The sequence below is a fragment of the Clupea harengus genome, chromosome 15, assembly GCF_900700415.2.
Source record: "Clupea harengus chromosome 15, Ch_v2.0.2, whole genome shotgun sequence".
Taxonomy (NCBI): Eukaryota; Metazoa; Chordata; class Actinopteri; order Clupeiformes; family Clupeidae; genus Clupea; species Clupea harengus.
Window position 1 is genome coordinate 18,388,377 of NC_045166.1, and position 282,349 is coordinate 18,670,725.

Consider the following 282,349-nt stretch of genomic DNA (forward strand, 5'->3'; position numbering starts at 1 on the left):
CACACACACACACACACACACACACACACACACACACACACACACACACAAAATGTATCACCATAAGTAGCAGTTGACCCGATGTCAAACAGATTTAAAGCCATAAGGATCCTCATAAATAAATGACAGCCCTTAAAAACTCATCCCATATGTAGGAGATGTACTAAATCAGCACACAAAGTTTTGTTGTTTCTCCACTGAAATTAATGTGTGTGTACCTCAGCCTCTGTCAGCTGGTCTCGGAGCTTCTCCACCTCCTCTCTCAGCTCTCTGATGATGCGAGCGTTGGGGTCCTCGTTCACCACGGCATGATTGACGATGCTCTTGGCGCGGTCGGCGTAGCGGAGGGTCGACAGCGTCTCCTCGTAGTTGTCAGCTGCGGGGCTCACCGTGGCAACCATCGCCGTGCGACTGTTGCCACCCAGGCTGTCCTGTCAGATGGAAAACACAAGCAAAAATAATCAGAAGCTAGCTGACAAAGAGTCCATGACAGTTCAACTTAGGATCCTTAGTCATGTGATCCTTAGGGACTGAAACTGCTGTAAAGAAGATATGCCAGAGGTTTACACATTTGACTCAAATTAGAGGGGTTCTAGCACAACCGTCTACCTTTTCAAACAGTCTCAACTGTCAACTATCTGGTTAACTGTACCTGAAAGCTGATCAGAGTGACAAAGATAACCATCAAATTACACTCAGAAGCTTTGAATCTTGCAGGATCCAAACTGATGCACGTCAGAGTACCACAGACTTCAATAAAAAGCCCTTGTCAGAGAGATCTAGAACCATTTCAGGGTTCCACCGAAAGAAGTAATTTTTTTCCCTGGGAGCGTACCTTAAGGAGCCAAGTGAGCACTGAGTCCCTGTAGGGAACGAACTTGCTCTTGTTCTTCCCAGCCCCCTGGTCAGCCAGCGCTGAGATCACCAGGCCCAGTGTGGTCAGAGACCTGGAGACAAACAGCACATTTAACGGGCATTACACCAGATCTGTCAAGAGTTGAGAAATACAGGGGCCACAAAGGCAACAGAGAGAGCAAAGGAAACAGTCAAGGACAGTGAAAGCGATCTGGATGTAGGTACATGAGAGGTTTAAGACCTGTTATTGAGAGACAGAGAAAGAAAGAGTGTGCATGTGTGTGTAAGCACGTTTGTTCAGCTCAGGGAACTTTGTGTGTGTGTGGGTGTGTGGGTGTGGTGTGTGTGTGTGTGTGTGTGTGTGTGCGTGTGTGTGTGTGTGCACTCACTTGTTGATGTTGCTGCCCTCTTTGAGTCTCTCTCCGGCGGCTCCTGTTTTAGCCGCCCGCTCACTTCCAGCCAGATCCACGAGACTCAGCTTACTGACCTTCTCCCCACTTGTCTGAGTGAAACACACAAGAGTGAAACACACAAGTTAATATCACTCATTTCATTAACACCACACACAGAGTAAACAGGCTATTGTTACATGCTGAATGGATATATCTTCTGCAGCCTATATGCAGGTCTAACAGTCGTATGTATGTATGTGTGTGTGCAGATGAGTGTGTAAGTGTGTAGGTGAGTGTGTATGTGTGTATTTGTGTATGTGTGTGTGTGTGGGGGGGGGGGGTATATGAGTGAGAAAAAACTTTTACCCCAGACTGCATGTCCTTGAGTGTGTGTGTGAGGATGATGTTGAAGACGCCGTGGGAGCGGCTGCTCTCCTCGTTCATGTTTGTGGCGGCTACTGTACGAGACTTGTTGCCCTCGGACATCAGAGACTCAATGTCCTGCACAGGAAAGAAGCTTCATTGACACCATTATGTGGCAAAGGGTTTGTAGCTGGTAAGTGGGTTTGGAAAAGGCCTTTGTCATTTATGGCATGAAAATAGACAACATGGTCACCCATAGGTGCTAATAATGAAGATTGGCCTGCAGTACCTTGTAGTTGGCAACGGCGAGGCGAGAGAGGCCATCCACGTAAGGCCCCAGCACGTTGTGCTCCCTCACTCTCAGTGCCTGGCGACTCCTGGGGGGGGAATAACACAGTTCCCATTGTGTAAGGGGAACAGTAAATGCCATGTTTACACGTCTCCACCAGTTCAACCAAGGCAGAGCTGCATTAGGCAGATGGGTCCCGTGATCAAGTTATTTCCAGTAGCGGGGAGTTTTTTCCTCTTCACTGTCACTTCTGGGCTTGCTTGAGGGGGTTCAGGCCTCAGGTTCAGTAAAGAGCCGTAAGACAATGCTCATTGTCGATGGTGGAATATAAATAAAAATTGTATATTCACCTAATTGAAACTGAGAATACTGTGTCCTTTCTTACTGTATCATTGTAGAGTTGCTAAATCATTGTCGGAGGAGGGTAAGGCCTAGAGTGGACCTCCTCCAAGCCCTGTTAAGCCTGCCAACATTCTTTTCTTTCATCATCTACAAGGCAGCCTGGTCTTCAAGGGAGTACAGCACACTAGAGTGGCATACCCACCTCCTAGTTTCCTGTTATATCTCTAAGTGCCATATTAAGAAGCAAATTCTTTGAAGTTAGAACAGGGAGCAAGCCTATCAATCTTATCGCAGTGAAGAAAGGAGTCCATCATGTACTTAGAAGTGTCTTCGCAATTTAGCTGCCAAAGCTCCTGCTTATTTTTCTATGTTACATGATCCACTCATTTGTAACACACTTTGAATTACCGATGTGTATGATCTGCTATGTAAATACACTTGCCTTGCCTTCCTGTGAGGAGTACACAGGAACACAATAATTTCCTCTCAGTAGACCCTATAAACTCAAAAGGCCCCCATATACAGTTACTTAAAAGCTTCATTTGTAAGCTCTTTCACACCACCTCCTGATGTCATGTGTATGTTACAGTGTAGTTTCTATTGAGTGGACAAGTTGTGTAGGGGAGGGCAAGCAATATTTATAGGATCTAACAATAGAAACTGTACACTGACATGAGAGATGTTGACAGTGCTCTGTGACAGTAAGTGTGACTCAAACAAGAAACAAAGGGAGCACACTGAGGACTGATGCAGTCACACAGTTACTATTAGAGTGCTGTGTTGTGTTGTAGAGGATGGATACCCGACCCGAGCCCTGTCGGAACCCGACAAGTCGGGCCGGGTTCGGACAAATATTTAGAAATTATAATCGGGCTCGGCATTGAACATTCCATATTTAAAATATCTTAATAAATAGTGAAGTCAACGTGTCTGCCTCACATAATGCAGAAGTTCGTTTTTGAGAATAAAATAAATCACATTAGGATAACAGCCTTCTTCCCGTGGCGGGAATTTGTTTATGTCCTAGCTGTGACAACGCGATTACAGGTGGCAAAATGGCATCATGGTCATCTGGAGAGTTTAAAACGATACTAAACGAAGGGAAATCTACTGTATGGAGATATTTCTGCTTAGTATTCGATGCGGATTCTAATTAGGCTGTTGGATATGTCCAATGTAAGAAGTATGAAATATGATTGATGCCATCCTCTTTCTCCACAACAACATGAATTAAACCTCGATGGTTGGACTATGTAGATAGTTTTATAACGAACGTTGGAGTGCAAGAAAAAAAAAGATCTTCAATGGTAAGACTTGTCTGTTGTGCCTCCTTTGGTGTATAACGTGAGTTTTATTCAGGCATAGCGTGTGTAATGTGTAGGCTATTTCATTCCGTTTGTTAACCTTTCCTGCTGTCTGTCTCTGACCGTAGGCTAGTTGGAGATTGCAGGGGAGACTCAATGTTCAATGCTTAGTTCAATTCTCCAGGGTCCGAAGTATTACATGTTCTTAACTTCGGGGTTAATTCCCGTTCCTTTCCGTCTGTTGCTGGTTAGTAAATAAATGCCCACTGTATTCTTTCTGAGGATGTATTCTTCACACACTGGTTAACATTGTTACAGCACATACGGTTTTTAGCTTCTGTCGCTAGCTACATCCAAACTATTCATAAGCGTCACCGTCTACCACACCAACCCTGTACTTGCTGCTCTTAAAAGGGGCCGCACCATTTTACAACACGTTCTTGCAATGTGAATCATTTAATTTAAACATGCTTATTGGCCTTCTTGTGCACGCTTGTGCGTTTGACAGCGCTTGTTTGTGTGAGCGAGCATTTATCTGTTGATGCTCGAGTTTAATAAAGCCAGGCTATTCATAAAAAACGTACGTAAATGTGGCATTAGTATGAACAGTTGAGACATTGATTCCGTCGGGCTCGGGTCGGGTTCGGACGAAATATTTTAATGGCTGTCGGACTCGGGCCGGGCTCGGGCACTACTCTGTCGGACGCGGGTCGGGCTCGGACAGAAAAATGTGGCCCGATCCATGCTCTATTGTGTTGGGATTCAGCCTGTTGATCAGGTTATACGGAAACAGAGAAGTGTTTGTTTGTGTCAACTGTATGTGAATTCAAACTGGTGGCCATGGATGACAGGTTGGCTGAAACAGAGATAGATGAGTGTGTGTGTGTGTGTGTGTGTGTGTGTGTGTGTGTGTGTGTGTGTGTGTGTGTGTGTGGACACAGTCAGTAATGAGGGATGTTACTGAGGCGCAAGGGGTGCCTCTGTCTCTATGGGTCTCACCCTTTTGGGTCGAGCAGGTCGCGGACCTTCTCGTTGTAGATCTCCATGAAGGACACCTCCACGGTGAAGCTCTCCCCCTCCCGCTGCTCCCGGGTGGAGCGCTCGAACAGCGCGCTGCACAGCCGAGGGGTCAGACCTGGCTGGTCCGCAGAGCCCATCATGGTGTAGGACTTCCCCGAGCCTACAACAAAGACGATCATGTTACAGCAATCTCTACATGGTCCCATCAGAATAGAGTGCGGTGCGGTGAAAAGGTGGCTTATTAGGTTCACCTTAGAAGTTCTCTAAACAGGCTAATTATGTTGCATTGTGATTGCCATGCGGTCTAAATACAGTGGGAAACAGTAAGGGAACAACCAGTTACACTGTTGTAGTGGGGAGTCTACCTGTTTGTCCATAGGCAAAGATGCAGGCATTGTAGCCCTGGAAAGCATTATCCAAAAGGCTTTCCCCCAGGCACTGAAACACTACATCCTGACCTGAGAAGAGAAACACACACACACACACACACACACACACACACACACACACACACACACACACACACACACACACACACACACACACACACACACACACACACACACACACACACACACACACACACACACACACACACACACAAACACCTTGAGCTGATGACAAAAAAAAACGTGTTCACAGAATGGTATTTCCGGATATAAACACAGAGAATGTGACTGCTGGTTTAATTAATCTCAAATCTGCCCCCCCCACCACATTTACTAAACCCGTTTCTCTCTCTGTAACTTGCATAGGACAGGATTGTTAGGATTGGATAACTGTACCAATGAAGTGTCATTATAAAATTGCCGTAGTGCGTTTTGACTGTGTTCCCAACATTCTACACACCTGCAAATGCTGCATCTGCCTCATCCATAGACCAAAAACAGTAGTCATACGCAAAAACCTACAGAGGAACAAAACCATACCAGTTATGCAGGAAATACAGCTTCCCATCACTCGAGAGATACAGACACCTGTGTGAACCATGCATCTACACAGAAATCTGCTAACACGTCTGCTAAATGACTAAATGTAAATGTAGAAAATAAACTACTCAGAAGCTAAATCCACAGTTGGACCTGCACATATCAGGAGGTGGTTTAATCAGCATAAGGGCCCTCACCTTTGGCTGGCTCCTAGATGGGAAAAACAAGAAATGAACATCATGAGTTTAGAAACCCAGTTTTCAACAACTTAATTAGACTGATTGATTACATTTATATAGCACTTCTCTCAAAAAAGCTTTATAGACATCAAAAGGGATCACATTTAACCACCACCAACATCCACCTGGATGATATGACTGGTATCTGGTATGGAGGTGAGTAGACAGAGAACTAGTCATTATGGCTGCACTGGGGAACATTTGGAGTGCTTGACAGAGTACAAGCCAAGAACACGTGATTTTACCATCCCTATCCTTTAGAACAAGAACCACAGGATCTTACATGCAAGAATGGAGGACGGTTTCGGAAAGGACACCCTCATTTGAAAGTCATAGTTGGCAATGTGTATGTGTATGTTTTATGTGTATGAGATCTTTGATCTTATCTTTGAATTTCTATTGTGTAGGCATGACTACTGCCTTTCACAAAGTAGTATAAATCAAGTATTTCTGGTCTGATGACAATCAATGAACAACCCCTGTTGATCCAATAACAAAATCCTCCTCTTTAAACCCCCAAAAGGCTTTTCTTTCCTCCATCACTGATGTTGCATTGCCGAAGGGGAGACATTTTGGGTAGATACTAAGTTTTAGACCCAATCAAGATCTGGGCACTAATGTATGTACATATGTACGTATACATGTACAGTATGCATTACATTGCAGCTCTGTAGGTTAAAACCCCCTATATATATATGTATATATATATACAGCTTACAGGTTAAATCTCTGAGCCTCTCATAGAAAAGCATTTGAGAATGTGGATAAAGAAATACTTTATTTGTCCATGAATGCTGGGTTGGGTTTTCAAACCACTGACCGAGGAGCACTGTAAATGCATCGTAATGATAAATAAATGACAGCGGCCCAGCCTATCAACAGCCTGTCAGACCTGTTCTGCCTGAGCTCAGAGGCAATCACAGCTGCATGCTGTAACCCATACAAAAAAAGAGATAGCCCCGCCCCGCCCCGCCCCCCCCCCCACACACACCCAGTGATTGGAATCACTAGTGATTGAGAAGGGGGTAGGAAAGCAGTGGAGCTTTTGTGACGGGAATACCTGGGAAAGCCAGTCACCTGGCAAGTAGCCAATGAAAGAACAGTCCCACCCTTTGTAAACATAGTAAGCAGTGTCTGTTTGTGTGTGTGTGTGTGTGTGTGTGTGTGTGTGTGTGTGTGTGTGTGTGTTTGTGTGCGTGTGTTAAATCAAGTATTTAAGAGAGAGAGAGAGAGAGAGAGAGTGAGTGAGAGAGCGCAAGGGTGGGTATGTGTATGCACATATGTAATTATTTGAGCAAGTGTAAACAGAAATGTGTGTGTGTGTGTGTGTGGTTAGTGTATGTATGTGTGTGTGTGGTTGGTGTATGTATGTATGTGTGTGTGTGTGTGTGTGTGGGGGGGGGGGGGGGGCATGAGGCTTCATGAGGCATGGACAGGCATGGGCTGTTCTAGAACTCTTCCACACACATACATAAACACACACACACACACACACATACACACACACACAGCTCTCAGACTTGTTGGCCTTGCCTTTTCAACAGGCTGCTGCCTGCAGAATTATTACCACAGCACTGACAGACAGGGCCCATGGAATACCACAGGACTCCACAAACAGGCAGGGAGAGAGAAGACTGATGAAAGTCAAAGGTCCTGCACCACAACTTCTCCTTTCTGCTTGGTCACACGGGTAAACCACTCCGCAAACGCCACAGCAAACTCTTTTTCTCCTTCTATTTTTTCACCAACCCAGAGTGTTTTTTTTTTTTACAATAACCATTTTGTGACAGAAACTAAAAATGAACACAAACTTCTGCATCCCTGTTTTCCATCATCGACACACACAGCTAACAGTATGAGGTGACGAGTGCTCATGTGAACATGGTGGAAAATTCAAACATCTGGTCAACTGGAAAAGCTGACGAGTTACCGAGACACTTGGGTAATAAAACGAGGACTGTTTTGAATGTGAGGATGTGAGATAAGGGGCTGCATCGCTGGTTCCTGAAGAGTAACACATCCTGTGAAAGTCCCTGTTTCCGGTTTCCGAGGTTCCAACCAAAAAACATTGAGGTCTAAGAACATGATGTCAGCAAAACTGCCTGGACCAAACGACTAAAACCACAGACTTGGGACATGGGAACAGTGGAAAAGTGTAATTAAGAACTGTGATTCCCCACATACTCAATCAAATTAAATTACCTCCAAAAATGTATAACCCAAAAATGTGTGTGCTTCTCTTGATTCCTCTAACCAACTGATATTCAAGACTTATCCGAAGCTCTGATTTCTTTCTATTCTTCATATCTAGCCTTCAACAATGACAACGACAATGACTCAAGCGCATTCTGTCCTAATGGGAATGCTATGAAATGGTAGACATTTGCGGCCACTGCAGCTTTTAGCTGAGGGAGAAGCAGCAGCAATGAAAATTATACCTGCTCTTCTGATCCCTTATTTACCCTGTGATGGCTGATGTGAGACTCGGCTCACACACACACACACACACACACACACACACACACACACACACACACACACACACACACACACAAGGCCACATTGTTTCCTTCAGCACTAAGAGAATCCAAGGTTACACTCCACTGGACCCTACACCGGTTGCTATGATAACCGGACGACCAAAGTAGCCGAGGAATTTAGATTGGTGGGAGTATAGCCTCCCAGCCCGGCCCATGTGAGATTAAGAACAGAGGAGGGGACCGAGAGAGAGCATCGCAACAGAAAGTCAAGTTTCTTTTCAAGAAGCCGGGCCACCCAGACCAGTCCGTACCATCAGTCAAGGGCTTTATTGTGTCTCTCCCCTGCAGTTAACTAATCATGGCAGGCTGTAATGCCCAATCTTTGTTGTCCTCTTGAAAACCAGTGTCTTTAGTACTATTGTCTGTGACCCTGGTGTCCCTCTACCCTATCTAAGTCAGCTATATCAGCCTGACCATGAAGCCTGCTGATGTCAGTTGTGCTCCAATTTCAAACTAGTGGTGGTGGTTTCACAGAAGTTTACATATATACTGCACCGCTAGTGTGCTTTTAAAGCCTACCTAGTGTCCCCTTTTCCCATGTTCCCACAGGCAGGGTGGAGGATGGTCTGGTTGCCTTCCATTTCGATGACACATTTTGTCTTCAGGTCCTTTTCTGTGAGGGAGGTGCAGCGGACAGAGGAGAAAAACATTCATTTCCTAGTCCCATTAGCAGCAGCACAAAAGTAGGACAGCAGCTCAGAAACACCACAAACATTTGTGAGAGGGGAGGTGAAGTGTGTCGAAACTGTGTTTTGAAGAGTTGAACAGACTTGTTTTATACTTGCTCAAAACACAAATTGCATGGGATGTTTTCCAGGAGGAGAAAAAAAACATGGGTAAAAAGTACATGCTTTCCTTGAAAAAAGTATTTGGCCAACAAGTGTGACATCAAAGGGTAAAACTACATGCCCCAAGGACAACACATATGCCTTCCAAGGGAAATTAGAAATGGTCCATTCGAAGCTTAAGTGTTTGTTTTTACATTTAAACTCCCATGAATAAGGAGAGCATGCTCTATTTTCGTGCGCACGGCTCAACAGCCATGGCACTGTTTCACACAGTTAAGTCACTTGCTGAGTTGAGGGGCATTGCTTAATGGAAATGCAATGACAGTCACAAGATTCCGTTCATGTCTCACCTCTCCTGTTCATTGGCCGGACCCGTACAGCAACCTTCACGTTTGAGTCATTCAAACTTGTTTCGTCCATGGTCCAGAAGTCTAGTTGTCTAGTTGTCTAAGATCCAGAAAAACTTTGTAAACACTTGTATATCAAAGCGATTACTTATATTGTAAAAAAGGCATTCTATTCAAATTCGTTAGTGATTATTACAAAGATATGTCCTATAGGCTTCAATAACTAATCTGAGACACTATCGATGTTTGTATCCTAGTAGACTACTGTCGCTTAATGTAAACCTCATTAATGCACATACCCTCCTCGCTATTTGTATCGTTTGTTCAGTGACAAAGTATAAGGAAAGCTAATACACTAACTGTTACAAGTAGCCTAGTTTAAATGTCGAAACAGATGGTTCGGCTGAGGTAAACGGCATAGCACAGCAACACTGGCAACGCACCTGAATAAACTGCAGGTTAAAGGAAAATCTAGAGTGCAACAAATTACACTAGCACATTCTATTTGTCGACAGTCCGAAGTTATGTGGCAATGACCGTTTACAGTTCTCAGAAGGTGTTGTAAACAGAAAAGCAAGCCTTACCACCGATCTTAAGGAGAGCTCCAATGAGAATTGACATTAGCTTGCTTTTAGCCTGTGAGGTTATACTGGCTTTATTCCAATCATAAAACATTCCAAATAGAGGAGTCCCCCCGAAATAATTTCTTCAGTAACAATCGTTCAGACAGGCTCCAATGAAACCTCCGGCTTTACGAGTCGATGACACTTCAAAAGCAAGCTGACATATTTCCACCTGCTTCATTTCCTGATACTCCCGAGAGAGACCACTGAAGCCATTTTAACCTGAGACTTCGCACAGGTTCTAGTGTGGGACAGTCATAGGCAACAGGTTGAGCGCCTATGTCACAGATTTGCACTGAGGCGGATTTGCTGGGACGCACAGTGACAGTCCAAATGGCCAAGAGGAAAGGCTGTAACTGGATAAATGTTGGATTTATTTTGGCCAGCGTTCAACGTGAAACGTGCAACATTTAACTTTATCATAGCAGCCGTATGAGTTTAATTCCACAGTGCTTTTCGTTTCTCAAGACACACAAAGTGTCAGATGGATCCGAAGTATTTAACAATCTGCATTTGCTAATATGAAAATGCTTACTTTTGATAGATTAGGAAAGCTTAAAATCAACAAACCCCAAACCTACTAAACCACACACTCATAGGCTAACCATATATTACAAAAAATTGCCTAATAATTCAACAACAATCTGGAGTTATAATAGCCTACAAAAAATGTAAAAGTAAATGAGCACAATGCATATTTTTTTTTCAAAGGTTGTCACTTTCACTCTTTAAAAAAAATCAGCATAGTTAATAGCTACAGCTACCATTAATTTCTTGTGACCACTGAGCAGTCTTTGTTAGAAGATGGGACAAGGAACTCTATATGAATTTCTGTTTTCTTCCGAAAGAAAAATGTGGTTGCACCTATCCGGAAGCGTTTTCGACAGTTCTAAACAAAGTACGGCCATAAGCATGTTGACATGTCTAGTTCCTACATGCTGATCTTCAGGAATGTCTGCGTTCTTAGTAGATAGTATGTTTTAGATTAAATAAAGATTCAATATATTGTGATATAATTTGTGTATTGGTGAAATATTTTTGGCTGCGCTGTTGTCATGGGGAAGCCAAAGAAGAAGAGTAAGTGTTTTATCTCTCAGCCAAAGCTAGTAACGTTAGCTGGATGCGTGTGAGTTTAATAAGCACAGCTAGTTACGTATGTAGCATTTATGTGGCATTTAAAGTTAGTTAGACTTACTTTCACGTATATACTATCTATGTCTGTCATTCACTCTTCATTGTAAATCGTGTTGTCTATTTTTATATTCTAGCTATTGGTACCAATGACCCTGTTGACGTAACGTTAGCCAGATATAGATAGCCTGTTAACTGACCAACGTTACATTCTCTTACGTTATATTATCTAATCTATTAATGCAATGGAACTGCATTGAGAGCAACTGACACACATTATAAACTGAGATAATGTTCAGGGAGAGCACTACCCCAAATGTTAGCTTGACCTATGTCATTCAGTTTTTGAAAGATTTAATCCCGTTGTTAATGAGCAGAACACATTAAGGCTTGCATCATGTCATAATTAAAAGAGTTCACATCTTTTCCCTCCACTTGCTCAGGTGACCTCAGCCGTGCGGAGCTGATGATGATTACAATAGCCGATGTCATCAAGCAATTGGTTGAGGCTCACGAGGAGGGGAAGGACATCAACCTCAACAAGTTAGTTCACACTCCTAGCTTACGTGTCTGTGTGTGATCAAATGATAGATATCTGAATGAATACTGGTGGAAATGTTGTTAGTGTGTAACGTCAGAAGTCATCAATTTGCAACATGCTCCCACTGATCTGTGGACTAAGCTCATCAAGAATGTCAAATTCATGAATTCACTCAGTTAATTGTGTGAAACTAAAACTCAGTGACTGGTCACCTCATCCTCCAGGGTGAAGACAAAGACTTCGGCTAAGTATGGCCTCTCTGCACAACCACGGCTGGTGGACATAATTGCCGCTGTTCCACCACAGTACAGACGTGCTCTGGTGCCCAAACTAAAGGCCAAGCCCATTCGCACAGCCAGTGGGGTCAGTAGTGCCGTAACTAGTCGTACACAAATAACTTCATGTGACAGTAGTGTGCTGTGTTTGGAATGATAAATACATAATATTAAAATGAACCAGACTTCTACACAAATGATAATGAGTAAAAAGGTTTACACATTGATAGTGTCATAACTACAGCTAGGATTAAACATGATATTAACGCATGGAAGGATTATATTGTAAAAGTAGCTGACATCTGCAGCCTTTTCTTCCATTACAGATCGCTGTGGTCGCCGTCATGTGCAAACCGCACCGGTGTCCTCACATCAGCTTCACAGGGAACATCTGTGTGTGAGTGGTCAGGGGCTCAGGGTAGGATGGGGAGGGACCATGGATGTGTATTTCTCAGCAATAGCTGATCAGCATCAATGGAATATTTATTAAAAAAAGAAAAATCTTATCTGAACATCTGTCAATCAGCTCAAATGCAAACAACCATCTATTGTTTTTTTTTTTTTCAGTCATATGAGCTAACATAGCTAATCACCATTCACAAGGATTTTGTGAGATAACTATATTTTGTGCTCTGGCAGATATTGTCCAGGAGGTCCCGACTCAGATTTTGAGTATTCCACACAGTCCTACACAGGATATGAGGTATTCACCGTCCCTCCATCCTCTCAGAAATATGAGTCTGAAATATGCTTGAGAACATGTTCACTAAAACCAAACTACAATGCGTGTGCGTGTGTGTGTGTGTGTGTGTGTGTGTGTGTGTGTGTGTGTGTGTGTGTGTGTGTGTGTGTGTGTGTGTGTGTGTGTGTGTGTGTGTGTGTGTGTGTGTGTCATGGTAAGCCAACGTCGATGAGGGCCATTCGGGCACGGTACGACCCCTACCTGCAGACGCGACACAGGGTGGAACAAGTGAGTAACCCAGTTAGCTTGTGCCGTCCTTTTCTCTTCTGCTCTCCAATTTATTCCACCAAAAGTAAGCAAGTGCACAGACCAGCTTTAAAAGTGGTGATGCTAAAACTATGTGGATGGGTTGTTTTTACATACAGACAGGTCTGAGCTCCATGAAAGTCTGTGATCCTAATTTAATTATGCAACCGGTGTAAGAATGTGTTCATTGCTTTTGATGACAGCCCTTGCTACCAAAACATGAAGGTCCTAACCCTATGGCTATGTTAAAGTGCTCTTTCCAAAAAAATGTACCTTCACACTTCATATAATTCGCAGTGCTTGAATGAACAGATCATTAGCATTATACAAGGGCTCTCTATGCAAAGAGCCAGTATAATCATGAAGTGTAAGACGAGCTTTCTGTTCTCTGCATATTGATGGCAGTGTGTGAGGCTTGCAGCATGATGCAAAGTAGCTTGTTATCTTTTAACGCTTTTTAAATGACCCTTTTTATTGAAGAGGCAGTGGACCAGTAAGAGACTTGAGTGCCTCTCTGAGGTGCTGTAAATGTGGTTGTATAGGGAGAGATATGTTTATTCTTCAGTATTCTTACAGAAATATAAGCTTTGTTTATTAAGCAAAGACAACCCAACCCATTCAAAATCTATGTATATTGTGTGACTGCTGTTGATCCTCCTCTTCTAAATGAATAAGCATCTTGCGGCCCAAACCTTAGGGTTTTCTCACAACACACACGACACGACACGACAGAGGGTAATATCTGGGCATACATGTCCACCCCACACACTCTGCTTCCATAAACACCCCCCTACCATACATACTTACACCTTGTCACACACAAACCTGTATACCCACTCACACATATCTGTTAAACTTTGTCTTTTGCCCACACCCCTGTGGTCATGCTACCCCTCTTCCCCTGTTCCTCTGTAACCCATGTCCACTCGTAGCTGAAGCAGCTGGGTCACAGTGTGGATAAGGTGGAGTTCATCGTGATGGGCGGGACCTTCATGGCCCTGGCAGAGGAGTACCGCGACTACTTCATCAGGAACCTGCACGACGCTCTGTCCGGACACACCTCCAACAGCGTGGCTGAGGCCGTCAAGTATGCTTACGCAGTCACGCAGTCGCACAGTCCACACACACAAACAATACAGACCTGCAAAGAGTTAGCCAGAGATAGTCAAATACGTATGTACATTCTTCTACACACACACACACGTGCGCACGCACACAGTAGTGAGGCAGAGACCGACAATTACATGCATGCATTCTCCTACACACCTGCGTCACACACACACACACACACACACACACACACACACACACAGGTACACTGTACGTACGGCTAATAGCATAGTCATTTATCTCCACTCTGTTACACTATACACATACTCCCCCGTGCTCACCTCTAGCATTAGGGTCCAGCCTGGCCAAGCTTACACTTAACTACCTCTTACCTTTCATCATTTTCGTGACTCCTCTTTCAATTTTTGCATATGTTGTAATACAAATTTAACTGACAACAGACACTCCGTTTGGCTGGGAGCTCTGTGTGGGTCTCCTGAAAAACGAATCGACCATAAGAGGGCGATGTGCACTCAATGTACTGCTGACGCATGAGTCAGACTGTTGTGATCCTCGTCGCTTGTATATATTAAGCTTAGTGCCTGGTGGTCGCAGATGACTGCGTATGAGAATTACAAGTTGGCCCTCATTGTCTAGAGGGGGGCATTTTCTGCTGTGTAATTCTCCTTGGAATCAGCAGAGCGTCAGTAGAGTATCAGACACTGTCTCTTCGGGTTAGACTCCTCACCCTTCTCACTGTTCCAAATGTCCTGAGCCTTTATTCACAAAGGGTCTTAAGGCTAAAAGTTGTAAAAGTAACTTGCCAATTTAGGAGAAACTCCTAAAAATAATGACAATGTCAGTCTTATCTTTGGGACTCGTATTTTTTTGAGTAAAAGGAATTCACACCAAGAAGTAGTTGAGAGGACTCCTAACTCACTAAAACCAATTCACAAACAATCGGAAAACAGCAGTATCTATCATTCCACGTCACGATGTTTTGGAATGCAAGTCTCAGTCGCGAAGGAATAATTGTGGATCTTAAGGGATGCAACCCCACCGACCAACCGAATAAACCCATTTATTTATGAAATTGAATTGAATGTAACGTTGTATTGTAAATTAAATTAAACTACTTACTGTCTACACGGAAGTGTCATACAGATGCATTTTGAAAACTTTGCGAAGATACTCTTTCTATGGGTAGTGTTTTCCGTTGTTATTTCATTTGTAGCCTGTCATTTTTATTTATTTTTTCATCTATTTATCTACGGATCTCTGCGGTAAACCATTTAGTGCATGCCTTCTCACCATCACACAAGTTTTCTTTTTGCAGGTGGGGCCGGGAAAAACTCATCAATATTCACCGGCACAGACCTGTCACTCATCAACCAATCACAGAGGTTATTGAAAGCAAGCACGTGCATAAGACCTGACACCAGCCTTAGTGACGGAGTTTTTCTCCTAGCTTAGGAGTTGTCTCTTCTCCTTAGTACAAGTTGGTTTTTAAATAGAGAACAGTCAAGAGTTTCATGTAAAATATCTCTACATCTATCTATTACTTACTCTCTACCTGTATCTCTACACTTACTTACATTTATAGAGCAGATTCTTTTATCCAAAGTGACATCCAGTACAGTGCAGATATACATTTTCGTCTGCATGTGCGTTGCGTTCCCTGACCTTGCCACTGTTAGCATCTTTCCCTACCAAGTTCAGCTACTGGAGCACTTAATAAGGGTAAAGGTTGTAGAAGCACAAACTGAGGTTCCAGTTAGCGCAATGACACAACACACAGTAACTGAGACATGTCGCCGGTCACAAACACACACACACACACTCACACACACAGACACAGACACACACTCACACACACAGACACAGACACACACACCCTCTGTCCTGTAAGGGGTGCCTGCGGTTATTCAGTCAATGGAATCAAATCCTGAACCAATTAATTCTCAATTAAGCATCAGGCGGCCCACTTTGACGGCCAGCCGGAGGGCCGTTTCCCGTTTTGGACCTGGGTGACGTGTCCCGTTAGATTGGCGCCCTTGCTCTAACCAGCACTGGCTGTCAGAGCGGGCAGGGCGTAATTGAGATGCCACTTGGATGGCTGGCAGCATGACTGGCAGGGTTAGAGCCCCAAACTTTGGCAAAAACTTTTTTGTGGGGGGGGGGGGGGGTGTGTGTGGGGGTGGGTGTGTGTGGGGGGGTTGCAAACAGCCTAAACGGTAGCAAAGACTTTGAGGGAGTTTGACTTCAGGGTGAGGGGAGTGTGGGGCTGGAGATAATGCAGTGTGAAAAACCTTCCGGACCTGATTGACTTATTAGTTTGTTTGTTTTTTTTGTCATTTTTTTGCTGTTCCAAAGTACTGATAAATTGTGTGTGTGTTTGTGTGTATGTTTTCAAGGCCATCCCCAGGATTACTGGCGTCTCAAATCGTGTGTGTGTGTGTGTGTGTGTGTGTGTGTCTGTGTGTGTCATTGGGTTTGTTAAGATGACATGATTGTTGTAATTGTTCGGGCTGCTAATCAGCTGGAGACGTCAGAGTTCGATTTCAGTTTCTTATCTCTGCTGTCGGCTGCCTGTGTGTGTGTGTGTTTGTGTTTACCCATATGTTTGACTGTGTGTGTGTGTGTGTGTGTGTGTGTGTGTGTGTGTGTGTGTGTGTGTGTGTGTGTGTGTGTGTGTGTGTGTGTGTGTGTGTGTGTGTGTGTGTGCAGGCTTTAGTGTCTGTATGTGTGTGCCTTTGTATCTGTGTGTGTGCAGGGTAAAGAGAGGAAAGAAAAAATGGACAGTGTTCTCTATCTCTAGTCACAAGCTGGTGGAGCCAACGACGTCTGTAGCTTGGTCGTTTAAAATTAAACTGAACGTCTCATTTTGGAGGCAATTAAAAGGGCAGATTTAGAATGTTCCCGAGGGACCACAACCTCATTTGTTCAGAGGAATTGCAGCGACCAGACAGAGGCTAGGAAAACCGCAAAGACTAATCATCCTCCCTCAGGTCCTGCATTCCTGTGTTCTTTGACAAATGTCGCTAGTATGGGGAACGCAGTGCATCTGCTTCTAGCACCAGTTAGCATTAGCATCTTTTACACTTAATTGGATCTTTCTGTATAAAAATCCCAGTTCATGACATGTAAGCAGTAATGGTCGTTTGTTGCACTTGTTGCACTGTGTTTCCCAAACTGGGGTACGCAAAGGGACGTAGGGGGTACGCAGGGAAAAAAAGGTAATTTGCATTTTGGAAGTGAAACAGCCCATTACATTTTTAAACTGACCTATAAGTATACTTGACCAAATAGACTGAATAGCTCATGTATACATTGTAGTGATCAGCGAAGCCTGTGTAGAGAAGCGGGAGCTCATTCCGGTTGCTGCAAGAAAATGGATAAATGGTTAAAAAGAGTTTATCCCCAGAGAGACACCAACCGCTACTACTAGTGGAAGGCCTACAGTCGAGGATGCACCTGCCGGCAACAGCATCCCAGGTTGCCCTTCCAAGTCTACCTCAGATCAGGATGTAAGCACCAGTACAGTTGTTGCTAGCCAAGCTACTAGCTTTTTTGTGTGCAAATCAACTTGGGTGACAGACATTGTCAAACGCAACATAAAAACGCACCTCAGTGAAAAGACTTTGATGCCCTTTGCCACGACGTACTTATGTGAGAGTGGGTTCTCAGCTCTGACGAGCATGAAAAAAAGGGGGGCGTGTGGAATCCGTTTGGATTAGTGGGACTTAATATTACTGTTAAATTGCACATTCCTTTGTCACAATGATAAGTGGTGTCAGGGTTGGTTGGCATCAGCGATTCTGTGTAATTACTCTGCTGTTGGTTAAAACCAGATACAATGTCAGTATTTTTCAAGTCTGAGTTCCTTTCAAGTTGGTGTTAATATTTGGTTCTCGGATTCAGAATGACTCATTGTTAGGATTTGTTTGTGTCAGTTTGTATAAAGGACTGGAAGATATAGTAAAAAAAAGTCAGTCAAACATTGGAGTGATCGTCAGTTAGTGTTGCCATATGTGAAGCTGTCTTGAGTAATTATCAGTAGTTCTGTTGTACTCAGGAATACTGTGTGTGGACCCACTCTCCCTACTCCCTAGGTACTCGGAGCGGAGTAACACCAAGTGCGTGGGCATCACCATAGAGACGCGTCCGGACTACTGCCTAAAGCGGCACCTCAGCGACATGCTGGGTTACGGCTGCACTCGGTTGGAGATCGGCGTCCAGAGCGTCTATGAGGACGTGGCACGAGACACCAACAGGTGAGGGGGGGGTCAACACCTGTAACTGAGTCACCACACCCTCAGGTAATGAGGAAGAACAGTATGAGCTGCTGCTGTATGTGACCCCTGGTGTGTCTTTCTTACCAGGGGTCACACGGTGCGGGCGGTGTGCGAGTCATTCCATCTGGCCAAAGACGCCGGGTTTAAGGTGGTGTCCCACATGATGCCAGACCTGCCCAACGTGGGGATGGAGCGGGACATCGAGCAGTTCATAGTGAGTAACACATGCACGCACGCACGCATGCATGCACACACACACACACACACACACACACACACTGTTTGTGTTGTTTTGTGTTGTGATGTTTATTCTGTGTAAGCACATTGAGAGCCACTTTACCAAGTCAAATTCCTTGTTTGTGCAAACTTACTTATAAAGCCAATAAAACCTGATTCTGATTCTGACACACACACACACACACACACACACACACACACACACACACACACACACACACACACACACCCGTGTGACCCTCACAGAATTGCACACACTGCACCCACAGGCTGCAGGCAGGGTGTCCTGGGTGTCCCTAGAAACGTACATCTCCATGACATACATGTAGGAGGAATCGTTTTTGTCTTCATGGCCTTGTGCTGCCGGACTGTCCAATATGAAAATGTCCAATATCCAATTTTCACTCACATAATTGCACAGACTGCACATATCTTTCTCTGTGCAAAGCCTGAGGCCTTATGGGAGAAGTAGTGAAGTTGCGGTTTGCCCTTGTCTTAGATATCGAGTTCTGGAAAATTCTGGTCTCTATGTGGCTGTCATAACAGATGACTTATTGGCAAGAAACTGATGTGATGATTGAATGAGAGAATGAGAGTGGTGTGGTGTGTAATGTAAGATGATTGGGTGTGTCATGGTGTGTAAATCTGATATTTCAGTGGTGCTTCATGTATTGTAGTAATGTGCGATACAGTGTTTGGTATATCTAGTTGGTGTGTGTGTTGCGTTGTGTGTGTGTGTGTGTGTGTGTGTGTGTGTGTGTGTGTGTGTGTGTGTGTGTGTGTGTGTGTGTGTGTGTGTGTGTGTGTGTGTGTGTGTGTGTGTGTGTGTGTGTGTGTGTGTGTGTATATGTATGTATGATATTAGAGGGTTTTGGAGCGTATGTTTGTGTGCGTATATTTGCTGACGTGGTTAGGTGACATATCCTGTGCTTTTCTGTGCCGTAGGTGCTCTGTTTGTGTATGCGTGTGCAAATGTGTGTGATGAACTGTGTGTGCAGCTCGTCCTTTTTTATTTTTTTCAAGCTCCAGCTATGACACGGGAGACACCCCCCCCCCCATCCTCCGACACCCTCCAAGGCAGTCTCCATTATCAGGGATGAATTGTTCTTTTATTACCGAAGGGAGCCGTAATACAGAGAGCTCCATTAAAGTCGAGAGGCAATCCCAGTCCGGGGTGTCTCTGCATGGGTGGGCCCATTCAGCCTGTCACCCCTCTCTGCCAGTGTGCCAAGCCAGGAAGCCTTTTGTGTCACCGCTGTAGCCTGCGCTGCGCGTGGGCTTTGTGTGAGCGTCGGAGACCGATAGCGGCCTGTCTGAGAGAGTCTGGTGCAGTTTGAGGAAAGAACATCTGTAGAAGAGTTGGGTTTTTTATTTGTTTATTTCTTATTTTTTCTTAGCCACTTATGATCTCTTTGTTAGCAGTTGTTATCTCACTGGCAATTGCATGTGTTTATTTAACAAGTTCTAAGGGTCTAAGTGTCTTTTGCGGACGGCTAGATTTGTAATTATTTTGATTATTTTAGTTTATTAGTTTTATGTACTCATGGCATTGGCCAAAGCCTTGAGCCCAGGTGGTCTAAGATAAGGATTAAGCTCTTCATAGATTTAAATTAATGCTTGTCCATCAAACTTTAATCCTGTTCCCTTTGTAATTCTTGTCTGGGGAAAAAAGACCCCTGGTGATTTTTATAGACCTAGATATCTGAAGAGATTAATATCTAAAATAGCTATGCTGATTTGTTTCTGAACAAAAGAATTAACAAAATATGAGGTTTTCTCAGTAAGTATGAAGACCACTTGCATATCTTTGGATCTCTGCCTGGCCTGGGTATTCTCTGACATGTCGTCATCATCTTAGTGAACCCTACCAATGGAGTCCATGAGTTGCACTGAGAAACCCCATTCAGCGTAGACACTTTTTCAACATACCCTAAGATCCAGGGTCTGGTTAAAGTTCTGAAAGGAATTCATAGCTACAGTTCCGCAGCCCAATCATGTTGCACCATATTTTTGCTTTGGTATTCTCCTTGGCTGCAGATGCATCTTCTTCTCATTTTGGCTAATCTGATTTGCCATCAGTAATTGGTGTTTGCCAGTGGCTCTAAAGATCTGGCGATACCAGTCCAGGGTTTTAGGCTTGGAGAGGCTAAGATTAATGTTGGCACTGCCTGGGCTGGCAACGCCACTGCCTCCTAATGTGGTGAGTGCTGTGTTATCACTGTTCGGCTCACTTCCCAAATAGCCCACCTGCGTCACAAGGTGTTCTCTCTTTCTTGCCCGCTCTCTCTCTCTCTCCCGTTCTGTCAGTGTCTGTTCCATGGGTTTGCTCTCCCTGCCCACTTTCTCCACCTCCTCCTCTCTTCTGTTCTTCTTATTCACTTTTCTGTTTGTTGTTGCCCTCAGCTCCACTAATAGCCCCACTCCACTTCTGTCTTGCGCTCTCACTCTCTTTCCCTCCTTGCCTCTCTCGTTCTCTCTCTTCCTCCTTACACCTCTTTTTTTCCCCTGTCACTTCCCTCTCGCTCTACCTCTTTTGCTGTCTCCTGCTCCCTTGCGTTCCTCCTCCTCCACCCCCTATCTCTTGAGTGCGGGGTCCATGTTGCTGGTATCAGAAGGGGAGAAGGGGGGTGTGTGTGTGTGTGTGGGTGTGTGGGGGGGATGGCATAGGAGCGAGAAAATAGAGGCAGATAGCAGAATCCCATTAAAGAGCATCTCCAGCCCAGGCTCTCACTTATCTACCCCCACGCAGACATCTCACCAACCCACACACACTCCCATCTAGACACACACACACACACACTGGTACACCCACTCATACCTCTCAACGAACACATATACGAGGCTTCCTGTTACAGCACACAACCGCACACACACACACACACATACACACACGGACACAGGTACACAATATATATCACATCCAACACATACCTCAAACAACCATAGTACCTGTAGAAAAAAATTCACAAGAAGTACATTGCCCATTCTTTTGCATACTCCAATTCAACTTTCTTGATTGTGGCGTGTGTGTATATTGCGTTTAATTTTGTCTACAGCGTCAGTAGGTAAAGGCACTGTGAGTGGCAGTGTCAGCTGGAGTGATACACTCATGTCTCACTGTACTCGCTAAGACGTCTAGAGTGACTGCGCTGTCGTGCCGATTGTAACGGCTCTCACTGCCGAACTGCGTCCTAGGCAAAGGCAGTGACGCTGGAGGGAGAGGAAGGAGCCGGTTTTGGTAACCGTGGCAACACGGTGGGCGCAAACTTTATTGCATGAGAACCAGCAGTTGTGAGTTATTAACCAGCAGATGTTTGGGTCCCCCTAAATCAATTGCGTAAATCAAACACTTTAATCCTTCATAAAAAATGCAGTTTTTGTCAAAGTGTGCCATGTTTTTCTGAAAAACATTGTTGTTCATGGATTTCTCTTTTTATTTACTTTTCTGAGGGAGATTCTACAACTTGGTTGTATCTTCGATCCTGTATTTAACCTCAATTTACTGTTAGTTCTTGTAAACTTTCATCTCCCAAGTTCCTTTGTTTTGTTGTTCAATTGTTTTGCTATGGTTCCTTCTGCACTTTCTTCAGGAGTTCTTTGAGAACCCTGCGTTCCGTCCGGATGGGCTGAAGCTGTACCCGACTCTGGTGATCCGAGGGACGGGTCTGTATGAGATGTGGAAGACGGGCCGCTACAAGAGCTACTCTCCCAGCGCACTAGTGGACCTGGTGGCCCGCATCCTGGCTCTGGTACCGCCCTGGACCCGCGTGTACCGGGTGCAGAGGTGAGAGGAACACTCCAGAAGGCTGAGGTTTTTTTTTTCATCAAGTTATTTATGTCAATCATGAAGGGCCATACTTGGGTGGCTGTTAAACAGGGTGAGGACACACAACCTGTTTGCTGCTGGGTTTATAGTTTACCTTGTAGATCATGTCAATGCAGAGAACAACTTTAGGTCCTAGGTTCAATCCGCAGGAGCCATTTTTTGTTTATTGTTTGCTTTGGGTCATAGAATCCTGTAACTGAATACAAGTACTTCCATCTGATTGGTCCTCTGGTCTCTTCCCAGGGACATCCCCATGCCCTTGGTGAGCTCTGGGGTGGAGCATGGCAACCTGAGGGAGCTGGCCCTTGCCCGCATGAAGGACATGGGCACTGAGGTGAGGACCTCTGACAACAGCCCCAACATTAATACATACACAATAAAAATAAACGACACAATAACGGTCATGTCCTGTTTGTTAATGAACTGAAAGGTGAACAGCTTCGAGGCATGGAATTCACAGTGACTTGTAATTGATAGAGTCCCATTGTAGAACCGCATGGTAAAGCACATGAAATGTTCTTTTACCTCTCCTGTAGTGTCGGGACGTGAGAACCAGAGAAGTGGGCATTCAGGAGATCCATCACAAACTACGACCCTACCAGGTACGGTCTCTCTGCTTTATAATTCTAAACAGCAAAGCCACTGAGAATACCAGCAAGGCTTGCACAGTAGTTACAGTTGTTTGACTGACGTCAGTAGTCATAATGCTTGCAGTCATAATGCTTGCTGTTAATTCCACTGCTGATTCTCAAGAGTGAATAAATCCATTTTAATAACAATAGTTTTTTTAGAATACATGTATTTAGTTTGGGGTTGTTAGATCTGTACGGTTTCATTTCATCAAAAAATAATCACGAAAACATGAGTGTGTGTGTGTTTCATTGCCTACCTACAGTTATGAGTGACTGTGTTTGTGTGTTTTTTTGCCTCCCTACAGTTATGAGTGACTGTGTGTGTGTGTGTGTGTGTGTGTGTGTGTGTGTGTGTGTGTGTGTGTATTTTTTGCCTCCCTACAGTTATGAGTGCGTGTGTGTGTGTGTTTCTTTGCCTCCCTACAGTTATGAGAGACTGTGCGTGTGTGTTTGTGTGTGTTTCTTTGCCTCCCTACAGTTATGAGAGACTGTGTGTGTGTGTTTGTGTGTGTTTCTTTGCCTCCCTACAGTTATGAGGGACTGTGTGCGTTTCTTTGCCTCCCCACAGGTGGAGCTGATCCGGCGCGACTACGTGGCTAACGGCGGCTGGGAGACGTTCCTGTCGTACGAGGACCCGGAGCAGGACATCCTTATTGGCCTGCTCCGTCTGCGCCGCTGCTCCCCGCAGTCCTTCAGGGCCGAGCTCAAGGGCAGCGTGTCCATCGTGCGTGAGCTCCACGTCTACGGCAGCGTGGTGCCCGTCAGCAGCAGAGACCCCAGCAAGTTCCAGCACCAGGTAACACACACGCACACACACTCTCTCTCTTTTCTCTCTCTCTTTCTCTTCTCTTTCTCTCTCCCTAACACACAACAGTCACGCATTCTCGCTCCAACACTAACACACATACAAACACACGATCACAATGACGCCATGGTACAATACCATTTACAATACCAGTCGACGTTTATAGGATCATAAACACACTGGCAAATTCCAGCTCCAGTTAACTCACACACACACACACACACACACCCACACAAGCGCTCTCACTCTGACACACACACAGACACACACAATCTCACTCTCACTCACACACTCTCGCTCTCTCTCTCTCTCTCTCACACATACACACACACACACACACACACACACATTCTCTCTCTTAAACACACACACACACACCTCGACATATGCACTCGCACTGTTAGAACCTTTTCTGCATCTCCCTCAAATCTCTTACTACGTTCCTGTTGAACAAGTGTGATATCTTTTCCTATCGGACAAATCACTGCATCTACCACCTCTCTCTCTGTTGCTCCCCATCTTCTCTCTCTCTCTCCATGTCTCTCTCTCTCTTTCCATGGCTCTCTCTCTCTCTCTCCATCTCGCAGGGCTTTGGTATGATGCTGATGGAGGAAGCGGAGAGAATCGCTCGAGAGGAGCACGGCTCCAGCAAGCTGGCTGTCATCTCCGGTATAAGAAAATGCAAAACTCTTGCTCGCTGCAGGCTCCTGATCACAAATCGCTCTCAGACTCTCATCTCCGTATCCTGCTTATCTCTCGCAGTGAGATTTGTTGTGCCAATAACGTCTTAACATGCCACAAAATATTGGGGTGTCTGACACTAGTCGGAGGCCGGGTTAGATTGTATCTCAACAGATCGTTGTCAAGGGACCTTGGCAAACGCACTGATTTGGCACCTGGCAGAGCAATGTGGAGTAGACCTGAATTTGTCTACAACAGTGAAGTTAAAATCTGTTAGTGCATGCTCAGTTGAGTCAAATCAGTTAGTGTATGATTCCTTTCTGACATCAGAGTGGCTGTATTTTGGTCATAAACAAGTTTCATGCTGATCTTAGCCTACTTGCCACTGTTGGATGGACCAAGGCCTCTGTTGATGCATCTGTTTGCTTCCTCCTCTTATCCCCATTTTGTCTCTCTTGCAGGGGTAGGAACCAGGAACTACTACAGAAAGATGGGCTATGAGCTAGAGGGGCCATATATGGTGAAGCGCCTGGACTGATGGGGACCGGACAAAACCCAGCGTACATTTTATAGACATTTTTATGTCCTTGAGGACGGAGCAAACACACATTTTGAGGCCTTTCAGTAAGACGCCTGCATGGCTCATGCCCCAATGCAGTTGTCATGGACGTTTCTGTAAATTGATTCCTGAGGACTGAAGGCAATGTTAATGCACTCCACAGGAGTTTCTCAGAGTGTGCGGCATCAAGCCGTTTTCAGTCATTTTGCTGTGCGATTACGTTATTTCACGGATTTACCTCATGTTTTCCACCCTGGATTGTGTCTTTTAAATATTGACTTTGGTTAGTTCATGGGTTTGACGTCTTTGCATACAATTTGCAGACTTCCCATTGGTCCCAGTCATGTAACATTCTCTAGACAGTAGCGGAGAGTGTTCGCCTGTTGTTTGATCAACGATTGTCTAGGATGTGGGGTGAAATGGAATATCAGGAGTTTAGTAAACCTAGCCGTTAAATAAACGCACTGAATTGTTTGCGAGAAAAGGAAGCAGTTGGGTTTCATAAACAAATCCGTATTAATCTTTGCCCAGTTTTTTTCTGAAATTACATTACTGTATGTCCTTAAAATGGTATGGCCTTATTATGTTGAGCGCCGATGCTTACAAAGAACGGAATTTTGGATGGTTCAGGGGAGGGTTTTCGGTTTTGTCTCGAATAAAGTCTATTAGTCAAAAATATCCATGCTGTGTGTATTGGTGCTTTGGTATGTGACAGCCGCGACCGAAATGGAGCAAACTCATTCGGTTCCCTGTCAGGCTGTAGATAATGTGTCACCAAATCCATATAGGCCCCAGGACGAGTTGGGGTTCTTTTACATTTTCACAAAAATAGAAGGTTACCATGAGCTGCAGCACCGCCTGGGAGTCAGAGCCCCCCCCGGGTTGATGGTGACTTTGATGAGCTTTTACTGCTGCATCAGACACCTCAGTACCGCAATTACAGCTCTATCTCGAATGCGATGCACAGTGAATGATGACCAAATGCTTTTAAAAGTTGAACCATGATGAGCTTGTCACGGTGACTACGTCTGGAAGAATGTGTCATCTGAAAATGGCTCATAGGAAGCCCATGAAACTGGTGGTGCATCTCCCACACACCGCGCATTAACCCCACCCGCACCTGTTCTCCCGCTCGCAATTTCCCAGCAAAGGGAATCTCGTCATGATTTTAGTGTGCGCTAACATTAACCGGGGAAGCCCCGGGAAAAAAGGCATTGCCTCATAAGTCATCCAGTTTCTCCACCTATAGAACAGAACTGACGCCAACATCTGTTTGGTGTCCTCGACTACGAAGTCATTCCTCACTCCGCCTGTATGACACGCTGATGCTAGGCATCTAAGTGAAGATTAACTCCACGAGCGAAAGAGCATGGTGCGTGATGGAGTGCCGGCACACTAGCGGACGCCCGGGAAAGCCGTCTGGCCATTTCATTTGCAGGCCGCCGGAGCATGAAGGAAAGGGCAAGGTGCGCCGCGTGAAGGAAATGTCATCTGCATGATCTACTTACAACAATCACCGATGCATCATATCGTGCTGAGTCGGAAGCCACCAGGTCATTCACCTTTGCTGTCCTTTTTTTTGCGCGCTGTGCTCCTTTGCTTTCGTCTGTCTACACTTTCTCCCCACCAGATAGTTTAACACACCAGTTTCCATGCAGTGATATAATTCTGGCTAGGATCACATTCTCTAGAACTCATATGGCAGATTTGCAACAAATGTGACACGGTGTGATAAAAATGTAATGGAAAATATATAAACAGAATCAGTAACAATGCCCTCCGTACATTGGAATATTTATCCAAAATATGTTACTCGGTCACTTTCTTCTTGTTTATTTTAATAGACTTTTCACAGAAGCTATCAGAGCAATAGAAAACCACCTTCAGGGGGAAACTCTTGGCAGCAGACAGCACTGAGACTAACTCCCTTGTTCAAAGACGAATAAATCGAGCATAGCCAATCTGTAGAGGGACTCCATATGTCGCACACCAGTATTTGTACGACCAACCCATGTTTTGAAGAGGCCTAATGAGATAACCAAGAGTTTAAGAGCAGTAGCACAGACTTACTGGTGGGATCGAGCTAGTATTTGGGGGTGAGAACCATACAATCTTTCATGCATGACAATGGAATGACAGATGAGAAAATGAAGTGTTGGTTTTTATTTGAAGCAGTTTTTGTGGACTGCACATTTAATATCCTGAGGAAAATGGAGTTGTCTTTAGAAGGATCTATCTGTTCCATTGGCTGCGCTGTACAAAATAAATGAATTTTCCACAAAGGAGAAAAAGAAACATCACACACAGACACTTTAAGAGGGTGACTGAAGGGAGGCAAACTGTGTATGTGCGCAAAATACAAAAGGGATATCTCCCCTTTTCATCAAACACATCATTGTCACTCGGGAGAAGGAAGTATTGGCCTGAAAAATGCAGTTGGACATGCTCAGTCTGCAGGGGAACTTCAAAGACCTCACAGGAGAAAAGCGGAGATCGCGCCATTGCTGTGAGCACAAAGAGGAACTTGTGCAAGAGTCTGGTGTGTGACGTTGCTGAAATTACACCACATCCAGTTGATGCAGACAACAATCAAAAGAAAACTCTTAATTTAGCAGAAAATATCATATCCATCTTTGGAGGCAAATGAAAGAAATGCGTACCATCTCCAAAATAACAATGCTGTAATAAAAGGGAAGTCTAGAAATCAGAAACCAAGCCAGTCTTCACATAAACACATCTTTATTATCCATTCTTCAATAAATACGTCCAAGCTCATTAGAACAAAACAAAAAATCAAACAGGACCCATCATGATCACTGAAATGACATACAGTGTAGATCAACACTTTTAAAATCTCACAGACTATCAAGTATCCAGCATCTCAAATATGGCACAACATATTTGTGGTTGTAAACCAAGCTGGCAGGAATCCCTTTACTCAATCCCTTATATACAGCCACCCCCATACCACAGACCACTAGTCAAATCTGAGGGGTAGTAGAGACAAAATAGACATCAGGAGTCCTGTAATGTCCTTCCTCCAACGTCCGCATGTTGCTACCCCTCTCAGCCCTGCCGGAGGGCGTGACGCAGGCTGCCCTCCAGCTGGTGGGCGCTGGGCCTGGCGTCCGGGTCGGAGGCCAGCATGTGCAGCAGCAGGGTGCAGACGGCAGCGTTGGGCGGAGGCGGCAGGGGCGGAGCTCGGCGGCCCTTCATGGGGATCACCAGCTGCAGGGCGGGGTTCTGAGACAGCGCCTCGCCCAGGGGGGTTAGCCAGCGGCCACGCACAAAGTACGCCCCTACACACACACACAGGTAGGTCCATTAGATATAGATTTACACTTAAATTGAATGCGACGCTTCAGACAATGGCAATGGGTACAACCAACTCTCCAGTAAAAGATGTTCCTCCCTTGCACTCACTTACTGACTACCTGAGTGATGACTATAGCGAGACAGTGGGATGTTAACTAGCCTTAACAGGACTCTGACCTTTCTGTGATTCCACACTGGCAGACAAAGTAAAAGCCCTCTTCCTCCATCCCTCCTTATTGTTCAACTCATTTGATAGTATTATTTTTATACCATATATTGGAGACAGTCTGAGTTATGATCAGTTCAAGAAACAGGTTTAATCTTGTACAATGGCGCACAACCAAGGGAGGCAGAGACAGAGGTATCACTCAAAGCTTCACCTAAGACTCTTCAACTGCCAGCAGCCCCAGCCCCACCACACTGCTCCTGGTAGCCATGGCACCCCTCAGTAGTTATCTGTATGTAAAAGCAGGCACTTCTAAACTACAAGTAACGAAAAGTAGTAACAATAACTGACATGATAATTTCCCCCCAGTGACTGAAGAGAAAATGAAGCTTATGTGCTCCTTAAAAGTTAAATTATCTTAGTGTTAAAGGTGGGAGGAAAAAACTGATGCAGTGTATGTATTTTTTGGCACTTTATTATTGTGAAACAGCGGTGCCAAGTATTGCGATATTTACTTATTTAATACTGTAATTTTAATTTGGTACATATGTCTAATCTGATAACGTTGCTTCTGGAGTCCACAAGATTACACCATGACATGATCTTTCGTCTCTTGCGTCACAGCCTAAATTGGAAAGGAAGTCAGAGTCGAGAACAAATGTATTGTGCCATGATGGCTGAAGAGAGGCTCCCAGTACACGAAACGTAACAAATAGGAGAAACTAATCACAATGTATCGCAGAATAGAATTGCAATACTTGCTCTATTGCAAAATGTAAAGAATCGCAATAACATTGTCACTAGGGCTGAACGATTTGGGAAAATAATCTAATTGCGATTCTCCCCCCCCCCCCCCCCCCCAATATTGCGATTTAATATGCGATGTTTTTTATTTTATCCTAATTTTTTTCCCAACGAATCGCGTGCTATCATATCGCATATGCAATTAATCGTTCAGCCCTAATTGTCACCTCTGTAGCAATTCCCACCCCAACTCAATGTGCCTTGTACATTACAGCAAATAGTAAATACACATCATTCTAAACTCAATATGTTTATAATTATGCCCATACATACGCAGCCTAACTCACCGAGCTGCTCATGGGTACATCCATCCTCCAGAAAGGTGATTCTCTCCAGGACAGCCCAGAAGAGCACCCCCAGGGAGAAGATGTCTGCCTGGGAGGTGTAGTTGCGTCCCGCCCACACCTCTGGGGCCATGTAGAAATCGGAGCCGCACGTGGAGGAGAACGCCGGCCGAGTGTTGTCACCTTCAATAAGACGCTCCGTCATCTTACTGAGGCCAAAATCTGCCACCTGTGAATGGTGCAAGATGGGTGATGTTTAAGGACACAGCTGTGCAGATATGATACGGTTAGAGTCCCACCATATGCCTTTCTGGAATGTTTTTAGAGTGGAATTTAATAAAAGTATCAATATCAGTGTTTCTCCACACACAGACTTAACTTGAGGGCCACCCAGGTATATTAATGACCACCAAAGTATATTTGGCAACCAATTTTAGCCTTTTTTTCCTATCCGTCCGAGAGAATGACACCATCCGTGGTCAATTAACTAGTGGACAATCCCCCTCTCGCTCTACCCCTCCCACACCTTGTTCGTTCTGCTATTGCAAGAAGGGTCTGCAGAGAAACACAGGGAGAGACGTTCTCTTGTATTACGTTAGAAGGCGTGGAGACAATGGATATTCTACAGGAACGGGCCAGAGCAACTCCTTTCCGACTTGAAAGAAAATAGCAATTATACTCAAGAGTGTTGTAGGAAAGATTATAATTTATTTTTCTCTTCGGGCTATGGCAGTTAGACAGACTAACTTCAGCTAATGTTAGACTACTCATTTTTCATGCATTTACATATCGCAGATATAAAATATATAAATATATATTTTAAGAGAAAACGGTGTGAGGATGAGGCAGAGATACGCACAGCACCAAAGGTAACAGCCAACATTTGGCGTGAAATGGCAATAAATAGATGCATAAGCCTTAGTTACTACGACTACCAGTTAATTTGATGTGAAATTACAATTGCAGCCAACAGTGGGACGAGATGAAAGTCACTGAAGCTGCTGGCACAAGTAGTGAGATTGCTGACTGCAGCAGCAGGTCCCTGTGTGGTACAGGCAGGTGCAGGTGACCAAGCAGCACACTGAAGAGTGTTTTATTCTTATTTTTTTCTAACTGAGCCTTAGTCTTTCCATGTGGGACGATGTAGGGGGATTGGATCTATGGAATGTTACGTGAAATTAACAGAAATATTCAATGAATCAAAATATTGTGGTAAAGGTCACACGTATTTGTTGTCGGTCACATGTAGTAGACCATTTTTGTGTCAGGAGGTATTGCCAGCCCTTTCAGTTGGCCACCACAACAAGTATATTTCAGACCTGTGGGGAACACTGACTGCAAATTATGATCGAGACAGAGTGTGATTCAAAGCGTTTTCCATCCTTCAGGGGAGGGTTGAAGGTGAACTTTTTGTGTACGTGCAGGATGAGTGCCGTTTCCTCAACCCTGATGTGACTTCCGCTAATTGGAGGCTGGTACACATCATTTTTACATCGGCACCATTACTCATTTGCATCAGTGCTTTACAAAGGTCAATTAAAGGTGCAGTCGCTGATTCTAATCGGAAAAAAAACGTTTTCTTTCAAATTCAACGAATTGCTCCTCACTGTCCACTAGTTGGCTGTTCAGTGTGTGTGTGCGTTTAAAATAATTAAAAGACAAAAGAAAACTGGTGTTTGCTTCATTCCCATTTAGAGCTAGGACTGCATACAGACAATTCCAGCCAATCAACATGTTGCTTCAGGAGCATGGTGGGGAGGGGTGTAATTCGATTGCCATTGAGCTGAAACAGTGTTTTGCCAAAACCTGCATCATTAAGTATATGCACCAAACGCTAACTTAGGCGCGTCCAGTTATGGGCTTCAATCAAAGACATAACAGGTGGCAATGAAATATACATCTCTACTGCCCGATAAGCCACGTATTGGGCACCTGATGGTTATGTTTCCATCTTGTTCTCGAAACCATGGGAGTGTGGGGGAAGGCCAGATATGATATGGTCTAATTCACGGCCATGTTTTCTTCAGTCACGTCAAACTGTGATTTATTCATGGAGTTGTGCATTGACGCGCAATCCCTTTTTATTGATATCAGAGGTCTGTGTCATAGAAGGAATCAATACTCCCTGAACCAAATGGGACAAGTGGGTGTCTGACAAATCTATACAGTCTAGCTGTATAAATACAAAGAAAGTAATCATCACTTTTAACAGAAAAGTCTGTGGCCTGTTCTTAATGCAGAGGTCTACCATCTACACAGAAAGAGCCTGGAAATTATTTCCAGCTGACTGGAAAAGATCTGTAGATGCAATGAGACGTACATTCTCTGTACAGGGATAGAATGCCCCACTGTTGCATGTCAGCAAAAGCTCTTAACAACTGGGCCTACATGAAACCATACTTGTATGTGCTAAAAGGTCATTAATTAAACTGAAACTGACTAAACAAAATCGTTCTCTAAAAGCAAGACCTAATCAATTTTTCCTATTAGACCATGCCGCTACTGAACAGAAACATATTCGAGTTAATGAAGTGATGCATCGATCTGGATTCATAAAGGTAGCCAGTTATTGAACATTAATAGACCCAATACCACCTGGCAACACAATATGTGCCAGTTATGGGAGCGTACGGAGAAGGGAAAGAAAAGGTACAAATAATCAAAAGCATAAATGGACAACAATAAATGTGTTTGACACACTAAACGCCCTGTCAGTAAACATGTTTCTTTCCCCACAACATCCAACATGGTAAATATTTTTTAAATTTTAAATATTCTTCGTATCAACTTGATAATGCCCTTTCATTATGTCTGTGAAAGTAAGCTCTCTGGGTACATTGTAGGCTTCTTAGGTTAAAATTACCAATACAATAATACTGCAAGTGATACTGTAATTAATCACAATTGCATGCAATTATACAATTGTTGATTGTATTAATACAACACAATGTTGCAAAGGAATGACTGCGCTCCAGCTAGGCTTAAATATTGTGTTATACTAATGTATTCATGATCTACATATTCATGAATTATCTACATTATCTACAGCTATTCTGCATTCAACGCTGCCAACGAGGCCCTGATGTGTGGTTCAGTGATGCCTTTTCGATTGATACTTCACACCCCACCCTGTTTCACTGTACCTTAATGACGGGCCCCATTTTACTGAGTTGCACCAAGACATTATCCGGCTTGAGGTCGCGGTGCACGATACCCAGCCCGTGCAGGAATGCCATGGCGCTGCTGAGTTGTTCGATCACGCTGTGGTTGCGCTCCGTGTCTGGCGGCTGGGACAGTATGTAGTTGTTCAGGTCGCCACCTTCACAATATTCCATCACCAGCCACAGGGCTGAGCAACGGCGAGGGATGGCCTCGGCTACCGACTGCTCGGCTGGCCGCTTGCGGGAACGGGGGAGATTGGAGTTTGTGCTTTTGGTATTGTGTTTTTGACCCGCAGGCACGGTGCCTTTTAGTGCACTCTCCACCAAGTCCAGAGGTAGTCTTCCGGGTTTAAGTAGCTGAAGCGTATTTGGTCCGGTCTGTGCCAGGCAACTGTGCAGGGCAATGACGTTGGGGTGGCTCTGGGCCGTAGTTCTCATGACCCACAGCTCCTGCAGGTACAGCTGTATGCATTCGGGGCTGCTGCACGGCAGACGCTTGATTGCCACCCTCTCTCCGTGGGCTCCTTTCTCGCGACCCTCAAACACCACGCCGTAGCTTCCTCGGCCCACTTCCCGTTGTAAAATGTACAGTTCCTCCATCTCTGTAAAAGCCCTTTATCCGTATACACGTTTGAAGTTGCAGTAATGCGCTTTGGGATTCAAACTGGTTGGTAGTGGACAATCCCTACTCAACGTAAGGTTACCTGCGAAGACATACACATGTAAGTTACACCGTACTGAAACAAATAAAGTTAGCCAGGTAACATTAATGTAAGTGAGTGTTCTTTCGAAAATATAAATAAATGCACTGACATGTAATGGTGTTTGTGTTGTGGTCAAGCAGCTAGCTAAGAATAGCTAGCTTACGGGTGCCAAAAGTCAATGCTGGGTCACTACACTTAAGATCTAATGTTCCCAAATTGCCAGCTAATTTGAAAGAAGTATAAATAGGATTTGAATGACTGGTGATTTGTCACCATAAAACAGGATACAAAGCCAAGAAGCTAGCAAGACTGGGAGCTCACAGGAAAGAGTAACGTTAACTAATATTACGGCTAACACACGTTTGAAAATGTACGACCAAAACTTCAAATGAACCTGTTCGTCAAATATGAACAAATATGTTAAAGTAACACTATCTGTGTGAGAATCTTGAACAACAGTTAACGTTAGCCAAATAAGACGTCAAAGCGTAAAACAAAGCGTTGGCTATCGCTAGCTGACTTATCTGGTTAGCATGTCAGCTCTCCAGTTTACAGTATAACGTCTGCTAAATTAGAAGTTGGTTACTATTTCACTGTTAGTGTCTAATTCAAGTAAGCGGAAACTTTATTAACTTACCCATGTACCAGTATATAGGTTTGTCGCGCGGAAGCTATACACTATCGTTAATAGTCACAATAGTTTTCTATGATTCAGCAATGTTTCAAGTTAAATGAAAACACTGTTGCATTTGACAACCTTCCGTAATTCAGATATTCCCGCTTCACGCACGCAGACAACAACGTGCTTTCCCATTGGTCACAGTGCAATGGACTGACCAATCAGTGATGGTTACAATAGCAATGGGTTTAAAACGTCCTATCAATTTAAATAGCTCGAGATGGGATGTTCTCCATGGGTCACTGCAACCACCAACACAAGCACACAAAAGGTACTCCAGCGCTTAGGCTACTTCTTCGTACGTTTCTGGATAACATTTCATATCGCTCCGTGTCACCATTCACAAATCACACATGTCATCAAATATTTGAGGAGACAAAAAGAACTTCACAAAACAATAATAAGTTTTCTTTTCATTAATCTTATTCACCAGACTAGGCTATGTCCTGCCAGAAAATAAATATCCCCGTTGTCACTTGGTGAAAGGAATTGACAACCATCTTATGAAATTCTTCAGCTATTTCATGAGACCTTTGGCCTGTATTTAGATGAAATGCCAAGATGAGTAATGGGGGACCAGGCCTTCACATAGAGTTGTCACACAACATTTCAGCAGCTCTTTACCCTTGGTAGACAGACATCTGGAGTGTCAGAACTGTTGTAAGTAGGGATGCACCGATACCACTTTTTTACAAACCGATACGAGTACGAGTATTTTTATTTGTGTACTTGCCGATACCGAGTACCGATACTTCTTAGATTTGGTCTCCATGAAAGTGCAATTAATTTGGAGGCAGATTTTATTTTATCCTCTGCAGATTATGTCAAGCCTATAGTACAAAATGAACAGAAGGCTATCCCAAGCCAAAAATAAACAGAGCTTTCTGGTTTTAACACACAAAAAAAGCCTTCAAACAGACAATATCACATTAGACAAAATGCAAATATAACCAGATAAAGGCAATTCAATTTGCTGCATAGTTAACAACACAGTCTGCTTAACAAAAAGTGAACAGAACTATTACTGGATTAGCACAAGAGCACATTTCAGTTACAAAAGGATCAGAAGAATCTCCTGCTCAAGTACACAAACAATCACTTAACCTGAGGTGTGTGCGTGCGCGTTTTTTTCTTTTGCAAGACGTCAGTTAAGATTGGTTGCTTCGGTCTTGCGCCACTAGCATCAGTGAACTGTGTACTTAGCACTATGGTGCATCTTCAGATGTTTAATCAAATTGCTTGTGTTAAACAAAATACTTTCCTTTCCGCCCCTCGACACCGTAGCAGTGCAGCTCTTACACTGTGCCTTACTCCTGTCGTCGTCATTTATCTTAAAATGAGCCCAAATCGCCGTTAAGGCAGCACAACGGAATTGCAAATCGCTAACGAGATGCTAGCAGCTAAATTTAGCGAAACCTGTATACTGAAATACTTTGACACTATGACAAACTTTCCTAACACAGTCAAACATCAAGCAAATGCAACACAAGACGGCAAATACGCTACTTACTATTCTGGCAGAGAGTGGTAGGACAGGTAGGACAATAAATAACATTTTGTGTCAGCATAGCCCGGCCAGTTTGATGCAGTGAAATACTGATGAGTGGTATCGGTGCTTGGTATCGGCAATTCAAAAACGAGTACGAGTATTTTAACGAAGTATCGGCACCGATACCGATATTGGTATCGGTATCGGTGCATCCCTAGTTGTAAGTGATATGTACTTGTATATGTATATAGATAGAGGATTTTGTGTTGATCTACAAATTGGAGTGTAAGATAAATTCTGCAACTTAGAAAAACAGTTCATGTCATTACATGCTGTGTAATGAATTCATGTGGTTCTTTATGGATTATTGACTAAGACCATTAGTAATAACTTTAACCGTTACCCTGAGGCTGTTTGTTACACATCAAAAATGCTTAGACACACTATTGTACATGTCCTTGGGTGGTCCTTCTGCAGTGTAATTATTTTGTTAGTCAGACGGAAGTGTCTCAGCTTGAAAATGCGTCAATAGAGGTTAAAAGGCATTCAGCAATGATGTTAATTCCGGCACTGTGCCATGCCACAAATGCGTCCTTGCTGTGACTGGATGGACCTGTGAGTCAGTCGTTTTACTGGGGTTTGAAATGAACCTCTCCCAGGCTGTTTTTGAGCTATATTCCATCAGTCTGATCCCCATCGTCTTTATTATCTGAAGTTGATGAAGCCAGTCACGCTTCATGTCCTCTTCCCAACAGGAATTCCATAACCATATATCACTCCATCTGCTGTTTTGTGCATGTGTGACGGTGGTCAAACTTAGGACTGACGAATACTGCAACTGATTCTTTTATTCCTGTTCATGCAAATATCACAATTGGTACACAGCATCGTTGACAGGCAAACTTTTTCTGTCCCATTTAAACAACACATTAATCACGCACAAGTAAAACAGCGCACAAACAATTTAAACAACAATGCACATATTTCACACATATAACACTATTGTAACAGCAACATACCTGTTCATGCAAATATCACAATTGGTACACAGCATCTGCACCAATAAAATCAAATGTCAAAATACATTCAGTACGGCAGTACAGTTAGCTAGCTTACGGTACGTGGAGAATGGGAAATTCCCAGCGAACTAGCTAGCTAATCAGTATGTATCATGATGAACCTCGTGGTATACACAATATGATAAAACTCTCTGCCCATTGATACAACTTATTTACAAACAACAAAATACATACTAATCATATAAACTACATGTAATATGTCGAAGTTGTCGACATTTATTGCATTCATCAATCTGTAAGTTTATAAATCATCAGGGTCATTTTGTACAGTGGACCTACCGTTAACAGGCAAACTTTTTCTGTCTAGTAACGGCAACAGTACACACATATAAACTGCCGACCTGCAGTACACCACAGCTCCAGAGGTGGCTCCCAAAACACCAACATTATTTACAACTGAATTATGGCGAAACTCATTATATATACATTATATTGTTAAACGGATTTTTCAACTCCGTTACACCTGCTGCACATATCACACGGAAAATTGTCCATGTATATTATTTAATTCATGTCTTTGTTATCCTCTTGTTTTTTGTAAGCGACACTGGGTATTGAGAAAAGAGAAACACAAATAAAATACCATTATTATTGTCCACACATTCACATATCAGTTGTGCTCGATGTTTTCCCTCAATAGGCATCCTGAATCTCTAAGAATTTATGTCATCTCACTCGCAATGTTAATTAGTTGACCAATGAAAGCACTTTTAATTTGCACTTAGATTGAGGTCACAACATCACTTTTATTTCTCTGTGAGTTTTTTTAATTGGGTAATTGGGGGGGGGGGGCTGTAAATAAGAACATAATCTTCAGGTGCAGGTTAATTCATCGTTCTTTGTATAGAAGATTGTTTCTGATCATCTCTAATGAAATCAGTAAGTTTATAATGCAGTTAAGAATAGATTATGAATAGAAATTTCCAGTCAATATGGTTTAAAATGTTGTTCTGTATATTTCCCCTTAGGCACCTGATTCTAACCGCATTACACTGATCGTCAGAGAGGTCTCTGCTGCTAATGACAAGGGGTAGTGCATTATACCTCAGTTCAGTTGCCCTGGGTGATTCAGGCTTGCTTCAGTGAGTTTCACTGTTTGGTGAGGCCATAAGACTTCACATTGATCCCAAGACAGTGGCATAGTCCAGAGGACCAGAAATGCTTGCATATTTATCCAATATGATATTTTCTATATCAATGTTTTGAGTGAAGTTAATCTCTCGTTATCTCAAACAATCATGTTAGTTTGGTGATTCAAATGACTGGTGCAATAGGTGCTGCCAGTGACATTAACAATTTCTGTTAGTAATGTGTGTAAAAATGAGGGCTGTCAGCGTTAACGCGTTAATCTATGCGATTAATGCGGCCGCAATAATTTTTTTTTTTTTTTTAATGCCTTTATTTGGATAGGACATGAAGTTATGACGGGAAGCAGGGCGGGGAAGAGGTGGGGAGAGGATTGGGAAATTACATCAGGCCAGACTTGAACCTGTGTCCCCTCGGGCAATGTAGCCCGTAAATAGGGGGCTTGGCCTACCATTTTATGGGAGCGATGAGGGACAGGTGGGGCTTGAATAGCCCCCCTTGTTCAAAGTGGGGAATGACAGGAAAAGTTTGAGAACCACTGCGGTAGTTGAAGATGGAGAGAGCTGAGGGATTGTTGGGCGGTAAGTCTCTGTTTAAGAGTCAAAATGACGGAACAATCGACAAAACTAAAGTTGTATGTAGCATTTGCCAAGCTGAATTTAGCTATCACAGAAGCAGCTCGTCTTGAAGTTATCACCTTAATGCAAAGCATCCGACAGAAAGCAGTCCCAGGTTAGATGATCGCCAACCCACACTCCATGACTTCTCTAGGAAAATAACTAGACCAGTCCGTGAAAAGGTTACCATTTGGGTTGCCGGTGACTGTCGGGGACAATGGGCTGATTGAGGTGATTAATTAATTTAAAAATGTGCGATTAATTAGTAAAAAAAATTTAATCGATTGACAGCCCTAGTAATAATAAAAGAGTTTGAATGAAATATGTATGTCCAGTAAATCTATCCATAGAAAGGCACCAATCATACAGCAAAATATAGATTGTACAACACTCCAATTAGCTGTATTTTTAGAGAAGAAAACATCTTCATGATTCATCAACATGGTATTTGTGTGAATATTGGTTCTAAAATGATGTTTCCTGATTAAAAAAAATATTTCAAATATGAACATGCTTTTGCCTCTAATCCTTTCATTCATGTACAAAAATAAGAGTGCATGGTTATAAAGATCAAAGCTTGGTAAGAAATATAAGCTTATCTAAAAATACCTTTCAATTTTTTTCCTCTTGTCATTCTAAGCCACGGAGGAAAAAAATGAAGGAGTCCAGCTGTTTTTTTCTGAAATGAACACAAAACAACCACAGTCTGATTTAAATTTGCCTGTGTGTGTGTCTGTCTGTGTTTGGGGTGTCTCTCTCTTTCTTTTTTTTCTCTCTCTCTCTCTCTCTCTATCTCTCTGTGTCGTTGTGTGTTATTTTGTCCTCGTTGGATGTTTATTCACCTCAGGGTCACACAATCTGTGGTGGTCTTCCAAAGCAGTAACAACATAAAGTAGTAACCTTCACTTGGGCCAGTTCTGCCTCCTGAGCAGCCACAAAGAAAATTATCTTCCTTCAGATTTGTATCTAAACATTATACATGGCATGGACTATGAATCATACTTCCTTTCCATACTGTTTTCTCCTCCATATGCGACTGAATTGTGTTGGTCGTCATATGTTTTCGCCTGTGCTCTGTTTTCCTCTCTTGGTGGCAGGGTCACTCTGGCTATGGCCCCACCGAGTGTACTCTTCCTCCTGATGCAGCCACTGATCTGCTTTAATCATCATCTATGTTTTTGTGCAACCCAACTACCCCCCCCCCCCCCCCCCCCCCCCATCCCCATCCTCTTGGGGTCGGCTAATCACAAATAAAACCTGGAAAGCCTGGAACGCCCTGTTTCAATGTCTTATCAGGTCATTGGATTTAAATGGTCTTTAATTGGCCTTAATTCAGCTTACTCATTTCTTGTTTGCCTTGCTTTCCTCAATATTAAGCATTATGGTTTTTCATGAACGTATGAATTACTCAGAAATACACACACACGCACACAAATAGCCTAGAGGTGTGTGAATTAGTTAGAGGATGCATATATATTTAGCTAGGTTCAGTGACTTCTTTTGGGATGAGGGGGGGGGGGGGGGGGGTAGTGGGTGGGGTTGGGAGGGTCATGACGTCAAACGTTGAGCGCAAACGTCAGCGTTGAGTCAAGGGATGTATGTCTGTTGAGACTGCGTGCAACGTTACACATCACATGCCCCCCCCCCCCCCCCCGCCCCCTCCACCTCACCCCCCCACCCCTAGTCTGTGCAGCATATCCCAGAGGGAGGGGAGGAGGGGGGTTAGGGTTTGCACCAGAGGAAGGGGTGTGTCATTATAAGGAGCCAGGAGGGGCCTCGACTACATCAGTCGCCCAAACGCAGAGGAGAGAGAGTATAGCCACCACTGCCACAAGAGAAGTCAAGGGGGACAGAACACAACATACAAGGCGTACAGAACACACAGGGAGTGCTTATCCCAGCTGCAGTCATAGGTAAGACAGGGTGCTATGTCTCTTGTGCCTAGATCTGTGTGTATGTATGTATGTGTGTGTGTGTGTGTTTGTGTGTGTGAATGGGGGGGTGGGTGAGAAATTGATGCTGTGACTTGGTGTTTGTACCTCATGTCGAACTGTGTCCGAAGATTCTCTATTTTTTATTTTAAGATCTTAATAGAACTGTAGCACTTTTTTCTTGTTTTTAACCTCTTGGAGATATACAATGACATGCATACTCACTCGGGGGAGCTCTCCTGTGGTTATGAACTAGTCCTCTGTGATCTAAGTTAATGACCTCACAGGCTTTAATTAACCCCTGGTTTCCATTAGGCATTGTTTTTTTCCCCGATCGTCATCACCTACACAACCTCACCTTGTCTCACCTCATCATTGTTTCTCCTCCTCTTTCTTTCTTTCTTTCTTTCTTTCTTTCTCTGTGTGTTTTTCTCTTTCTTTCTCTGTCTGTCACCCATGCTTGGCTAGGTGAGGTGGGGATCTGGAAAGAAAATGCTGATGTTTCTGATTTTCATGACATGCAGTCTCCATTATACACAACAGATGACATTCATGTACTGAAATTTCATGTGCTGGCTGTTGATTACATGATTGTGCAGTTTGAGCTAATGAAGATGGTTTAAATAGCATATAAATGTAAAATACTCTGATAGTAGTTTTTCAAGTTAAGGGGATTTAAATATCAAAGTACGTTTGAGGAGCCGCACGAGTGATGGCTATTTTCACAAAGGTGGTGGATGAATGCTGAAAAAGGAAAGCCTAAGATTGCATTTTTCTTTTAAGCCTGGGCTTCAAAGCACTTTCCATTCTCTCCAGGCAGAAGACACCTGTTCTAGAAGTTTTAGAAGGAGGGGCAGTTTCTTCCTTTACCTAAATGCAGAGCAGAACATGACAAAATGATGTAACCGCCATTTTTAAGCTGCCGAATCTTATTAGGATGCTTTTGTTACTAATCAGCTAAGGATGCTGCTTGGTCAATCAGTATTCAAATGGCTTTTAATTTCATGGATAGGTTTATCAGAAAGTGATTTAATTTCATGGATAGGTTTATCAGGAAGTGATTTGCTGCTGCGACGATTAGTGCTGAGAAAATCTAATCCTTAAGGTCTGGTGGGAGAGTCTAATCAAATTCCTATTAAAACTGTTTTTTTTTCTGGTTAATTTGCACCTGAACCGGGAGCTAACTCGATATTTTAGATGTGAGAAAAACCAAAGCAGTCATATCAGAAATTAAAGGGATGCCTTTCCTCTTTTTTTTTTATGCCTTCATTGTTGATAATGAAAGATTTTGATATTTAAAGTTTCTAAAATGTTTGTCTTTAAATAGTGTAATGACTTTAATGACAGTTTGAATATTTTCAGATCTTCCTGCACTACAAGATAGGAATTTAGTCTTGTAGGGGGTACACTGTTGGACTTTCTCTCATTTCGAATATGAAGGACCCACACTTAGTCCCCGTTATGTTAGCTTTCATAAAATAGTCTTGATTATTGATCACAAGTCACAAGTTGTTATTTTTATTAGTTATGGTGGAAAAACCCAAGCCCAAACTCACCAAATAATCCCCAATTACATTTCAAAATATCTTTACATTGATTTAGATTACAGGGCTTACTTTAATTGCTTATTATCTTATTATCCTAAAAAGCTGTTAAAATATTGTACATTGACACTGTGCCTCTATTTGATTTGGTTTGCATTTTGCATTGTTGTATGTGTATGCTCTTGTAATTCCTATTTATCACCTGTCTCAGTAAAACCAGACAGCAGAAATACACAGCATCCATTTGTCAAAGTCCCCCCTGCATACCTCTGTGTCAGGTTCTAATGTAGATACTGTCACAGGCACCAATTTCCATAATTGCGCACACTTTGGGCTTTTTCCCTTGCACATAATTCCCTCTGTGTATTCATGCTGAGTAGCCCATTGGCAATGAATTATTCATATTTATACTTTAATGGCAATTCTACAAATGCTCTGATGAACTTTCTGTGGACATAGTTCCAAATTCCAGTGAAGTCTCTTCGCAATCATTGTAGATTGGCACAGAATGCAAATTAGAGATGGGATTTTTTTTAACTGCTTCACGAAAAATAATGTAAAAGAAAACAGTTTTTTTTTTTTTTAAACAGCAGGGAGCTAATGCCATGTTGTTTACTCTTGCTTTGAAGGGCCCTGGCATAAGCTTTAGTTCAATGTTGCCATATTAATCACTTCAGCGTATTCAAAGTTATTCAATTGGTTCCAGTCATTTCTACAACCACACCATAATTGCCTTGTTGAAATGAACTGAATATATGAATGTAATTGTATTAATTCGTTCGTTCATTTTGTGATGTAAAGGCTCGTTTCTCTGAGCCAAAAGTATTTTGTGCCATAACATAGCATTAGTCAGATTTGTTTTGTCAGATTCCTCGTGGACTATTGGATCTTTGTGGTGTTTCAATTGAAGACAGCATTAAATCACAGGTTATGAGTAGCCTAATCACATGAAATGCCCATCTCTAGGAAATCAGTCAATGGATTTCATGTCTGGATAGCTATTGTCCACATGTGTCCCCATGGACTGATGGAGTCTTGTGGCATGGGAGGCCTTTGCGTCCGTCTGCGTTTCATCATTTGATCGCACTAGGGGAAGATGGAGAGGTGCGAGACCGAAGTAAATGTCAAAGCCACAGATCACTCCACCAGCCATCGACTCCTTCATTAGCACCATTATTATGACATTGCTCCTCGTTCGGACTCTCGGTCGCGAGGTTCAAGATGATTGCATCGTCAGCGCTAATGGAAAATCGTGGTGCCAAAGGAGACAATAATCTTTATAAATATGATTGCAAAATATAAGCCTGGTGCCATACAATTAGGGTCCCCGAGGCGATCAATATGTTTTCAATTAAAGTAACTACGTGAATCAGCTCTTGTATGAGTGAAAACAGTTCTGACAATGAGGACAAGCTCGATTAATTCAATATGACGACTTACCAGTGGCTGAATTTAATTGCTTGATGTATTAGAACTGGGGGGTGGTATCGTGCCTTTTCCCCGGTGTCTGTTTTGAACGCCATTTATATTCAGGTTGCGAGTGTCTGTTGAGATAACACTGAGAAGGAAACGTTTTTTTGACTGAAAAGTAAGACATTTGCTCTGCGGGTGTTTGCCAGCTCATAAAGGTTTAAAATGATGTTCGCAACACACACACACATTTATGTATGTGTGGGTGTCTCAAGGCCAACCAATTTTTGGCCTACGAGAACCTCAACTGACACATTCAATTTTGACTGACATCAGAATAAATGTACACTTACAAACCCTATCACAGTCCGAGTACCTCCCAATTCACAGGCTGTGTGGGAAGTGACACCTGTGTAACCACAGATACTGCAGCCCTTTCAGAAAGTGTTTGATTATCGTTGCTCTTTGTATCCCCTTCCGCAGCGATTGTGAATCATGTTTATCTAAACATGGCACAGTTGTGAAATGAGAATGGAGTGGGGCTGTTTACCAGAAAGGTGATACCATCAGGTGGCTCCACTCTGGGAGGAGGGGAGCCAGACACAACTAATCGGATTAAGCACATTCCCACGGTTTAACCATTTCACATCTCACCCCACAGGAACTTCTTCAGAGGAGACTTTCCAATCGGTCCATCTCAGACACCACAGGAAAACGTACCTCCACCTGCTTGCGTGTGGTGACGTCAGTCTGGTACGTTGAATGCATCCTAACTTAGTAGGTTAGTACAGTGCAGAAAAGAAAAACTTTGACGCACTTTAATAAAAAAAAAAAAAGAAGAATTGACTGAAGTGGGAGTTGTTGTGAGAGTTGACCAAAGGTAGGGCCTGCAGAACATTTATGCTACATGACAACAGATCATTCAAATTGCATGATGGTAGAGACATGTACAAATACATCTTGACATGAATAGGGACCTTCATAATTTGCACTATTACTAACGGGTAGAGAAGAGCCTTTTGTATGTGTATGATTGAGGTGATATCCATGAGCTCAACAAAGGCACTGAGGTTCAGAAAAACAACTGGACAAGATAATGAAACACAGAAGCTCAGGGTTAAAATAGTTAATTCAGCCAACAACCTCACACCATCCGATTATTGTATCTCTCCACTATCCAATTCAAACACATTCAATGGACCTATGGAGTGAGAAATAATAATAAAAACTTTCTTATCAAGGAATTCGTGTAAAATTAATCAAGTATTATTAATGATGCATGAGGGGCCGCATGAAAGCCATTTTCAATCATCTCCTCCCATCAAAGCTATAGCCCATTTCTTAAGTCTTGTCTCACAGTACAGTAATTGCAGCAGTTGGGGGCTTTTTTTGATGAGATTCTGCACCAAATAGGCAACGTCTCCCTCTGTGTACCGCATCCTTATGCTGTGGTTTTGCTGTGTGTCCCTTGCTGTTTGCAGGAGTAAAGGCAAAGATACGCACAACACAACACAACACAATGTGGCGCAACATCGCTTGTCAAGCCTTCCTCTGTAACCCCCCCCCCCCCCACACACACACCCCACACCCCCCACACCCCTTCCAACTCTAACCTAATATGACTAATGCACCATATTGGCCAAGGGAATGAGTCAGTGACTCTGTACTTTAGTCCCCCATCTCACAGTCCTGCTGTTGTGTCTCTCCTCCCCACCAATCCCCCCCCCCCTCATTTCCTCCTGATTATGCCAGGAGCTTTTATTCTTCTCCCAATTAAGGGCAGATGATGAGTTTGGCTGATGAATTTCAGGCGGGGGCAACGCACGCTCCGCACCAGCTGGTGCATGCCCTCCGTTATAAACTGCTTGCATTTCACACATGAGAAGCGCTGAGGGCCAGAGAAGGGGGTGCAAACGTGTCTTGAGTGACATGCCTTCAAGTGAACATTTCCCCTTGCTAGTGTCTTGAGTTGAGTAGTTGTCTCGGAAAACACATTTCCTCTCGGTGCAAAATTCCATCGCTGGAGGAGATACACCTGCCTATAGATGTCAGATGGTAAAGCAGATGCAAGGAAGGAAGAAATATTCCCTTTTTCTAAATGCAGTAAAATCCTCACAGACTTTAAATTAATCGCAGAGGAAAATGTGTTAGTGTCTTTAGGCTGTTCCTCATATTAACAAAGTTTTGATAGACCCATTACAGCCACGACCACACTTCTGACACCAGTATGAACCTGGATGTGAATGACTAGGGAGACAAAATATATAGTTGGTTGTTAGTTCTTTTGTAGTAATAGAGTGATTAAAGTGCTTTATTTGTTGATTTAGGTTGTCTTAGCTGATGTATAGTAAACCAATTTTTTTTTTTTTTTTTAACAGTAAACCAACAAATTTAAAGAACAAGCTCAGACATACACTAAGGACAATAACGATAACATAATAAAGCCTGAGCACACAGTAATAATGTCCTTTAAAATTGGCCAAGAGGTTGAGGTGGGCTGGACTTATTTTACCCACATAAGAATTGCTGTGCTCTTTCACCTGAGGATTTAAGATGTTTTCCCAGATAGTGCTGTCTTATCTCTGTTTGTCAAAAATCAATGGCATCCTTTGCACCTTGGGCTAGCACTGATGTGTGTTTAAAATTGGCTTCATGGTCGCTCCATTGAATGTGTAGAGGGGCTCAGCGTGAAAATAATTACATAGGATGTTAATCCTTTTCTACAACCCTTTTGTCCTTTTCTCCTCTCCTCCTATATCATATCTGCTTACTCTCCCTCTCTTCCACTCTTTCTCGCCTTCTTCTTCTTGATTATCTGCTGCCTCTTTCTGTTATCCCTGCTCCCTTTCTCTTTTTCTCCTCATCCATGTTCTCCTCTCTCTCTCCCTATCTACCATCTTACATCTCTTCCTCTCGGCCATTTCCTGTTTCTCCTCACTTTTCCATTCCACTTCCTGTTCTTTAACCCTTCTTCACCTCTATTACTTCTCTTAACTCCCATACTCCCATTTACCTCATTTTCCCCCTTCTATTATCCTTTTACGCCTTCTCTCTCATTTCCCCTCCATCTCTCCTTCTCCCTTCCCCTTTCTCTCACTCCACTTCCCCTGTTTTCTCCTCTTCTTCCTCGCTCCACTACACCCTCCCGTCCTGTCCACAGACATTTCTCCCTCAACCTTTGTGTGTGTAGACATCCCATCCTGCCACGCCATTGGTTCCTGTGAGCCATGAAGACCCCACTCTGGACCCTGTTGCTGTTGAGCCTGAGCGCCCCAGTCCGGGCTGACTGCCAGAGGGACTGCATCTTGTGTGGAGTCCTGCTGCCCAAACACCAGGCCTTCAACACGCTGGTGAGGACCCCAACCCAGCACATGATACCCCATCCCACAGCCTGCCCTGTGTCAAACGTTTCAGCAAGCAATTACTTGGCAAAGATGAGATTTTTCTCTTCCATGGAGGTTGAGCAATAGTAGAGTAACCTTCAAAACTCTGGGAATACTTTGCTTGATGTCTGTTTATAGTAACGGATCAAGCCCAATGCACAAGGCATTCAGTGAACTCAAATACAAGCCACCCACCCATGTCAGGGTTCACAGGGAACAAATGTGGACATGTTAGAGCAATGCTACACAAATAAGGATGATTGTATCAACATCTAGTCTGGGTTTTGTAATAACATGGTTAAAAAAAAACATTAGTGTTAGAAGACTGTCAGCCAACATAACTTTCGAGATAAAAACGAGGGTGAAACAATAGAAAGGCTGTATTCTCACACACCGTGAATTTATACACTTGGCCTTAGAGAGACATTTGATTTAGTGATATAAATTGATGTGTTTGAGGTAGGGTAGTATTTTTCCAGTAGGTCTACCAATCAGCTTGGAAGACACTGTGGACTGATTGGACTAACTGTGGATTGACTGAATATTGTACAGATATTGATTGCTGAAATTGGATTAGTTATTTGTTGACATAGAGGCTGTTGTTAGCTGGATGTGGTCATTAAGAACTATTGGTAGAACTAGTATATTTGGTCAGTATATGACTTCTTTTTAGATGCTCTGGGCTTCATCTAAGGTTCATCTAACCAACACACTAGAAAGTTGAACATAACAGAGTTTTTAATTCCCCAAGCATCTGACAAATATTGATGTGTAAACAACAGGAGTGTCTTCTGTGGAGTGGGACATTTGAAGAATGGTCTTGAATCATGCTAGTTTGCTTTAGTAGAGGCCACTGATGTCGCAATAGTTGCACCAATTTGGCTAATGACAGCCGAGACCTGATGCAGCTGTGCTACCCACGGAGAGCCTGGGTAATAACTGTGGGTAATTGGCTGCGGAACAGTTATCAGCTGGTAAAGAGACTGGTGGCAGAGATTGACACCAAACATGGGGGACCCTTAATGGCACAGATGTATACCCTCAGGCCTCTTTTTTACTTTCACTACAGAAATTGAAGGGCACAAACCTCACTGAGGACTAGTGTGAACACAATGACACACACACACACACACACACACACACACACAAATACACACACACACACACACACACAAACAAATACACACACACACACACATAGACAAACAAACACACACACACACACACCCACAGACAAACACACCAATACACACACACAAACAAATACACACACACACACACACACAATCACAAATGTCCTCACACAGGGATACACACACACATGCATAAATACACATATGAGCACATGTATACACTTTGACACATATGAACACACACACACACACTTATTACTCTCTATTAGCGTCTCTTGAAGTCGTGACTCAGAGAATCCCCTGCTGTCCCCATTATGTGTGTAATGGGTAATACATTTCCACAGATAGCTGCCCGCTGTTTCCTCATCTGTCCATAATCGCAATATACAGGGGTGGATCTTATACTGTCTCTCTGTCTATCACCATGACATACTGGGTTAGATATTCTGCTATCCTTCCATTTCAGCTGTGTGCTATTTACTCACACATGGACTATATCTGCATGAGAAAGTGCACGCATTCTCTCCTAATACACATTGATGCATACAAAATATATACACTCTTACATACACAAAATATATATACTCTTACATACACAAATATATACACTCTTACATACACAAATATATGCACTCTTACATACCCAAATATATACACTCTTACATACACAAATATCCCCTCACACACCCTTAGACACACAAACAGAAAGTACTTTAATCGTATTCCACACTCTCTCCTACACATTGAACAAACACTGACATCTCACACACACTCTTACATATCTTACTTTCATACCTTCATAAAAACACACACAGATATACACCATATACAGTATTTATACACGCTTACACAAAGGCACACCACTACACACACACATACACAGAAACCAAAGTCACCTGAAGACACCACATTACCATTCTGTGCACAGCTTTGTACCCATAGCATTGTGTGTGCCACTGACAGGCGTTTTCACATCAATGCCAGACCCCTAACCCTCCCCTCTGACCCCCCCCTGTCAGGTGTGTTTGCTGGAATGCGAGGCCCAGATGTCACCTGCACTGACCTGGGATCTGTGTCATGTCACCGTGAACCAGATGCCTTCTCCTCACCAGCTACAAGAAATAGCCGTGGCCAAGAGAGACGACTACGGTGACCCTACAAGCCTAGAGGAGATTGAGGAAGATGAGGTCAGTCAGGAGGAAGGTCAACGGCAACAGCAGCAGCCGGCCATGGAGACTGGGGCTTCGGAGTGGTTCCGATCTGCGCTCGAGGCCGAGCAGGTTAGGGATACTCGGTTGGACGAGGAGGATGAGGAGCAAGATCGGGACGGTGAAGAGTCGCTGGAACAGCAGGGAGAGGCGGGATCAGACCTGGAGACAGCCAGCCTCCACTTGGCGAAGCGCTTCGGCGGGTTCATGAAGGGTCGCCACAACTACCGGAAGCTGATGGGCCGAGCCTTGCCGAGCTCGGAGACGGAGAGCCGGCCGCTGCAGAAGAGGTACGGCGGGTTCATCGGCATCCGCAAGTCAGCACGCAAGTGGAACAGCCAGAAGCGTGTCAGCCAGCTGCTGCGCCAGTACCTGAGCCTCACAGGTCGCACCGGCCGATTCAACAACCTCTCTGCTCCCGGCCTGCGCCGGCCAACCAACCTGTAGGCCTCCCCACCTCTGAGTTCCTGTCCAGCAACCTTAACATGACCCTTCCCACTCGCCGTACCTCAGTTCCATGCTGTTCTGGCAGCAGCCATGTTAACTGTGATCACCATTTCTCCCCAAATAGCGCAAACAAACATAAACACAACGGAAAAAAAAGCCTGACCATTATAATGTTAAAAATAACCAAGGAAGGTTCTCGTTTGATTTCTACACTACTGACATTTTCATGTTAAAGTTTTCAGTGTATTCATGCTGTGAAAAAGCCAGTAATAGGAATCCAAGCATGCAACTCCTGTTTTAAGAGATCACTTTGAAGCATTCACTTTCTTTTTTTCCCCCGAGGTCAAGGCATTGTGGTGGATACTTACAAAGAGTAACTGTCTGGTGGATTCAATTTCGCACTTTAAGCTTTGGTTGTAGTTGTTCAGTCTGCACGTAAACGTTTGCATTCTGATTGGTTTCATATGCAGTGTGTCATTCATGTAAATTACAAGGCTGAGTTATTGTCAGCCAGAGAAGATACCGTGTGTCTGTATGTGCGTGCGTGCGTGTGTCTGAGTGTTTCTGTAATTACATATGTTGTGTGTAAGAACCTTGTGTTTACCTGAGTTTCAACGGCAATGACGGCATAAGCTGACTGAAGAGCCCTCTTCCAATAACACTTTGCTTCCTTGGATAACACTGCCCTCTAGAGCTCATCTACCAAACTGCAACCTAGTCTCCTGACGAATGTCTTAACTGGCTAATTCGATTTAACAAAAAGCGAAATTATTTGATTTTGCATGCAAGCAGCCGATCTGAGTTATATGCACAATCACAGCGGTTGTGCTTTAAACATCATGTTGTCATATCAGAGTGAACAGTGTCGTAAAAACACCTGCCCCCATACTTTACGCCACCTTTCCGGGCAGCATTCTGCGCAGAGAAATTTTGTCAGATTGTATTTGTTTAGTGTTTTAGAACTGTGAATAAAACTGTATTTCATACACATAGTTTTTATTTTAATATTTCTTTTTGGTCATTTTGAAACTTTTACATAGCAAAAAAACTAAACAAAAAAGAGGTGCACAAGAAATAACCAAAAAATAGTTTACTATTTTCTCGGGTGGATTGTCATGCACAGGCGATCAGCATGTCATCTCATTTCTTTATTTACCTTTGTCCCTCTTTCTCTCCCATCCTCGATAAATCATCTTTCATTTAAACATGTAAATGCTCGTACAACTTCAGATCCTTTCATCCTCTCTGTTCCCGGGGAGTAATGGCCCAGTATACTATTAAGACTAGCACTGTTTATGTGGAAGATTTAGGATGGGATGAACTACCCTGGCAAAAAGCCATTATTAGCTAACTTTGAACACAACCATCATAGAAACGCTTAAACAAACCAACAAAAAAAGAAACATCAAAATGGTAGTCCAACAACGAAATCATACAATGACAATACACAAAATACACTGTTAAATGATTTTTTTTTTAAAACATAAGAAAAGGTTCAAATGAAAAGCACTGTACACAATATATATATTGATAGAGAGATATAAAGCTACAGATACTAAAGTAACACCAGAACTCTGAATAAGGATCTGAGGGGCTCGGGTAAAACGACAACACTTCTTGTTATTTTTCTCTTCTTAATTCTGTGAGGAGAATGACACTGAAATTCTCTGTGCAAAGAATATACATCTTGCCCTGGGCAAGGAGTGAAGGGGCACTGGGAAGGTTTCGGGAGAGGCTACCAGTCCACACTTCACCTAGCACCAGCTCTCCAGTAAGGGGATGTACAAAAAACAGGAAAAAAAACAAAAAAACATCTTATAGCTCTCGTAGGAAAAAAACAACACCACCACAAAAAAAAGGACAAGTACAAAAGTGGAAGGAGGCTGATCCTGTGTCCTCTATAGTGCTATAATGCTTTGTGAGTCTCTCTTCCTCTCTCTCGCTCATTCTCTCTCTCATTCTCTCTCTCTTTCACTCTCTCTCTCTCTGAGAGTGTCTCTTTAGTCTGTTTGAGTCCTTTAATCAGGGAAGCGCTGGCAGGCTTTCTTCCAGCGGCAGGCCGTGCACCACTGGTCGCGTCGCTCAACTCCGTACACCTTACGGCACTTCTTGGCCTCGCCTCTCCCCTTCCTGTCAGGGTGACATCAGACCATAAATTAAAAACATTAGACCAAGTGTGTTGCAAAAATACCATCTACTTGTGCACTACTGCATTGGGCAATATGTCAAGAACTACCTCCTTTTTAGTTAGGTATAACCATGCATAAATATATAAAATATATATAAATATATATAAAAACATTTTCATGTACAACTGGGTTCCTACAAAGGAGGGTACTACGCCATAACATGCACACATGATCACATGATCATGACCAGTGCACATGACTCAAGAATGAGAAGGTTTCACAAGTAGTCACCTTTCTGACAAGGGAGTGGTATCACTGACATTGATTTTGGTTAATTTATCTTCTACCAAATAAATACAAGATGAACAAGAGGAGGAAGAAGAAGAACAAGAAGGAAGAGAAGATAAATTGGAGGTGGAGTAAAAGAAGGGGCAGGTAGAAGAAAAAGAAGAAATAGTAAAAGTAGTAGTAGTAGAAGGAGAAGAAAATTCTGAAGAAGAACAAAAAGAAAGAACCACTGCTCACCTGAAAGTGCAGTGGTTACGTGAGGGGGAGGCGCTGATGGTCTGTGACCTGGTGGGGGCGCTGTTTCGCTGCAGCCACTGCTCTCCCACGCTCACTGATCGACTACGAGATGCCAACACCTAAAAGACAGGGACAGAAATTAGAAATCCTTTCTCTAATTCATGTATTTCCCTCTCACTATATTTTGGTCTCTTCCTCTCTCACTCACTTACTCACTCACTCACCCACTCCCTCTCTCACTCACTCACTCACTCACTCACTCACTCACTCACTCACTCACACACACACACAAACAGACAGACAGACAGACAAACACACACACACACACACACACACACACACACACACACACACACACACACACAAACAACCTGAGAAACAGCAAAGCCACAAGCAACACAAGTTGAAACTGTCTTTGCCAGCTTGTGTTTGCACAACATGTTGTTACAACCCCAGCCACAGGCAATGCCAGGAGACGGCAATGGTTGAACGTAGCAAAAGCACGGGCCGCTCTGAATGGCAAAAACAAGGCAGTAGAGAGCAGAAATGGCCTTCAAATGCCAGTGGCTTCACACACAAGCCCTCAAGGGCACTCCATTACACCAGGACAGGCTGCTTTCATCCTTCATTTTCGCCTGACTTTCATGTGTCAGAAACCAAAAGCTGGCGGGGGAGAGACTGACAGGCCCACCTGGGGTTTGTGCTGTGCTTCGCTCGGGGGATTCCAGCAGCACGAGGTGGAAGACCCAGAGGACACCGTCACCTGGATGGGCGCAGCACAGGCCTAAAAGGGAGGGAGGGCGAGGACTTAGGTCAGTTCAGGTTGCTGAAGGTTCTATGCGGGGGTGGGGTGGGGTGGGGGGGTCTCCAAAAAGGTGGGCCAAAAGTAATGTCCCAAAATCATTAATCTGATCTTTAATTAATCATTAACTTATTCAGCCTAAAAATTCTGTCTTTGGTGAAGCTCATCTCGTGAATTTTATCATAGCCATGTTAGCTTGTTAACCGATGCTCACTTTTAGGAGAGCCAACCCAGTTCAGTTTAAAAAAGTTCAAATGAGTAAAAAAGTTCAAATGAGCTAAGGCATTCAAATGTAAATCTGCGATTTTTTTGTCTCTTTGCAGGAGAGATGGGTTCAGATGGGTTCAGTCCAGGTCCCAGTTCAATGAGTAAATCATGAATTATGGAAAACAGTGTTCATCTGCTTCAAGAGAAAACATCCCCAAGACCTGAACAAGAGTTCACCAGAAAGTACTCTCTCAGTGTTCTCTCCCTGGATACAGGCAGTAGAATTGAGGCATACACAGGCCCAGTGCAGATGAAGCGACTGAGGGGGTAGTTAAAAATGGCGAGGGGGCATATCTTTTTATATAGAAAAACAGTAGGTTATCATCCTGCTATGCCGATCTCTGCATTTTTTCATCCCGCGGGTGGCAATACAATGGTGTTGACTAGATGCTAACAATTCCCTACCTTACCATATCCATGTGTTTTTGCCTCATGAGTCATGACCATAATATCAAATAGCAATATGGGCATTCTGACCTCACTACCCACTGGGGAAACATCTCATGTGGCTGGTGGAGCTAGCAGATTAAGAAACAGTGTTTCACAACTGCTGTTGTCTCTATGACACTTGTCTTGGCCAATATTTTTTTTTTTTTTTTTTCTATAGTGCTATAGGATGAACAAAACTTTTTATAAGAATTGTAGGAAGCAGAAAATACAACTTGCCCCCTCGTGGTTCCCAGCCTGACTATACAACCCCTCTCAGCCATGCATAGAATATGTCCATCCATACTAGGTACTGTATATGTTATAATATTTCATTAATATAATTCTCTCACATACCTTCTAATCTGATATGGTGAAATATAATTCAATTCAATGATAACATTTTTGGTAACATATACATTACTAACAACATTTCCAGCCCAGGTTTGGCTGATCAGCCACAAAAAAAATGGAAGAACACAGATCTCCAGAGCATTTGGTAGAGGCGAGATGACTGCCTACCTGGTAGAGATGCTCAGTATGAATCTGCCACACACTACTGGGCGCTGACTGGCTGAGAGGAGTGGAGAAGGCCGAGGCTGAAGCCAGGGTCCCTGGTGTGCTGGCACCCAACGGAGAGCTACAGGAGGCCCAGGGGCCAATGGACAAGGTGGGGGCTGGAGATGGAGGAGCAGGCTCTTCCTCCGAGGAGATTTCTGCGTAGTAAAAGTCCTCCTCCCGCTGGGAATGTTCTGACCCCCCTCTGTGACAGGAGACATGAGAGACACAGGTGAGGAAAAACAACCTTGTTTAAAGGTGCTATAAGTACAAATTTTTGTTTAAAAACATAAACAAGGCGCTAGTAAGTCCATGAAACAAAAACCGCAAGGCAAAGAAATAATGCTGTCACTAGCATAAGTCTACACTGTTAGGAATGATGTTTTTAATTGCTTAAAGCCCATTTCAGAGGCTAAACTAATGACAGTTAGTGTTTGTGGTGAAATGGAATGCTCCATTTTTTGACTTACAGAACTGTAATCCATTTTAAGACTGCTGGATTGAATTAACAAACGGACCAGAGTAAGCATGGCTATCCTGTAGTTATAAAAAACTATAATAATAGTTATAAACAAGTAGCTCAGTAGCAAGCCCATTGCTTAACATTAATGGTTAGACTATCGGGTAGCTCAAAAGCTTGAGTGCTTAAGTGAAGACTTACAGGGTCTGTTTTCCTCGACTAAGTTAATGTAACATATTAATATCAATTAAGGTTGATGGAGACACCTATGGTAGCCTAGAGCCTTCTGCCTCCCCCACCTTGGTCAAACGTTTTGTTTACTTCTGCCAAAGGAGAGGAGGTAGGGCTGTGCAAACGTAGTAATACACTGCCTCCAATCTGCTTGGGGTGTGGAGTATGAAATCAATTAGCTCACTATTCTATAGATAGTCAGGCTTACATATGAACCCTTTAAATACACAGTCCTACCAGGACAGTATTGACCAGTGGGTCACTGGGGTTTCTCCTACTCATATACATATAACAAAAGCAACAACAACAATAGTCATTATATATTTTTGTAATACATAATAACTGTGTTAATTAATGACAAATAATAATAATAATAGAGTTGTTATACTACAATGCCATTGCCAATTACTCTGAGATTACACTGTGATGACTTTACATGTAGACACACTCACCCCAGATGGTGCAGCTGGATGTGTCTTTTCATGCCCACTCTGGAGTTCAGCACCTTCCCACAGCTAGGCCACAGACACCTGTAGGCCCCCTTTCCTGATCCCTGCACCCCCCGCACCCCCACCAGGACAGAAGATCAGTGTCTTTGACTGTATATCAACATCCATACACAGATATTATCTACTTTATAAGGAGTTTTACTCTTCAACACCGGATCACTAGGTTCATCAAGGTGATAAAGATTCATTTCCAGTCACTGTCTGAGTCTAATTGTATCCCTATAAACGAAAGACATTGATTATGGCCAATCAATTCACAAGGGAATAATCGCTACGCTTCATGGAAGCGGCGATAACATTTTATTCATTTAGCAGATGCTTTTATCCACGACAAGATTTTTTCATACAATTTCGATTCACATTTTTATCAGCGTATTTACTCCCTCAAATCCATAACATTGCTAGCACCTTTCTCTACAAGCTCAGCTACACCAGTTGACAAAACAAAAAGTGCTCATGTTCCTCACCTTATACCTCCTGGCTTCATAGTCCAGCTCCATGTGAAGCCCTTCATCAGGGGGCTGACCCAAGCTGCCATCCATTTCTGTGACGGACGGGGAAGGGGCGGGGCTTGCGCTGCCGTGGTCCCAACTCCAGTAGCCGCTGCTGCCGCTGTCCGAGAGTTCTCCACCTCCACACTCCATGTCACCTGACGATGAGGATGCTGCAGGAGGACGCTCAGTGGTTAGCGATTGTGGCTTGTGGTACAAAAATGTATTTTTTATCTTGTGGCTATATATAAAAGAATAATTATACTATTATTTGTAAAGTATGTAGTGCAATGGATTGTATTGGCTGACAATATGAGTGGATCTACAATATGTAGATTCTTAAATGATTTCCGCCCTTAAGCATGTCAAAATTCTAGTCTTTTAAGGCCCTCCTAAGGCTATGCTTGCAAATCCAAATATGTGTAATGAATAATTTAAAATAATTTGTTTTTTTTTCTCTGCTCTTGTGAATGCGAATCTTTGAGTGAATGGAACACATGATAATGCCCGGATAAAAGAGCAGAGAGCACATGCAACCAAACAGAGAGTTGTGTGCATTGATGCAGCGCAGTTATGACATTCGCTCTGATCAAATATTTTTGGGGGGAAACAGTGAGAGCACCCTACCACTGGGAAAGGAAGCTACCTAATTAAATTATGGAAAAGGCTGTATAGCACTGTAAATCAGGTTAGTCATGCACTGCTATATATTAATGAGCATATTACTTTGCATTGATTTAGGTCAACAAAGATAGTATGGCCATGACATTTTCTTGTGAAGTACATAGATACATTTATCTGGATTGGCTAAAGAACACATTGATATACAGACTGCAAAAAACAGTGGGAAGGCGCTAGATCAGCTCACCTGGAAGGAGGTCCTTCTGAGGTGGACTGTGCACCCTAGGACTGCAGGACAGGCTTGTGAGCACCATTGCAGCCATGATCTCATCCATCTCCACTGATTCTGGACTTCGGAAACTGAGAGAGACAGAGAAAGAGAGAGGCGGGGGGGCAATTTGGAAAATAAGAAAGAAAGAAAGAAAGAAAGAAAGACAAAGGTGAGACCCATTACAGTTAAACAGCTAAGCTTGTCAGCTGCTTGTCTCTGTCAGCTGCTTGTCTCCATCAAGCTCATTCTTTGTTTCCTATACTCAAGGTCGAATTATACTTCTGTGTCATTCTCCGTCCTCGTTATGGATGGGCGGGCGGACGGATTCGGACGGACTCTTTTTGATTTATACTTCTCCAAAGGCTGTGGGTGCTGAAAACAATTCACCGCCAGAACAGTAGGTGGAGCAACGTTTTTTTTGTCAAAGACGAGCTTAGAGAAGCCTACCTCATGATGTCTTTGTGTGTTGAAGTCGTTGTTTATTTACCTCCTCCCGACTGTCACTAGCCAGTCACGTACCAATAGGGGGTGCAGCAGGTGCAATCACACTTGGGCCTTTGGGTCTTGAAGGCACGTAGCATTACATTGTAGAGAGTGTCTAATGCGATATATTCACTTGAAAAGGCAAACTTATCTCCATCGTGGTAAGTATTATTTGTGGGAAAAACAGTAGCAATCTATAACAAAATGATATGCTTATCTTACATACACTAAAGAAACTATTCTATATTATATTATATTATAAAACATGATTCAATGAAATGAAAACGTTCTTATTTTCTTTGGTATTTTTGTCATATTCAGATTTGCAATGATGATTGCTGGGTAATATGTATGTTGTTGTCCAATGTCAAGTCTCTATTTGATCATGTGACGAGACGATATGAAATAGATAGTTTAGGCGCGACATCAAGACCGACAAGCTGACAAGCTGTCAAGACCGACAAGCTGACTGAGCACAGCCAAGCTGACTGAGCACAGCACACCTGCAAGCCGAAACGATGCCTTTCAAACATAAAAGTGGTGATGCATGATCCTCCGATTCATAAAGTAGCCTACTTTTAACGTTAGGTCGAATTTACAACAGGACTTCAGGCTAAACCAGTCGTAAATAAATTGATTTTAATTTGTTTTGTGGTATGAAGGGAGACTGCATTAATTTCTATCATCTGAAATATCACGGTATGTCGAAAAACAAACCTTTAATCTAAACAGAGTATTCAGTATAGAATGGGAATATATCAGAGCAGTATCTTTTATCGCGTTTGACAAATATGCTCCGATTGCTGTGCAGGTGATGTCTCCTGTGCAAATGGGATAGTATTCTCTCCATGAATTCTCGGTCATTTGAGCGTCCTTATAAGTGTTTAATGAGGGGTTGTAAAGGTGCTCATATCTTTGGACCTCTTCTGTTATGTTTATTCATAATCAACAAGAAGAAGCTTGTGAGACGGTCTACAGGCTATTCATAAAAAACTTAGGTAAATGTGTCATTATGAACAGTTGAGACATTGACTCCGTCGGGCTCGGGTTGGGTTCTGACAATATATTTTAATGGCTGTCGGGCTCGGGCACTACTCTGTCTATAACAGAATAGGAACAGATAGGGAATGAAACAGGAAATGTGAGATTCCGGAAATTATGTCGTTCGGAAATTATGTCGTTAGCGGACCAATCACAGCCAAGGGGGAATCCGTAGCTATCCGAAATTAGAACGGAAAGTCATAAAATTCAGGAGGTGCACGTCGGTGCACGTCGAGCTCTCCGAGGGGCTCGGAGGGGCGTTCCACCTCAGGAAGGTGTTGCCAAGGCGTGCCCATGTGTCTAAATTATAGAGTATAAATTGGGCATCACTCAGACACTGAACAGACTAATCTACAATTCCTCCTTATAAGTACACATGAACATCAAATGGCCAGTCAGTGAAAAAAAGGACAGTGTGAAGAATAATGTGTATAAGTGAATAATAGCTCCATACCTGTTGGAAGACCCTGCGCAAGTGAGAGGTGCGGCTGAGGGCCACGCCCCCTCTGAGCTGCCGGCGGGAAGGTAAACGGACGCCCCCCTTTGGCTGTCTCTCAGCTCCACGTCCTCCTGGCCGCAACACTGCATGTAGATCTGTGCACAGCACACCAAGGGCCAAAAGAATGTCAGTAATACAAGGAATGATGAGAGAGAGAGAGCAGGGGATTTAAAAAAAATGAGTGTGTGTGTGTGTATGCGTGTATGTGTGTCCATATGATTATCTGTCGCTATTTGTTCATTTTAGTATTGTTTATAATATCATACAAATATATTTACTGTTTATTCGTGAAGGTACAGTTTTATGGTCTTTTGTGGTCTTTAACACACTGTCTGTGTTGACCATAGCTTAACTGAACAGACTACTGGCCACACAAGGATTAAGTCTGGTAGTATTGGGGTCCTCTATTAAGAATGTATTATGTCTGGAGCTAGACATAATCATGATCTAGGTGATTATCTACAGAATGATTATCTAGCATATCACAGTATAAACCAAAACATATTTAGACATTGGACAGATTCACAGTGAAGTATATCCATATACTAATCCCTGAGGCATTTGCCTTCATTGAATACATTGAAACAAATTGAAAAACACCTTACAAGAAGAATAACATGTCTGAGTACATAGTAGGACCATTTTCAACAATAAATATATACATTTTTAGAAGACCTCCGTCAATTGATTGAGACTCAAATGTTTTAAGAAAACCCACTCAGTATTTCACTGGTTTCCCCATATTACACCACATTCACTTGTCTTTCCATATTACACCATGACCCTCTCTTGTTCCATTCTGTACAATAGAACGGGTAAATAAACAAGACTTGAGCAGTTACTCACCAGCCCCTCGTCGTCCTCTGGCCCTCTGGCTGGCCGGGTGTCCGCCGGACTCAGCCTACCTCTGGGCTGCACAGCTGCCATGGTCAGCCTCTTTTCTATGGTCCCTGTGTTTTGTGCCTGTTCGCCGTGTGGCGTAGGGCTCACTCCTCCACTCCGCTCCTCTCCGAAGCAAGCTGGATGCAACAGAAAAGCACTCGAGGTAAGAGGCCTTTCAGACACACAGAGAACACTGTGTGTGTGTGTGATGAGATTTGTTAAGTAAAATGATAGGTGAAGTACCCAGATAAGAGATAATGACATCACGCTGAAGGTGCAAGACCAGTGCTGGTTTGTATCTACATTTAAATAGTTTAGCATCAAACATATGGATGTATAGCCTAAATACAGTACAGTATGTCTATACAAACGTGTTTCAAGAAATGAATTATTATAAATGATCTGAAAGTCTCATATACAATTATTTAATTTAGGGCCTCCATTACTCCTCTTAAAGACCAATAGGGCATAGACCCTAATGTTTTTTAAATAGTCCGGGATCTCAAAAACATTTTAAACAAAATTAAGAATAATAAAAAATAACCCTGGATCTAGTCAACTGTCATTCCGATCATGCATTAAAGCCATCGAAAATTATATGATAAACGCAAGTACGTTCTGGATCAGCTGTGTGTCATGCAAGCAACAGATCTACTTTTCACTACTTGTGCGCATTTTGTGTGAGCACGAGAGAGCGCGCAGCAGTTAGCTGGTCATTGGTATATGGTGGTGGCTAACTAGGCAATTCACTAAAGCAAAACTTTTTCTGAAAAAAATAAAATGATGAAGGCAACAAGGCGCAAGCAAGGCTAGAGTTGTAGTAGAGCTGACCATTTCAGCAAAAACAAGGTGAAAATGAACGACGTGATGAGAGCCGTTTGGACTCAACTGTCATGTCTCCCAGTTTAAAATCAATCTCCAGACAGCACACATTGTTTTCTGATATTATTAACAGTATGATGTTTAAATACATTTAATTTCTGTCTATAAAAACCTCGTAAATGTTTTCTATGGGTAACCTATGGCGATGTCCAGGTCACTGTCAGTGTGACCTAGCATAAAAGTGTTTTCATGTAGACAACCAACGTATAATGGATGGGGTCTAAAATGGTGCATTCAGCAGTCAGAATATAAAAAAGTCCCGGGAAAGGATACGCCTGGACCCCCAGGTCTGGGCTAAGCCCCGATTGTTTTCAACTGTCAGCAAGGCCCCTGAACATAACTACCCTGACGTCATGCCTTTGCCTTTGCCTTTTCTTTAGCCGGGTTTCTTTTTTTAAAGGGGGGTGTGGGTGGGATTATGTGACACACCTCCTTTGAGTAGCCAACAGCAACTGCTCAGCTAAACTGAAAATTCAACATTTGGACTCGTTTTTGTTTACCCAGATTTAACATGTCGCCTCTTGGGGATCGATCAACGCAAACACTGGAGCAGTTATGAGATGGCAGTAAAGAGGTCTGAAAGCTGCCATGCAGTGCTGAATGGTTTCATATTTCACGTCCCATCTGAAGGAATGATAGGTTATCACCGGCAAACCCAAATAAATGAGCAAAACGCAATTCCAAATGTATTCAATAAGAGCTTTTGGATATTGATAACATAGGCCTATTTCCTTCTGAAACACCAGTAGTTTTAACATCTGAACTGTTACACGGTAAATCCTTCATTTCGCTGAGTCGATTTCAATAGGCGTTTACACCAAGTAGTAAACAACCTACCCACTGTGGGATGGTCAGAGCCCTGATTGGCTGAAATCGAGTTTCAAACGGACACGCCTTTCCCAGACAACGTGTTCCGACACGAGTTTCTGCTGAATCTATGTCGATATACATTGCAACTCCTACAACTTACTGTATTTGCATCGAGACCCAAAATGTCACATTTTGCATGAATTCAACCCAAATTCAACCTTTCAGTTAAATTCATACATTGCACAACAATGTTTACATATAAAGTAAAATTATTTGCACGCAGTTTTTGAAGAAAACCATTGAAGCCGGCATCCCAACAGGATTAAGCTATTTTCTGCCTCCGCAGACGTCAGACTACCATACAGAAACATAATAATCGACTGAAGCACAATGGCATGCACGTAGGCTATTTGTAATTATTAACTTTTAAAATATTACGCAAGAGGAGGATAACACTCAATTTAGTTTCAAAAATACCTTATGTTGATTTTGCTAGAGCAGGAAAAGCCGCTGTCAGTGTCTCCAGCCGAGGTGCCGTGCCGCTAGTGAAAAGGGGGGCTGGTCTGTGCGTAAGATACGTGCATTCGTATGCACAGGCTATGTCGAATGACAGCTGGGTCCGGTGCAGGATACTCACAATCACTCTGGCTATGACTTCATGTTTAGCCCACTTGCACAAAGGAGGATTCGGGTATGAATTACCACGGTTATAGAATTATTCTAATAGACCCAATAGCTCTGGCCACACTGTTAGCCAAGGCTGTATTATAGACTATTTTACAGTCCCCTCCCCTCCGAAATTGTAAACAACGTTGCAAACAAAACAAATGGGTAGCCTATGTGGCTTCTCTGGCATTCGTTGTGTCTCCGTTAACGCTGAATTTAGTTGTGCGTGAACGGGAATGGGTTAGTCTACATTTAAGCCATACATTTTTGCAATAAACTACACAGCAAATGTTAATGTGTAGGCAGATATTTGTATTTATTCTGCAGTGTTTATTTCTTGCTCACTTCACGAAGTCTTCCCAATTCAGGAATTTCCTCGGCTGCTGCCGCGCCAGGCAGTCACCTTTCACCCAGATAGTGCCCTCAACTCTAAATATAGAGGGGCGGACTTAATTTTGCAGCGCCGTGTTTGTTTGCCAACAGATTTATAAAAAGAAATGTTAGTCATGTAATGTCAGGGGATTATAATCCCCCTCTGTCGAATGTGGAGCCGCTCCAACACAAGCCAGCCTCATCCCAGCTCTGAGGATTTTAATCACGGCGAGCGTCGCGAAAAGAGTCGCGGATGCCGTTTGAACCTTTCCCTGCTACTTGCGTCATGTGACCTATTCTGGCCGGCAACAGCCTAGATTATGTTTGTCCGGACAACAAAGGTGCCGATGAGAGAGACTTCATTGACGTGATGAGTGAAATTGTGCCTTTTTATGTTATGACAGTAGGATATCACATGCGCAGAGGATAAGGGATCAAACTGTTTCATGGCTCTGTTTCAGCACATAATCTGTACTGTCAAAGCAGACACAAAGAGACATGGAGATAGCCTACGGGCAGTTTAATAAACATGGAACATTTGCGATGATTAAACACAATAATCTGCGTACCTCTAAATATATGATTATGTCTGATAATTGTGTGTGTTATTAGTGAGTAGAATTAGCAGCAGCACCTGGACAATTGGAAAAACAAGTGCAAAGATACCATATGTTTTTCACCTTCAAATAATTGGTTTCATTTTAAGAAGACACCACTTTAACACAGCATATTAACAGACTTGGTCGTTAACAGAAAACTGGAACATACTAGCATAACATTCTGTAATGTCTTACAAATGTGATGGGTGAAGTGCATAATTTGCATAATGTTAAGGGAAATAGCAGGTAGGTCTATTTGAAATATAGGCCAAAATACAGGCCAAGATTCAAACATAAATTTGTCATCAATCAGTCAGCTATTTTAACTGGTTAAATGTATTTAGCAGAGGAACTACCTCAGATTATGCATACAATTTAGCAAAGGCCTACTAACAAAATCTCCAGATACAATTTGATCATAGTAACTTATATAGCTGGAAAATCATTGTTACTGTAACTTACCCACTAAATGTACCCACTCAAACGATTCCACATATTTCCACATATGATGATAAAACTAACTTAAATGGTACTTGGATATTGACACAAGGAACAATAATAATCCCCACAAATATTTTATTGAAATATGTAACCTTATACTGATGGTGAGAAACTACATTTGTTTCAGATGTCCACCCCAACACAGAAAACAGAAAACAACATATGAGGATATCTTCTACAGGGTACATTTTAGTAAAATTGTATTTGTACCAAGTGAGTAAATATACTGTATATTGAATATACAATCGTATCAAAAATATTGTTAAATATTGTGTCATGGATATTCAGTCCAAAACAAAATGCGCAAATATGTTTTGAAAAACTCATCACGCACATTATGTCCTGCACAAACTGCAAAATGACTGCTATTTATTTCTGTGTATAATGTGTACTATCCATATTTTAGTTTTTAAATGTTTATGATGGGATATTTCCTTGTGTAGACAGACAATCTTAAAATCTAATTTTTTATAAATTTGTCGACTGTTTTTTCCCTCAGTGTTATCCATGACCAATTGCCACAAACCAAGTTTTTTATCCTTCAACAGATGTATATTTAAAAAAAATAAACTGCTTCCCCTGATTGTGAAACTACCCTATACATTCACGACAGAGGCAGTGATTTCACTAGCGTTTTACCATTACCAACAGAGTCATGGACTAGGTGCGTTGGCCTTTTAAAAAAATGATTGTCATGGTATACAAAACAGAGTGTATTAAGTGCAGTGCAGTATCTATAGCAACCACGAGAAAATAACACACCTCAGAAACTGCCCAGGTGGTTTGGTCATTGATAAAAATCTGCAATAAAAAATTAAAAGCAGCAATATCATTCTATTGTTGTGGCAAACAAAGCGATATAGCCTTAAACAAACCTTTAGCCAGGTGTCTCAGAAACTACTCAAAATGCTCTATGTCTACACAATAAAATGTTTCTCAGGGATCAGAGGAAGAGGTTCTGAGCCTGCATTCTCATCCTCCTCGCTCTTCTCTGGGACACAGGAGTCTGAGGCAGAGGGGAGAGCCGCAGTTCGGTATCTGCTCTTTTTTTTCCTGTTAATGGATGCGTACACGACAGTCACCTCTGTGCCAGTCAAACCTGGCTCTTTAGTGTCAGACAGAGCGGATGGGACATGAACCGACGGCCCTGATTGGCTCGTGGCAGGCTCAATTGTGCCGGCGGCCTGGAACAGCTCGTTGACGGTCTGGTATGGGCGCTCCTTTGGCTTGGCCTCCTCAGCCTGTGTGCAGAAATGTGGACGTTGGGAATCAGAGCCATTTGGCTCCCTGATGCACTCATAAGGATGATCCTCCTCCTCTTCCTGGCCCGTTGCAGAGGCCTCATCAGTCTCCTGACAGGAATCTAGGTGTTGGGAGTCTGAAGCATTTGCCCCCCCGATGCACGCATACAGATGTTCCCTTTCATCCTCCAGATCCAGTTCTGCGTATATGTGGGACACAGAGAGGCTGTGAATGGAATCTGTCTCAAGTTCTGTGCTCCTGTAAATTATGTTATCTGTGCCCTCAAAACCATGCATGTGGTGTCCTGTTTGTTTAGGAAGTGCAGGGTAAAAAGAAGAGGCTATTCTGTCTCTGGTTTGGTAGTGCGGAATTTCCAAATTTCTCAAAAAGGTCTTGGAAAATGTCATGTCATGTTTGGGCATGGGCAACCCTTGGCTAAAATAGCCATTAGATAGGCCTGGAGGTATAAAGAAGAAGTTAAGAATGAGTGACTGATGGATTATAGTCAGTGAAAGCAAGCAACCATTATCACCATTAACTTTTCTTGAAAAATATAAAATTTTGCAAATCTGTGACCTCGAGTGTGTGTGGGGGTCTTGGCCTGCTGATTAGGGGCCACCGTCATGCTTCTTACAGGATAGCCATGTTTTGTTGCCGCTTCCCAAGTACATCTGTGTTTCTCAGCACTGATACCTTAAAAAAACCACAATAATCATAGTCATGCAAGACTACAACACTCGAATACAACACTCTTTCAAATACTCTGGGGTCAATTGCATTTTGTATCACTTTACAGAAAAAATGACCCTTCATGGCTAAATTGTAGAACTGATGCAGAATAAAATGACCTTGTTTGAGTGCAAGTAAACCACAGCGTCAACCATTTGTCATTAACCGTTTGATAATGTACTCACCATTTTCATCTGAAATTGAGTCAGTGGAGGCCTTTTCCTCTAGGGGCTCACCCCCCCACTGTGCTGAGACCTGAAATAGAGCTGAATATTTCAACGTATCCTCCACATGTGTCATATCTACTTGACACCCCAGTGTCCATTATTAAGACGGACCAAAATGTTACCAATTCTCTTCTAGAGTCCCTCAGGATTGTAATATTATTAAGATAAGATAAGATATTTAAAACAAGATATGTTTTCTTAAAATCGTGTCAAATAATGCCTGGTGGTTGATGCCAGACATTACCTTTACATGTAATACCTGAGCGGTTCTTTAAAGGTAGCATATGTAAGCCTGGCTAGCTCTTGGCTAGCGAGCTAAATTATGTCATACAGCCCACCGCAAGCCAATTGGAGGCAGTATACTACTACACCCCTCCCCTCTCCCTTGTCAGAAGTAACCACAACTTTGGCCAAGGTTGCGGCTCGTTTCCTTTCTATGGGTGGCGAAGGGCTAAAAGCCACATGTAGCATGAAAACATTTATATGATTGAAAGATATAGGCTCCCATTAGTGTCTTCATCAACATCCATTGATATTTATGTGGACTTAGTCAAGGCAAACAGACCCCTGTAGGTCTTCATTTAAGCTCTCTGTTGTGACATGTTTATGACATGTTAATGTCAGTTTCTAGATGGAGAGTGTTATTGTTACCATGCTTCAAACCTACATGGTAGTACAGAGAAAAAAGGTCAGCAAACAATGTTGGTATAATCCCCAAAGGTTATCTACATTTTATGATCTAGAGACATAAACCTAAATTAGTGATTTTAGCTTTTCAAACTATTGTATTTTAATTTCCAGATTAATGTAAATGGATGGAAGTGAAGCTGGTATTAAGAAATGCTGAATAACGGCTAAGTCTTACAGAAAGTTTCTGACTACATTTGATTGGGGTATGCTGAAATAGATGGTTGTTTTGCAGACTGTTGCTGAGGAACAAGTGTAGAAATGGCTCCCCCTGGCGGCTGTGCTTTGAACATTGCCTTTACGTGTGAACGGTGTTAAGTGATCTTGCACCTTTTGTGTTAGGGATGATGAACATGGTTGAGCACCTGTTTCTGTTGAGTGACTATAGAAGAAAGAGAAACAGACAATTGAAGAAAAAAAGAGATACACAGAGAAAAGGCAATGCATGAGGTGAGTTTCCATGACAAAATATTTGACGGAAAAAAAACTTGATCAAGACCATGTATCTATCTGTAAGTTTATTTATTACTTTCTGTGTTTCTTTATTTGTTTTTGCAGAGATTGTATGGTGTGTCGTGGCATGCTTAATGACTTCAGGTGACCTTGGGTCTGTAGGACCTATCCCCATTCCTTTGGAATTCAAGCAACCAAAGCAGTTTTACAGTCCCATGAGACACAGGAGATGGAATGCTGTAAACATGCCCATCATGTGTCAGCTATGTCTGAGTCTGAGTCATCTTAACATCAAATTCAAGTTAAATCACATTTAAAATGCATCCGAGTTCTAAAATGGTGTGCTCAGATGATTTAGTTTGGCTCTCCACAGAAAGTGAAATAATCAGAGCACATGGTGTAATGTATTTCATCAGATTCACATAGCTCTCTCACTGAGTCCACAAAGTTTAGATACTTAATTGAGTAATCTAGGCTAGCTGTTAAGCATTACCTTAAGTTGTTTGATTAACTTTATGTACATTTATGAAGTATTTGAACACGTCCTATTCACACATATTCACTATTTTGAATACTGTCAGGATTTTTAGAAAGTAGGGTAAGAATCAGTAGGTCATGATTTTGAGAATGCTACTGGCCATAAAATAACATTCATGTTACAGGGCACCAAATGGCATGTTACGTCATTAGTGATTATAATAAGTTCAATACTCAAGAAAGGACATAGTCCTTGATGGACTTACCTATAACATGAAGTACACAGAGAGAGAAGAACGATGCTGCACAGGAGCAGAATCAGCCAAGACAAGCTGAGGCCAGGAGAGGATGTCCAGGCAGCTGCCCACGCCATGACATGCTCATCAACAGGGGCCATATCTGAGGTTATACTACAGTTAAAATAAGAAGAGGAAGATATCCATTGCCACAGAGAACTGCATGGTGTTTCTTATGGAAAATGGGACCTCATGTCATCAGTTTCAATTAAAATATTTGGCCATGAGAAATAAGAAAGGAAATTTAAGTTGACTCAGGAATAACAAAGACATAGATAGCCTTCGGGCAAGTAGAATACATTTTCAAATTTTACACTTTAAAAACCACAGTGATGTTGAAGAAACTTAGGTCATAGGTCAACCCTCAATACATGCCAAAGGTAGGGGGGGTTAAGAATGTCCCTTTTTCATGTGTCACTCTTAATCAGCTTCCGGCAATGCAAATACACCACAATACTGTGTGTGCACTAAACAGTGAAAGGAATCGGTAAACAATATGAAGTCAAGGTTTCTTACCTGTGGCATGTAGTTGTGATGCTGGTAGTCTTGCCTAAATCTGACACTTGTGTGTGCTACATCTAACGCTCTGAAGTTGTACTGAATCACTTGGTCCGCTGTGCCTCACAGAGCTAAAAGGATATCATGGTGCATGTTCTCTCTCCTGTCTATTATTCGACAGGTGCTACAAGTGTACATTCTCTTTACCTGCCAGAGTTAGCAGAGATGATATCGACTGTCTGAGCCTCTCGACAGCAAGCCTTCGTTCCATTCCTTTCTCTGTCACGTTGAAAACATGTACCTGCACTGCGGTGTGAAATTCCTGTTACAATACTCTACTGTTAGAATCTTCACCACTCCCAGTAGCTATTTGTGGCATTTGTGGGTTTCGACAGCAGTTATGTCTACCTCATTATAACTCATTAACAAATGAAACAATCAATTTTTGTTGTTGTCGACAGCTCCTTGGTCCTGGTTTTATAGACTGGTCATGGCATAACCACATAAATGACCTTCTTAAACATTTCTATTCTGAAGATCTGAATAATGGAGACAACAGTATGTTCTAATATCGTGACAATATTGACAATATAATGAAAATAAAAAATGGTTACATGTTCACATACATGCAATGCAGTTGCTGCAAATCCATTAACCTATTTCTCCTCTGTGCGGGTTAAAGAGAGCTGAGTTTGTAAATTGTAAGTGGATAATCTGATTAGATTTAGATCCTGAAACTCCTAAGATCAGTCTTTAACAAGAAAATGATTGTGACCTCTCCAAAAAACTGCTTTTTTCTGTTGGTGAGAGGGTTTTGAAAATTGGCCAAAGCTACCTCCGTAATTGTACCTCATAATGCTCTTTGCTGATTCAAGAGAATTTACACAATGCAGTTTCGCTGATATAAATCTGAATATTTGATGACAGGGACTTTGGCTATTTGGCTCTAGGCATGCTGCTATTGTAACTTGCTTAAAGATTATGTCAGTGGATTGAAAAAAATACTATTATGACAGTTATGATGAATGCTGCACAACATAATTAAATAATGAGTGAAAATGATTTGGATTTATCACATCATTTTTATTGTTTTATATGTGATCAAAGACACTAATGTGTAACAGTGTTACAACCCACCCATCACACATAGACATGTTCAAGTCATGTACATGTTTTTATAGCTATATTCAGTTATAAAAATGAATCTGAATATTCAGAACACATTTAAGCTCCAACACGTTAAAAGTGTTTGTTTTAACAAAATAGCTGAGGTAATGAGTCAGAGGTTATACCACAGTTTCTGCAGCATGTAGCCATTTTTCAAACGTAAAATAATACCAAGGCTTGACTGGAGAGAGACAGAGAGAGAGAGAGACAGAGACAGAGACAGAGACAGAGACAGAGACAGAGACAGAGACAGAGAGAGAGAGAGAGAGAGAGAGAGAGAGAGAGAGAGAGAGAGAGCAAGAGTGAAGTAAATGTAACTTTTGTACATGCAGCACAAGGAGGCATTGTTGCTGACAAACATGAGAAGTATGCAAGATCAGTTTCATGCTAGTGTGAACAAGGATAGGTGAGGAAGATTAGGACAATGTAGATAACTGCATAAACCAGTAAATTGACAGATAGAGGACCATTTCCTGGTTCCTTATGTTCTCTGAACACTGGGTTAAATCAAATCAAATATGTTTGACATCTTGACATGACATCTTAGCACCATCCTTGGAACATGACAAGCACGTGCACACATACTTGATTGTGTAGTAGTAAGGTGACTATTGTTTTTATAACAGTGTGGGTATAGTATGTATGACTGCTTTGGAGTGTACTGGATGGTCTCTTTGCGTAGGCTGCATCCTGTGGTTAATGTAGTAAACTATGTACAATGCTGTTATGTTGCTCTGGACCCTGGAGATATTAATCACAACCCGTAAAATACATCCATGTTCTAGTTCATCCATGTCGTCTATTCAGTTCTGCAAATTGCCTTGCCAAAATGCCAGACATCTAAAAAACTGCTTACAGTAGGTTTGCATAACAAAGTACATGGCAGCTTTGTTTGTCCTGTGTTGGCTGAAAGCGGAATTGCTGTTTTAATCATATTTAAACAACTTTAACTTCAGTCTGTGCATGTCGCCTGTAGGACAAGCGTTTTTTTTAACTCGTGGCTGCTAGTGGTATATCCTTTAAAGATGGTTGCTAGCAGCATTCAAATAATTTGCAGTAAGACAAATGTACTTCCTGATCTGACAAGAAACAGGTCCTCTAATCAGATCTGTCACAACCAATTCATTTCTTCCCAAAAGAGACAAAAAAAAACATTTGCAAAAAATATTAAAAACAGACGTCTTTGTTCAACCCCTCCACCCCACCCCCCTCCTACCGTGTCCCCCTCTATAAGTGAGTGGGGTTTCACTCCAGCCAAAAAAAAAAACCTAATCCAGATTTATTCCTTCATTCAATCTTTTTAGGGACAGTGGCTGACCAGACTCCAAAGCTGGCTTTCAAGTAGGCCAGAGCAGCCGGTTGTTACAGGAGGAATTTTGTCTGAGCTGTAGATTAAAACACAATGGTGAACACGGCGCTCACCAGGGTTGCTGCTGTAAACTCACACAAGCTGACCTTTTTGAGGGGCTGACATACTAAGAAGATACATACAAATACAAAACAGGACCCAAAATGCAGAACATCTCCTTGCATCTGCTTTAAAACTCTATCTAGTAGCACTAGGAAAGCATCGGCAGTATTTCAGTTATGACTTAAAAGTGCACATACAGTAAAGGTGTTTGTAAAGGCCATGTTAATGGTTTATATAATAACCATAATGTGCATATTTTATATATTAAATATACATATATTTATAAATAATCACATGAACATTCCATAAATGTTGCTACCCTTAAATACAACTCAGTGATATCTATCCATTTCGTCTTAAAATTGAGCAAATTAAGACTAAGTTTGGCCGCAACAAAATGGAATAGTGAGAGGTTCTATGGCTGTCTCATCTTCAACTGCTTCTGAACAGTCCTGTGCATCCAAACTGCTGTGGCCAAGCAGCACAGCACCAGAACGAAGAACGACACGCCCGCTCCAGCAATGAGCCCTTCCCCATGCACCTCTAAGATGACTTCCCTCTGTGCTACGAAGTCCTTGAACAGCGCCTCCAACTGGCACATGGTGCACAGCACTAAAAACAGGTGAAATACCTGATGGGCATGGCCAATGATGTCACAATGGCCCGAGAGGAAGCATTCTGGGAATGGGTGGGAGAAGAAGAACGCTGCCAGCAGGAAGAAAGCCACCTGGCCGGCATGGAATGGCAACGCCGAGTCCTGCTCCCAGTTGCCCGTGACTAGCCGGTGCACCACGGGGCTGACATCGAGGAGGAACGCCAGACTGGTAGGGATGAGCTGGCAAATTTTGCGGCGCAGTGGGTACGGCCGGCGGTAGTGGGCTTTGGCGAAGCAGCAACAGGTGCAGGACAGCCAGGCCAGCAGGGCAGCGCCGGGGAGGAAGACCGCGCCGACGCCTATGTCGCGCCAGGCTGCGTCCGAGCAGTAGAAGTAGTGGGCCAGGGCGCAGCCGTACTGGTACACGGCCACCCCGACATAGTCCAGGAAGAAGAGCGAGTAGTGTGCCAGCTCGGAGTGCGACTGCAGCAGGTGTGCCGCCACGCTGCAGGCGAGGTACGTCAGGGTAGAGAGCAAGTACAGAGCCAGGGGAAGGGCAGAAACGTCAAGCAGGGTCCTGCCATTGCCGCTCAGCAGAGCCCAGCATCGCAGGAGGAGCACTGGGGCGGCCAGCAGGTGCGTCCACACGTTCATCAACTCATTGTGCCACTGGAACGTGCTGAGGAAGTAGCACTTCCAGGCTTGGCCCATGGGCCGGTAGCCTGACAGGATGTAGGGCTCGCGGAAGAGGCTGGGGACATCGCTGGCCGAGACGGTGGGTTTCGGGGTGGGGAGGGAGGGGAGGGAGGGGAGGGTGGGCAGGGAGGTGGAGAGGCAGGGCAGGCTGCCCAGTTGCTTAACAGTCAAAGACAGCATGCTCAGGCGTTGCAGGACTACTGTTGACATGGCGACGGAAAGTGGGGAGTGGACGGAAAATGAAAAAACAATCAAAGACAAAGGAGGAAAGAAAAAGAAAGGAGACAGGAGAATACAACAAAAACCAACAGAACAAAGAGGAGAGCAAGGGATGTGAAAGGGTCACGAAGAGTACTCCCCTGGTGTCCTGCGGATAAATAAAAGGTAAAGTTAAGTAGAGCTATACAGATGTACAAGTACAGCATTAAAAACAGTCAGAGACTCTCTTCACTGAACTGGTAAGTTCAGTAACAGTTGTCAAACAAGTCTTCCCACTCACACACAAATGGGAGTGGTAATATTTTTTTCTCTCCATTTAAAGGTGACCTACACCTTTGAGAATTTCAAACTAGTCATTACATTCTGCTAATAAAGGTTTACAAACACACCGTATGTTTGCACCAGGTCATTATCACATTTCTCACAGTCAGGGAAGATGCTGATGTCCAAGTGACTGTCACACCCTTCTAGAAGTTTGCGTTAAAAGGAAAGATAGTCCTTTTTTATTATTATTACTATTTCTGAACAAGTGTTGTTGGACAGGCTTTGAGTAGTAGCCTGTAGTAGTAGTAACTACACGTACTCCCACAGTCTGAGAGGGGATGAAGCAACAGCAAGCAAAACTACTTTTAAAGTTGGTACATGATGGCCATGTAGATTAGCACAGAAGATGTAGCTAGATTAAATGTCTCCATCGCTATCTTTTAATGTCAATATCTTTGCCCCATTTGCCCAAAGTAGCCTACATCTTAATTTACGACTATAAGTGTCATATTGAATCCATTACAGTAGGCTGATAGGTAGCAATGGTCATCATACAGTAGCCTATATTTTTTACCATATTTTTACAAATAGCAACTCACCTGAGTAGGCTGCACCACTCACTTCGAGAACACCTGTTGCTTGTTGTGTCCTCTAGGGCTTCAGTAACACAGGGACTTTAGACCTCCTTTCTCATCTTTGAGGTAACTGTTGAATCACATCTGCAACGCTGTGTTTTTAGTTTAACTAGCGGCGCTCAATAGCCAGCGCAAGTCAGTGTGCGTTTGTTGACATTTTCGAGTAAACTCAAATCACGAGAATGCTGGTAGCCGAGGCAGCGAATATGTGCGCTCTGGGGACAGGGCGGAGTTGGGTTGGATGCCATTCAATTTTAAACACACCCACCAACGCCACATGAGTTCACTTTAAGCTACAGCTCGTTCACAACACTAATAAACTTAACCCCACTAGGTCTAGGTGACACGTATAGCTATTTGGATGTTCGGGACAGTGCCTATGTATTGTTAAAAATGAAAATAGGAGGAATTGCTTATGAGTTGCTTATTATGGTTGCATACCAGCACTGTAGTCCGAGGCAATTTATCACTGTCATCAGTCCTCAGAGAAAAGGGTGTGATTTCTCAACCACACACTCAATAGCTTCTTGATGTCGAACCATAGCCTACGCCTAGGCCTACATCATTGTAGCTTCCAGGTGAATATCCTTTGAAAGAGTTTCTATAATCCCTAATGGATCCCTCGTCTTTTTGTGATGAAATGAATGCTAATTAACAGGAAGAGTTGCCTTGGGTGCGTCCAATCCATCGATACTTTACAGTAGGCCCTACGTAACCAGACCGGTTTCCGGGGACAGTCCCCATTTTTCGTTTACAAAGATAAAAACATTACACTGTTTTGAAGGTGTTTACGTTTCTGAACTGAAAATGTCCCCGGATTTTGTCTCAGAAATCTGGTCACCTTACTTAAGAGGCACCTAGTATACCCAAGCCTTTATCTATCAATGAGTCTAAATAGGATGGTAATAACATTCAGCATAAACCTAGCACCGATTAACCACCATTAGGCCTACCTTCTTGCTCACAAAGAGCAAAAAAATATCCTACATCAGAATATGCAAGTTGGATCAAGATTGGGCGGTAGATGGCACAATAACTTAAACTACGTTTGGTTTCGGGAATCGTTTACTTATTTTGTGGTTATGAGCCATCAACCTTCATACATGATGCTACATTTAGTTTGATACTATTATTTTTGCCATACTATTTTAGTGAATCATTTTGTGTAAATTCTTCGTCTATGTTTCGGTGCTCTACAGATCATACTGGGAACTAATATAACGTAGACCTGAAACCTGACGGAATAGTAGAGAAGACGGACAGTAGCACAACAATATGGATGTGTAAGAAACTTCACCACCTTCTTATTAATTGTTTAAAATGTGTTTAAACGTCTATGCATTTGTGTAGATATATATTCACTGGTCTCATTTAATGTGGTGTTTTAAAATCATCGACATTTTCTTTTCAGGAGGGATGCCAACGCTGCGATGTTAAGCAACTATGAGGTGAGGTTCTATACTCCCATTTAACGTCATGCATCTTTTACCGTAGACACATGGTTTTGGTTTTGGACAGTTACGTTTGTGTACGTTTCGTTCTGTTGCCTCAGAACGTGAATTACTCGGTGAAGAAGGTCATATTTTATGTTTCAAATTGAGATGCTCCCCTCCATCGTCCTAGTTTGTCCTTGGATATACTGCACTATAAAAAATATTGAGCTGCTGTCTTCAAACATTCTTTTTCACAGGTGTATCAGCTCCTCACAGACCTTAAAGAGAAGAGGAAAGAGAGTGGTAAAAAGCACAGCACGGGTCAACAGAATCTAAACACCATCATGTATGAGGTCAGTTCAATTTTTATTACAGTGCATGAAATGCCCTGTATTGTTATCCCTAGGCTTCTTATACTTCTTCTTCTTCTTCTTACCGACTTCTGCGATTAATTCAGCTCGAACCGCTTAACGTAGAAACTTCGTTCAAACTTTGTCGCGTAGGTCTTGTAAACGACACTTATGCTATGTATTTTTCACTTTTCTAAACTTTTTAAGATATTAAATTAAAACGAATACAAATTTTCCCATTGACTTACATTGGGCCATTATGACATCATAATAGGGTCATTGACAGTTACTTGATGAAATACAGTATCTATCTGGACGATACCTTTTCTTTTAGATCTATCTGAGCAAGGCTGTTAAAGATACAAACATATTGGGTCAGACATGAATTATCCCACATTCTATTAACACAAGCTCATTAGGTGTGAGGTCAAGGTAATTTACTTTTCACTAAAATAACATTGTGGTATCTCTAGAATTATTTCCCTGAGATGAAGAAAAAAAAAAAAACTCAACTAATATAGTAAACTCAACTAAAAAGTACTGGAAAAGTCAGAGAAAACGGTGGAAAACCAAAGAAATGAAATGTAAAATGCCTATTTCTCCGTTATACTTGGAAATGTAGCATTATGTCATCCTTTACATCTGAGTCTTTACGAACGTCATGTACTTCATTCACGGTCAACCAGTTTCATAATATAGGCTACTGGTCCCTTCATCATTCACCATTATTATGAATAACTTTGAAAGTAGATAGGACACTGCCATCTTGTGACGGGCACATTCTAATTCATTCAAAAGTGAAATAATTTTTCATGGTTTACAACACATTCGATATCCAGCTAAGGTAATTTAAAGTGATGTTTCTTTCATTAGCCTATATGTAAGCTGTGTTCTCCCGGTCTTTCAATGTTAGGGCTATCAAACCTGTAGCCTACTCTTGAAAATGTGTGTAGGCCTACTAAATCTATATACCCTAGTATCTCTGTTCTATGCGCATTCACCTAATGGTGCTTTTATCAAACATATTGCTTTTAACAGATAGTGGATTTAACATCACTCGTGAATAAATATTTCTAACCCTCAGTCGCAAAACTACATATCTTTCTGTACGAACTCCTCTAAGTTATTTAACAGTAGATGGTAGCACAAGGAAAATCTCTCTGGCGGGCCCCCTGTTTCAATACAGAAAAAAAGACTTGGACTGTGCGCGCACATTGAATTGTCATAGCCAGAGAATTTCTACACTGCAACTTTTTTTAATCTAAAGTAAACGTTAGTGAGCAATTATGAAAATGATGCGTTTTGACACACATGGTCATTTTTGCGCCAGATCAGTTATGTCACAGTTGTGTTATCCCCGCTTTGTCAGCTGGACCTGACATTTATTTAGGCCTATCATTGATGGAGTTAGCTTGCTAATAAACCAAAGCTGGCTATCTAGTTATCAAACCTACCAACTCCGCTAAGTGCTTGGTGCCTTTTCTTTGTGTTGGACTTCTATCATTGATACAGATGTGGTTTTGCATTTCTAGTCATAGCAGTGCCTTTTTTTGCTGGCAATTGTATTCTAGGAAGCTGGTAAATTAGATAGTCAGTGGTAAATAAGGCCTAGTTTTTCACAGTTATTTCCTTAGGTAACTTTTAGGTATCGGTAGTTACGTTAGTCTATTCTAGATGACTAGGTTAGAGTTGAGGTTAAAAGAACATTTTCAAGCTTAATTTCAGTTCCTGACATCAGCTAACTTGACTTTGCTTTAAAAACTGCAAGTCCGAGAATGCACCACCAGCAGGCCAGTGCAGGCTGCTCATTATTACAGTGCATGAAATGCCCTGTAATGTTATTCCTAGGCTTCTTATACTTCTTCTTCTTATTCTTTTTACCGACTTCTGCGCTTAATTCAGCTCGAACCGCTTAACGTACAAACTTCGTTCGAACTTATGCTATGTATTTTTCATTTTCCTAAACTTTATACTTTTTAAGATACGAAAAACTAATACAAATTTTCCCATTGACTTACATTGGGCCATCGTGACATCATAATAGGGTCATTAAACTGGCTTGCACCTGTGCTTCACTGACGCCTGCGCCAATTCCAAGGCACCTTTTCTCTCTGTCCCTCTCAATTCAACTGTATAACTAGGAATATTAAGACACACCTTCCATACTCTACTTATTTTTCTCTCCATCTTTCTCTCTATCCCTCTCAGTCTACTTTTTCTCACACTCCATCTCTCTCTGCTTCACTCCATTTTCTCTCCTTATTTTAATATTTTCCCTCTTTACTCTCTCTTTATCTCATTATCCATAGCCACTCCTGTTCACTCTTCTTTCCTTTCTTTTTTTCAATTACTCTGTCCATCAATACCTACTCTTTTTTTCAACTTTTTTGTCAGCCTTCTTTGACTTTGCAGTCCTCTATCCTCCCTTCCATTTCCTTTACTTCCTCCGTACCATGTCTATATCTTCCACTTTATCCATCGATCATTCTAACATCTCCTTCCTCTTTTCACTCATTCCCTCTCTCTGTAGAACCTCCATCCACTTGTTTTTTCTATCCCTCTCCAACTCCTCTTTCTCACACTCCATCTCTCTGCTTCAGTCCATTTTCTCTTCTTCTTTCAAACTTTTCCCTCTTCACTCTCTCTTTACTTTCTTTATCCATAGCCACTCTTGTTCACTCTTCTTTCCTTTCTTATTTCACTCTTCTTTCCTTTCTTCTTCCTTTCTTAACTTTTGCATTTCATGCACTGGTATTTCCTTCAGGAAATGCATATTCTAGTTTTATTTTAAACACTTAAATAATAACAATAAAAATAGGACATGGGTAGATTTGACATTTTGCTCACGCTGTCATTCTGTGTTCGTCTCTTCCTGTAGACATTGAAGTACCTTTCCAAAACGGCATGTTCCCGACAGAGTCCAGAGATTGTGAAGGAGTTTCTCACCACTATGATCGACCACAAACTCACCAAGTTAGTGCAATAACAAATACACCTCCGTGTGCTCCTGGACACCTTCAACACATTGATCAGATGATGCTCATGTTTAGACTTGCCATTTCCATCTAGCTGTACTGAGCAGTAGGTTGTGTTCTTTGATTTTGACTGATGTCAATTTCCCCTTTGTGGCCCGAAGGAGACATTTGCACTGCTATTAGAAATAGTTTAGAAATATATGTTTTTTTATTTCCATTCCAAATGTATCACCACACGGTTCACTGTGTATTTGCTTTTGGAGTTCTTGGCTGATGTTGACAAGGAGATTTTCATGATGTGTCACAGTTTTAACTTCTGTAGGTTCACGTTTGGTTCCTGCAAACGTACACACACACTAGTTTAATTAATCTGTTATGTTTGTGCTATTAACACACAGAGCAGAGAAGCTTCAGCTGCTTAATCACAGGCCCCAGACTGCTGTGGAGATCCAGTTGGTAAGATACTTTGTACTTCCACAACTGTAAGCATGTGTGTGTCACTGCCCAGTACTTTGTCATTTCTGTGATGTGTGCTTGTTGTGCTTAGATAGAGTAGAACAAGTCCTGATGCAATAAGTAATCAGTAGTTTATCTGTGTCCGATTAAACTGTGGTGTGTGTATGTTTAGTAATATTTTCAAATGCCTGATCGGGAAAAGATACTGGGAGTTCTTGGGAGGTGATGGATCTGCACTGGAAAAACTGAGAAGACACACAGCATAAACATGCACAGTCAAGAGTCACTCTGAACTGAGGAGAAAATCTAATTTACACCGCTGTAGTTTGTTACCTATTTCATGGTTAAATGTCCTACCAGAAGAAATATCAAATTTGACAAGTATTTGTGAAGTTTTTGCACAAATAGTGGTTCAGAATATACTGTGTCACATATTGACAAATTAAGCTCACAGATTATCTCTTTCTTTTGCTTAGAGAGCCTGCAGGTTGGTATGTTGCCATTGTGTTAGTGTAGTTATGTAACCTTGCTCCTCTGTACAGATGGTGGAGGAAAGTGAGGAGAGACTATCTGAGGAGCAGATTGAGGAACTCATCCAGAAGGCGACAGAAATTCTCCCAGGAGACCCTGAACAAGAAGCGGAGGCCGAAATGGATGCTTCAGCAGACCAGTAGAGCTGCATTCCTTAGGGGCTTTCCATTCCAAAACATGTTGAGAAGAAGAAGTGATGTGGGTTTGTGTGTGTGTGTGTGTGTGGGGGGGGGGGGGGGGGGGGGGGGTTGGGTTGGGTTGGTGGGGTGTGTGTGTGTGCACATTTTCCTGAAAACAAAGTTATGTAAGGAGACTGTGATCATGTTTATATGTGTTACTACCACTTTTGACCGAAGTGAAATATTTATTTAGGATTTCATTTTTACAGACTAAAATAAAAATAGAATATCTCAATTTCTAATGTATCTGGAATCAGTTATTTTAGTCACATTTTGCTTAAAATCAGTATATGGAAAATTGTAACTGTAAAAGTGAAATGGTACCTACTACCAGCAGTTAATGGGTTACATTGGGTGATGACCTGAAGAGAAGAGATATGTATCCTAGCCTCCTAGCTTCTACTGAGCTATGATTATCTTAGTGTCTAAATAGGGTAATTAAAACAAAACAACTCTGGGAGGTTGTAATATTTTGTTGATGACACCTTAGATACAATAGTTGCCAAAAGCAAACAACACATAACTATTGATATTAATTTCATACAACAGAATGGGCATGGGTTACACATGAAAGAAAAGTCATTGACCTCAAAGTGAATTATTGTCAGATTTATTGTGGGTTTTCTGTAGGCCTTCTGAGACAGACCTGTAGTTTACTTTAGTAACATAAATTCCAGTGCAAATCAAATGTTTGTGGATTAATGTCGACAACAAAAGTTTAAGTGGAACAACTGTAATACAGTGGAAGTGACTACAGACCTACTAGAAACACCTCTCAGGGGAGTGGAAACTGAAGCCTCAGCTGTTGAGAGAACTCAGGGAGAACTCTTGGGAGAACTCTGCCAGCTAAGGTTTGCAGGCCAGCAGACAGTAATACCTAACGGACAGGACAACTTCTACGTCTGGAGACGTTACCCCGATCGCCTTCAGCAACCTTGACATAATCACATAGATACGAAAAGAGAGAAAGGGTCAGACCTGACACACATCTGATTCAGTCAATTCATTCATTCTTAGTTTGCTTGCACGTTCACAATGGAAATTTGGGTTTTGAATGTTGTCATGGTGTCTGTGAAGGACACTTCAAATACATACTTTACTGTATTTTCATTCTGATGGTACTCAGACCAGCATAGTTTATGACATACTTGTAACACAGGTATGCTGTGTGGCTTAATTTTGCCCAATACTGGCCATTTAAAGATCAATACCTCCTTGCTACAGACATTTCCCAAAGCTGTATGAGATCAGAGTAGTTACATCTCAGTTGGGTATCAAAGTGAGGTCTTCACCCCCTAGTATTGTTAATTGTAAACCAAATGGTCACTAATTAATAATTATTGGATTATGTTCTCACCTCTCAGTTATGTCCTGGGAAAGTTTTCTGGCCTTCTCAGGGTCTTTGCGTAGTAAAGCTTGGTAGTTGGAAAATGACTCCATCATTCCAATATAGCTGGACAGGGGAATAGACTTTCTCACCCATAGATTTTCATGCCTGTGAAAAACCAAGGAGAGACATTATTATCATTGTTTAGCCTACCGTACTGTATAACTGTTTAGCCTGCCGTACCGTATAACTGTAGCCTACCGTATCGTAAAACTGTTTAGCCTACCGTACCATATAACTGTTTAGCCTGCCGTACCATATCTGTTTAGCCTACCGTACAGTATAACTGTTTAGCCTACCATACCATATAACTGTTTATGTATAATGCATAATGAACGAGAGGGGCACTCGGAGAGAACAGACCTCCGCCAAGGTCAAATGCCCTATCTCTCAATGGTAACAAAAGCGAAACATAATTCTCGGATCTGCCCTGTAATTTGGATTTTGGAAACCAAAATTGAATTGGGTGTCACTTGGCCCATGCTACAACCCTCAACCAAGTTTCAAGTTTCAATTGGCCAGGTAGTTTTTGCATAATCCTGCTGACAAACAGATACAGAAAAACAGCAATGAAAACACCACCTCCTTAAAGGAAGTTAGGACAGGATAATGTAATTAGAAAATCCCAATCCCAATTTGAATTGCAATGGTCCAGAAATCTCACCATTCTTTGGTAGGATATTCAAGTGCACCATAGGTTTTCTTGTAAAGGTCAAGAGAGCTAGCACCCAGGTAAGGATTTCGGTGTGGCAGAAGGGCAGCATATAGCTGTTGGAATACAAATGAAATATGAACTCATACAGTCGTTTATCATAGTTTTAACATTTTTCTATAGCAATCTATGAATGTGATCTCATTGTTCCATGGATGTTACTGAAGCGAATGCTACATTTTAGAATTGGTCCTGGCAATCATCTTAGTGAATACCGTTGATTATTACTGATTGACTAATTAAGTGCAGCTCATCAGACCTCCTTGCAGATTTGATTGAGAGCCTCTGAGCAGTCTCCATAGCTGAGCTCCATGTCCATGGTGTAGTTGAGGAGGGCAAGACATCCTTGTGGCTTCAGTATTCTGTCTACTTCTTTGAGGAAACGTGGATGGTCAAACCAGTGAAACGCAGACATGCTCGTCACAAGGTCCACCTTGCCATTTTCCAAAGGAAGCTGTTCAGCAGGGCATTCTCTGTGTACATGGAAGAAAGAGAGGCAACAGATAAGTCCTTGATATGTTGAATTTGGATCATGATGAACATGGTCTTAATGATCATGATGAACATGGTCTTAATGTCTTGTGAGATAAACAAAATCACAATGGCTATACAAAAAACAATATACAATAACCTTCACAGCAGGGAAAAACTGAAAACAATATATGTAGATTTACTTTCATCCATAACATGCATTTTTCTACAATATCGTATACAGTGATGCATGCAAACAGACTTCCAGTGTGCCAGTGGTGGCCATTCCACAACGTATTTCAAATGTCACTGTCACACTCACTCTCTTTGACTAATGTTTGTGTTGAACTATACGTGCTCCGTTTCCTTGTAGATTTTACAACCTATAGTTGTGCACATATTGTTGAATCTACACATTTTTATACTTATTTCATAATAACTATTTCAATACCTCCTCAATCTTAACTTGATTGGACCACCAGTATAATACCCTAGGACAGTGGTCACCAAACTTTTTTGGCCAAAGATCACAAACTCTGCCTTGCTGACAGGCAAGATCTACCTATTGAGGCGTTGAGAGAAAAACTTTGGTCCAGCTTTCAAGTTGATGTGACCAAGAACACACTAAATCACTTAATTTCAGTGCAACATAAAAAGGAAAATATTTGTTAACCGCACTCAATATGAACAAGAAAAAACACATTTGCAATGCAGGCTGGATATGAACTGCTTTATTTATCAACTGAAGTTACAACACAACACTGACCATCTTTGTTTTCAGATCATTTGACAGTTGTTTTGAGGCCCCCATGTTGCCACTCTTCAGAGGAGAATCAAGGAGAAGCACATCTTGCAATTGGCTACCTTAGATAGTTTTTCTAATGATTGAATGCACCTTTCTATGGAATTGAAGGCTTAACAAGCTAATCAGACTAATTATGTGTTGCAATTATTCAGTATTGAGTAGTTACAGGTATTCAAATCATGAAAATGATTAGGGTGCCTAAATATTTGCAGAGCCTATTTTTCACATTTGATTTAATTTCAAATACTGCTACACTAAATTTCTTTGTCTGGAAAACACCCCAGTACTCAGTGTTAAATAGAAAATGAATAATATCCCACTGTGATCTTTTTTTGGTGAAGACAGAGTAAATTATCATGCAGCCTCAGAGGGTGCCAAAACTTTTAATACGACAGCGTGCATATTAATATTTCGAAAACCAACACGGTAATTGGAATGAAGTGGGAGTGGCCGATAACTAACATAAGCTCAAACGTACTCATGTAACGTCACCTTTAACATTAATATTAATATTTAGAAACACGTTGCAGTGTTAAACGAGTCGTAGAAGCTAAAATAGACAAATATCTGTCTCGAAAACCAGATAATACATAACGTTAATCTATAAATAGACTTAGGATATCGGTTTATTTAACAAACTGGCCGATAACCAAGATAACAACGACATCCAAGAGAGCTCGAGGATTTTATGCACGCGAGTTGAGCCTAGTTGCGAGCTGTCAGACGAGCTGTCAGAATGTTGGAAATCTCTCTACATTGCTCAGACATTCTGCAACTTTACCCTATCCGACTGAACATGTTGAACTCTTCCGACAGTACCCGACAATGACCAACAAACACCAACTGCTGGCGCACACTGACCCAACTGTTGGTGTTTGTTGGCGTTTGTTGGAGAATGTTGGCGTTTGTCAGGGCAGTGTCCAAGCTGCTTTAGAAGGGGCATTTAGTGGGAAGGCCTGAATTTGTGAGAAATCGTTGGTGATTACGTTCATATCAACTCTACGGACATCCTCGGATTTAAATAGCTGGCGTTCATGAATCAGGCGGAGATCTTTTCTGACGTTGGTCTTCCGAAGACTGTTAGAAAACATTTCAGAAGACACTTCAATTATTATTATTTTTTTTTTCTGTATTTAAAAAAAATAATAATTTGGAGATCGACAGGGAAGGTCTTCGAGATCGACACGTCGATCGCGATCGACAGGTTGTCGACCTCTGCCCTAGGATATTATAGATGTGCTTTTTAGTATTTTCACATGACAGATTTTGCGGTGTTGCTTCAGTTCTTGATTTGTTGTTTCAGGTGTTGTTTGCACATGTTTACATTTTTCAGGACAAGAAAAATGTAAACAAATGCAGCAAATGCAGTATACACAATTTGCAAAGAAATATTGGAGAAAGTGAATTTTTATGCTCTTTGGATACGAACATTGTCGTGAGTCGTAAAAAAAAAAGAAACCATTTATTGCCCCTTTAAGACCTAACAATATACTCTATCCATCACGGTTGGAATAGGAATGAACAAAACATTCGCACAGCTCTTTGAGTTAACCCCACCCCCTACTTGTTTTCCGTTACAGCACAGTTATGTACTACATAATAGTATGTCATATAGTACATATAGGGTTCTGTCGTATATAAGTTATTTTAAGTGATAACACAATAGGCTTACAAGTCACAGTTCTCTCTCCCATGGTTTTCAGTTACTGACCTATAGGTGATATTCTGGGCTATGGAATGCTGCAGGGCCATTTCCAGCTGGGCTGGACTGACGTCGGTCCCCACAACTTTGGAGAAATATGGGCCAAGGAGCACGGTGCCCTGCCCTGTTCCACAACCTACATCCACAGCCAGGTCAAAGGGTCGACTCCTCTGCAGAACCACAAGTATTTACATGCATGTGACTTATGAACAGCATACTTAAAATGTTTAGACTCTTTTAAGACTTATTGGTGCAAATTTCTTCTTAACATCTTAAGTGACTGAGACAGAACTGCTATGCCATATGCTCTCTATATGGTATTCCTACGCCACAATGTCCTCTTTTCAGTTAGTGATAGCAATGTTACTCACATGTTTTTCCAGAAAGTTTAAAATCTTGTTGATGATCTCTTCTGAGGGGGAGATCCTGTACTTCCAGTAGTAGAGAGCATGCTCTTTCCCTTCAAACAGACGGACACTCATCCCAACACAGAATTCCAACCCAGAAAACAAACAAACAAAAAGAAATACACAACAGTAAGATAACGGGGCAGATGAAGTTCCCGCAACGATGAAACCAAAGTACGTTTTGGACGGAGAGAAGGAAGAAGGAAAAAAAAACTCTGGTCAAGTGACTGCGGTTGAGTCCAAGGGTGAATGTTCAAACCTCTCTCCTCGCACCAGTGTTCAAAATGTGCTTCGGTTTGGGGCAGCTGATGTTTTACAAAGCTGGAGTTTTAAACCTCCCCTCACCACAGGAGACAAGAATCTATAGAGAGAAAAAAAGGTCCAAGTATGAATGAGCTTTGATCTGGTGCCTCACATTCCTTGTTAGTCTGTGTGTGTGTGATCGGTATGTTAACGAGGTGGTTTGGGGAGAACTCATTGGATTGGAAAAAAAAGACAAAATTTCCCCTGAGGGCCAATCAGCAGGCTATCTGGGGTGGGAGAGGATATGGAGTGTGACCATCCAAAAAACATAAAATGTACATATCATGTAGATATTTATGTCATTTTTGACGAAAATACTGTTGGTCTGCTAAAATGTTAATGCTTCAACTTAACCTCCACTGTCAGATAAAGAGGCAAATACATAGGCCTACAGGCAGAAAAGAAGCCGGAGGTGGTTGTACTGTCTAAATGATTTATTTAACAATCATACTACTTGTAAAAATGGGGGAAAGATAATATAAGACTGAACGCTTTCTCCAGTGTTGACCTGTATGATAAGGGTCTGAGGCAGGATGATGACTGTACATTTCAAGCCAGATTGACAAAGACACTAGTGTACTAAAAGATAAATACTACTTATAGTTTGATATTATGATTTGAATGTTTTCTGCTTTACCTTTTTGCTTTTCTGCTTAATCTGAAAATGTTTACATCTTTGTAGTTTGTTTCAATTATATTAACTCTAAAGAGCTTAGGGCTTATGTCTAACCTTGGTCTGGCACATGATGACTCAGTAACTGATGTTCCTTTTTCTCTGAATCATTGATTGACCAGATGTGTTAAACATAACCTGTTTGTAAGTAAAGAATCCAGAGTTTGCCAAAGGCGAGCAAAAAATCAAATAAATAAAAACATGGTCCTATAGAAATCATATCCTATGATGAAGCCTGAATACATCTCTACAGCGCTGAAGGCTGCAATAGTTTTCCATCTCTGTATAATGCTCTTTGGACAGTAACATGCTTATCAGTGGGGAATAGATGCAGACACATTACGATTCTGGTGACATATGTACTTAATGGAGTTTCTGGACAAGGACAAAACATAAACTCTGACACAGAAAGTGTTCATGTAAAGTTTATTTTAAAATGTTTAAGAGAGCTATAGTTGTTGCAGTAGAAATCTACAAAAAACGGTCAATTGATGTTGAACACACAATTACACACCGATTTTGCCATATACAAACTATATATTTTCATCTATTCTTCTAACTATATATTCAAAGGGCATCTTCCCAGAACATTAGGTATGAGTTATAGCTAAAAAGTGAATAACTTGGTTGCACCCTTTGTGGAAATAGAAAGTGAAGCCCCAGCTGCTGAGGTCTCGGCGCCTCTGCCAGCTAAGGTTTGCAGGCCAGCAGACAGTAATACTTAACAGACATGACGACTTCCACTTCGGGAGACGTCACCCCCATGGCCTTCAATAATCTTCAGACAATCAAAGAAATATCAACAGTTAGAAGAGAAAACATAAGAATTTTTGTAGAATCTCATGACATGAATTAGAAGTCTACCGTTCCACTTACATTTGGTTATAATAGCTAAAGATGCATTTAGTGAATCACAGACATTGTGTCTACCTCTCAGTGATGTCCCTAGAGAGATTCCTGGCCTTCTCTGGATCTTCACGTAACTGTGTCTGGTAGTTGGAGAATGACTCTATCATTCCTATATAATTTGCCAAGGGCATTGGCTTTCTCACCCATAGATTTTCATGCCTGACGAGAACAAATAAAACAGTGTTGGCACCACTAACGCATTAACCTACCACACAGTTTACGTAGGCAGAATATTTGCAGATCTGACGGCAGGAGGTCAAACTAAGGGTATTATTGACAGTTCTAGCATGGTTGACTGGAATCCCCATTCATGTTAAAAAAGCATTGAGTTCTGCCATGGTTAACTGGCCAGAGCCCATTGCTCTATGTTTTACTGTTGAGTGAATGTACGCATTCCACCAGTTGTATTGTTGTTTCCCTGATACAGATTCTGAATCTGGCTAAGAATTCTGGAACCAGCGATTAAAATATCAATGGAAGAGTTATAACAGCCTGACAGACTATCTCCTTTACTTCCTGTGTTAAAAAACGATTGGTTATTATTAATTAGTTACAAAAGTAAGCTCCCTGGAATTTATAATTAAATGTGACAGCTGCTCTTGTCGATACTATACATTGAAGTCTTTCCACTCCTTGAATGGGTATTCAAGTGAGTCAAAGGTTTTCTTGTAAAGGTCAAGAGGGTTACTGGACAGGTAAGGATTGTAGTAGGGTTGCAGAGACACATATGAAGTCAATCAAACAATTTCAATCAGGCAATAATGATTATTGAAACATATAGTGTAAGTGATCTGTTCATTTGACCAATGTTACTTGTGAGTATACCGTGTTTGTATGTGCAGTGCACATATGTTCTATGCTCCTTTCATCACCCTGTACTCGCACTATAACATGCGTGTTAGTTTATAAAATACAGGTGCATATGCTGTATAATGGTCAAACCAGTGAAACGCAGTCATGGTTGTGACCAGGTCTACAGAGTCATCTGCAAAAGGAAGTGCTTCAGCTGGGCATTCCCTATGCACACACAAAGAACAAACATGTTAGTCTTCATTATCATGGATCATTTTGACAAATAGTGTTATAAGTATCATGATTTTGTGAGAGCACAACAGGCATGGCAATAGGCAATTGTTACTGACCTATAGGTGACATTTGGGGCCGTGGAATATTGAAGTGCCATTTTTACCTGGGATAGACTCACATCAGTCCCCACAACTTTGGAGAAATATGGGTCAAGGAGCACGGTGCCCTGCCTGTGGTATATCTTACAATCCACTAGGGGCGCTACACTAGGATAATGAGATACCTGAGGAAATGTATGTGAGATGATTTGATGAAGAAGTGAAGTAAAGTATAGTTCTACACTACGTCTGCTCCGTTGCTTGCTTTTACCCTAATATACAACACTGCCCTACATCCACAGCCAGGTCAAAGGGTCGACTCCTCTGAAGAACCACAAGTATTTACATATGCATGTCACCTGGGACATTTCCTCTAAATGTAAGCATACAATAACTGACCATCTGCTCCGCACTTTTTAACGTCTTAAATGGTTGATAAAAAGCTGGATTTTGCAGAATGAGTCCATGCTCTCATGACCGAAGAAGACCCTGGGTAACCGGTGTCTCTTAACAAAAAATTCACGTAGACCTACTTGATATCTTAATGCACACTATTTGCCCCTTAACGTTTTAATTGACTAAATCTGTACAAAAGGCTCACTCAGTACGAACAGCGTCCATATAATTACTTACTCGTTGTTCTACGAAGCACAAAACCTTTTCGATTACCACTTTGGAGGGAGATTTTCTGTACTTCCAGTAGTAGAGAGCATGCTCTTTTCCTTTAAATAAACGGACGCGCATCCTTGTCCGAAAATATAACCCCACACATTAAAACAGTAAGACAAGGCCGTTTTGTAAGGATACACAGAGAAAGTCCAGTCAGGTGACACAACTGGAATAGATCCAAGGGTGTAAGTCTGAACCAGACAGCATTGAGGCGGAGTTTGTATTTGAAATCTTTGACCGTTTACGCTGAACAATATTCGCAACAATATGTCGCAATTCAAAGTCGGCGAACTTATTGCATTTACCACACAACACTTGAAACAGGGGCGGCGCCAGGGGGGGGGGCTAGGGGGTGCTATAGCTCCCCCTGGATTAGCCATAGCACCCCCATAGCACCCCCAAGAAAATAATGGTTTATTTAATATTGTTATTTAATTTAATTCTGCGTTCTCAATTTAATTTATTGTGTGATAATAATATTTCAATCACAAAAGAAAATAATAACAGATTGAAATGAACAGATTGTTCACGTAGCATGACACAGACACGTCGCACTCGCATGCGTGAAGTCGTGAACGTTGACGTTTCCTGACGATTGAAGGAGAAAGAGAGCTAGTGCACTGTCAAAGTCGTTGTTGAAGTATCAACAAATTCACAATAATGGATCGGTTTTTGATACCCACAATTCCACGAGTAGAAGAATCATGTGACGTTGAAGAAGAAGAAGAAATGCAAGGGGTATCTGAATCTGATTTAGAAGAAGAGGAACGTAGTGGTCAAAGAGATCAACCCTACACCTCTACTGAGGGTGCTAGCCATGCTACACCTGGTCTGCTGGCTTGGCCGGATTTTGGTTTTGCTTATGGCTTTTCCAGCATAGTTTTGTTTGCATTTTTGCCTGTTCTTTAAGAGTTTTATTGTACAATGATACAGTGATCTAGCTCTGATTATTGTGGTTTTGAGTGCCTACCGTTTTGTTTCATTCACTTTTAAAAGGGGCCTGCATCTTTACACCGTTTAAGATTTAAGGTGGAACGGTCTTGTTAGATGTGTAACATTAACGAATGCGGTCTCTTTTTGGGATTTTTCTGGCTCCGCCTTAAAAAATCAGATTCTAGCCTAGGACGAGCAGTCAGTCTGTGCTAGCCAGGTATACATAAGCTTCTATGTTTTTATTGATTGTGACCTGAAATAATATACCTTTTGAAAGCATTTCTGACTCTTTGACTGTTTTAGTTAATTCTATCTGCTATTCTAATTTGCCCTCTTTAGTTTAGAATGTATTGAACTATTTATGTTTAGTTTAATTTGTCAGACATGGTAGTGGTGACCTGGTGGTCATCTGGCGCCAACTTTAACCCCCACTGAAGTAAGTGAAGTATTTGGGATTGCGTTATCTATAACATGCTGCATGCATTTTGTCAGTGACCGTCGCAGAGGAACACGGCTATGTGCGCGTCCGTCGGAAGCAGCCTAATGATAATAATAATACGATCGATTAGTAAGGCGCTTTTCATGGACTACAAAGACGCTTCAGAGAGCAAACATGTAAACAGATATGACGATATGGTGGGGAGGTGTTGTAGTAGAGAACCATGTGACACATATACTATCACCCTAATTTCATAGCACCCTCGGTAAAACGCCGAGCACCCCCATAGCACCTGCAGAAAAATATCTCTGGCGCCGCCACTGACTTGAAAAGTACAGAACATAACATATTAGCAAGATTGAGGTCTGAAGTCAAATTTTCTTTTTACACCTTTTTTTTTTTTATCCCATACAGAAGGGCAGAGATAAGTGACGGCTAGAGATGGTCACCTCCAAATCTGATGGCCTCGGCAATGCTTTTGGATTTAACACGTAGAGATTTTTTTATTTTCTGCTTGGCAGGCTTATAAGATATAGGAAGAAAGAAGGCGAGAAATCCATTAAAGACAGTCTTTGTAAAGATGCCACCCTAAATAGAATTACAGTCAGTTCTGATCAGCAGATGGCAGTAGCCTATCTGAATTGTAAGTGACTTCTCAGTACTGCATTACAAGTAGGCTACCACTTTATACCACCATGCTTTCTGTACAGTAATATACAGTAGGCTCTTACATACAGTCAACACGGGGTAAATTTGTCTTAAGCTTATCATGTTATGACATGACTCACAATGAGGTATACAAAATGAGTTGTTTACACAAAGTTCATTGTTACAGAGAGAGAGGGAGAAAGGAGGTCATCAGATGTTTTTTTAGGCTACCCTGAAAGGAGAACCTTTAACATATTTAATTATTTAGATGTAGATGGTGGTTGTAGTTGGATGTCAGAATTACCCAGATTAAATATAGATTCCTACAGTTCTCTGTTTCATGTAGAAGTGTAATAAGATTGTTTGCACATTTTTCCCGAACCATTACTGTCTTTTGACATATTTGCTTTCAAAAGATGATGGTAGTACAATTGGGACCATGGTAGCCTTTAGGGGTGGGAATTGCCACAGAGGGGACGATACAGTACTATCATGAAATTTGGGCCATGATACAATATTATTGTGATCCTTTACATTTTACAATTCAGGTTTTGCAATACATTTATTTCTCCCATATATTTACATTTTGTATACTGAGATTCTCTGCAGCCATCTCGGCACGGTAAATTTGTTCTCAATGCTGACCCTTCGGTTTTCTGTTGTGACTCAAAAGAAGAACGAGGTCTTGTGTCACCTTGTGAACTCAAGAAGCAATGTTATCAGAGTAGACGTATGTAGCCTACCAAACTAAAATAAATGTCATAATATTAAATAAATAGATGTTGCGATACTTGGCGCCGCTGTATTAGTATAATATTGTGCCAAGAAATTTCACAATACTACATGGCATCGATTTTTCTCCCTCCTCTAGTAGCCTTCGTGCTGTGAGCTGTCATACTGCTGGTGCTTTTTCAATTGTGTGTTTAAAAGTGGCGGTTAAGTGTAATGTACTTGGGTATGAAATTCATTATGCACAAGCTAAATTAATAACTCCACTTTGTTTAGGGTGTAACCAAGTGTGCCAGAATCCTTCTTCTTTTATCAACTCCATCAAAGACTTTTTTAGCCGAACAGTAAAAAGTACCTATTCCTCTTGCAACTCTAATGTGTATTCTACAAATTCAGTAAAGAGTTAGGTGTGGTAATTGCCCATTTGTTTCTGTTAGCTTTTTGGCTGTGATGATTGTCAGCATTAACTAGCTAAGACAGTACATTTCTGATGATCCTTCCAAACGTAACACAAACAATTATCTTTTGTTGACTGTTACTTCCTGTTCAGTCATCTAGTCCTGTGTCAAGTTTAAGGTGGTGGTAATGTGTCCTTGCAGTAGATTCTGTTTTGTTAATATTACATTACCTCTAAGGAAGACTGTACCTCACGTACTGCAAAGGTCGTACAGTTCCCTTGGTCAGAGTGTGGAATGTCACTTACATGATCACAGTTTTCTCATAATGAATAGTTAATAGCAAATTAAATGATTATATTCCTTTTCAACCCACACACACACACACACTTAGTGTAATAATTCCAGAGTAATTGGTACCCTGGACATGATGAATGTATGAGTTTATGGCACTGTATGGATGTGGCTTGAAACTGTGAAATATTTAATTTTGCCAAACAAAGAGGACTTCATGTGGGAGTCCTACAAACCACAGCATCACCCAATTTGCTCATTGTTTCCACTGCTGTCTGTGTGATGACTGATGCAAAACCCATCAACACTGTTGCCAACAGTGTACACTAAACAGAACAGTAAGGCTTTGTGGTCAGACTGTCAACTGTGATTTGATCCATCGCACTCATGAATTAATAAGGAAACATTTGTATTAAAGAAGAAATGAAAGCACTTGATGTGCACTTGATTAAATGCAGTTATTCAAACTAAACACACATTCCACCCGAAGACTCAATACAGAGAAGACTTTCATTCTTAAAACATCTTAAATCACCAACAAGAGAGGTCCTGTTTTAAGTGCAGAAACTAAAAGTGCTCTTCTCCATTCAGCATGTCCTTCACGAGATGCACAGGATGCCGTGGGCATCCCCTGGTCATCTGCCAGCATGACACAGTAGAGCTGTTAGCCTTTTGACCTTACCATGCCTTAGCATTATCCTCAGTGCTAAGCCCCGCTAGGACAGCATACCCATCTCTGCCAACACTCTACCACACACACCTACACACACACACACACACACACACACACACACACACACACACACACACACACACACACACACACACACACACACACACACACACACACAAACACAAAGAGACACTGTGTTTAGTGCCCAAGTCCCCCAGTAGCTGCTTTCACTGTTGTCACAGTGTTGGTTACTGTAGTTCTGTCAGCATTGTTTCTGTTGGTCATGTCTGACAAATAAGAACGGGGAAGAGCCCTACGGGAGACAGGGATTAGTAGAGTAGAGTACAGTAGAGTAGAGTAGAGGGCTTTAGGAAGAGCCAACATAAAAGGGAGGAGAGAGAGGAAACCAGAGGAGGAGGAGCTGGGTACAGAGATACAGGCGGGGAAAACAAGAGAGCAAGCGAGAGAGAAAGCAGTTCTCTGAACCGGCAGATTCACCTGGGTTCCCTCTCTTTCGGCAGTTTCTCTCTTCATCACCCGACCCCTTTTTCCGTATCCATTTGCTCAGGCTGAGGGTGGGTTTATCAGGAAGGGTCCGCTTGGCTTCCATTATGGCCTCAGAGATGGGGTCCCACCCCAGGGTGGTGTTCCAGACCCCGAGGAAGGAGGAAGACGAGGAGCCCCCCGGGAGGCGCCTGGGGAAGCTGACGGTGAAGTACGACCGCAAGGACCTACAGCGCCGCCTCGACATCGAGGAGTGGATCGAGGGCCAGCTGCACCTGCTTTTTGACTGTGAGGTGAGAGAAGGAGGAGGAGTGTGCGCCTCAGGCTGGCCGTCATGGTTTTCTAAGCTTTCAACTAACTAAATGTGTTTCCCAGAGAGACAGAGAAAGTGAAAAAAAAGGAAGAAGAGAAAAGAAGAGTTTGTTCATGTGATGAACTTGTATTAACTTGAATTCACCTGTCTGGTATTGTCTATCACTTGATCATTTCTTTTAAGTGTGTGACAATACATTATTGAATCCTTATCATTGTAATTCATGAAGTGTAATTCAAAGCCATGGAGGATGGACAAAAACAGAGTTGAGGAAAGCAAGGATGGGAAGAGGATTTGCCCAATTTATTATCATCCGTCTAGTTTTTAAATTGTGTGCTGGGCAAGAAATCTGTACCTCGAAAATAAATTTGAGTGGAGCGGATAATGCGAGAATGACAGAAAGAGTATAGTAAGGGTCTGACCACAAGTACAAGATATTAACAGTGTGTTTGCCTAATGTGCATGCAGAGCTCTCTCTCTCTCTCTCTCTCTCTCTCTCTCTCTCTCTCTCTCTCTCTCTCTCTTTCTCTCTTACTCTCTCTCTCTTTGTATCAGAAAGCTATAGGCTCATAGGCGCATGCTTAGCCTCTCTGAGTAGGTGACCTATTTAACCATAAACTGTGGACAACAACATGGTGTGTGTGTGGGTGTGTGTGTGTGTGTGGCTCCATTTCTCTGTGGCTTGAGTGAATTAACCTGCCTCATTCGCCCATCCTAATGTATACAGTTTCACAGCTATGAGATCCCAGAAAGGAATATTGTAGGATATACGTATAAATTCTCTAGTTTTACCCGTGGTGCTAAGCTATGTTCTTTTCTACAGTTTTCTAACAGGAAGTTATGCCACTTTCTATTATTCATATGACCATGATTGAATGTAAATAATAGATGTGCAATTGCACTTTTATTTCGTAGTCCTTTTGATTTTTTTGGTCCGACAGAACTGCAGCAAGTTGCATATATTTCATGTGTCTTGAACAGTAATATCACAGTGTAATGAACGTCATTGTCTTCACTGTCTTACCGCTTATTTTCATCTCATAGCATAGTGGGACCAGTGATGACCAATGGGAGAAGATATTTGTTTTTCCATTTGGAACTAGGTTCATATTAAGCATGTCCTGAATTGTCTTGTGACTTTTTAATGGGGTTTACAGGCAGAGTCTCACAGAGGTACTTACTTATCTTCCAAGAGGTCCAACACAAGCAGCAGCAGCAGCAGCAGCAGCACTCCTGGCAGTGCTGTCTCATTATAGTATATATTCCTCACCACTGAGGGAGCTCTTGCCAGTAGAAGCACCACTCCCAGGTTAAGTAGCTTTGCCAAAGTAATCACCACTCCCACTCCCACTGCAAGAAGTTGTCCTCATTTCCAGTGTAGTTCCAATCCATATGTGATCACCAGTGATGCCGGTAACGCGTTACTTAGTAACGCGCTACTCTAATCTGACCACTTATTTCAGTAACGAGTAATCTAACGCGTTAATATTTTCAAACCAGTAATTAGATTAAAGTTATTTGTCCAAGTCACTGTGCGTTACTATTTTGTCATTAATAGTTCAATATATATTTGATTTCTTCTTGCGTCTCTTGGAGTGAAGTCATGTAGTCTATGCGACAATTAAGTCACGTTTTCAGCATGAGGGTCACGTCACGCATATATACATAGCAGAGGTCAATGCTGAAGTCAAGCCAGATGGCTATCTAACTAGCGAACTAAGCTATCGCTAGGTATGATAACTAACTATGTAGTTGAGAGAACATCCACAAACAGTTATTGTTCATGACAACTAGTATTATTACAAATGCGTTAATGTTCAAATCAAAATGTTAATGTTACAGTCAAAATGTTAATGTTACCGTCTGTAAAATTGCACGCTAGCTAGCGATAGCAAACGCCAGCTATTTACCAGTATCAATCAATGTTGAACAAAACCTGGCGATCTGATACAAAGCCATAGCATTACATCAGGATCATCATTTTACAAGAACGTTATCGCTACAGTGACTGTGAAACACTTTCAGCAACATGCACACACATCCCTTGAACAATAACGTTACTGGGATAGCAGCTATCTTGCTCCACACTGCTACGTTACTGTACTGTTATATAGATTGTCACCATCTTAGCTAGCTAGATAGATACCTCTCCACAGTCTCTCGCCAGAGACGGAATACAAAATAAGAATTAAGAATCTTTGTAGGTTATTAGCTAACCTCAAATATTGTATACAGATCGTACCCAGTGGTGAAAGAACATGACTAGTCTACAATGTTGTGCTGGTTGCATTTAATGAAGAAGTCGTGGGGTTTCTCATTTTTTGACAAGAGGTTTGAGAAGCTTCTGTTAATGAGGTACACTAGCTAGTTATAGCTGGCGGAGCTACTGAGTAGGCATACCCACAGGATCAATGAACCGGCATGATAAAAGAGAGCCACGACATAATTAACTCGTGATGATTTAACCATTTCGTTTCTTTTACTATTTTAAACATGTGCTATCTTTATATCCAGCAGCTGATTATGGCAGCTTTCACCAGCTTGGGTCAGACAGTCGCTCCAAGTGTTTACTAGACGTTATCCCCGTCTGTCTGCACGCTCGCGAGGCTCACTCACGACCAAACAGAGCCGTGAGCTTGCCACCACAGTCTCAAACAGGCGGGATTCCTGTGCTACTCTAACTTCTAAAAATTAAACAAAATAATTTCACTAAAACGGTTGTTAGGTGTGAATTTGACGATCTCAAAATTAAAATATTTTTTTTTTTGGGGGGGGCTAAGGAAACTTTTGGGGGGGGCTCCAGCTCACCCAAAATTGGGACTAGATACGCCACTGGATACATTGTACATTGTTGTTGTGTACTTTACTGTTAAAAATGCAGTTCTAATAAAGTTAGTGTTGGCAAAACTGGTTGTCATTTTTATGTTGAGGCGGCGGGGGGCGTTGTCGACAGCTGCTGAATGTAACTAATAAAGTAACTTGTAATCTAACTTAGTTACTTTTAAAATCAAGTAATCTGTAAAGTAACTAAGTTACTTTTTAAAAGAGTAATCAGTAATCCGATTACTTTTTCAAAGTAACTGTGGCAACTATGGTGATCACCCTCCTCAGCTGGATCACTGTGATTATCATTGTCAAAGTAATCACTAGTTACAGAGTTTGTAATGTTATAAATCAGATTTTCCATTTGAATTTTTAAATAATATTTACTACAAACACAATGGACAGTGTATAAGAATGTTAAGTGTGCAGACATTCCTTCTCTTTAAGGGTCAAGGCTCTGGTATCATTTTGTACAAATAGTTTTAGAAATGTGTAGGAATAGATCATATAATGAGACATTTTTCAGTATAGAGACTAAGGTCACAACGGACATTCTCCATGCATGTCAATTCCTGGCTACTAGCTACTTGAAGGTTATGTTAATACAAAAAAAAAAAAATACAAAAAACAATGTTGAAGCAAAAATGATTTTGATACTATTGAATAAAGAACACCTGAAACTACGGTGTCTGATGAATGAAATGCATGGGAACAATATATAATCTTATGTTCTCACTGCCCCATCAATGATATTTCACCGCAGGAGTTCTTGAAACATATTTGTTGTACCTTACATATTGTACTTTTAAAGCTTTTGCAGAAGGACAGGCCTTCAGTGATTCCTCTAGTGGGGGGCGTGGTTCTAGCCTGCCTCAGAGCCATTGTCCTTGACTGTGAGGACTGTTCCAGTTCTGGAACCATATCCAATATTCTGTCAGCTTACATTCCCACTGCGTGTCTTCACCGACTGCCCTCTGGAGCTTCTTTGTAGTATTTTCTATTTAGTAACAATTGAACAACAGCATATCGTTTAATGATCATATCTCAACCTTGACCGTATCGACGAGGCTGATTATAAGTCAGGCTTTCAGACAGGCTTAGCTTCTTTTTTTTAATGTGTATGCTTTTGCTTCGTCTTCTCAGTGAGCACGTACGGTTAGCTGAAAGCAGGTATCATAAACCCCCTAGATACCTGACGGAACATTGATCTGAAGAACGCAATGTGCTTGCGCCAGAGAACATGGAGTAACCTCATGAGAGTGCCAGAGTAAAGTGCATAATCTAACAGCAAATAACAGGAGACATTTTTTGTTTCTCTCTCACTTCCATTCCGGCCTAGAGTGGTCTTTTGTGGAGCTTTTCTGACATACGGGCTCCTTTGTCCTCTAGTGAATAAAAATGCCAGACTAGTGTGCCGGAGACAGAGTGTGGGTTCATGTCATGTGGTCTGCTGGTTTTGCTCTCCGTGAGACGGCAAAAAAATGAAGGAAAAAAAAAACCAAACAGAGATTGTGGTTCGAAGGCAATGGACAAGTGTGTAATTTATCAAATGTATGAGACCAGAAGAGTAGTTTGAGGTACAGGGCATCGGGCCTTCAACGGCTATAATTTGGTTACTGTAATGTGAATATGGAGAGGGATTTTACCGACAACAAGATTGCCTGTTTAAATGATTTTTACATACGTCATATTAGGTTCTGAAATCAATGAAACTGATTGTAATCTTCCGGGATGTGTTGTGACAAGTGACAAACACAGGCAGACCCCTTGGCCTCTATATGTCCTTTTCCATTCATCTGCCATGCATTTGCTGATAACATTCAAACCACTAGCGCTACTCAGTCAGCTACTGTGGACTAACTGTAGGTATAATTCATTGTCTCAGACATATTGAGGAGGCCCCAAAGTATTTTGTTCTTGCTTGAGAGCACCTGTCATCTGTTAGCTGAATTTAAAAGAATGGAGTAAAACATATTTGGAAGTGTTGCATTTTTGACTGCAGCTGAGATATTTGTTGTGTAAGAGAGTTATCTGGGTTTTTTTTTCAAGTTAGGCAGTCCTATCATCCCAAGATATTTCTGAGCACTAACTGTTCTCGATAAAGATAACTCCAGCAATAAGCCAAGCCAACAAGCTAAGATATTCCACAAATTACTCTTATCTCGAAGCAGACCAACAGCACAAGAATCAAAACTTGCTGTGACACGCACACGCATTTAGTTTCAGTTTTCAGATTTCACACAGAGACATAATTTGTCCCCTTTCCTGATATTCTTGCACTCCGCACAGACACATCATTTGCATGTATAAATCATACAGTTATTCACACAATCTGAATAGATAGCTCAGGGTCACAGTCACAGTCACAATAAAAGAGAATCACCTGTGGTGATCTCTGTTGTATCAGAGGGCAGCACAGCTGCTTTGCCTGGTGAGTGGTCCTCCATCAACAAGACTCATGATTAAACAAGATAATTTAATACGGACAAAGAAGGATCCCAGGTACACAGCTTCAGCCTCATTTAGTTTAAAATGGGAATAAAGAGTATGTCCACCAGATATGCCTGTCAAAATACCTCTGAGAGAAATTTGGCTGAAAATTCGCGTTTGGCTGAAATTAATCTCTAGCCATAATATCCTACCATTTTAATCCAAATGTAGGCTTTTTAATTTACTATACTCGTGATATCATACAAAGATAAAACAATAACATTTGGCAAGGGCATATGTGGCCTCAATATCAAAATGTTTAATGTGTAAATATGAATTCAAAATACTGCGGTGCCAAAATTCAGTGTGTTGATAAAATGAGATTGAATTATGCCGTACAGATACAAATCTTTGAAGAGAAATGTATTATCTCTGAATTGCTTTCCACCAACATTTCACATAGAATAATGTCTCATAGTTATAACCTCTGTAGTTGTATAGACAACACTCTGTATGGGTAACACTGATAAACTGTAAACCACTGGTTGTGTATTTTAAAATACCATTCCTGCAAACATAGGAAATGGCTCCAGCGCAGAATGAAATAGCACTGACAGCACACTCACTGGCACAGGAAGCACGATAAACACAGATACATTCAAATTAACTTTATCTCAGTGAGCAGACACCCAGCGGAGAGGACTCCACTTCCACCTCACTGCGTTCCCACCCGTCTCTTATCACTGGATATATGGGAGACATTTCAAGTAGCACTGTTGTTTTTCTTAAGGTAAGGAGCCACGGCTGAGGTCATATGGGCCTATGGAAGTTATTAGTTACCCTGTGGTCTGTGCTACTCTGCAGCTTGGCTAATTGAGCTCAAAATAGGTCAGTGTTGACTCAGACTCCTATAATTACTGGTGTCTGGTCTTTGGGGAGAGCATTGGGTGCAGGCCTGTTTGTGTTTCACCCACAGTTTCCCCATCCATCAGCAGATAAGTGTCAGGATTCGACCCGTTTTTCTTCTGTTTCATTCTGCTGAAAGATGGCAGCCATTTTAACCACTTTTCGAGCAGGGGGCTGCCAGTTACCCTCTTCAATTGGTGATGTAGTAAATCTCAACTTTTGGGAGTGCTGTATGATAGGAAAGTACCAAAAGAAAAACAGCAATCCACTGCAAACACAACAGCACCGTCCACAATTGTGTTTAATTTGAATTCAATTATTTAGTGTAAGTACAGAAATGACTGTGTGCTTATTTGGCTGGTAACTAGGTTTACAGTCACTAATCACTACTTCATCCATAATGTGCAGATCCATTTCCAACTTCTTTTTCCTCTGGCATGGCTCTATGCGGCAGCAGCCATTTTGACCAATCCAGCAGGCTGCTGGGATCATCATCAAATAATCATCAGAGCCCGGCCCGTTAGGCACTCGGCCCCTCCAGGGAGTGGCCAGAGCCCACGCCGAAGGGCCCCCAGGAGCCCATATTCTCAGGAAGTGGGCCGGAGCTTGATATGTCCCCCCTCTGTCTTCCAATTACAAATCCACTTTGTTGAATAATAGATGATAATAAATAATGACCACTTGCAAGGCCCAGCCTATCATGTCTAGGCTTACAGGCGAAGTGCTCTGTGGTGTGTCTTTATATGGTTGTTGATTGACTCAAGAGGACACTCGCAAAATGTCATTACAGAAGCTGCTGACACAGGCTGACATTTTATCTAATTAAGTTACAGATCTGCTTACCTCAAACTTTTGATCTAATTCTTTCTGTTGATCAAAATTGCCTAAGATAGTCAGCGCGATATCCGGCTTCTAATAGTGGTGTTGTATCTGCTCGACCTTAAAAACTGAGATAACTAATTACTGCTGTTACTGCAGCAGAACTTTTTACAGAAAAACACAAACACTAGAGAAGCTTTATCAAAATAGATTGTGTTGTGTGACTGGCCGCATTTTGATTTTATTATCAAACAAACTCTCTGCTGTACCCAATGGATTCAGTAGTGTCTATTTTGAGTGATAATTGTTATTCCTAGTATATGTTCAGTCCCCAGTATTGACTTGCATGTATAACATGTGTCACACATGAAATCCACCCAGAAAAGTGTCGGAAACAATATTCAAAAAGTGATTTAAAAACCAGTGTAATGTGCAAGCATTTCACCCCATCGCTCATATGTGATTTTGAGTTGTGTCTGAATATCATTCTTCCCAGAGACCTGCCTTAGGAGGAGATGTACTGAACGCAAATGAGCCACGGACTCACTCCTTTTTTCTGTGTCCATTAGCATGGGCAGTGGGGGAACAGGGGCCTCTGTGCACCCTCAGTGCATTCTGGGTAGTTTTGGGTCTGCACTGCAGGCTATCGAAAACAAAAGAGACTGTGTCCTGAAATATGTTTGCGTTCGTGCGTGGGTCTCAGACAAAGCACCTCCTTCTGAAAGGAAATACAGTCAACTCACCCACACAGTCCACATGGCTTTGTGAGCCTCATGGTAATGAAATGCATTTACAGTATACAAGTGACCTATTGCTGCGCCAGATCTTTTGTCTTGATCACCTGACTTAACCTTTTTTCAGGAGGATGATATCCCTGAATTGGAAATTGACATTGACGAGCTCTTGGATTTGTCAGATGAGGTACAGAGGTCAAAACTGCGGGTGAGAGCCTGAAATTTTGAAATAAAACACTGTTAAATAAAACAAAATGGTGGTTGAATTAGATGAGGTACAGTACTTATACAAATGGGAATTCTCACAACTTTATTTTTACAACAAAGGATTTAAGTGCCTCACAGGATGGACTGGATACATGAGATGTGTGTTTGTGAAACGTTCACTGCTTTTTAAAAGCGTCAGTATCCACTGAATTGAATCATACAGAGATTAAACTGAACTTCCTGTTTCTTCCTCTCCAAAGGCACTCCTACATGAATGTGGCAAGCCAAAAGAGGTAAGAAGGCAAAACAAATAAAATAAAATCCAATAATAGCCAAACCAAGTCCAACAAAAACTCCCTCTGTGAGAGAGAGTGCATGAATACAATTACATTCAATAAGACTCTTTGAGACAAAGCTGTGCTTATGATAAACAATACAAAATCTTCCCTCCAACCATGTGTTCTCCCCTATATTAGGACTTTATCAATGGCTTACTGTACCGTATCAAGGGACTCCGTAAGATGTCTGGCTTCGTGAAGAAATGAATCTTGCTCAGAGAAGAGGACCCACAAAGCGGAGAAGCCACAGATGCTTCCCTGACAGGCCCTCAGACATCTAGACACAGGAATCCACACAGCAGGGTCTGTTAATGATCAGTAGGCAAGACTTTGGAAGGCGACAGCCCATCCACGGCACGTAGACGTTCCATTCTGTGGAGCACTTCTTGCCTGGGTTACTCTACATTCTTGTTCTAGAATGCAGGCACAAATCTGAATCCTGCAAATGCACATCACGTTTGACCAACAAGAAGCATCTATTTCAATGAAACCGTGGTGTGAAACAAATAGTGGTATTTTCTTACTCTTCAACAACAACTACAACAACAGCAACAACAAGTGAATGCAAGCAGGCCAACCAACTGTTTCTGCGAAATAGACTAGATTTAGTAACTAAATTAACAATATTTAATTTTTGTATTACTCTTGTTTAGGGTCCTTGTTATTGGTGGCAAACATATTTTAGTCTACACAGCATGTATGTAAAATGAATAATAAACAAAATATACTGGCTGGTGGCTACAACTGGGTTTCATATGTTAAGACAGTCATCCCATGCCTGTACAGCATACATGTTTGACTTCTCTGTAACCAATTCCAAACACTTAACAACTAATGACTTGACTAGCCATTGTGAGTTATCTACATCTATATAATGTAGAATAGACCTAAGGCAGTGGTTTGATTCTGTTAGTCATACTGTATAAAGGAAACACCAGATCTCTTCTATCGTGGGGTTCAGTGTGTTTCATGAAGAGAATAGTAAGAGGTTATGGACACAAGTCCGACTATGCTGTTGGTTACATGTTGTTGTATGGTTGTTTTTTTTAATGAATGTATTGTGAATATTGGTTTGTTTATTGAAATACGTGGTGTCCTTTGGCCTACCTATACAGTTCAAATATTGTTATCGCTTTGAACACATCCTTTTCCCTCTAAGTTGTTGTTTAAAGAACCATCTTTTCTTTTTTGCTGACACAAGCACCAACTTTATTAAAGGAAAAGGTGAATTGGTTGAGTTTGACTTTCTTACAAATAACATCTACCTCTAAGCACAGCATAATATGCATATATAAATGTCGCCTCTCTCTATCTCTCTCTCTCTCTTTGACTCTTTCTCCCTTTCTCCCTCCCTGCCTCTCTTTCTAGCATGGAAATTCGTTCTACTTATAAATCCTACAATTTTTTCCCATTATCTTAATCTTTCTCTCTTTGTCTGTCTAGCTCCCTCTCTATCGCTAGCCCCTGATAGCAAGTTAGGGCAGGCTGAGGTTTGTATTTTCCTCACAGGCTGAAAGCCCAAGCTGATGCCTGATACAGTTTAACCACTAGAGGGAGAAAACAATAGTTGAGCACTAGGTAACAGATTTAGTTCTCACAAAGAGATTGATGAAATCACAATAGCCTCTCCTATGGTTGGAAATGCTCTTAGTTTATATAACATTAATCCTGGGCAAAGGAACACCTCAACCAAAACATCAACAAAATGTTTTTACTGTAGTGTGTCTGAGTACCTGAACCCATTTTTTTTACTGTTTCTTGTTTTGTTTCACACCTTGATTGAACCAGACAGCAAATGAGGTAACTATGAACTATTAAACCTGCATCCATTTTATAGCAGTACGATCAAGATTGTAAAACACATAACTGATCAGGATAAGTAAGAATTATTGGCCAATGAACTGGGTGCCTAATAAAACGAGGTCAGTATCCAGGAATCAGTCTGGTTGTTTTCCAACATATCAACACTTTTTGAAGCAGGTGAGATTAAGCTTCGAATTCAACAGAAATTATGTTACAGTGATCAATCAAACCAGGCTGCTGTGAAATCGATTGATCATGCTACCTCAAGATCTCCCAAAATATGTCTCCCGTCTCTTTGATGATTTAATCATATTATCCGTGTTGTGTATTGCCCTGCCATTTGTGTTGATTAATCTTTGCACAATGTCACAATATCATCAACATTACTGCAACATGAAAGAAAGAAAGTAAGAAAGAAAAAATAAAGAATAAATGCTATAAATAAGTATGGATGAAGGACACTGTTCATTTAATTTTTAATTTTAATTAAAATTAACATTTGAAGGATTTCAAAGGATGGCGTGTAAATTAAAGGCTATAATGTCACTTTACCCTTTTACAAAAGCATCTGCAAATCACAAATGGTCTTACAAAATAGCTTGCTCTCACCATCACAGTCGAGTGAATACACTCATCTTGTTGTAAGATATTTATATGTTTAACATGTTTTTTAGTGTAAAGAATAATTTTTTCACGTTTTATCTGAGAGTAAGCTGTGTGTCACGTTTGTCTACAACCTCTGAAGATTGAGGAGGGATGTACATTCCCCTGGGTGACCATGACTAAATACTTAGAGCAAAGGCGCTCACTGGACTTCCCTCCTTTCTGGAAAGATATCCAAGACCATTAAAGGATATCAACTTCAGGCCTGTGCTCATGATCAAAGGCTGAGATAGTGACACAGCAAGCCACAGTTCCATGTGCATTTGTACCTTCTCCAGAATGTAAAAAAAATACCATAAGCTTACCAGTTGATTATTATGTCCAGAACAATGTCAGTATTTGACTGGGGTCATTCAGGTGCTAAAGAAACACATGTTCTCTTAAAAGATATATATACACAGACAAACAAACTATATATTTGTTTGGGTATGTTTTTTTTCCCATTTTCATGGAACTCCAATACTGAAGGCTCACCTGACTGGCCGTGCCCTTAAAATAAAATTAACTATGCAATGATAATAATATTATTATCTACAGACCCTATATCAACCATATAGTCTATATTGATAGTGTGCATGGTTATTAAAAAAAATCATGAAAAGGACACTTTTTCACATAGGAACAGTTAAAAGTTAGTTTTTATTGATTTTATGTAAAGCATTTGAACTGCAACTCTTGTATGAAATGTGCTATATAAAATAAAGTCTTACTTACTTACTTACTAAAATAATCTGGTTATGGCTTCTAATAGAACAATACAAGTTTATCATGAAACACTTAGTGTGATTTTTATGGATTTTTCTCTCGTTTCATTTTAACGCAAAACCTGTTCTACCTTCAAAGCATGAGTCGCTAAGTAAGGGTTCTTCTTTCTAGCATGTGACACTTTCTCAAGAGATAATGAATTGATAATAAGCTCATCAGTCAGGGTGGCTTGCCTCAGCTTGTCTTATGCAATGCGACTGTGTGCTCCTGTGTGCGACTGTGTCCCAAATGATCGGCTCAATGTATCCACTCACCTGTTATGACAACAGCAAACTTCTTTGTAAGACAATTTGTGATTTGCTTTTTCCATTATAGGTGGAAGGTTACAGTGTCATCATTTTTACTTCTTTTGACAGTTTTATTACTATTATACAATACAATCTTATCCTCACTGATACATTACAGACATGACACAGACAGGCTGACTCATCAGTCTCAACTACCTAGAAATCTCAGGGAGAGCAACTGAATATACCTCACAAAAGGACATACAGGCTGTAATGATGATTATGATGCTGCCATTTAAATAAGAGGGACATTGAAAGGGCTTTTGGAATTTGACTCCCTTTCCCTTACATCACAGCAACTGAGACAATGTTAAATCATGAATTTAGTCTGGTTTTAATTGTCACCTTGCAGTTATGTTCAAAATAACAATTTTAACAAGTACCAAGTAAGAAACAATAACAAGTTTTGCACAGCTCCCTGGATAAACTTGTCTTCAATCTATGTCACTGTACAAACATTGGAGCGCATAGCTTCCAGACCACGTCTATAATCTGCAAAATATCAAGGCTTATGTTCTATTTACACTTCCAAACACATTGTTCCAGTACAAAAGTACTTTATAATGTGATTTACCATCATACTCTCTTCTGTTTCGTTTCTCCCTTTGACTCCCTTGCAGGAGATAAGTCTTGGGTGGGTTCAAGTTTCTCTGTACATAATCACCTAGGTTGTGACATATGAGTCACAAGCAATTATCATCTGTTTAATGGATATGTTATATGAGCTATAGGTTTCAGGAATCTGTCATCCTATGATGTATTTTATATTTTAATATTACCTTGTGGATGAAGGATATTGAATTGTGACATGAAAAAATGGATTTTTAACTTATATTGTATTGTAAAATGTGTTGTTTTTATATGAAATGATACTGGAATAGATCATATTACTTTTGTGAATTAATATTTAGAGCATTAATGATTCTCACAGATCCTTCATGCCTATTAAAATAATTGAAACCAATTTTAACCAATATTTCTCATTGTTAGGTCATCTAAAGTCCATGTTACCAAACTGTTCACTCACAATAAAAAAACTAAAACAAATCAATACTATGATTAGGTAAAACAAATTAAATAAGCAGCTTTATAACAATCAGGTTTATAAAAGACTGAAAATAACCTTTGATCAGGGGGGTCTACCTGTAATAGCGACCCAAAAAAGGCTGAGGTGACTGGGGCCCTGGAATGAGAAAGATAATCCCGACGCAATCAGTGCCTTTTAATCAGGCCCCGTGCTGACCGACAGATCCTGGGTGGTGTTTATGATCCAGGTTCGCCTTTGGCCTGCCACAGCGCCTGTGTGAACTTTGGAGTCAGTGCTATCTGTTGCAATTGCTGACCCCCCCCCCCCCCCCCCCCCCCCCCCCCTCCCCCCCCCCCCCCCCCCCCCCCCCATTTTATTACTTATACCTTCCCTACTCACTCCCTTCCAGTGAAGAAGTATAAAAACCTTGAGTTGCTGGCTGAGGATTCAGTCTTCCTTTCAAAGTGGACTCGCTTCATTGCTAAGGCTAAGGAGCTTCTATTCAACCCAAGATGGGGAATACCAAGCTCTGCCTTTTCTTGCTGCTGAGCACCTATGCTGTAGCCCGTGAGTATCAGTCCACCGCCGGAGGAACACTGCTAAAGCTTAACCCGTTAGACAAATGAGACAGTTTAATGTCTGTTGTAGTGTATATTGGAATAGTGTATTGTATTTTCTTGGAATGGATACCTCCTCACTGAAGTTAAGAGCTGTGTTGAACCAGAGCATCTTCTATACAGCTACATGTAAATTTGTTGTAAAGCAAAATAGATGGTATTTTTAAATTTGCTTTCCACTGAAACCATCTTGAATGGCGATATCATTACACAGAGACTTGAAAAAAAGGACTACATTTGAATTGATAATTTGTTGAGACAGAAATCATATGTACTATTTCTTGGAATGCGATAGAAAGTTTAATGTATTTGTCACTGGATACAGCATGGCTTGAGTGAAACTGATAATCCCTTTTTCACAATTCAACAGAAGACGTGGAGAGTGCTGATGAAACTACTCCAACATGTCTCTGTAAGTTTATCTTATATTTATAACAACAGCCCACAGTACAATTTGTAAGTTGAAGAAATGTGAACAATTGTCATATATATGTATATATGTTGGAATAATCTGTATTGAAACTGTATAAAAACACAACACTGAAACAATCTGAGGGGATGCTGATCAGATTAGTGGCATGAGCTCAACATCCTCATGATGTGTTGCGCAACTTCACCTATTGAACCCATTTTACTTCCAACTAAGCAAGTGACTTTGAACCCTGATGTTGATGATGATGATGAGATCACTGTCTGTGTCTAGGCCATCTTGTTCCCTTGCTCAACCCTATCAGTTTAATCATGTGCCACAGTCCATCTCTGCTATCAACCTTATCAGTTTTTGTAGATTACAACAGTTTCACCATCCCTCTCTAATGTTACATTTGACACTAATTACTTCTTGTTTTTTTATTTTAGCAGATGTTAACAATTTGTTTTTGTGACCTTTTTTCTTACCGTTTTCTTTTCTAGTGGCAAAACGGTACAAGAACTTCAGGAACTACGTGTACCAGTATGAGGCCGACACCTACAATACCGTGAACGGAGCGGCCAACATCAAGAACGGACCCAAAGTCAGCTGTAAGGTAGGTCTGACACCAAGAACAACCCCATTCCCTCACATTAGACCATTAGGCCATCAGACACGGTGTGTTTCAAGTAAAATAAACTGTGTTGATGGCGGTGTCAAATACTCAATCTCTAACAGTTGTCATTTCATTTCATTTAAAGTCAAATACAAGCAGAGGGTTCCCCCAAAGGCTCTCTATCTACTTGAGGTTCTTTCTAGAGATAGCCCTGGACCCCATTTTCTCACAGTTCATACCCAGCGGCTTCTGGGCCTTTTGTTTTTGTTTTGTTGTGTTCCTCCTATAAACACCTGGTCTTTTCCTTTCAGGTGGAGATTGATGTCCCTCAGACATGCAGCTTCGTCCTGCGTACCACCGAGTGCTCCCTGAGCGAGGTGGTGGATGGTGTTGCCGAAGGCGCACCCATCTACAAACCCGCTGCTGAGGCTGACGCCTTCCGTGCTGCCATGGAGAAGTACGTATACTCACAAGGAGCCGGCACACCTTAACAACATATACAAATTATAAAAAAACACAAAAAAACACAAACTACTACTAAATAGACAGACAAAAATACCAGAAACCCTCAAAGAAAAGCCTAGGGATGTTGAGTGATTTTCATAGCAAAGGGTTTCTTAAGTTTTCATAAGCAGTGACTAACGTAACACTATTCATATTCCCTTCTTTGATCAGAAACACCCTGAAAGTTATCGTTGAGGGTGAGACTGGAGTCAAACTGTTCCCTGAGCAAGATGAGCCCACCAACATCCTGAACATCAAGAGGGGTATTGTCTCTGCCCTGATGGTGCCTGTTCTTGAGGAGGGCAAGAACAACAACATGGTAAGGGCTGACCTATTCCATTTACTTCCTCTAGGTCATTTAGGGACGACCTGGGGTATCACTCCTTATTAATCAAGGCACTTAAATTCCAATGTCAAAATATGCTTAACAGCAAACACAGCATTTATAACCAGAGTGATAAGATTACTATTGCTATCAGAGGCAATAAATTCTCAAGCAGGACACAGTATTCCAAGAATGACGGAAGGGGGTGAAGGCCGTCATTAGTGTGTTAGGTCAAACCTACAGTTGACCTTTAATTTGTTTTTCTAAAAAAGTATTTCGCTTCTTTTAGGTTTCCTGCTTAAATTGTTATTCTAACACACTTAAAATCTAAGTAACTGGCATTCTGTGTGAAAGCCAAGAATGATTGGACTAAACCATCTACATTCTCATGGTTTTCTATCTTTCTCCTTTTGAACCCTCCAGGCCACAGTCCACGGAATCTGCAAGACTGACTTCATAGTCAATGCCAGAGAAGACATTGCCACTGAAGTGGCCGTCACCAGGGATCTGTCTGCCTGTGACAGCTTTGTGGCCCAGAGGGAAACCACCAGCCCCCTGGCCATCATCACTGGCATGGTGAGGAGTCTTTCACAGCTGGCACATAATCACAGTCATTGGCATAGTCACAGGCTCTCTCACTCTTATGAAAACACACGTATAATCACTTCAAAAGGTTCAGTGTTGGGTGCAACATAAAAGAGAACTCTGCATTGCTGTTCTAGAATGTTCTTAATGTGCACAAACATGTAAACTCATGTAGACATTGTCAAACATTAAAGTTGTTTCACTTCTGTTGAAAAGCACACTATATTTAGCCTCCAGTTACACGCATGGAGTGAAAAAAATGAAAGTAAACACAACTTTTGCAGGTCAGTGATGCAGTGTTTGTTCCCTGTATCTTTAGCACTACCCTCTGTCCAAGCTGATCGAAAGCACCCAGACCTGCCACTATCAGTTTGACAACCAGAAGAAACACATGACCTCCGGCATCTGCACTGAGAAGCACCTCTTCCTGCCTTTCTCCAACCAGTGAGTTCCTTCTTCTACTCTCCTTATACCCTTTGTCACCTACAAATACACAATAGCTGTGAGCTCAGCGCTGATATTGGAAATACGTTTGACCTACTACACTGCATTGCATTACACACTGTATACTGTGTCTTTGTATGTTCATTAATATACATTCATTCATATTATACTAAACGTCGTTGACAATATTTCTCTCTGACCTGTTTTGTTTGCTTCAACCAAATCTGAACACAAACTTACTAACATTTTTTTATTTTTGTCTGATTTAGGAATGAGTTTGGAGTCTCCTCCATGGTGAAACAGACACTGAATCTGCAGGGAACAAGCAAGATCAATGACAGAATCTTCAGCTATGGTAATTATTTCTGAATAACTCATTGTTTCCACTGAATTTAGGCAGTTGCCAGTCCTGTAATCCCTCACAGCAGTGATATCATTGATAGGTCACAGTCATTACATAACTACTCAAGCTTACATGAAGAAACAGAATGATATGCAAACCTGAAAAAACAGCACTTAGATTGAGTCATACACACCTCAACAACTAATTTCTGTGCCTCAACAGAGGAGGCCAACCTGAAGACCCTTCCCATGGAGAGTGCTGACGACAAGACTTCAATCCAGACCACTGAGGCCATGCTGACTGCCTTTAACGAGCTGGTCACCCTCCCCGACTCCCAGGGTCACCAGAGGGCAAGCATGTTCCAGAAGCTGGTGTCCGAGCTCCGTGCGTTGACCTTCGAGACCATGAAACCAGTCCTCAAGGAGATGCTGGACACCTCCCTGCCACTATCCTTCCAGGCTCTGTCCCAGTGCGGTACCCCCGAGTGCACCAGTGCCATGCTGCAGACCCTGAGGTACTTTGATGACGGTGCATTGGAGGTTGATGCCGCCACCTACGCCCTGGGAATGCTGTCCCATCCATCCCGCCGTATGGTCCAGGACATGTTGGAGATGGCCAAGCACAAGCAGAGCAAACCCATCATGTTCGCCCTGAGCAACGTGGTCAGGAAGTGAGTAAAAGCTAATATAAGCCACAAACGCGGTGTACTGCCTTTATGGTGCGGCGTGAAAGCTCTGGTAAATGTGAAAGCTGTGAGAGCTCTGGTTCTAAATTCTTCTTTCTGATCACCCCTAGGCTCTACCAAGCTGAGGGCAAGGTCACCCCTGAGATTGCTGCCGTCTATGAGTTCATGGCCTCCATCGTTGGGGCCGACTGTGCTGGTGATAAGGAACTGACCTTCCTCGCCCTGAGGGTATGTATCACTGTACACAACCCTGCGTTTACCACCTTTTGCTTTTCAGAATAATAAACAACACAGCCCGAGCCTTACACATTAGAGGTAATCATTCAAATTGCCCACAGGTTATTGGAAACATGGGAGAGGCCATGGAAGCCGCAGGTCCCACTCTGAAGAGCAGTCTGCTGAAATGCATGAGACAGCCTGTCACCACCCTGTCTGTACAGATGGCTGCCATCCAGGCCTTCAGGCGTATGTCCGTGACCGATGAGGTAAATATTAAATAAATGTTTTTGGAAGGACAAATTAAGCAAACCATAAATCCAGTGTCTATGCTTCATTGGAAATACAGTTGGCATACATAAATGTAAGGATAACTCCTACACCAGACTACCACTACTGCCTTACTTACTCCTAAATATGTATGCTTTCTTCTCCCTCTCACACAGGTGCGCTCCAACATCCAGCGAGTAGCCCAGTATGGTAAGGGTGCTGTTCAGAAGAGGCTGGCTGCCTACCTCATCATAATGAGGAACCCTGAGGCAAGTGACTTTGAGATGTTGAAGAAGATCCTCACTCAGGACCAGAACGTACAGGTCAAGGCCTTCGTGGCTTCCCACGTCAACAACATCATCAACTCCAAGGACCCTGAGACCCAGAAGTAAGTTCTAAGAAGGGTGCTTCTAAATACAACTACAAAATGTTCACCAAAGCATTCGTACCATTGACACACAATCACCGTGCCCAGTTGATTCACTTGCATAGGTTTCGATCATGCTCTCAGTCTCATGTTTCTGCATCTTGGCTTTCATAGGTTGAGCAAGGAGATTGCTGAGGCCCTCGAGGGCATTGAGATTGATGTCTCTGGTGACATCACACAGTACTCCCGTAACTTCAAGATGGATGCCTCCATGCCTCAGGACACCATTCAGACAAGCATGCAGGGCAACCTCATCTTTGACCCAAGCAGCCAGCTCCCCAGGGAGGTTATGCTTGAGACTACCCTGAAGGCCTTCGGGCAAAAGCTTGACATCTGGGAGGTATGTGCATATAGCTTTTTCTTTTATAACTGAAACATAGTTGCAGACAATATTTACTTTCTGTTACATTTTCAGTGCATTTTCTATGTTTTTTTAATGATTTTTGGTCTAACATGCTCTTACTCTACCTCTAGATTGGCATGGAGGGTAAAGGCTTTGAGCCAACCATTGAGGCTTTGTTTGGAAAGAACGGATTCTTCCCTGATACTATGTCAAAGGCCATGTACTGGACTGGAGACAAGATGCCAGAAAAGATGGTTGAGGTTCTGGAGAACTGGGGAATGTCCCTGAAGAGTGACAAACAGGTGAGGGATGCTTCTTCGTCTCCTTCATTTGAGATAAGTGATCTTAGTATGTTAGTATAATGTTTCATTACACATCCATCATTTTTGCTGTTTCTCCTGAAGGTGCCCGAGAATCTTGTGAGGGAAATCGTGCGCAACTTCAACAAGCTGGCCAAGAACCTGAGAGCCCAGGAGGCCCCAGAGTCCATGGCCTACCTGAAAATCATGGGATCTGAGCTTGGATACATCAAAGCTAACGAGCTTAAGGACATCGCTGAACAAGCCCTGATGTATACTGACATCTTGCTGATGACAATGCCCAGACATGTATGTATATTTAATTAATCCATTAGCAATAGTTACCTATAAAAAACACCACTGCATTAAGTGGTATGTGTAACAATTGTGATGTTTTGTGTGAATGTGTATGTGTATTTGCAGGTATTTTTGTTTATAAGCATGTAAAACTTGTAATGACACATTTTTTGCAGGTATTTTTGTTTATAAGCATGTAAAACTTGTAATGACAAATTTGTATTTCTCTGTTCTGATACAGTACCTGAAGGAGTGGACCTCTGGCACTAAGAACACCATCACTGCCTACTACATGTTCATGGACAACGAGTTCTCCCTGCCCACAGCCTCTGGCTTCCCTCTTAAAGTTGCTCTGTCTGGTACCTTTGTTCCCAGAGCTAAAGGAGGACTGAACATCGCACAGTCTGTGGTAAATAGACATCCATCATTTTGGAGAACACATATTAGATGCAAGTTATGTGGTCTGTGATTTTTATGTTTATATTTTTACATTACTCTGCGCTCCATGTAATGATGTCATCCTACAGAAGGAGCTGTCCTTCATGCCCTCTATGGGTCTGGAGTTCGTCACAAAGATGGGAGTCCACATCCCCAAATTCATGGATTCTGGTCTTGAGATGCACACCAACATGTACCATGAGAGCAGCCTCAATGCCAAGATCACCATGGCCAACAACCAGATCAAGCTGTCCATTCCTGCACCTGAGGGTCCCACCCAGCTCTTCAGAGTCCGGTATGCTTGACCTCTTTCTCCCTGTGCTTCAGTGTGGTGCCCTCTATGGACAGCAGTATGATCATTCCTAATATTACAATAGATTAACAAACAAAGCAGCAGTAACAATATATGTGCAATTACTAGCAAAAACATGAGTAGCTGAACACCTTAACATCCACAGAATATTTGAGTTTTTTTGTCTTCTTTTTTTTTCTGAAAACAGCAACAGACTCCTCTCTGTGAGCTCTGGCCAGGCCACCCTGATCCCCTCGGTTTCTGAGGGCAGAACCAATGCCCATGAGTGCAACCCTCTCTTCAAGGGAATGGAGTACTGCACCACAGTGCGCTACTCTATGGCTCACTCTGACAAGGCTCCCTATTTCCCCCTCAACGGAGAGACCAAGTATGTGCAGCATACATCTAAAATCAACTGAATAATTAACGACTACATTTGTTTTACTGGCTAAGAAACATAGATTCTAAAAGAGTTCCCTCTTCCAGGTTCGCTATTGAAGTTCAGCCTACTGGTGAGGTCACCGAGTACACTGCCACCATCACCTATGACCTCCTTGCTGAGGGCAAAGAGGGTCGTCAGAAGGTCGATTTGATCGAGCTGGCTCTGAAGGCAGAAGGTAGGAGGATTCTCACTTGACTAATTTTACCGTTACCATAATCTAGAATTACAATGAACAATATTGCCAACATGAGAAAATACCTTAAATGTAGGATTACCAGCCAATGCCTGAAGTAAAAAGCAAGTAACAAACATTCTTGACATTCCGTTCAATTTCAGGTGCTCAGCCCACTGTGGCCACCGCTGCCATCAAGTACAACAGGAACAGGAATATCCTGACCACCAGCATTCAGATCCCTGACTACGATGTGGAGGCAGGCATCAAGGTTGGCATGACTGACTCCAAGACCAGAGGAAAGCAGATCACCATTGACGTCAGCAACCACAATATTCCCAAGATGTCCCTTATTGGACGTGCCAAGTAAGTCCGCAGATCTTTTTTTGCCTCTGTGAGTAAAAGATAATAAGTGGTCCTTGTCATTTTGTTCGTTATCCAATGCCACATATAAGCTATCACATGGAAAGTAGATAGTGTGTTTAACTGAGCTAAAGTGAATAATCCTAATTTTTATAGGATGGAGGCCATGAGGGAAGGTCTGGTGCAGCTGCAGCTGATCGTGCCTTCACTGAGCACTGATGCAACACTGACTGCCTCTCTGAAGAGGGATGGCAACCTTACCCTGGAAGTTGAGAGTGACATCAAGCTCCCAGAGATCTCCTCCTTGCAGAAGGTCACCTTCATCTACAGTAAGTACATACTAACAGTTTCACTACATACTGGTCCATTGCAAGGAGATTTCAGCACTTATCTCGTGTTGTGCCCTGATTGTGAAATGTTGTTGTTTTTTTCAGGAGAGGAGGACATGGAGGTGCAAGTTAAATCCGATGTGAGCACCGAAATCCAGAAGATGCTGCCAAGCACAGAGGCTGTCCAGAACTGGCTCCAGCAATTCAGCCAGGACATCTTGGACCAGAAGGTGGTCAAAACTGACATGAAACTGCGTCACATCTACAACAAAGCTATTGAGGTACAAAAGAAAAAGAAAAACATCTTTATGAGACACATATCCATTTGTCTATCTATCTTTGTATACCAATCTAAACTTAGTATGTAGTGTTGGTTAAATAAAGTAATCTAATAAATGTATCATGTAATAGGCTTCCCAGATCTGGATGGACAAGGTTGCCACTGATGCCCCATTCATTGCACAGCTGAGAGAGAACATACCAGAACTAGTCGTTCCTACCATGCCTGAGAAGCTGTATCTGCAGACGTGAGTAAAACATTTAAACCCCTACCTTGTATGACTGTAGCTGAGATTTTGTGCTGTTAATTCAATCAAAACTAAACTTCTATACTTCCCTATATTAACAAAGCCTGTAGCGAATTGTGATTATTCAATTAGAGCAGGTTTATAGTTGATGGTAAAAGGGAAAAACTGAAATATTGTTGTCTATCACAGGGAGGGTGCATTGAAGTACCACTTCAACAAGGACACAATGACTGTGACCATTCCCCTGCCAATGGGTGGAAAGACCTCTGAGGACCTGAGAATCCCTCCTGTTGTGTCCACCCCTGAGCTGTCTGTCGACCAGGTTGGTCTGAAGGTTCCATCCAAAGAGTTCACAATCCCAGCCTTCTCCATCCCATCTGAGTACGACCTCACCCTGCCACTTTTCGGAATGGCTGAGGTGTCTGCCAAGGTCAACAGCAACTACTACAACTGGGAGGCCACCATCTCTGCTGGCAAAGACTCTGAGGAGGGTCCAGCCTACAACGCCAAGTACAGGATGGCAGCTGACAGTCCAATTGATATCCTGTCCTACACCACTGAGGGTAACCTTTTTTGCCAAATTACTATTAAATGAAATACACAGATTCATGAGGTAAAGGTCATTACTAAGTTATAAATTAATAAATTCTCATTTTATAATACAGGTACTGCAAGAATTGCTGATGCACCTCTGGAAACTCTGAAGACCACTGTGACTTTCTCCCTGAACCACAAGTACCTTGACACTCGAGCCAACTTCGCAGAGGCCATCATAATCCAAGATACTGTGAAGGCAACAGGCCAGTATGATATTCAAGCAGTCAGCTCTCTGGGCATGCAGACATCCCTGAAGTGCACTCTTCAGACCTCCATAGCCTCTGAGATCAACGGAGATCTCAACATGGATGGATCATTCACTCTGGGTTCAGTCTCTGGTAGCACAAGTCTCTCTTCCACCTACCTTGTAAACCCCAGCATCAAGGAAGCAACAGCCGAATCAACGTTCAGAATGAGCTCTCCCATCGCCCAAATTCGGAACAAAATGAAGATGTCTGTTAGCCCAGACCAGAAGTCCTTTGTGTCCACCACCAATGTCAACCATGAACCGATCAAGCACACAACCAAGCTAAATGTTGAGTACAAGGATGCTGAGTTCACAGTGAAGTCTGACTGTATGACCAAGGCTGCTGAGAGGATGCTGCGCAACCAGTTTGACCTTTCTGCCACCATGGAGAAAGTTAGCATGAGGTTTGACTCCCAGGTTGATGACAATACAAACCGTGCCATGGCTGCCACCATGGCATCCCTGGACCACAATGGCCTGGAAATTAATTCTGATGCATCAATCAACTATGAAGAAAACCGTAGCGCCCAAAAGGGTGTCCTGCTGCTGAACAGAAATGGCCTGACCACAAGCTGCACCACCAACCTGCAGATCCTTGCCCTGAATCTGGATAATGCTGTCCAGGGTAGCATTGACTCAACTGGTGCCACCATGTCCATTTCCGGCAAAGGAACCTTCCAGGAGAACAGTGCTGAACTGAAGGTTGATGGCAAGGCTGGTATCTCAGAGGCACATCTTAATGGCTTGTTCAAAGCCGATCTCTTCAATGCCAACACCAGGAACTTGGTGAACTTCCGTCTGAATGAAGATGGCCTGGTCCTCTCCAACAGCATAGCCGCATCCTACAATGAGATCCACACAGACACCACTCACTCTCTGAAGATCAACCTGGGATCACTGAAGTTCACCTCAGTGTCTGAAAATGTCATCACTGAGAGCAACTCCTACAAGCATGACATTTCCCTTGATGCAGAGAGATACATTTTGGCCATAAATGTGAACAACGATCTCAAGATCCTGGATGCCAACTTCATCAATAATGCCAAGTTCAATGCAGAGCCTTTCACGATGGCAGCCACTGGCCTACTGAAGGGAACCTATGGTGAAGAAGAGCTGAGACATACCTATCAGATCACCTTTGCTGGCAAGACTGCCTCTGCCAAGTGCACCAGCAACGGAAAACTCCTGGGCGCCCAGATGACCCACAGCTCTGAACTGGAGATAGTTGCACTGTCTGCCAAGTACAACGGAGAAGCTCGTTTCAACTCCCCAGTGCTGCGTCTCTCAGGCAGTGTGGCCACCGATGTGGTGCCCTTCAGGGTTACTGTTGATGGCATCGTCAACTCTGATGGGGAGCTGAGCCTGTATGGAAAACAGACAGGAGAATTGTACAGCAAGTTCCTCCTCAAGGCTGAGCCTCTTCACCTCACACATTCACTCGAATGCCGGGCCTCCTCCTCTCACCAGCTGGACAATGGAGTCTCCGTGGAAACCAGCTTCCAGAACAAGATTGACAGTCTTTTGGTTCCAGAGGAGCAGACCATCTCAATGAAGATGGAAACCAAGGTGAACAACCACGCCCTCAACCAGGAGCTCACTGCCTACAACAAAGCTGATGGAATGGGCATGGAGACATCAGGCACTCTCTCTACCAATCTTCTGAACAAGGATGGTGACAACAACCAAGATTTTGCCATCTCTGGTTTCCTGAAGTACGACAAGAACAGCGATAGCCACTTCATTGAGATGCCTCTCATTAATCACCTGCCAGAAATCATGGAACAGCTGAGCATGACTCTTCAGAGGCTGACAGGAAACACAATTGAGATGCTGGAAGAGGTTGATGCCAAGTACAGGATCAGGGCTACTTTCGAAGAAAAGACAAGTGATCTGAAAGACATCATTGAGAGCTTCGACATGAACATGTTCATCCAGGACTTGAAGAACTTCATCAACGCCATTAACCTTAACAAGTACGTGCAAAGTGTGCTTGAGGTTATTCCCACTGAGGAAATTACCAGGGTCTTAAAATCCATCTGGGATGCAATTGTCACTTTGGTCAAGAGAAACAACATTGTTGAAAAAGTGAATGAAATCTACGTGAAGGTTGAAGAGATTGTGGCTCAGTATGAGATTGAGAATATGGTTGAGGAAGTCATGAATAATGCTGTGGAGATGATGAAGCAATACAAGGTGAAGGAAGCAATGCAATCGGCAGTTGACACTTTGAAATCTGTTGACTACACACCACTGCTGGAGAAATACACAGAGATGCAGAACAAGCTTGCAGAGGAACTGAAGGCATTCGACTTCCAGCAGATGATGGATGACCTCAAAGAATATGTGGCTAGAATCCTTGAGAACATCAAGTCTATTGACTTTGAAAGCTATGCTGATGTGGCAAAACAAAGGCTTGTTGAGATGAGCCGTGTACCTTGCTTTGGTAAGCTTTATGGTGAGTTTAAAATCACTTCCCCAGAGCATAACATGGCAACCACAGCTGAGTTCCGGAACTCTACAACCACATCTGAAACCCCAGAGTTTAGCGCCACCCTCAACTCTCGGCTGACATCTACCTTTGACCTCTTGGCATACAACCTGGATGCCACTGCTCACATTGCTGCCCCTAAGAGGAACCGCCTGTCTCTCACTGAGTCTGTCAAAGTGAACCACATGTCCTTCTCTGTGGACCACCAGGGAGACACAACCTCCTACGGTACCACAGGTCAGGCCTCTGTCAAGACAACCGTCAAGGCAACTACTGAGCCTTACACTGCTGAGTTTGTCAACAATGCCTTCCTTGCAGTAGAGAGTGGATTTTCCACCACCCTGGAGACCTCCTACAACCACAAAGTGAACATGCCAGTGGCCAACATCTTTAGTGAGACCACAATGACCCAGAAGACTGTTGCACAGCTCGAGGCTGGTACCATCACTGTGACATTGGGCAATGAGGCAAGTGGAAAATGGGCCATCTTTGAGTACTCTGAAGAGGGCACCCACAAAAGCGACCTGGAAATTGTGATGAACACCGAAACTGCCAAGACGACCTTCTCTGCTGTGACCAACAGTGACCTCCTTAAAATGAAGCAGAACATGAATGCTGAGGTCACACCTTTCTCTCGCATTAACATTGATGCACGTGCTGAGACAGAGACCTCCTTCATCAAGAGCAGCATCGTGGAGGTGAAGGCTGAAGCTCAAGTGGAGGAGCCCAAATTTCAGCTGACTGCCACCCACAACACTGAGATGACTGGTAGAATTGAAGGACTCATTGCCAACTCACTTGAATTTGAGGTCACACCCTTCGAGGTCCGTTTTGACTGCAAGAACAAGGAGAACTCAAAGCTCTCTCTCCCCATGAAGATGTCTGGAAAGGTTGACCTCCAGAATGACTTTGCTGTTACCATCAACCCTGCTGAGCAGAAAGCCAGCTGGACAGGCCTTGCACGTTTCAACCAGTACAAATATTCCCACTTCTTCACCATGGCCAACGGTGAGACGGAAATGCACGTCTTTGCAACCCTCAATGGTGAAGCTAACCTTGACATGCTGATGGTTCCCATTGACATTCCTGAAATGACTGTTCCTTTCATTGGAATGACCACCCCATCTGTGACTGGGCTGTCCCTCTGGGAAGATGCTGGTCTGAGGAAAATCCTGATCACCCCTCAGCAGACCCTCAGCCTGGACTCCAAGCTGAAGTACATGAAGAACCCTGAGATGATGACAGTTGAGATTGACATGGAGCCAATGTTCAATGTTCTGCGCAAACACCTGGAGCAGGGCAAAGACAAGGCTGCTGACATTCTCTCCACCTCTTACAACCAAGCCAAGGAGCAGTATGAGAAGCTTAACATTGAAGTGCCTCAGACCATCCCTGTGCCTGACTTCAGTAAAATCACCATGCCAACTCTGCGCATGCCAGCTGCCCTCCGGAAGATCCACCTGCCCAACATGCAGCAGACCCTCCTGATCCCCACCATCGGTGACCTGAACTACGAGTTCTCTCTGAAGACCTCCATGGTCACTCTGAATGCAAATGCTGATCTCCTCAACCAGGATAACATCATTGCACGCTTCAATGGCCAGTCTGCCTCTGAGTTCCCCATCCTGAACGCAAAGTCCTCTGGCACCTCAACCCTCAACATTGCTGATGGTATGAGCCTGGGCACCACACTCTCCTTGGAGCACGCCATTCTCGAGGGTAGCCATACTGGCACCATCACCCTCAACAAGGAAGTCACAGAGGCATCCATTGCAAATGTTGCCAAGATCAACCTGCCCTCAGTGGCTGTTGAGATCCACCAGGAGCTCACTGGAAACCCTGTGGAGGGTCTGACCATATTCATGTCCTCCCCAAGTGCTGGTCTTCTTGGAGTTCAGATGCAGACAAAGAGTGCAACCAACCTGAATGGCAGGCTTTACAGCAGATATCCGGTAAGCCCTCAAATATATTACCTCTATTTAAACAAATAATGAATATATTAAATATATATATATATTATTTATATGTATACATTTGTATAATGTTTTCCTCATGTTCTAACAATGTGTTTATTCTTCCTTGCAGTCTGAGCCTCAAACTGATGTGGACATTCTGGGCATTGAGATGAATGTTGTTGACTCCAATAAGCTGAACATCCAGACAAGCTGGAACATGGAGGTGCCACGTGAGATGCTTCTTAACATTAAGGAGAGAGTGCCAGAAATCACTTCTACATTCGACATCAAGGACATGATGATCGAACAAGCTGATGCTGCCTATGAAATGATCCACAAGTTCCAGGTTTCTCTTCAGCCTGCTGTTGAGTACCTCAAAGAACAGGGAAATGTGATGTATGACAGAGCAGCAGAGAAGATTGCTGATGTTGACCTCACTGAATTCAACAAAAAGATATCAGAAAATGCCATGATCCTCCTGCAGAAGTATGAGAAATTCCTCCAGACCCTGCTGAAGGCCGCAGTCACCTTCCTGGAGCAGACCAAATTCCAAGTCCCTGGTTACACTGAGAAGCTGTCTGTCTTTGAGATCTACAGAGAGATCAGCACCTTTGTTGGTGACTTTACTGAAGATGCCATCACAAGGATCCCAGAGATGCTGGCGTCCTACAGTGAGGCTGCAATTGAGTACATCAGAAATGTTGAGTTCACAATCCCTGGGTCCACCCACATCGTCAGTGGAAGAGAAATCTTGGATGACCTGACAACTGCTTTCCAGAAGATCCAGAGCCAAATTATCACCACTGTGAAGGATCTCAGCAACATCAAGCTGGAGACCATTGTGCAACAGCTCTCTGTGTTCATGCAGACCAGCATTGACACAGCAAAGGAATTCATCACCACTCTGGCATCACAAGATTTAAACCGTGTGTCTGCTTGGGCCAAGGATGTGTACGCCGATTTCATCAACTCCGGAATCTTCCGTGTCATCACTGATAAGGCCAGGGAAGCTATGAGTGTTGCTGAGCAGTACTACACTCAGCTGAAATCTAGGTTTGATGAGATCTTTGTCAACTTTACCTTTGAGCAGCTGAATGCAGACATTCAGGCCTGGATTCAGTCCATCATCGAGCGCCTGAATTACCTCCAGAACAACATCGCAGCGACCCTGCAAGAGGTTTCAAAGAAAGCCAAGGCTCACGTGACAGTGAGTTATGATAAGATTGATGTCACCATCCCTCTCCCCCTCAATCTTGCATAAATCTATGGACTGCTATCATGCTGTATCAAGCTATAACCTACTGTCTACTGAATGTGATAAAAACTGTCACCTACCTGCCTGAAGTGGCTTGAAATGACAGCAAATGTATTAAACAACCAGTATGCAATAAGAATATACTTCCACCTTACGTATTGCTGCTTTTGTGTTCTTTTTCTTTTGTATGAGGTTAATTTGCTGAGTTATTGTCTTTAGTCACAACTTACCCTTTCAATGTCTATCTTGTTATTCTATTTAAAAAAAAAAAACCCTGAGGGTTGAGTATTAATAAAGACCATTTGTACTGCACAAACATCCCCATTCCTTTGCCACAGCGGCACCATTTTCACCATACACACACCTTCATACACCATCACATAGTCACATCAAAATGATCAAAAATCACTAATTAGAAATATGCAAAAAAATAATACTTTCCCCAAAATCAGTTTGCTTAAAAAATGTCATCTCATGTAGTGCCTAATATATCCCCCCACCACAAAATGCATATTACTATTTAAGAGATATCACAGTAATAAGTGAAATGTTATAATATCTAATAGTCTAGACAGTAAAAAAAAGATCAGACATCACTTCAAAACGAAGCTAGGTGCATCTTTGACAGTGCACAAATGAAATGACTTTGAGCTAGATACAGATGAACCAAAAAGGTTACAACACATTAGCAGGGTAAAACTAACCTGTCTCACCATGGTCTAAACCCAGCTCACATTCCCTATTAGGGCATAAACAATCCAAACTTAGGTCAACTCTGCTTCACAATGTGAAAAGTAAATACCTCATGCATATAATTATGCTACACAAGTATATCTGGACCCTTGTGCAAAACTATGGAAGTGAAATAGGTCCATCAGTGCTGAACACTATGAGTTGTCTGTAGTGGTGTCATTTGTTGACAGTCGCTGTATAGCTTCATGCTCAACACACTTGGGGGGATGATACTGGCCTAACCATTGTTAATATCCACTTTGATGGGCAAGGGTTTGAATGTCTTGACTAATCTGCACTTGTCCTCAACTTTAAATAAATTGTGCAGAGGTTCTGCTCAAAGTTTCTGCCTGTTAACCGGGAGTTTTTCCTTGCCCCTGTCACCATTGTGCTTGTTCGACGGGGGTTCAGGCCCTGGGCTCTGTAAAGCGCATATTAAAATAAATATTTGAGGGCTCACACACACACACACACACACACAGAACGAGAGCGAAAGAGGGAGAAAGAGTACATGTGTTGTACATGTATCCACCTTTTAAATAAACAGTGGTTAAAAAAGCTAAGCAGCCTAGAAATCCATAGAGGTTCTCCTAAGCAACTTTGAATCCTTTGATCTTGAGCGTCTTGAGTATTATGGTTAAATGTGTAGGGACACAAAGAAGTAAACGTACACCAGAAGACGATATACTGTACCATCATACTAATCACAGAAACTACAGCTGAACCATAATTGATGTAAACCACTTGATGTCGCTGTTTGTTTTAGACTTAAATATTGGGTAAGCATGTTTTTTGTGTGCGCGACGATCAGTTAAGTAAATCACTTGTGGTGGTGGAAAATATCGAGGAGTGATTCCTAGCATTGTAATCCATGTTTTGTGTGCCATCCTGCCGGGCGCTGAGTCCAGACTAAATGCGCGTCTAAAAATAGAGAGGACAGATGACCTCATACTTAGTCAGTGTGTTCCTCTCCCACCCTCGATGGGCGCAAAGAGGAAACTGCTGAAACGCTGACTCAAAAAAAATTCCGCTTGCTTCGATTAGGGCAGGCTATCCGTTGACGGGCCTACCCGAATTTGGTCCTCGACAATAGTATGTCACAAACGCACAGGACAGGTGGTAATACATCTTTATACAGAATAAAAAAAATGTCATTAATGATATCCACCTTCCTGTTTTACATGTTTAGTTCACCTGTAAACTGCTAGAGCCTTTAAAAGGAATTCGTGCCGCTGAACTCTAAATTATTCCCTTAACCCTCAAGACATTCTGATAGTTTAAGGTTAATTTAATGAAAATATATCAAGGACCTAGTGAGCAGTCAATGAAACACATTTGAGTGATTGAAAAAACATGCAGTTGAGTTCATGTGCTGAGATTTCTCCAAATGTCAATATGCAACGTTATTCCACCTCTCTTCAGAAAAAATATTGTTATCACTGACGCAAATATAATTATCACTAATTATTCTGAATACTAAAAATCTATTATAACTCAATGTATGGAAGAAGAGTTAAACACTGGAATCAGACATGTCATGAGAACTGTTCAGAGGAACCCTTGTATTACCAGAATTACCTGGTGAAACAGGAGCACAAGTGCCATTGCAGAATGCCAGAGGAACACTTGGAGATCCTGATGCCTGGAGATCTCTGTGCCAGTACACTACACTGTACTTGAATATGCAAGATGTTATTTGGTAAACCTGTGGTGTTCTGGAAGACGAGACTGGTCGATAAGACTTTAAGAAGTAACTGTTTGGCCTTACAGACCAATAGTGTTTCTGGCATTACAAAGTCAAGGCCTGTGGCAAGACATGTACCAAATTCATTAGTTGTCCTGTTTTGCTGCTGTGGAGGAACTTGTTGTCTTGACAGTGTGACTGGTGTTGTGGGTAAACACTACACGATCTTGGAGCAGAAAGTGATGTTTATTGTGTGCATATTTAAACTGAATGAACTTTCCAGCAAAACATTGAACCGAGACACCAAGTCCGACAGAGATTAATGAGATTTTTCATTTGAACTATTTGTAAACTCAACTTTATGTTGGCTAATGTGTTAGATTTAGAGTTTATTAAGGTGTTTCTCAAAGTCAAGCAAGGATCCTTAATGGCTGTGTTTCAAGGATGCTACATCATCGAATCCTGCCGAAGGACTGTTCCGAGGATCCTTCTAATTCTACCAAGGACCAAGTCCTTCATTCAGAGAATTTTCAAGGATACCATGGGAGTATCCTCTGTGATCTTGAAGCACCCACAATCCTATGTGCACATACCAGAGCCTTTAAACAAAAGTGCGGAATTTGAAGGCGGGACCTTTGCAATGATGAACACCTGCACACTAGCGAGACTGTTCCATTATTTGTTCTCCGAATGCTAGGAAGGAGTCTTGTCTATCCTCTGAAGGACCTGACTTGGAAGGACCCATCCTACCAAGGAAGCATTCTTGACTTTGAGAGCCTCTCTCTCACTCTTCGGAAGATGAGGTCTTCCTGTTTTTTTTTCCTTTTTCTTAAAGTCTGCTAATCCACCGTTAGTCACCTTTGATTCAATCAGCATTACTTGTATAACATGTGTTCAAACACAGTTGTGCAATGTAATTACTTCAACAAATTTAGACTATGCCTCAGTGTGTGTTGTGCTTTTGTATCCAGGAAATGATAACATCAGATTAATTCAATGAAATCTGGTATAGCAGCCCTCTTTCTCCATGACTGCAATTAAAGGCAAAATTGCACTTGTTAGTATTGATCACAGAAAGATTCGATCTCACAGAGCACGGCACAAATCCATATCTCTTTTTTAAGCCTCTGTTCAGGATTTACAGAGTGAAAAGCTGCTAAATGGTTTTGGGACTGTCCTTGCAGTGCTGTTTTTTTCAGTGAAATTCTGTCTGATGCGTTGGTAATAAATCGTAATAATTTTAAAGGACCATCCTCACAAGTAGCCTCATAAACACAACGATGAAAGTTTTGTATAATTTGTCTGGGTCAAGTAACAGCCTGTACTTGGCAAAATTACCCTCAGCCAAACTGCATAGTAAGAGAAAGTTTCCTCTATGTTGCATCTCAATGTGGTGATACAACAGACATTGGACTGATTAACAATATTCGCCAAGAACAGGCATTCATTGTGGTATTGCTCTAGGAACACCATTTTTTAGACAGACACTCCCATGATTGTTGATATTTGTGTGTATGTGTGCCAGAACTGGTCAACAGCTTTGACCACTTGAGTAACGCTGTAAGAGTACCCTATGACCATTCATTTTGTTGTGTGCTTTAGATCTGACTAGTTCCATTCTACTCTGCTTTCAAAGCCCAAAGGAAGAGATCAAAGCAAAATAGTGCACGGGTGTTCATTGGACACTCTGTTCCTTTCCTGAATGTAAACAAAAGGGTCAAGGGCAACTGTGTCATGTTGGGAAAGAATGTGACTTTTAAGTCAATGGCCATGAACCCCCCCCCCCATCTGATGTTGGAGTAAATGGGAAAGAGTGGGGCCTGCACTCTTTTTGCACAATAAGTGACCTCCCGCTGGGCTTGCAGGGAGCCGGAGAGAGGAGAAGAATGAGGGGATGTTGCCGTAATGTCTGCCGCTCTACTGTCTGCATGTACAGCGCTGTCAGTCAATGACTCGTTCATGCCGCCCACCCCTTTCAAGCCTCTTAGCTGATCAGGGTTACATAATCTTCTGTAAAATGCTCTAGGTAAATCTCAGGATGACGGGTTCACCTAAGCATAAATTAGCTGGAAAAGGGTTGGGCTTCAGACACATCCATCCACACAACTCAGTTTCAAAAGGCCATGTGACTGTTTATTTGTGGTGACTGTGGTGACAGTTGTGTTGTGTGCACAACAGTGGCTTTTATAAAATAATATAAATGATTGCCTTATTCATCATTTATTATGTAACTATGGTGTTGGCATCCTTTTTGAAAGACATATGGTCTGGCTCATAGGCATAGACTGTGTTGGTGTGTGTGTGTGCTCATTTATTTTCAAAAAAGACAAGAGGAGGGTGGAAGGGGGGAGTTGTAATCTTGTTGATAAACACTTCTTCATTAGTTACCATTGGACCATATGGGGACCTGTTCTGTGTAATATCCTCCTTCCCTATTATCCAAATTAACTGAAGAGAGATTGGATTTCTTTTGTTTGCATCTCTCATGTAATTGCATTAGAGGTTGAAATGTCTTACTTAGGTTATTTTTTTGCCCCATGCATTAAGGTTTCAGAACTGTGTGTTCAGTTTGTTAGCTGTTTTGTTTCATATTTCATAAAATATACACTCCACAGGGAAACATAGTATTAAACGTACAGCACCAGTCTCTACTTCTGCACCTGTGTTTACACAACATATCCCACTATCAAGCCCTTATTTTGTAGTGCACAGAGGAAAGATTTGAACACTAACACTAATAGTGTCAGAGGGGTTGTCACACACACACACACACACACACACACACACACACACACACACACACACACACACACACACACACACACACACACACACACACACACACACACACACACACACACACACACACACACACACACACACACACACACCTACATACCAAAGGAAATGTTTTCATTTCCTCACACAAGTCTCTAGAACTTGGCCAAAATGACCCAGCTCAAGAGAGCTTTCCTACAGTTCCCCCTGTAAAGCAGTTTCAGTGGACCACACCTACATTCTAAAAAGATATCAGCACCGTTTTGAGTGCTCTATGAGTAGAAAAGTAGTGCTATATAAATGCAGTCCATTACCATTTACCGTTGACACCTATAAATGCTGGTACATTTGAAAAACAAGCTAATCAAACTAACATGCTCCTTGAATCCACAGTGTGTGAATGCAGCTCCAGGTTTGTCCAGACTTGTCCAATGACTGGGAACCTCATGACAGGCTGTTCGGGCTGTGGAACATGTGGATGCAGCTTCCCTCACCACATGTCCACCACATGCTCATGACGAGTCTGAAAACTCCGTTAGATACGGTAGTTATGTAACAGGAAGCCCTGAAAACTAAAGGAAACTTTCAATTAGGTTATGTTGATATAGGAGGAAAGACACAGGCAGCTAACAAATTGTTGTACGTGAAGTCACAGTGTAGTAAACCGAAATCCTTGTGGATGTTTGTTTTTGTTCATGGTCTAAATAGAAAGCTGTCACTCTGTGAATCATTAAAAGTGCTCTCATGCTTGAAAATGCCATCTGCTTTAGACATCAGTGCTTTCAAACTATCAAGTTGTGTTTTATATTATGGTTAATTCAGAAGCATCGCCTAAAACATTTCAGAAGGAGGGAATCTTCAGGAGGTAAGGTGGTGAGGAATACAAACCCCCTTGAGAGAAAAAAATAGGCAGTCTGTTTCTGGTGAGTCAGGGGTATTATTTCTGTTGATCACTTCGTGTCCAGAAGATAAACAAAGCCTTGCACCTATGTCAGTGTGAACATAAAATTCACATAAATTCATGTAAATAAACAATAAATATGCCATTATTTTTCTCATTTAAGTTGCAGTTGAAACAGTCTAATTGAAAGATTCCTATGACATTCAAGAGATTACAGTGGTGATGAATCAGAATGGTTTCAAATACACAGAGGCCTCATTCTTTCAAAGGTCCATAATAGTGCAGCTTTCTGTTACATGCAGTAACACTGGTGTCATGCTGTATGTAAATAGTCATGCAAAAGCTTTAACAAGAACGTTGTGGAATTAGTTTTGTTAAGCTAGGAGATGTGTTGTAATCTAAACTACATTGTTATTTGGCTATCTCATGAACTCTGCCCAACTGACACAATAAATACCTCTAAATTGGATAGTGAACGACAGTTTTGTCAGAAAAGAAATGAGAGTGGATATTTCTGTAAATGGTAATAGGTTTGAGAAACATGGGTCCAGAATTGCAATACAGTAATTTTAGGCTTGTCACACAAACCTAGTGGTTATTATGTAAGGGTCCTATCAGTCTGGAAAGCTTTGTTTATTTATAGTACATCAGACATAACAGTTGAGTAAGTGGACAAAGACATTGGTAGTCATGCACATGAAGGAAGATAACACTGCCCTGAGAGATCAGTCAGACTTAAAACAAACCCCAGTCATTCAGTTTCCCCGTTTATCCAAACCACATCACCAGACTGTTTATTGTTTACTTGGGTTCTTATTTCCGGCAGGTGTTCCCAGATGCTATTTCCGGTGTTTGTCAATATCAAATAACATAGTTTATGTAACAATATGTAAAAGATATAGTCCTTTGACTGAGCATTTCAAGTATAATGAATTTGGTCTTTGAGTACATTTCAGCAATACATTTAATCATGTAACATGTAAATCACAGATTTGCCCAAGCGTTGTATTATAGAGGTACAACTAGGTTAATGCAGTTCTGTATAGATTTATGACACCCTATTGTAGACCATACATATACTTAGTGCAAAGGTCACTTAGCTGTAAGGTTTTATGGAATCTGACTGTTAGTATTACAATTCTTTGTCACAGAATTATAGCTTCCAAAAATTGCCCAACATCCTGTCGGAAGGACCAATCACATTTAATGGTAATACAAGTGGTCTTTATTCAGGCAATTTAAATTAAGGACGTTTCAGTTTTTTTTTTTAAAGTCCATGTTGATACATCCACAGAGGATACAAAAGTATTGCACTATAAAAGTGTTCTTAGTGTGGCACATAGCAGACAATGGTTGACAAGTTGCAGTCAGTTTTCCAGCAGGCTTTTGCTATGCTAGAACTTGGCCTAGGCCTGCTATGTGATCATAAAACATGAATGCCTTTAACTTGCAAGAGCAGCTTTGGAAAAAAAAACAAAAAAAAGAAAGAAAAAAGTCCAGTGAAATAAAGTAGTGAATGGTTTTGTTTAATTCAGAAATCCACTAACATTAGGCTTCAATTACTTGAAGAAGGCTAGGCCTATAGGCAGCATAATTGTCGCAGACAATATTTCATTTAAACAATATTTACGGTCAACAAAAAAGGTTGTTTAACACATGTGCATCCACCCTCCCACAAATAGTAGCCTACAGTATTTTCTGTCAGAGTGTTTTTACAACACCAGCCATACGAAATGGTTCAGTAGAGTGCCACTTTTACTGTTTTGTTCCCTGTTCGGAATTAGTAGGCTACATTGGCCCATACCCCATGCGCCTCACTTTCTTGGCACATAAAACAAAGATTTAACAACAAGAGTCCTGATGCTGTCTCGAAGTAGGCCCAGTGCCGTTTAACAATTTCCCCCTGACATCATTACTCCGTACACAAGGAGCCTTGTGAATAGGCGGGCACCAGACAGGACGTGGCAATAATAGTCAGAATCGTTCAGGCAACGAGCTTTCATTGTATGCTTATTTGGCTATTCAGTAAAGTCCTCACAATAGCAGACAACAATTTGTGCAACTACCAGCTGGGCTTGGTCGCTTCTGTAGAGCGGCGCGTGTAGCGGTCTCGAACACCTCGCGTACACCGTCTTTGGTTTTGGCTGAACACTCCAAATAGTCGTACGCCCCGATGCGCACGGCCATGGCTCTTCCGTCCTCCGTTTTCACGGGCTCTTGTTTCATCCTTGACAGCTCGTTTCTTACGTTCTCGTCGTTCCGTAAGTCCTTTTTATTAGCCACTAGAATTATGGGGACGTTTGGGCAAAAGTGTTTGACCTCTGGCACCCACTTTTCAGGAATGTTTTCAAGGGAGTCTGGACTATCCACCGAAAAACACATCAGTATGACATCAGTGTCCGGATAGGACAACGGCCGGAGCCTGTCGTAGTCCTCTTGTCCAGCAGTATCCCACAGAGCCAGCTGCACTTGTTTGGAGTCTACCTCGATATCAGCGACATAATTCTCAAATACAGTTGGGACGTAGACCTCTGGGAACTCGTCCTTGCTGAACACGATTAAGAGGCATGTTTTCCCACAAGCACCGTCTCCTACCACGACCAATTTCTTGCGAATATCTGCCATGGCTAGAGTCGCATTCAACTGAGAAACACTGACTATTACAACAAAGGCAACAGTTGGTTTGGTTGATGGAAAACGTGTTCACTCCTTGGGTTACTCAGTAGCTTCGTTTTCAGACCATCCCAAAATGTAGACAGCTGTAGGCTACACATCGACGTACTTGCACTCGCTCGCTTTATAACGGATCGAATGCTTTCTTAATATAGCAATCCAATCGGAACTATGGAAGTGATGTCACCCTTTACAAAAGCAACAATGATTGGTCCCTAATATTGTCGGAGGCGGGGTTATCATTGTGACAGCCATTTGAACTCTGGGATATGTATGCGTGAACCAGAAGGCTGTGCCTCGAGGAAGACAGTTCACAATCAGTATCATGATTAGGATATATTATCTAGCCAAAGAAAATAAATATGAATACAAACAGTTATTGAAAGCCACAATAACAAATATTAACACTGACGTGGAACATTCGACATTTGAGACATTCAACTTGACAATACTGAAAGTAGGCTAGCCCATTAATTGAGAGAGTGGAATAATTGTACACGGGATAGGTGATGGCCTATATTAGCTAAATGAAGAGATGGTGGTAATGTCAGTTTGAAAACATATTGCTTTGGGGTGTGAGTAAACAACTATAGCTAAAGGTGAGGAACTTTGAGGTCTAAACAATCTTTAGGTTAAGATTATATAGGGGTTTAGGAGATTCGACCTGCACCAGTCAAGAGCAATTATACATACGGAACGTGAGCATGAATCAAAATGTATCTTCCACATCAGCCCTGGGCCTACACAAAGTTTTCGCATGTTAACATGATTTATGTATTTTACGTACTTGCAAAAATATATTTTTGTATAAAAAGTCAAGTAATATTGCAGACAGTAAAAAAATGTGCATTCATCTTTTAATATAATTGTTTGTTAAACTGCCTGGGGCACAGGCCAGGACCAAAAACAGAAAATCTGTTGATATGCAGATGCGCATCTCTGGCCAAAGTTCACATGCTCACGAACGGGCCTTTTGTTCTTCCTGGTGCCGATCGAAGCCCACGTTGGCGAAAAAGTACATTTGATCTATGTTCTTCAGGTTAATTGATAATGTTTAAGCGAACCTGACATTTTAGTGCGCAGGTCTAGCCTACAATATGCATTCAGTCTGCGGGGAGGGCACTAGCGTGATACTCCAAACTCCTACATAGCTAGCACGTTCAAACCTAAATCATTAAAACACCGATCTCCACGGAAACAAAACAAAATAGCTGGATTGTCGACAACAGGGTCTATTCAAACGTCGGTCTTCAGCGAAAAATACTGCGTGTAAGTACTAAGGATATTGTAATTGGTGCCATATTATACATAATCTGGAGGTATAACGTGGATTATTGCTTTGGTCGCTGAGTATTTCCCCCTTTTGTTTAGCGGGTAAGGCCCCTCTGTTTAGAACTTGGAGGGGGGCCATGTTGTTAGTGAGTGGTGTAGTTACCCAGCAGCGATGGTGTTTTGTTAATGCTCTCCAGACGGCATTTGGGTGATGCTCTATCTTTCAACGCTGTACATACGGCCTAGAGATATGTTCTAATAGCATGTGAATAGCTTTTAACTGGATACATTTTAATATATCATTTTAAGTATTTAACTTTAAAAGGTAAGATGCTTCGTTGTTTTATTAACAAAGCTTGCTGTATCTGCCCGACATAATCTAGCCATGGAGCTAACGTTAGCTAATGCTGTGTTGTTGGTATGCTAGATTCAAAGCTAATGTTACCGAGCTAAACTTGATTTGCCTGTTCACTAGCTACCTCGCTTGCTTACTGTCCTCAACAACCATTCTTTTTAGAAGCTAGCTTACATTCTCCACTCATTCTAGTTAGCTTACCTTTGAATTAGGCCAAGCTCGTTTACTGAATGGGTGATGTTCATTTAAACACGTTATATGTTCATTCTGTATTATGTTAGCATTAGCTGTTGCTAGGGCAAATAAACCAGTTGGTTAGCCAGGTAAGGTTAGGCTTTGCTTGCTGGCTAGCGTTCGTTAGGTTTTAGCGGCGGCAGCAGTTATTAGGTATGTAGAATCATGGCTGAAGCCACATAGCGAACATGGATATCAAGTTAGCTATATAGGTGGGTTTGTAAGTAGATACCATTAGCTACGCACATTGTCTTGTTTCGTGTCATGAGAGAGAGTGCTAGCTAGCGATTTGTAAAATATTGCTAGCTAGTTGACGTTAGCTGATGTAACGTCAGCCTGGCAGAGGTACCTAGCAAGCACTTTAGCTTTTTATCGGAAATGTGATTCTTCCCCTCATTAATGCTCAATTGTGGTAATCAAGGCTAGTCCGTCATTTAGTTTGGTCACTGGCTAACTACCCGGAGTAGCTAATTGATTTTTTTTCTTTTAACGCGGTAGCTACCTTTGTTTGCTTTTCTAACTTGGATAGCTAGTTCGCCTGCTTACATTAACGTTACCTGGCTGAAAAGCAAGCACGACCAGCTAGCTGGCTAGGAAGCTTATTTCTGTCGTGTAGATAGATATGTAACTCGCTAGCCAGCCAGCTAGCTAGCTAATTGTTATCTGCAGAGATCCAACTCGCCATTTTATTTTGAACCATCTCTCAATTTGCCCATTGATCCCTATATAACGGTAGTGAAATTGGCACATAGCACATCGGCAGTAAGCCATCCAGAAAACCGTGTTATTTGACCTGCTGATGATTGATTTTACTCGATTAACTTGTGATCAGATTTTTAGCTCAACAATGCTCTGAACTGGCCTAGCTAATGTTGGCTACTATTGTATACCAGCTAACGTTACTTATTTAGCTGCAAGGTAATAACCAAGATATTTAGTTCTTAGCTGCATAGGTTATATCACCGTAATGAGTGTTAACTATTTCAGTGATGGCCAATGTTTACACTTAATATAAGATAAGTTGACATTTGCGTTCAAACCTTATACTGAAGCTAACATATTTGCAACTTAATGTTGACAGCATGTCTTAAGCGAAAGCATTTTACCCCCTTGTTGGTTAGCCAACCTTGCTAGCCGTCAACATGCCTTCAGACTGAGCTGGTGCAATTTCATTTTTTTGCTTTTATGCTCATAACACAGCAAACATAGCTGTAGTCGTGAAGTCCTTGGTTTGGTTTAAGTTGGGCATATTTTGTCAGATTCAGCTCTGAAGATACAATGTAACGTTAGGCCTGCTAGGCCAAATTGTCGAAATTAGTCAAAGGAAAGGCTGTCTCTTGTGTCCATTATTGTAAACCCTGAAAGTCCGAAACAGTTGGTGTAGTTGATATTAGGTTGTAGTTCGCTTGGGTAGGGCAGATACTCTGTTGCATACAGTATCTTTTTCCTGTTCTCTAGTTTAATGTGGCTATTATTGGAGCCTTTTTCGAACTGTTTTCTGTCGTATTTATTTATTTATTTAGTTATGTATGTATGTATGTATTTATGTAGAGAAAGAATGAGTGCTCTACAGCCCATCAGTGTGTGTGTGTGTGTATGTATGTATGTATTTATGTGTGTGTGTAATCAGATGAAACTTTTTTCAAGAGAACCTTTTCTTTCTCACCAGGTTTCCCCGTGGAATGAGCGTTCCATGCAGCATCCTAGGTATGAATGACGTTGCCTGGCAGGAGACAAGAGGCGGGATGCTGCACACAAATGGTGCCCCTGAGACTGTAGGGGTGAGGGTACACAGCGGTGCCTCCTTGGCCGCCGTCAGCGTCCAGGGCCCTGGCGGCACACACCCTCTGCAGGGCATGGACAGAGGGACCAACCCCACTCCGGGCACACCACAGCCACCCCTTAGCGGCCGCTCCCAGGACGACGCCACCGTCGGGTACTTCTTCCAGAGGCAGCCTGGGGAACAGCTTGGGGGCTGCACCACGAGCAAACACCGCTGGCCCACTGGGGATGGCAACCATGTCGATCAGGTATGACTTGGCCGCAATGTCAGTTTTGCCCACAGTTATGAATAGTGTATAGAAATATCCTGAAACTACAGGCAATTTAACATGGACAAAGCAACAATTATGTCCACCATGTCCATTATGGGGGCTGGGGAATACATACTCTAACCAGCTTGTGTGTAGAATAAGTTGGTCCCTTGCTGATACTGGAGTAAGAAACAGAATATGGCTACAGAGGGTTGTATATCAGAAAGGTCATTCTGGTTCCTTTTTTGAGATCCTTTGGTATTCACAAAACAACTTCACAGAATAACTCAGAATAACTCCAGACCTCATTGGGATTTTTCACTGATGGTTTCTGTGGTGTCATTTAAAGCGACAGGCGTTCTCCCTTGAAATCTTCTCACTGTGTCACAATGAACATATTGCTCTGTACTCCTCTGCTTTCCAAGCGCTCTCATCTTTATCTAAATAAATCGGATGACTTGGAGGATGATTCAGGGGCCAAAGGAATATGCTTAAACTGGGAGTTAAAAACAGTGACGGAGTGAGTGAAAACTGAGACTGTGACCAAGTGCTGAGCAAAGTTCTAAAATTACCTAACTCTGAAGATGAGATGGTAGCGACAAGAAAGTATCTCTTTCTTTTTTTCAGCTTCTGATTTTTAGTGTTTGAAGTTTTGCTAATTCTGCTCTGGATTTAGAACAAATTTCCTCGCCTGCCAATGTTGTCATGGCAAGAAAGGCCTCATATTCTAGTTGTATATGGCAGTTATGTTGTGATCCTATCCGCACAATCAAAGTTGTTTTCAAATGGTGAGACCACTGGAGTCCCTGAAGGAAATCATGTACAGCGACTGTTTTAATCTATACGGCTTTTGGTATGTGATTGCCTGGCATGTGTCCAGCAATGTGATTTTTGTTTCTTTTTTAAGTATCTGTGTCACTGATTTCACCACCCCCCATTAAACAAAGCTAACAGGGAGGACTGCTATCTCATGTCAGCACTGACAAAGGAAGGGAACTCCCTAATGTGTAAGCATATGGCCTTTCATTCTTAGCCCACTGCTTCACCAAAGCCCAACAGATAGGAAGTAAATAGCTCGTATATACATTTTCCCCCCATTTTGTTTTTAGCTTCACAAACCGGCCTCTTTCCCTTCCTTGTCTAAAGATTCCTTCAAGGGAAAACGACAAATTGATTGCTGAATATGTTGGAGGAGTCTTTCAGTGACTATTACAGCCTTATTACTTTAAATTAAATTGTTTAAAATATATAATGTCTGTCTTTGCTATACTGTAACTATACATTCTTAATTTGTGAGCAAATGCAAGTAGAAATCATTATTTGTACACAGATGTTTGTGGTGTATTGCAGCTCACAGTATAGCCTATTTGGAAAAAAATATGGCTGATTGTATCTAATGAATTATACATGGAGTAGACTACAGCTGCCTAAATTACAAAATTAATGTCACAGGTGAGGTTAAGGCAAACTCACAGACTAGTCCTCCATTACCCTGGCAACAGAAAAGGGAACTCAAGTGATTTATTAAGCCTATGATTTATGTGTATTATAGTCATAAAACAGTGCCCTGGAACATATACTGTTGGGTCTAAAAGTCTGACTTCACTCCCAAAAGGCTTTCAATTCACAACGTTCACTTTTGCCATTTCTCAAACAAGGTTACTACAGACTGACTTTTTTCACTGTTATACATAGCTAATCTTTTAAGTATTCACTGACAACCCAATAGAGTGGGGTAAATGGTGGGCACACTTATAAACCAATCACAGGTTGATCTCTGGCTGAGAGAGATTTAAAGGGTTCCGTAGAATTTGAGTAGCCCCACCTTTTCGGTCTACTTCTACAGTATCGTAGAAAGTTCCCAGCATTTTGCCTTGTTAATCTTCTTTAAATATTACCAAAGATATTTCACAGAGTGTGTGGTGGCGGTGGAAGAATCACTTCTTGATTTCACTTTGCTTATTACTGTTTTGGCACAGCTTTAATGCGGGTGTTCTGCAGGAAAATGAATAGTGTCTCATGCAGCTTGGGCCTGATGGCAGTCTTTCCATATTCTGGAGATTGAAGAGGCCCTATTATGCTCATTTATGATTTTCATCATTTTATTTTGGGAGTTTACTAGAATAGATTTACATGTTCCAAAACCACATTTTTCTCATATTGTATCTTTCTATTCACCCGTTGTCTCAAAAGCTCTGTTAAGCGTCCAGTATGGATGACAAATTGGTCGTTGTGTGCACCAACACAACGCCATAACCTTTTATGCCAGCACTTGGTGCACGTGTGAGTCGCTGCAGTCTTCTCCTAAACAATATGTGTCGCTGCCGAGAAAGATGGCATCTACACCGCTGGAAAGTAAAATGCGCCGATTTAGAGCACAGTAGGATATACATGACCGTTAACTGTATCACCTGTGTTCATTTGTGGATTAGCTGCTGGAAGCAGGATAAGAAGAGGTAATGTGCTAAATGGAGCACAGTGAAGTAGCCTAGGCTAGACATGACAGTCTAAGTTCAACTGGATCACCTGTTTTCATATGTGGATTAAACTGGACAAGTCCTAAAAGTTCCTGGCTATATGCGCTAGCTGACAAAAATTGGGAAGTGCACAACCAGCCAAATTGAAACCAAATGAGCCAGCAGAAATGGCGTCATTTTTGGCATGTGCCGCCATGCTTATAGACTGGAACGGCAGGTACATATTTCGCTGTAGAACTCCTGTGTCATTAAGCCCCCCTGCTGATGAGCCCAGTGTGCTCTGATTTGGTCAACTAGGCAGGCAGTAAGGATTGTGTTACGAGATTGCATCATCTTGTCACAAAGGAAAAGGGCTGGAATAAGTGGTTTCTGTGGGAGAGAGTTACTCATGTACTTTGGGCTCTATTAACTTAGTAGACCGTTTACATGCACAAAAAGCTATGTAACACACACAAAAGGAAAGGGATAAATTGGTAAATAGGTTCCCTCTAGTCACAATACCTCAACCCTATTTAACACCTTTTGGGAACATTAGAAAAAGGAAAGAAATGAACATACTTGGACATTTCAAATGACACTTCAGTGATCTATAAACAAAGTCGTAATGATGAGAGATCTAAACTTCAGCAAAAGCTATCGATTTCAGTGTCAAAGGTGTTTTGTGGTGCTCAGACGTCAGAAATGGCAGAACTTTTTCGGAAGCACTGTTTAAAACTGCAGTAAGGGAACTTGTAGGCTTTCTAACAAGATACAAAAAATGGCATTAAGTAATGAAACGAACGCTCTTGGCAGAATCAGGCCACTGAACCAGCCTGTAAGCCAGCTCACCTAAACTATTTGTAGATATTGTATGTACAAGTATGGCACTAAATCTCACTGTACATGTCAGTATGTGTACATTACAACTTGGCACGGTCTGAATGTAACCCACAGACCGGTGATAACCGTACAGCCTGAAAGGACAACAGTAATTATTGACTCTGTTTTCCTCCCTCCCCAGGTGCGTGCTCAGGATGAGATGAACTACGATTTCCAGGCCCTGGCTCTAGAGTCTCGTGGGATGGGCGAGGTAGGTTACACACGGAGCCTGAGGAAAGTGTGTGTGTGTGTGTGTGTGTGTGTGTGTGTGTGTGTGTGTGTGTGTGTGTGTGTGTGTGTGTGGTGTGTGTGGTGTGTGTGGTGTGTGTGGTGTGTGTGGTGTGTGTGCGCGCGCCTTTGAGAGCCAGACACAGTGTCAGGAAGTCAGCATTATTGTGTGTATCCAGCCATCCCTCTGTGGCAAGTGTGATTCATTTCCCTTGCACAAAGGGTAATATTTCCTTCTTGAAAGTGATTTAATAGCTAGCCTGCATTGGATGCTGTGGAAAGAACCTTATTGGTTCTGCCGTCTCACCAGGTGTATTGCCAAGGGGCTTTCACCTCCTAAAAAGCATTTGTTTTGTTGTTGTGTCTGGAGATAGAACTGAATGATAAAGAATTATCATTGATCTTTACGTGGGATCGTCAGATTTGCTTTTCATGGCTTTACTCCCTTGGGGCTTTTGGTGATGCCTTTGCAATTGGCAAGGAAATTAATTTGTCATGTTGAAATTTCAATTTGGCATTAAATAAACCAGATTGTTAATGGGATAGTGCTTCTGTTGTGTGTTTTCTCGAGGGATTAAAAAATAAAACTGGTGCTCTTGTTTTTGAAAGCTGCTGCCAGCTAAAAAGCTGTGGGAATCGGACGAGCTGCCCAAAGATGGAAGGAAAGGGATGCTCCTGGGAGAAGAGTGGAGAGAGAACGCTTGGGGATCCTCCCGTAAGACCCTTTTATTTATTCACTACTTTTCTTATTTATTTACCTTGATTATAGGTAGCCAATAGGTGATTTCATACCTACACTTATATCCCTATTCTAACTGTTAACATACAGACAGTATCTACTTGTATGAAAATGTATTGCAAGATTTGCCTGGTCTAATGGGGAGAGCGCAACATTAGCGCCCAACAAGCACCAATGGAGTTTACATTTCTGTGGCGGTTACTGCGCTATTCTGGTGTGTAAAATATGGGTGCTATTCATCTTTGAAAAATACTTTGGTTGTCTCATGATATATGGGGGACGATACAATATTTTTACAAAATTATTTCTCCCCTATATTATCTTCCATAATTTGTTCTCCTTCCTCTCTTCTCCTCCATCATTTCCTTCCTCATCTTCCATCAGACCACTCCGTATCACAGCCCATCATGGTGCAGAGGCGACCTGGCCAGGGTTTCCACGGGAACGGTGATGCCAACTCGGTGCTGTCCCCGCGCTCGGAGGGCGGCGGCCTGGGTGTCAGCATGGTGGAGTACGTGCTCAGCTCCTCCCCCGGTGACAAGATGGACGGACGCTACCGCAACGGAGGCTTCGTAAGTCACAGGGCGTCCTCCTGGAATATTCTGTTAACTTTACCGCAACATAACTTAAGTCCCATCCCTGCAACTCATGCCAGTCTGGTCCCCCAAATGAACCACAGATATACATCTGCTGCAGTGTCTCTCAGCTTTGTTCCCTCGGACCCACTGCATTGGATGTTTTGGGTGCTTCTCTGACCCACCTGATTCAATTCATCAGCTCGTCGCATCTTCGATTATTTCAGTCAGTTGTCATTAGTTCCGTATGCAGTCAGAGTGAAGAAAAGCCAGGCTGCCGCAGACCCCCAGAAAAAAGCATGCGCGCCCTAGCTGACCACTCTTGTTTTTGATCACACACTGGTGTGCATACATTGACCTCTCTCTGTAAATGGGAAAGATGGTGGCTCAAACCTTGCCATACACAATTCCATCCAATCAACACGTTGCTTTGAGAGCACAGAAGGGAAGGGTGTAATTTGATTGGCTGTTGACCTCAAATATCTACAGCCTTTTATCAGAATCTTACCTACCTACACAGTGTTTCCCCTACCGTTATATTAGGGGGGCGCCCCGCCCCCCCAACGGCACCCCCCGCCCCTCCTGGAAGGTCAAGTTCATTTTGTTCAATTTTATTTTCTATAAAGCGCCAGATCACAACGGAAGTCATTTAAGATTACCTTTCCTATAGAACAGGTCTATAGCTTGTTATTTTATTAAACAAAATAAATAGCCTTATGTTATTTATCTTATTTTACACGACGGCAAGTCATTTCTGTCTTTACATGGTCGCGCGATTACAATTCTCTGCTCTCTGTATCACGCATGGCGGAGTTCCGCCACTATGCGCACAAACACACACACAGACACGTGCGCGCACACACAGGTGAGCACGCTCCCACCAGCGGACAGAATTGGGCTTAAGAATCAGTGCACAGCTACGGACACTTAAGCTTTAAAAAACACATTTCCAGGCGTTCATGAATCCAGCGATCTTTTCCTAGGTAGGGTCGAGAAAGAGGCCTAATGAGAATGGCTACAACAGACGTGGAAACAGAACGTACGCCCATGTCCGCACCGAAAATTCAGAAATAGATCTGGCTTCCATTTTTTTTTTATCATTTTCCGCGAGTTGTGCGTGGCCCTTTTTACATAGATTCTGGTAATACATCTATGACATGTAATGAACATTATTTATTTTGCTGTGAATAATGAAGGAAGCAATACATCTGATTATTTCCCAAACCCTCAAGAGCTGTTGCCATGGAGATTTAACGTTACTTTCTGTTTGAAGATAAGGTAGCAGCTAGTGTTGAAGAATGGATGACTTTAAATTGGACGACTTTAAATTAATATATGAAATTGAACATTAACACCTATACGGATAAAATAAATAAACATGGTTAGAAAAACAGATTGATAAGCATAGAATGAGAACGGCAGAAACACAGGCCGGACGTTAGATGACAGGACAGATCATAGTTTTTTTTCGTCATATGAAGGCTGAGACATTTATAACATTTTATTCAGTCTTACTGATGGTCCTTTTGTAATGCCAACATGTGCACTTCGTTGTGGATGAGTAAAGCCTATTCTGCTACATTTTTGTAGTCCTGGTAATCTTTTGTTTGGCATATTGGTGAGGTTATTAAGAGGACCATTTCTCAATCGTTTTGTTCTTGATGAATTAATGTTTGTTTATTAATCAGTTATTTTTCAACAAATAATTCAATTATAATTACAAAGAGGACAATTTGCAACTTTATATCCCAACTTTCACTTGTTTTCGGCAATTTCATTGCAAAAAACACCTACAAATAAAAACTTTCATCGGAACTTTTTGGAAAAGCTCCTGCGAAATCAGGAATTTTAGGCTGCAAATATCTCAAAACATTTTCTTCCAGAAGGCCAAAAAGGTAAACTGCAGTGACAAAAGCTGCACACTTTGGGGATAATTGTCTTAAAAAGACATGTTCCGATGTTTAGTTCAATGTACAGTTAAAATAATTGTTCAGTTGTTATATTGACTGCTGTCATTAAAAGAAACACATGAACACCATGATTCCTTTAAGCGTTTGTGTCGGTGGCCGCGCCGCGCACCGTGATTGTCATCGTCTGAACACTTGCGCTTGGGTGAAGCCCCCTTCAGATGGTGTCCACTGGAGATGGGGACTCGAGTCTGCAATTTGGACTCGTCTTCCAAAGACTTGAGACTTGACTCGGACTCAAGATTTGTGACTTGTGACAAAATAAATAAGTTGAGGCTGGACAGCATAGCAACAAATACAACCCGTTGAAAATGTATTGGACGATCTCGCATGCCACACAGATTATTTGAGAACCAAGTAATGTTATCCAGTTGTGGTGATCAGACGTATCACCTTTTTCCACTCTGGCTTGGTGTTCTGTGAGGTTTTACACAGTCATGTTTCCCCTTTCAACAAATGTAATCAATCCTCATCAATCTAGATAACTTATCTAACCCATTTGCATGTCATGACTTACTCTCCAAACCATTTAGGTATCTATTCATTGTGTATGACTCAACAGCAGATTGTAAATAAACTTCTGCATGAATGTGCAAAAGCATTTCCAAAATTTCAAAATAATGAGAAATTGCTGTTATAATGTGCACAAGTGAATAGATGATGTGTAGGTAGAGCAGTTTTGAGAATTGTAATTGTTATCTGAGAAATGTACCAAAGCAACTGAGAAACTGTAAGCAGGACCTTAATACTTGGTGTATTCTTCAGCTGTATGTTCATGTTTCAAGGCAAAGTACAGTTATTAACATTAAAAGGAAGATTTCATTGTGCATTTCTTTATTTCGTTTTTCAAATTGTTCTGCAATTTCATGTGATCGTGTACCACTGTATGACCATGTACAAGTAATCTATGGTAATAGATAAATGAGTGATGATAATACAGTACATAATAATAATAATAATAATAATAATAATAATAATTCATTTAATTTGTAATGCACTTCATTCAGAAGAATCTCAGAGTGCCACATGCTTTGAATTCCTTGGATATAGCTATGCCGTGTTCTAAGCAGACTGGATGGCATACAGCAGATGATGGAACGCTCATTGCAATCAGGAGACTTGAGACTTGACTTGCAAAAAAAGACTTTTCTCTTAAAAGACTTTTATTTTATTTCAGGGCGGAGGAGACGGGGACCCGGACGGCCGAGAGAAGGGTGACCCCATAGACAAAACATCCCCGTTTGAGGAAGACAAGAGTGCTGAGATGAAAGTGGGCGAGGAGGGCGACTCCAAGTCCAACGGGAGAGGCCTACTCAACGGCATGGACCGCGACTGCAAAGACTTCAAGTACGCCGGCCAACCTTCTCCCGACACTATTCTTAATTTCTCCCTCGTTCCCTACGGTTTTCTATAGGAATTTATAGAATTTTTCCTCTGCTGGTAGTCAGGAAGGGTACGCAGGGTGGTTCCTTTTTGTGTTTAATTCCAAAGTGGCATCATAAAAGTTAGTGATTTGTCTCTCAAAAGCAATTTGTCACATGTAACATATCTTGTTAACTAGGACTTAATAACCGCTTTTGAGAAACAGGCACTAACCTTTATGATGCAACGTTGGAATTGAACACCAAAAGCAACCGACATGCATGACCATCCTGACTTGCCTTTCTCCATTCTAACTTTTCTCTGAGAGCTTTTGTAGTCTGTCTGACTGGGACTGCCTCCACAATACTGACAGACAGCCGTGTAAAAATAGACCACAGAGTATGTCTGGAGAAAAGGACAGATAATTGCATATTCATATTCTTAAAGCTTCCACATTATAACACATATTATAGGAAGTCAGTTAGTCAGTCAAGAAGTGGAGTTACTTTTGTGAGAAGTATCATTGCTTTGTGTGAACTGAATTGTTACTGTCAGAATGGCTTAGATTGGCTCCAAACTGACCATGTTGGTTTGTGAACGCGTAGGTGTGGTGGGAGTTAAGCAAGATAGAAGAATAGAGGTTTTTGTGTGTGTGTGTGTGTGTGTGTGTGTGTCTGTGTAGAGCTTTCAGCACGGGGGAAACTGAGGAACCATAGCTCAGTTTGAACAGATGTTTTGGAGCCCACCCACAGTTATTCTTGCACTTTTTGTACCGTTTGCTTATGAAAGTAATGCTGGTTTGCTTTTTCCGCGCAGTGTCTGAAAACCTGTCGGCCCGGTTGCCATTCTGCTGTGCAGGGATGTTCTGTGTTCTAGTCTAGAGCAGCTCTTTATCTACACACTATTTGTACCTCAGAATACCACATGCTCCCCTGCCACAGGGCATTTGACCAGTCGGAAAGGATTTATCATTTTTTTATGTTTATTTTTTCTCTTTTATTTACTCGCTCTCATCCGACCATCTGCCTTTGTCTATCTTCTTTTCTCTTTCCCTCCCCTCCCTCTCTCTCTCTCTCTCTCTCTCTTTCTTTCCCCGTTCCCCCTCTCATCAGCCCCACCCCTGGTAGCCGACAGGCCTCCCCCACCGAGGCCGTGGAGCGCATGGGCCCGAGCCAGAGCGGGCTGGAGATGATGAGCCAGCACCATGCGCTGCAGGCCGCGGCCGCAGCCGCTCAGGCCGCCGCCAACGCTGCAGCAGCCGCGGCCGCTGCCGCAGCCTACAAGCCCCCCCAGCAACAAGAGGACGTCCAGGGCCAGGAGCAACAGGGGCTGGGCGGCATGGAGCAGCAGGGCGGCGTGGAGGCGCTGCAGTTCGACTATGCCGGCAACCAGATCCAGGTGGACTCCTCCGGCACCCCCGTGGGCCTGTTCGACTACAACTCGGGCCAGCAGGTGAGTCTCCTGGGGACCCTATCTGTACAATTAGAATGAGTAGGGTGGACGTTCCTTCTCCCAGTGACACCATCCTGCACGTGAAAAACACGGAAAAGGAAGTAAAGTAATAGATGAGGGAGTTGATGACTCGTTTTGTTGATAAATTACAGGCATAATATGCATTTGTGCGCTTTCTAGTATCCATAGCATCAAGATTCATGGAGACCCCTAGTTAAGTAGGCATTTCTGTACACAGATACATGCCACCTACGCTCATTCTGCACTTTCTAATTGTATTGTTTTTCAAATTGGCTAATACACTTTCACGTCTGGTGTAGTCTCTCTGTGGTGTTTGACACTTACCTGTGCACTGCTTGTCCAGCTGTTCCAGAGATCCAACCACCTGACTGTCCAGCAGCTGACCGCAGCCCAGCAGCAGCAGTACGCCCTGGCCGCTGCTCAACAATCACACCTCGGTATGCCATGTTGATTCTTATTTTCACTACCACAGACTTTGATCCCCATTGCCTTAATGACTCTATCTCCGGAAACAAGACTTCATTGTTTCGACTGGTTAAAGGAGGAGAGACTATGGCTTCACGTGACTATTTACCTGTGTCACAGATAAGAAAAGTGTTTAATTTAAGTATCCTTAAAGGTTGACGGGGAGGGGGTGTTAATGTACCGAGCCCTACATGGATATGGTGTGATGTGATGTGCGGCCACAATGAAACCGAAGAGGCAACGTGCTGCGCTAATCAGTGCTGGCCTGATTATTAGGAACAGATGCTGGGTGACAGAGAATGCAAAGAAGAACTGTCACACTCTGACCTTGCATGCAAACACTAAGTCTGGGGAAACATTCAACACCCCTCCCTGCTTTAGCAGAGTTCACACATGGGAGGAAGATGCATACGATACACATTGAAAGAGCTGTAAATCAGAAACAAAGAAGGCTGGTTTATGATGGATCTACAGTTAGAGTGTGGGAAGTAAGAGTGTGTGTGTACAAAATGGTTTTACTATCCTTTTTATGTAGGCGTGTATGAAAAGACTTCCTCACTCTCTCACTACCATATGCCTGGTTGTTATGCATCTCTGTCCATGAAGGGTCACAGTGTGTGGCATAGGCTCTCGTCTTCTGCGTGAGTCCTGCTTGTGCCCGTGCACAGTAAGTGTGCGTGAGTCTGTTGAGACCGTTTCATTAAGACTCTGGTGTTGTGACTCTGTTGCGTGTGTTTGTGTAGGCCTTGCTCCAGCGTTCGTGCCAAACCCTTACATCATTAATGCTCCGCCTGGTGCTGATCCCTACACCGCTGCTGGCCTGGCCGCAGCTGCCACACTCGCAGGTGAGCGCCACACACACACACACACACACACACACACACACAGTCACACTCCAAGACAAGTATATTTACCATCAACATTATAGTTCTTTGTGGACAAATAATCACAGTAACTTCAACTTATAATGAAGTTTCAGTGAAGTGTGAAGTACTAGGTCCTACAACCATGTCCGACATCATCCAGGCAGTTGCATCGACACTCGTACAAAACCCTGTCGCGCATACTGTGGTGCCTCCATAACCTGCAGCACCACACGTATGCAAACACACCTAAACCGATACCATGACCTTCAGATAATTTGCCAGTTCCCTTTACTTGCACATGGCCACATTCCCCACACACAATAACATTGCTTTTGAGAATAGCCCCTGTCTGTCTGTTTAGGTTGCCCTACCATTGCATTACATCTGTTTAAAATGACCCTCCCCCTCTAGGTCCTACAGTCGTGCCGCCACAGTACTATGGAGTTCCATGGGGTGTGTACCCAGCCAACCTTTTCCAACAACAGGCTGCAGCAGCTGCCAATCACAATGCTAACCAACAGGCTAACAATCAAGGACAGCCTGGACAGCAACAGGTATGCACATAACAAAAGGATTTAATTGCAAAGAGATTATGTGACTGCATTGCTTGGGGCCTGAATATGATATAATGCTCCTTGGTATTTCTGTTTGATTCGTTTTTCTTAGACTGATACTGATGTGGGGTGGGGGTGGCGGCAGCCAGCAGCAATCTGTGTGTTTAATAAGGTTGTTATTATTATTTTTTTTGATCCATGATCTAAATTACTAAGTACTCAGAACTCAAGTAGGAAAAAGTTGAATAAAATATAAACTGAAAAAAGAACTAGTACAATGTAAACACAAAAGTTCACATTCTAAGAAAAATAAACATGTAGACTGTTTCATAGTTTCAACTTCAATTTGTAATCAGCAGCCAATAGATAACATTATAACCATAAAATAACGTAAGTGTGCATCAGTGTTTTAAATCCTACATTGTTCAAAGCTTGGAACGCCACCATATCCTTAGAATGTGACTGCTTCAGCCACCTCTGCTTTGAATGTATTTTAAAAAAAAATCGTATTTGTGGGCGAGTAGGTGCAGTGGTTAGCGTAAGTAACTTTGGATACAAATTTCTGCTAAATTCTTGGCTCCTACCTTTTATCTTTTTTGACTGCTCTAATGCATCGGTCAATAATAACTGGGATCTCTAGAGATACAGATGAGTGTGGTTGTTGTAGCCTACCAACCCGAGTGAAGCACTCCATCCTTCAGATGCTTCCTTTTTGAAGGTGGTTGAAAAGGTATGTTGAATTACCTCTGGACGTGCAGACCGTTGCTTGAGAAAGCTCACAGGGAACTTTGCTTTGAGAAATATCTGACTGTGCACAGCCAAACCACTGCCTCACTAGTGGCGTTGAGTCCTTTGTAGGCACCAGTTCCTCCTCCCCCAGGCTGCTAGCTCACGTTGGATTGTTTTACAAATGCGTCACGCATGAAGGAAACCTAATTCTGTGGATCTGTGAAAGACACACGTGATGTAATTTGGCCAATCAGCACAGCCATGTAGAAGGAAATCATTCTGTATGGTTTGTCATCATAGCGTGGATCCAAACTATCTAAGTTTGATGTGAGTTTTGGATATTAGGAGGACATTAAATGTCATGAAATCGTCAGATCGCCAACCCCTAATGTGAAGTGATGGAAAGAAGTACATTAGTTTGGCTTTCAGGAGGCATTTTAGTGAAATTTCGGTCTCTGCGGTTGGCTTTGTTGATCTTTACTGAGAACTGCAGGTCATGCTGTGTCAAACCACATGCTCAACTCTGTGATTTAATAAATAACTCTCGATGCTTTTGCCAACTGCTGTTTCAAAGTGAGACCAATGTATGTTGATCATTGTAAGTGAACTCTGATATTAAGACCTGGTAACCATGTTGACCTTTGACCTCCAGGTGATGCGTGCAGGAAACAACCAGCGCCCTCTGACCCCAGGCCAAGGTGGGCAGAGCCAGCAGGAGTCTCTGGCAGCCGCGGCGGCGGCCAATCCTGCCCTGGCCTTCGCCAGCATGCCAGGTGAGAACGTCCTCGTCTTACTGACCCGAGGTCAGCCTAGATGGTGGAATTAATGATGTAGTTGTTTGTAATATTAAATGTGGGCCATCCGTGTGGCTGCACATTTTTTTATCCAGTGAAGGATCCCACCTTTCTGCAAGGTGAAAGAGATTGTCTAAGAGATGAGCAAGTTAGTGCCCTTCCTTAAGTGGGAAACCATTAGGTTACACTGCTCAGCATGACAGTCACATAACAAGACTGCCGTTCCTGAATAATGCTGCTCTTTCACGAGAGTCGCACTGCACAGCACTCACTTTTACAGAAAAAAAGACAGAGGAGAGTGCCTTTGTGCATGAAATCGGTCTTTATTTGCTCTTACGACATTCCATTCTGTTGAAATTCACTTCAGTTGAATACAGCATCTTAGATGGGCTATGGCTCAGTACTTGGTCACCATTTTAACATTTGTGGTACAAAATAAAAAGTCTGGGTGTGGCAAAAGGGTCTAATCTGGTGCATTTATTTCCCCCTCTTTCTTCTCTCCATTTTATAATTTTTCTGTATTTTGTACTGACAGACCACTGGTTCTGTGTGGTGGAAAAACAGTGGAGGGAGAAAAGGTGGAAAGGACTATTCATTTTAAAATGGCCCTACAATACACTATTTATTTATCCTGAATTCTATTCTATTATTCTATTATTTAGGTCAGGTGAATGCTCTCATCCAGGGTCTCCAGTCTCTTGGCAGATGTTAATGGTATTGCACACATCCCCTGTAGGCCTGTAAGATGGAGTGTAACTCGTAGCCACAAGCCTCTAACAGCATTAGGCAGTAACTTTACCTGCTAAGTTGTGTGTATGTCTGACCCAAATGTTTTTGTGTGTTTTTGTGTGTTTTTGTGTGTTTGTGTGTTTATGTGTGTGTGTGTGTGTGATTTGCTCTCACAGGCTACCAGGTTCTGGCTCCAGCAGCCTACTACGACCAGAACGGGGCGCTGGTGATGGGTCCTGGAGTGGGCCGGAGTGGACAGGTCCGGCTGGTGCAGACCCCCCTCCTGATCAACCCGGCCGCTGCTCAGGCCGGTAAGGACCTCAGGGCTGCCCTGAGAGCTGCCTGTTTATTCCCTCTGTGCAGTCAGGAGCCACACCCTGGGCTGTTGACTCCAATAAGCGGTGAGGTTTTATGAGGCTGATGAAGGCTGAAATCACAGGCCCATTAAGGTTAAGTCCTAGAGGTATTCCCGGAGCAGCAGTGAACACAGAACACATTTGTTCAAGTGCACTTTGGAATTAAACTGACTGCCCAATTACTTTGAGTCGAATAGCCCATTAAATGGAGTCCTTGGCTCACATTTATACAAGCAGACTGTGTCACTGTAATGACATTCCCATACTGTTTCAGTCTATATATGTATTTTTTTTTTTTTTAATTTCTTTCTTAGGTGGCCATTGAAATGTAGAGAAAAAAACAGAGTCGCAGGGTCTTCACATTCTCAGTCGATCTCGTGCCAATCTTTGGATAATATATTTGATATTGAATGATCACGACCCTTCTGTGTTCTCACTGTCCCCTCTTCAACAATCTTTTCTAACTCCTGCTCTCTCTCCCCTACCACCCCCCCCCCCCCCATAGCCGCAGCGGCGTCCGCCTCTGGCTCCGGCAACAACATGTCAGGCCCGGGCAACGGCCTGTACCGCTCCATGGGCTGCCAGCAGCCCCAGCAACAGCAGCAGCAACAGCAGCAGCAGCAGCAGCAGCAACAACAGCTGCCCCCCTCCAGCGGCCTGCCCTCCAGCTCCTTCTACGGCTCCGGCACGCCCACCTCCCAGAGCAGCTCGCTCTTCTCCCACACCTCGCCCGCGCAGCAGCAGCAGCCCCCGCCCAGCTCCTCGCTGGGCTTCAGCGGCACCGGGGGTTCGCTGGGGGTGGGCCTGGGCTCAGCGCTGGGCGGGTTCGGATCCTCAGGTGGGTTGAGGAGGTGCCTAGGGGTGACATTTGGAGATGTGTGCTGTAGCTTAAGTTTATCTATGGAAAACTGTCCTAAAATACTGGGAATTATTTCAATAAATAAACTAACATCCCAGAGTTTAGTGACTGGTGATGGATTGTTTATATTTTAAGTACAAGATTTTTGGGTTTTAATGGAGTAATGTGGCTTTTGTTGAGTGACTGTTCATGTACGTCAACAGTATGCTGCTTTATTAACATAATTGATAATTTGCTCCCCCCCCTTATGTATGTCCATCCTCTCTTTCCTCCTCTCCTCCTTCTTCCTCGTTTCTTTCCCTCCTCCGTCCCTCCCTCCCTGCAGTGGGCAGCTCTAGCAACAGCAGCGTGTCTCGCCGCGACTCCCTGCTGCCCAGCTCTGACCTCTACAAGCGCGGCGGCGGCAGCAGCCTGACCCCCATTGGCCAGCCCTTCTACAACAGCCTTGGCTACTCCTCCTCACCCAGCCCCATCGGCCTGACCCCGGGACACTCCCCGCTCACCCCGCCACCCTCCCTGCCGTCCTCCCACGGGTCCTCCTCCAGCCTCCCCCTGGGTAAGAGATGAGCCCCGGCCACCGTTTAATTGCTCCCCCCAGACAGCATAGTCCTCACTGTTGAGTAAGGTATTCCCATTAACTACCATGGACCTGTAGCCGGGCACATGAGACTCCAGGACTCCCATGAGATTAATTTAACATTATATTCAATCTGTAGTTTACACACTGGTGTTGAGTGCTGAAATTGTCCAAAACTGTTCGGTTAGTTGGATTATTCTGTCTGTTGTTATGTTCAATCTATGGCCACAATACATTAATGCATATCTACTATTGTCAATACTGGGTCTTCATTGTCATTTGTAGTTGAGTGTCTGTGAAGAGTGTGTTCACTCTACAGGCAGACTGCACGTTTTGATTTTGTGCCTGGCACCTTACCCTGCTCATTTCCCCCTTTGTGCCTGTCACTCATGACCTTTGACCCCTGGCACTCTGCAGGTGGTCTGACCAACGGCAGCGGGCGTTACATTTCCGCGGCCCCGGGGGCGGAGGCCAAGTACCGCAGCACGGGCGGCAGTGCCTCCAGCCTCTTCAGCTCCAGCAGTCAGCTGTTCCCGCCCTCGTCGCGGCCGCGCTACAGCCGCTCGGACGTCATGCCGTCCGGCCGCAGCCGCCTGCTCGAGGACTTCCGCAACAACCGTTTCCCCAACCTTCAGCTGCGCGACCTGCCCGGCCACATGGTGGAGTTCTCCCAGGACCAGCACGGCTCCAGGTACGCATAATAATAAAAAAATGCACACAAACAGGTGCACGCACAAGCATACTATGCAGATCAGTACACAACTACACTGTTCTAGAATTTTGGTGTGTCTGGCACTCTCGTACTCACTCATGCACGCATGTGTGCGCAACAATCATAGAAATTCTGTGGTAGAAATGACTCAAGGTGTCACACCTCCAGTGAGGCATGAACACACTCTTCACAGTGTTTATGTTAGTTATCATAGGACTAGTAGCCCTCTGGTTCTTCACCCACAAAAACTTAGAAGTGAATGTGCTCATGCAGACTGACAAACGCTGTTGTGCCTTCATTGTGAAGTTGTGTAAATACACACAGATATACACTCCCTTTCACAGGTATGCTCTTTTTCAATGTACACACACGCACACAACAATGTGAAACTCCTAAAGTGCGTCAAGGACTGGCTTCCGTCAAGGTCTACATCCATTTATGCACAGATGCACACACTAAAACATAAGATTTACTAACTTGGAAAACCCGTTTGTCTGAAGTAACATCCCATAAAGTGGAGGCGTATTGTCAGTCGTCTGTGGCCTTTCCTGGAAATTGCACCAGTGACCCCATTCTTCCAGTTAGCCTGCTGTGTATACGTGTACAGGGAAGCACACTCAAACAAGCGCTCTTCATGGTTGAGCTCTCCATGCACATCTTCAGAAACACACACATGCAGGTGAACACATGGATGTCCCAGTTATATGTGCCTTTCATGTGCGAGTGTATCTGTGTGTGTGTCTGTCTGAGCCTACGAGTGTATAATGTGTGCATGTATGCTTGTTCCAGTGTTTGTTTGTGCTTGTGTATGTATGGGTTGAGTGTGTGAGAGAGTGGAAGAAAGAACTTATAAATGCATGATGCGTGAATATATGCGCGTTTCAGTGTTTGTTTGGGCTTACGTACATTTATCTGTGCTGATTTGTGTTTGTTTCTCTGTGTGTGTGTGTTTTTAAACCCCCCAGGTTTATCCAGCAGAAGCTGGAGCGCGCCACCCCAGCGGAGAGGCAGATGGTGTTCGGTGAGATCCTGCAGGCCGCCTACCAGCTCATGACTGACGTCTTTGGGAACTACGTCATCCAGAAGTTCTTTGAGGTGCGCACCCTCTTGTCCCGTCCTCCCCAACTCACTCATTCTATTCTGACACACCTCAGATTAATACAGCTAGCTAAGGCTTATGTCACAACTTGTTATAGACTGCTCATAACCATTCCGAAGTCTTTCTTTATGAGATGAGTCACTCAATAGTTTAATGTAGTTTAGTCTAATCTTGGTAGTGTGGGGGTGAAAAAGACTGGCCTTTTTGGTTCTAATGGTGTGAAGTTATTATTATTATTATTATCTATTATTATTATTATTGATACCTGTACACAGTGCTGCTTTGATATTGGTTGGCACATATTGGTGTATCACCTGAATTGCAGTTAATGTGATGCTAATGTTAGTGTGTTACTAACAGCGTTTTTGTATTTTTTTTCTATTTGCCCTCATAGTTTGGCAGTGCGGATCAGAAGCTCGCGCTGGCGACGCGTATCCGTGGGCACGTGCTGCCCCTTGCCCTGCAGATGTATGGCTGCCGCGTCATCCAGAAGGCCCTGGAATCCATCTCCTCCGACCAGCAGGTAATTGTAAGTCAACCCTCCATTACTTGCTTCTCTTTCTAGCAATGTGATGATGAACCCAATAATTAATTGATCGTATCGTATTGGCCGTTTCCTTTTTTTTATTACACATGTAATAATTGTTTATTCATTAAGTAACAGGCTTGTAAATGCTAGTGTTACTGGTGCATAGATGGTTTATAAATATTATTCTAGTGCCCAAAATTCCAATTATATGAGGTCATTGAATATGAGCAGAAAAATATTGAAAAGTGATGATCGTAGGGATGTGGTTGATGAAGAAGAGGTGACTATTCTGTCCCGTTTCCCAGAGTGACATTGTGCGAGAGCTGGATGGCCACGTGCTCAAGTGTGTGAAAGACCAGAACGGAAACCATGTGGTGCAGAAGTGCATCGAGTGTGTGCAGCCCCAAGCTCTGCAGTTCATTATTGACGCCTTCCAGGGACAGGTACGTCCAACACGCACAGTCGCACGCACACACACACACACACACACACACTCCCACAGTGCAAATCAAAGGACGCCCCATATACGTATCGATCAATAACAATTACAGGGAAAGTCCTGTGTTTGCATTTAATCATACATTGTGGTGGCTATCGCAACACTTGCTGTTGCATAACACTGAGGTTCAGGAACATAAACTGCAAACCTGTGCACACAAAGTGTGTGTTTGTAGTTGTGCTTCATTCGTACCCTCTTACGCACAGGCATACACCACATGACCTGCTCACAGATGCCTGTAGGGAAATGAAATGAGTGGTGTCAGTGGACGAGGCTTTGCAGTCAAAGTCATCGGATTACAGCAGAGTCTCATCCATTTAAATTGATTAGATTTGCTTCTCAGTATGCCTCCCCATCCGCTGTAGTGAATGGCCTTAAATTTAGTTCCAAATCAGATTGCCACTGAAGATGACTGACTCAATGGATGCATACACATTATCAAAAGCTTTGTTGGCGGACAGTATTTATTTATGGTGCCTAAAAGTGCTAGGCATTTAATCAGTCCTACAAGAATAAAGTATTCGATTTCTTCGGCTCCAGTACTCCGGTATTGTATTTCAGAAGTAAGGTTTAGCTCACCTTAGACCATTGTCTTGGGTGGGAAAAAAATGACCACCAACACTTGGACATTGGCACTCCTTCTGTTGCATTTGTAAATTAAGTATCCAAGGCTGATGTTAAACAAGCTGTTTGATGTGTGTGTGTGTGTGTGTGTGTGTGTGTGTGTGTGTGTGTGTGTGTGTGTGTGTGTGTGTGTGTGTGTGTGTGTGTGTGTGTGTGTGTGTGTGTGTGTGTGTGTGTGTGTGTGTGTGTGTGTGTGTATCCTGGATAGGACAAGTTCCAATCCAATTGGAAATACCATATTACCCGACTGAAAACTAGCTGAAAGCAGTTGTTTGTCATCTATTTATGTATTGTTTTTTCCCGGTAAGAAGAAGCACTGAAAACCACCTTGTCACTCACTCTTGTGTGTCCTCCTCTCCTGCAGGTTTTTGTGCTGTCCACCCACCCGTATGGCTGCAGGGTGATCCAGCGCATTCTGGAGCACTGCACCCAGGAGCAGACCCTGCCCATCCTGGAGGAGCTGCACCAGCACTCTGAGCAGCTGGGCCAGGTAAGCGACACTACTCCAGCCCCAGGCTTCTCTCCCCCAGTAGGCCTCACTGGTGGGGGGGATCCTGAACCTGAGCATTTTGTCAAAATAAGGGTCTCACACAGCACCCTGTCATAAGTGGGTGTGTGCTATGCCCACGACTGCATGATCTTGTTTTGTTTATGTTTTTGTTTGTTTAGGTGGTTTTTCAGCTGTTGTTGTTTATATGTGTTGTTGTTGACTATTATTTTTTACATTTAACTGTCTAGGTTTTTGTCTAGTGTTGAAAGCGCCATTCTGCTTAGATGAAGTGTATTCATGCTGCCCCAGTGGCTTATGCCATGTGGACTCTGATAACCTGGATGATGAACCATCAACCCCCCCCCCCTTGCCCCCCCCCCCCCCCCCCCCTTCCTCACCCCCACCCCACTTATATTTCATCTAGAAGTATCAAGGCGTTTCATTGGAGATGACACACAAAACATATCATACAGGGTCCAGCGATGCGCTCTTCAAGGTCAGAGCAATGCACCTCCCCTCCTCCCCCTCACGCTTCCTCCTCCTCCTCTTCCTCTTCCTCACACAGTTGCCATGGCGCAGTTTCCCTCTTTGTAACCAGCTTCTTTTTTCTTTGTCTAACACATAGATAAGACACATTGTCTTATTCTTTTCCTCTGCTGGCTTTCTGTCCTCAGCCTTTCTAAACACTTTTATGACCACACCCACTACACAACACACATACAACACATACATACATACACACACACACACACACACACACACACACACACACACACACACACACACACACACACACACACACACACACATATATATATGTGTGCATACATAGAGACAGACACACACGGATACAGATGCACACTGCAGCAGCTTTTTGTCTGCTGTGTCAACCTCCACCACTGGTTATGTAACTTCCTCTATCTCCCCTAGAGGAGAGCTTGACCAACCCACCCCCCATCCCACAGACCTATGTGCACTCATATATCCCTCTCTTCCCTCCTTTTTAACACTCCCCCCTTTCTTATTCGCAGACCTCTGGCACGCTTCTTTCCTGCTCTTTTTTTTTCACCCCGCCCTCCCTCTCTCTCTCTTCCTGTCCGTTATGAATGCTTGTAGGAATAATCCCCAGAGCATTTCTGTCCCGATTGGACCAGCAACATTGACTTCAGTGTACCTGTGTATGTAGCCCGACTAATCGAAGCTAGCAATAGTATGATGTGAAGCTCTGAGTCCTCAGAACGGTTGAGCTTTTTTTTGAGAGCGCTCAAGAACAAATGTGTCTGCATTGGTTCTCATAACAGGCAAGGGTCCCCATTTGTAGTATTAAAGTTTAGCAAATTGGCACGGTACTGACAAACTCCCTTAAGCCACATGGCAGTCGAATGTTGGTGCATCTGGACCTGAGTGCCCTCGGAATGATTGCTGGGGTTAACGAGGGCACACTCTTTAGTTCTGCTCCAAAGGTCAGATGGGGGTCATAAATGCTGTAGTCGTCACATTGTGTAGATCTGCCTTTGACTTGTCAAATTAATGTGTGTGTGTGTGTGTGTGTGTGTGTGTGTGTGTTTGAGTGTTTGATGAATATATGGTTTTATTTGTTATATGTTCAATGTTACTCATGTTTTGTGTTTAGCATTGCACTCTGTCTGTTACCACACATCCAATGAGACGAGATGAAGTGATTTTGGGGAAAAGCTTTTGCATATCAGAGCCAGGAGTGTAAAGAACTGTCTCTTGCTTAATAAGAACCAAGGCGTATTAGATATATATATATTTTTAGCTGCTATTTCAAACTTTTAAACTATGTAAAAACAACTACCTTCCCATAGTGTCTCACCCCATTGGATAATTGTCTATAGCCTTTAATACTTCAGCAGAACTGTAATCACTTCATACTTTTAAATGAAAAAGATGCACTTTGAGTTACCAAGGAGATTCACAAATTCATCTTCCATTTAATTAAATGCAGTCCCCCCCTGGAGTGACATGTTAATATTCCCATCTTTTCCCATGATGCCACACAGGATCAGTATGGGAACTACGTCATCCAGCATGTCCTGGAGCACGGTCGCCCCGAGGACAAGAGCAAGATCGTGGCGGAGGTGCGGGGCAAGGTCCTGGCCTTGAGCCAGCATAAGTTTGCCAGGTGAGTCTCTGCCTGGCCCTCGCCAAGGGCCCCCATGGGGCCTCACTAGGCCTGTATATACCAATGACTATTGTTTGCCATCAGTAGCTTTGCCACATTGCATGTTCATAAAGCATCCATCATTCATACAAATATCAATCTATCTATGAGTTTGTCATTTCAACTGAAAGCTGTTGGTAGAGCTGTGGTTGCTGGAATTCGGCTTCTGCTGCGCCTTGATGGCACTTAGTCATGGCGTGATGGTTTGTTTGAAGAGCGGTATATTACAGTGCCCTGTTGCAATCAATTTACTACCGTTGCCTGGCTGTCGAACAAATAAATAAACAAACGAAATAAGATCATGATTGTGGAACTGTGCTCACATCTGTACTCATTACTAGTTGGTTGCAAGGGTTTTATCTGAGGAAAAAATGTGTGCTTTGCCAGATGTCTGTCTGGGTCTCTGATGTGTCTTGCAGAGATAAAGCAGTGATGGATCTCAGACCAAACAGTAGTTTTATATTATAGACAGGAACAAGCAGAGATGTTCTTGTTTTTCTTCCAGGACTGCTGCCTCTTCTCATTTTTCCTTTTGTTAACCTGACTACCTTTACTATTATTTTAACTGTTATCTCTCTTAATTCATATGGCCTCCTTTGCCCCCCTCTCCCTATCTCCCCCTCCTCTCAGTAATGTGGTGGAGAAGTGCGTCATCCACTCCTCCCGCGCTGAGAGGGCGCTGTTGATCGATGAGGTGTGTTGCCAGAAGGACGGTCCGCACAGCGCGCTCTATACCATGATGAAGGACCAGTACGCCAACTATGTGGTGCAGAGGATGATCGATATGGCCGAGCCTGCCCAGCGCAAAATCATCATGCATAAGGTGAAGACCTATAGCAACGTATAGATCGGACTTTTGTCGATCATTTTTGTATCTCTTCGTCTATGTAGACACTATGTGAATGTATGTCAGGAAAAGTGTGGTTGTTTCCCGATTGGTTCTGCTACTAATGGAATAGTAAGAGGAAATTACCTTAAATAATGTGTCAGTGTTGAAAAATTGAATGTCACAGCCTTCTCTCACTTGCTTTCTTAGATCCGGCCACATATTGCTACCCTCCGTAAGTACACCTACGGTAAGCACATCCTGGCCAAGCTGGAGAAGTACTACATGAAGAGTGGCTCGGACCTGGGACCGATTGGGGGCCCCACCAATGGCTTGATGTAGGCTCCCCTTCCCCACCCCTGTAACCCCAGCCACGCACCCCCCTCCCCCCGAAAACCTCTCATTTTGGCTAGCTCTATAAAGGTGCACTCGACCCAGCTGGGTTCCTCTAGACACCCTCAGTTGCTTCCCCTTGGGGGATTTACCAAAAAAGAAGAAGAGATAAATATATAAATAATGAGACAGAGAAAGTCGACTTCAGCTCGTAGTGCAGTGAGGTTCGACCACAACCTCTGTGCTTGCCCTTGTGCAGTTCTCCCTCATGGCCACTAGGGAGTGCACAGTCTGCAGGCCATCTCTGGGTAAAGCACAACTAGCCCTTGTTTATGATGTAATTGATGTAACTGACTGGTTTTTCGTATATACGTATATATATATATATGTGCTATACGTATATATATATATCTTGTACATTTTTTTTTTACCTTGTAAATTCTCTGTAGAAAAACGTATACAAATTTGCTGAAATTTACAATTCTTACAATTTACACCAGCAAGTGACTTTATAAAGCCAAACTGAGTGATCCTTTTTAAAATAATAATAATTATTCTTTTTTGTTTTGTTTTATTTTTAGAACCCATAATTCTTATACTAGCAGTAAGTGGTGACACATTGGTAGACCTCACCTCGCGGCCCCAAGTTTAGGCAGTGGTACTAATGCCAAAGCAGTTGATTTTACACAAATCAATTAACTAATCCATCTAGCATCTAGCGTTTCTGTTTTCGGGATAGATGGTTAGCACCGACTCAGTTTGCCGGCAAACGCTCTGTCTGTTGTGCTATCAAGTTAGTCACCGGAATTTATTTTGCGACCAGTCGCAGAGCTTTGCGTGGTACAGACACAGAGTTGATCGGAGGCACCTGGGTAATAGGCCTCAGCTTCCTATTATTTCTTATTTTCCTTTCTTTTGGACTAAAGCTCCCCTGTTAATTAAATAACATTGGACTACAGCTCTGTGGAAGCTGATTTCTCTTTCTTTTCATTTTTGGGTTCCTCTATTTAACACTTTTTCTTGGACAAGGGGAGGAAACATGCGTGAGGTCACACACACACACACACACCGACCCCCCCCCCCCCCCCCCCCCCCCCACGGCAGGCCATGTTTGTTCAACATCCTGCTCTCTTTGTCTTTTTTCTTACTTTCTTTTCGAGTGTGTTTTTCTCGGGCACAGCTCACATGGATGGCTGTGGCCACCTGAATTTAGTTCTGAGCTACTGGCTGTAGTGCCGAACAGTATTCCGTTTTGGTTGCTTTTCGAGAGCAGAGCCTAAGACCGGAGTTGTACATTGGTAAGTCGTTTTTGTGACGGAACGAGACCAATGTTGTCTTTCCATCGTGACGTGGGGGTGGGGGGTGTTCGGGAGCAGGGGTGGGAGGGGCGGGTGGTGGGTGGTGTTTGCGGGGGGGGGGTAGTCAGGGGGTTCTGGTTAGCGGGGAACGCTGGCATGCCGTGTCTGGATTTAATGCTTATGGAATGATATAATTTTCTTTTCTTCATCATCATGTCTGTGGAAAATCTATCTGTCGTAGTTATTTGAGATGAACACTGCCCTAGAAAAACGGTATGTTTATGTACTGAACATCATCTCTTTACATAGTACTAGTTTAGGCGAAAATGTATAGCATCTTTATGTACGAGTAAATATTAAAGATATTGTTGTTTTTTTCGGGGACGGGGTGGGGGAGGGGGGTCGGGGTCAGGATGGCGCCTTCCACACCAAGAGAGCATAGCGGAGCGACGTGGCAGACAGGAACATTTTTGGTGGATTGTGATTGGCTCTTTCGTCTCCCTTTGTGAGATCGTTTTTTTTTTTTTATTTAACCGTGAGCCTGCTCATTTGAGCCAAGAGATGACAACTTTGGCGAAAGGCGTCGTCGTTTTTTGAAGGTTTTTTGGGCATGAGCCGGTGAGGGAGCATTTTTTCAGCGACGATTCAGTCTTGAATATGCAAGTTATGCAGAGCGGGGGGTGTCTGGAAGGGCTGCTGTCAAATGCTATACAAATCTTCTGTAATGCTAGTATATTAATGGCTTTTCGTTTTTTGCTTCTTATGAGTAAATGCAGAATACATGTAGTATATGTGCAGTTAATAAGTGTAAGTTTATGAGTTTAAATAGAAGACAAAAAAAATCTAAACTAGTTGTGATGTTGGACAGGCCTTGCTAAACATAGTAGTGATGCTTTTATTTCGTCTGTACAGTTGTACATTTGTAAACGTTTATGCTGTAAATGGGATGTCTTTTACACTTTTGGGGAAGAAAAAAAAAAAAAGCAAAATTGTGCATTTTTGATGTGTGTATATTCATCACTCCTTTCCCCTTGAATATAATGTATACAGAATTTTTTTTCTTTTGATCAAGTGATGTTTTAAAGGACAGAAAAGAAACAAATCTTTTATGGCTTCACAATCGGAACATGGTCTTTTTGTTTTTAAATCTGTTTATTGGAGAAGGTCAGACACTCTGTACCAGAGCTGTAACATCTGTTGATATTGTCATTTTGACGTGTGACAGTCTAAAAAAAAAAAGAGAAGAAAACTCAAAATTTAAGTGAATGAAATGACCCATCAATGCTCTGTACTTAAAACATAATTAATACTGGGCTGTTAATAGTCCTATCTGCTACCATGGAAACTTCACAGGACACGACAATTATTTTTGTACAGAAGAGTGCTGTATTTTGGAACAGCTTCTTACTTGTAAGCGAAAGAAATGTAAGATATTGTCAATGATATAAATATGAACATATGGGTTTTGTCACACTGTCAAAGTCATGTACATTTTCAGGTGGCCTTATGTACATTTCCAGATGTTAGATGAAGAGGAAAAAGAACTCATTTTTTTGGAAGCAGAATTGTGACTATGTATGATTAAATTGTTCTTCTAACATTTGAATTTCGCCGTCTATTCATTCATCTAGTCTGTGTCGCTCTTTGTCACATGAAGCCAAGAAAGAAATGTACCGTGTATTGGTTGTTTGATTATAAAAGTTTGACATAACCCATTACCTGTTCTGTTCTAAAAAAGAAGACATGTGCACAGCTCTTATGAGCAGTACTGTAGTTGACTCCTAAAAAAAAAAAGCGCTAAAGTCACGGTAATGAAACATAATTAATTCACAGTTAACTTCAGGCTGTTTCCCTCCAGGCATTGAAGTGTTTTGTGTATGTGTTTATGAAAGGTAATAGTCTTGAGAGAGTCAGTAATTTTTTCTTTTTTTAAAGAGAAGGGCAACTGTTGAAATCCAGTTTAGGGCTTACTTCGCACGCACACACATACAGTTAAAAATGTCTTATTAGAAACTCTAATTCGGTCACTCTTGTACTCTTGCAACACACATTCATGCATGCCTCAGGTTTTCCAGCCTGTCTCCTGTTATTTTCCAAGAGTAACTTCCTGGTTCCTCAAGTGCAGAGGCCAATCAGAGGGCTGCTAGGGCCTTTTGAAAGTGTCCTGGTGGAGATTACCTGTAAGGAGGAAGGCACTTTTCATTACGACAGGCAGCCATCGTGTCATGACACCTGTGTGAGCTTAGCTAAAGAAGCTGAAGTCCAAATCGGAACGCTGCAATGAAAGCTCCGTGGTTGGCCGCATGGTTACTCTTTACAGGCCTCAGCGTGCGTCCTGGACACATGGTGAGTTTCGAACCTGCTCAAGGGCAGAATGTGCCATGAATAATCCAGAACTTGCTTAGCAAATGATAATGTGTGTATGTAAAAATGTGTAATGAATGTAAGGAAGACTCAACTACGAAACAGTGAGGAGATTTGTTTTTAGGGACTGTGCAGTGTTGACACACCAGATCATTTGTAACTGGATGAAGGTTTAATCTAACTGAAATGGAAAAATACAGGTGTGTCGTGGTTTTGTGGCTGAAGTGTGATTAATGCAACTGCATGTAAGCCTCGTAAAGTACAGGTGACAGGTTCACTTGTGTGGATAATACTGCAAACAGACATGACCCTGCTTGTGGACCTGATCTAATTGCCTTGTATGCATTTATGCAAACATTTGTGTTGCGCACTAATCGTTCTCAAATATACCACTGAATAGGTCAGGTGTATGATTTCTGTCCAGAATCTTCCATGGGGCTATAATGCACAAAACCAAGGCTGTGCCTTGTCTACCGAATAAGTGTTAAAGGGTGTCTTTGGCAAAGCGGTTTTCTCACACCTTTGTTTATCTTAATAGGATCTTTCTTTCAAGTACTTTGAGTGTGTTTGAGTGGCACTCAACAAGAACATGTGTAATGGGTAGGCCGTACATTTTTACAGAATACAAAAGTCATGTCCTTTACTTTTTCACTCATCTTCATATGAATGAGGGTTTATTGTACATATCTGTTTTTGACACACCCCTCCTAGACAGATCCACAGACACCTTTTTTTGGCAGAACTAGATTAGATAAGGGTACCTGCTCCAATCAAAGTCCGTCTGCAACCTGCAACCAGAACAACATAAAAAGTTCTTAGAAACGTGTCAAAAGTGTGTTTGTGTCAATGAGTGAACCAATTCTTCACGTTACTCACAGGATTCCAGATTTGGTCTGGCCTGGTGTTTGTTGACCTAGTGTTCACTACTGAATTTGTTTGTGAGCCCATTTCTCACACTAATCTAATCATTCTGCTCAGTGACTCACAAATGAGGTAATGAAAGATAAACTGTACAACTATCGTACACCTATGTTGAAATTATACATCACGTCACCATGTAAATCACTAAATGAAGGCCTTTTGTAGCTGTTAAAATGAACCAGTCACTTTGCATAAAAAGACTGTTTGTTTTTCTCCTTTATTTGGGGACTTGGCCACGTTCAGTGTATGCCTAACTAATCATACAAACTTTTTTATTTCCAGTGTTTACAAAAATGTCCATAGGAGTAACAGGTTTTCTGTGGAAGTAGTTATCTCTCATGCAGGTAAAGACACCCAAGGGAATACATGAATCCTGATTGTAATAACATATCATATTGACCCTGAAAGACTGACAGAGAGGTGTAACAGTAGGTGTAATGATGGTAGAATTGACCTTGAAACCGTTCAAAAGTAATAATGCTGCAACGAATTGCCTGGATGTAAGCCAGACTGACTGCTGCTCTTTATTGTGTGGAATACCTCACCCCTTTTTTGTAATTACAACTTGTTTTAGCAGGTTTTTGTGCAGTGTTCAATTGTTAGGCGTAATGTTGCTTCCAGAAACACCTGCTGCCGTTAACATTCCTCCTGTATTAAACTATGTGTTAGAACTGAAGTTGCCTTCACATATACCCGGGTTGTGTTTCATGCCATCTGTAATCAAGCTCATTTCAATATATATATATATATATATTTTATATTAATATATATATTTTTATTTATTTTTTACCAGATACGTACACCTCTTGTTGTATACTTGGATACTTGTGAGGAGAAAGTCTCAACATAATTTGAAGTAGTTCTACTACTACCAACTACTACTACTACTACTACTACTACTAACAGCCAACATCTGGTGGCCATGTCTACTGTCTTACAGTCTGACACCAACAGTTGACTGATGATTTATAGCAGTTTTTATAGTGTTTTTATCAGAGTTTAGTGTTGGTCCAAACTGCCATCTGCTCTTGTGTGTTTACTTGCTGAAGCGCTAGCCTTAACGGCTCCCTTCACTTCATTTTATGGAAGAGAAAAAAAAGGCTCTTGTCCTAGTATTACTCATGTCCTTCCAAGTTAATGTGTAAGTACAGACATGTAGAGAGGGTAGGGCCTATGGCACAATCATTTGTGCTAAGTAAACAAGAAGAACAAAAAAAAAGTCCAATAGAAACAAGTTACAGGAGCGATTACTTTGAGTTTTCTTTTTGTTGTTGTTTTTTTTAAGAGAGCCACGACAGGGATAATCTTGACCTTTTATACGCCATAATCCAATGGCACAACGGAACAATACATTTGGCACTGGACTATGTAGCTAATGGTACATGATTCATGTTCTTTTGTCAGTAATTTTAATGGCAGTTAAGAAATCACTGGGAGGGACAGCAGTAATACGCTGTAGGTGTCTCTCTCTCGACTCTTCTTCCCTGGTGATTTACACAGATGGGACGAGTCAGACATTAGTCATCCAACTCCTACCTGATTAATCTATGGAGAACCCGTGGAGGAGTAGGTCTTTTGGCACAGTCTCTTGGAGTCTCTTAACGGCAAAATTACCTGACTCATCGCAGATTCATTGTTGACCTGGCAACATGTGATACAGGGAAAACACATTGCGTGTTCAGGGGTGTGGGACAGTGGATCAGATTACTCTTGCGAAATGTAAATCAATGGAAAGGAGTTTTGGTCTAAAACTACTGTAGTCAGCTAACTACATGCAACTACATGCAAAAACCTCAAACACCAACCACAGCTCAGTTGGTACTGATGAAATCAACTTGGTGTCTTTAGGCGATACAATTGGCAATGCTGTGCTGTAAAAGCTTTTCTTACATTATAATGGGGTTTCTGACAAAGACCACAGAACTACATAGTGCATAACCTGGACAGCTAGTGAGAACGACTGGTGTGACCATGACCATGGTCGTGACCATGTACCGTCAAGATAAAATCATACCTCAAGTGGAACAATTCCTGCATACTATTGCTTTAATTTCACTGTTTCTCCATTCTACGAGAAGATGACATCATTTCAGAGGAATGACAGTGAGCTAACAACATTTTCTTTTTGCTCTGGATCAGGTGTTTACACACACACACACACACACACACACACACACACACACATATGGGCCATTCTACCGAATTGGTGCAAAGTCAGGTTGGAAATATTTTGAAAATTTGTATGTTTTATTCCGAAAACTTTGTCCGTATATATATTTTACCATATCTAAAGTACACATATCTAGTAAATGAACCGTCAATTTTTATATTGTATTTTCAGAATGTGTTGGAATGTTTTTCCTCTCCCAAAAATTGTCACTACCGAAACATAGTAATAAACTATAGTAAAAACGTATTATTGTTAACCTGTTCAGATTGTGTTTCCTTCCCTTCTATGAAGAGTATTCTTACAAATATTTCTTGAAGGTTTTCACAATGAAATCAATAAAAATGAATTTTTTACCAAATTTCAAAGTTCAATTTATACAATTCATCAAAATCTAAGTGCAATATTTCTTTGTAAAATGCAAAATACTGATCATATTGATTCCAGAGTTGATGATTGATGAAATTGAACATACATTAAACCAATCAGTATCATAACATTTTAGTTGATAACTCAATATACTTTATTTTTTTACAAAACATCCAGTGTTTCGGTAGTGACTCACTGCACTGTTTCGGTAGTGACCACAGTATTTTGTTTGCAAGGTTGTATCATATTTCCTCAACCTTATTGCTTAATCTTAACTCATACCATGGTTGGGAATATTAAAAACACAAATGTTTTCTGCTTTTGCTGTCTTTTCCTCCATGATTTTCTGACCTTCTTTTGCTCCCTGTTGGATAAATCACTGATACATTTCAACTTTCCTTCTTCCTTTCATTTCTTATTTCTTGCTCTTTCCTTCCTTAAATATTCTTGGTGTTTCACTGGGTCATCCCTCACTCTTTGTCGGTATTCTCTCAGCCTCTCTGCTCCACTTTTTCCTTTTGGCATTTTCGTGTCTTATGATTCTTTCTCTCCTGAACAATTTCAGATAGAAATCAGCATTATCTACATCTTTACCATTTAGTCCACATAACACATTTATTTCAAAATGATGGGATTGAACTACTTACCATTCCATTTTGTCACTACCGAAACGATCATGTCACTACCGAAACTTTACCATATGTTTTGGTAGTGACTGTTTCGGTAGTGACTGTTTCGGTAGTGACAATTCTAGCTAAATTTGAGCATAAATAAATAATTCTAGCAAGCACATGGCTAGCAAACAAATCTTTGAAGAGGTGTACACACAAACAAACATAATACTTTGCATAAAACCCCAAAAAGTTTACTTAATTGAAGAAAAAAAGGTGTTCGGTAGTGACAATTCTTAAGGTTAACCACTGATTTTCAGACTTTGGAACACATTTATATCAAAAGTATGGGATCTAACTACTTACCATTCAGCCATGAGGGACAGAGATGCAGTATCACTACCTGGTTATAAATGCAGGGGTGTGGCTAAAAAAAAGGCTCAGCCAATAGACTAAAACTCCTGTGTTTCGGTAGTGACATGAAAACTATGGACATGATTTTTTGAGTATAGTTTTTTTTTTTTTTTTTATTAAACCCACAATAAATCTAAATCTTCCAAGTTCTGTTTAAACTTAATCATAAAGATCTTTGAAATTAGATAATTGAAAAAAATCTAAAAAAAAATCTAAAAAGTGTTATTTACAGAAATTTTGATGCCAGGGTTGGGGACAGCTACTTCCCAATAGAAAGTACCCTATAAATGATGATTTTGTATATATTTAGCTTATCCCTATCTCATTTAATGTCTTGGGTTTAAATAGACCATAACATATTCTTAGTAAATATCTATGTCTGAATACTTAATTGTTTTGTAAATAGTTTTTCTTGTTGTGGGACCACACTTTGCACCAATTCGGTAGAATGGCCCATATACACACACACACACACACACACACACACACACACCTGCTTCTTTGTCATCACTGTGACTGCATTTCTCACCTGGCTGTGTCATACTATATACTAGCTGTTCAGCTGGGACTAAACCGTGTCTGGGCAACCCATTACCATGTATGCTCTGCTCTGAACAGTATCCGTGCTTCTTCCCCAAGAGTTGTAGCTATACGATGTAGATCTGAAGGCTTGAAGCTAGCAGACTAATATGTAACTCACTCTATTTCTCCTTCTCGGCAGACCTCCCTCCCTGTTGAGGATCTGTCTGGATCAGGTGATGATAATGAAGGGTCTGGGTCTGGGGACTGGACAGAAGGCAACTCAGGTAAGTGAAATCCCTACTAGCATGGTTAACAATAATACTGGATGCACATGGACATTTTGGTTTCTGAGTTTCCTGAATAATATCTCTGTTCTGTTTTAGACCCCCATGTCGTACCCACAACCATCTCACAGTTTACCCCAGGAGGGAACAGAATCATCCCGGATATCAACTTGGGTGACACTAAAAGAGAATTGTCTGTAAGGACTGATATGATTTATTCTCACTATTGCTTATACAGTATATGGTGGCATTTTGGTATTTTGTTATTAAACTGTGTGTACCTGTTTATGCTTAGGATGACTCGGATATAATATTTGATTCCCAGCCATCGCATTTACCACCTCCAACTGGACAGGGGAGTCATAGTTTTTTGGAGGACAAGGAGACTCTTGCAGGTAACCCTTGCGCTATGCTGCCAGTGCTAGCTAGTTTAATGTTTTAAAGGTATGTTTCAAGGTAGCCCATGCTTCATCTTCATCATTTGTACTTGAAGCACTGAGCCGATTAATGTTGCTAATTAGTTGTACCTGCTCACTGAGCCACTGCATTAATTAGCTATTCCAGGTGACTGGAGCAAAACAACTGCAAGGAGGTGTAATCCCTCTGCCTAAAGCATGTGTCTCTGGTAAATGACAAAGGATAATCAGAACATCTTTTCTCCTCTCAGCTGTTGTCAGTGGAGGCGTTGGGGCATTGGTCCTGGCCCTTGTGCTTGTCGCTGCTGTGGTGTACAACATGAAGAGGAAGGAGAAAGCAAAGTGTGGAGCAGACCAGAACACACACTGCAGCACAGTGTATCACAAAGCACAGACAAAAGACGAGTTCATAATAGCATAGCCCTACACACACTCACAATGATAAAAGAGGAGGAGAGGTTCTCTTGCTGTAGAGAGAATAAATATAATCCAGGGAGAGTGTGAGAGGGAAATGAGAAATAATAATAGTGGTGGGGAGATGGTGGGGCAAGAGGAGGTAAACCCAAGTAGGTGCAAGAGCAAGAGCAAGAGCAAGAGAAGGAAGAAATGGAAAGGGAAAGAAGACAGAGGGTGAAATGGGAAAATGAAAGGGAGGTGTGGAAAGCAGAGAAGTAAAGTATGTATGAGGGGAAATAAGTAACAAGGGGAAAGAGAGTGAAGCGACAAAATGTGTGGATATATAGTCTGGTAGTAGTAGGAAAATTAAAGAACATAGACAAAAGACGGAAAGGGAAATAAGACAAATTTATGATTAAATGTTTTATCCAGTACTTTGCTAAACTTTGAGAGAGAGAGAGAGAGAGTGTGTGTGTGTGTGTTCAGTGCCATATGACTCAGGAATTTATTTTGTTTTATGACTGGTGGACCTTCCTGAGATGCTGTTCAACTTTGTGTTCCCATTTCTTCAGATATGATACTGTATTTATTAATGGCATATGCCTTAAAAGGCCAGAGACAGAGTCGGGATTGGCCATTTGTAACAGTGCCCTTGCTAAAATGTAGCACAAATGTTTACTTTTAAATCTCATTAGTCATTCACAAAAATGTATTATTTTTTTACAAAAATTCACTCCATGTAATCACTTGCTTAAACTACAAAACTATTTCATGTAGTATACGGGTTATAGACTACATTAAAAACTAGACATCTGTATTGTATTCTGATGTTTTAAGTGGGCTTGACAACCTCTGTGTTTGTAGGCTTGATTCTTTTGAATAGTAAAGGACACTTCTAAAGGTATTTTTTGTCAGCTCTCATTTCCTGTCTTGGTAGGCTGGTAAGATGCATTTCCATTATTTTATTTTAAAAACATAAAACTGCATTTAGACTATTATTTAACCATGAAATAATGGTTAAATCAGAGAACCATAAAATATCACGTATCTGTTCTTTATTCATAAATCTGTTACTACAGTGGCTGAAAATGGTCCAGGCTTCAGAACCAAGATGTAACTTTAGGTCTTATTTTCCAATTATTATTTTTCCAAAAATAAACCGCAAAGCCCAAACCGCAAACTTAAACGACTCCAGTAAGCCAACATCTCAGCAGCTTTAGAAGAGTTACAGTCGTTTTGTGAATGCCAACTTGGTTACTACTCACAGCTATTATGGCTGGGCCCTCCTCTGCAGGGTGAGGATTCAGAGAGGTAACCTTGTGACATCATTTAGTGACATTTATTCAAACATCACACTATTATGTATAAACCTCATGCATGAAAATATTTATGGTGCTTGAGCCTCATGACGCAATATCTATCGTGAAGATACTGTTAGATAGTTATTCTCGCTGGTTAAGCAATTATATGCGCACAGTGCATTAGCTTTTTGCCTACCACTGTTTTACTTTGCTGGATGATATGTTTGATGTCTGACAAAAACATGACATTTTTTGAGTAAGAGTACCATGCAAACTGTTATATTACATTCTCCATGTAGGCCCCGGTTCTCGTTTGTGTTTGAAATAATGCAGTTGATGGAATTTCCCAGTAACACTCTTGCAGCGATTGCGCCAACAAAAAAATACAAGGATAGCTTTATTACAGCAGCAGTGATCCCTCCCCTTTCCCTTTCCTTTCGCTGGATGATTGGCTTATATCGGTCCATCATTGGTTAACTCCGATGCTTGTCAAGGCCGTGTTTCTGTATTTTTCTTTCATCACGTCAGTCAGATAGGGAGGCGTTTCCATAGTCGACCGTTGTTGATGGTGGAAGTCTTGTAGGTCGTGCTGTTTTCATGATGTTTCTCCCCAACATCCAGGGCGATATGCATTTTAAACCGACTCGAGACAGATTCTACACGACAAGATGTTGTGGATGCTGCCATGTTCGGACAGGAACGATTATCCTGGGAACATGGTATATGGTATGTGAATATGGTCGATACGCGTTGGCTAGCTGCAGAAGCCATTTGTTTTGCAGGGCTAACAAGAGCTAGCGACTAAGCTAACTTGAAAAGAGCAGGTAATGTCGTGGTTCACTCTGCTGTGCTTTTCTTGTCGCTATGATAGTCAGGCACAACTGTCATTTGATAATAGAAAGAGATAATATTATCTAGATAGATAGCTAGGTTGGTAGCGAAACTGACCAGCTAACAGGCTACGGCTAGTTAGCTTGATCCAAACTTTACTGAACCAAATGAACCAATGTCCTGCAAGAATGTGGACGTGATATTTAGTCAGTTGTCCAAACATCACTTACTAACTCTAATAGGTTTGACCGCTAACGATACTGAACTTTACTAGTATTTGTGGAAATAACTGGGAGGTTCTAAATTTCGCTTCAGATTTGCTATTGTGCGCTTGAATGGGCGAATGATACTGGCATGTTTCATCGGTCCGATGACTAACCTAACCCAGACGCTCTGCTGCGGTTGCTGTAGCTGTCAACTAGCTAGCTACCCAACTAGCTAAGTTAGCTAGCGTAGAGATCATCATGTCAACTGTTTAAAATGCCTAACTTTATTATACAGAGAGTCCTACAATTATCTGGTAGGTAGGATAACATATCCAAGAAATACCATGTACAATGTGATTTTCATTGTGTTTCATTTAACACAAAGATATTCAGTAACGTTAACGTTACTAATTCAGTGACGTTAGGATACTAATGCTAACTGACTGCTGTAAGGTTATATTATTTAAAATCTTTGCTATGGTACTATACTGTAACCAAAGAAAGTGTTTCACAAGGCACACATATTTTTTTAGACCTAACGTTACGTTTATCAGTACAAGTTAAGCATTGTGGCGAGCTTTAGTAGTGGTAAGTAACGTAGCGATAGGATAGCTATCATCACGTAATGCTTTCCAGTTATGGAGCTAAACAGCGATAGCCCTAACAAAACAAATGCCGAAGAGATGAGTAATGTCATATTGGTCGGGTGGAGGTCAGTTTAGAAAACAAAGTAAACATTATAATTTCACCAATGGACTCTGTGCCTGTCCACTTGGCCCTCTGTCTGTGATGTGCCGTCGGTCCTAACAATTGTTATGCTTCCAGTGCTTCCCACGTTACGCAACAGCTGTTAGAAGGGTTTTATGTGAACGTAGGTGCTTTTAATCCCACACTGCGTGTGTGTATGTAGCCTGTCTTTGTAGTGCACGTTCTACAAATTGTGTCTCCGTGCATTTTGGTCTAGTCATTAAAATTCACAGGAAAGATTATGTAAGTAACTGAGCTATTTTCCATGTATGTTTTTCTGTGTGCGATTCAGGTCCTCGTTTAATTTTCAATGTTGCCCAAATGACGTTTCTTTTTGAGTGCAGTTTGTTATGGTGACCCCTAATATACTTCCATAGTTCCATATATTTTATTTTGCTGGCTCCAGCATGGATTTAGTGGATTTTTAGTGGAAGTAAACCACCACCACAAACACACATACACACACTAAAGTTTGATGCATTAACCTAGGTATTCTTGAATATGTCCAGCTATCCATTGTAACCTAGGTCCAAGAACCCTTAGCCTTCAAAGTGCTGCTCACCCGGAACCTTTGTTGTATTATTACTCTCTCTTTCCTTTCTGGTTCCTGCAAATGCTGCCCCACCTCGTATTGTGTACTACCTTTTCCAGACTCATAAGAAGCTCCTCCTGTCGGGTCAAGCAAATTACAGCAACTACTTCCTCAAACTCTGACAGCATGACAGAGCATGACTGCGTCTCTCACCCCAACATGTTGACTTATCCTCCGGTAAAGCTGCCACATCCCAGGGTGCTTCTGGGACTCTGGGGAAGATTCTGGCGGATGTTGTCAGAAAGTTCTGGTGGTAGAAAGATTTTAGGCCCCATAGTGGTAGACGCAGGGGAGTCAGGTAGCCTTGGCCCTGGGAGCTTAGAAACAACAAATCGATATACAAACTAATGAAACGGATGATATCAGTAACAGCAGCTGGGGAAAAAACTTGCCACAGTACGGCAGTTTAGGTTTCACGGATAAAGTAAGAGAAGAAACCCCCAAGGAAAATACTGGAAATACAATTGCAGTTCTAGCTTGTCATATTGTTGCCTTGGTATGCATTCACAAGGTAATGTGGCGCGTTACACCGTTGGAACTTGTGGGAAGGGGCTGAAGCTAAAGTGCATTGGGTTTAGGCTGCGTATCAGCTCTACCAAGGGCAGGGTGGTTTCGAGCATCTGAGAGCATCTGTCTCAGGGTGCATGTGGATATTTGTATTTTATGATGTAGATGTATAAAAGGAGGTATATTTTCCTGTAGGATTAGTCAGTATTTTTGGTTAAAGATGTCCATTTCACATTAGACGCTGGAAGTCTGCTGAGCTTTCTTCATGAGGAGAGTAGGTTGGATTGGCTTATAATGAAAAGCAGACCATTTGTATTGGGATTTTGTGATGTAACTATGCTCTACGAAGGGTCCTGCTTGAGGTTTTTGAGATGAATTCAGCACGTCAGTGTTTTCACACTAATATTTAACTGTCACCACTTTGAAGTTTTATTGCCTTTGCTTGTGAAGACTGTGTGCATACTGTGGTTTCTCCCCTGGATTGCAAATTAATATTATTTCCACTCATTTTGTCTCTTCTTCTCTACCTCTTCTCACTGCATTTTCTGTCTTTCTTTCTCTTCTCTCTTTTCTCCATCTGTGCAGGTGGTGAATCTGCTAATGGGGATTCTGCTGACGGTGGCTGTCACCCACCCTGAGAACGTGCCCGCCGTCAACCTGCAGTACGAGGCCATTGAGTATTACCTAGCCTCCGACAGGATGTCAGGTTAGAACCCCCCCCCCCACACACACACTTAAAACTTCATTGGGTTTACAGTTTAGACCCCAGCTGGCAGGCATGTTTCACTTAGATCATCTTGCCAAAGACATCTTGCCTTGCAAGTACTTCAGTGGAACTCTTTTGGAAGCCTGTAGTGTGATCCAAATGAATCTCTTTGTTTAATGAGGTTTGCAGTTCCCTACAACAGTGGTTCCCAAAGTGTGTGGTGTGGAATTACTGCAGAGGTGGTGTGGGTTGAGGGCAAAAAAAACGTAACGAGAACCCGAAACAACAACTAGTCAAATTAAGTATTTATGCCTACTTCGCAATTAAATGAGATGGTCAGGGCCTACTGTTTAGCCTGTTATAATTATTAATACTACAGATATGTGCATCTGAGCTAAATAGCCAATCTTAAAACCGTACAAGATCCATCCAGCATTACTCTGTTCTAAATAAGAACTCTGATCAAATATTTAATGGATTGATGAAATGACTGAGGGTCCGGGGTAATTTGTTGGCATTAAATGTTTGGCAACCACTGCTCTAGAAAAATGTGACTGTCAGTGTGTTTACATGATGGTATAATTAGAATCTTTGCTTAGTCGGACTATGCTATCTTTTGGGGCAAGTGCTATTATCCCAATATACATGGCAGTGAATAAATCGAATCATTGGCCGAAAGCATGTCATATCCATAACGATAGGTGGTGCTGTTTTCATTACAACTAGTGGTGATACAGCCATTTCCGCTTGACCTCTTCACCACTACCAATAACAACAACAGTTGATTGAGCATGAATCGCGTCTGTTCATCGGTCCAGAAATGCCTGTTGCCTCTTGGGTTGTTTGTTTGTTTGTTTCTGCTGGGCCGATGTGTTTATAAGTTACATTATTCAAAGGTGAAGAAACAAGAGAGAAACGCACGCACATTCACACGGGGACGGCCCAGTGTTCCGAAAGCCCGATATTCCGAAATCTCAATATTCCGAAAAATAGTCCTCCTGGCGAAATTTAGAAATATTTTAAGTGGCACAAAACACACACAGCATTTAGTTTGGGCAGCGGAGCGGAGACGCTCACCGGGCTATCACGCATATAACTTTTCCTAGGCAATATTTGTTAACTTAGCCTACTCTGGTTTTGAATATGGGGTACCACTCATGCAAAGGAAATCACCGGCACATTGTCGCAGGACATTACGCAGATCTTGTCAAGCACTGAGAAAGCATGCATGCGTTGGCAATCATAAAAGTATGTTTGCGATGCAAATGCCATGTGTGTAGTATTCTGAATTAAAGTTCATGCTTGTGAAATAAATGCATTTATATTGTAACGTGCCGGCATAGTCGCCCCATAATGCCGTGCGGCTGGCGCATACTGTTATACTCTATGTGCTGCACTGGCGCCGCTCAGCGATGTTCCCTGACAGTGTTCCTTACCGTTCTAAGTACATGTCGTTGTTCTGTGTTGGGACAGAGGTTGTGCAGGTGTGTGACTGTAGCACAGTCTGTTCGTGGTAACTTGCACCAGGGCATAAAGCCCGTGCCATTTTGACAGTGTGTTGAGTTTAGTGTTTAATAAAAAACAATGAATGTTTGGGTAGAAATTTGCCGAACTTTCCAGGGCTTGATAAAACGCACTGTGTTTTGGCTGTAACTCATTTAGCTGTTTCCAGCTCTGTATCTGCATCGTCAACGCTGGGCATTAGTTGTCCGTACTCCGATTTTATAGTTTCCCCATTGTAATAAATATGCGTTCATGATATTTTTTTTTTTTCTTCTCGCGTTGCAGAAGGTACGCACAGTGTGTACGGCTGCATGCGCCACTGGAACTCTGTGCAATTAATACAATACATAATAGGCTAATTGATACAATATCTCCTCGTTTGAGTGTGGTTGTTTGAGTGCAATGGGAGTGTATGATCGTTGTTGTCTATAAAGGAAGGTATTGCCCTCTACCTGTCACGTCTCTGTCTTTAGAGGGCAGGCAAAATTTTGAAATATTTTAAGTGGCACAAAACACACAGCATTTCGTTTGCACAGCAGAGCGGAGACGCTCACCGGGCTATCACGCATATAACTTTTCCTAGGCAATATTTGTTAACTTAGCCTACTCTGGTTTTGAATATGGGGTAGGCTACCACTCATGCGAAGGAAATCACCGGCAGATTGTCGCAGGACATTACGCAGATCTTGTCAAGCACTGACAAAGCATGCATGCGTTGGCAATCATACAAATATTATTGTACAGAACAACGACATGTACTTAGAACGGTAAGGAACATATAGAGATATTATTGAGCGCTAGTGCATCACATAGAGTATAACAGAATGCGCCCGCCGCACGGCATTATGGGGCGACTATGCCGGCACGTTACAATATTCTGGTCTAAAGTTAATGCTTGTGAAATAAAGGCATTTATATGTTTATGATTGTGTGATTCATTGGGATGTGCATGTGGGCTATAGTGGTTCACGTTGCTGTGCTCACAATTTCGGAACAGCGTGCTGTCGGAATAATGGGCTTTCGGAACATTGCTATGGAACCTTGGTCAGGTAATAGCCGAGTGACAGCTGATTTGACAGTAGGCTACTGCTGTGTGTTTTAAGCAAATCAAATGTGGAACGTCCTTATACGTGTTTAAGGAGGGGTTGTAAAGGTGCTCATATCTTCGGACCTCTTCTGTTATGTTTGTTCATAATCAACAAGAATAAGCTTGTGAGACAGTCTGCAGGATATTCATAAAAAACTGTGTCATTAGTATGAACAGTTGAGACAACTTATCGTCTCTTTCGTCTTCCGGGTTACGACCTGGCAGGGAGGGAGGGAGGAGGGCGGCGGGATCTCAAGCATGCGCAAAGACGCAAAGTCCAGTTCCTTATCCAATTCACCGTTACATGCCGCAATAGTCGAACTATCAACTGGAGCGGATCGAGTTATCCAGGGGTGTTAGTCCGACTATGTGCGGTCCGACTACGATCCGACTAAGGTGTTTACATGAAACGGATAATGCGATTTCAGTCTGACTAAGCCAGTTATTCGAATCCATGTAACCACGGTCTGTGTGAATGAATACGTTTCTGCATCACCTGTTGTAAAATTGCTAATAAGTTTCACCCAAGGCTTTGTGGTTCTTTTCTTCGGAACTGGTTTTACATAAAACTGATATCTGGAGCATGTAAGTACAAGTAGTCCCGAAATGGTAGTCAGACCAGTTAGTTGGCTGCTCTAGTCATAAACGTGTAAGGTTAAAGGTCATTGGTTGATGAATACAGAGCATTGTGAAAGCTGCTGATGCAGGGTAGTGAAAAAGAGCACACTAATTTCCACTGACGTTGTGTCTGACCTCTCTTTGATACTGGTGATCTCTTCCTGCCTGTGTCTTTGCTAAACAAAGTTCTGGAATAGATAATGCCAGAATCCCCTGTAACAGAAGTCCCCCACCCCCCAACCAGTCCAGTTTGATTGACTGGCATGGTGGTCCCCAGAGCTAGGCTTTGTGTAATAGCACAAGAAGAGCCTTTCCTCTCCTTCCCTCTTTCTCTCCCTTTTTTCCTCTTCTCGTCCTCTCTCTTTTTTTCCCCCATAATTTCTCCATTTTCTTCTTCCCCCCCCCCCCCCCCCCATTCTTTTTGTGCTCTTTTTCCCTTACCACTCTGTGCTGCTTTCAGCAAACCAATCGGCTTCCCAGAAAGGGTGACTCAGGAAAGCACTTGGTATTCTCCCAGCCAAAGTTACCACACAGTCATGAACAGGAACTCCTGTTCAGCAGTAAAGTATTTAAGGCTGATGTTTTTTTGGGGGGAAGAAATGAGTGCGAGGGGAAGTAATGGGAAGGGGGGGGGGGGTGGTTACTACAGACCACATGAATCTCAAAGATAAAAAATATTTCACAATTTTGGTGAAGAAACCTGTAGTTCTACGTAGAATTTTATCTGTAGGTAAGGTTTTGGTAAAAAATGCTTCTGTATGGGTAGGTAAGACCATCATAAACAGGGCTCATTGTAAGGTCACACTAATTTTACAGCATATTGTGCTTCAACAAAGGGATAATATCTTTGTTTATTTATTTTTTGTATTGGCGTCTATCCAGAGCATTGCAGGATCTACCACAGAGTAGCCCTGACTGAGCATTGACTCCTGTCTGGATGATGGAATAATCTCTCCCCTAGTTTCATAAAAGTGAAATACTACAGCTTTATCTAATGGGTCCAGCTAACCCAGAATCTGCTTTGCCCAGTCACAGACGACAGGTCATAAAATATTCACTGGCCAGAATGTCAGAAGGATATTTCAGACAACAGCTTTCTGCTGCTTCTTCTCTCCATGGCCACTTTAGCAGCAGGTCCCAGAACTGTACAGTACCTGTTTTAGCTGCAGCCTGGGAAACGATGGCTGTGCTGAAATTTCTCTTCTTAGGCACTTCACTTCACTGTGTTTTACAAAGTTCCAAAGCCCTTTGTTGTTGCGCCAACATTTCGGTCTAATCGACCTTCATCAGAGCATCAGTGGATCTTAAACTTTATTTTCATGCACTTGTTAAACATCAATCTAGATGTGGGGATGCCTAATAGAACAATGTTAAAGTGAAGCACCTGCAAGTTAGAATTGCCGTATACGTCTCAACTCTGCCCACACAGCCAAAGAAGTATTATTTACAGATGTGGCACATTACGGTAATGAAAGCCCTCGCAGGCACTGTTCTCCAGTTGGCAGGGCCGCTGGTCAAGGGTGTGGCTGTGTGGACCGGAGCTCAGCCGGTGGTGCTTCTCCAGAGCCCCGCTGCAGCTCTTCCAGACAGGCCGTGTGCTGCAGAGGCATCGAGCGCAAACCGAGGTTCAAAGACAGGGAATATTAAAAAATCCACCTCCACCATCTCTCTTCAAAGCGCAGTGGCTACGGCTGGCAGATGCCCTGGGCGGGATGTGACGCGACATGACAATCTTCTCTGGCTGTGACGAACACACACCACTCACCTCTGTCTCTTTAAAAAAAAAAAAAAAAAACATTTAAAAAAAAGTATATTTAAACTGCTCTATCTCCCATTTTTGGTTTGTTATGTTTCTGGCATCTTCTCTCTGTCTCTCACCATCTCCAACTCAAGAGTCTTTCCATCTCTCTTCTACCTGTCTTCAAATTTAGCTCAGACACAGACAGAGAATGTTAGATTGATGGAGACAAAGAGATTGAACGAACTTGTGTGTGTGTGTGTGTGTGTGTGTGTGTGTGTGTGTGTGTATTCTACACAAGTAATGGGAGTGTGTGTAAGTGTCTCTCTGTCTGTGATGGAGACACAAAGGCAGAAGTATGCTTCCTTCTCCCCCAGTCCTCTCCTGCCAGACCAGCATGCCACGGCGCTTTAGGCAGCTTTTAATTACGGTTGGCTCGTCTGGACCTCGGCCTCGATGCAGGCATTCAACGACAGCGTGTGTGTGTGTGTGTTTGTGGGGAGTTAGTTGAGGATTCCTTAGGGCAAGCTGAAGTGAATTGATAGAGTGAGTGGACAAGACCTCCCCCCCACCAGCGCACACACACACACACACACACACACATATACAGCCGCAAACTCCATTTATGCACAAATCAATGCTAAGCCATTAAAAACTATAAACAGTCCTCTGAGACCACTGGCCTGCTGCCTGCTCCAGTGTGGCTCGCGATCAGGCCAAGACTACAAGCATGGGCGGATGAGGAGCTCCCCTCTCCACTCTCATCCCATACACCCACCTACTTAGTCACATGCAAATCAATTAACCTTAACAGCTCCTAGTTTGGCCGGTTCTAGGTGCCCAGTGTCACTCTGTGGAATGTCCGTTGCGTTGTGTTAAGCTCCCCATGTGACCCAAGCATCTTAAAGCTATTGTGATGAGCGCAGAAATGTGAACAATGCTGAGAGTCAGCGTTTCCTCGGTTGAAGCGTCCTGGGGGGAAATTCGTGAGGGTCACTCAGGGACGTCAGATTGTTTGGTGGAGCGGTTTGTATTGCTTGCAAAATAACCCAGAGCAAATGTCTGCAAAAGGCCTCAAGTCTGTTAAAGCTGTTGATACAGACATTTTCGGTCTCTCACTCAAACTCTTGTTTTGTTTTCTTCCCCCCCAGAAAACGCCTGCGTGGGATTCGCCATCTCTCTCCTGATGGTCACCATCAGTGCAATGATGGTGTACGGGGCCATCACTGTAAGTGCATCTAAAACATTGTTTGCAAAGTGTGAAAGACTAAGAGTGTGAGCGACAGAGAGATCATGCACAGGCATGCTGACACAACATGTTTTATCTTCATATTTTAGCAAGATAACCAAAGATTCTGGGGATGTATTGCAAGCAAAGAATCTGTGGAAGGAGTGTTTAGTGTCACTTGTACGCATTTGTCCCGCATCTATTTGGGATTTGTGTGTGTGTGTGTTCGCATATCTGCATGTGAGTGTGGAGATCCCTGCAGTGCCTCTTCACACACAATCATAACTCTGCCTCTGTCTGCGGCCTTCTTTTTAGAAGAGAGTCTTCTGACGTGCCAGCTTTGAAGTGCAAATAGGCTCTCCAGAAGACATGGGTGTGAAGGGAACCTTTTCTGTATGCTCTATTATTAGACCAGGAGATGGAGATGTGGTTGTGTCGGAAGGATAATGTAATTGCATTTCACATCATTTTGGTACAAGGCTGCCAGAGGATTTTGTGTGTTGAATAATCTGATAATTTATTTGAAGGAGTGTCTGGCAAGCAGAATCTGTGACTTTCTTGTTTTTCCTTTCTATTTCTGCCCCTTGTTTGTTTAATGTTATGTCCTCTCTCCGCAATAATCAGCTAAGGTTAAGAAATCAATACCACAAGCTGTGGAAGAACATCACGGAGTACCCCTGCAGATGTGCCCGAGTCTCACTGTGTTTTTGTGCTTATTTGCATTGCGTAACTTTCCAGAGGGAACCAGACCTGCACAGGTTTGCGATTCGCAGACCCCTTACCTACCAGACCCCCCAGCAGAGAAGCACCCTCCCCCCCCCACCCCCACATGGTATTGAGAAACCACACCCAGGTTAACATTGGTGGCCAGTGGCTGCTTGAGCAGAGTTCAACCTGGTGAGCAGTTCCTGGTTCAGTTACCTGGGTCTGGTGGCACAGTTCCAGAATGTGGCACTGAATTAGTGTAGCTGTGAATTGTGACGCTTCCAGAACCTCATAGGTAGCTCTGTGTTCTCTACAGCTGTAGTCTATACAATATGCTGAAAAGAGTTAAATGGATATTGAATCTAGTGCCCAAGGTAGTCTTATCGGTGCCATACATATGTGGGAAGCTCTGTAGCAAGAGTGAACTGCAAAGACCTCTGCAAATACCTGGGGTGGCTGCATGCCTTCATACCAACCAAACAGGAACATACCTAATGCGCAACTAACCAAACAGCCAATTTTAATTTAGTTTGATTTCATTATGGTAATCAGATGTGTTGCTGCTTGTTTTGGAATGAAAACGGTTGCTGCCACAGTGGCCCCATCCCGATAAGATCTGCTCAGTCCTCATGTGGTGGAATGAGGTTGGAGCTTGGTTTGGCCCGAAGAAGCTCACTTAAGGCTTCGCTTCAGACAGACAGCTCTAAAAGAGCAGAGCAAAGGAGGGCCTGCACTCCGGAGGCCCTTGTTCCTAACGCTCGTGCAATGGGTGCGAAAGCACCGCAGCTGGGGTCAGAGCAGAACATTCCGGAACAGTCCACGGGGCTGCGCACTGGGCTTTTCAGCTGTGGACCAACACATTCCCAAACCAAAGGCCCCCCTTGCCATATCACTCAGAAATCCTATTGGGAGTCCCAGAGTCATCGAGAGTTTGCATTTACATTTGCTCCGACAGATTAGAGCAGTAGACCCTGTAGAGATCCCCTGGTCCTACGCTTGAAAGAGTTCCCAGTTCCCAGTCTGATTTAGTTCCTCAACATGCAGCCTCTTAGGAAAAAAGTGACTAGAAACAGTGCTTTTGAATTAAGTGGTTGAAAATGATGTGGTCAAATGTGCATAATATAATCCTGACTTTGTGTGTGTGCGTGTGTTTTGTCCACAGCACCGTGATGGCTGGCTCATCCCATTCCTCTGCTACCAGATGTTTGACTTCATCCTCAGCTGCTTGGTGGCCATCAGTTCTCTGACCTACCTGCCGCGCATCAAGGACTACCTGGACCAGCTGGTCAGCACTTCCCCCTCACCTGTGCCTAAATACCTTCCCTATAACACCTTGAGTCTTCATCTCCAACACTGTCTCTTTCTGTCAACCTTCACAACTTTTGAAATATTTTTGAATTCACGTTTATCGCGCTTTTGCAAAACGGTTCTAAATGCACATATTCCTGAAACACAAATTCAAGCAAAGAAGAAAAATCTGTTGTCTGTTGACACTAACCAAAATCTCTCTTTCTTTCTTTCTTTCTTTCTTTCTTTCTTTCTTTTTTTTTTCATTCATCCCTACCTTCAGCCGGACTTCCCTTACAAGGACAACCTGCTGTCTCTGGACTCCAGCTGCCTGCTGCTCTTCGTCCTGGTCTTCTTCGCCTTCCTCATCATCCTCAAGGTAACAGAGGATTCATTCGGAGTCTGAGTTTACTGCCAAACCACTTCCCTGTTTCCCTGGCACTACTCTTAAAATAGACACGGTTTCACGAAATATTACTCCAGTGCAGCTTGGTCTGAAACCCACTGAAGAGTCTCAGTGGCTCAATAACCTCCTTCAGTGTAGGATCGCTCTATTACGTACTGTATTTGCTTAGTCATATTTATACCAGTTACTGGTAAATGTTTTACCATTGTTTTCCGGTGAATCATCCACCCTCAAAAAGTACACACGGCTCATGGGTACATTGTGTCATCCTCGCGATACAGTTAATGTTAGGCTTCAACTTCATTCCTGTCACGCAGGCCTACCTGATCAACTGTGTGTGGAACTGCTACAAGTACATCAACAACCGAAACATGCCTGAGATTGCAGTCTACCCTGCCTTCGAAACCCCTCCTCAGGTAGGTGGCGTTGTTGACATCTTTCAAACTGTTAAACGGACACCCCTATGGCCAACATGGGGTCATTTGAAGTTGAAAGATGTTTTTTTTGCACAGTATGGGCTCAGGAAAGTATACTCTTATTCTGTACTGAAGCGGTCTGCTGCATGTGTTATCACACCTAAGTTGAGCTACACTCTTTCTAACTGCCATCAAGCCTTCCGTCATAGGCATTGGCGTTCAATTTTTTTGTCTTGGCTAAACTGTCTTTGGTGTTCTCCCACAGTACGTGTTGCCCACCTATGAGATGGCCATGAAGATGCCGGAGAAGGAGCCGCCCCCACCCTACATGCCTGCCTGAACATCCCCCTGACCCTGACCCCCCCCCCCCCTTTACCCCGTCCTTCCCCCACCCACCTGTTCTGCCCACCCTTCTCCCTTCTCATCACGTAATTGTCTGTACAGTCACCAAGAACTCATTGAACCCTTCTTGCATCACTTTCCTGAGTGGAGTGGAGTGCATTACACGACCTCTTGTTAGTTCCCTGCCCTCCTCCCTTGGTTATTGAGGAGTCATCGGGTGACGTCAGTAAGATGAGAAGGTAAAGGCAGGTTGCACAGGCCTGCCGAGGTGGACTTGAGCTTGTGTACATAACAAAAAGCGGTTTAAAGGTTTTTCTGTCACTTTTTTTTGTCTCCTCTCTCAATCTTTCCGTCACTTCATGTCTTCTGTTTGTTTTTCTGTCTGTTGGCCTTTTTGGATCCCTTGTTGAAGTTATTTTGATGTCTTAGTGAAAGGGATATTGTGTAACATTGCTTAAGACGCCTATTCCAACCATAAGTCACTCCCTGCAAAGCACCGTCCTGTCCTTTAGGTTGAATATTTAAGAGGCACTTTTAATACAGAGAAGACCTCGAGACAAACCGTATGGATTCTTAATGATTGATATTACTCTTTACTGTTGCCTGTTTTCCTTATTTTTTCCATTTTAAATGTGTGCTATATGTTTATGAATTAAGGTTTTATCCTAACCATGTTTGAAGTGTCTGGTGAAAGAGGGTTGTAGGAATTAAAAAAAACAAACAAAAAAAAACAAAGCAAATATATATATAATTTCTTATTTTAAATAACACTTTCCTTTTGACATGACCAGACAGGCTATCTTGTTTGACCATGCCAAGTTTTCCCGTTGTGGCTGCAGTCTTTATTGTGAACCGCCCTTGTGTTAAGCCAGTAGCTTGAGGTATACCTTTGGCCAGTCGTCCAGGGTGTCCCGCGCTCTCTATTCGCGAAGGGACAGCGCCCCCTGGTGATGCGGAAAATTGTAGCTACTGTTGTGGTCATCCGTGGATGCATGCTACTCTTACTTTATCAGTCTTTAGTTTCTCATGCAGTCTGAACCATTGTGGATATTATAAACACACACACACACACACATTCACAGAATGGCTTCAATAAAATTTCAAAAACATTTGTATCCATCACATGACACCAAGCTGACTTTTTTCTGTGTTTTTGTCTCCGTACATCAGGGATGGGCAACTGGTGGCCCGCCTTCTCACTCAGTGGGGCCCGCAGATACATTTTCAAAAATCTTAAAAATGCTTCCTTTACCGCACCGAATCAGTTTCAAATTGTAATGAAACAGTTCACCGATAGATGGCGCTTCCTTTGCAAACAATATGCGGGTAGCCCGGGCCTTCTCCTTCAGCGAGGAAGAGAGATAGAGCCATGGCCGCGAGCAGTACAAAGCGAAAACTTGACTAAGAGAATCGTGTCTAAGGCAAGATGGGAAGCAGATCATCTGTTCACATAATTTAAAGGCAACCGCATGTGTCTAGTTTGCTTAGAAACGTTATCAGCCATGAAATATTTCAACATAAGTCGCCACTACAACACCTTGCGCGAGAAGTAGGCTACACCGCAGCTGCTAGGGCTGCTGTCGTAGCCGACCTCAAATCAAAAGTACAGCAATAACAGCGACTTTTTACCAGAGCCAGAACCACACAGGAGTCTTCACTCAAGGCATCTTATGCTTTTGGACTTGAGGTTGCCAAAGCAAAGAAGCCCTTGTCAGATGGCGAAATTGTGAAGAGGTGTGCCGTAGAAATGGTCAAAGCTTTTGGTGACGATAACCTGGTTAAAAACTTTGAAACGGTCTCCTTGACCCGTCGCACGGTGACTCGCAGAGTGACATTCACGATCATGTCGAGGGGAAGCTGAAACAATTCATGCATGACTGCAAGTAGCTACTTCTCCTTGGGTGGGAGTACAGATGTGATGGATGTTAGCCAGCTACTGATTTTTACAAGAACTATTGACAGTTAATTTGAAGTGCACGAGGAGTTATTAAATTTGATGTCTTTGCACAAGGGCACGGACATTTTCAACACCGTTAATAGTGTTGCAAGTGCGTTTGGTGGCTTTGAAAAGCTGTCAGCTGTTACGGATGGCGCACCCACGATGCAGGGGAAACACCGGTTTCGCATGGCTCCAATTTATGCGTGAGGTAGAGCAGGTATATGGGGAAAATGTGAATAAAATCTTAAAAGTGGAGTGGAGGTAAAACATGCACTAAAACATGATTATTAGTTGTTGCACTTAATGTTGGGTTGCTGTTTTGTGCAATCATTGAATGGTGATTTTTGAGTTATGAGAGCCCTTTGCACTGAAAAAAATCACTCCGGAATGTGGTTATTTTTGTTTCCTTATAAACAATCGTTTTGTATTTGTCATTACAGAAGAGTAGAAATGTTACAAATGCATTTGACCATGAAACATATGAAGTTACTGTACTGTATGTTAGTTCAATAAACATACAGAGAGTATTTGGTCTTATTTAAAATGGTAGCTTTCTCATATCCGATTAGTGGAAGTGCGCGGTCCTGTGCGGCCCTCTGGTAGCGAGAAAGAACAAATGTGGCCCTCTCCATCATTAAAGTTGCCCATCCCTGCTGTACATCCACCCGTTAATGACCCCTTATCAGTTTCCTGATAATACTGCCACATGTCAGCAACAAACAGCAGCACAAATCATGACCCGTGTGAATAATCAGAAATGCTTCTATACTTCCAAAAGTTATGAAGTTTTGAAGACACAATGAAAATGAATTAGGCGCGCTCTGTGCTACTTGTGCTCAATTTCATGCATTAAACTGCATTGTTTTTCTAGCCCTCATGTTAGGACATGCATGGAGCACCTGAAACACAATAAGATAGGCCTACATAATGCACCTAAGCACGAGCCGTCTTTTTAGAGTTTCTTTAGTAGCTATTAAGGTGCATGTATTTGTTGATAACCAAAGCTACCCTCCGAGCTTTATAGGAAGTCAAAGGGGAAGTTGGATTTGATTAAGGAGTAACTCATCTCTAAGGTGTGTTATTGAGCCGTTAACTAAATGATAGGACTGTATCGTGATCATGTAACACATCAATCTGGTGTTAATTCTGACAAAATTCCCATTTTTTATAAAAATCTTCATTTTTATGAGTTTAAAATGGCTCCACATACCATGTAGGCTACTGTTTAAAAACACTCTGAACCGATGCCGACGTATCTACGGTCATTTGGTACATGAAATCGGCCATGAAATGGGCTGCCCACCTCCCCCAACTCCCGTCTCATTTTCGTTTCCTGATCGACTCATACGCCCCCCTCCACAGCCCCTTGCCCACCTTTTTTGCATTTTTCGAAACTTATGCAGAGGGACGAGATAGGATCAGTGCTGGGGGTGAAGATACACTTTAAATGGCAAATCTTCAGTCCTCTTCTAAAGTGACTCATGTAGGCCTAATTGAAAATCCGCGATTATGTCCTAAAATAATAACTTGCGCCATCTTGTGGACAAATCTAATCAGCGTGAAGATGAAGCAAAGGTTATAGCAACTCATCACTCGACGTTTTGCCTATAGCTCATGAAATGCATTATAATTCTATGATTATATATAGGTTTGTGTACGACACGTGGGATGGGTTCTGTGTAGATCTTGACAAACTTTTCTGAATGTATGTGTGGGCCTGTGTATGCAATTGTGGTTCAGGTTCAAATGGTTAAGGTTTTGAGTTAAGTAGACTTTTCAGGAAAATATATTGTATTTTTGTATTATTTTCTTTATTGTGCCCTGCTTAATCAGATGTAGCTTTACCGTGGAGGCTATTTATAATAACAAGAAAGATGAGCATAAAATGACAGCCAGTTCGCACCTTTTCCCCTAAAAATGGGCTGGCTCTAGAGAAAACTCCTTATTGGATAGAACAAGAAACTTAAACGCGCTGTCAGCAGTGTCTTCAAAAGTGCCAACCTTGTAAATGGTAGTGAAACCAGTCAGTTGAAGCAGGACGACTATCGTGAGAGGACCAGTGCTACAATGAGGTCCTTCTTCTGGAGTCTGATCTACGGCCTCTTGGTCTTGTTGCTAGAGGTTTGTGGGACTTACGAGGTTGACCCGCCGCAAGTACATGCGCAAAGTTATGCTCAAAGAAGGAATGTTGCCCGACCACAGTTCCCACCACAGAGAACTCTAAATCCTGCAGGTAAGTTTAGAGCCAAAGATGTTTCACTTAAAGAACTTTACCCGTGATCATTTATACTGGTCTTGGGTAGTTTTATCTGATATTACAGTGGGCTATGGTTTTGCGCTGTGACAGCAAAGTCTTGGCGTCTTACATTGTATCGCTGTGTCCTTGATGCTCTTGCACACAGTGTTTAAATAACAATATATCAAGTGCATCGTGGGCTTCTCCGTTGCATTATTTTGCATTGCATTTAGGACAGCGCACTTACTGTAAAACCTATAAATTAATCTTTATGTGTACTTTTAAATAATATACTGTAGCTTTTTCATCAACGCTTATTGATAAGCAGAGGACAATTTCAATTGCTTGTTCCAAATTAAGCTCAGTCTGTAAGCTATTTCAGAGGATATGTTTGCATAATTTGTAACTATTTAATACTAGCGTTCATTTTGTATTTTGTGCTTTGCAAAAAAGGGTAAGATGTGGACAAACCTATTACTGAAGAGCTTCACTGTGACTGTGGTTATGTGGTTAACACTTTTGAGAACTCACTGAGACCTAATCTGTCAAATAATATTTGAAATTACATGAAAAGGAATGCATGTGGCAGCTCTCCAATAATAGGTTAAAGTTCTGCTTAACTGTCTATCATAACACCGAAATTCAGAAGCTGAAAATATATGCATGACAAAGTAATTGTCTTGCCATATTTTGCAACACCTGTGCACTGCAGTTTGATTTACCTAATCCGTTTGACAAAATGGCTTACGTTTTGTGATAATTAGCAACTCTAAATTCTTCCAAAAAGGCATTACTTTTACTTTCTCAATCTGGATTGTAAACTTCTGCTCAGAATGTACTGGGGTCAGAGTTTCCCACTCCTGTTTAAGATTCCAGAAACACAACAAGTTTTAATCATCTTCCTACCACGACACTCCAAATGGAACTTCTCAGATATTTCCGGTGCCTGTAGTTGATTTGGGAGTTCAGCCAAACTAATGCAGGGATGGCAGTAAATCACACAGTGGTTTGATTACGAGTTCCTCAGGACAGAAACAGGAATGGGAAATACTAACCCGTAGAAGGCCAGGGGTAGATAATCTTATCCATAGTGGGCCAATGGTGCTGGCAGGTCATCACTTATTCCACTCATTCGCTTTTATACAAAGGACTGAAAAGCTTGCAGCCACGTTGGCCCTCTGTAGGTACGATTTGGTCCATCCCTGCAGTGGACTGGAGACCAGTCTAACTAATCACCTACCAGCGTTCTTCATGTGACTAATTTGCTTTACCGCTTCTCCTCTCTGGTGGCCCATAGTACATGGTGTTAACTACAGGTATAATGGGTATCACTACCAACCCCATCAACCACATCACCATCTGCACTACCACCATCAGCCTACAAACCTCCATCTGTCGCCAAACTACCGCCAGCCACACAGGATGTACCCTCCGGTGGTCCACCATCGACCCCTCCCTTTCTCGCCATCGGTTGTGCACCGTCGGCCATTTCCTCTCTCCCCACCTAGGACACACCTCCGGCCCATAGTCCCCACGCCCCCGGCAGTTCACCATTGGGCCAAAGGCCTCATGCTACCAGGGGTTAACCACTTTTACCAAAAATCAGCTCCCCCTTTTAAAGGCCTGGTGCCTCCAGTAGCTTGCAACAAACAACCCCTTGTAATGCCACAGGTGACCGCTAAACCAACTACAATTCCCATAGCACCCGTGACCAATCCACCTCCAACAACCACTGCATTACTAGAGACATTTACTCTACCAGTGGCTACCTTACCACCGGAGACTAGCCCCCAACCGACGAGCACTTTCGCCCCAGAGACTTCACCAGTGGTGACTCTACCACCGGTGACCCTTCCGCAAACAACCATGGTTCCATCAGAGCTACCGGTCAGTACCCAAAGGGGAACCATCACCAACTTCAGTCCTGGGGAGACAGGTAGAATATTCCACAGCTGGGTTTCCTTCCAAACCCAACTGGTTCCAAACAAACTTACTTACAGACGAACTTATGGTTCATTCCCATGTCATGTTACTGTTACTGTACTGTACAAATACTGTACATATCCTGAAACATTTCGGTGTCCGGATCCCTTGGATGGGTCACACAAAATGTCCACCAATTGGACCTCGAACTGTGTATCAGCAAATGTTACTGTTGTCTGTATTTTGTCATATCAAGCAACTAATACTAAGCTTTAAAAACCTGGACCCAATTTCTCAAAAACACTGTAGTAGTATAATGACTGCTATCTCCTAAATGCTATGTCAGGGCCACAATGTTTTTGGGGGAAAGGGTCCAGATCCCCATTGGTTATTAATGTACATCAACAACCACCATCTCAATGGCATTTTTACTAATGATTCTGCAGTCTCATCCCGTGATCACAAATGAGGTAACTATACCTTATTAATTTTTTAGGCCAAAGCTAATATGTAACATTTAACATGACTTGGTAAGAGTATCTCTAGTTAAATAACTTCTCCACATGTTAGCTACACTGATGGTATTGCATCAAGAAATCAAGATGGTCAGTAAGTTTGTTGGTGATCTAATATGCATTTAATATTTCAACAGATAGTGCAAGACTGATGTAATACGTGTACCTAGATATGAAAGCATTTCTTCGATGCTTGTATATTTCACCATAATTTATTCTTTCTCAATGTTGTCGATATGAAATACATGAAAACAAAATCGTCTAACTGATATAACTTGTATTATGTGCACTTACCTCTGTTTGGCCAACCAGCCACTGACAATCAGTGCCAGAGCCGTCCACTAGACCTGGTCTTCATCATCGACAGCTCTCGCAGTGTCCGCCCAATGGAGTTTGAGAAGGTCAAGATATTTTTGGCCGACATGGTGGACACTCTCGACGTGGGGCCCGAGGCCACCCGTGTGGCTGTGGTGAACTATGCCAGCACAGTCAAGATCGAGTTCCTGCTGAAAGACCACCTGGACAAGGTGACCATGAAGCAGGCCATTAGCCGCATCGACCCCCTGGCGGCAGGCACCATGACGGGCCTGGCCATCAAGAAGGCCATGGACGAGGCCTTCACCGAGCAGTCGGGGGCGCGATCCCGTTCAAAGGGCATCACCAAGGTCGCCATCATCGTGACGGATGGGCGCCCGCAGGACCAGGTGGAGGAAGTGTCAGCCGCTGCAAGGGCTTCTGGGATTGAGATCTACGCTGTGGGAGTGGACCGTGCCGACATGCAGTCGCTGCAGCTCATGGCTAGCCAGCCTCTTGATGACCACGTGTTCTACGTGGAGACCTACGGAGTCATCGAAAAGCTAACGTCCAAGTTCCGGGAGACCCTGTGTGGTAGGAATAGGCCTGGGAAATCATTTGTGTTTCTGTTTGCCAAAGTCCCTCTCTGAAAACCACTACTCTGCTATTGGTTATAATGGTTATTGGTTATACTATATATTGGTTATAATGTGGCTTCAATCTAGTCAGAGAATGGAATCAGTATTTTGTTTCTGTAGAGATACCTTTAAAGAAGAAGGTAATGTCAGAGTTCCAGAGAACTTGTCATTTCAGTGGCTTTGCAGTTAGACAAAGTTACATAGTTAGTCAAAGTACCAGGCTTCATGCACTCTGGTTTAGAGATCTGTGAGATCATATTATTTTAATTGCTATTTTATTGTTTGTAACCATATCAGATTAATGAGTTGCTGAATGTATGTTTCAGGTTCTGCTCCAGCTAATACCCTTTACTGTGTTCACTTATTTCTGTCTGTCTTTTTCCAGGAAATTGTGTTGTCTGTTTGTGGGCAGGAAACTTGCTATGTTTTGAGTTGGTTCTGCAAAGGTGCTTGATGGCTGTGGTGATTGAGATGGATGCCTCATGTGTCCATCTCTGTATCACAGTAATAGGGCTTGTTGAGATAGACAACCCTATTACTAAACACAGAGGCTTGCAATTGCTTCCTAGACAATACAAGTACATTTGTAACAATTTCCACAACATGGCTTTGGCAACACACGCACATACTGTATATCACCCTGATTTGCTTTCAAAACAAGTATTTCACTTAAGATTTAAGCGACCAAAGATTATAGAGCACCACAAATGTACACAAAACAGGTCCATTAGACAGTTAAGTGTTAAAGCAGCAATCAGCAAGGGGTCATCACACTCATGCAGAGTGACATATTTGCCAGTGATTTAGTTGTGATTTAGAACGGGAAGTATTTTGATTGTAACTGTTCATGTAATGTGGGTGGCTATATTTATCACCTCACGTAGATTTTGGTGCTTTGAAATCTTTGCGCTTTATAAGGTGTCACTTTGAAATCTTTGTTCTTGATGATAAGGTGTCAGTGTCCACTGGCCTTTTAATGACATTTTGTGATATTTCTTAGCATCTGTTGTCACACTGTTTTTACATGTTACCCACTTGGTGAATCATGTTAGATCATATTATGTGCATAGATATGGTATAAAATGTATCACTGGTGTATTTAGGTAAATTATTTATTTATTACCATTAGCAAAAATGGATAAGACCTGGCAACTCCGTTCTGGCACCAAATGTTAAATAATGACCTTACCTTGAACTTGGTAAAAGTAATAACTATACTATAATTATGCTATAACCATAAAAGTTTATACAGTTTACAATTTGAGTACAGATTTCCTTTAAGGGATTGATTGTGTCAGGACCTTTTGTAATCTGTTTTCTTCTTTAAAAGACATACAATTTAGCCTGTTGTATGACTCTCTAGTCAGTGGCAATAACACAGACCAGGAGCTAATCCTTACTTTTGATGTATGTATGGTATACAAGCATATATGATTCAAGCACACCATATATGGTTTAAGTAGAGTTGAGGTTCTGACTAACCACTTCATGAGCACACACACACACACACACACACAGACACAGACACAGACACAGACACAGACACAGACACACCATTTCTCAGTGACTTGCCAGCCAGTGAAATTGTCCATGTGCTGCTTCAGTGCCTTCACCGACGCCTGCCCATGGCTTATTGCAGGTCTGGACCCTTGCGCCATGGGACACGACTGTGAGCATATATGTGTCAACAACGTCTCCAACTATTACTGCCAGTGTCGGGAAGGCTATGTGTTGAACGTGGACAAGAAAACATGTTCCTTGAAAAGTAAGAACCTGTGAGCTGCTGTAACACTGGCTTTGATATAAAATCAGCGTCTACGCATAGAGTGTATATTTCTGGTTCCAAACAGCTGTATAGATCTTGTTCCGGCCCAACACATACAAAAATGTTATAAATATTGAAAATATATGAATGTCTTTTCACATCATTCTGGTAGATTTAGCATCCGAGTACCAAAGGCCTGCATGCATCAAAGGTTGCAGCAAATTCACCAAGAACCTGTCTGCACAGAACTCTCTTTGACATACTATTGGCTTCAAAAAAATGAAAAGTGTATCTTTGAGTTTGGGACCAGTTTTGGACTCTGTAGGCTGTGTCTACTGGAATCAGTGTTAGCTAAGTATGTTTCATACTGAAGAAGAGCTAACCATAGACTCAAACTATGTCAGTGTCATGGTTCTTCATGCACTCTTGGCTTATTCAGTTGCTTATTGACCATGTCTTATCATCTCCCGTTTTGTGTCTCTCTTGTACAGACAATGTGTACTCCAGTGTCTATGTTGCTAGTATAACTTAATGTCATAGTTTTAGCTGTTAACAGTAGTGTGTCTGGAGTGTTTCGTCTGCTGTGTGGTCTGACAAGTCATTACTCTGTAACAGAACACAAGCTTGGTCCATTTATTAATAGAAAGGTCTGCTTGTAGTTTATTGCAATCTCTCTAAGTGTCAGAGTACCTATTGGTTTCTGCATCTGCTATAAAGGGTACAGTGAATTATCTTTGTAGCTTAGTGATGTAGCTTAGTGATGTTACATCTGTTTACCAGACTATTTCAGATCATGCTTGGCGTATGGTTGCAAACCAGAATAAAACCAAACAAATAACATTTTCTTTAACAAGAGTGTAAGAACTATTTTCTGGCTCACGTTTTACAACCATTTGTTCCTTCTACCTGGAGGAATGCTTTCAAGTGAGGACCCAGGCTTGCCTCTTGGATGAGTTTTGTGTGATTTCACATACTGCCTGAATGACCCTGTTGTTCCCAAACCTTTTTACCCTGACTTATTTGCAGGTCAGGATCACTGTGGCATGGGGCAGTACTGTGAGCAAATATGCATTAGCAACACCCACTCCTATCAGTGTGATTGCCAGGATGGTTATGTGTTGAACGAGGACCAGAAATCCTGTTCCTTAGGAAGAAGTAAGAACTTGCAAGGCAGCTGTCATCCAGCTGGCTTCAGGGCAGGGAAATAGTGGCCTCTTATTCTTACTGGGTGTCATAGAGTTACTCTATATAATTATTTAGCATACGTGTTGTATCAGTGATGCACAGTCTTCTCTAGCACGTTTTGTGTTTTTGAGAAACTGGCTATTAGAGGGAAGTTGCAAGACTTCCACAGAGTAACTCTTCGAAGCTGAGTTTGGGATGCCCTTAAGTGGCAGAGAGTGATGTAGCCTTTTTTAGTGTAAATGTCAACACAAACGCCCGATTGGGATCTTCAGTAGTCACCCTCAAGTCAATGAAAGGAAAAGATTCTAATCAAATTGAATGAGAGCTTTTAGTATATGAACTTTTAGAGTAAGAGCCGTTTCCTTATATGTATGTTTCCCCGAGTTCATATTCTACACATCTGAAATGTAGAGTCTGAGCTTCAAAGGACCAGCCTCTTATCCATGGCTACTTTCAGGTGTGGATGTGGATCACTGTGCCATGGGAAACAACTGTGAACAAATCTGTATCAGCAGCAGCCACTCCTATCTGTGTCTTTGTCATGATGGCTTTACCCTGAATGAGGACACAAGAACATGTTCTCCTGAACGTAAGGACCTCATAGCCACTTTCTATCGGTGGCTTTGAGGTGGAGTCGGCATTTTACATGTTTTACATACGCTGCATGTAAATAAGCCTGTCGACTCCACAAGGAATAGATTCATATATCTGCTGTATTGTTCTCTTGATCAGGCAATACATTGTATTTTCTCTGTATTGGTTATGGTGAAAATGTAAACTGTTCTAGAGATCTTTACTCTGAACTATGCGCAATATTTCTGACAATGTATAGCTCACGTAACTGCAATCCAGGTTTAGCCACTTACACAAGGTATGTCAATTAGTCACCATAAAGTAGTGATAGTAGGAATTGGGAAATGTGACAGTTCCATTTACCAGGCAACATAATTCCACTGTTATGTTGCTATCGTTCCATAGCAATATTCAAAATAGCCAGCAATAGCTATTAGCATCAGTTGTGGAGGTATAATGGAACTGTTCATGCTCAACAGTGTCAGTCAGTGAGGAATGATTCTGCTTGACCCATAAATTACCTGGAAGCTTTACCTTAAAACTGTGTAAACGAGGCCAGAGGTCACTGGTGTTTGTCTTGGTTGATATTGTAGTAGGGAAAATTGCACAATATCATCATTTTGTATTTTTACAAAAAAGTAGGTTTTGTCAATTAATTCTGCCTGTAGTTTGTTTGCAATCTGTAGTGACCTCGCTGTCTGACCCTAAAATAACATAGGTGAGTTATTGTTCATAGACCGTGTTTTTATGCAAAGTATTCAGACTTCATTACTAGCTACAGTTGTGGCAGCGCACCATCACTTTATAGCATAGCGGTTAACCAGCAGCTATTTATTAGCCATAACAGGCAGGCATGACCATGTAGCATGATGTTAATGAGAGATGTATTCCATTAGGTCTATAGCTAGGCTGGGGCTACGTGTGCTCTACATCTGGAAAAGCTTGTGCCAACAGAAGCACTCCAGCTCTGACCCGTGGCTCAACAAATACAGCATTCCTATGGTGCCAAAAATACACCATAAATTTCACTGGGTGAAATAAGATCAAACATAAACCATGATTTGAACCTGGTACCTGCAAAGACAATGTAGTTTTCTCAAAGACAAAGATAATGTGGTTTCCCACATTTACCTTTCTCCAGTTTAAGAGAGTGTAAATAGCGTTTTATTTTATTATTATATTACTGATTGATATGCTAATACAAATGTGCTAACCAAAATCCTTGCTTCACTTTCACTGAAGAGGTTAAGGCTGAAGTGATCCAGGACCCCTGCATGTGTGAGGCTCGACTGGCTTTCCAGAGACAGGCTCAAAATGCCCTTCAGGACCTCTCTGCTCGACATATCCTTTGTGTTTTCATGTTTTCTTATGTAATATTAGAGAAGGTTTTTTGTGTGAGGCACCATCTCATTTCCTTAACCACTGCAGAACTCGCTGACGTGACCAGGAGGGTGGAACAGATGGAAATTGCAATGGGTCATGTGTAGACGCTTGAGGTAAGGTGAGCACTGGAGGTCTGCTGATGTGATCTGTGGAAGTGTGTGTGTGTCTTTTTGTGGCCACAATTCTCATCCTCTCATCCTCTGTCTTTTTCAGGGTTTGCTTGGTCTGCTGAACTTTCAACTAACCATCACAGCCAGGGATCACTACCACCCAGGCATCCCATGTTTTCCCCCAGACCTCCCATACCCAAGGCTCCCCTCTGTTCGGGGCGGGGGGGATTCACATCCTAATATCTCTTTTTTTTCTCATAACAATATACCTTAACTACAAGCCAGCCACTTTGAATATGCTTCATCTGGGGAATTATTATCACCATAAGGGAATATTATCAATATTATCACCATTCAGACTCAAAAGCAAGGATACAGACATCCCCAAGAATTACACTGATATCCTAGTGGTTTCTGTTAAGCATCCCCCTACCCTGCTATGTCAGTGCATAATTTCAGTGAATTTTACTTTTCAGTTTACTACAACTTTGTTTTACAACAGAAATCTGATGCAGAATAATCTATAGCAATACAAAGTACACTTGTATTGGAATAACTACTTCAGTGAATTATAGACAATTATTGTTCTTATTATGAGCTAGTATGTCTTTCCATGACTAGCTACACTTTAGTGTATTTTTGTGTAGAGCAGAATGAAATTGGACTCTGTAAAATATGTAGCAAAGTATTTTTTCATTAAAGTAGTCAATTTGTAATCTGCACTCTTCATGTGTATAAGCTCAGCCTGTTCAATGTATCAGAGGAACAAATGATTGTTTATTTATCAACGTATTATTGGTGACCCATAGTAAAATGCTGTTTCTTTTTTTAAATACATTCTAAGATAAACAGATGGTCCGGTTTATGAAACTGGATTTATCACACAGCTCTTAGCTGAAGTAACGTTGAAAGAAATATATACAATACTGTAGCAGTGTTACAGTGAGTAGAATACATATCAAAGTATGGAATAGATATATTATACCTGCTCCTTTACACATAAAAACGTAAAAACATGAGCCTGCTTTAGAATTCTTTCTTACTATATCATGTGCACGTACATCATACAACAAGTCATTGTGCAAAGGCAGACACTGTAGGAAGTTTTATTGCTGGTGTATGTGTGCTGTATGTCTGATATGGCCTTGTACTTTTACGCCTCAATGTCAAGAAGAGCACATTTTCAGCTCTGGGAGTGAAATTCATGTACAAACTTTGCCAAGCCCATCTTCCCTAGACAACAAGAAGGTCTTTCATAAGCCTATAGCAAATATAGAAAGAGGGAAGAAGCATCGTTCCTCTCAAACATAGGAGAGCTCATGCTGTGTCTCACTTCAGAGAGTCTAGACATACTCAACATTCCAACATAAACCATACTGTACAGCTTTGTTCAAATATACACGGAAAATCTAGTCAGAAGTTAAAGTTATAGTCCTTAAAATTGAGAATGTAATAATGCATTGTATCATCATCATCACCACCATCACCATAAGCATATTATTATCATTATTAGTAGAATCATCATTATTATTCATGTTGCTTTTTTAATTATATATTTTTTTAATTATTATTATTATATGGCTGAATACATTACATTTACTAAGTTCTTAAGTTGAAAGGTTGATGATAAGTATGGAGAGGTTTGATTACCATAAGAGGTCACGGCATCTGTACTGACAGAGCAGCCAGTTAATCTTTTCAGAGGAAGTGTCTAAATGCCACAGACATGTGCCACCCTTTTCTCAGACATCAAACCTGAGAAAGACACGATTACATATGTTATGCACTCTATATGAAGAGATATACACTCGTATGAAAAAGTTTCGGCACTCCCTGAAATTTCCATTATTTTCATTTATAAATTGTTGGGCGTTTGGATCAGCAACTTCTTTTTCATATATATATATAATACTTCATGGACACAGTAATATTTCAGCAGTGAAATAAGTTTTATTGGATAAACAGAAAATATGCCATATGCATCATTACAAAACGAGACAGGTGCATACATTTGGGCACCCCAACAGAACTAGAGTCTCCTTTTGCAAAAATAACAGCCTCTAGATGCTTCCTATAGCCTCTGATGAGTGTCTGGATTCTGGATGAAGGTATTTTGGACCATTCCTCCTTACAAAACATCTCCAGTTCAGTTATGTTTGATGGCTGCCTAGTGTGGACAGCCTGCTTCAAGTCATCCCATAGATTTTCCATAATATTCAAGTCTGGGGACTGGGATGGCCATTCCAGAACATAATACTTGTTCCTCTGCATAAATGCCTTGGTAGATTTGGAGCAATGTTTCGGGTCGTTGTCTTGCTGGAACACCCAACTCCGGCGTAACTTCAACTTTGTGACAGATTCTTGAACATTATTTTCAAGAATTTGCTGATATTGAGTTGAATCCATTCGATCCTCAACTTTAACAAGATTCCCAGTACCTGCACTAGCCACACAGCCCCACAGCATGATGAACCCCCACCAAATTTTACTATGGGCAGCAAGTGTTTTTCTTGGAATGCTGTGTTCTTTTGCCGCCATGCATAACACCTCTTGTTGCGACCAAATAGCTCAATCTTTGTCTCTTATCAGTCTACAGCACTTTGTTCTAAAATGAATCTGGCTTGTTCAAATATGCTTTTGATTACCTCAAGAGAGCGTGTTTGTGGCGTGTGTGCAGAAAAGGCTTCTTCCGCATCACTCTCCCATACAGCTGTTCTTTTTGCAAGGTGCGCTGAATTGTTGAGCGATGCACAGTGACACCATCTGCAGCGAGATGATCTTGCAGGTTTTTGGAGGTGGTCTGAGGGTCGTCTTTAACCATTCTGACCATCCTTCGCCTTTGCCTCTCTGATTTTTTTTTGGCCTGCCATTACTTAACAAGAACTGTGCTTGTGGCCTTCCATTTCTTGATTACATTCCTTACAGCGGAAACTTACAACTGAAACCTATGGGATAACCTTTTGTAGCCTTCCCCTAAATCACAATGCTGAACAGTTTTCAGATCATTTGACAGTTGTTTTGAGGCCCCCATGTTGCCACTCTTCAGAGGAGAATCAAAGAGAAGCTCAACTTGCAATTGGCTACCTTAAATACCTTTTCTAATGATTGGATGCATCTTTCTATGGAATTGAAGGCTTAAACAAGGCTGACTTCAGTCAGTTTTTATTGCACAAACGACACACAGCAACACACACATGAAAATATAGGTGGCGACACAGGACACACACACACACACGCACACACTGGCCGAGGTCGCAGTGAATTTACTCTCTGCTTTTATCCCATCCTGGACTGTCCCTCCTCCGGGACCCCAGGAGCAGTGGGCAGCCTTCAGGCGTCCAGGGACCAAGTCAAGTGATCCGTCTTGGTCAGGGACGGACAGTTCTTGCTGTGAGGCGGCAGTGCGAGCTAATCAGACTAATTATGTGTTGCAATTAATCAGTATTGATAGTTACAGGTATTCAAATCAACAAAATTATTAGGGTGCCCAAATATTTGCACAGTTTATCTTTCACATTTGATTACATTTCACACAGCTAAATACTGTTACACCTAATATCTTTGTCTGGAAAACCCCAGTACTCAGTGTTAACTAGAAAATGAATAATATACCACTGTGATCTTTTTTGTTGAAGACAGAGTAAATTATCATGCAGCCTCAGAGGGGTTCCTAAACTTTTTCATACGACTGTACTGGTTCAGTTGGACCCTTGTCTTCAATCCATTTTTTAATGAAGGCCAGAGGTAATATTTTAACCTTCAAAATCTACACTGATTGAATTTCACATTTCACATAAAATGTCCCACGGTTCACAGGGCACCACAGCAGGCCAAAGAAGAGTTGTTTTACAGCATATATATATATATATATAGTATTAAGCGTACCCATCCCCTATATATATATATGTGTGTGTGTGTGTGTGTGTGTGTGTGTGCGCATGCATATTGAGGTTTCGGTGCATTAATTGGCTCCTTTTTTATAACATTTTTGCCATGTGATGGCTTGAACAACAAAAACCGGCAGATATTCTTTCCATTTTTAGAGCTGTTAGTTGAGTTTATTTGCATTAGTAATAACTGTTGTCTTAATCAAATCCCAAACCAGTTTTGCACAAATCCTCCATTCCTACAGCAGTATAATCTCCCGTAGAGGTCTATTACCCTCATGGAGTGGCAGTGACCTGATGTACTTCTGGCATTAGTATTGGTTAAACTCATATAGGAAACACATGATAAAATCCAACCTGTCTGTTACATATGAATGAGACAGACGCATGAGGAAGTCAGTCAGGAAAAAAAACTTTCCCCAAGAAAGATGGGATTCCTCACACTGTTTTGGACGTGGAAGTGATTGATATCTGCTCATTCTTGCTCTCCCAAGGGAGGGGTGGACTTTGACTGTCTGTGTTATTTCTCACAGCAAACAACAAGAATCAGGTCTCTCGGAGAGAAAAAAAAGAAATGGTCCTTTTCCAAGTCTCCCTCCTCACCTTCTGTCTTGACCCATGCACTCAGTTAGTCAGGTAACTTAAGTATAGACTATTTCTATTCCTGTACATAGTCTCCAAAAGTGGTGCTGTTTTTTGCAAAGTTTAGATTGTCCATTTTATATGACAGTGTGGTTGTTACAATTGACTAGAACTTTAAAAAGCTGCTATAACCTCCCTAATTGTCTTTTTTTAAAGACTGACTTTGAACCATTTGACAAGAGAAAATGTGCAGTAAGGAAGTGGTTACTGAACCATTCAGCTCACTGGAGAGGTTTGGTGTATTATGTTTAACAACTGGACAGGTTGACCTTCTGACCTTTGAGGATCCTCCTAAGAATATCTCACACTGAACATTTTCCCATGGAGACTAGATGTGAAAGACGTCTTTGTGCAGTTTGGTCAGGGAAATGCCAGAATGTCATAATGTCAGAATGTAAGAATAACTTTAAGTGAAAACACTGATGTGATGCATAAAAAAGTTTCTGAAATGTTGAAGGAGAAGCATATTTTGGTACTGATTTTCTCACCATTATTTTTTAAGGAATCTCTTAAGGAGAAATGTGAAAAGTGAGTTTTTTTGGCAGATTCTTTTGACATGCACAACATTGAAAGATACTGAGGGATACTAAAGAAAATGTGCAGGCAGAACTCCGCATTCAAATGTATTTATACCATGGCGTACATATGTACCAACCAGTTGAATCTACGTCAGCATTGGCCTTTGATGATGTTAAACAGCAGATGTGTGTTATGTGTTGAGCCATTTTCAACCCATAAAATGCTGTAAACTGTAATTGTCAATATTAACACCAGCATTAATGTGTTTCATCATTGTAGTCATATAATTTAGTTTACAGTTCAAATAACACATTGAAGTGTACCTCAGAACAAATTCCAGGTAGGTGTAAACCTACTTGGAAATAAATACTATTCTGATTCTGATTTAGTGAACTTGAATGGGAATTCAACATGATTGCTTCCAAATAAGTCAACTTGAGTATGCATTTACTCACTAGGTGGCAGCACAGTCCAAGTGAAATGGAAACCTCAGCCTGTCAAAAACACAGAAGAAATACGGTTAGCCACTGTCAGAATCACATGCTAAGGTTTGTTTGTCAGTGGTCAGCGAGTGTGAACTAGCCTACATGGAAAAGGAAACTGGCAACATTCTTAAACAAGCTCATACTGAGTTTAACAACGAAAACTTTAAACAGGCTGAGGAATTATATAGTCACTTTATGGCGTATTTTAAGAAACAATCAAGGTAATTTCACCAGACAACTAGCTGAACTAATCGTGTATTGCTACAAGCTACCATTGAACAAATGTCAGAGGGTACTTGATTTATACATTTACTGAACAGCTAGAGATAGCCTAAAACTATGTTTTGTTTCAGGGAATGTGACGCCACTGACCTTGCAGTAGCATTGAATAACCGCGGCCAGATAAAGTATTTGAGAGTGGACTTCAAGGAAGCAATGGAGGATTACACTTTGGCAATAGAGGCAAATAATGAATTCGAAGTGCCATACTACAACAGAGGATTGATACGCTACAGACTAGGTAAAGCCTTCAGTAACGAGTCACAGCATCGTCGCCTTTACTGGTTTAATGTAGGCAACTAACCATTCATTAAGCGATTGGTCTTTGTAAACACTACACAGTTGAATTGTGCCAAAAAATAGCCTAGCTAACTAGACTTCAAACTTTGTGTGGTTGCAGCCTAAGCATCTTATATTTGTTTTCAAGGATTTTTTGAAGATGCCGAAAGAGACTTCAAGAAGGTTCTGGAATTGAATCCAAATTTTGAAGATGCCAAACAGAGTTTACACCAAACAATAATAGATCATCAAGACAAGATGAACAGAGGATATTAAGCTAATGGTTGGACATTACCGTCAAGTGCTTGACCAGACCCATTTCTAAAATACTACAATGTTTAATGTATTGTGTAATCTGTAAAGTTGTCAACCAGACAACCTCATGTTTCTACCTACAATCAAGGATCGTCACATTTCTTCCTTGGTTCAGTGTTGAACAAAAAAAAAAAAAAAACAGAGTGTGATCAAATTGCTGATTAAATTATTCTGCACAAAACCAAAGTCTGCCTCTAACTTCTAATCTGTTATGCAGAGTACCTTGTCCCTACAATACAAGCCTACTTCACATGAAAATGAGTAAACAAGACCTAACTAAACCAGAAGTCAAAACTTTTTAAAACACAGGACCTAAACATTCAGGTCTTGTGATGCAAAGACCTAACTGCAGATTCAAAAATACCCATTTAAAAAAAATAAACACTACCACTAATCTTTAACAGAATACCATTTGCAAAATGGTTTAAGCACTTGTAATGGTGGTACTGCTGTAAGAGAAATGTGGACATTCTGGTCAGCGCAACAATGTGTACTGCACTGTCTAACAGAACAAAGTTGCAGACAAATGTAGAGTTTGAACAGACTTAAAGAATTGTTTAAAGTACTCTAAACAACCACAAGACAAGATATGTTTTTAAGACAATCCTTTTATTTGTATAACAAGGTTGTATCACAATGACAGCATGATGCGACCTGAAGAGAGCTGTGCTCTTGACTTGGGAGAATACTTTGCACTGCTTTGGCCTACAAACAAAGACAAAGGAGTATTAAACATTGATATTACCATCAATTTATATACTTACCATTGCAAGCATGTTCTCCTGTGTGTACCATGTGTATTGATAGTCTGGGTACACCTTTGGTTAAAGCCCCTTGAACCCTAGCAGACATCCTCCCCAGGTGGTGGAATACACATCACTTGTCCACCATTTTGAGCCTGTGTGTGTTCCAGAATCCTCCATAAGAAGATGCCCTCCCACTCACACGCCGCCCTCCCACTCACACGCCGCCCTCCCACTCACACGCCGCCCTCCCACTCACACGCCGCCCTCCCACGCCGCCCTCCCACTCCCACGCCGCCCTCCCACTCACACGCCGCCCTCCCACGCCGCCCTCCCACTCACACGCCGCCCTCCCACGCCGCCCTCCCACGCCGCCCTCCCACGCCGCCCTCCCACTCACACGCCGCCCTCCCACGCCCCCTTCCCCACCTTGACCTGTAACAAACAAATGCTGACCTATCACCCCAATGTATCTCCCATGACTGACTAGTATTTAACCTGTAACACTGTGATGCCCTTTAGTCTTTTCCCTGCCTCTACTTGATGTTGGAATTGACTCCCTGCAGGAGTGCCTTGAAATACACCTCCAGAACCCTTTGATTCACCTCGTGGTCCTTTGTCTAAAGTTTGTGGTCTATATTGCGAGTCTGTCAACATCAACCACAGAATACCATTGAGGAACTGAATCAAGGGGAACTCACTGCTCTTAACGCTGCTCAGCTCATTGACATTTTCAGGGGAACTAGGACATCGTCTATAGCAGAGTCCATCACTTTGTTTGTTGTCGTCACAGATGGCAGTGTCACAGTGAATGAAAATCTACAAGAGATGGGAGTTTAAATTAATGTCAGGGTTCATAACCTATTTATAAGCAGGTAAGAAGCAGCACATTTACCTACCTGGTCTTTCAGCACCACATTATCTTGGACAAAAGCAAACATCTTCATGTCAAAGCGTTTGAAGTGGGAAGGGAACTGGACTCTGCCATCAGCAGTTACAGGATGAATGCTTGGTAAATAACGATCATCGTGGTTTGCACACCTGTCGAGTTGAAACGTTAAGGCATTTATTCCAACCCATGCATTGCAATTCTGTTGCTTTTATAGAAAGATAGTGCAAGTCAATGATACATATCTGAATTTGGTTAAGTTTGACAGGTTTATAGATAATTGTACCCATCAACAATGATGTCCCATCGTGGCGTGGACAGCCTCTCCTTTTCCAGGGTTGCCCAGCAGCTCTCCAGGAACAGCACAAGTTGTGGATCTGTGGACTCTAACAACTCAACCTCAAAGTAAAGGGGACGCCTCAAGGCCTCCACCACAGGATAATCCTCTTCGGTGTAAAACGTGTTGTAGGACACATCTGAGGAGGAGAACAAAGTATTGCAAAGGGAGAATCATTTTAAAATGGCAATTAAAGTTTGGAAAGATGCTCACCAGTTGCCAGCCTCATGCGGACCCTCATCTCCCCAAAGGCAGGCTGGGGAGGGCGGTCAAAGGAGCGATCCTCTGGGAGAAACTGCAGCATCTTGAAGTCATCATTCTCATAGTAACAGGAGATGGTTAGTCTAGGAGCCAGAGAAGAAGGTAAAGCCACAATACAAGTTGGTGGGGAGGGGGAGAAAAGAAATAGAAAACTAAACATACCGGTACTCTGGGTGGGAAGTGGTCTTGACATTCTTCACACCTCCTTGCTTAGACATGGTGATCTCATTCTGATAGACCATGAAGCCATCCAAGAACTACAAAGCAAAAGGAGGGTTATACATGTATATGCCGAAGGCGGCATGGTAGCTCACAAAAGCGTAAAGTGAAATCTTACTGTTCGGGTTGTTCCGCAGCTGTTAACAGGGAAAGAGAAGGAGGCAAATTGATCGCTGCTGAACATGGGTTTGCACGATGGGTCCTTTAGGGTGAGCTGACTGAGAATAAGATTAGGCACCGACTCAACCTTCAGGGCCAGGACAATCATTGTGCCATTAGGGTGACACTCTGCAGACAGAAAGGCAGCAAGTGTGGCATTACAACCAAGTCACTGACCACTTCAACCCCAGTTTCATCAATACTCTAGAAAAGGGACACTGACCAGTCAGAGGCATAGGAAAGGTACAGGCCAGAGAGAAGTTGTTGAGGCTCCAATTATTGAGTGGGTCGATGACCTTCAAGTCCAGCCGACCCCCAGCAGCAGATGAAAGTACAAACTACAGACAGGTATGCAACATTGTTAGTAATGAAAGTATACTTGCTGATGAAAGCTCAAGTTACCAAAAAAACAAACGCTTACCGTAAATACAGCATCAGATGAGAGGAAGGGCACACTCATGGTCATGTGTGTAGCATTCTCACGGACATTGTACTTCGTTGCTAGGTCAGAGGTCAGCTCCCGCTTGCCCACAATGGTTTTAAAGTCACTGCCATGACTTCCATAGGCCACGGTGACATAGTAGCTTTCGTCATCACAAGTTCCGGTTACGACAGGGAGCACTGCAGCAAAACAAGTACACAGTTCCTCAAAATGCTCCAAGACAGTACCCATGTCAAGTGTGGTAAAGGCAAGGCTACCATACCAACGTCATGAAGTGTTGCTTCCAGCACAGCTGGATGAGAGAATGGGGATTGCTCAGGTAGGACAACCAGGCCAAAGCTCAAAGGAAGGGTGTAGGTCGTGAACTCCCGATCAGGATTCTGCAATATAGAAATCAAGGCTTTAATACTGGGAGGGGGGCAGGGACAAGAGAATAGAAAGCACTTGACAAAGACTTGGGGGAAGTGCGTAGACATACACTCTTCAGGACCACAGAGTCAGAGAAGGGCACTTGAAGACTGAAGCCTTTGTAACCATGGGGGAAGCGTTTCTCTTGGACATTGAAGCCTCTTGCATTGGCTTCGGCAACAGTCAGTACAACAGTGGCAAAGGTCATGTTCATCAGCATCACATCAGGAAGGAAGGTACCCAAAAGCACATCAAAGACCCGTTCCTCAGGCACAGTATCTGTGGAGCAAGGATCAATGAGCAAAGAACTTCCTTATGTAAACACAGCCAAGTTTGTTGGGATACTTACTGTCAGTCACGTGTGGAGGTCTAGGCATCATAGGGGTGGTGATCGGATACAAGACCTTATATCTGGTGAGCTGGTCAGAGTCAGCCTCCTTCCACACCACCTCAATCATGGCCTCAATATAGTAAGAGATATGGTACTGATACTCAGGAGCATAGCTCTATGGGAGGGGGACCGACACAAAAATGGAAAGGTTTAGAGCCAATTGATTCCACCAACCAAGAGTTCCCCACCATCCAATGAGCGCTTACCTTGTAGTAACCATCAGGTCCACCCACAGGCAGTTCAATGACAAAGTGGGAATTAGTCACAGACATGGTGTATCCCCTGCTGGCCATCTGTGATTCATCAAGTCGCTCGCCATCAATGCCCATGTGCAACTCCAGCGTCTCACAGGTATTCGATGCAAGTAGTGGGTAGATGTGGCGAGGCACATACCAGGTCATCGTTTCCTCCGTGAAGACAACACCATCTGAACCAGGGGGCATAACACTGTAGCTCTTCCAACTTCAAAAACAGAGTAGTGAAAGCAGTTACCATTACTTACCAGTAGGACAAGCTGCAGCAGTGTCAAGCATGGTGACAGACCACAGGTCCTTGAAATATGTGGTAGCCTTCAGCACCTTCATTGACACACTAGCAACCTAAGATAAGGAGTTAAACAAGGCAAAGGTATAAGGTAAAACAAACTGGTTTTGTATGCTTAAAACAATTTTTTGTTGTTATGCAACTTACATTTTCAGAGTAAACCTCAGTTGTGTCATAAGGGCTTCGGATGAGCAGTCTCGATGGGGTTGTTGCGATACCATAGCCAGCCCTTTGAGCGTCAGCCAACGGCATGGACTTCTCTTTTGGGGTGAAGAAAACCATTCGCCATATGTTGTTCTCAGAGGTCACAGCCTACAAGGCAATACAGATTTAATGTTCAAATGCAGCCTTTGTAGGCTAGATCCAATGTAACTAGTCACACTAAGGTTAAATCAAACACTGAAGGGAGAAGGCCAGAGACAACTTGCATCAGGAACTGCAGCAGCCCACTGATCTTCAAGCATGGTCTGCTCAACAGCTAGGTCAATCGGTGGTGGCAACCTGTTCACTGACACCTAGTCAAACATAAGGTGTAGTTAATCCTAAGGGGCTTGAACCCTTTGGAGCTGGGAACACCTGGGTCACTACTACATTTTTACCTCCATGTAGTTTTTGTCACACAGGATCTCACGAGCAGCCCATCGGTTGTAGTTGCAGGTCTCGGTCACCTTGTGCGTGTCCTCAGATTTATGCTCATCATGCATTCGAAGACGCAGTCCTAGTTCAAAAACCTCATCGTCCTAATCAATGTGTTGGGTGAAAGTTTCTGGTTACTACGTTTCCTGAACAAACCAGATTAACTGATGTTACGATACAGTCAACCATGAGGAAACATTTTCACGTCATTACCTGATTGTTAGTGTGGCAGCTCAGGACTGAGACAAACAGTTTCACGTTGCCCCAGGGGTCAGACTCCATGCGGTAGCCACACTTAGATGCCAGGCTGGGTGTGATGGGGATAAACTGACTGCCATCTGCAAGTGCAAGCTTAGGTTAATCAGGAAGGAAAAAAAAAAAAACGACAACAATTTAAATAACTCACTGATGGCATCCACTTCCAGGTGGCTTCCAAAGCCAAGGGATTTATCTATGGTCAACCTTAAGACATTTCCGAGGCAATGAGACTTCAGGCCAGTTACTGTAGAGGAGGAAAGATCCAGGAATTAACTTTCTAGCACACAGTTAAAGCTTCTTTAAACTTGCTCTTCAGAGGATGGGCAAAAACCTACTTTGCGTGAAACTTTTCTGAGCAGAAATCACAACAGCCACCATCAAAAGCCATGGGACTCTACAAAACAGAAGACAAGACGCCAGTTAAAAGAAACACAAGCAAACTGTGCCTATCGGCAAAAGTTGTAAAACAGAGTACTCACAGTTGTAGAATTCTGGCCATTTTCACTGACAAGGAAAAGCCCTGTAACTGAAGATGCTTGAATCCTTTCTACACCACCCACAAACACTCAATTTGCCCCCTACCACCCACAAACACTCAATTTGCCCCCTACAACCCACGCTAGAGAGCCACTGAAAGGTGCAGTACATTTCCAGGGTGTGCTCCTAGCCTATATAAAGGGATGAACACAGGTGAGTACAATTGACAATAACAAGTGCTCATCAGTGTGTCATCACTGTCAGGTGGGCTCAGGTCATGGATATTTCTCCTGGCGGCTAATTGTTTTTATACAAGTTGGATTCTAATAAGGTCCAGCTGTTGTGCTCAGTAGCCAGTAACATTCTGACTTATATACTCTTGAAAGCTTGAACACACCTGAATCTGTTCAAAGTAGTTGATGTGTTTACTCATGACACAGTTGACATAACTGGCTAAATTTAGCTGTAGATTCCAGCTCTGGCCATTAATACCATACGCTCGTAAAACATACTCTTCACAAGTCTCACATTTGGTCTGAACTAATTGTTTAATAACATTGTTTATTCTTACAGTCTTTTTTCTGCTTAAGTTATTTAAGTAATAATTTTTAGAACGTATATTCATAATCTTGTTAATAGTTCATGAAGGTATTGCTTCGGTGTGAAAGTCATTCATTTCACAGTACTATAATATGACCAAATTGTCTTTCAATGGTTTTGAGCCATTGCGCTCCATTACTTCATGTGTTCACACTTAGATTAAGTTTCACTCTTTCTCCAGAAGGTGGAGCCATTGTTTCTCTCAGGATGTCAAAGCAGAAATGCAGTGCCCTGAGTTATGAAGACCATAGGATTTGTGGTAGTGCTGCGCACACACCCTCCATCTTGTGCCTCGTGTCAAATGTCATTAAAACTTGTCGACTGAGTCTTTAGAATTTATTTGTTCTAGAATTTAAAAAAAGGTTTACCTCAGCCAAAAGGTTCAGAGAAGATCTCAAATGAGGTTTGAACACTTCACCACAAAATAACCTTTACATAAAATTGTAAAGAAAATAAATCCTTTACTTGTGGTCATTCACTTGGTGAATGTTTGTGTACTCACATAATTCTATACCCCTCTCTACCTCTAGGTTGTATACCTAAACAATCATCCTATTAAACCCATTTACTATGTAACAATTATTTAAGTTGCCCGTGTGTGTGCAACGACACTGCGTAAACAACTGAATCACATTGGAAGGCAATTTTGGGATGTGCTAAAGAATTTGCAAACATGCTCCTTCTTCTGTTTCACGTCGTGGTCAGGTCATACTGGTGTCTCAACAACCAGGAAAGCAAGTTTAAGGGCACGGTAGAGTATTGTCCCTAAAGCTAGCAAGCCAGTCAACAACCAAAAGACTGGCCTTACATTTTCATGGGGTTTATGACGAGGGAAAAAAAAATAACTAGGTCATCTGAACTAAACACAAGGATGAAATATCAGGTAATGCAAGTAAACATATGGATACACTCGAAAAACAGAAAAGCCACAACATTTTAAAATTAAAGTATGAGTCAGTGTTGGGGGAGTTTATAAAACTTTAATTTCATAGCAGGAAGATTAATCCAGATGAAACATGTTCCACATGCAGTTCAGAAACCATCCTGGGACCTTGAAGACAAGGAAAACAAGCAATAACTATAATTTCCAATGAGGACAGAAAAAACAAACAGTTCATGCCATCATTTTGCATTGCTCAACATTACCTCTTTTCACATGCTTTCTGCCCATCTGCTGTTTAGCACACTGTCCATGGCACAATCCATTCAAGGGGCTGTGGGGGTCACAAATGACCACATCACAATGGAAAACCACCTAAAATGGGAAGAGACATTAGGTCATTACTCTATCCATTCTGCAGTAATGACTACTGGCTGAATGGCAGACACCCCCAAGCACACACATAAGCAACAAATACAATACATACAAAAATTAAATGAAAAATGCTCAAATGACCTGGCCTACAGGGGCATCCTCAGCCTCGGCAAAGGAGAACATCTTGACCTCGAACCTTTTGGAGAGAGAAGGGAACAGCACCCCGTCATAAAGCGTCTCCGGGTGGAAAACAGTCTGGTCTGGGTCCTCAGGATTTGGACAGCTAAGACAAAACAAAAATAAATAGATTAGACACAAGACCACACACACACCATTCAATTCTCCATCAGTACCAGGAAACACATCCCTTAAATGTCTTAAAGTATACTTTGATGCCTCCCTCCCTAAAAGCAACATGCCATAAGGTTTATTAGAGGCATTTAATTTGGAGCCACTCAAGTCCTTTCTGTTGGTACTTGTTGGCCAACCCTTGAATGATCCTCAAAGTTGGATTATTCCCCTTCACAGATCTTTTAAATTGGGGGTCTCCATTTTATAGTGAGGTGTGGCCATTAACCGAATCATTAAATGGCCTGTTAACTGAACGGTGCAGTACACTACGTGACGCCCATTTTCTGTGCCGTTTCAATTCAGAGCTTACCCATCCACTATGGTGTCCCATCGTGGTTTGGATGCTCGGTCCTTATTCAGAGTTGCCCAGCAGTTGTCAATGATGAGTTCTACGTTTGGATCGCCTAACGTAGTCAGCGCCACCTCAAAGAAGAGGGGCTGCCTGAGGTACGTCACCACAGGGTAGTCCCAATCAGAGTAGAACTGAGTGTACGTCACATCTGAGGTAAAGGACCACGCAAAATTACTTGGAAAGGACAAAAGGATTGACTGGACCCCCCCCAAAAAAACCTTACCTTGAGCAAGCCTCATTTGAACCGTGAAGTCTCCCACTCCGGGCTCGGCCACTGGTGCAGTGGATTGCGGCATGGTGAAATAAGCCAAAGTTTTAGTGGCATTCACAGAGTAGATGCAGGAGAACACAAATCTGTAACGGGGGTGCGGTAGTAAGTTACCTTGTTAAGTGAAAAGGTTTAGTAGACACATGCAGGAAAAAGAACAGTAACTGAAGAGAATTCTTACTGATATTTCGGCTCCTCGTTGGTTGTCAGTTGATTTTTCAAGGAGGCCATGTTCTTATACACCATCACATCATCTTTAAACTACGAGAAAAAAAAAAATATGGTAAAAAAAAAATAATAATAATAATTTTGGTGACTACATCCACAATTGGAGCCAATGTACCGCTCTAGTGGTCCCACAAGTGTCTACACGGAAGTAGAAAAAAGCAAAGCGATCATCACTGAAGGAAGGCCCACATGAGGGATCGTTCAGACTCAGCTGTCCAGGGTTGAGGCTGGGCACAGTATCAAGTTTAACAGCAAGTGCCCCAATGGTCCCATTTGGACTGCAATCTGCAGAGAAATATTGGAAAAATAAAAATAATAAATGTCAATAAATGATATATATATATATATATATATATATATATATATATATATATATATATATGCACACACACAAATAAAAGGATATAAAATCTAGTGAGGCACTGGAAAGAGAGCACCTCACAGGACAGTTGTAACCGGCAAGCCAGTGATATGGCGTTCCCCCCTGCAAAATCTATTTTCAAAGTAGGTCACTGCGGTCACTAGCAGGCTTCATTCACACATTGATTTCCAGTTTCTTCTAAATTAACCCGAGTGAATGCAAGCAAAACAGTCCATTTAAGACGTCACATAACCTGAATGCATTTATGCCATACAACTGCCATCTAAATACAGCTCTTGGTTTCTACCTGTGGGGTCATGAATTAGATTGAGTCTGGCATTTTATCTTCTGTGACTTACAAGACATTTAAAATAAATAAATCAAACAGACCGAGGACTGAGGTGATGAAGGAACAGGCCAGGGAGAAATAGGTGATGTTCCAGGTCCTCTCTAGGTTTTGCAGAGCCACATCAAGTCTGCCCATCACATTTGAAGAGTGGACCGCCTGAAACATGGGATCACACCAAAATGATAGTCCTGATTCAACTTACTAGAAAAGGAGGACCAGCCCAGAGACACGTGTGTAGTAGGCCAAAACCAGACAGTCCCACCATGAGGATCGTAAGCTCAGCCTCACACTGTGATTTCCACTGACTTAGAGCTCAGCATACACATGCTTCCAGATCATACACATGCACATTCTCCTTCATGTACCAGGGACCTTTTACATTAAGCTAGTTATAGCATTTAGAAAATGACACGGTTCTACAGACACCTGCTGTTCATAGGGAGCAAGAATTGATATAATTTGTCAAAATTTGATTAAAAGTAAATCCGGTGTGTGGCAGCCAACTACCTCTCCATGTTTGACATTTTTAGAAACAAAGAAAAGCTGGACACAAAACATGTGAAAATGTGAAGAAATGAATGTTCCCAAGACCTTCCCCTTCACTGCATCAGGATTTACTGTACCTCAAAGGCGAGATCAGGAGACCCAAAGGGAACTGTTAAAGTGAAATGGGTTCCATTCTCATTGAAGCTGTACTGTTGGGCCAGCTCAGCGGTCAGCAGACTGCCACCAACCACCGTCTCAAAGTTATGGCCTTGGCTTCCATACTGAACAGTGATGTAGACATTCATCTGATCACATGAGCCAGTTACAGATGCCAGATCTGCAAGGTAAAGGCAACAAAATACAAGGCTTTGGGTTTCTGAAAGGCCATTGAACCTCAACATTTAAACTGATAGGGTTGAATGTAGCAGGTACATCTTGATACCAAAACAGTCTGTCTATTAGTATTAATTTCCTGTACTTCCAAACATTTTCCAATATGTAGAAGTAGTGGCTTAAAAAAAAAAAAGAAACTCAAAATAACCAGACAAAATAACCAACTTAAGAACCAAAAGACTCATTAACGGGGTAAGGTTTCACTCGTCAGCGTCCACACACATTACCAGTATCATCCACTGCAGCTTCCAAAACGGAGGAATAAGAAAACGTGGTCTGCTCAGGTTGAATGAGAAAGCCAAACACTATGTGCAGTCCGTAGGTCACCGTCTTAACATTGGGATTCTGTGGTGGCAACACATTTGAAAAATCCATTACAGTGTTTTCCATTCGGGCCTAGATACATTAATATCTGGTGGTGGTTTTAGAGTAGAATGAAACATACCCCTTTAACAGCTGTTGGATGAGAGAAGGGCACTTGTAGTCTGAAAGCTTTAGAGCCATTAGGAAAGACATGCTCTTGGATGTCAAAACCATTGGCTGCGGCTTCAGCTAGAGTCATCACGGCAGAGTCAGTGGTGATGTTAATCAGCTCCACATCAGGCAGGAATGCGCCGAAAACAATCTTGAACATGCCTTCCTCTGGAACAGTGTCTAAAAATGGCACATAGGCAATTGAGAAATCAGTAAAAATGTATATTTTCAAACAAAATCAATCTATTTAGTGACTTGAATGCAGTTCAATAAACAATTGTATATTTTAGGCTGAGACTTAATGTCTTCATATCTGGAATTTCTTGGGACTCCTTATGAGGATAAGCATTGCAGCTTTGCATCAAAGACTGGGTGAGCAGCCATGGAAATTATAATGAACAGTATTCATTATGCAGCTTGCTGTGCTATGCCATTACAACCAATGCCCCCCCCTTTTCCGTACACTTAATCCTGCACTGAATAATAATACATACACCCGATGTACCACTGTCTGACATAATGACAGTGGATGATGGTGCATATAACTCAGTGACATGCACATTACATGTAAATACACGGTTATGGGGACACAGGCAGAAAAACAAAGGCAGACAGAACACAAAGGTGGAGGCTCACAGTCCTGGACATGTGGTGGCCTGGGGATGGGTGGAGTGCTGATGGGGAAGAGGACTTTGTATCTGGTCTCATCTGAACCACCCATCTCCCTCCACAGCAGCTCAATCATCGGCGCAATAGAGTAGGTAGTGTGGTATCGCCCTTCATGGACATGGCTCTGTTAAGTATTTAAAAAAAATATTAAAAACAAAATAAACTCTTGACTATGAGGCTAAACACAGCTGAACATGATCCTCTTAAAACCATGTGTGCATTTGACAACTAAACAGTGATGACCCAAACACTGGGCTTCCCTTTGGTGACTACGTGTGTGTGTGCCCTTCTGTTGCCAACCTTGTAGTATCCATAAGGAGACCCTATCGGCATCTCTACCACAAAGTGAGTGTCTGTGACATAGAAATAGTAGCCCTGGGCAATCATGGTGGCCTCATCCATCCGCTGACCATCAATCCCCATGTACGCCTCAAGAGTCTCACAGGAAGAGGAGGACAGCAGTGGGGTGATGTGTCGAGGCAGACGCCAGCTAATCAGATCCTCAGTGAAAGACACGCCACCTTTATTAAATGCCACAAAACAAATAAATGGGTCATGTAAATGGTCAAAACCATGGAGATGAAGCTGCTGTAGTTCAACTGGCAAGACACTGCATGTAAAGGATGCAATCAGCTTATGTGTCACAAAGGAGTGCCTAACAGCTACTTTCAGGTGTGGATACAAGCAGAGTCAAGCACAACTGGATACACAGATGTTCTGTACTTGTTGAGTGGCATCAGGTGTGCTAGATCAAGTCTGCAATCAAACTCTGCTGGACAATTTCACCTCCAGAGGCAGAGTTGGGCAACAAGTCATGAACTTGCAGCTCCTTCAGCAACTCTTATTGTAACCAATGTTCAGTTTACATGAAGTCTTCATGGCTGAGGGCTCACCAGTGGGGCATGCAGCTGCTGCTTTTACCAGTGACACCATCCAGCGGTGCTTGTAGACCAGAGAGCTTGTCATAATTGCCATGGGAACTCCAGCCACCTGTTGCAGTGAACAGACTCGTCACCATCTGAAGGCTTTTCAAAGTCGTCAGGGAAAAAGAAATGCAAACAGACAGAAGTAGGGAGAGAAAGAAAAAAAAAAAGGAGATATGTTTGGTTTACATCTTGGGAATACGTTGCGGTTGTGTCGTATGGGCTTCTTATCAGCAGGCGAGCTGGATAAGTATAGAGTCCATAGCCTAGCTTGTGGAGTTCCATTGGAGTGAAAGCCTTCTCTGCAGGTGTGTAGATCACCACCTTCTCGAGTCTGGGCACCTTCATTCCCTATTATAGAGAACAAACATGCAAGAGACTCAAACAGTACTGTTCTAACATTACTGATAAAACAGAAGCACAAATGTTAACATTAACTGCATGATTAATTGACTTCATACCCTAGGGACTGATTCAGACGAGGTGACATCTTTTACACTGGAGGTCATCCATTTCAATTGCTCAGAGGTTGGAAGACCATGCTCCACAGAGACCTAATGGAGATTCCAGGAATTCACAATGTAAATACACAACACTAGAAGAGACACAATTTCCTCTATTAGAGAAATGACACTGAATATTATGCATTTTAATGCTTGAGGGCCAGCTGAAAACACCTGACCTCCATATAGTTGTTGGTGCAGAGAATTTCACGAGAGGCCAGCTGTGAGTAGCTGCATGACTGGGACACAGTGTGGACTCTACCTGAGTCTTTTCCATATGTTCTGAGCTGTAGATGTGTGTCAAACGTCCCATCCCCCTTAACATTAGGGTCAAAACATCACATCAAAGCTCCACACCATGACAAGCAACATTTTGAAATGCATTTTTTACTCAATGGGTTTTACATTTACAATTAGTCATTTAGCAGACACTTTTATCCAAAGCCACGTACAAAAGGAGAGTTTTAACTAAAGTTCATTTTCTACAGCTGCCAAGCAAAGCCACTTCAGGCACATTTCCATACCCTGGATTGGACATAACAATGCTGGAGAGAAGCATAAAGCAGGGTATTGCCCCAAGGATCTGAGGTCATGCTGTATCCACACTGAGTAGCCAGGAAAGAGGTGATTGGGATAACATCACTGCCATCTGAAAATATATTTTTAATACTGTTAAGAAGAATAAACCAAGTGGTTTTTAACAATGTTGGGTCGATACTCACTGAGAGCATCCACTCGAGCAGATTTCCCCGCCAAAATTGAGCCGTCCACACTCACTCGCAACACATTTCCAAGGCACACAGAGCTCACGGCATCTGTTTGATGAGGAAAATGGTAACAGGTTAAAGAAAGTGGGGCAAAAACGAGGGCACTTTAAAAAAGTTAAACACTTACCTTGGTAGGCCACTATTTGCGTAGCCGTGCTTATGGTCAAGATTAACACCCTGGAAAGAGTTTAAAATGTACAATGAAGTCGGCAAGACATGAAAGAAAGAGGCAACAGCAGAATACATGTGGTAGACTAATAATTACAAACGTTCATGAATAAATCTACTAAAAATAAAAACTTACTGAAAACAAAGGAGCGGGCTCATCCTGCAATATTCAGAAAAACTGTGCGCCTCTGATGAGGTGATAGAAAACTAAGATAACTTACGAGCCCATTTAAAGGCATTTATGACTGCAGCAGCACCAACGTAATTGAATTGCTGGGCGTAAACCTTAACGCCACGCACAGATGATTCCAATATCTGCGTAATTGCGCCTGCAAAACGTCCTGTTATTATCGGCGTGGAGTGGAAGTTTTTTTTATCTTCTTTACATACATTTTCCTACTCAGAAAACCATGGGCTGGTTGTGATTGTTCCGCCCACTCTGAGCCAGAAGCGAAGTCCCGTGAAGGGACCGAACATGAGGAAGGTCTTCGGCTGTGCAGATCTGCGTGCTGGCTCGGTGTGCGGTTCGCGGTTTGATGGTGGACTAAATGGCTGCAACAGTTTCACCGCAATACATCTGCACAGACCTCCGGAACATGGACAAAATGAAATGATAAGTCAGCAATACGGTAAATATTTTGTTAGCATCTAAAACAATATTTTTCAACTGTTGCTAAACTGTTTTTGTGGCGTGTTTTTCGCGTTCGCTCTTCGATGGCTGCCATTTCTATTATTCTAATTGCCCTGCAATGTAGTTGCTTAAGAAGTTGTTGCAAAACAATGTTGCTCGATTATGTCATAGTTAGTTTACAATTCGTTATGAAATAATTTCCTGTTTCCAAAAAGTATTTCCTCGTAAATGTGTTTGGTAGCCTATTTAATTACTAAAGCCAGTTTTGACAGCTCGTGCTCTTGCATCTCAAAATCGCGTGTGTATTTCCACTAGCCTTAAAATGAATACCGTTCATATGATATTGTCTGTGACCTAATAATCAGTGCTGTAGTGGTAAAATTAGAGGTGGGTAAACTATGAATGTTGTGATCAAACAGACCTTGACGCGATGCAACGCGATGCAAAGCAACACAACACAAAGCGTCGCGACTCTGTAAGGCTGTCCTGGCTATAGATAGATAGATAGATAGATGTATACTTTATCAATCCCGAGGGAAATTTAGGTCATCCAGTAGCTTATACACCTAACTCACAAACATGCATACATAAATCACAGTATTGCAATATGTTATCAGTTAAAGTCATATACAATCAGGGGCGTTTCTAGGATTAAAAGAAAGGGGGGGCTTAGCCCCAAGGGGAGTGGCTTGTTTGTGCGCAGAGCGCGCAGCAATTATTTTTTGGGGCCCATTTGGGGCCGCGGATATCCATTGTTTCAGACAGTTCATAGATTGTTTCAATCAGAAAGAGTGTGATTTTTCCTCTGTTGTTTTGCTTGCATTCAGTATATGATAACACAAGAGACAGAATTTCAAGGTCATAGTGAAATTTGACAACACAAATGTGAACTTTTCTCAAATAAAGAGAGAAATAATTGTCCTGCTTGTAAAGGAAAGACGGATAAACTTGCTTTCCTATCCGCTCCCAAATACTAATTCTTGAGTTGTTTACTTGTTTTATTATGAGCAGAAGGGAATACGATTTTGATCAACATTTACATCTATTTTGTTGTCCCTGTAGTTTTTACATACCAGTGATATTTTATGCTCATTTGGACACTATCACTGAGATAAAGATGAACTAGTTCAGTGTCAAATACCATTCAATGGGAAAAAAAACATGAATAACAAAATTTAAAAAACACATTTCAAGAACATCTTAATTATCAAATGATAAATATTGTATGATGGGCTGAAATGGAAGGCACCCAATGCATTCACTAAAATCAAGTCAAACTAGAATTCACTAGCATTAATTGATTATAAACAACAACATTCTATAGGGACTGAAATTATTGTTTCGAAATACTAGAGAGACATATTAATGCAAAGAATAGACAGATGTCGATAGTTATTTCTTGTATTTTGAATTCGCCCGTTCACACTCTTGCTCACTGGAGACAGTTACTAACAAACAACAAACTAACAAATTAGCTAGCTAGCTAGCTTAGTGTTAACATAGCCCACTACAATATTCCCTTAATTTACCTCGAGTAAACCTACATTTAAGCAGATAACAATCGTTAAGAACTACAGATAGCCACATTGTGTAACTACCCGTACTTACAATTTCACTCCTTGCATCATTTACTTTGAGCTAAACTCCTTGGCTATAATCCTGGCTGTCGTTGAAGAGACGTTACTTGGCAGAGTGAGAAAGCCAGCGCAGCAGTCTCCGCAAGATCCCCGGGGTTTATATCGTTAAGTATGATGATAGGCTATTGGATTGTAATTTGAAGGGGGAGAAAACATACAAACCAGAACGCACGCACCTATGTAGCATGTTAGAGTTATAAATAACTTGTCCATGTGAGAAACAATAGTTTAATTTAATGACATCACCAAAATAAAAAAAATATATATATATGCCAATAATGCCAAATAATTTGGGGGGGCTGAAGAACATTTTAGGGGGGCTTCAGCCCCCCTAAAATAGGCCTTACGACGCCCCTGTATACAATCAATGACAGACAGTGAATACATGTGTTTGTAGTTTATTAAATGTCAAGAAAACAGCAAAGAAAAGTATGTGTAGGCCTAATAAATGAAGGGGGTGGAGGGGGAGACAAAAGAAAGGAATTCTATAGGACCTTAAAAAACGAAGGCCTCTGGAAATAGGCCCAGGTTGTTACAGCTGAAAAGTATAATATAAAAAGAAACCATGCTGCAATTAAACACTTCCCCTGTTCTTTAACCATTGGAGAAACCTCCAATGTCAACACAACACAACAAGACAATTGCTAGATTAACAACTATGCGTGAGGATAATTACTCATGCATCTTCAATTGCTGGAAGAATTTACGTTTTATTAGGCCTATTTAGATGGAACCGGGAGGGCTGGCTTGTTACCTGCATCATCGTATTTGAAAGCACGTTATTAATAGCGTTTGTCCATGTCTTAATGCAATGTTGTGCGAAACAAAACAACGTTTAAAAACGTGAATTGATCTTCAGTCTTACTTTGTACTTGAGGCCTTTTGCGGGCATCTGTGGGAGTGGGAGCACTCGATGGTCTCTTCAAAATTCGCTTGATATCCATGGCTAATTAATCTATTCCGAAAAGGTAGGCAGGCAGGCTAATCCACAACTTGTATGTGTGTACATACTTCCTGGATCCTGATTGGTGTCGCCGCCGTAGCCGCAAGGCACTGATTGGAGGGTCACAGACCATAATACAGCGCAGATGAAAATGACACCAAATTTATTTTGGATTATTCCAACGTAAGAATACAAGGTGCAGGGAACTTTGAGGTGCGTAAACGCTATTTCCAAAATTCCAGAGGTGCGTAAACGGCGTTTACCCTCCACTACAGCCCTGCTAATAATATTAATATTAATGGCGTTAAAAGAACTACAGTTACACATTATGTATTTTCATTCAAATGTATTGATCATTGGCGTCTGCATTTCTTGAAAATATCTTTCCTTATTTCTGTAGATGGATAAGTGAAAGTGAAGTCCTATTACCCAGTATCTCAATGCCCCCCAACAACGCTACCATGGTTGCGCTTCCCGCAAACACGCCTCGGGCGGCTGCTGTGCTGCCACACGGAGGAGGCTTTCTTGGGGCTCTGCGACAACTACAGCGCAACCGACCAGGAGTACTATTTTGACCGGAACCCTGGGGTCTTCCGCTGTGTGCTGAATTTATTTATTTTTTCCAAATTTGTTTTTATTGTTTTCTTGAAGTAACATCACATGAAAACATAAAATGAGACGGATTCAAGTTTTACAAAGAATTCTCCCTTCCCCCCTCCCACCTCCCACGACCCAGACAGCAACCCTAAAATAAAGACCAAATCATAGTCTGTACACATACATATATGTATATACATTGAAGAAAATAAAAAATAAAATAAAAAAAAATTGAAAAAAAGGTGGGGTGGTATCTCTGGATTCCTAGATTATGGATGTTTGTGTGTATTAGGCTGAGGCTGTGTGTGTACGGGGCACAGAATGAGTCAGACTTAGGAAACTAGAAGGGGAGTAAGTTCAGTAGAGCTAAGAGAGGAGAAGAGGGACATAAAAGGACCCCAGGTGGATTGGAATTGCTCTGTCTTATTTCGTCTTGTATATCTAATTTTCTCCAGGTGAATGCAGTTCATTAGATCCCTCATCCAGTGAACATGAGAAGGTGGCTGTGGAGATTTCCATGCCATAAGAATGGAATGGACCAATTAAATGGACCAATTAGAATGGACCAATTAAAGTGGCAAAGGCTAGGGCATCTTTCTGGCGTTTTGAAATAGGGATATTTGTAGGTGGGAGGTTAAGGAGTGCAACAGAGGGAGAGGGGTCAATGGGAGGGTTTATGTTTAAGGCTTTAGAAATAGAGCTAAATATGGACTTCCAAAAAGTTATTTATGTGGGGCAAAGCCAGAACACGTGCATCAATGTAGCTGGAGCCTGCCTGCATCTATCACATATAGGGTCAATGTCAGGATTGATCTTAGAAAGTCTGGCTTTGGTCCAATATACTCGCTGGATTAACTTAAATTGAATAAGACTGTGGCGAGCACAGATGGAAGAGGAGTGAATTCTGTTTAGGACTTCAGTCCAGTCCTCATCATCAAACTTATAGCCCATATCTATCTCCCATTTTTGTCGCACTGACAGATCTTCAGGTGGTGCAGAGTCTATGATGCGGGCATGTAAGGAGGAGATGACTCCTTTATTGTGGGGGTTGGTTTGCAGTATCCTATCTAGAAGTGTCTCAGTAGGGGCTGCTGGAAAGCCTTTAAAATTCTTTTGCACAAAATCCCGAATCTGGAAGTATCTGAAAAGGTGAGTTTTAGGGAGCTGAAAATGTTGAGATAGTTGAGCAAAGTAGGCAAATGTTTTATAGATCTTTAAATACCGCAATGCCTTTCCTGCGCCATACCTCAAATGCATTGTCATGCAGAGATGGGGGGAAGGCTGGATTATTGTTGCAAGGAGAGAATATAGAAATGGCTTTGATTCCATAGCAACGTTTAAACTGTTTCCAAATTGTCAATGACTGACTAACTACAGGACCACAGTCTGGTTTGAGAGAGGGCATAGGGAGCGGTGCACAAGCCAGTGCTTCAAGAGACATTGGTCTGCATAAAGCCTCCTCCAATTTTACCCAGGTCGGGACCCAGTCACTAAGGCCATAATGGCAATGTAGCCAGTACAGTATGCGATGTAAATTTGCTGACCAATATTACACTTGAAAATTTGGTAGGTCAAGTCCGCCTGATGTTTTTGGTTTTTGTAGAAGTGACTTTCGTATTCTAGCAGGGCCTTTGTTCCATATGAAAGAGGAGATGATCTGGTCTAGGGATTTGAAAAAGGACTTGGGAATAAAGATTGGAATTGCTTGGAAAAGGTACAGAAACTTTGGCAACACGTTCATTTTAACTGAGCTTACACGTCCCATAAGGGTTAGTGGGAGGGAAGACCAACGGCTAAAGTCAAGTTTGGTGCGCTCTAAGGTAGATATGAAGTTCTTTTTATACATGTCTGTAAATTTTCGGGTGATTTTAACAAGATATTTGAATTCATTCTTAGCTAGTTTGAACACAGTGGCCGATCGTGAGAGGGCCTCCGAAGCAATATTTAAAGGGAACAGTTCACTCTTGCTAATGTTAAGTTTATATCCAGAGATGGCACCAAATTGTTCAAGACAACCTGGAGAACGTCGGAAAGGTGGTGCAGGTCCTGCGGCTAATGCGCATCTTACGGATCCTCAAGCTTGCGCGGCATTCGGTCGGGCTCCGCACCCTTGGTGCCACCATGCGCCACAGCTACGAGGAGGTGGGCCTCCTCATACTCTTCCTCTCCGTTGGCATCTCCATTTTTTCTGTGCTCATCTACTCGGCCGAGAAGGAGAATGCCGACTCCGACCTCAGCACCATCCCCGTCGGTTGGTGGTGGGCCACCATCACCATGACTACCGTTGGCTACGGCGACACGTGTCCTCTAACGACGGCCAGCAAGGTGGTCGCCACACTCTGTATCATCTGTGGACTGCTCGTGGTCGCCCTGTCCATCAGCATCATCTTCAACAAGTTCTCCAAGTACTACCAGAGGAACAAGGCCTTGGACGCCAACCAATGTGCGGAAGCCGAGAAGCCTCAGGACAGCCCCTTCATGCACATCCGAGAGCTGTATGCTCCGATGGGATCTCCTTCAAAAACAGTGAAAGCAGTGGGGGGGGCGATACAGTCCTTCAGGATGTTGAGGCTGAATATGGTATGAACACTCTTGAGAAAAAATTGCTGAAATAAATGAAGTTTCTTTTTTTTTTTTTTCTCGTTTCCTCGCTGGCTAGCTGCTGTGGTCAAAACACATTTTACTGCTGAAAGCACTTTGTTGTCCTCAGGGCTAATAAAATATCTCATCTACCAGCCTTTCAACACAATACCAACATCTTTTTAGAATGCGGGAGATGTCTGGTTTCATTTTCAGTTAGTGCTGATTTGAGGTTCGGAGGAAATGTAATGTTTTTGCCGCACCCTAATTGGAGAATGCACAGTGGTCATGGCAGAGAGCCAAGAAACCTAAATGTGTTCATTTGCCTCCCAATTGCCAGTAAACTAGGCGAGTGTCAATCTGTACCCTTCCATTACAGACCTTATCTTCCTGCCAGGAAGTGTTCGCAATGAGGTCGTATACACAACAAAATAGTCTTGGAAGGGAAGCCCAATCCGAACTCTTCACAAAAAAACTCCTACTCTGGTTTTGAGTGAATTGATTATCTTTATTGGATTTGGCTTTGAAAAGGTGCATGAACTAAGCATGCCCACCCACCCTTAAACCTACTCAATGCACTGTAATGATGGCCCTCAGTCATGACCCCACATGGAGGGTAATTGCTCCTCCTGTGGTGAAGAGACTTCAAGAAGGTTCTGGAATTAATCCAAATTTTGAAGATGCCAAACAGAGTTTACACCAAACAATAATAGATCAAGACGAGATGAACAGAGGATATTAAGCTAATAGTTGGACTTTACCGTCAAGCACTTGACCAGACCCATTTCTAAAATACTGAAGTTTAATGTATCGTGTAATCTGTAAAGTTGCCAGACAACCTCATGTTTCTCTACCTACAATCAAGGAGTCACATTACTTCCTTGGTTCAGTGTTGAACAAAAAACCCTAGAGTGTGCTCAAATTGCTGATTAAATTATTCTGCACAAAACCAAAGTCTGCCTCTAATTTCTGGTCTGTTATCCAGACTACCTTGTCCCTACTTCACATGAAAATGAGTAAACAGGAAGACCTAACTAAACCAGAAGTCAAAACATTTTAAACACAGGACCTAAACATACAGGTCTTGTGATCCAAAGACCTAACTGCAGATTCAAAAATACCCATTTAAAAAAAATAAACACTACCACTAATCTTTAACAGAATACCATTTGCAAAATGGTTTGAGCACTTGTAATGGTGGTACTGCTGTAGGAGAAATTTGGACATTCTGGTCAGCGCAACAATGTGTACTGCACTGTCTAACAGAACAAAGTATTTACCATGAAAGACATCAGAAATTGCATGGTTACACTTGCTTACCATAAATTCAGTATGAAAAAAGTTGCAGACTAGTGTGGAGTTTGAACAAACTTAAAGATGTGTTTAAAGTTCTCTAAACAACCACAAGACAAGATATTTGTTTTTAACAGAATCCTTTTATTTGCATAACAAGGTTGTATCACGATGACAGCATGATGCGACCTGAAGAGAGCTGTGCTCTTGACTTGGGAGAATACTTTGCACTGCTTTGGCCTACAAACAAAGACAAAGGAGTATTAAACATCAACCACAGAATACCATTGAGGAACTGAATCAAGGAGAACTCACTGCTCTTAACGCTGCTCAGCTCATTGACATTTTCAGGGGAACTAGGACATCGTCTATAGCAGAGTCCATCACTTTGTTTGTTGTCGTCACAGATGGCAGTGTCACAGTGAATGAAAATCTACAAGAGATGGGAGTTTAAATTAATGTCAGGGTTCATAACCTATTTATAAGCAGGTAAGAAGCAGCACATTTACCTACCTGGTCTTTCAGCACCACATTATCTTGGACAAAAGCAAACATCTTCATGTCAAAGCGTTTGAAGTGGGAAGGGAACTGGACTCTGCCATCAGCAGTTACAGGATGAATGCTTGGTAAATAACGATCATCGTGGTTTGCACACCTGTCGAGTTGAAACGTTAAGGCATTTATTCCAACCCATGCATTGCAATTCTGTTGCTTTTATAGAAAGATACTGCAAGTCAATGATACATATCTGAATTTGGTTAAGTTTGACAGGTTTATAGATAATTGTACCCATCAACAATGATGTCCCATCGTGGCGTGGACAGCCTCTCCTTTTCCAGGGTTGCCCAGCAGCTCTCCAGGAACAGCACAAGTTGTGGATCTGTGGACTCTAACAACTCAACCTCAAAGTAAAGGGGACGCCTCAAGGCCTCCACCACAGGATAATCCTCTTCGGTGTAAAACGTGTTGTAGGACACATCTGAGGAGGAGAACAAAGTATTGCAAAGGGAGAATCATTTTAAAATGGCAATTAAAGTTTGGAAAGATGCTCACCAGTTGCCAGCCTCATGCGGACCCTCATCTCCCCAAAGGCAGGCTGGGGAGGGCGGTCAAAGGAGCGATCCTCTGGGAGAAACTGCAGCATCTTGAAGTCATCGTTCTCATAGTAACAGGAGATGGTTAGTCTAGGAGCCAGAGAAGAAGGTAAAGCCACAATACAAGTTGGTGGGGAGGGGGAGAAAAGAAATAGAAAACTAAACATACCGGTACTCTGGGTGGGAAGTGGTCTTGACATTCTTCACACCTCCTTGCTTAGACATGGTGATCTCATTCTGATAGACCATGAAGCCATCCAAGAACTACAAAGCAAAAGGAGGGTTATACATGTATATGCCGAAGGCGGCATGGTAGCTCACAAAAGCGTAAAGTGAAATCTTACTGTTCGGGTTGTTCCGCAGCTGTTAACAGGGAAAGAGAAGGAGGCAAATTGATCGCTGCTGAACATGGGTTTGCACGATGGGTCCTTTAGGGTGAGCTGACTGAGAATAAGATTAGGCACCGACTCAACCTTCAGGGCCAGGACAATCATTGTGCCATTAGGGTGACACTCTGCAGACAGAAAGGCAGCAAGTGTGGCATTACAACCAAGTCACTGACCACTTCAACCCCAGTTTCATCAATACTCTAGAAAAGGGACACTGACCAGTCAGAGGCATAGGAAAGGTACAGGCCAGAGAGAAGTTGTTGAGGCTCCAATTATTGAGTGGGTCGATGACCTTCAAGTCCAGCCGACCCCCAGCAGCAGATGAAAGTACAAACTACAGACAGGTATGCAACATTGTTAGTAATGAAAGTATACTTGCTGATGAAAGCTCAAGTTACCAAAAAAACAAACGCTTACCGTAAATACAGCATCAGATGAGAGGAAGGGCACACTCATGGTCATGTGTGTAGCATTCTCACGGACATTGTACTTCGTTGCTAGGTCAGAGGTCAGCTCCCGCTTGCCCACAATGGTTTTAAAGTCACTGCCATGACTTCCATAGGCCACGGTGACATAGTAGCTTTCGTCATCACAAGTTCCGGTTACGACAGGGAGCACTGCAGCAAAACAAGTACACAGTTCCTCAAAATGCTCCAAGACAGTACCCATGTCAAGTGTGGTAAAGGCAAGGCTACCATACCAACGTCATGAAGTGTTGCTTCCAGCACAGCTGGATGAGAGAATGGGGATTGCTCAGGTAGGACAACCAGGCCAAAGCTCAAAGGAAGGGTGTAGGTCGTGAACTCCCGATCAGGATTCTGCAATATAGAAATCAAGGCTTTAATACTGGGAGGGGGGCAGGGACAAGAGAATAGAAAGCACTTGACAAAGACTTGGGGGAAGTGCGTAGACATACACTCTTCAGGACCACAGAGTCAGAGAAGGGCACTTGAAGACTGAAGCCTTTGTAACCATGGGGGAAGCGTTTCTCTTGGACATTGAAGCCTCTTGCATTGGCTTCGGCAACAGTCAGTACAACAGTGGCAAAGGTCATGTTCATCAGCATCACATCAGGAAGGAAGGTACCCAAAAGCACATCAAAGACCCGTTCCTCAGGCACAGTATCTGTGGAGCAAGGATCAATGAGCAAAGAACTTCCTTATGTAAACACAGCCAAGTTTGTTGGGATACTTACTGTCAGTCACGTGTGGAGGTCTAGGCATCATAGGGGTGGTGATCGGATACAAGACCTTATATCTGGTGAGCTGGTCAGAGTCAGCCTCCTTCCACACCACCTCAATCATGGCCTCAATATAGTAAGAGATATGGTACTGATACTCAGGAGCATAGCTCTATGGGAGGGGGACCGACACAAAAATGGAAAGGTTTAGAGCCAATTGATTCCACCAACCAAGAGTTCCCCACCATCCAATGAGCGCTTACCTTGTAGTAACCATCAGGTCCACCCACAGGCAGTTCAATGACAAAGTGGGAATTAGTCACAGACATGGTGTATCCCCTGCTGGCCATCTGTGATTCATCAAGTCGCTCGCCATCAATGCCCATGTGCAACTCCAGCGTCTCACAGGTATTCGATGCAAGTAGTGGGTAGATGTGGCGAGGCACATACCAGGTCATCGTTTCCTCCGTGAAGACAACACCATCTGAACCAGGGGGCATAACACTGTAGCTCTTCCAACTTCAAAAACAGAGTAGTGAAAGCAGTTACCATTACTTACCAGTAGGACAAGCTGCAGCAGTGTCAAGCATGGTGACAGACCACAGGTCCTTGAAATATGTGGTAGCCTTCAGCACCTTCATTGACACACTAGCAACCTAAGATAAGGAGTTAAACAAGGCAAAGGTATAAGGTAAAACAAACTGGTTTTGTATGCTTAAAACAATTTTTTGTTGTTATGCAACTTACATTTTCAGAGTAAACCTCAGTTGTGTCATAAGGGCTTCGGATGAGCAGTCTCGATGGGGTTGTTGCGATACCATAGCCAGCCCTTTGAGCGTCAGCCAACGGCATGGACTTCTCTTTTGGGGTGAAGAAAACCATTCGCCATATGTTGTTCTCAGAGGTCACAGCCTACAAGGCAATACAGATTTAATGTTCAAATGTAACTAGTCACACTAAGGTTAAATCAAACAGGTGAAGGGAGAAGGCCAGAGACAACTTGCATCAGGAACTGCAGCAGCCCACTGATCTTCAAGCATGGTCTGCTCAACAGCTAGGTCAATCGGTGGTGGCAACCTGTTCACTGACACCTAGTCAAACATAAGGTGTAGTTAATCCTAAGGGGCTTGAACCCTTTGGAGCTGGGAACACCTGGGTCACTACTAAATTTTTACCTCCATGTAGTTTTTGTCACACAGGATCTCACGAGCAGCCCATCGGTTGTAGTTGCAGGTCTTGGTCACCTTGTGCGTGTCCTCCTCAGATTTATGCTCATCATGCATTCGAAGACGCAGTCCTAGTTCAAAAACCTCATCGTCCTAGTCAATGTGTTGGGTGAAAGTTTCTGGTTACTACGTTTCCTGAACAAACCAGATTAACTGATGTAACGATACAGTCAACCATGAGGAAACATCTTCACCTGATTATTAGTGTGGCAGCTCAGGACTGAGGCAAACAGTTTCACGTTGCCCCAGGGGTCAGACTCCACACGGTAGCCACACTTAGATGCCAGGCTGGGTGTGATGGGGATAAACTGACTGCCATCTGCAAGGGCAAGCTTAGGTTAAATCAGGAGGGGAAATAAAAAAAAAAAATTAAAAAAAAGCCATAACAATTTAAATAACTCACTGATGGCATCCACTTCCAGGTGGCTTCCAAAGCCAAGGGATTTATCTATGGTCAACCTTAAGACATTTCCAAGGCAATGAGACTTCAGGCCAGTTACTGTAGAGGAGGAAAGATCCAGGAATTAACTTTATAGCACACAGTTAAAGCTTCTTTAAACTTGCTCTTCAGAGGATGGGCAAAAACCTACTTTGCTTGAAACTTTTCTGAGCAGAAATCCCAACAGCCACCATCAAAAGCCATGGGACTCTACAAAACAGAAGACAAGACGCCAGTTAAAAGAAACACAAGCAAACTGTGCCTATCGGCAAAAGTTGTAAAACAGAGTACTCACAGTTGTAGAATTCTGGCCATTTTCACTGACAAGGAAAAGCCCTGTAACTGAAGATGCTTGAATCCTTTCTACACCACCCACAAACACTCAATTTGCCCCCTACAACCCACGCTAGAGAGCCACTGAAAGGTGCAGTACATTTCCAGGGTGCGCTCCTAGCCTATATAAAGGGATGCACACAGGGGAGTACAATTGACAATAGCAAGTGCTCATCAGTGTGTCATCACTGTCAGGTGGGCTGAGGTCATGGAGATTTCTCCTGGCGGCTAATTGTTTTTATACAAGTTGGATTCTAATAAGGTCCAGCTGTTGTGCTCAGTAGCCAGTAGCATTCTATGACTTATATACTCTTGAAAGCTTGAACACACCTGAATCTGTTCAAAGTAGTTGATGTGTTTACTCATGACACAGCTGACATAACTGGCTAAATTTAGCTGTAGATTCCAGCTCTGGCCATTAATACCATGCACTCGTAAAACATACTCTTCACAAGTCTCACATTTGGTCTGAACTAATTGTTTAATAACATTGTTTACTCTTAGTCTTTTTTCTGCTTAAGTTATTTAAGTAATAATTTTTTTGTAAGAACCTATATTCATAATCCTGTTAATAGTTCATGAAAGTATTGCTTGGGTGTGAAATTGTCATTCATTTCACAGTACTATAATATGACCAAATTGTCTTTCAATTGTTTTGAGCCATTGCGCTCCATTACTTCATGTGTTCACACTTAGATTAAGTTTCACTCTTTCTCCAGAAGGTAGAGCCATTTTTTCTCTCACGATGTCAAAGCAGAAATGCAGTGCCCTGGGTTATGAAGACCATAGGATTTGTGGTAGTGCTGCGCACACACCCTCCATCTTGTGCCTCGTGTCAAATGTCATTAAAACTTGTCGAATGAATCTTTTAGAATTTATTTGTTCTAGAATTTAAAAAAAGGTTTACCTCAGCCAAAAGGTTCAGAGAAGATCTCAAATGAGGTTTGAACACTTCACCACAAAATAACCTTTACATAAAGTTGTAAAGAAAGGAAATCCTTTACTTGGGGTCATTCTCTTGGTGAATGTTTGTGTATTCACATAATTCTATACCCCTCTCTGTTTAGGTATACAACCTAGAGGTAATCATCCTATTAAACCCATTTACTAAGTAACAATTATTTAAGTTGCCCATGTGTGTGCAATGACACTTTATAAACAACTGAATCACATTGGAAGGCATTATGGGATGTGCTAAAGAATTTGCAAACATGCTCCTTCTTCTGTTTCACGTCATGGTCAGGTCATACTGGTGTCTCAACAACCAGGAAAGCAAGTTTAAGGGCACGGTAGAGTATTGTCCCTAAAGCTAGCAAGCTAGTCAACAAACAAAAGACTGGCCTTACATTTTCATGGGGTTTATGACCAGGGAAAAAAAACTAGGTCACCAGGGGCCCATTCGTCGTAGGGTTGAAGCTAAGTTAATCAATTGGACTTTTAGCCCGTTAAGATTAGGGAGCTGATTGAGAACAGCAAATATCGGTTCGTTAACGGCTGATCCGCATCCAAATCATGTGGTTAATTTCAACCAGGCTAAACTTATCATGGCATTTGCGCGTGCACGTCCTACTTCAAAAGGCAGGAAAGGTCGATCACCAAAACAATGATTTTCTAACGGTATAATGGTTCTAAACTCAAAGAAAAGGGCTCTTTTTTTCTCCGCTGGCGAGCAGGAGATGAACATGAACGCTTATGAAGAATACAAGACCATAATCATGGCAAAGTTCAACACCGCCACCGCTGTGAGAGCAAGGTGTGTTGGGATGTTTATAGGGTGATATATATGTATGAAAACCTGACAGCAAGTGTCAACTCGTACAGAGGATTCCTCTACCGGTTTGGAACTGCAAGGTTGCTAGTTCGAATCTCCTCTCCTCCTTCCTCGATGTAGTTTTACATTTCCTTGGAAGTCGCTTTGAATAAAAGCGTCTGTTAAATGACTAAATGTATTAATAACAAATGCAATAAATTGAAGCAGTGAAAATAAATTGTCTGTATTTCTCTCTATTCTTATCATGAGTCCATCTTAAATCATTTTCTACAATAATGATATGCTATGGTGTACTAATAACACTCATATAATTATGAGTGCTTTGTTCTCCGCATCACCGACACTACAAAAATGTACCACTTGCAAAAACAGCGCAAGACCGTCAATGTTCGACTGGTGTTTGCAATAAATGACTCGAGAAGGTTTTGTAAATTAATTATTCCTTGTCGGCTGAATCGGTTGCGCTCATACAAGAACTAATTATGGAATAATGGATCTTGGCGATCGCAAAGAACTCTCCATACGCTAATCTAACTAGATATCTAATATCAGTCCTTGGTCAACGGGATCCCTCCTTTTTCCGGGGGTGTGGCAAGCTTATCCAGCTACACTTAAGTTAGCCTGCGCTGGAGCAGGTTAGTGCTAATTGATATGTTACTATGGTGATTTATCAAAAGTTGCTTCCACAAACCAAAAAGAGGGGCGTTTTTTATCTTAGCCTGAAAATTAGCTTGCTAAACCGCTTAGCGAGCTACGACGAATACCCCCCTGAACTAAACACAAGGATTAAATATCAGGTAATGCAAGTAAACATATGGATACACTCGAAAAACAGGAAAGTCACAACATTTTAAAATTAAAAGTACGATTCAGTGTTAGGGGAAATTATTAAACTTTAATTTCATAACAGGAAGATAAATCCAGATGAAACATGTTCCACGTGCAGTTCAGAAACCGTCCTGGGACCTTGAAGACAAGGAAAACAAGCAATAATTATAATTTCCAATGAGGACAGAAAAAACAAACAGTTCATGCCATCATTTTGCATTGCTCAACATTACCTCTTTTCACATGCTTTCTGCCCATCTGCTGTTTAGCACACTGTCCATGGCACAATCCATTCAAGGGGCTGTGGGGGTCACAAATGACCACATCACAATGGAAAACCACCTAAAATGGGCAGAGACATTAGGTCATTACTCTATCCATTCTGCAGTAATGACTACTGGCTGAATGGCAGACACCCCCAAGCACACACATAAGCAACACAATACATACAATACATAAAAAAATGAAAAATGCTCAAATGACCTGGCCTACAGGGGCATCCTCAGCGAAGGAGAACATCTTGACCTGGAACCTTTTGGAGAGAGAAGGGAACAGCACCCCGTCATTAGGCGTCTCCGGCTGGAAGACCGTCTGGTCTGGGTCCTCAGGATTTGGACAGCTAAGACAAAACAAAAATAAATACATTGGACACAAGACCACACACACACCATTCACACACCACTCGCCCAACGTAGTCAGCGCCACCTCAAAGAAGAGGGGCTGCCTGAGGTACGTCACCACAGGGTAGTCCCAATCAGAGTAGAACTGAGTGTACGTCCCATCTGAGGTAGAGGACCACGCAAAATTACTTGGAAAGGACAAAAGGATTGACTGGACCCCCCCCCCCCAAAAAAAAACACCCAACCACACCTTACCTTGAGCAAGACTCATTTGAACTGTGAAAGCTCCCACTCCGGCCTCGGCCACTGGTGCAGTGGATTGCGGCATGGTGGAATAAGCTTTAGTGGCATTCACAGAGTAGATGCAGGAGAACACAAATCTGTAACAGGGCTGCGGTAGTAAGTCACCTCATTAAGTGAAATGAGATTTGCTGTTGAAGGTTTAGTAGACACATGCAGGAAAAACAGTAACTGAAGAGAATTCTTACTGATATTTCGGCTCCTCGTTGGTTGTCGATTGAGTCTTGATATTTTGATCATTTTTCAAGGAGGCCATGTTCTCATACACCATCACATCATCTTTAAACTACAAAAGAAAAAAATAAATCAATGTGGTAAAAAAATTAAAATAATAATTTTAGTGACTACATCCACACTGGGAGCCAATGTACCGCTCTAGTGGTCCCACAAGTGTCTACACGGAAGTAGAAAAAAGCAAAGCGATCATCACTGAAGGAAGGCCCACATGAGGGATCGTTCAGACTCAGCTGTCCAGGGTTGAGGCTGGGCACAGTATCAAGTTTAACAGCAAGTGCCCCAATGGTCCCATTTGGACTGCAATCTGCAGAGGAATATTGGAAAAATAAAAATAATAAATGATCATAATATATATACACACACACACACACACACACACACACACACACACACACACACACACACACACACACACATAAAAGGATATAAAAACAACTAGTGAGGCACTGGAAGGAGAGCACCTCACAGGACAGTTGTAACCAGCAGGTTTCAATTTAAGGCCAGTGATATGGTGTTGCCCCCTGCAAAATCTATTTTCAAAGTAGGTCACTGCGGTCACTAGCAGGCTTCATTCACACATTGATTTCCAGTTTCTTCTAAATGAACCAGAGTGAATGCAAGCAAACAGTTAATTTAAGACGTCACATAACATGAATGAATTTATGCCATACAACTGCCATCTAAATACAGCTCTTGGTTTCTACCTGTGGGGTCATGAATTAGATTGAGTCTGGCATTTTATCTTCTGTGACTTACAAGACATTTAAAATAAATAAATCAAACAGACCAAGGATTGAGATGATGAAGGAACAGGCCAGGGAGAAATAGGTGATGATCGAGGTCCTCTCTGGGTTTTGCAGAGCCACATCAAGTCTGCCCTTCACATTCGAAGAGTGGACCGCCTGAAACATGGGATCACACCAAAGATTTGAAGTGCATAATTGTCAACCTAAATGGTAGACAGTCCTGATTCAATTTACTAGAAAAGGAGGACCAGCCCAGAGACACGTGTGTAGTAGGCCAAAACCAGACAGTCCCACCATGAGGATCATAAGCTCAGCCTCACACTGATTTCCACTGACTTAGAGCTCAGCATACACATGCTTCCAGATCATACACATTCTCCTTCATGTACCAGGGACCTTTTACATTAAGCTAGTTATAGCATTTAGAAAATGACACGGTTCTACAGACCCCTGCTGTTCATCGGGAGCAATTCTTGGCCAAGAATTTATATAATTTAGGCCAGTTAAAATTTGATTAAAAGTAAATCCAGTGTGTGTGGCAGCCAACTACCTCTCCATGTTTGACGTTTTTAGAAACAATGAAAAGCTGGACACAACACATGTCTAAAATTGCCAAAATGTGAAGAAATGAATGTTCCCCCAAGACCGTCCCCTTCACTGCATCAGGATTTACTGTACCTCAATGGCGATGTCAGGAGACCCAAAGGGAAGCGTTAAAGTGAAATGGGTTCCATTCTCATTGAAGCTGTACTGTTGGGCCAGCTCAGCGGTCAGCAGACTGCCACCAACCACCGTCTCAAAGTTATGGCCTTGGATTCCATACTGAACAGTGATGTAGACATTCATCTGATCACATGAGCCAGTTACAGATGCCAGATCTGCAAGGTAAAGGCAACAAAATACAAGGCTTTGGGTTTCTGAAAGGACATTGAACCTCAACATTTAAACTGATAGGGTTGAATGTAGCAGGTACATCTTGATACCTGACCTACTCCCTGGCCTACTGAAAATATCTGCCATCATGTCAGGTAATGTAGCAGATTGGCAAGCTTACCGCTCACTAAGAAATAAAATAACTAAATTAAATAGACAAGAAAAAATATTACTATCATTTTAAATTTGAGGAGTGCCATGGAGACAGTAAAAAACTTTGAGAGTACCTAATGATGATATGGGCAGAAGTAAAATGGCCAAAACACCTTCATTTATTGAACTGAATGGAGAATTCATTACTAAACCATCTGATATAGCAAACTACTTCAATAATTACTTTCTCAGTAAAGTGAACACACTAAGAAATCAAATGCTGCCTGTGAGTGGTGGGCTGTCCAAAGCTACAATACAAAATCATATTATGTGTGGTAAGGATTGTGTGTTTGATTTCAAGCCAATCGGTGCTGATTTTATGGTTAAGATAGTTAGTTAGTTAGTTAGTTAAGCCTTTGTATTCCTCTCGGAACATAGGCCATTGATGAATTGTTTCCACCCTCGTCTGTCCTGAGCCATCCTCTCCAGCTGTTTCCACGTCAGCCCCTTCTTCTTGAATTCCTGCTCTGTGCTCCTTCTCCAGGTGTTTTTGGGTCGTCCTCTACCCCGTTTGCCTTGTGGGTTCCATGTCAGTGCCTGTTTTGTTATTGCTGTTGTGTTTCTTCGTAGTGTGTGTCCAATCCAGCTCCATTTTCTCCTTAACAGCTGTATATCTACTGTTTCTTGTTTTGTGCATTCCCATAGGTTGATGTTGCTTATTGTGTTTGGCCAAAAGACTCCAAGGATGCGTCTTAGACAGTGGTTTATGAAGGTTTGTAGTTTGTTTGTGATGTTGGTGGTAGTTCTCCAGGTTTCGGAGCCATAGAGCAGCACGGTTTTGATGTTGGAGTTGAAGATTTGAAGCTTCGTCTTGAGGGAGATGTTTTTACTTTTCCAAATTTTGTTTAAGATGTTAAATGCTGTTCTTGCTTTCCCAATTCTTGTCTTCACGTCATCCTCTGTCCCACCATCAACAGCTATCACACTTCCCAGGTAGGTGAATTTGTCGACATCTTCCAGCGTCTGGTCCCCGATGGTTATTGGGTCCGTGTTCTTGGTGTTTATCCGCATTACTTTGGTTTTTGGACCATTTATTTTGAGTCCAAGTCCAGCTGCTGTTTTTTCTAGCAGTTCGGATTTGTCCTGCATCTGTTGGTGGCTATGGGAGAGTAGTGCGATGTCATCCGCAAAGTCGAGGTCCTCCAGATGTTCTGTTAGACTCCACTGGATGCCAGTCTTTTTATTGTGGGTTGATTGTACCATGATCCAGTCAATGCACAGAAGGAAGAGGAAAGGGGAAAGCAGGCAGCCCTGTTTCACGCCAGTGAGTACTTTGAATTTTTCTTGTGCGCATCCCTGGAAGAGTACGTTGCATTGCATGTCCCAGTACATGTTCTTGATGATGTTGGTATACTTTGTGGGGATTCCATAGTGTGCCATGAGTTTCCATAGCATTTCACGGTCTACACTGTCAAATGCCTTTGCAAAGTCTATGAAATTGACATGAACAGGTGTTCGCCATTCTATAGACTGCTCAATGATGATCCTGAGGCTAGCAATTTGGTCGGTGCACGATCTTTTGTTCCTGAAACCAGCTTGGTTTTCTCTCAGTTCATCATCAACCCCCTTACGAAGTCTCTCCAAGATGATGCGGCTGAACACTTTGCCTGGTGTTGATAGCAACATGATCCCTCGGTAGCTGTTGCAATCCCTGAGGTTTCCTTTCTTTGGTATGACAGCAATGAGCCCGTCCTTCCAGTCTGTTGGTATGTTTCCTTCTTCCAACCATATGGTCTTTATTAGCTGGTGGAGCATGGTGGTTGAGGTGTCGAGATCTGCTTGTAGAGCCTCTGATGGGATGTCATCTGGCCCTGCTGCTTTGCCACGTCGCAATTCTGGATGGCCTTCCTCACCTCAGATCTTGTTGGGGGGCCACAGTTGATGTCCAGCGTGTGTGTGGCTGGTGGGATCTCTACCTTTTGGGCAGTATGGTTAAGATACTTCACACAATTAAGTGTGATAAACCTTGTGGGTTTGATAATATTGACGGCAGACTGCTTCAGTTATCAGCTAAATCAATTGCTAAGCCTGTAGGCCATATATTTTCATTTTTATTTTATTTTTATTTTCATATTTATGTTTTAAGGAATGTGCTTATCCTGATTTGTGGAAAATCGCAAAGGTTACTCCTCTGTCAAAAAACAGTAGGGAGCCATTTACAGGTTCAAACAGTAGGCCTATCAGCATTTTACCTGTCTTGAGTAAACTTTGAGGGAATTATATTTAAGCAGATCCAGCAATATCTTGCAGAAAACAACATTAACTCAGATATACAGCATGCATACAAAGCAGGTTACTCTACAAGCACTGCACTGACATGTCTTAGTGACGAGTGGTTCAAACAGATTGACATGAAGTCAGTTGTTGGGGTGGTGCTCTTGGATTTCAGTGCAGCCTTTGACATCATAGATCATGAGCTACTACACTTGAAACTATCAGCGTATGGATTCAAAGATTCCGCTATTGATTTATTGAAGGGCTATTTAGTGAACAGGCAACAATGTGTTATGTTCAATGGCTCCCATTCAAATATTGAGACACTTCAGTGTGGAGTTCCTCAGGGAAGCTGCCTTGCCCCCTTCTCTATTCTATTTTTGTAAATGACATGCCATATGTATTAAAAAAAAAATGCAGGAATGGGGATTTATGCGGATGACACGACTATGTATGTATCGTCAGAGAGCATTGAACATGTTAATGAGGTGCTTCAACTAGAGTTAAAGCTGGTTTCTGAATGGATCATGGAAAATAAGCTGAAGTTGAATGTCTTAAAAACTAAATGCATGGTAATAGGTTCTAAATATGCTCTCAGGACAGATAAGAAATTAAGCCTCTCTTTAAAGGGTGCTGCTATGGAACAGGTTAAAGAAGTCAAACTGTTGGGTGTCACTATTGACGAAACACTGTCATGGTCCACTCAGATTAATAATACAGTGGTGAGAATGATTAATGGTATCTATGCCATCAGAAGGAGTGCTCATCTGCTAACTAACACAATTAGACTAGTCACACAATCTCTAGTTCTGTCAAATCTGGACTACTGTCCTGTTATTTGGTCTAGTGCATCAAAGCAAGAACTCAGTAAACTTCAGCTTGCACAGAACAGAGTGGCAAGACTAGCACTTCACTGCTCTGTTAGGAGTAGTGTGGATGTTATGCATGCCAGGCTGTCATGGATGAGGGTGGATGAAAGACTGGCATGTAGCCTTATTCTGTTTTTAAATAATGTGTATGTGAACAGACTCGTCACCATCTGAAGGCTTTTCAAAGTTGTCAGGGAAAAAGAAATGCAAACAGACAGGAGAGAAGTAGGGAGACACAAAAAAAAAAAAAAAAAAAAGATATGTTTGGTTTACATCTTGGGAATACGTTGCTGTTGTGTCGTATGGGCTTCTTATCAGCAGGCGAGCTGGATAAGTATAGAGTCCATAGCCTAGCCTGTGGAGTTCCATTGGAGTGAAAGCCTTCTCTGCAGGTGTGTAGGTCACCACCTTCTCGAGTCTGGGCACCTTTATTCCCTATTATAGAGAACAAACATGCAAGAGACTCAAACAGTACTGTTCTAACATTACTGATAAAACAGAAGCACAAATGTTAACATTAACTGCATGATTAATTGACTTCATACCTCAGGGACTGATTCAGACGAGGTGACATCTTTTACACTGGAGATCATCTGTTTCAATTGCTCAGAGGTTGGAAGGCCATGCTCCACAGAGACCTAATGGAGAGTCCAGGAAGTCACAATGTAAATACACAACACTAGAAATGAGACACTGAAATATTATGCATTTTAATGCTTGAGGGCCAGCTGAAAACACCTGACCTCCATATAGTTGTTGGTGCAGAGAATTTCACGAAAGGCCAGCTGTGAGTAGCTGCATGACTGGGACACAGTGTGGACTCTACCCGAGTCTTGTCCATATGTTGTGAGCTGTAGATGTGTGTCAAACGTCCCATCCCCCTTAACATTAGGGTCAAAACATCACATCACATCAAAGCTCCACACCATGACAAGCAACATTTTGAAATGCATTTTTTACTCAATGGGTTTTACATTTACAATTAGTCATTTAGCAGACACTTCTATCCAAAGCCACGTACAAAGGAGAGAAAGGAGAGTTTTAACTAAAGTTAATTTTCTACAGCTGGCAAGCAAAGCCACTTCAGGCACATTTCCATACCCTGGATTGGACATAACAATGCTGGAGAGAAGCATAAAGCAGGGTATTGCCCCAAGGATCTGAGGTCATGCTGTATCCACACTGAGTAGCCAGGAAAGGGGTGATTGGGATAACATCACTGCCATCTGAAAATATATTTTTAATACTGTTAAGAAGAATTAACCAAATGGTTTTTAACAATGTTGGGTCTCAACTCACTGAGAGCATCCACTCGAGCAGATTTCCCCGCCAAAATTGATCCGTCCACACTCACTCGCAACACATTTCCAAGGCACACAGAGCTCACGGCATGTGTTTGATGAGGAAAGTGGTAACAGGTTAAAGAAAGTGGGGCAAAAACGAGGGCACTTTAAAAGTTAAACACTTACCTTGGTAGGCCACTATTTGCGTAGCCGTGCTTATGGTCAAGATTAACACCCTGGAAAAGGTTTAAAATGTACAATGAAGTCGGCAAGACATGAAAGAAAGAGGCAACAGCAGAATACATGTGGTAGACTAATAATTACAAACGTTCATGAATAAATCTACAAAAAAAAAAAACGTCCTGAAAACAAAGGAGCGGGCTCATCCTGTGATATTCAGAAAAACCGTGCGCCTCTGATGAGGTGATAGAAAACTAAGATTTAAAGGCATTTATGACTGCAGCAGCACTAACGTAATTGAATTGCTGGGCGTAAACCTTAACGCCACGCACAGATGATTCCAATATCTGCGTAATTGCGCCTGCAAAACTTCCTGTTATTATCGGCCAAAGAGAGTATTCATATCTCCAATTAAAAACATGTGTTTATCAGGTAAAGTGAGACGTTATTATAGTTAGGCTATGTGTTCGTATTTTGTGGGAGTGGAAGTTTTTTACTTCTTTACATACATTTTCCTATTCAGATAACCATGGGCTGGTTGTGATTGTTCCGCCCACTCTGAGCCCGAAGCGAAGTCCGGTGAAGGGACAGAGGAACATGAGGAAGGTCTTCGGCTGTCCAGATCTGCGTGCTGGCTCGGTGTGCGGTTCGCGGTTTGATGGTGGACTAAATGGCTGCAACAGTTTCACCGCCAGTGCCGCTGCTAGCCATTTTGGTGCCCTAAGCATAACTCCTTTATGATGCCCCCCCCCCCCCCCCGAGAAAAAAACTTTCTTCCAGGTGTGCGCGCACGCCAACAGCTGACCAACAATAATGGAAATCGCAAGGTTTCATTAGCCATACCATAAACCTATTCATTTCAGTGTAATTTTGGCAAACCACTACTGTACTTGCTTGGATGTATTGTTCATAGTAATAGTCATGGCAATTATTACAAGTTTCTCTCAAATTTCATGTTGTTTTCTTGAAATAGCATTAGACCAAGGCTGCCCAATTTGGGGCCCACGCTCGATTTTTTTTGGCCCGCGCTCCGATCAGAATCAGAGTCAGAACATCATTCGTAGATAGCATTTTAACCCATTTCGAACAGGGCCTCAACGTCCTATGTAACTCAGACTGGTTGCAGTTCACTGCCTGGCCACAGTTTTAACATTGTTTTAGATGGGTCAAGGGGGGGCGCTATTTACCTCTTGTCAGATCCATAACTTTGCAGCTAAAGTTGTGATTCCTGGTTGCTATGGTTATCTAGCTAAGGCTATGGTTAGCTAGCTAAGGAACCTTTTAATAACAAACGATTTAAATGGAAGATTTCCGTTTGCTTGAAATGATAGCTAGTTATCTAGCTAATGTTATAGTCTCCTCGATTTAACTTCTACAATTATAATTGGTGCCTGTGACACTTCGTATGAACAAGTTCATATTCATGAGTTCATATTCACACATATTAACAACAGTTCATTATGTGTAAAGAATGCTGATATGAAATATAAAAACAACCAGTAGTCAATGTGCAAGCTTCCAATTTAATCGTGATATAAGATACTCTATTTGAGTTGGGGAAGTCTGTCCTTCAGTCGAGGCATGATGAGTTTCACCTGTTCGTGTTGGCGTAACAAATGCTTGTGGAGTCAAGTGCAGTTGAGAGGCGCTTGTCTCCAGGGCACAGATTACACTTAACTGTTATATTTTTCTCTTTTCACGGATACAAATAAAAAAGGCTGTGATTGGAATACGGGACTGGAGCTGTCCCTGACGGGACAAATCAAAATCACCCATAATATTTCGGGATGTCCCGGACAATTCGGGACGGTTGGCAACCCTACTTGCACCTAAGTTATACCATATTTGAGTGTGCTAACATTAGCAATAACGTCAGCTAGTTCGAGGTGTATGCATAGGCTAACCATTAAATTAGCAGCACATTTCCCGTATTTAACAATAATTACACATGGACTCAGGGGCGGTTTTTCCTATAGGCGGTATAGGCGGTCGCCTAGGGCGCCACTCAGAGGGGGGCGCAAAAAACTGCGCCCAGCAAAAAAAAAAAAAAAAAAAAAAAACAAGCATTGTGTTTTTTTTTTGCGCCCCCTTTTATATCTCCAACCAATATTTTGACTTAAAAAAAATCTAACATTAGGGTAAAATGAGCCAAAAATCGAAAACGGAAGGGGTACGTACGTCCTTGGTGTTGTCAGAACATGCTAGCACAGTGAGGCGTTTGGTTAGAGTCAAAAGCCATCCGGGGCGCAATTTAAGAAGAAAAGAAAGGAAGAAGAAGAGAAACGTGCCAAGGAGAAAGGTACATCCTTAAATCCTGTTCTAGCCTAGAACGAATTCCAGATAAGAAAACGTTCACAATGCGTGAATTGCCCCTGGCACTTTAGTGGAGTTAAGAAGAAAAGATGTACCTTATCATTGAAAGTTTTCCTACTCCCTGTCACATAGTTCTTTAAGGATTTTACAGAGGCGGGTATATAAAAAATGATATGTCCATTTATTCTACATTATACAAAAAAAGACTAAAATAGGGGCGCACATATAAAGCCAATAGCCAGTGCAACAACACTACACATATCTTACTCGTTGCATAGCACACCCATTAAGGAAGCCAAACACGGCAACTTGTCAACAAGTGAGGAATACTGGTAAAAATCCAAGTGTTGTATTGTCAACTATTGTATGGATTGAATATGTAATCTTGCCAGTTAGCTAACGCTAGCTAGCCAGTGACTTGTGACGTTCCTTGTTATTGCCATTCAGTCGAAACATCAGTTCAAGTTCAGCTGTACCGCAATTTGCGTCATTTTGTGTCATAAAAAGTATTCACATTTGGACAGCTTTAGTTTAGGTGGAGCGAGCTAGCCAGTTTAATTAGACATGATTCAACTAATCAAGAGCTATGCATCTTGGAATAAAAAAATGTCAGACTGTCCAAATACACCAAAATGCTTAATAACTACATAATAGCTACATTTAACAAATTATGATTATACATACTTTTGTTATATCATTTTAGATTCACTTTTAGAAGACTAAGAAAACATTATTTGCAGGCGATTTGGAAGATGACGTGGTGGTGTGTGTGTGTCCATAAACAGTTGAACAGGGGGCGTGGCCGGAGCGTAGTCCAGCACAGGGGTGACATTTTCTCAGTGATTTGTTCTTGAATTAATGTTTGTTCATCGTCGCGATCGTTGTTGTGTTTGTGTGAAAGAAATGCAGTCACAGGGCAAAATAGCGTTTGAAAGTTGCAATTCCGTTTTCGTGGGGGAAAAACATATTTTTTATTTGGGGGGGGGGGGGGGGGGGGGCGCCAGTAGTGAAGCTCGCCTAGAGCGCCAAATGTGCTAGGGCCGCCCCTGCATGGACTTACCTGGAAGTGATGCACGGGCATCATCTCGCAGTTTCTTTCTCTTTCTTTTGTCTGCCCCTGACTCCTGTTGTCTTTTTGAGGCCATTTGCGAAAAGTTGACCTAGCCTACTGTCAAAGTTCGTCAGGCCACTGAGATAGGAAAGGGCACCATGTCTATGGCACCCACAGCTTGGGAAGTTGAGTGTGTATTTGTTTTGGGGGGGGGGGGGCACCAGCGTAACTTTTTTAAGCAATTAAATATATCTCTTGTTCTGCCTGTTTTGTGATATACATGCCTAAACGGTGCCTAATATTTCTAAATGAAATAATATCGGCATTATAATTATTATAACTATGATGATTTTTCAGTTGCCTATTTTTTGGTGCCCCCACAGGAGTTGGTGCCCTACGCACAGAGCGTAGTGCGCGTTGTGGGAGCGGCGGCACTGTTCACCGCAATACATCTGCACGGACCTCCGGAACATGGACAAAATTAAATGAGAAGTCAGCAATACGGGAAACATTTTGTTGGCATCTAAAACACTATTTTTCAACTGTTGCTAAACTGTTTTTGTTATTATGGGCGTGTTTTTCGCCTTTGCTATTCGATAGCTGCAATTTCTATCATTCTAATTGCCCTGCAATGTAGTTGCTTAAGAAGTTGTTGCAAAACAATGTTGCTCGATTATGTCATAGTTAGTTTACAATTCGTTATGAAATAATTTCCTGTTTCCAAAAAGTATTTCCTCGTAAATGTGTTTGGTAGCCTATTTAATTACTAAAGGCAGTTTTGACAGCTCGTGCTCTTGCAGCTCAAAATCGCGTGTGTATTTCCACTAGCCTTGAAATGAATACCTTTCATATGATATTGTCTGTGACCTAATAATAATATTAATGGCGTTAAAAGAACTACTTTTAACATAATGTATTTTCATTCAAATGCATTGATCATTGGCGTCTGCATTTCTTGAAAATATCTTTCCTAAGATGACTTTGGAAGCATTTATGAAAATAATTAATTTGACAGCCCAGACATGTTGCTGTTAAAAAGAAAGATCCTGGTGCACTTAAATCCTCCTTATTTCTGTAGATGGATGTACACAGCATGCCCGAGTTCCAGCGTGTGGATGCCAACGACCGGCCCATTGAGGACCCAGTCTTGGCTATCCTGGAGGTGATCTGCATCATCTGTTTCTCAGCCGAGTACAGTGTGCGTCTGGTTGTGGCGCCCTCCCGTCGAAAGTTCCTGGCGAAACCCCTGAACATAATCGACTTTGCGTCTATCCTGCCGTTCTACTTAACTCTGGCCTTCGAGACGATTGACGAGGAAGGCAGCGAGGAGGAGAGCGAGAACCTGGAGAACGTCAGAAAGGTGGTGCATGTCCTGCGGTTGATGCACATCTTCCGGATCCTCAAGCTTGCACGGCATTTGGTCAGGCTCCGTGCCCTTGGTGCTACCATGCGCCACAGCTACGAGGAGGTGGGCCTCCTCATACTCTTCCTCTCCGTTGGCATCTCCATTTTTTCTGTGCTCATCTACTCGGCCGAGAAGGAGAATGCCGACTCCGACCTCAGCACCATCCCTGTCGGTTGGTGTTGGGCCACCATCACCATGACCACCGTTGGCTACGGCGATACGTGTCCTGTTACGACGGCCGGCAAGGTGGTCACCACACTCTGTATCATCTGTGGACTGCTCGTGGTCGCCCTACCCATCAGCATCATCTTCAACAAGTTCTCCAAAGTATTACCAGAGGAACAAGGCCTTGGACGCCAACCAATGTGCGGAAGCCGAGAAGCCTCAGGACAGCCCCTACATGCACATCCGAGAGCTGTATGCTCCGAGCCTGTACCCGTTCCTCGGTGGGATCTCCTTCAAAAACAGTGAAAGCAGTGGGGGGGACGATACAGACGCTTCCAGCCTTCAGGATGTTGAGGCTGAAGATGATTAATGATTTATTGAGAAAAAAGAGCTGAAATAAATGAAGTTTCTTTTTTTTTTTCTTGTTTCCTCGCTGGCTAGCTGCTGCGGTCGAAACACATTTTACCGCTGAAAGCACTTTGTTGTTCTCAGGGCTAATAAAATATCTCATCTACCAGCCTTTCAACACAATAGCAACATCTTTTTAGAATGCGGGAGATGTCTGCTTTCATTTTCAGTTCGTGCTGATATGAGGTCCGGAGGAAATTTTATGTTTTTGCCGCACCCTAATTGGAGAATGCACAGTGGTCATTTCAGAGAGCCAAGAAACCTAAATGTGTCCATTTTCCTCCCAATTGCCATTAAACGAGGCGAGTGTCAATCTGTACCCTTCCATTACAGACCTTATCTTCCTGCCAGGAAGTGTTTGCAATGAGGTCGTATACACAACAAAATACAGTCTTGGAAGGGAAGCCCAATCCGAACTATTCACCAAAAAACAAAAGCTCCTCCTCTGGTTTTGAGTGAATTGATTATCTTCATTGGATTTGGCTTTGAAGTGCATGAACTAAAGCATCCCCACCCACCCTTAAACCTACTCAATGCACTGTAATGATGGCCCTAAGTCATGACCCCACATGGAGGGTAATTGCTCCTCCTGTGATGAAGAGACTTCAAGAAGGTTCTGGAACTGAATCCAAATTTTGAAGATGCCAAAAAGCAGTGGCGGTTCTACACGGAGGCATGGGGTGGCCCGTGCCTCCGTAGACATGTCCCTGGCCACCCCTGTGGCCACCCCGTACTGACCAAATACAAAAATTAAGAATTTATTATGATTTTACACCTGAGCGCCAAAAGCGGAACTAATGTGACGCAAAGTTCTACACGGGTACATTAAAGCGGCGCACCCAAACACTGTAGACTGCCAGCCAGGTGTGGCGCGTGTCTGTGAATGAGAGCTCAGCAACTACTATTGGAGAGAGGAGCTGCGATTTCTCCTGTTGCAAAAGTCGGTAAGGTAAGCCAAACGATTTAGCTCTAGACTCAGTGGCTACTGCACACTAAGCACTGCTGGTCAGAGGGAGGTAGAACGTGACAAAGATATGTCAAGTAATTTTTCTATCCTGTAATTGACAGCATGCTCAATGAGTTGGACAGACGTTTCTCCAATACCAACTGTGAGCTCATGAGAAGCATAGTCTCTCCGCCCCCAGAGTGATGCCTTTTTAAAGGAGAGCAATGTTTTTTCATTTGGCCGTTTGTATAATTCAGACATTGATGATTTAGGGCATGCGCTCCATCAATTTATGAGAGTTTTGGACAGAAAGGTACAGAGTGGTGAAGTTAAAAGGTTTGAGCTCATTAGACTGTGCAAGATTGCTGTAACCCTTTCTGTAAGCTCAGCCTCTTGTGAACGCAGTTTATCCACACTGAAACTGATAAAAAAACCTTCCTGCGGGCCACCACTACTGATGAGAGACTCAGTGTCCTGAGCATAGAGTCCAGAAGGGCCAAGGCTCTGGATCTTGATTTATTTGTGGACCTTTTTGCCAGACAGCACAGCCGTATCCTGTTGCTGTAGTGTGTCTATTTTTATTTATCTATATTTTGTTTATTGAATTGACGCCCTGTTTTTGCACCCTGTACTGTATTTTTCATTTTTCATTTTTTATGGCCCTACCTCTCTTGCACCTGCACTGACTGTTGTACAAATATAAATGTTTATATGTTTTTAAAGTAAAATAAAGTTTATAATCTTTAAAAATAATTTGTTGCGATTTTTTATGTGCCCCTCTGGTTAAACACTGGCCCCTCCTTGCCCCCCCCCCCCTTAGTAAAAATTGTCTAGAACCGCCACTGCCAAACAGAGTTTACACCAAACAATAATAGATCAAGACAAGATGAACAGAGGATATTAAGCTAATGGTTGGACTTTACGGTCAAGCACTTGACCAGACCCATTTCTAAAATACTACAATGTTTAATGTATTGTGTAATCTATAAAGTTGTCAACCAGACAACCTCATGTTTCTCTACCTACAATCAAGGAGTCACATTACTTCCTTGGGTCAGTGTTGAACAAAAAAAAAAAAAACCAGAGTGTGATCAAATTGCTGATTAAATTATTCTGCACAAAACTAAAGTCTGCCTCTAACTTCTGGTCTGTTATCCAGACTACCTTGTCCCTACTTCACATGAAAATGAGTAAACAGGAAGACCTAACTAAACCAGAAGTCAAAACGTTTTAAAACACAGGACCTAAACATTCAGGTCTTGTGATCCAAAGACCTCTAACTGCAGATTTAAAAATACCCATTTAAAAAAAAAAAAAAAAAACACACTACCACTAATCTTTAACAGAACACCATTTGCAAAATGGTTTGAGCACTTGTTATGGTGGTACTACTGTAGGAGAAATTTGGACATTCTGGTCAGCGCAACAATGTGTACTGCACTGTCTAACAGAACAAAGTATTAACCATGAAAGAAATCAGAAATTGCATGGTTACACTTGCTTACTGTAAATTCAGTATGAAAGTTCCAACATAAGTATAGAGTTGCAGACAAATGTAGAGTTTGAACAGACTTAAAGAATTGTTTAAAGTACTCTAAACAACCACAAGACAAGAGATTTGTTTTTAAAACAATCCTTTTATTTGTATAACAAGGTTGTGTCACGATGACAGCATGATGCGACCTGAAGAGAGCTGTGCTCTTGACTTGGGAGAATACTTTGCACTGCTTTGGCCTACAAACAAAGACAAAGGAGTATTAAACATCAACCACAGAATACCATTGAGGAACTGAATCAAGGAGAACTCACTGCTTATAACGCTGCTCAGCTCATTGACATTTTCAGGGGAACTAGGACATCGTCTATAGCAGAGTCCATCACTTTGTTTGTTGTCGTCACAGATGGCAGCGTCACAGTGAATGAAAATCTACAAGAAATGGGAGTTTAAATGAATGTCAGGGTTCATAACCTATTTATAAGCAGGTAAGAAGCAGCACATTTACCTACCTGGTCTTTCAGCACCACATTATCTTGGACAAAAGCAAACATCTTCATGTCAAAGCGTTTGAAGTGGGAAGGGAACTGGACCCTGCCATCAGCAGTTACAGGATGAATGCTTGGTAAATAACGATCATCGTGGTTTGCACACCTGTCGAGTTGAAACGTTAAGGCATTTATTCCAACCCATGCATTGCAATTCTGTTGCTTTTATAGAAAGATAGTGCAAGTCAATGATACATATCTGAATTTGGTTAAGTTTGACAGGTTTATAGATAATTGTACCCATCAACAATGATGTCCCATCGTGGCGTGGACAGCCTCTCCTTTTCCAGGGTTGCCCAGCAGCTCTCCAGGAACAGCACAAGTTGTGGATCTGTGGACTCTAACAACTCAACCTCAAAGTAAAGGGGACGCCTCAAGGCCTCCACCACAGGATAATCCTCTTCGGTGTAAAACGTGTTGTAGGACACATCTGAGGAGGAGAACAAAGTATTGCAAAGGGAGAATCATTTTAAAATGGCAATTAAAGTTTGGAAAGATGCTCACCAGTTGCCAGCCTCATGCGGACCCTCATCTCCCCAAAGGCAGGCTGGGGAGGGCGGTCAAAGGAGCGATCCTCTGGGAGAAACTGCAGCATCTTGAAGTCATCGTTCTCATAGTAACAGGAGATGGTGAGTCTAGGAGCCAGAGAAGACGTTCAAGGTAAAGCCACAATACAAGTTGGTGGGGAGGGGGAGAAAAGAAATAGGAAACTAAACATACCGGTACTCTGGGTGGGAAGTGGTCTTGACATTCTTCACACCTCCTTGCTTAGACATGGTGATCTCATTCTGATAGACCATGAAGCCATCCAAGAACTACAAAGCAAAGGAAGGGTTATACATGTTAATGCCGAACGACGCATGGTAGCTCACAAAAGCTTGAAGTGAAATCTTACTGTTCGGGTTGTTCCGCAGGTGTTAACAGGGAAAGAAAAGGACGCAAATTGTTCGCTGCTGAACATGGGTTTGCACGATGGGTCCTTTAGGGTGAGCTGACTGAGAATAAGATTTGGCACCGACTCAACCTTCAGGGCCAGGACAATCATTGTGCCATTAGGGTAACACTCTGCAGACAAAAAGGCAGCAAGTGTGGCATTACAACCAAGTCACTGACCACTTCAACCCCAGTTTCATCAATACTCTAGAAAAGGGACACTGACCAGTCAGAGGCATAGGAAAGGTACAGGCCAGAGAGAAGTTGTTGAGGCTCCAATTATTGAGTGGGTCGATGACCTTCAAGTCCAGCCGACCCCCAGCAGCAGATGAAAGTACAAACTACAGACAGGTATGCAACATTGTAAGTAATGAAAGTATACTTGCTGAAGAAAGCTCAAGTAACCAAAAAAAAACCGCTTACCGTAAATACAGCATCAGATGAGAGGAAGGGCACACTCATGGTCATGTGTGTAGCATTCTCACGGACATTGTACTTCGTTGCTAGGTCAGAGGTCAGCTCCCGCTTGCCCACAATGGTTTTAAAGTCACTGCCATGACTTCCATAGGCCACGGTGACATAGTAGCTTTCGTCATCACAAGTTCCAGTTATGACAGGGAGCACTGCAGCAAAACAAGTACACAGTTCCACAAAATGCAATGTGAAGTAGAGTGTCGAGCTTCAGAGGCAGTAACCAGTAGAAAGCGTTCAAGTAAGCCAAAAAGGTGCAGATTTATTTATGCTCCCGGCAGGTGAACAGACAAGATGCACTTTACATTTAACAGAACTAACTTTTCCAACACAAACAAACAAATAAAAATAGTAGTTCTACTGACTTGCAATAAATAGCTTAATTGATTAGTACAGTTATCCTCTCACCTCAGAGGCCAAAGCTAGACTGCCTGCCATTACCTGGATGCAAGTTATATTCACCATAACCCCTTCTCCCAGGAGTTAACCTTAACTGCAGGTGAGCTCCGCGATTTAAATTTTGTAGTCCAAGCTTGGCGCCATGCCGTTCACCCGCGATTCCATTTCACGTTGGTCATACAGTTCATGAAGAATTTGCATACAACCCACTGCACACTCATTTAGCCCCAACAATTTCCCCAACTTCTTTCTGCGCTATTTAAAGTGACGTCGCAGATTTTGCTCCGTCACATTACCCCCTCCTCAAAGATTTTCGTCCTCGAAAACCCAAGAAAGGTAATCTGCTGTGACATTTCTCAGGTCCAGCCCTGTACCGGACCTCAAAGTTGAAGGGCTGCAGTGCTAGGTACCACCGGGTAACCCTGGAGTTGGTATCCTTCCATCTGGTGTAGCCATTTCAGAGCCCGGTGGTCCGTCTCCAGGATGAAGTCTTTTCCCATCAGGTAGTATTTCAGCGAGTCCACGGCTGAGGTACACCACCGACTTTTATTCTCCTGACTCCCCCTGCAGCAGCACCGCACCAAGGCCCACTCCAGAGGCGTCCGTCTGCACAGTGAACGGCTGGCTAAAGTCAGGGTTCTGCAAAATAGGGTCACTGCACAAACAACTTATCAAATCGTTAAAAGCTTTGTCACAGTCTTCAGCCCACAAAACTTGATTTGGACTGGACTTGCAGGTCAATTCAATTAAAGGGGCCGCCCTATGGGCAAAGTTCTGCTCAAATCTTCTGTACCAGCCCACCACACTCAGAAAAGAACGCACTTGCTTCTTCGTGTCTGGGGGTATCCAGAATGGCACTAACCTTTCTGAGCTGAGGCTTAATGGTTCCTCCACCGATAACATACCCCAGGTACTGCACCTCTTTGAGCCAGGGCACATTTCTTGGGGTTCAGTCAGTCCCGCGGCCTGAATCCTCCTCAGCACCTCCTGGACATGGGTAAGAGGGTCCCCTCACGTCTGACTGAAGACCACCACATAGTCCAGGTACGCTGACGAGTACTCCCGAGCCCCCTCCAGCACCTTATCCATCAGGCACTGAAAGGTGGCTGGCGCCCCCTGCAGGCCAAATGGCATCATGGTGTACTGGAAGAACCCAAAGGGAGTTCTAAAAGCTGTCAATTCTTTAGTGTCTGCAGCCAGAGGTACCTGCCAATATCCCTTACTGAGATCCAGGGTAGTCAGGTACTTGGCACTACCCAGCCGATCGATCAGCTCATCGACCCTGGGCATAGGGTACGGGTCAAAAGTAGATATCGAATTTAACTTTCTAAAATCCATGCAAAATCTCATGCTTCCATCTTTCTTGGGAACAAGCATCATTGGACATGACCATTCACTGTGGGAGGGCTCAATGATGCCCATCTCCAACATAGTCTCCACTTCTTGCCTGATTTTTGGGAGGAGCTGAGCAGGGATGCGGTATCCTGGTAACCTCACCGGTCCTGGTGCCTTACGTGGTGCTCAACCAGCGGCGTCCGCCCTGGAGTCTCTGTGAAAAGCCCCTCCGGGATACACACCTCCAGCTCCTGTTGGCACACTGGGGAGAGATGGGACAGATCTGAGCTCAACTCATGTCCTTGCTCCACCGGGAAGACCTGCTCATCCTGCTCCTCCTCGTCCACTCTCCTGGCCAAGAGATGAGCCACTGCTGCCTCCCGAGGACACCACTCCTCCAGCATGTTAATATGGAAGATTTGCTTCCCCTTTTTTCTTTCTGGCATAAGGATTTCATAAGTTACTGAGCCTACCTTCCGCTCAACTGTGAAGGGTCCCTGCCACTTCGCCAGGAGACTGCTCTCAACGGTTGGTAGCAACAGCAACACTTGTTGTCCCGGCTTGAACATGCGTTCTCTCGCCGTCTTGTCATACCAGCGCTTCTGCACTGCCTGGGCCGTCCTCATGTTCTCTTGGACCTGTTCTGCAAGAGACTCCATCTTATTGCGCATTTTAAGTACATATGACAGGATGTTCATACCTTGCTGGGGTTGCTGGCCTTCCCACGCCTCCTTGAGGGTGTCCAGTGGATCTCACCTGCCGGCCATACAAAAGCTCAAACGGGGAGAAGCCTGTTGAAGCCTGTGGGACTTCTCGATAGGCAAACAGTAGGTATGGCAGCCATTCATCCCAGTCAGCACCTGAATCTGCCACAAACTTGCGCACCATATTCTTCAATGTCTGATTAAATCTTTCCACCAGCCCATCAGTTTGAGGATGATATGGGGTGGTTTTGATTGCTTTGATGACCAGGTACTGATAAACCTGCTTGAGCAACTTGGATGTAAAGTTGGTGCCCTGGTCCGTCAGTACCTCCTGTGGAATCCCCACCCTACCTGCTTTGCTTTGATGTGTCGGAGGGGGAATGTTCTGGGTACTTTGTGGCATAATCCACAATGACCAGGATGTAGCGGTTGCCTCTCCGGCTGCGCTCCAGGCGACCCACGATATCCAATGCGATCCTACCAAAAGGAACTTCAATAATAGGCATAGTGATTAGTGGCACTGTTACCTTTGCGGCCTGGCGCTACCAGTTGGCACTGTGGACAGACAAATCAATGAGGACTGGGTACATATTGGGCCAATAAAATATTCTGGCCACCCTCTCCCACGTCTTGTTTTGCCCCAGGTGACCTGACCATGGCACAGAGTGTCCCAGCCCTAACACGGTGGCCCGGAGCGATTTAGGTACCACCAGCTGCTCTTCTCCATCTGCATGGCGATACAGGATCCCCTGCTTCAGTCTGAACTTGGCTGATTCTCCATTTCCCTCAGAGTCTGCACACAAGTCTTTATAGCAGGTCTTAAGTGTCTCATCTGAATTTTGCAGCTCTCTACCTTTCCATCTAACGTCAAAGGAGTTCTGCTCACCTGGGTCAGGCGCTGAGAGCATCTCATGGACCTTCGTCCCTCCGAAACGGTCCCGTCTCCGCTGACTCCTGGTCTTTCGGCACCTTAGTTGGAGGTTAAAAAAAAAATGGCAATGCATCCCATAACCCATTTTTCTCCATCTCCTTGGCTTTGGACGTCGTCACAGCCACATTACAGGACTTCACCGGCTCCACCAGCTCTTGGAGGTCTCAGCCCAACACCACTGGATATGGTAAGTGCTCGACCACCCCCACCGACACCAGATACTCCTGCTCTTCAATTTGCATGTAAATGTCAGCAGTAGGATAAGACACCACATCTCCATGCACACAGCGTATCTTCACAGTTTGATCTTTATGGATAGCATCTTCTGGGACCCACTTATCCCCCACTAAGGTTTGGCTGCTACCCGTGTCAACCAGCGCTTTAAGCTGCTCCCCCTTAATGGCCACCTCCACCACTGACTCCCACTGTTCCCCAAGACAATCAGTGATGCCATTGCCTGGCCGACAACATACCTGGCCATCCTTAGGCTTTCGGAGGGGGGCACTTGGGCTTGATGTGGCCTGCCTGACCACAGTGATAACAAACCGGCTCCTCACGGTTGGTCTTTATGGGCTGCTCCCACTTCTGTTCACGCCCCGTCTGTCCAGCCTCTGTCCTGCCTGGCGTTGGTGCATTGTATGGACAGATTGTGCCCAACTTGTATGGTCTTGAGCCTCTCTGCACTGACATGAGTCTGCCAGACTGACCGCTTCTTTGGCACTTCTGGGGTTATGCTTCCTAATCCACAGATGCACTTCACTATTCACCATTTGCAGAAACTGCTCAAGGACAAGCTCACCAACCTCTTTGGAATGAGCTCTTGGGCACACCCATTTCTCATAAAGCTCCTTGAGCCTGACATACAGTTCTTTGGGTGTTTCATCTGGCTGCACATCCCATGAACGCAAGCGCTGCCTGTATGTCTCTGGGTTAATCTCAAATTTGTCCAATATTGCTATTTTTACTTTATCATAGTCCATTGTCTCGTCAAAGTCCATGGCTATATAAGCTGCTTTAGCCTTACCCGTAAGCAACGGGACTAAGTGCATTGCCCACTCTGCTCTAGGGCAACCACTTGCACTGGCTATTCGCTCAAAGCCAATCAAAAAAAAAAAATTCAATGTCTTCCCCTTCCACATATCTTTGCATTATTGGACGCCTCCAGCCTGCAACAAAAGGAAGTTAGTGGTAACCCTCTTCCACAGGGCTCGCCAGGTCATGCTGAAAGGAAGCTGACGTATGCATACCTGCTCCCCAATGAGTCACTGGAACAGTTATTCCACCTTGATCCGGTCTCCTTCCTGGTGTACTGGCAGTTGCTGGCAACCCCTGAGGCCCTCCTAGGCCCATTGGTGCTGTGTTGGTCGCTGCTGCTGCGGTCCCACTGACTGGAGCTAATCCTTGGGTGGCTGTAGCCTGTCCTGGAGCTATGTGTGCTGCTGCCGCACCCCCTGCTGGATGTTGTGCCCTCTTCCCGGTTGTCTGGTCCTGGGAAATTCTCAGACCTGCTTGCCTTGTCGAGGGACTGGTTACAGCAGAAACTGGAGCTGATGCCGACAAACCTTTTCCTGCCGTGGCTCTCTCCTGCCGGTCCCGAGTCACTTCCCCTTGGAAAAGCGTAAATTGATGATGCGGCATTTTCCCCATCAGATGGCAGCATATCCGCAACCGCAGGAGGCACTCTAACTTCAGCCCTCGCCTGGGGTTTGCCCCTCCTTGATGCCATCTTGCACACAATCCACGGTTGTACTGCCCCCTAGCCACTGGAAGTTTTTCGCTGCCACCAAATGTGAAGTAGAGTGTTGAGCGGCAGAGGCAGTAACCAGTAGAAAGCGTTCAAGTATGCCAAAAAGGTGCAGATTTATTTATGCTGCCGGCAGGTGAACAGACAAGACGCACTTTACATTTAACAGAACTAACTTTCCCAACACAAACAAATAAAAATAGTAGTTCTACTGACTTGCAATAAATAGCTTAATTGATTAGTACAGTTATCCTCTCACCTCAGAGGCCAAAGCTAGACTGCCTGCCATTACCTGGATGCAAGTTATATTCACCATAACCCCTTCTCCCAGGAGTTAACCATTATACTTTAATCAATTATCTAAACAGACATATCTTTTTACTCTTAAACATGTATCATGCATACAATAATTCATATTTGGAATCTGCACATGTACAAATAGTTAATTGGGCTTCTGACAGCCAGATATACAAACATTATCCTCAATGGACCAAACACCCCTTACTCAAATGGAACCGCCCATTGTTTGGCGCTCCTACATGAATAAGGAAGTAGTTTCAAATGCGCTCTGCTTCGGTTGGGCGCTGGTTATGCTGCAGGTGAGCTCCGCGATTTAAATGATCTTTCATTTTGTAGTCCAAGCGTGATCCTTCTTGCAGGCTCACACAGCACGGCGCCAAGCTGTTCACCCGCGATTCCGTTTCACGTTGGTCATACAGTTCATGAAGCATTCACATACAACCCCACTCATTTAGCCTCAACAATTTCCCCAACGTCTTTCTGCGCTATTCAAAGTGACGGCACAGATTTCGCTCCGTCACATTCACCAAGACAGTATCCATGTCAAGTGTGGTAAAGGCAAGGCTACAATATCAACGTCATGAAGTGTTGCTTCCAGCACTGGATGAGAGAATGGGGATTGCTCAGGTAGGACAACCAGGCCAAAGCTCAAAGGAAGTGTAGGTTGTGAACTCCAGATCAGGATTCTGCAATATAGAATCAAGGCTTTAATACTGGGAGGGGGGCAGGGACAAGAACATAGAAAGCACTTGACAAGACTTGGGGGAAGTGGGTAGACATACACTCTTCAGGACCAGAGTCAGAGAAGGGCACTTGAAGACTGAAGCCTTTGTAACCATGGGGGAAGCGTTTCTCTTGGACATTGAAGCCTCTTGCATTGGCCTCGGCAACAGTCAGTACACCAGTGGTAAAAGTCATGTTCATCAGCATCACATCAGGAAGGAAGGTACCCAAAAGCACATCAAAGACCCATTCCTCTGGCACAGTATCTGTGAAGCAAGGATCTCTGACCGTGGTTACATGGATTCGAATAACTGGCTTAGTCGGACTGAAATCGAATTATCCGTTTCATGTAAACACCTTTGTCCGACTATGTGCGGTCCGACTACGATCCGACTAACACCCCTGGATAACTCGATCCGATCCAGTTGATAGTTCGACTATTGCGGCATGTAACGGTGAATTGGATAAGGAACTGGACTTTGCGTCTTTGCGCATGCTCCCTCTCTCCCTGCCAGGTCGTGACCCGGAAGACGAGAGAGGGATAAGTTGTCTCAACTGTTCATACTAATGACACGGTTTTTTATGAATATCCTGCAGACTGTCTCATGTTTGTTCATAATCAACAAGAATAAGCTTAACAGAAGAGGTCTGAACATATGAGCACCTTTACAACCCCTCCTTAAACACGTATAAGGAACGTTCCACATTTGATTTGCTTAAAACACACAGCAGTACTGTCAAATCAGCCGTCAAGGTTCCATGGCAATGTTCCGAAAGCCCATTTTTCCGACAGCCCGCTGTTCCGAAATATAGCCCACATGCACATCCCAATGAATCACACAATCATAAACATATAAATGCCTTTATTTCACTGAATTCAGAATATTATTATACATACATGCATTTGCATCGCAATGATACAAAAATATTTGTATGATTGCCAACGCATGCATGCTTTGTCAGTGCTTGACAAGATCTGTGTAATGTCCTGCGACAATCTGCCGGTGATTTCCTTCGCATGAGTGGTAGCCTACCCCATATTCAAAACCAGAGTAGGCTAAGTTAACAAATATTGCCTAGGAAAAGTTATATGCGTGATAGCCCGGTGAGCGTCTCCGCTCTGCTGTGCAAACGAAATGCTGTGTGTTTTGTGCCACTTAAAATATTTAAAAATTTTGCCAGGGGGACTATTTTTCAGAATATTGAGATTTCGGAATATCGGGCTTTCGGAACACTGGGCCGTCTCCCCTGACCAATACCTGTCAAACTCGGTGATACTATTCACAACTAATTTGTCCTTCATTTTATCAAATATGATGACATTTGGTATTGTGCACGCGTGAGTTTAGTTTTGTTCAGTTATCTGGCGCTGAAAAAAACCACGAATAAGTACTGTCAAATCAGAACGCAAATCAGCGGTCACTCGGCTATTACCTGATCAATACCTGTCAAACTCTGTGATGCTATTCACAACTAATTTGTCCTTCATTCTATCAAATATGATGAAATTTGGTATTGCACCCGTGAGGCATATGCGAGTTGAGTTTTGTTCGGTTATTTGGCGCTGCCCTCTAAAGACAGACGTGACAGGTGGATCGAGATATTTTCCCGTAAATACCTTTACCTAAATACCTTTATAGACAACATCGATCATACACTCCCATTGCACTCAAACAACCACACTCAAACGAGGAGATATTGTATCAATTAGCCTATTATGCATTGTATTAATTGCACAAAGTTCCAGTGGCGCATGCAGCCGTACGCACTGTGCGTACCTTCTCCTACGCGAGAAGAAAAAAAAAATATCATGAACGCATATTTATTACAATGGGGAAACTATAAAATCGGAGTACAGACAACTAATGCCCAGTGTTGACGATGCAGATACAGAGCTGGAAACAGCTAAATGAGTTACAGCCAAAACGGTCTTGTTGACAATGCCCGTTTCCACAGCGTCTGCTGAGCGGTCATTCAGTACAATGAGGCGTCTTAAGACATATCTACGAAAAGACTGACTGGACTTGCTCTCATGAATATTCACAGATTTGGAAATTGACAGCGAAGTAGTACTAAAACAATTTGATGCAACTGGCAGAAGGGCAATGCGTTTAGGCTGTAGCCCATTATTTGTGCGCGTGTGTGAATGTGCGTGCGTTTCTCTCGCCTTTTATCTTTCACCTTTGAATAATGTAACTTAAACACATGGGCCCAGCAGAAACAAACAAACAACCCAAGAGGTAACACGCATTTCTGGACCGATGAACAGACGCGATTCATGCTCAATCAACTGTTGTTGTTATTGGTAGTGGTGAACATGGTGGTGAAGGTCAAGCGGAAAGGGCTGTATCACCACTAGTTGTAATGAAAACAGCGCCACCTATCGTATCGGATATGACATGCTTTCGGCCAATGATTCGATTTATTCACTGCCATGTATATTGGGATAATAGCACTTGCCCCAAAAGATAGCATAGTCCGACTAAGCAAAGATTCAAATTATACCATCATGTAAACACACTGAATGAGCAAAGAACTTCCATATGTAAACACAGCTAAGTTTGTTGGGATACTTACTGTCAGTCACGTGTGGAGGTCTAGGCATCCTCAAAGCAAATTGGATTATTTCCCTTCACAGATCTTTTAAATTGGGGGTTTTCATTTTATAGTGAGGTGTGGCCATTAACCAAATCATTAAATGGACACAAGCAAACTGAAGCAGTTGTTAATGATGAGTTCTACGTTTGGATTGCCTAACGTAGTCAGCGCCACCTCAAAGAGGGGCTGCCTGAGGTACGTCACCACAGGGTAGTCCCAATCAGAGTAGAACTGAGTGCAAGTCACATCTGAGGTAGAGGACCACACAAAATTACTTGGAAAGGACAAAAGGATTGACTGGACACCCCGACCCCCCCCCAAAAAAACCAACCACACCTTACCTTGAGCAAGACTCATTTGAACTGTGAAAGCTCCCACTCTGGCCTCGGCCACTGGTGCAGTGGATTGCGGCATGGTGGAATAAGCCAAAGTTTTAGTGGCATTCACAGAGTAGATGCAGGAGAACACAAATCTGTAACGGGGGTGCGGTAGTAAGTTACCTTGTTAAGTGAAAATAGTTTTGCTGTTGAAGGTTTAGTAGACACATGCAGGGAAAAGAACAGTAACTGAAGAGAATTCTTACTGATATTTCGGCTCCTTGTTGGTTGTCGATTGAGTCTTGATATTTTGATCATTTTTCAAGGAGGCCTTGTTCTCATACACCATTACATCATCTTTAAACTACGAGAAAAAAAAAAAATCAATATGGTAAAAAAAAAAAAAATTTTGGTGACTACATCCACAATTGGAGCCAATGTACCGCTCTAGTGGTCCCACAAGTGTCTACACGGAAGTAGAAAAAAGCAAAGCGATCATCACTGAAGGAAGGCCCACATGAGGGATCGTTCAGACTCAGCTGTCCAGGGTTGAGGCTGGGCACAGTATCAAGTTTAACAGCAAGTGCCCCAATGGTCCCATTTGGACTGCAATCTGCAGAGGAATATTGGAAAAATAAAAATAATAAATGTCAATAAATAATATATATAAAAAAGTTATGGAAAAAACTCCTCAGAGTTGGGGAACATTGTCAGAGCAAAAGGAAGCAAGTTTTTCTTCCAGGACAACTTTGTACTGGTCTTGATTCATGAGTCCTTCACAGACAAATCTGCCCGATTCTAGCCTTGCTGAAGCACCCCCAGATCATCACCGATCCTCCACCAAATTTCATATAGGTGCAAGACACTGTGGCTTGTAGGCCTCTGTAGGCAAAGCTGAAAATTGGACTCAGAGAAGATGACCTTAGAAGATGACCTCCAGTCCTCTTTGGTTCAATCCTTATGGTATTTTGCAAACATCAGCCAGGCAAAGTACAACGTTGTCCTGGAAGAAAAACTTGCTTCCTTTTGCTGTGACAATGTTCCCCAACTCTGAGGAGTGGTTTTTCCAGCAGGACAATGCTCCATGCCACACAGCCAGGTCAGTAAAGGTGTGGATGAAGGACCACCAGATCAGGACCCCGTAACGGCCAGCCCAATTCCCAGACCTGAATCCCATTAAAAACCTCTGGAATGTGATCAAGAGGAAGATGGATGGTCACAAGCCATCAAACAAAGCCGAGCTGCTTGAATTTTTGCGCCAGGAGTGGCATAAAGTCACCCAACGACAATGTGAAAGACTGGTGGAGAGCATGCCAAGACACTTGAAAGCTGTGATTGTAAATCAAGGTTATTCCACCAAATATTGATTTCTGAACTCTTCCTAAGTTAAAACATTAGTATTGTTTAAAAATGAATATGAGCTTGTTTTCTTTGCATTATTCGAGATCTGAAAACACTGCATCTTTTTTGCTATTTTGACCAATTGTCATTTTTCTGCAAATAAATGCTATAAATGACAATATTTTCATTTGAAATTTGGTAGAAATGTTGTCAGTAGTTTATAGAATAAAACAAAAATGTTAATTTAACTCAAACACATACCAATAAATAGTAAAACCAGAAATACTGATCATTTTGAAGTGGTCTCTTAATTTTTTCCACAGCTGTATATAAATAAAAGGATATAAAAACAACTAGTGAGGCACTGGAAGGAGAGCACCTCACAGGACAGTTGTAACCAGCAGGTTTCAATTTAGGGCCAGTGATATGGTGTTGCCCCCTGCTAAATCTATTTTCAAAGTAGGTCACTGCGGTCACTAGCAGGCTTCATTCACACATTGATTTCCAGTTTCTTCTAAATGAAGCCGAGTGAATGCAAGCAAACAGTCCATTTAAGACGTCACATAACATGAATGCATTTATGCCATACAACTGCCATCTAATTACAGCTCTTGGTTTCTACCTGTGGGGTCATGAATTAGATTGGAGTCTGGCATTTTATCTTCTGTGACTTACAAGACATTTAAAATAAATAAATCAAACAGACCGAGGATTGAGGTAATGAAGGAACAGGCCAGGGAGAAATAGGTGATGTTCCAGGTCCTCTCTGGGTTTTGCAGAGCCACATCAAGTCTGCCCTTCACATTCGAAGAGTGGACGGCCTGAAACATGGGATCACACCAAAGATTTGAAGTGCATAACCGTCAACCTAAATGGTAGACAGTCCTGATTCAATTTACTAGAAAAGGAGGACCAGCCCAGAGACATGTGTGTAATAGGCCAAAACCACAGTCCCACCATGAGGATCGTAAGCTCAGCCTCACACTGTGACTTCCATTGACTTAGAGCTCAGCATACACATGCTTCCAGATCATACACATGCATGTTCTCCTTCATGTACCAGGGACCTTTTTACATTAAGCTAGTTATAGCATTTAGCAAATGACACGGTTCTACAGACACCTGCTGTTCATAGGGAACAATTCTCGGCCAAGAATTGATATAATTTAGGCCAGTCAAAATTTTATTAAAAGTAAATCCGGTGTGTGGCAGCCAACTACCTCTCCATGTTTGACGTTTTTAGAAACAAAGAAAAGCTGGACACAACACATGTCTAAAATTGCCAAAATGTGAAGAAATTAATGTTCCCCAAGACCGTCCCCTTCACTGCATCAGGATTTACTTTACCTCAAAGGCGATGTCAGGAGACCCAAAGGGAAGCGTTAAAGTGAAATGGGTTCCATTCTCATTGAAGCTGTACTGTTGGGCCAGCTCAGCGGTCAGCAGACTGCCACCAACCACCGTCTCAAAGTTATGGCCTTGGCTTCCATACTGAACAGTGATGTAGACGTTCATCTGATCACATGAGCCAGTTACAGATGCCAGATCTGCAAGGTAAAGGCAACAAAATACAAGGGGTTTGGGTTTCTGAAAGGACATTGAACCTCAACATTTAAACTGATAGGGTTGAATGTAGCAGGTACATCTTGATACCAAAACAGTCTGTCTATTAGTATTCATTTCCTGTACTTCCAAACATTTTCCAATATGTAGAAGTAGTGGCTTTTAAAAAAAATAAATAAATAAATAAATAATCACAGAAACTCAAAATAACCAGGGGGCTATGGTTTCACTCGTCAGCGTCCACACACACACACCTTACCAGTATCATCCACTGCAGCTTCCAAAACGGAGGAATAAGAAAACGTGGTCTGCTCAGGTTGAATGAGAAAGCCAAACACTATGTGCAGTCCGTAGGTCACCATCTTAACATTGGGATTCTGTGGTGGCAACACATTTGAATAATCCATTACAGTGTTGCCCATTCGGGCCTAGATACATTAATATCTGGTGGTGGTTTCAGAGTAGAATGAACCATACCCCTTTAACGGCTGTTGGATGAGAGAAGGGCACTTGTAGTCTGAAAGCTTTAGAGCCATTAGGAAAGACATGCTCTTGGATGTCAAAACCATTGGCTGTGGCTTCAGCTAGAGTCATCACGGCAGAGTCAGTGGTGATGTTAATCAGCTCCACATCAGGCAGGAATGTGCCGAAAACAATCTTGAACATGCCTTCCTTTGGAACAGTGTCTAAAAATGGCACATATGCAATTGAGAAATCAGTAAAAATGTATATTTTTAAACAAAATCAATCTATTTAGTGACTTGAATGCAGTTCAATAAAGAATTTCATATTTTAGGCCGAGACTGGTAGCGTCTTCATATCTGGAATTTATGACTCCTTATGAGGATAAGCATTGCAGCTATGCATCAAAGACTGGGTGAGCAGCCATGCAAATTATAATGAACAGTATTCATTATGCAGCTTGCTGTGCTATGCCATTACAACCAATGCCCCCCTTTTTCCTTACACTTAAGCCTGCACTGAATAATAATACATACACCCAACATACCACTGTCTGACAATGACAGTGGATGATGGTGCATATAACTCCGTGACATGCACATTACATGTAAATACACGGCTGTGGGCACACAGGCAGAAAACAAAGGCAGACAGAACACAAAGGTGGAGGCTCACAGTCCTGGACATTTGGTGGCCTGGGGATGGGTGGAGTGCTGATGGGGAAGAGGACTTTGTATCTGGTCTCATCTGAACCACCCATCTCCCTCCACAGCAGCTCAATCATCGGCGCAATAGAGTAGGTAGTGTGGTATCGCCCTTCATGGACATGGCTCTGTTATGTATATCAAAAATGAAATAATCATTAAAAACAAAAAAACTAAACTCTTGACTATGAGGCTAAACACAGCTGAACATGATCCTCTTAGTCAAAAGAACCATGTGTGCATTTGACAACTAAACAGTGATGACCCAAACACTGGGCTTCCCTTTGGTGACTACGTGTGTGTGTGTGTGTGCCCTTCTGTTGCCAACCTTGTAGTATCCATAAGGAGACCCTATCGGCATCTCCACCACAAAGTGAGTGTCTGTGACATAGAAATAGTAGCCCTGGGCAATCATGGTGGCCTCATCCATCCGCTGACCATCAATCCCCATGTACGCCTCAAGAGTCTCACAGGAAGAGGAGGACAGCAGTGGGGTGATGTGTCGAGGCAGACGCCAGCTAATCAGATCCTCAGTGAAAGACACGCCACCTTTATTAAAACGCCACAAAACAAATAATTAGGTCATGTAAATGGTCAAAACCAGGGAGATGAAGCCGCTGTAGTTCAACTGGCAAGGCACTGCATGTAAAGGATGCAATCAGCTTATGTGTCACAAAGGAGTGCCTAACAGCTACTTTCAGGTGTGGATACAAGCAGAGTCAAGCACAACTGGATACACAGATTTTTTGTACTTGTTGAGTGGCATCAGGTGTGCTAGATCAAGTCTGCAATCAAACTCTGCTGGACAATTTCACCTCCAGAGGCAGAGTTGGGCAACAAGTCATGAACTTGCAGCTCCTTCAGCAACTCTTATTGCAACCAATGTTCAGTTTACATAAAGTTTTCATGACTGAGGGCTCACCAGTAGGGCATGCAGCTGCTGCTTTTACCAGTGACACCATCCAGCGGTGCTTGTAGACCAGAGAGCTCGTCATAATTGCCATGGGAACTCCAGCCACCTGTTGCAGTGAACAGACTCGTCACCATCTGAAGGCTTTTCAAAGTTGTCAGGGAAAAAGAAATGCAAACAGACAGAGGAGAGAAGTAGGGAGAGACAAAGAAAAAAAAAAAAGGAGATATGTTTGGTTTACATCTTGGGAATATGTCGCTGTTGTGTCGTATGGGCTTCTTATCAGCAGGCGAGCTGGATAAGTATAGAGTCCATAGCCTAGCATGTGGAGTTCCATTGGAGTGAAAGCCTTCTCTGCAGGTGTGTAGGTCACCACCTTCTCGAGTCTTAAGGGCACCTTCATGCACTATTATAGAGAACAAACATGCAAGAGACTCAAACAGTACTGTTCTAACATTACTGATAAAACAGAAGCACAAATGTTAACATTAACTGCATGATTAATTGACTTCATACCTCAGGGACTGATTCAGACGAGGTGACATCTTTTACACTGGAGGTCATCCGTTTCAATTGCTCAGAGGTCGGAAGACCATGCTCCACAGAGACCTAATGGAGAGTCCAGGAAGTCACAATGTTAATACACAACACTAGAAATGAGACACTGAAATATTATGCATTTTAATGCTTGAGGGCCAGCTGAAAACACCTGACCTCCATATAGTTGTTGGTGCAGAGAATTTCACGAAAGGCCAGCTGTGAGTAGCTGCATGACTGGGACACAGTGTGGACTCTACCCGAGTCTTTTCCATATGTTGTGAGCTGTAGATGTGTGTCAAACGTCCCATCCCCCTTAACATTAGGGTCAAAACATCACATCAAGTCAAAGCTCCACACCATGACAAGCAACATATTGAAATGCATTTTTTACTCAATGGGTTTTACATTTACAATTAGTCATTTAGCAGACACTTTTATCCAAAGCCACGTACAAAAGGAGAGAAAGGAGAGTTTTAACTAAAGTTAATTTTCTACAGCTGCCAAGCAAAGCCACTTCAGGCACATTTCCATACCCTGGATTGAACATAACAATGCTGGAGAGAAGCATAAAGCAGGGTATTGCCCCAAGGATCTGAGGTCATGCTGTATCCACACTGAGTAGCCAGGAAAGGGGTGATTGGGATAACATCACTGCCATCTGAAAATATATTTTTAATACTGTTAAGAAGAATTAACCAAATGGTTTTTAACAATGTTGGGTCGATACTCACTGAGAGCATCCACTCGAGCAGATTTCCCCGCCAAAATTGATCCGTCCACACTCACTCGCAACACATTTCCAAGGCACACAGAGCTCACGGCATCTGTTTGATGAGGAAAGTGGTAACAGGTTAAAGAAAGTGGGGCAAAAACAAGGGCACTTTAAAAGTTAAACACCTACCTTGGTAGGCCACTATTTGCGTAGCCGTGCTTATGGTCAAGATTAACACCCTGGAAAGAGTTTAAAATGTACAATGAAGTCAGCAAGACATGAAAGAAAGAGGCAACAGTAGAATACATGTGGTAGACTAATAATTACAAACGTTCATGAATAAATCTACTAAAAATTTAAAATAAAAACTTACTGAAAACAAAGGCGCGGGCTCATCCTGCAATATTCAGAAAAACTGTGCGCCTCTGATGAGGTGATAGAAAACTAAGATAACCTACGAGCCCATTTAAAGGCATTTATGACTGCAGCAGCACCGACGTAATTGAATTGCTGGGCGTAAACCTTAACGCCACGCACAGATGATTCCCATATCTGCGTAATTGCGCCTGCAAAACTTCCTGTTATTATCGGCCAAGGAGAGTTTTCATATCTCTAATTAAAAACATGTGTTTATGCAGGTAAAGTGAGACGTTATTATAGTTAGGCTATGTGTTCGTATTTTGTGGGAGTGGAAGTTTTTTTTTATCTTCTTTACATACATTTTCCTATTCAGATAACCATGGGCTGGTTGTGATTGTTCCGCCCACTCTGAGCCCGAAGCAAAGTCCGGTGAAGGGACAGAACATGAGGAAGGTCTTCGGCTGTGCAGATCTGCATGCTGGCTCGGTGTGCGGTACGCGGTTTGATGGTGGACTAAATGGCTGCAATAGATTCACCGCAATACATCTGCACGGGCCTCTGGAAAATGGACAAAAGTAAATGAGAAGTCAGCAATATGGTAAATATTTTGTTGCCATCTAAAATGCTCTCACTATTTTTCAACTGTTGCTAAACTGTTTTTTTTTATTATGGGCGTGTTTTTCGCGTTCGCTCTTCGATAGCTGCCATCTCTATCATTCTAATTGCCCTGCAATGTAGTTGCTTAAGAGGTTGTTGCAAAACAATGTTGCTCGATTATGTCATAGTTAGTTTACAATTCGTTATGAAATAATTTCCTGTTTCCAAAAAGTATTTCCTCGTTAATGTGTTTGGTAGCCTATTTAATTACTAAAGCCAGTTTTGACAGCTCGTGCTCTTGCATCTCAAAATCGCGTGTGTATTTCCACCAGCCTTGAAATGAATACCATTCATATGATATTGTCTGTGACCTAATAATAGTAATATTAATGGCGTTAAAATAACTACAGTTACACATTATGTATTTTCATTCAAATGCATTGATCATTGGCGTCTGCATTTCTTGAAAATATCTTTCCTAAGATGACTTTGGAAGCACTTATAAAAATAATTAATTTGACAGCCCTGACTAAAAAGGAAGATTCTGGTGCACTTAAATCCTCCTTTCATTTATGTAGATGGATAAGTGAAACACGCCTCGGGCGGCTGCTGTGCTGCCACACGGAGGAGGCTATCTTGGAGCTGTGCGACGACTACAGCGCAACCGACCAGGAGTACTATTTTGACCGGAACCCTGGGGTCTTCCACTGTGTGCTGAATTTCTACCTCACAGGCCACATCCACGTAATGGAGGAGCTGTGCGTGTTCTCCTTCAACCAGGAGATCGAGTACTGGGGCATCCAAGAGCTCTACCTGGCCTCCTGCTGTAGCAGCTGGTTTCAGGAGCGCAAATCGTTCATCGAGGACCAGGAGTGGGACGCAGGGCCGGCGATTGCTATAGGCGAACTAGGCGACTGCCTAGGGCGACAAATGGGTTGGGGGCGCCCTCTAGCGTCGCCCTTGGACCTACTTCCCATTAATCATAGTTAGAATAACAAGCAAATAAAAACATGTTTATTAATCATGATCATCCGAGGGCGCCCCTTCAGCCCTACGTTTACTTGAACCTGATTTTTAGATTGAATTGATGGTTATTGTCGATAGGGGGGGCGGTTGCGTTAAGTTACGTTACGTTAGTTATGTGAGGGCTCCTGCACATTGCCAGGGTGGGGTGAGCCGTGAGCGTGTCAGCTACGTGACATTCGCAAAAATGAAGCGGTCAATACCATCTGGAGCACAGGGACGAAAACGAAGAAAGGAAGAAGAGGAAAAGAAAGCCAAGTATAGAGGTAAGTCTTCTCATCTCAGCCATTAAGGTGTCAAACGAAATACATGTAGTATTGTGCATCACCTAATATTGGACGTTTCATTGCTGTCACTTAGGCTAGCTATAGCTAGCTAGCGACTGTTACTTTGCTAATTTGCTACGTAGGCTATTACTAGCAAACGTAACTTCACTGATAACCTACATGGATGTAAATGTCAAAAGACCAGTATCTGGATAACGTATGCTAGTTATGAAAAGTACAGTTTCTGTCTACATTAATTATAAAAGGCATAAGTTCTGTTTAGTGACTGTTCACAACTAGCAGGTGCACACACAGTAACCATTTTGGGGATAGTGGTGGTGTTCACCCTTCTGTACAGTTCCTCCCCAGGAATATACTTTTTTTTTTCTCATTCATTTTTTTATTTCCATATCACAGACATACAACCAAACATATCAGGAAACATGTTATATAGATATACCCCCCCCCCCCCCCCCCCCCCCCCACACACACACACCACCAAACAGAGCATTGAGTCAGTCACAGACAAGTCATGTCTACATCAACAGTAGATCCTTCAGCTTGGATATCAAATTCTCCCATATTGCTAGTGTATGTGGCTGAGCATTATTAACTCTTGCAGATGACAGTTCCATGTAAGATATGTCCAAAAATGGCCGCAGCCAGTGGACAGTAGAAATGTCATGGGGGGATTTCCAGCGCTGGACCACAATCTTTTTGGCCGCAGTGAGGCCTGCAAGCCAAACTTTACGATTTTTTTCCGCAAGGGAAAGATGGGAGTCATCATTTAATAGGTGCACAGCAGGGTCCATAGGAAACTGAACTCCTGTTATGTCCGTAACAATTTCGATCACCTTTCTCCACAATCTAGATACCTCTGGACACTCCCACATTACATGTAAAAAGGAGCCAAGGGTTCCATGAGGGCAAAAAGAGCAATATGGGTCAGGGGCAAATCCCATCAGATGTCTTATTCTTGGCGTTACATATGCCCTATGGCAGAATTTCAAATGTATATATCTATGATTTGGATTTTTTGAGGCACCAGAGACGTTGTCCCAAATGGTTTCCCAGTCTAATTCTTGTCCCAAATCTGTTATGTCTCTATCCCAGGCTTTCATTCCTGGTGTGGGTGTATATTTTTGGGAGTTGAATCTATCATAGAGGTATGACACTATTTGCTTTGGAGAATGTTGTAGCCAGCTTAGAATGGGATGCTCCTTTAACTCTGACCCCCAAGGAACCCTGTAGGCCCTACAGGCCGATCTTATTCTAAAATAAAAGAAAAGAGAATGCTTATCAATACTGTATTGAGATATCAACTCTTGAAAATTAAGTATTGTATCAGCCCCATTAATGTCCTGCAGTGTGTTGATGCCCTTAGCCTCCCAGTGTTTGTTAATGAAAGGTTTTCCCCCAGACAAAAGGTGACTATTATTCCATAATGGGGATGAATATGTTTTTGAAGTTTATAAATGTTTCTGCTGCCCTGAACACTTGAATCATATATGTCATAATGTAAAGTACATCTCTTGATATGCACGCCTGTGAGAGGGAAGTCTTTTAATCTAACAGGTGCTATTAATTCTTCTTCTATATTTTTCCATGCGGAATTATAGTCCTCATCTATCCAGTACCTGAAACTTCTTAATACAAACGCCCAGTGGTATAACTTGAAATTAGGACACGCCATTCCCCCATTCATTTTATCAACCTGAAGAGCTGACCATTTTAACTGTGGTCGTTTACCATTCCACACATAACCTCTTAGTAAGGCCTCCAATTTTTTCCAGTATCCCACTGGAGGTGCAAGTGGGATCATTGAGCTAACAAAGTTAATGCGGGGTAACATGTTCATTTTGATGACTGAAATACGGGCAGGTACTGAGCTTGGCAAATGTTTCCATCTATTTATATCCTCCTCTATTTTTTCCAGAATTGTTGAGTAATTCAGTTTCCCTACAGACATAGGGGAAGTATTTATTCTAATACCCAGGTATAGGACCTCATTTATGACATTAATCTTGGCTGGGAGAGATATCTTATCTTTATCTGTATTAATAAGCATAAGGGCGGATTTTGAAAGATTGACCTTATACCCTGACAGGTATCCAAAATGCTCCAGTGTTGTTAAGACGCATGGAAGCGTTTGCTGGACATTTGCCAAATAAACCAATGTATCATCAGCATAAAGTGATATTGAATGTGATGTTGAACCAATTGTAATTCCCCAGGAATATACTAAACATTTTGTTTATTTTTGTTTTAAATTGGCCAGATGCACTCAGGCAATTTTTGCAGAGGCCGCTGTAGAAAGGACGCCCGATTCGCCTCCCTCTAAACTTTGTAAGTAGCCCACACAACTAGTACTACTGTTGCTGTTTTTGTTATTATTATTAGCAATTATTACTTTAATAATCAGATCACATTAATACTACTAATTGTAATCAGTAGCCTAGTATTATTTAGCCTTGTGGCAGTAATTGTAATATATCTACTACAAGTTACATGGTCAGATAAAATGTATTTGTACAATGCAACTATGTGGTAGGATGATAGAAATGACCAAATGCAACTGTGTAACGAACAGCATGGATGAACTCTGTGTTTAAATACAGCTGCAGGAGAAGGGACATCCAGTAGTACTCAAGGGGCCAGTAACACACAGGCCAGGAACACACAGCCTGCCTCAGGTGAGTCTATTTAATAGTATTTATTCAAGCCACATCCATACTTTAAAGTACAATAGAAACATGTTAGCATGTATTAAATACAATAGCTTGTTTTCTTAAAGAAGTTCAACCACATTCATGATCATTTCACTTATTATATTAAACACTGCATGTCTGGCTATACAATATGCTTGAATACAGGTGAAGGTGAAGGGACATCCAGGACCACATCAAGCACTCTGGGCACCAGTGAAACTACACTGCCGCCTGCAGACACCTCACCCTCCACAATTCCTGCTATCCAGGGAGAACCTATAGGGAGAACCTATAGATCCTGCTGACTGGCCAGCTGTGATCCGGTAAGGACAGAGTTAGTTTGCAGAGGACCATACCAAACCAGTCCAGACTTTACATTTCCAAAAAGAGATGATGGGAGAAGCTGCCACCACAACCACTTCTACAGGAAATTAGTAAATGGGGAGAAAATCAAGAGAAGCTGGCTTGTATATTCAAGGAAAAACAATACTCTGTATTGCTTCTGCTGCAAGCTCTTTTCACAGAAAAATGACCACCTCATTAGGAGTGGCCTAAATGACTGGAAGAATTGTAGTGAGGTATTTGAGATATTTTGTAGAGGTACGTACAGTATCCATAAAAGCACTTTTGTTTGTAGAGGGTATAGTTAGGGTATAGAGGGTCATAATTTGCTTAAATGTCCTTACAGGTGCTTAAGAGTGTTTTGCACAGTTTATGGAGTTAACTTAATCCTAACTTTGAGTGTGTAATAAATTATTTAAACTAATAAAAAAGAAAATGTTCTGAAACTATTCTAGTGTTTGTTGTCCATGCAACATTTATTGTTGAACTGCAATGTAGAATAGTATAATTATAAGTGGGTGAAAAAACTGCTATGCAAAGTTAAGTGATGTTAAGTATTGTGTGTGTGTGTGTGGGGGGGGGGGGGCGCAAAACTCAATCTCGCCTAGGGCAACCAAAGGGCTAGAGCCGGCCCTGGTGGGACGTGAGGAGTGATGACCAGGAGCCCAGCTTTCAATCCTCCTTTGAGGAGCTCTCGGCCCTGGAGAAAGACCTGGAGAAGTTCAAGAGCGCCTGGTGCGCTGACGTGTGCAGGTACGTGTGGCTGACCCTGGTAGACCCTGGGTTTTCGCTGTCGTCGAAGGTGATCATGGTGGCGTTGCTGAATGTGGTGCTCCCCTCCATTGTGGCCATGTGTGTACACAGCATGCCGAGTTCCAACGTGTAGATGCCAACGACCGGCCCATTGAGGACCCAGTCTTGGCTATCCTGGAGGTGATCTGCATCATCTGTTTCTCAGCCGAGTACACTGTGCGTCTGGTTGTGGCGCCTTCCCCTCGAAAGTTTCTGGAGAAACCCCTGAACATAATCGACTTTGCGTCTATCCTGCCATTCTACTTAACTCTGGCCTTCAAGACGATTGACGAGTAAGGCAGCGAAGAGGAGAGCGAGAACCTGGAGAACGTCGGAAAGGTCCTTCAGCTGATGCGCATCTTCCGGATCCTCAAGCTTGCGCGGCATTCGGTTGGGCTCCGCGCCCTTGGTGCCACCATGCGCCACAGCCACGAGGAGGTGGGCCTCCTCATACTCTTCCTCTCCGTTGGCCTCTCCATTTTTTCTGTGCTCATCTACTCGGCCGAGAAGGAGGATGCCGACTCCGACCTCAGCACCATCCCCGTCGGTTGGTGGTGGGCCACCATCACCATGACCACCGTTGGCTATGGCGACACGTGTCCCGTTACGACGGCCGGCAAGGTGGTCGCCACACTCTGTATCATCTGTGGACTGCTCGTGGTCGCCCTACCCATCAGCATAATCTTCAACAAGTTCTCCAAGTACTACCAGAAAAACAAGGCCTTGGACGCCAACCAGTGTGCGGAAGCCGAGAAGCCTCAGGACAGCCCCTACATGCACATCCGAGTGCTGTATGCTCCGAGCCTGTACCCGTTCCTCGGTGGGATCTCCTTCAAAAACCGTGAAAGCAGTGGGGGGGACGATACAGACGCTTCCAGCCTTCAGGATGTTGAGGCTGAATATGATTTGAACACTCTTGAAAAAAATGAGTTGAAATAAATGAAGTTTATTTTTTTTCTTTCTCGTTTCCTTGCTGGCTAGCTGCTGTGGTCGAAACACATTTTACCACTGAAAGCACTTTGTTGTCCTCAGGGCTAATAAAATCTCATCTACCAGCCTTTCAACACAACAGCAACATCTTTTTAGAATGCAGGATATGTCTACTTTCATTTTCAGTTTGTGCTGATTTGAGGTTCGGAGGAGATTTAATGTTTTAGCCGCACCCTAATTGGAGAATGCACAGTGGTCATGGCAGGGAGCCAAGAAACCTAATTGAAAACTCAGGGAGTGTGTCCATTTTCCTCCCAACTGCCAGTAAGCGAGGCGAGTGTCAATCTGTACCCTTCCATTACAGACCTTATCTTTCTGCCAGGAAGTGTTCGCACTTCGCAGACATCAGACATCGTTAGACACAACAAAATACAGTCTTGGAAGGGAAGCCCAATCCAAACTATTCACCAAAAAACACAAGCGTCTCCTCTGGTTTTGAGTGAATTGATTATCTTCATTGAATTTGGCTTTGAAAGGTGCATTAACTAAAGCATCCCTGCCCAACCTTAAACCCACTCAATGCACTGTAATGATGGCCCTAAGTCATGATGACTCCACATGGAGGGTAATTGCTCCTCCTGTGGTGAAGAGACTTCAAGGTTCCGGAATGTAATCAATTTTTAAGATGCCAAACAAGAGTTTACACCAAACAATAATAGAACAAGACGGAACAGAGGATAATAGGCTAATGGTTGGACTTTACCGTCAAGCACTTGACCAAACCCATTTCTAAAATACTAAAGTTTAATGTATTGTGTAATCTGTAAAGTTGTCAACCAGACAACCTCATGTTTCTCTACCTACAATCAAGGAGTCACATTTCTTCCTTGGTTCAGTGTTGAACAAAAAAACCCCAGAGTGTGCTCAAATTGCTGATTAAATGATTCTGCACAAAACCAAAGTCTGCCTCTAACTTCTGGTCTGTTATTATAGAGTACCTTGTCCCTACAATACAAGCCTACTTCACATGAAAATGAGTAAACAGGAAGACCTAACTAAACCAGAAGTCAAAACATTTTAGACACAGGACCTAAACATACAGGTCTTGTGATCCAAAGACCTAACTGCAGATTCAAAAATACCCATTTAAAAAAAATAAACACTACCACTAATCTTTACCAGAATACCATTTGCAAAATGGTTTGAGCACTTGTAATGGTGGTACTGCTATAGGAGAAATTTGGACATTCTGGTCAGCGCAACAATGGGTACTGCACTGTCTAACAGAACAAAGTATTAACCATGAGACATCAGAAATTGCATGGTTACACTTGCTTACTGTAAATTCAGTATGAAAGTTGCAACATAAGTATAGAGTTGCAGACAAGTGTAGAGTTTGAACAGACTTAAAGAATTGTTTAAAGTACTCTAAACAACCAGACAAGATATTTGTTTTTAAGACAATCCTTTTATTTGTATAACAAGGTTGTATCACGATGACAGCATGATGCGACCTGAAGAGAGCTGTGCTCTTGACTTGGGAGAATACTTTGCACTGCTTTGGCCTACAAACAAAGACAAAGGAGTATTAAACATCAACCACAGAATACCATTGAGGAACTGAATCAAGGAGAACTCACTGCTCTTAACGCTGCTCAGCTCATTGACATTTTCAGGGGAACTAGGACATCGTCTATAGCAGAGTCCATCACTTTGTTTGTTGTCGTCACAGATGGCAGTGTCACAGTGAATGAAAATCTACAAGAGATGGGTTAAATTAATGTCAGGGTTCATAACCTATTTATAAGCAGGTAAGAAGCAGCACAGGTACCTACCTGGTCTTTAAGGACCACATTATCTTGGACAAAAGCAAACATCTTCATGTCAAAGCGTTTGAAGTGGGAAGGGAACTGGACTCTGCCATCAGCAGTTACAGGATGAATGCTTGGTAAATAACGATCATCGTGGTTTGCACACCTGTCGAGTTGAAACGTTAAGGCATTTATTCCAACCCATGCATTGCAATTCTGTTGCTTTTATAGAAAGATACTGCAAGTCAATGATTCATTTCTGAATTTGGTTAAGTTTGACAGGTTTATAGATAATTGTACCCATCAACAATGATGTCCCATCGTGGCGTGGACAGCCTCTCCTTTTCCAGGGTTGCCCAGCAGCTCTCCAGGAACAGCACAAGTTGTGGATCTGTGGACTCTAACAACTCAACCTCAAAGTAAAGGGGACGCCTCAAGGCCTCCACCACAGGATAATCCTCTTCGGTGTAAAACGTGTTGTAGGACACATCTGAGGAGGAGAACAAAGTATTGCAAAGGGAGAATCATTTTAAAATGGCAATTAAAGATTGGAAAGATACTCACCAGTTGCCAGCCTCATGCGGACCCTCATCTCCCCAAAGGCAGGCTGGGGAGGGCGGTCAAAGGAGCGATCCTCTGGGAGAAACTGCAGCATCTTGAAGTCATCGTTCTCATAGTAACAGGAGATGGTGAGTCTAGGAGCCAGAGAAGACGTTCAAGGTAAAGCCACAATACAAGTTGGTGGGGAGGGGGAGAAAAGAAATCGAAAACTAAACATACCGGTACTCTGGGTGGGAAGTGGTCTTGACATTCTTCACACCTCCTTGCTTAGACATGGTGATCTCATTCTGATAGACCATGAAGCCATCCAAGAACTACAAAGCAAAGGAAGGGTTATACATGTTAATGCCGAACGACGCATGGTAGCTCACAAAAGCTTGAAGTGAAATCTTACTGTTCGGGTTGTTCCGCAGGTGTTAACAGGGAAAGAAAAGGACGCAAATTGTTCGCTGCTGAACATGGGTTTGCACGATGGGTCCTTTAGGGTGAGCTGACTGAGAATAAGATTTGGCACCGACTCAACCTTCAGGGCCAGGACAATCATTGTGCCATTAGGGTAACACTCTGCAGACAAAAAGGCAGCAAGTGTGGCATTACAACCAAGTCACTGACCACTTCAACCCCAGTTTCATCAATACTCTAGAAAAGGGACACTGACCAGTCAGAGGCATAGGAAAGGTACAGGCCAGAGAGAAGTTGTTGAGGCTCCAATTATTGAGTGGGTCGATGACCTTCAAGTCCAGCCGACCCCCAGCAGCAGATGAAAGTACAAACTACAGACAGGTATGCAACATTGTTAATAATGAAAGTATACTTGCTGATGAAAGCCCAAGTTACCAAAAAAAAAAAAACGCTTACCGTAAATACAACATCAGATGAGAAGAAGGGCACACTCATGGTCATGTGTGTAGCATTCTTCCGGACATTGTACTTTGTTGCTAGGTCAGAGGTCAGCTCCCGCTTGCCCACAATGGTTTTAAAGTCACTGCCATGACTTCCATAGGCCACGGTGACATAGTAGCTTTCGTCATCACAAGTTCCAGTTATGACAGGGAGCACTGCAGCAAAACAAGTACACAGTTCCACAAAATGCACTGTGAAGTAGAGTGTTGAGCGGCAGAGGCAGTAACCAGTAAAAAGCGTTCAAGTAAGCACTGCAGCAAAACAAGTACACAGTTCTTCAAAATGCACCAAGACAGTATCCATGTCAAGTGTGGTAAAGACAAGGCTACCATACCAACGTCATGAAGTGTTGCTTCCAGCACAGCTGGATGAGAGAATGGGGATTGCTCAGGTAGGACAACCAGGCCAAAGCTCAAAGGAAGTGTGTAGGTCGTGAACTCCCGATCAGGATTCTGCAATATAGAAATCAAGGCTTTAATACTGGGAGGGGGGCAGGGACAAGAGAATAGAAAGCACTTGACAAAGACTTGGGGGAAGTGCGTAGACATACACTCTTCAGGACCACAGAGTCAGAGAAGGGCACTTGAAGACTGAAGCCTTTGTAACCATGGGGGAAGCGTTTCTCTTGGACATTGAAGCCTCTTGCATTGGCCTCGGCAACAGTCAGTACAACAGTGGCAAAGGTCATGTTCATCAGCATCACATCAGGAAGGAAGGTACCCAAAAGCACATCAAAGACCTGTTCCTCAGGCACAGTACCTGTGGAGCAAGGATCAATGAGCAAAGAACTTCCTTATGTAAACACAGCCAAGTTTGTTGGGATACTTACTGTCAGTCACGTGTGGAGGTCTAGGCATCATAGGGGTGGTGATCGGATACAAGACCTTATATCTGGTGAGCTGGTCAGAGTCAGCCTCCTTCCACACCACCTCAATCATGGCCTCAATAGAGTAAGAGATATGGTACTGATACTCAGGAGCATGGCTCTATGGGAGGGGGACCCACACAAAAATGGAAAAGTTTAGAGCCAATTGATTCCACCAACCAAGAGTCCCCGAACATCCAATGAGCGCTTACCTTGTAGTAACCATCAGGTCCACCCACAGGCAGTTCAATGACAAAGTGGGAATTAGTCACAGACATGGTGTAACCCCTGCTGGCCATCTGTGATTCATCAAGTCGCTCGCCATCAATGCCCATGTGCAACTCCAGCGTCTCACAGGTATTCGATGCAAGTAGTGGGTAGATGTGGCGAGGCACATACCAGGTCATCGTTTCCTCCGTGAAGACAACACCATCTGAACCAGGGGGCATAACACTGTAGCTCTTCCAACTTCAAAAACAGAGTAGTGAAAGCTGTTACCATTACTTACCAGTAGGACAAGCTGCAGCAGTGTCAAGCATGGTGACAGACCATAGGTCCTTGAAATATGTGGTAGCCTTCAGCACCTTCATTGACACACTAGCAACCTAAGATAAGGAGTTACAGGAGGTAAAAAAAATGGTTTTGTATGCTTAACAAAACAACTTTTTGTTGTTACGCAACTTACATTTTCAGAATAAACCTCAGTTGTGTCATAAGGGCTTCGGATGAGCAGTCTCGATGGGGTTGTTGCGATACCATAGCCAGCCCTTTGAGCGTCAGCCAACGGCATGGACTTCTCTTTTGGGGTGAAGAAAACCATTCGCCATATGTTGTTCTCAGAGGTCACAGCCTACAAGGCAATACAGATTTAATGTTCAAATGCAGCCTTTGTAGGCTAGATCAAATGTAACTAGTCACACTAAGGTTAAATCAAACACGTGAAGGGAGAAGGCCAGAGACAACTTGCATCAGGAACTGCAGCAGCCCACTGATCTTCAAGCATGGTCTGCTTAACAGCTGGGTCAATCGGTGGTGGCAACCTGTTCACTGACACCTAGTCAAACATAAGGTGTAGTTAATCCTAAGGGTCTTGAACCCTTTGGAGCCATACTGGGAACACCTGGGTCACTACTACATTTTTACCTCCATGTAGTTTTTGTCACACAGGATCTCACGAGCAGCCCATCGGTTGTAGTTGCAGGTCTTGGTCACCTTGTGCGTGTCCTCAGATTTATGCTCATAATGCATTCGAAGACGCAGTCCTAGTTCAAAAACCTCATCGTCCTAGTCAATGTGTTGGGTGAAAGTTTCTGGTTACCACGTTTCCTGAACAAACCAGATTAACTGATGTTACGATACATAGTCAACCATGAGGAAACATCTTCACGTCATTACCTGATTATTAGTGTGGCAGCTCAGGACTGAGGCAAACAGTTTCATGTTGCCCCAGGGGTCAGACTCCATGCGGTAGCCACACTTAGATGCCAGGCTGGGTGTGATGGGGATAAACTGACTGCCATCTGCAAGGGCAAGCTTAGGTTAATCAGGAGGGGAAAGAAACAGGGGAAAAAAAAAAAAAAAAAAAAAAATCCACAACAATTTAAAGAACTCACTGATGGCATCCACTTCCAGGTGGCTTCCAAAGCCAAGGGATTTATCTATGGTCAACCTTAAGACATTTCCAAGGCAATGAGACTTCAGGCCAGTTACTGTAGAGGAGGAAAGATCCAGGAATTAACTTTATAGCACACAGTTAAAGCTTCTTTAAACTTGCTCTCCAAAAGATGGGCAAAAACCTACTTTGTTTGAAACTATTCTGAGCAGAAATCATAACAGCCACCATCAAAAGCCATGGGACTCTACAAAACAGAAGACACCAGTTAAAAGAAACACAAGCAAACTGAACCTATCGGCAAAAGTTGTAAAACAGAGTACTCACAGTTGTAGAATTCTGGCCATTTTCTCTGACAAGGACAGGCCCTGTAACTGAAGACCCTTGAATCCTTTCTACACCACCCGCAAAGACTCAATTTGCCCCCTACAACCCACGCTAGAGAGCCACTGAAAGGTGCAATACATTTCCAGGGTGCGCTCCTAGCCTATATAAAGGGATGCACACAGGTGAGTACAATTGACATTAACGAGTGCTCATCAGTGTGTCATCATTGTCAGGTGTGCTCAGGTCATGAACCGGAGATTTCTCCTGGCTGCTAATTGGTTATAAACAAGTTGGATTCTAATAAGTTCCAGCTGTGTCGCTCAGTAGCCAGTAACATTCTATGACTTATATACTCTTGAAAGTTTGAACACACCTGAATCTGTTCAAAGTAGTTGATGTGTTTACTCATGACACAGCTGACATAAATGGCTTAATTTAGCTGTAGATTCCAGTAGTGATGGCGAAATGAAGCTTCATGAACCTTCGAAGCTTTCCAGCCAGACGTGTTGAAAAAAGGTTCACTACTCGAAACTTCGTTCGCTTTCTAGTGACTTCTGCTGGTCAATGAAAATGCGATGTAGGAAAGATTTTCTTGGGACGGTGAATTTGTTCAATTTGTTGTGGTGCGCAAGGCCAACTAAAATAACATGCACACAAACGTATGGTGAAAAAAAACGTACCTTGACTAATTCAAATTTCGTTGTATGAGAATACAATGACAATAAAGACTTTCTTTTTCTATTCTTTCTTCTAATAATCGTTTGACATAGTTGTTTAAGGATTCTGTGGTGGCACAACGGTTAGCAACGTCGCCTCATGTGTGGGTCAAGGTTCGATTCCTGACTAAAGTTAATCCGATGCTTTGGATAAAAACGCCTGTTAATTATCTGTACTCTCTTCTGTATGCTGTTGGAAAAGAAGGTAGTTAAAGTGCTTTTGGAATACTGGTCAGTACTTTTGTAAAACCAAGGGTAGTGAGAGTGCTTTTGGACAAGTGGTCAGTGAAAGTGCAGGGCAGTGAAAAGGGGGCGAAAGTGCTTTGTGCAACTTTCTCTTCCTAACTGGCTCCATAACTCTATCTCAAATAATCTATACTACTAACAACAGCAGACAATTTAAATCTCCAACTACCGCTGAATCTCCAACTACCTCTAAGTCTCCAACTATCGCTATGCCTCCAACCACTGACAACAACCACGAATACGAGATGGGAATTGGGACGTTTTATAATCGAAACTTCCCGCCAGAAATGAACCAACGAACCACTTGGTGAAGCACTTGATTCAAATAAGGCTTCGGACGTCACCAGTGACGTCATTTCGGCAAAATTGTAACGTCACTAGATTCCAGCTCTGGCCATTAATACCATGCGCTCCAATATGGGGCGCCGTTTGTAAAATGTTGCACGTTCGAAAATCCTGCTCAGTTTTGGTACATATGGAAAAAAAGCATGGCAATATTCAAATGTCACTTTTTCAAGCATTTACAGATAAATTCATGTAAATTCATGCGATAACTTTTCCAAGGATCATTTTTGGCAGTAACACAAAGTTGTTAAATAATATAAATCTTTCATCTAAATGTTAATGTTAAATGTAAATGTTAAATATAAATGTAAATGTAAATGTTAAATATAAACGTAAATGTTCGATGTTATATATAAATGTTAAATATAAGTGTTAAATGTAAATGTTAAATGTAAATACAAATATCAAATGCTAAATGTAAATGTTAAATGTAAATGTTAAATGTAAATGTAAATGTTCAGTCCACATGTCAGACTTGACGACAGAACATTACAATAATTACGGTAATTCATAGCTTTCAGTCACACTACAAGGGATACCTTGCGGGCAAAAGCGAAGATGTCGACCAACAGTGGACATCGTCGAGCAGTGCAGCCTACTCAATTACGATCGCCATCAAACACATATCATACCACAATAGCCAGACAGAGATATCTAGAAAAAAAATTACATTTTGGGAACCTGTGATCCCTTTACTGCACCCGCTGATATTTGTATTTCTATAACGTCGTAAAAGTCCCTGCCTGAGCTCCAGTTTGGAGATATTTACATCTATCTAATAGAAAATCCGTCCCCCTACACACCTCAAACACTGAAAGCCTACCAAAAGCACAGATAGTAATTTAATTTTCAGAAGGGGATGGGTTCATACCGATTTCGTCTGGAAGATGAAAACTAATAAACATCTTCATTATCAGAGCAAAGATGATTGCCATTTAATAGCTAGCTACCAGCTAGCGAGCTACATGCTGTTAGCTAGCAGCCTTTAGCCTACCCAACACTGTTCTTTATCATTTGACACAATTTCCTGGTTAACACAAGTACAACCACCTTGTCTGGCGAATGACAACTGAAATTATCTTCCCAAGTATTTTCTACTGGCATTGTAGTATGACCAGTTGGATGACAAAATACAGTAGCCTAGCCTACTTGCTTAGGTACTTGTCGCAATCTCAGAGCAGAAACCGGGCAATCCAATTTTTATCGTGTTGATGCTTTGTTTCTTGACTTTATTTCTTGATCTATTCCCGTTTTAGGTAGTTATTCTGATAAATGAGGCGACCAAAACAGGGTTACTGCTTTTATTGCAAGCTCCAAAAATAAGGCTACTTTACTGCCCACCTGAGAAAAGTTGACCCAGAAGACGTTTACAATCAGCTGGAAACAGCCGGGCTTGTCTCCTCGCCGATCTGAACAGCCAACCGAGCAACAACTGTCTGGCATTTTACTACCTATGTCAGACAATTTTAAAGCGGATATATTAAATAATCTTGAATGAAAGATGGTCAGTTCCTGTATAAATTCCAGTGGTAGACAGCTGTGGAGTGTATTTCTTGCCCGCAAGCTGGTAATTCTGACGTGACGTGAAAACTATGAAAGCCAATTACCGTAAATATTGTAAGGTTCAGTCTTCAAATCTGACATGTAGACTGAACATTTAACATTTACATTTACATTTACATTTAACATTTACATTTAACATTTACATTTAGCATTTACATTAAACATTTACATTTAACACTTATATTTAACATTTACATATAACATTGAACATTTACGTTTATATTTAACATTTACATTTAACATTTACATTTATATTTAACATTTACATTTAGATTAAACATTTATATTATTCAACAACTTTGTGTTACTGCCAAACATTATCCTTACATGAATATCTCTCTAAATGTTTGAAAAAGTGACATTTGAATATTGTTGTGCTTTTTTCCCCATATGAAAATGCTAAATGACCAAAACTGAGCAGGGTTTTAGAACGTGCGACATTTTACAAACGGCGCCCCATACTCCAAGTCTCACAATTGGTCTGAACTAATTGTTTAATAACATTGTTAACTGTTAGTCTTTTTTCCGCTCAAGTTATTTAAGTAATTCTTTTTTTGTAAGAACATATATTCATTATCCTGTTAATAGTTCATGAAAGTACTACTTGGGTGTGAAATTGTCATTCATTTCACAGTACTATAATATGACCAAATTGTCTTTCAATTGTTTTGAGCCATTGCGCTCCATTACTTTATGAGTTCACACTTAGATTAAGTTTCACTCTTTCTCCAGAAAGGTGGAGCCATTGTTTCTCTCAGGATGTCAAAGCAGAAATGCAGTGCCCTGGGTTATGAAGACCATAGGATTTGTGGTAGTGCTGCGCACACACCCTCCATCTTGTGCCTCTTGTGTCAAATGCCATTAAAACTTGTCGACTGAGTCTTTTTTAGAATTTATTTGTTCTAGAATTTAAAAAAAGGTTTACCTCAGCCAAAAGGTTCAGAGAAGATCTCAAATGAGGTTTGAACACTTCACCACAAAATAACCTTTACATAAAGTTGTAAAGAAAGAAAATCCTTTACTTGGGGTCATTCTCTTGGTGAATGTTTGTGTATTCACATAATTCTATACCCCTCTCTACCTCTAGGTTGTATACCTAAACAATCATCCTATTAAACCCATTTACTAAAAAACTATTATTTAAGTTGCCCATGTGTGTGCAATGACACTGCATAAACAACTGAATCACATTGGAAGGTATTATGGGATGTGCTAAAGAATTTGCAAATATGCTCCTTTTTCTGTTTCACGTCATGGTCAGGTCATACTGGTGTCTCAACAACCAGGAAAGCAAGTTTAAGGGCACGGTAGAGTATTGTCCCTAAAGCTAGCAAGCTAGTCAACAACCAAAAGACTGGCCTTACATTTTCATGGGGTTTATGACCAGGAAAAAAAAAACTAGGTCACCTGAACTAAACCCAAGGATGAAATATCAGGTATAGCAAGTAAACATATGGATACACTCGAAAAACAGGAAAGTCACAACATTTTAAAATTAAAAGTACGATTCAGTGTCAGTCATTATCCAAAAATAAATCCCTTCAGGACGAAATAACACCCCTCCGCTGCGCGTCGGGGTGTTGTTCGCCCCGTCGGGATTTATTTTTGGATAATGACCTCCGGACAATACATTATCCCTTACATATATATATATATATATTTATTAACATTTATATATATATATATATATATATATATATACACACACACACACATATATGAAATGATATAAAAACAACTAGTGAGGCACTGGAAGGAGAGCACCTCACAGGACAGTTGTAACCAGCAGGTTTCAATTTAGGGCCAGTGATATGGTGTTGCCCCCTGCTAAATCTATTTTCAAAGTAGGTCACTGCGGTCACTAGCAGGCTTCATTCACACATTGATTTCCAGTTTCTTCTAAATGAATCCGAGTGAATGCAAGCAAACAGTTAATTTAAGACGTCACATAACATGAATGCATTTATGCCATACAACTGCCATCTAAATACAGCTCTTGGTTTCTACCTGTGAGGTCATGAATTAGATTGAGTCTGGCATTTTATCTTCTGTGACTTACAAGACATTTAAAATAAATAAATCAAACAGACCAAGGATTGAGATGATGAAGGAACAGGCCAGGGAGAAATAGGTGATGATCGAGGTCCTCTCTGGGTTTTGCAGAGCCACATCAAGTCTGCCCTTCACATTCGAAGAGTGGACCGCCTGAAACATGGGATCACACCAAAGATTTGAAGTGCATAATCTTCAACCTAAATGGTAGACAGTCCTGATTCAATTTACTAGAAAAGGAGGACCAGCCCAGAGACACGTGTGTAGTAGGCCAAAACCAGACAGTCCCACCATGAGGATCATAAGCTCAGCCTCACACTGATTTCCACTGACTTAGAGCTCAGCATACACATGCTTCCAGATCATACACATGCACGTTCTCCTTCATGTACCAGGACCTTTTACATTAAGCTAGTTATAGCATTTAGAAAATGACACGGTTCTACAGACCCCTGCTGTTCATCGGGAGCAATTCTTGGCCAAGAATTAATATAATTTAGGCCAGTTAAAATTTGATTAAAAGTAAATCCGGTGTGTGTGGCAGCCAACTACCTCTCCATGTTTGACGTTTTTAGAAACAATGAAAAGCTGGACACAACACCTGTCTAAAATTGCCAAAATGTGAAGAAATTAATGTTCCCCCAAGACCGTCCCCTTCACTGCATCAGGACTTACTGTACCTCAATGGCGATGTCAGGAGACCCAAAGGGAACTGTTAAAGTGAAATGGGTTCCATTCTCATTGAAGCTGTACTGTTGGGCCAGCTCAGCGGTCAGCAGACTGCCACCAACCACCGTCTCAAAGTTATGGCCTTGGCTTCCATACTGAACAGTGATGTAGACGTTCATCTGATCACATGAGCCAGTTACAGATGCCAGATCTGCAAGGTAAAGGCAACAAAATACAAGGGGTTTGGGTTTCTGAAAGGACATTGAACCTCAACATTTAAACTGATAGGGTTGAATGTAGCAGGTACATCTTGATACCTGACCTACTCCCTGGCCTACTGAAAATATCTGCCATCATGTCAGGTAATGTAGCAGATTGGCAAGCTTACCGCTCACTAAGAAATATAATAACTAAATTAAATAGACAAGAAAAAATATTACTATCATTTTAAATTTGAGGAGTGCCATGGAGACAGTAAAAAACTTTGAGAGTACCTAATGATGATATGGGCAGAAGTAAAATGGCCAAAACACCTTCATTTATTGAACTGAATGGAGAATTCATTACTAAACCATCTGATATAGCAAACTACTTCAATAATTACTTTCTCAGTAAAGTGAACACACTAAGAAATCAAATGCTGCCTGTGAGTGGTGGGCTGTCCAAAGCTATAATACAAAATCATATTATGTGTGGTAAGGATTGTGTGTTTGATTTCAAGCCAATCAGTGCTGATTTTATGGTTAAGATACTTCACACAATTAAGTGTGATAAACCTTGTGGGTTTGATAATATTGACGGCAGACTGCTTCAGTTATCAGCTAAATCAATTGCTAAGCCTGTAGGCCATATTTTCAATTTATGTTTTAAGGAATGTGCTTATCCTGATTTGTGGAAAATTGCAAAGATTACTCCTCTGTCAAAAAACAGTAGGGAGCCATTTACAGGTTCAAACAGTAGGCCTATCAGCATTTTACCTGTCTTGAGTAAACTTTTGGAGGGAATTATATTTAAGCAGATCCAGCAATATCTTGCAGAAAACAACATTAACTCAGATATACAGCATGCATACAAAGCAGGTTACTCTACAAGCACTGCACTGACATGTCTTAGTGACGAGTGGTTCAAACAGATTGACATGAAGTCAGTTGTTGGGCTGGTGCTCTTGGATTTCAGTGCAGCCTTTGACATCATAGATCATGAGTTAAGGGCTATTTAGTGAACAGGCAACAATGTGTTATGTTCAATGGCTCCCATTCAAATATTGAGACACTTCAGTGTGGAGTTCCTCAGGGAAGCTGCCTTGGCCCCCTTCTCTATTCTATTTTTGTAAATGACATGCCATATGTATTTAAAAAAAAATGCAGGAATGGGGATTTATGCGGATGACACGACTATGTATGTATCGTCAGAGAGCATTGAACATGTTAATGAGGTGCTTCAACTAGAGTTAAAGCTGGTTTCTGAATGGATCATGGAAAATAAGCTGAAGTTGAATGTCTTAAAAACTAAATGCATGGTAATAGGTCCTAAATATGCTCTCAGGACAGATAAGAAATTAAGCCTCTCTTTAAAGGGTGCTGCTATGGAACAGGTTAAAGAAGTCAAACTGTTGGGTGTCACTATTGACGAAACACTGTCATGGTCCACTCAGATTAATAATACAGTGGTGAGAATGATTAATGGTATCTATGCCATCAGAAGGAGTGCTCATCTGCTAACTAACACAATTAGACTAGTCACACAATCTCTAGTTCTGTCAAATCTGGACTACTGTCCTGTTATTTGGTCTAGTGCATCAAAGCAAGAACTCAGTAAACTTCAGCTTGCTCAGAACAGAGCGGCAACACTAGCACTTCACTGCTCTGTTAGGAGTAGTGTGGATGTTATGCATGCCAGGCTGTCATGGATGAGGGTGGATGAAAGACTGGCATGTAGCCTTATTCTGTTTTTAAATCATGTGTATTCCTCACAGAAACCTGTCAGCTTGTCTTTACAGCTATCACCTGCAAATGAGAGACATGGTTATAATACTAGACAGGCACTAAGTGGTCACTTTACTTTTCCTCTACCCAGAACCAATGCACTTAAGAAAACAGTAATGTACAGAGCCATTGCATACTGGAATGTGCTCCCCTCATATGTGACTAACAAGAATAAATGTGATTTCATAAGGAAACTTAAGGCAGCTATAATTAGAAAGGAAATTATAGTAGATTAGATTATTATTTTAGGTATTTAAGGGATTTTAGGTATTATTTTACTTTTAATGTAAATGTTGTTTTTTAAGTCTGTGTTTTTGTGATCATGCTGTACTGCATTTTATGT

General features: G+C 42.4%; 23 protein-coding genes, 1 long non-coding RNA gene and 1 pseudogene across 39 annotated transcripts in view; 13 read left to right on the top strand and 12 right to left on the bottom strand.

Annotated features, from left to right (window-relative positions):
- The window catches only part of LOC105907324 (kinesin-like protein KIF13B), a 34,477-nt gene extending 24,132 nt beyond the window's left edge, over positions 1-10,345 (bottom strand). For 4 of the 5 annotated variants that reach the window (XM_042709865.1, XM_031581411.2, XM_012835629.3 and 1 more), the window contains exons 1-12: positions 9,993-10,344; positions 9,412-9,508; positions 8,793-8,886; positions 5,692-5,704; positions 5,415-5,472; positions 4,931-5,023; positions 4,545-4,725; positions 1,900-1,987; positions 1,614-1,748; positions 1,245-1,357; positions 836-947; positions 219-431 (exon numbers count right to left, since the gene is read on the bottom strand). In XM_042709865.1, coding sequence (XP_042565799.1) covers positions 219-431; positions 836-947; positions 1,245-1,357; positions 1,614-1,748; positions 1,900-1,987; positions 4,545-4,725; positions 4,931-5,023; positions 5,415-5,472; positions 5,692-5,704; positions 8,793-8,886; positions 9,412-9,481 — 1,170 coding nt within the window. In that variant the 5' untranslated portion in view covers positions 9,482-9,508; positions 9,993-10,344. Of the gene's footprint in view, positions 1-218; positions 432-835; positions 948-1,244; positions 1,358-1,613; positions 1,749-1,899; positions 1,988-4,544; positions 4,726-4,930; positions 5,024-5,414; positions 5,473-5,691; positions 5,705-8,792; positions 8,887-9,411; positions 9,509-9,992 lie in introns of all 5 variants that reach the window. The other variant, XM_031581410.2, reaches the window with a different exon arrangement.
- Positions 10,346-10,904: 559 nt separating this feature from the next.
- elp3 (elongator acetyltransferase complex subunit 3) lies at positions 10,905-25,729 on the top strand. The gene is made up of 15 exons (XM_012835638.2): positions 10,905-11,108; positions 11,606-11,705; positions 11,928-12,066; positions 12,305-12,375; positions 12,618-12,681; positions 12,880-12,948; positions 13,899-14,053; positions 18,129-18,290; positions 18,399-18,525; positions 22,139-22,332; positions 22,618-22,708; positions 22,911-22,976; positions 23,575-23,802; positions 24,399-24,480; positions 24,954-25,729. Exons 1-15 carry the CDS (start codon positions 11,087-11,089, stop codon positions 25,028-25,030), a joined length of 1,647 nt encoding a protein of 548 aa, XP_012691092.1. The 5' UTR covers positions 10,905-11,086; the 3' UTR covers positions 25,031-25,729.
- Positions 25,730-27,773: 2,044 nt separating this feature from the next.
- si:ch211-63o20.7 (Serine/threonine-protein kinase pdik1l-B-like) lies at positions 27,774-34,258 on the bottom strand. Its single transcript, XM_012835620.3, has 4 exons — positions 34,123-34,258; positions 32,764-33,485; positions 29,624-29,849; positions 27,774-28,350 (listed from the first exon to the last, which is right to left on the bottom strand). Exons 2-4 carry the CDS (start codon positions 33,379-33,381, stop codon positions 28,118-28,120), a joined length of 1,077 nt encoding a protein of 358 aa, XP_012691074.2. The 5' UTR covers positions 33,382-33,485; positions 34,123-34,258; the 3' UTR covers positions 27,774-28,117.
- Positions 34,259-40,104: 5,846 nt separating this feature from the next.
- pnocb (prepronociceptin b) lies at positions 40,105-49,701 on the top strand. The gene is made up of 4 exons (XM_012835541.3): positions 40,105-40,348; positions 43,982-44,073; positions 46,481-46,670; positions 48,856-49,701. Exons 3-4 carry the CDS (start codon positions 46,548-46,550, stop codon positions 49,489-49,491), a joined length of 759 nt encoding a protein of 252 aa, XP_012690995.1. The 5' UTR covers positions 40,105-40,348; positions 43,982-44,073; positions 46,481-46,547; the 3' UTR covers positions 49,492-49,701.
- Positions 49,702-50,560: 859 nt separating this feature from the next.
- Positions 50,561-62,152, bottom strand: znf395b (zinc finger protein 395b). Of its 2 annotated transcripts, XM_012835619.3 has the most exons (10): positions 61,856-62,150; positions 59,651-59,823; positions 58,760-58,899; positions 56,758-56,870; positions 55,866-56,062; positions 55,342-55,442; positions 54,163-54,403; positions 52,837-52,929; positions 52,146-52,264; positions 50,561-51,621 (listed from the first exon to the last, which is right to left on the bottom strand). In XM_012835619.3, the coding sequence occupies exons 2-10, from the start codon at positions 59,729-59,731 to the stop codon at positions 51,510-51,512; spliced, it is 1,197 nt and encodes a 398-aa protein (XP_012691073.1). In that variant the 5' UTR covers positions 59,732-59,823; positions 61,856-62,150; the 3' UTR covers positions 50,561-51,509. The 2 variants fall into 2 exon arrangements, with proteins under 2 accessions (XP_012691073.1, XP_031437456.1); XM_031581596.2 differs by lacking the exon at positions 52,837-52,929 and having other exon boundaries at positions 61,856-62,152.
- An 8,867-nt stretch (positions 62,153-71,019) lies between these two features.
- paqr8 (progestin and adipoQ receptor family member VIII) lies at positions 71,020-73,445 on the bottom strand. The gene is made up of 2 exons (XM_012835540.2): positions 73,077-73,445; positions 71,020-72,361 (listed from the first exon to the last, which is right to left on the bottom strand). Exon 2 carries the CDS (start codon positions 72,202-72,204, stop codon positions 71,119-71,121), a length of 1,086 nt encoding a protein of 361 aa, XP_012690994.2. The 5' UTR covers positions 72,205-72,361; positions 73,077-73,445; the 3' UTR covers positions 71,020-71,118.
- Positions 73,446-74,246: 801 nt separating this feature from the next.
- On the top strand, positions 74,247-79,076 carry LOC105907287 (calcitonin gene-related peptide-receptor component protein). Its single transcript, XM_012835586.3, has 6 exons — positions 74,247-74,395; positions 74,524-74,560; positions 74,803-74,898; positions 77,774-77,868; positions 78,269-78,326; positions 78,869-79,076. The coding sequence occupies exons 1-6, from the start codon at positions 74,388-74,390 to the stop codon at positions 78,998-79,000; spliced, it is 426 nt and encodes a 141-aa protein (XP_012691040.1). The 5' UTR covers positions 74,247-74,387; the 3' UTR covers positions 79,001-79,076.
- Positions 79,077-79,630: 554 nt separating this feature from the next.
- Positions 79,631-84,981, bottom strand: LOC105907293 (putative methyltransferase DDB_G0268948). Its single transcript, XM_012835592.3, has 6 exons — positions 84,485-84,981; positions 84,123-84,283; positions 81,395-81,608; positions 81,088-81,191; positions 80,394-80,531; positions 79,631-79,970 (listed from the first exon to the last, which is right to left on the bottom strand). The coding sequence occupies exons 1-6, from the start codon at positions 84,593-84,595 to the stop codon at positions 79,883-79,885; spliced, it is 816 nt and encodes a 271-aa protein (XP_012691046.1). The 5' UTR covers positions 84,596-84,981; the 3' UTR covers positions 79,631-79,882.
- A 7,555-nt stretch (positions 84,982-92,536) lies between these two features.
- On the top strand, positions 92,537-102,114 carry LOC105907298 (protein phosphatase 1 regulatory subunit 14B-like). Its single transcript, XM_012835597.3, has 4 exons — positions 92,537-93,106; positions 100,966-101,046; positions 101,306-101,338; positions 101,522-102,114. The coding sequence occupies exons 1-4, from the start codon at positions 92,921-92,923 to the stop codon at positions 101,588-101,590; spliced, it is 369 nt and encodes a 122-aa protein (XP_012691051.1). The 5' UTR covers positions 92,537-92,920; the 3' UTR covers positions 101,591-102,114.
- Positions 102,115-106,342: 4,228 nt separating this feature from the next.
- Positions 106,343-121,567, top strand: LOC105907282 (apolipoprotein B-100-like). Its single transcript, XM_012835572.3, has 26 exons — positions 106,343-106,495; positions 106,916-106,957; positions 107,458-107,570; positions 107,882-108,027; positions 108,246-108,393; positions 108,823-108,975; positions 109,304-109,428; positions 109,698-109,783; positions 109,994-110,441; positions 110,567-110,684; positions 110,795-110,941; positions 111,119-111,330; positions 111,484-111,709; positions 111,844-112,014; positions 112,117-112,320; positions 112,550-112,717; positions 112,836-113,041; positions 113,247-113,426; positions 113,525-113,655; positions 113,817-114,018; positions 114,172-114,344; positions 114,450-114,625; positions 114,756-114,871; positions 115,061-115,434; positions 115,537-120,155; positions 120,289-121,567. Exons 1-26 carry the CDS (start codon positions 106,441-106,443, stop codon positions 121,417-121,419), a joined length of 9,870 nt encoding a protein of 3,289 aa, XP_012691026.2. The 5' UTR covers positions 106,343-106,440; the 3' UTR covers positions 121,420-121,567.
- A 6,887-nt stretch (positions 121,568-128,454) lies between these two features.
- On the bottom strand, positions 128,455-130,329 carry LOC105907285 (rho-related GTP-binding protein RhoB-like). The gene has a single exon (XM_012835583.3). The coding sequence runs from the start codon at positions 130,131-130,133 to the stop codon at positions 129,543-129,545; it is 591 nt and encodes a 196-aa protein (XP_012691037.1). The 5' UTR covers positions 130,134-130,329; the 3' UTR covers positions 128,455-129,542.
- A 357-nt stretch (positions 130,330-130,686) lies between these two features.
- Positions 130,687-167,646, top strand: pum2 (pumilio RNA-binding family member 2). Of its 11 annotated transcripts, none has more exons than XM_031581148.2 (28): positions 130,687-130,780; positions 133,712-134,072; positions 137,553-137,621; positions 138,248-138,353; positions 138,762-138,949; positions 142,097-142,266; positions 143,394-143,733; positions 144,098-144,191; positions 144,963-145,064; positions 145,497-145,639; positions 145,752-145,811; positions 147,021-147,141; positions 148,068-148,202; positions 148,753-149,085; positions 149,432-149,662; positions 150,101-150,374; positions 151,361-151,490; positions 151,889-152,023; positions 152,329-152,466; positions 153,511-153,636; positions 154,061-154,132; positions 155,661-155,782; positions 156,452-156,644; positions 156,858-160,624; positions 165,846-165,930; positions 166,030-166,127; positions 166,226-166,325; positions 166,598-167,646. In XM_031581148.2, exons 2-24 carry the CDS (start codon positions 133,725-133,727, stop codon positions 156,987-156,989), a joined length of 3,762 nt encoding a protein of 1,253 aa, XP_031437008.1. In that variant the 5' UTR covers positions 130,687-130,780; positions 133,712-133,724; the 3' UTR covers positions 156,990-160,624; positions 165,846-165,930; positions 166,030-166,127; positions 166,226-166,325; positions 166,598-167,646. The 11 variants fall into 11 exon arrangements, with proteins under 11 accessions (XP_031437008.1, XP_031437007.1, XP_031437013.1 ...); XM_031581147.2 differs by lacking the exon at positions 130,687-130,780 and adding an exon at positions 131,097-131,450; XM_031581150.2 differs by lacking the exon at positions 130,687-130,780 and adding an exon at positions 131,492-131,778 and having other exon boundaries at positions 151,889-152,017.
- Positions 167,647-168,547: 901 nt separating this feature from the next.
- laptm4a (lysosomal protein transmembrane 4 alpha) lies at positions 168,548-182,082 on the top strand. Its single transcript, XM_031581156.2, has 7 exons — positions 168,548-168,769; positions 171,512-171,632; positions 177,730-177,806; positions 179,674-179,796; positions 180,082-180,177; positions 180,522-180,620; positions 180,886-182,082. The coding sequence occupies exons 1-7, from the start codon at positions 168,641-168,643 to the stop codon at positions 180,958-180,960; spliced, it is 720 nt and encodes a 239-aa protein (XP_031437016.1). The 5' UTR covers positions 168,548-168,640; the 3' UTR covers positions 180,961-182,082.
- A 2,486-nt stretch (positions 182,083-184,568) lies between these two features.
- On the top strand, positions 184,569-194,542 carry matn3a (matrilin 3a). Its single transcript, XM_031582182.1, has 6 exons — positions 184,569-185,134; positions 187,888-188,463; positions 190,147-190,272; positions 193,273-193,371; positions 193,462-193,526; positions 193,627-194,542. Exons 1-5 carry the CDS (start codon positions 184,969-184,971, stop codon positions 193,515-193,517), a joined length of 1,023 nt encoding a protein of 340 aa, XP_031438042.1. The 5' UTR covers positions 184,569-184,968; the 3' UTR covers positions 193,518-193,526; positions 193,627-194,542.
- A 4,549-nt stretch (positions 194,543-199,091) lies between these two features.
- Positions 199,092-200,115, top strand: ttc32 (tetratricopeptide repeat domain 32). Its single transcript, XM_012831234.3, has 3 exons — positions 199,092-199,277; positions 199,410-199,576; positions 199,763-200,115. Exons 1-3 carry the CDS (start codon positions 199,159-199,161, stop codon positions 199,888-199,890), a joined length of 414 nt encoding a protein of 137 aa, XP_012686688.1. The 5' UTR covers positions 199,092-199,158; the 3' UTR covers positions 199,891-200,115.
- A 404-nt stretch (positions 200,116-200,519) lies between these two features.
- Positions 200,520-205,824, bottom strand: LOC116223787. Its single transcript, XM_031581743.1, has 21 exons — positions 205,695-205,824; positions 205,551-205,609; positions 205,364-205,459; positions 205,171-205,295; positions 204,921-205,061; positions 204,750-204,836; positions 204,469-204,633; positions 204,281-204,377; positions 203,985-204,205; positions 203,737-203,893; positions 203,458-203,666; positions 203,242-203,359; positions 202,959-203,158; positions 202,761-202,875; positions 202,497-202,666; positions 202,322-202,416; positions 202,112-202,242; positions 201,848-202,037; positions 201,572-201,713; positions 201,374-201,491; positions 200,520-200,634 (listed from the first exon to the last, which is right to left on the bottom strand). Exons 1-21 carry the CDS (start codon positions 205,712-205,714, stop codon positions 200,561-200,563), a joined length of 2,730 nt encoding a protein of 909 aa, XP_031437603.1. The 5' UTR covers positions 205,715-205,824; the 3' UTR covers positions 200,520-200,560.
- A 1,406-nt stretch (positions 205,825-207,230) lies between these two features.
- Positions 207,231-214,074, bottom strand: LOC105903470. Its single transcript, XM_031581745.1, has 21 exons — positions 213,976-214,074; positions 213,799-213,848; positions 213,627-213,719; positions 213,429-213,553; positions 213,084-213,221; positions 212,863-212,955; positions 212,591-212,752; positions 212,372-212,468; positions 211,779-211,999; positions 211,446-211,602; positions 210,781-210,989; positions 210,563-210,680; positions 210,080-210,279; positions 209,498-209,612; positions 208,862-209,031; positions 208,700-208,779; positions 208,474-208,604; positions 208,209-208,398; positions 207,689-207,830; positions 207,439-207,547; positions 207,231-207,343 (listed from the first exon to the last, which is right to left on the bottom strand). The coding sequence occupies exons 1-21, from the start codon at positions 213,996-213,998 to the stop codon at positions 207,279-207,281; spliced, it is 2,688 nt and encodes an 895-aa protein (XP_031437605.1). The 5' UTR covers positions 213,999-214,074; the 3' UTR covers positions 207,231-207,278.
- Positions 214,075-214,206: 132 nt separating this feature from the next.
- LOC116223791 lies at positions 214,207-217,888 on the top strand. The gene is made up of 2 exons (XR_004165272.2): positions 214,207-214,468; positions 217,451-217,888. It is a non-coding gene; the product is annotated as an uncharacterized LOC116223791 (long non-coding RNA).
- A 1,399-nt stretch (positions 217,889-219,287) lies between these two features.
- Positions 219,288-220,743, top strand: LOC122133513 (potassium voltage-gated channel subfamily S member 3-like). Its single transcript, XM_042709878.1, has 2 exons — positions 219,288-219,416; positions 219,637-220,743. Exons 1-2 carry the CDS (start codon positions 219,288-219,290, stop codon positions 220,231-220,233), a joined length of 726 nt encoding a protein of 241 aa, XP_042565812.1. The 3' UTR covers positions 220,234-220,743.
- A 900-nt stretch (positions 220,744-221,643) lies between these two features.
- Positions 221,644-226,312, bottom strand: LOC116223786. The gene is made up of 21 exons (XM_031581742.1): positions 226,144-226,312; positions 226,000-226,058; positions 225,813-225,908; positions 225,604-225,728; positions 225,359-225,502; positions 225,188-225,274; positions 224,931-225,095; positions 224,743-224,839; positions 224,447-224,667; positions 224,199-224,355; positions 223,920-224,128; positions 223,704-223,821; positions 223,421-223,620; positions 223,223-223,337; positions 222,959-223,128; positions 222,784-222,878; positions 222,574-222,704; positions 222,310-222,499; positions 222,034-222,175; positions 221,836-221,953; positions 221,644-221,760 (listed from the first exon to the last, which is right to left on the bottom strand). The coding sequence occupies exons 1-21, from the start codon at positions 226,161-226,163 to the stop codon at positions 221,687-221,689; spliced, it is 2,733 nt and encodes a 910-aa protein (XP_031437602.1). The 5' UTR covers positions 226,164-226,312; the 3' UTR covers positions 221,644-221,686.
- Positions 226,313-228,827: 2,515 nt separating this feature from the next.
- Positions 228,828-236,914, bottom strand: LOC105907249. The gene is made up of 16 exons (XM_031581221.1): positions 236,844-236,914; positions 236,152-236,300; positions 235,954-236,078; positions 235,596-235,733; positions 235,398-235,490; positions 235,126-235,287; positions 233,623-233,685; positions 232,468-233,512; positions 231,362-231,561; positions 230,725-230,839; positions 230,072-230,241; positions 229,889-229,986; positions 229,656-229,780; positions 229,264-229,562; positions 229,014-229,122; positions 228,828-228,918 (listed from the first exon to the last, which is right to left on the bottom strand). Exons 1-16 carry the CDS (start codon positions 236,912-236,914, stop codon positions 228,854-228,856), a joined length of 3,027 nt encoding a protein of 1,008 aa, XP_031437081.1. The 3' UTR covers positions 228,828-228,853.
- A 3,858-nt stretch (positions 236,915-240,772) lies between these two features.
- On the top strand, positions 240,773-242,390 carry LOC122133514 (potassium voltage-gated channel subfamily S member 3-like). Its single transcript, XM_042709879.1, has one exon. The coding sequence runs from the start codon at positions 240,773-240,775 to the stop codon at positions 241,553-241,555; it is 783 nt and encodes a 260-aa protein (XP_042565813.1). The 3' UTR covers positions 241,556-242,390.
- A 1,830-nt stretch (positions 242,391-244,220) lies between these two features.
- On the bottom strand, positions 244,221-261,808 carry LOC105899248. Its single transcript, XM_031581741.1, has 26 exons — positions 261,707-261,808; positions 261,523-261,572; positions 261,353-261,445; positions 261,155-261,279; positions 260,796-260,933; positions 260,598-260,690; positions 260,323-260,487; positions 260,094-260,190; positions 259,500-259,720; positions 259,143-259,299; positions 258,483-258,691; positions 258,265-258,382; positions 257,790-257,989; positions 257,149-257,263; positions 255,545-255,714; positions 255,368-255,465; positions 255,126-255,256; positions 246,003-246,202; positions 245,806-245,920; positions 245,542-245,711; positions 245,367-245,461; positions 245,151-245,281; positions 244,887-245,076; positions 244,611-244,752; positions 244,413-244,530; positions 244,221-244,337 (listed from the first exon to the last, which is right to left on the bottom strand). The coding sequence occupies exons 1-26, from the start codon at positions 261,727-261,729 to the stop codon at positions 244,264-244,266; spliced, it is 3,438 nt and encodes a 1,145-aa protein (XP_031437601.1). The 5' UTR covers positions 261,730-261,808; the 3' UTR covers positions 244,221-244,263.
- Positions 261,809-261,999: 191 nt separating this feature from the next.
- On the top strand, positions 262,000-268,596 carry LOC105899247 (annotated as a pseudogene).
- A 1,203-nt stretch (positions 268,597-269,799) lies between these two features.
- Positions 269,800-274,574, bottom strand: LOC116223788. Its single transcript, XM_031581744.1, has 21 exons — positions 274,431-274,574; positions 274,292-274,350; positions 274,105-274,200; positions 273,887-274,011; positions 273,635-273,775; positions 273,459-273,545; positions 273,177-273,341; positions 273,000-273,096; positions 272,704-272,924; positions 272,456-272,612; positions 272,177-272,385; positions 271,961-272,078; positions 271,582-271,781; positions 271,382-271,496; positions 271,118-271,287; positions 270,943-271,037; positions 270,727-270,857; positions 270,463-270,652; positions 270,187-270,328; positions 269,992-270,109; positions 269,800-269,916 (listed from the first exon to the last, which is right to left on the bottom strand). Exons 1-21 carry the CDS (start codon positions 274,448-274,450, stop codon positions 269,843-269,845), a joined length of 2,730 nt encoding a protein of 909 aa, XP_031437604.1. The 5' UTR covers positions 274,451-274,574; the 3' UTR covers positions 269,800-269,842.
- Between the last annotated feature and the right edge of the window lie 7,775 nt (positions 274,575-282,349).

Excerpts from the sequence above, each read along its gene's own strand:
- elp3 (XM_012835638.2), top strand. The coding sequence starts at position 11,087 with ATGGGGAAGCCAAAGAAGAAGA. Across the intron at positions 18,526-22,138 it reads GGGACATCGAGCAGTTCATA|GAGTTCTTTGAGAACCCTGC; the intron begins GTGAGTAACACA and ends CACTTTCTTCAG. Across the intron at positions 22,333-22,617 it reads CGCGTGTACCGGGTGCAGAG|GGACATCCCCATGCCCTTGG; the intron begins GTGAGAGGAACA and ends GTCTCTTCCCAG.
- si:ch211-63o20.7 (XM_012835620.3), bottom strand. The coding sequence starts at position 33,381 with ATGGAGGAACTGTACATTTTACAACGGGAAGTGGGCCGAGGAAGCTAC. Across the intron at positions 29,850-32,763 it reads AAATGGGGCCCGTCATTAAG|GTGGCAGATTTTGGCCTCAG; the intron begins GTACAGTGAAAC and ends CACCATTCACAG. Across the intron at positions 28,351-29,623 it reads ATGTACCCATGAGCAGCTCG|GGGCGTACTTTGTGCGTGGC; the intron begins GTGAGTTAGGCT and ends GTGTGTGTGTAG.
- pnocb (XM_012835541.3), top strand. The coding sequence starts at position 46,548 with ATGAAGACCCCACTCTGGACCCTGTTGCTGTTGAGCCTGAGCGCCCCA. Across the intron at positions 46,671-48,855 it reads ACCAGGCCTTCAACACGCTG|GTGTGTTTGCTGGAATGCGA; the intron begins GTGAGGACCCCA and ends CCCCCCTGTCAG.
- znf395b (XM_012835619.3), bottom strand. The coding sequence starts at position 59,731 with ATGGCAGCTGTGCAGCCCAGAGGTAGGCTGAGTCCGGCGGACACCCGG. Across the intron at positions 56,871-58,759 it reads TGCGCAGGGTCTTCCAACAG|TTTCCGAAGTCCAGAATCAG; the intron begins GTATGGAGCTAT and ends TGTCTCTCTCAG. Across the intron at positions 52,265-52,836 it reads AAGCACAGCACAAACCCCAG|GTGTTGGCATCTCGTAGTCG; the intron begins GTGGGCCTGTCA and ends CCTGTCTTTTAG.
- paqr8 (XM_012835540.2), bottom strand. The coding sequence starts at position 72,204 with ATGTCAACAGTAGTCCTGCAACGCCTGAGCATGCTGTCTTTGACTGTT.
- LOC105907287 (XM_012835586.3), top strand. Across the intron at positions 74,561-74,802 it reads CGATGTTAAGCAACTATGAG|GTGTATCAGCTCCTCACAGA; the intron begins GTGAGGTTCTAT and ends TCTTTTTCACAG. Across the intron at positions 77,869-78,268 it reads ATCGACCACAAACTCACCAA|AGCAGAGAAGCTTCAGCTGC; the intron begins GTTAGTGCAATA and ends ATTAACACACAG.
- LOC105907293 (XM_012835592.3), bottom strand. The coding sequence starts at position 84,595 with ATGAGTGTCCGTCTGTTTGAAGGGAAAGAGCATGCTCTCTACTACTGG. Across the intron at positions 84,284-84,484 it reads TAAACTTTCTGGAAAAACAT|AGGAGTCGACCCTTTGACCT; the intron begins GTGAGTAACATT and ends GTGGTTCTGCAG. Across the intron at positions 80,532-81,087 it reads GAATATCCTACCAAAGAATG|GCATGAAAATCTATGGGTGA; the intron begins GTGAGATTTCTG and ends GGTTTTTCACAG.
- LOC105907298 (XM_012835597.3), top strand. The coding sequence starts at position 92,921 with ATGGCCTCAGAGATGGGGTCCCACCCCAGGGTGGTGTTCCAGACCCCG. Across the intron at positions 101,047-101,305 it reads TACAGAGGTCAAAACTGCGG|GCACTCCTACATGAATGTGG; the intron begins GTGAGAGCCTGA and ends TCCTCTCCAAAG. Across the intron at positions 101,339-101,521 it reads AATGTGGCAAGCCAAAAGAG|GACTTTATCAATGGCTTACT; the intron begins GTAAGAAGGCAA and ends CCCCTATATTAG.
- LOC105907282 (XM_012835572.3), top strand. The coding sequence starts at position 106,441 with ATGGGGAATACCAAGCTCTGCCTTTTCTTGCTGCTGAGCACCTATGCT. Across the intron at positions 106,958-107,457 it reads AACTACTCCAACATGTCTCT|TGGCAAAACGGTACAAGAAC; the intron begins GTAAGTTTATCT and ends TTTCTTTTCTAG. Across the intron at positions 113,042-113,246 it reads ACCCAGCTCTTCAGAGTCCG|CAACAGACTCCTCTCTGTGA; the intron begins GTATGCTTGACC and ends TTCTGAAAACAG.
- LOC105907285 (XM_012835583.3), bottom strand. The coding sequence starts at position 130,133 with ATGGCAGATATTCGCAAGAAATTGGTCGTGGTAGGAGACGGTGCTTGT.
- pum2 (XM_031581148.2), top strand. The coding sequence starts at position 133,725 with ATGAGCGTTCCATGCAGCATCCTAGGTATGAATGACGTTGCCTGGCAG. Across the intron at positions 151,491-151,888 it reads TCATCCAGAAGTTCTTTGAG|TTTGGCAGTGCGGATCAGAA; the intron begins GTGCGCACCCTC and ends TTGCCCTCATAG. Across the intron at positions 152,024-152,328 it reads CCTCCGACCAGCAGGTAATT|AGTGACATTGTGCGAGAGCT; the intron begins GTAAGTCAACCC and ends CCCGTTTCCCAG.
- laptm4a (XM_031581156.2), top strand. The coding sequence starts at position 168,641 with ATGATGTTTCTCCCCAACATCCAGGGCGATATGCATTTTAAACCGACT. Across the intron at positions 177,807-179,673 it reads TGGTGTACGGGGCCATCACT|CACCGTGATGGCTGGCTCAT; the intron begins GTAAGTGCATCT and ends TTTTGTCCACAG. Across the intron at positions 180,178-180,521 it reads CCTTCCTCATCATCCTCAAG|GCCTACCTGATCAACTGTGT; the intron begins GTAACAGAGGAT and ends CCTGTCACGCAG.
- matn3a (XM_031582182.1), top strand. The coding sequence starts at position 184,969 with ATGAGGTCCTTCTTCTGGAGTCTGATCTACGGCCTCTTGGTCTTGTTG. Across the intron at positions 188,464-190,146 it reads GTTCCGGGAGACCCTGTGTG|GTCTGGACCCTTGCGCCATG; the intron begins GTAGGAATAGGC and ends GGCTTATTGCAG. Across the intron at positions 193,372-193,461 it reads TCAGGACCTCTCTGCTCGAC|TCGCTGACGTGACCAGGAGG; the intron begins ATATCCTTTGTG and ends CCACTGCAGAAC.
- ttc32 (XM_012831234.3), top strand. The coding sequence starts at position 199,159 with ATGGAAAAGGAAACTGGCAACATTCTTAAACAAGCTCATACTGAGTTT. Across the intron at positions 199,278-199,409 it reads TATTTTAAGAAACAATCAAG|GGAATGTGACGCCACTGACC; the intron begins GTAATTTCACCA and ends GTTTTGTTTCAG. Across the intron at positions 199,577-199,762 it reads ATTGATACGCTACAGACTAG|GATTTTTTGAAGATGCCGAA; the intron begins GTAAAGCCTTCA and ends TTTGTTTTCAAG.
- LOC116223787 (XM_031581743.1), bottom strand. The coding sequence starts at position 205,714 with ATGGCCAGAATTCTACAACT. Across the intron at positions 205,460-205,550 it reads TCAGAAAAGTTTCACGCAAA|TAACTGGCCTGAAGTCTCAT; the intron begins GTAGGTTTTTGC and ends CCTCCTCTACAG. Across the intron at positions 202,876-202,958 it reads CATCTGATGCTGTATTTACG|TTTGTACTTTCATCTGCTGC; the intron begins GTAAGCGTTTGT and ends ACCTGTCTGTAG.
- LOC105903470 (XM_031581745.1), bottom strand. The coding sequence starts at position 213,998 with ATGAGCCCGCTCCTTTGTTTTCA. Across the intron at positions 209,032-209,497 it reads CTTCATCACCTCAGTCCTCG|ATTGCAGTCCAAATGGGACC; the intron begins GTCTGTTTGATT and ends ATTTCTCTGCAG. Across the intron at positions 207,548-207,688 it reads AGGATGCCCCTGTAGGCCAG|GTGGTTTTCCATTGTGATGT; the intron begins GTCATTTGAGCA and ends TTCCCATTTTAG.
- LOC122133513 (XM_042709878.1), top strand. The coding sequence starts at position 219,288 with ATGAAAGAGGAGATGATCTGGTCTAGGGATTTGAAAAAGGACTTGGGA. Across the intron at positions 219,417-219,636 it reads AGCTTACACGTCCCATAAGG|AGATGGCACCAAATTGTTCA; the intron begins GTTAGTGGGAGG and ends GTTTATATCCAG.
- LOC116223786 (XM_031581742.1), bottom strand. The coding sequence starts at position 226,163 with ATGGCCAGAATTCTACAACT. Across the intron at positions 223,822-223,919 it reads ACTCTGTGGTCCTGAAGAGT|AATCCTGATCGGGAGTTCAC; the intron begins GTATGTCTACGC and ends TCTATATTGCAG. Across the intron at positions 222,176-222,309 it reads TGGGACATCATTGTTGATGG|GTGTGCAAACCACGATGATC; the intron begins GTACAATTATCT and ends TCAACTCGACAG.
- LOC105907249 (XM_031581221.1), bottom strand. The coding sequence starts at position 236,914 with ATGTTCCTCTGTCCCTTCACCGGACTTCGCTTCGGGCTCAGAGTGGGC. Across the intron at positions 235,491-235,595 it reads GCACCAACAACTATATGGAG|GTCTCTGTGGAGCATGGCCT; the intron begins GTCAGGTGTTTT and ends ACTCTCCATTAG. Across the intron at positions 229,123-229,263 it reads AGGATGCCCCTGTAGGCCAG|GTGGTTTTCCATTGTGATGT; the intron begins GTCATTTGAGCA and ends TGCCCATTTTAG.
- LOC122133514 (XM_042709879.1), top strand. The coding sequence starts at position 240,773 with ATGCCCGAGTTCCAGCGTGTGGATGCCAACGACCGGCCCATTGAGGAC.
- LOC105899248 (XM_031581741.1), bottom strand. The coding sequence starts at position 261,729 with ATGAGCCCGCGCCTTTGTTTTCA. Across the intron at positions 259,300-259,499 it reads CTCCTTATGGATACTACAAG|AGCCATGTCCATGAAGGGCG; the intron begins GTTGGCAACAGA and ends TATACATAACAG. Across the intron at positions 257,990-258,264 it reads AGCTGCAGTGGATGATACTG|ATCTGGCATCTGTAACTGGC; the intron begins GTAAGGTGTGTG and ends TTTACCTTGCAG.
- LOC116223788 (XM_031581744.1), bottom strand. The coding sequence starts at position 274,450 with ATGGCCAGAATTCTACAACT. Across the intron at positions 272,386-272,455 it reads ACCTCCACACGTGACTGACA|GTACTGTGCCTGAGGAACAG; the intron begins GTAAGTATCCCA and ends CTTGCTCCACAG. Across the intron at positions 271,497-271,581 it reads CATCTGATGTTGTATTTACG|TTTGTACTTTCATCTGCTGC; the intron begins GTAAGCGTTTTT and ends ACCTGTCTGTAG.